The sequence below is a fragment of the Carettochelys insculpta genome, chromosome 6 (genome assembly GCF_033958435.1).
Source record: "Carettochelys insculpta isolate YL-2023 chromosome 6, ASM3395843v1, whole genome shotgun sequence".
Taxonomy (NCBI): Eukaryota; Metazoa; Chordata; order Testudines; family Carettochelyidae; genus Carettochelys; species Carettochelys insculpta.
The window spans coordinates 56,975,505-57,251,130 of record NC_134142.1 but is presented as its reverse complement, the minus strand read 5'-3'; the positions used below and the strand labels follow the sequence as shown (position 1 = coordinate 57,251,130).

The 275,626-nt window shown below is 44.3% G+C and overlaps 3 protein-coding genes across 9 annotated transcripts; 1 reads left to right on the top strand and 2 right to left on the bottom strand.

The window, feature by feature from the left end:
- Positions 1 to 9,656: 9,656 nt before the first annotated feature.
- LOC142014415 (neuroendocrine protein 7B2-like) lies at positions 9,657 to 78,746 on the bottom strand. Of its 4 annotated transcripts, none has more exons than XM_074996949.1 (12): positions 78,571 to 78,746; positions 75,171 to 75,241; positions 74,701 to 74,797; positions 73,460 to 73,713; positions 72,748 to 72,908; positions 72,525 to 72,665; positions 69,322 to 69,396; positions 68,521 to 68,688; positions 62,734 to 62,869; positions 61,746 to 61,851; positions 60,728 to 60,875; positions 57,510 to 60,232 (listed from the first exon to the last, which is right to left on the bottom strand). In XM_074996949.1, the coding sequence occupies exons 1-12, from the start codon at positions 78,700 to 78,702 to the stop codon at positions 58,650 to 58,652; spliced, it is 3,072 nt and encodes a 1,023-aa protein (XP_074853050.1). In that variant the 5' UTR covers positions 78,703 to 78,746; the 3' UTR covers positions 57,510 to 58,649. The 4 variants fall into 4 exon arrangements, with proteins under 4 accessions (XP_074853053.1, XP_074853050.1, XP_074853051.1 ...); XM_074996950.1 differs by having other exon boundaries at positions 57,511 to 60,232; positions 68,521 to 68,676; XM_074996951.1 differs by lacking the exon at positions 69,322 to 69,396 and having other exon boundaries at positions 57,511 to 60,232; positions 68,521 to 68,676.
- Positions 78,747 to 150,725: 71,979 nt separating this feature from the next.
- RASGRP1 (RAS guanyl releasing protein 1) lies at positions 150,726 to 239,458 on the top strand. 4 transcript variants are annotated; one of them, XM_074996945.1, is made up of 19 exons: positions 150,726 to 150,766; positions 152,270 to 152,333; positions 152,700 to 152,775; positions 155,366 to 155,547; positions 189,916 to 190,026; positions 193,218 to 193,275; positions 195,854 to 195,985; positions 197,204 to 197,357; positions 202,966 to 203,139; positions 204,254 to 204,370; positions 205,957 to 206,232; positions 211,904 to 211,984; positions 215,147 to 215,251; positions 217,236 to 217,345; positions 218,150 to 218,294; positions 218,983 to 219,019; positions 219,482 to 219,628; positions 225,890 to 226,266; positions 233,779 to 239,458. In XM_074996945.1, the coding sequence occupies exons 4-19, from the start codon at positions 155,478 to 155,480 to the stop codon at positions 233,911 to 233,913; spliced, it is 2,229 nt and encodes a 742-aa protein (XP_074853046.1). In that variant the 5' UTR covers positions 150,726 to 150,766; positions 152,270 to 152,333; positions 152,700 to 152,775; positions 155,366 to 155,477; the 3' UTR covers positions 233,914 to 239,458. The 4 variants fall into 4 exon arrangements, with proteins under 4 accessions (XP_074853046.1, XP_074853045.1, XP_074853047.1 ...); XM_074996944.1 differs by lacking the exon at positions 150,726 to 150,766 and adding an exon at positions 151,137 to 151,839; XM_074996946.1 differs by lacking the exons at positions 150,726 to 150,766; positions 152,270 to 152,333 and adding an exon at positions 151,137 to 151,839.
- Positions 239,459 to 239,952: 494 nt separating this feature from the next.
- On the bottom strand, positions 239,953 to 275,386 carry FAM98B (family with sequence similarity 98 member B). Its single transcript, XM_074996948.1, has 8 exons — positions 275,289 to 275,386; positions 271,767 to 271,915; positions 270,219 to 270,353; positions 268,488 to 268,666; positions 260,661 to 260,741; positions 260,148 to 260,264; positions 258,066 to 258,233; positions 239,953 to 243,220 (listed from the first exon to the last, which is right to left on the bottom strand). Exons 1-8 carry the CDS (start codon positions 275,351 to 275,353, stop codon positions 242,906 to 242,908), a joined length of 1,209 nt encoding a protein of 402 aa, XP_074853049.1. The 5' UTR covers positions 275,354 to 275,386; the 3' UTR covers positions 239,953 to 242,905.
- Between the last annotated feature and the right edge of the window lie 240 nt (positions 275,387 to 275,626).

Below are 275,626 nucleotides of genomic sequence, written 5' to 3'. Positions count from 1 at the left end.
GGAGGGGATAGTCAGATGAGGAAATACTGCAATCGAATGTAGATGGCGCCCACATCATAGCCATGTATTAGAATAAGAGTTTGATTCTATGAGTTAAGTGATAATTATCTTTACAATAGGCCACAGATGATTCATATTTCCTTAATCAATCAGCCCAGGCCTTTTATTTCTAACCTCTTTCCCCTGCATCTCCACCCAAGAAACTCCTCCTTACCACTCCCCTTTCCCTATCTCCACCCAGGAAAACAAAAAAGAGATGAAAAAATAGCCAGGCACAATTTCTATGGTCCTTCAGCTCCAGTTGTTAATGCTGCTCCCATGCCATTCACAATTATTTAAGGTTTCTCATGCTGCCATGTGTTCAACACATGGCTAGCAGATATGCCTACTGTCAGGACTCGCATAGGCACTGGAAAGCCGTTAGCACCATAAATAAAGCAAACATGATCAGATACTACATACTTCCTCCTCATGGTGAATTAGGATGATGCGCTGGCATTCAACGCCATTCTTCAACTAATGGCAGAAAGTATGAATGTGGGCAAGTGAGTACTGTAGGTATCTGGGGAATGATTTATTTAATTTTTTCCTTGTCCGACAGAAACAAGTGTGTTGGAATGCATGTGTTTGGGCCATAACCCCTATTAGTCAGCTATATTCCTGGGTGTACAGCACACAGGAGTCTTGGCTGTGGCAAAGCCACACCCCTTCTTCTATTGCAAAAGCATTTTCCTTTTAGTGGTTGCCTTTAAAGAATTCGCAGTCAATGGATTAGAATGTCAAGAACGCTTGTCAGCAGCAGCATGGGCTGGATTCCATCTTTGATCATGGGAGATTCATTCGTTCAACCAGGCTTTAGAAGACTAAAGGCTTGTGGGTGCCTAAATGGGAGGTGGGAAGGAAAGAACTGAGAATGGGGTGGGAGTAACCACTGGCTCCTACTGAATGAAATGGAAACTTTTCCAATGGGTCTTTCACCCTTTCTGAGGAAGAGCCTCAGCTGACTCAAGCTGCTGTTATTGTCATTGATTTCAACAGAGCCACAACAAAATTTATACTAGCTAAAGATTTGTCCCTCTATCTTCAAGGGGTTTTCCCTATCAGAGAAACATAGGGCTGAAAGGGAACATGAAATGTCATCTAGTACAGCCTCTTGTGCTGAGGCAGGACAAAGTATATTCGACCGTCTCTGACGGGCGTTTAACTAACTTGTTCTCCAGTGACAGAAATGACACAACCTCCTTTGTTCAGTTCCAGTGCTTCTAAATACCCTTATGTTTAAAGAGGAAGAGCAATGCTTTAATAAAAAAAATCCTAAATCATTAATGCAGTATCTGTGTAGATTTAAAAATGATACAGCAAATTATAAGGCTGCTTCCCTTAATTTGCAGTAGGGGTGTGGAGCTGGCCAATCTAGAGCAAGCATGACAATGTGAACACCGGTCCTGCTTGGTAAACACAGGAAGGACAATTGCCCAGTTACTTTAATACTGTATTTTTCAAGTTTAAATGTGTACAATGCGTACACACACACACACACACACACACACACAATCACAAGCTATGTCTACACGTGAAGCCTACATCTAAGTAGCTTATTTCGATGTAGCGACATTGAAATAGGCTATTTCGATGAATAACGTCTACACGTCCTCCAGGGCTGGCAACGTCGACGTTCAACATCGACGTTGCGCAGCACCACATCGAAATAGGCGCTGCGAGGGAACGTCTACACGCCAAAGTAGCACACATCGAAATAAGGGTGCCAGGCACAGCTGCAGACAGGGTCACAGGGTGGACTCAACAGCAAGCCACTCCCTTAAAGTGCCGCTCCCAGACACAGTTGCACTAAACAACACAAGATCCACAGAGCCGACAACTGGTTGCAGACCCTGTGCATGCAGCATGGATCCCCAGCTGCAGCAGCAGCAGCCAGAAGCCCTGGGCTAAGGGCTGCTGCACACGGTGACCATAGAGCCCCGCAGGGGCTGGAGAGAGAGCGTCTCTCAACCCCTCAGCTGATGGCCACCATGGCAGACCCCGCTATTTCGATGTTGCGGGACGCGGATCGTCTACACGTGCCCTACTTCGATGTTCAACTTCGAAGTAGGGCGCTATTCCCATCCCCTCATGGGGTTAGCGGCTTTGACGTCTCACCACCTAACGTTGATGTTAACATCGAAATAGCGCCCAACACGTGTAGCCGTGACGGGCGCTATTTCGAAGTTAGTGCCGCTACTTCGAAGTAGCGTGCACGTGTAGACATGGCTACAGAGACAGGGAGCAATTGGATAGGGTCTTTTTTTTTTTTTTAATTTTATAGCATTCCAGTCCTCCTTTAAGGGTCCGCCTTCTCTTTCAATTTGTATAGGCCAGAGTAACAGAGAGTAAGCCATGCTAGTCTATACACTACCAAAACAAAAAGCAGTCAAGTAGCACTTTAAAGACTAGCAAAATAGTTTATTAGGTGAGCTTTCGTGGGACAGACCCACTTCTTCAGACCATAGCCAGACCAGAACAGACTCAATATTTAAGACACAGAGAACCAAAAACAGTAAGCAAGGAGGACAAATCAGAAAAAGATAAATCAAGGTGAGCAAATCAGAAAGTGGAGGGGTGGGAGGGAAGGTCAAGAATTAGACTGAGCCAAGTATGCAGACGAGCCCCTATAGTGACTCAGAAAGTTCCCATCACGATTTAAACCATGTGTTAATGTGCCGAATTTGAATATAAAAGTCAGCTCGTTCACTTCTCTTTCCAAAACGGTGCGATAATTCCTCTTCAGTAACACACATACCTTTAGGTCATTGACAGAATGCTCCATTCTATTAAAATGTTGACTAACTGGTTTGTGCATCTGGAGTGTTTTGATGTCTGTTTTGTGCCCGTTGACCCTTTGTCTAAGGGAGTTAGAAGTCTGTCCAATATACAAAGCATCTGGGCATTGTTGGCACATGATGGCATATATGATGTTAGTAGAGGAGCATGAGAAAGTGCCCATGATTCTGTGAGTAACCTGGTTAGGTCCAGTGATGGTATTTCCAGAGAAGATATGTGGACAAAGCTGGCAGCGGGATTTGTTGCAGGGAAAGGTTCCAGGACTGGTGTTCCTGGGGTATAGACTGTGGCTGTTAGTGAGGATCCTCATGAGGTTGGGAGGTTGTCTGTAGGAGAGAACAGGCATGTCACCCAGGGCCTTCTGGAGTGTAGCATCCTGATTAAGAATAGGTTGGAGGTCTTTAATAATTCGTTGCAGTGGTCTGAGTTGGGGGCTGTAGGTGATGACCAGTGGTGTTCTGTTCTTGGCTTTTTTGGGCCAATCTTGGAGTAGCTGGTCTCTGGGTATTTGTCTGGCCCTGTTGATTTGTTTTTTTACTTCCCCTGGTGGGTAATTCAGGTTTATGAATATTTGGTAAAGTTCTTGTAGTTTTTGGTCTCTGTCAGTTGGATCAGAGCAAATGCGATTGTACCTAAGAGCTTGACTGTAAACAATGGATCTAGTCACGTGTGCAGGATGGAAACTAGAAGGGTGTAGATAAGTATAGCGATCAGTAGGTTTTCGGTACAGTGTGGTACTGATCAGACCATCCTTGATTAGTAGTGTAGTGTCCAGGAAATGTATCTCTTGCATGTTGTAATCGAGGCATAAGTTGATGGTTGGGTGTAGATTGTTAAAGTCTCTGTGGAATTCTTCTAGAGCCTCTGTACCATGGGTCCAAATCATAAAGATGTCATCAATGTATCTCAAGTAGAGGAGTGGTAATAGGAGACAAGAGCTGAGGAATCGTTCCAGGTCAGCCATAAATATATTAGCATATTGTGGGGCCATGCGGGTGCCCATAGCAGTTCCACTAATCTGGAGGTATAAATTGTCCCCAAAACGGAAATGATTGTGTGTGAGAACAAAGTTACAGAGGTCAGACACCAGACTGGCTGTGGTGGCATCAGGGTTGGTGTTCCTGATTGCTTGTAATCCGTCTTTATGTGGAATATTACTGTACAGAGCCTCTATATCCATTGTGGCAAGGATGGCGTTATCAGGAACTTTTCGATGTTTTGTAATTTCCTCAGGAAGTTGGTGGTATCTCAGATATAGCTGGGAGCATTGGTGGCATAGGGTTTGAGGAGGGAGTCCACTTAACTGGATAGTCCGGTGGTAAGGATGCCAATACCTGAAATGATAGGGCGTCCAGGGTTTCCAGGTTTGTGGACTTTGGGAAGTAAATAGAATAATCCAGGCTGCGGCTCAGATGGTGTGTTTGACTTAATGAGGTCCCGACGAACTCCCTGCTTCCCCCTCCCTCCGCAGCCTGGATTCATCAACCTGAATTACCCACCAGGGGAAGTAAAAACCAAATCGACAGGGCCAGATGAATACCCAGAGACCAGCTACTCCAAGATCGGCCCAAAAAAGCCAAGAACAGAACACCACTGGTCATCACCTACAGCCCCCAACTCAGACCACTGCAACGAATTATTAAAGACCTCCAACCTATTATTAATCAGGATGCTACACTCCAGAAGGCCCTGGGTGACATGCCTGTTCTCTCCTACAGACAGCCTCCCAACCTCATGAGGATCCTTACTAACAGCCACAGTCTATACCCCAGGAACACCAGTCCTGGAACCTTTCCCTGCAACAAAGCCCGCTGCCAGCTTTGTCCAGATATCTTCTCTGGAAATACCATCACTGGACCTAACCAGGTTACTCACAGAATCACGGGCACTTTCTCATGCTCCTCTACTAACATCATATACGCCATCATGTGCCAACAATGCCCAGATGCTTTGTATATTGGACAGACTTCTAACTCCCTTAGACAAAGGGTCAACGGGCACAAAACAGACATCAAAACACTCCAGATGCACAAACCAGTTAGTCAACATTTTAATGGAATGGGGCATTCTGTCAATGACCTAAAGGTATGTGTGTTACTGAAGAGGAATTATCACACCATTTTGGAAAGAGAAGTGGACGAGCTGACTTTTATATTCAAATTCGGCACATTAACACATGGTTTAAATCGTGATGGGAACTTTCTGAGTCACTATAGGGGCTCGTCTGCATACTTGGCTCAGTCTAATTCTTGACCTTCCCTCCCACCCCTCCACTCTCTGATTTGCTCACCTTGATTTATCTTTTTCTGATTTGTCCTTCTTGCTTACTGTTTTTGGTTCTCTGTGTCTTAAATATTGAGTCTGTTCTGGTCTGGCTATGGTCTGAAGAAGTGGGTCTGTCCCACAAAAGCTCACCTAATAAACTATTTTGCTAGTGTTTAAAGTGCTACTTGACTGCTTTTTGTTTTTATAGCCCAGAGTGTTAGTCTAATTTCAGAGAGAGGCACTGGCGAACTCTACTGGCCTGAGACACTGGGGTGAGGCCCTGGATGAACACAAATGCTATTCTCTGCTTCACTGCACCCAGCGTCATCCTGCATGGAAGAGGGAATAGATTCAGTGGGAGTTTAAAACCTGGCTTTGCTGCATTTTACGAGCATTCCTGGGCATATCTCTGGAACAGCCAGCTTACATGGATTGATATTTGCCTTATATTTTGCATATCATGTTTGGTTTTAGTGGCTGTGCCCTCTGTATCTAACCATCTCCACACAGCACATTGTAAATATACGTGTACCTCAGAACTCTCCAGCACACGAAATTCTTTGTCCTCTTGAGCCAACAACCCACGAGACCTGATCTCTGCTGACTTAACAACAGGTTAAATCAGACGTAATGTCATTGAACTCAATGGATTACATCAGATTTACACCATTGTAAATCAGACCAGAATTGTGCCCACAATCTTAAAACTGGCACTGCCCAGGGACCAACAATGGCATTCCACAACAACTTTTGAGGTTTCAAAATTTAGTTTTAGTTCATATCAAATTAAACTTTTCAACTGTGTCTTGTGAAAATGGTATGTGGGGCCAGAGTATATAAATAGTATTTGTGAGGCCCAGCTTCATGTCCCTGAGCAAGTGGAGTCAGAACAAAGGTTTTCATCTTTGGTCACTTCCAACTGTGCAGAGCAGGGCTTTAACCTGGGGCTTTAACATCAGTGCCTAATGACCCACCTGTAACTGGTCTTCCCTGCCCTCTTCCTTCCCATTCCCCCATCAGTCACACAGCTGAAATCTTGGCAAAAGCAGAGTTGTAGCTCATAAGTAGCAATCTAGGTCTCTGTAAAATGCTGCAATGGAACATTCACTTCAGAAAAACATTCTGCCTAGCTCTACTTAAAACCCTACTAGATGGCCTCTCACTAGCCGAAGCTACCACACAGTTTGTTTAAACATCCCTTATCAGACACTAAGGTTGTCAAAAGGGACTTGGTTTAGCTAAATACAAACGTGTCAATAAAAATAAATCATATCACATAACTCATTACCCATTTTTATACTATTTATACTATTTTATACTATTTCAGAGTAGCCTCTTTATATTCTTAGCTCTTGATTTGCTTAAACAATTAGCATAATCTTAAAATGAGGAGATACCGTAGTTTGCATATTAACATACACAGGACACCATCATAAATCATATATCTTTGTCTACTTAATAAACCTTTACATGTTATAATACATTCTTAGATATTTTTACCAGACAAAGCTTTCATTGCAATGCATTTTATTTCGTACAGCTTCTTTCATACAAACTATGTCTTAGAGCACTTTTGAGTTAATTAAGACCCTTGAAGTTTGTAAAATACCTAATAATGTAAGGTTAAAAAGCAAAAATCTCAAAAGCAAAAATATTAAACAGCTGTAGCAACATAAAGTGGTTATTGGAGTGCCAAAGTATCATACATGCGCTAAATCAAATTTTTCAGAAACTCTCTCATTTCCCAAAACAAATCCAAAATTCACCTACTGTTAATGGGTGTTGTATACAGATATATTACTGTATTTGAGTCTGTTGTACAATTAACTTAAAAAGTTATTTCACATTTTTCCTGATTGACTCCACAAGAGCATAACTATGGCATGTCTGAGGAAAAGCTATTGATGTGGGTTTTGTGTACAATTCCTTTTGGATCTTTGGTCTCTTTCTATTGTGAAAGGACTTGCCTATCCCATTTCAGAAAGGAAGGCCATGCACAGAGCTGAAGATAGACTTGTTAATCCTGTTATCAAGAATACAAAGACATGGGTTAAAGTTTCTCAATAGTTTTGAGATTTTCTTTGGGGGGGGTGTCAATTTCAAGTACAATCGAGGGTTTTAATTTCTTTAAGGACATTTTAGTCTGTGGCAAAATGAAGATTAAAAAAAAAGACAAAAATCTCTGAATGCTAGAACTTATTTTTCCATTTTCATACAGATCTGTGATTGAGGGACATTCAGCTTCTCAGGCTCTGTTGAGGTTGCAAACAGTTACCAAGCAGTACTTCAGCAGTAATCTAGTTGGTTTGTGGTGCCTAATTATCACATCACCGTGTAGTGTGGATAAAGTGTCTGCGGCCTCTAATTCTTAAAGGAACCAGACATGAGGGTTTTTTGATGCTATTGAGCAAACCACAAACCCGACTCCACCCTTTGTAAGCTATGCATTTATCAAGTACAAATAACGTGGCAAATGAAAGGGATTAAAAGATTGAAAAATGAGTCACTTAAATCTAATCTGACAAGTAATTAAATGGGCTTCCTTTCTATGGTAAACCTAGCAGAGCCTGTGGAACCATTTTTCCTAACAGGCATGGGAAGGATATCAGAAGAAGCATTCCTCTAGCTCTGTGGGGCCTAAGGGCATGGAAATGCCTCAATCAACTCAAATTCTGTCAATGCTGTTGTAGCCATGTTGGTCCCTGGATGTTTGAGAGACAACACGAGTGATACAATGTAGTATCTTCTACTGGAACAACTTTAGCTAGTGAAATAGACAAGGTTTTGAGCCACACAAAGCTCTTTTCCAGGACTGTGGAGCTTGAAAGCTTGCCTATTTCACCAACAGATGCAGGGTGGATAAAAGACAACACCTTACTCTGCCTTGGCTCATGAAAATTCTGTCTGGCTGCAGCAGGAACAAGCAGCGCATACCTAGAAGTTTTTGGATATATTTTGGGCCAGTGAAATCAATGGAGAGTTCTGCTCTTAAACTGACGACATGATACATATAACCTTGGTGTTCCATTGTCGAGCCACCCTATGATAATGAATTATTTCTTTGTCCCCCCAGTCTGAATGGAGAAAAAGCAGGAAAACAAGCTAAAGGGTTGAGCAAGCTCAATAAGTAGGGAGTATGGAACTGATCCCTGTGAAATCTTGAGTACAGTCAACATCTGATGAACTTTTAGGGAGATGTGGTTGCTTGGCTTCATCTCACCATAGCCAATTGTAAATCTCATCCTGCAGCATACGCCTTTCAACTTAAAACTTCTGTTCACACATTCTTTGTAAGACAGAGAAGAGTTTAAAGCAACTCATGATGAATTCAGATGACAGAACAAATTCTAGAGATTTCCAATCTACTTGCCACCAGTTTGAAAGAGACAAGAATCAGCGTACAAATAATGTATTATTAAATATTTGTTCAGACCTAACAATAGGAAATTCAACCTCACCTCAGTCCAGTTTTTGGAAATCTGGTGCACCTGCATCTAATCTCAAGTAGAATTTCAGCTCCTGTCAGTCTTGTACTTTTTTCATTCTGTCTAATCTAAATTGAGCCTTTTTCTGGAAGGGATGGGGGTGGTGCGCTGTATCTTGTCTCGCAGGTTGGGGTTTATAAATAACGTTAGGCCATTTGCTATAGTGCCTGAGGCCATCTGATATAACACATACATATGTACAATGTGGCCTGTTTGGTTGGAAAGCAATACCAGGTACCTTCAAGAAATGACAAATGTGATCAGAAGAACCACCACAGCCTATCTGACTGTAAAGTAGATGTCAGTTTGTTGGTTTAGGATGGACACAACATCCTCCTCCAGTCCACCAGTTTGACAAGGGCTTTTGGCGGGAGCCACCCAGTGATGGAGCACCAGGACTGGCTATGATAGACTGCTATGCAGGGACTACAGTTTGCCTCTTGCAGAAAAGTATTAGGTGTCCAAGGACAAGATGGCAGTCCCTTTCCCCCTTTCTTTTCTCCTCTTGAAACAATTTATGTAGCCTGATACGGTGTTTACCATGGCCAGACTACTAGTTTATACTGAAGGACCAGGTGAGGCCTATCGATTAGCCTACAGCTGGGAATCTCACCTGCACTCTGGCCCTGTTTTGATATTTAAAAGGTGCTGGTGTTGACTGCCAATCAGCTGACTTACATATGAATGACAAGGCTAAGGCCCACACTGAATAATTAAGGGGAAAAGGTCCGAGTAGCATTGATACCTGTCCTAATTTTTATAAGAGCATCCCTGTTTCAAAGGAGTGGGCCCATGTCCTGGAATTTAGGCTGACAGGACACCTTATATTCAAAAACAATAGAGAGCCTCCCATTTGCAAAAATATACTGCATCTGACCCAGAGATCTTTGTTATCCTACAGAAATGTTTCCCTCATTCATGACATTCCACTGAAGTATGAATTGGGCTGCTTTTTAAATGTACAAAGGCAGTAGCCACTCATGAAAAAAAACCCAACAACATTGGATTACAAATTTGCAAACTGGAGAAGTACAAACAGGAAGCCAAAGTGGGTGAGAGTGTCCGTGAAGGATGAGATAATGAAATGATTAAAAAACTGATCAGGAAAAATACTTGAGAAAGTAGATTCAAATCAGTTTTCTAGATATAGCAATAAGTAAGGCAGTTTATGCTCCAAATACTGTGGAAAGTGTCACCCTGTAAACACTGTAGATTGCTTGAATCTTTATTAAAATAGACCCGAATCTGAAAGTATCTGGGTAACACAATATTTATCATTACTTTAGTTTGTTTAATCACAGTATCTGTGAACAAAAAAATAAAACTATAATTTTCATGTGTCAAACATGGGAAAATAGAATAAACACCGGAATTAAACTGGGCAATTTTTTACCTCATTGTCCTCTTTATAAGATGCTGGTTAATGCTATTTAACTCACATTATCTATTAAAATGACTAATATTTTTAAAACTTGCTCCATCACGAAAACAAAAACAACTAAAAGGTCCTATTACCATAATTTAACAGACAGCAGAATCATATTTTCATTATCCAGGAGAACAATGTTATAAATACAGCTGGTTTTCATCCACAACTACATAAATAATAAACATGCTGCCATTTGCAAGGGTTTTAATAGCTGATTATATGTAAGCAACATAATGATCTAGTGGAGAGTGGCATGAGTTTTCAACATTCATTTTATTGTACTTATTCAGTGCCTTTGTCTTCATCTGAAAAATGAGGAACAGACTTCTTTGCTACAACGTTGTCCAGTCTCTGGCCTTGCAGATATGGGTTCACGTTCTGAAAATAATTTTTTTCATTAAAACACATTGATTAGGAATCAGAAAATACATGCAAGTGTAACTAGCAACACTGGACGTACAGAACAATTTTACCGATCTGAGAGTCAAATGCAAACTGGTAGATTGTGAGGAAGACAACCTGGCAGTCAAGCAGACATGTCCGTATCATTACTCTTGGATCACTGTAGTATATTTGTCACTGCTCTAGTGATTCCAGTCCAACATAGCTTAGTTCCACCCTATGGAACATAAGAACCCTGAACCTCTACCAGATGGGTTCAATAATATACTATATAGGTGCGTCTACACTAGGAACTAACTTCAAAGTTAGCTTCGAAGTTAGGCACTACATCGAAGTGACCAGCAGAGAGTCTACACACATTTTCCCTTACTTTGAAGTTAGTAGGGAGCCAACTTAGAAGTCCTTACTCCAGTCCCAGGAATGGAATAGTGCCCTACTTTGAAGTTTAACTTCAAAGTAGGGTGTGTGTAGACGCTCCTATGTAAGCAACTTGGAAGTTATTTTTGTAGCATAGACACAAGCTATGGCCGTGTCTACACTAGCCCCAAACTTCGAAATGGTCATGTAAATGGCCATTTCAAAGTTTACTAATGAAGCGCTGAAATACATATTCAGCGCCTCATTAGCATGTGGGTGGCCGTGGCACTTCGAAATTGACGTGGCTCGTCCCGACGGGGCTCCTTTTTGAAAGGACCCCGCCTACTTCGAAGTCCCCTTATTCCTGTGAGCAGATGGGAATAAGGGGGCTTCAAAATAGGCGGGGTCCTTTCGAAAAGGAGCCCCACTGGGACAAGCCGCGCGGCGGTGAGCCACGTCAATTTACATGGCCATTTCGAAGTTTGGGGCTAGTGTAGACATAGCCTATGTGTTTTATCTGAACAGGAAAAGAAATTAGATAAACCCAGGGGATTATTCACATGAACTCAGTGTTTATGTGATCAGGGTCTTAACTGGTAATGTTTACTAAAGTAGGATAAAATACAGCTCCATCATACAGCTTTACAAATCTTTGAGAAGAATGTTGTTGACTTAAAGCTTATTTAAAAAGAACTGACGGACTTGAAAATATTAAAATTCATTTTCTGGCTGCTTTTTTTTCTTCTCAGTGCACAAAGAACAAATAATGCCCAAGGAAGGATTTTCATGTATATAAATCAATCCCTTCTCCCCTAAACAAGCCTTAATGCAAACAATAATCCATTCACTAAAAAGAATAAGGGTCTTGCACCTATCCTGCAAGTTTTCAAGGTGGAGAAATTAATGATTGGATTGACTAGAAATGTAAGTATAATCTAAATAAAATGTAAATGTTTTGATCCTCTTCTCAGTTCAGTGGAAATGGGGAAGTATTATCCCCATTTTATAGATGGGAAATTGAGACATAAAAAAGGCTCAGTGATGTGCGCAATATATAGAAAGGCTGTAACAGAGAAAAGAACTTGAATCCTTGTTTCCCCAATAGCAGGCTAGTGTCCTAGCCACCGTGCCACCCTTCCTCCCATATGAGGCTGATAAGCATTATATTCCCTGTTACACTGGGCAGCATACAAACAGAAAACATCTTCCTTTCTTTTTGATGTGCATATTTCACTAATCTTACCTTAAAGTGCAGTTCTACTACATAAAAACACACCAGAGAGGCACATCTGCTCACTCTACTGACTCACAGTAAGTTGGTACTTTTTTTCCTGTTTACAATATAAAACCAACACCTAGGAGAGCGGGGTGGATACTTTTTGTGTCATGTAGGAATCAAGAGAATTGATTACTAAATTCTGGTTATGGAACGTTCACTCTTGGTAATGTGTGAATGAGAAAGAATTCAACTTGACTTCCAGCTTCCTGGTTGAGACGGCAGGGTAAGATTTTTTGTTTTCTGCTTCAATTATTCTCAAACAAAACTGATGATTTTATAATAAATATGGCACCCTGATGCTGTATATTACAAGGTCACTTTTCAGTGTGGAACTGCACTTTAAATTTCAAACTTTTATGTTCTCCTTCTAGAGAAATGAAGCAGCAACAAAGTTGAATGCTAAATACCTCTTCTGAGAGAGAGGATGGGACAGTAGAAGTAAAAGAAGTCAGAGGTTGGTAAGATGGAGGGTGCAAGAAGTCTGTGAGATCCATGGACACATTTGTGCTATTAAGTCATCAGGAGAAGAATCTATTTAGTTGTCTTTGTGACACAACTGGATGCAGAATAATGCTCCTAATTCTCCTCTCATACCTGTGGTAAATCAGCAATAACTTCACTGAAACTAATGGAACTAGACCAACTACAGGGCCCAAAATGTTGACACTGTCAGTTGAGGGAAAAATTCTTTCTGTAGGGATCTATTATCGATAGTAGATTTAACATATACCTCCTATGGGGAATTAATTTTTTAAATCAGTTTGAAAGAGACATTACCCCTATTACTAAAAATCATTTTGTATGCAAAATAAAGCTATTTAAAAAGCCAGTTAGTATAGTTCTTAGATTTTACATGAAAAATTTTCACTTCAACACGGCTTTTGAATGCAATGCAGCTCACTGTAATGTAATAAAACTGATTTGTGGGACTTTTATGGAACCAGGCACTGTAGTTTATCATAGCCATGTCCTGACTTTAAGTTGCATTCTTTGCTACAGTACAGACATATTAGGCCCAATCTTCATTTCAGCAATATGATTTTATCAGCTCTGCTCAGAAATAAGATATAAAAATGAAAATAGTTGTGTCGTGACAATTACCCTTTTTCTTCTTTTTGGTCCATCCTTCATCTTCTCATAGAGTAAATTCTTATTCTACAAAAGAGATAAATAAATGTGGATCAAATCTGATTAACCTTTCTTTTAAAGCAAGACTATGGCATCTAAATATGAGCACATCAACATTTTGAAAACAGTTTAGACCAGAATGCCATGTTATTGGAAAGATAAACAGGAAACGTTTGGATTACTGTAGGCATTAATACAATATTTTGCTGTTCTTCAGGGATAATCAGTGTCATCAACAATTATAAACACAAGCATATTAGTCTGAGATGTTCTACCGTACTGTAATTTCTTCTTGTATAGGATATAAGGACCTCAGGGAGTAGGGAAATTATTAATTAATAAATACAAGAAAGCTGGGGTACCAGTCTGTTGTACACAGTAATCTTCCTTTCTTTTGAAATGATAATTTTACCTGTTTGAATATTTTTCTGCTTTCCAAATTCTTTTAAAAGAAAAACTCACTGTCCTAGTCACTCATACTGTTCCTAGGAGTATTTTATTCCACCTATTTATTACTATTCTCTATGCATAGAAGTTCTGCTGAAATTCTTTTAGTGCCCAATCCTTTTTTGTTTAAGTAGTGCCCCCAATAAAGTTTTGAAAAACCATTTGGTCTATAACATTTTTAATAGAGTGAACCTTTTAAAATCTGCCAAAAAATGTCTTGGCAGAAAGGAAAGTTATGATGATGAAAAAAATTATGACTCTGTGACCAAAGTTTGTATAAGTGTTTCCACATACTGCTATATTTCAAACAAGTAGTGAACTCAAATAAGGTCTGGAATATCAGACACATGCTCCACAGATTTTGTTTCAATTCTGATTGTACTGTAGAAAAAAGGGGGGAGGAAAAGAAGCAACCTGAAAACGCAGTGAGAGAATTACATTTTTAAAGGCAAACGCTATATAAACAATGCCATTAATTCTGCTATAAACAGCTGAGCTAACATTGATCATATAAACAGAGAATGAGAGACAAATTCACAAAACATTTCTACCCTCTGTGCAGTCTTTATAGGAGAAAAACAAACATTTTAGACTGCTACAACGACATTTGCCAAAATTGTCTATATGTTCATTAAACCCAAAATCAGAAAATATATCTCTTGCCCAACCTCAACTATTTCACGTGGGATGTGCCCGAAAGGAGGAAATTGGTCAAAGAGAGACATTTTGCCTACAATCATTTAGCAAACTGCGTGTGGGGGGCGACATGGTTATTCATGTCTCGTAACTGTTGTTATTCAAGATGTACTGTTCATATCCATTACAATTGAGTGTGTGCGTATCACATGCAAAAAAGTTGGAAACTTTTTTCCCTAGCAGCACCCATGTGGTCAACCAGAGAGCCCCCTGGAGTGGCAACTGTACAGTGTACTATATATGACCCTACTGACCCAACCACCCCTTAGTTCTTTCTTGCCAGCTATTCTGACAGAGGGGAAGGAGGGCAGGCATTGGAATGGAGGTGAACATCATATCTTGAAGAACAATAGTTACAAGAGGTGAGTAACTGATTTTTCTCCAAGTGCAAGTTCACATCAGTTCCCATTAGGTGACTCCCAAGCTATTACCAGGTGGTGGGGTTGAAGTTATGCATTATGGATTGCAGGATGGCTCTACCTTCAGTAGCATCATTTCTTGCCTGCTGGTCACTGGCATAATATGGTGTGAAAGTACTGATTGAAGACCAAGTCACAGTTCTATACATAGGGAATGGGGACTTGGGCCATCAAAGCAGTCAGAGACTTGAGCCCTTGTGGAATGGGCCCTGATCACTGGTGCTGGGGTACCAGCTAGCTCATAGCACTAATGGATAACGCCCAGGATCCATGAAGGAGATATGATGAAAAGAAACAGTGAGGCCCTTCATGCTGTCAGTGACAGCCACAAATACCTGGGACGATTTCCTGAAAGGTTTAGCATGATTGACGTAGGAAGCTCAAGCTTTACAGATGTCCAGAGAATGCAGCTGTCACTGCCATGCATTGGCATGGGGCTTTTGGATGAAAGATTGGAAAAGATAAATTGTGATCCCAGTGCAACTGAGACCATCTTGGGTAGGAAGGTTTGAGGAGGCCTGAACTTCATCTTATGCCTGTGAAACACGGTATAAGGGGGCTTAGATGGAAGTGCTCTCAGGTCACATACCCTTCTAGTGGTCATAATAGCCACCTTCCATGAGAGGCAGAGGAGCAAGCAACTGGCCAAGGGCTCAAAGGCTGGGTACAGGATACTGGAAAGGACCAAGTTAACATCCCATGTAGGGGAGAAGTGGCCAAGCCTGGAAGGGAGATTCCTTCCAACCCCTAGAGGAAGCACATGACCATGGGTTTTATGATATCACTCCACAGAACGGAACACATAAATGGCAACTAGATGGACCCTGATACTTGATAAGGCTAACCCCTGTTCTTTCAAGTGTAGTAAGTAGTCCAGAATAGATAGTATAAAGGCCTGAGCTGGAGCTATCTGACACTTGATGCATCATCATCAAAATATTTTCAACATAACAAGGTATGTGGCTCTAGTGGGGACAGGTGGGAACTCATAGCCCTTGGAGGGCACATAATATTTTCTTTCAACTCCCTTGGCCATTGGAGGAACAGAGGCCAGGTTGTTTTTCTCAACCATCCTAATAAAGGGAAAAGTGACCCTCAACAGTTCTTCCAGTCAGAAAGTCAACCATAAGGTCCTCTACCTCCACCACCTCTTCCATTTGAGGACCCATGTTGCAGGCCATGCAACAGAGTCGGTGTTGCCGGACGTTGTGATTGACCAGAGAGGGGCCAGAAGCCAAGGCATATACCACTGCTTCTTCTGGGGATGAAGACAATGGGGCTAAGGGTTGAACAAGGTCCATAAGAAAGTCTGCAGGCTCTGTCTCCTGCAGGTCCCCCTGTTGACTCCCATGAAAGCTATGCCTCTCATGTTCCCTGTGCCTGAGGAGGCTGTTAAAGAGCCCTGTTGGTCTCAATGTCTTTAACTTTGGGAGGTTTGGATAATGTGGCCTCCGGTGAGTAAAGGGTATAAATGGAGCCTGGAGACCCAGAGTGGGGAGGGACTCACCCTGCCAAACGAGAAGCCATGGAGTGGACACCTTGGGCTTGATGGAGTGTTGAAACGACTTAAGGTGTATCTCAGAAAAGGGCAGAAGTGGCCATTGGAGTTGCATGGTATTTGTTGGTCTCCTCTATGCCTGGAGATAAACTTGGAGCTCCTGGATGGGATTGACTTCCCCCAGACATCAAAAAAGCTGAACAGAACCAAGGTCATGCCAACGAGCCCTGCACGATGGGTCAGTGCCACACAGAGGAGGACTGGGCCTGGTGTCAGGAGGAGTGAGGTAGAGACCAATGTCTGCTACCCAATTGAGAATTATGCCTGTTCCTCTCTCCCAGAAGGGAGCCCAGAGGAACCACAGCTAGCAAAAGGTGATGAGCATTGGTGCCTGATGAGGAATGGTGTCAGTAATTTGTTGGCAGGGAGCACTGTGCTTCTGTGCTGGGTGTGCTTTGGGTGCCATCTGCACAGGTGAGCAGTGCCTGGAATCAGGTAACTCAGAGGGGTCCTTGACCAATGGCAGTCTGGGGGTGGGGAGAGCCCCCCATCATAGCAGGCTTCCTTCACAAGGGCAGTTATCTGGCTAGTGCTGGAGGCTTAAGTGCATCTATCTGAGACAGAGGTGCCATCAGCTCAATTAAGTCTCTGGCAGCCTTGAAAGTATTGGGCATTGTGGGATCAACAAACTCCACCTCTTCAGAGTCGGTGGGGGAGCTGCCCAGTGCCAGACTTGATGGTGCCTGAGCTACTGGAGTCAATGATGCTGCTTCCCTTTGCTTGGAGGGCCTCTGGCCTGGGGCTCTTAGCAGACTTGTGAGGGAAGTGATTCCTGTCTCCTCTCTCATGCCTCTTGGGGACCGGGGAGGTTGACCATTGCCAAGGCTGCATCTTCTGCTATAGTGCCAGAGATATTGGGTGTGGGGCTTTTTAGCAGAGTCCCAGCCTGCACTATGATGCTGGAGCACTCCACACCAAAGAACTTGGGCCCAGGCACTTGGGCCCCACAGGCCAATGTGCAGCTGCCATTAGCAACTGCCTCAAGCAAAAGTCCTTTTCTCTCTTTGTACTAGGCTTAACTGATTTGTAAGCCTTGCAACAATCTGTCTGATGAACTTCCCCCAAACAACACTGATAGGAGTCATGGGGGTTGCTATTAGGCACAGGCTTACGGCTTGAACCTCAAGCCTAAACACCCCAGGCTTGTGGCATGGCACACTGTTCTGGGCAGGCAGTAGTGAATGCATGACCACCTCACGAATGAAATTCACCGATAATTAACAATAAACTATTAACTACTAAGAAGCTAACTACCAAACTAGAAGAACTAGGTTAAGGTACACATGTAAGCAAGTGAATTGTGTTCCAACACTGCCTGGAATGGTAGGAAGGAGTAGAGGGGTGGTCGGGTCAGTGGGGTCATATATAGCACATTATACAGGCAACACTCCAAGGGGCTCCCTAGTTGACTTGATGCGTGCTACTAGGGGAAGAGTTTCTGACGTCCATGTGTTCAGCCCGCACACACCTAACTGGAATCCATGTGACCAAGCACCCAAAGAAAAACTTCAATTTAATATTTTTAAAAAGGCAGATGTGTAAATTATACCCTGTAGGAACCAGCACATCATTTCCACTTGATCTTAACAGGCTGTTTGCCCTTATCCTTTTCACTGAGGCGGAAAAAACCTCCAAATTAGAAAAAAAATCACACGGCTTTTAAAGCTAATGCTTGTATTGGGCAGGAAAATTCCTCACAACTGAACTGTTCCTGATCAACAAGAGCATATTTTGGTTAGTCTGTTTGGAAATGATTTAAGACCATAACTACCATTTAAGTTAATGTGTAATACAGCACAGGGAGGATCATGGAATCATGTGGTAAAAGCAAATCTAAAAATGTGTGTCTCTGATGGGGCATGTGTGTTTGGGTCCCAGGGCAGTATATAGCTCATACAACCTGGTGGGTGAATGATTTCTTTCCCCTTCTCCATGTGCATTTCCTTACCATCCAGCCTAATTATTCAGTTTGAGCATTAGGGTCTGAATTTGGTCTTAAGAGCTCAAATGATGATGTTTGCAACCAAATTGGCTAATGCCAGACATTGGTGAGGTGTCGGGGGAGGGAGTCTCTCCTTAGATCTCAATTGTGATCATTTCAAGCAAATGTGGATGCTCTGCTCCATACTTTGGGTTAACAGGACTCTAACAGAATTTACTCAAAAGAGAAAATGCAGTCGCAATGGTGCACATTTAGTACCTAGATAAATACTTTTTATCATTCTATTCACAATCTCCACGTCATACAGTCTTCATGTCTGAAGTTTTATGTGCAGCACCATATAGAAATATAGTGTAGTGAACTGAACAATCTGTTGTTAGCATCCAACACTGAAAAAGGATCAACAACTCTTGTTGTAACTCCTCTGAATAATCATTATTGCTGCCCCAAAGTTTAGAAATGTGACTGGGCAAAAATGTGTGCATATAATTGGAGCTCCTGGTTATTACAGTTATTGCAAGTCAAGTATTTGATAACAGGCAGTTAGCATGCACAATTACCATAGAAATGTGCATATAACTGGGTACATGCACTTCTAAAAATCAGTTTTAAAACAGCCAAATGCCTTCCAAGTCGTGACTATCAAAACAACAAGTGGCAATCAACACTATGCCTCTTTTTTTCCCTCAACAGTTCATATCTTATGAGCAAGCCTTGTCAAAAATGATGAGAATCCCTCCTGATAATTCAGGTGTCAATTATAACTCATTTGCCACATTTCATGCCACCTGACATTATTGAACAGCAATTGTTTTCAGCTATACTAACCTGACAGGACTGCCATAGAACAGATGAACTGACACCTTTTCCCCATTCATTAAAAGATCCTCCCTTGCTTGCACAGAACAATCCTTGATGAATGAGAAACATATCTTTCTGGGACACAAAGGTGGGAAGTCACCACCCAATGTCAAGTCTTAAAAGAAGGAAGCTGTTCTTTCTGAGATGTCCAAAAATTACACCGTAGCTCATTTCAAAACTTGGAAACTCTAGCTCCAATAGGATGAGATTAAGCTATCATATTATTCTATTATGTTTCCCATCAGCCTTTTCTTTCTATATTAAATAAATATAATAAAAGTCAGTACAAACAGAAATCCATAAAGTGCTAGTAACAGACTTTCAATAAGATCTAAGGTCTGGGTCTTCTGGTATGCTTACATTCCTGCTTGCCTTTTTTTTTTTTTTATTTTATTTTATTTTACACTGGCTCTGGTCCACCTACTGTAACTGATAAACTAAACCAGCACTGTTTCTATCCTATGGATGAGGTGGGAATTTATGTTATTTGTTGCTTTAGTACAAAGAAATATTATTCAAAAATGTCACTGACTTTTAATTCTCCACATGTATCATAATGAACTAGACAGTCCAACTGAACTCTATTGCCTCTTTTTGTTCCTACCCTCCCACAGCATGAACGTGTTTAAAACTTCAGTTGTCAGCCAGTCTGAGGGTACGTATAGACTATGCGGAAGATTGACCTGGTTAGGGTCGATCTTCTGGAGTTTGATTTCACACGCCTGGTAGAGATGTGTGAGATTGAACTATCTAGAGTCAGCAGTCAGCTGCTGTACTCCTCGACATTGTTCTGAGATCCGCCACCTTCTGGCCACCAGACTTATGCGATCTCAATTGCCTCTCTAGCCTCAGGTCTTTGGCTGAATAGCAAAACACAGGCATCTGTCCCATGGCAAGAAAAATGCATTCATCAGAATTTTAAAATCTCCTAGCCTCTGAAGCATAAAGATCACTATTTACAACAGGCGGAAGTGAACAAGTCAATTAATGAATGTTTCCATTTCAGACAAAAAAAAACTGACTCAGATATTTATTTGTGAACCGATAAGTTACTTTTGATGGCATATTACTTTATTAAATTTACCTGAACTACATAGATATGGCACAAATCTGCCATAGGAGGTTATTATTACCATTATTTAACCTTATAAATTATGTTTTCAGATTTGATGTAATAGTCTCTCTGTCACACATACAAGTATTACAAAATTTCAGTAACTACACCAACCCTCAAGTATATTATTCTCTTTTTTTTTTTAAAAAAAACAAAAAACTTTTTCTTTCCTCTCATAAACAAGTCAACATTATTCTACCTGCAACTATCATTTGTCTGACTATTAATAATAGGGGAACGCAGGTTGGCTAACTGCTCTGGGGCCTGAGAAAGACAGCACAAACAACGTAGTGGTTTGAGCACTGGCCTGCTAAACCCAGGGTTGTGTGTTTAAACATTGAGGGGGCCATTTAGGGATCTGGGGCAAACAGATTTATTAAAAAAAAGCAGGGGGAGGTGCTTGGTCCTGCTGAGAGGGCAGGGGACTGGACTCATTGATCTCCTGAGGTCCCTCCCAGTTCTATGAGATGTGTATCTCTATATATTTAGATTTAGTTCACTGATCCAATGGTACCAGGATCCTAAAAGGGGGTCAGGTTAGGCAGTGACCCCTGCTCTAAAATGTGCCCTTGACAGTGGGCCAGGTTAGTCTTGATACAGAGGATACCCTGACCCTATGGACATTAGGGTGCAGTGAATCTTAGTTACAAGAACCTACTTCCTCCTCTAACACAGACCAGTTGGGGGAATCTGGTTTAGAACACAACATCTGTGCTTATGTCTATTCAGTCCTGGGATTTACTGAAACTGCCAACACATTCATCAACTAAAGGTAGCTACGGTGATTTTTTTTTGGGGGGGGCAGGGGGGCAGGTATACATAGTTGTGTGGTAGGTAGCTCACAAGATACAAACAGCCTATTTTGATCACTCATTTCACGTCTAAGCTAGACTCCTATCAGTGACCTAAAACTGAAAGACCTGGTACCACCTCATCAACTGGCTGTTATTTTTAAAAATCTCGTTGACTAATTTTTAGATACAACAAGAAGTCTTGTGGCACCTTATAGACTAACAGATATTTTGGAGCATAAGCTTTCGTGGGCAAAGACCCGCTTCATCAGATGCATGAGTGGGAGGAGGGGTGGTTTCAGAGGAGTATTTAAAGAGTGGGGTCCCAGTAAGAGGGAGGACCAGAGCTGACAAGGTCTATTCAGCAAGGTGGAAATGGCCCAGTATCAACAGTACTTATCAAAGGAGGAAAAAACAAGTCAGATCAGACAGGGGAATGTGAGCCTTTGTCAGCGTCTAATGGGGAGATATTAACACCCAGAGCAGAGAAGCTGCCTTTGTAAGCTGCGAGCCACTCTCAGTCTCTGTTTAATCCATGGTTAATGGAGTCAAATTTGCAAATAAATTGCAGCTCAGAGATTCCTCTCTCCATTTGATTTTTGAAATTTTTTTGTTTCAGGACTGCCACCCTTAAATATGCCACTGAGTGTCCAGGGAGACTGAAATGTTCTCCCTCAGCCTCTGCACATTACCATTCCTGATGTCTAATTTATGTCCATTTATTCTTTTATGGAGAGACTGTCCCGTTTGGCCAATGTAAATTGCAGTGTGGCATTGCTGGCACATGATGACATATATTATATTAGTTGATGTGCACGTAAAGGAGCCCCTGATCGTATAGTTGGTGTTAGGTCCTGTGATGATGTCACTGGTGCAGATAAGAGAGCAGAGTTGGCAGCGAGGACTGTTGCAGGGGCTGGTTCCAGGCCTAGAGTCACTGGTTTGTGATTTGTAGTGGCTGGTGAGGATTTGTTTAAGGTTGACAGGCTGCCTGTAGGCGAGGACAGGCCTCCTCCCAAGGTCTGTGAGAGTGAAAGATCATTGTTCAGGATGGGTTGCAGATCACTGATGATGCACTGGAGAGGCCTTAGGTGGGGGCTGTATGTGATGGTCAGTGGTGTTCTCTTGTGTTCCTTGCAATGCCTGTCTTGTAGCAGGTGGCTTCTGGGAACCCATCTGGCTCTGTCAATCTATTTTCTCACTTCCTGAGGTGGGTGTTGTAGTTTGAGGAAAGCTTAGTAAAGGTCTTGTGGATGTTTGTCTCTCTCTGATGGATCAGAGCAAATACGGTTGTACCTTAGTGCCTGGCTGTAAACAATGGATCGTGTAGTATGCCCTGGATGGAAGCTGGAGGTGTGTAGATGAGCATAGCGGTCTGTGGGTTTTCAGTATATGGTGGCCAACATTTTTATGGCTGACCTGGAACAACGCTTTCTCAGTTCTCGTCCCCTAGCGCCCCTCCTCTACCTGTGCTACACTGATGACATCTTCATCATCTGGACCCACGGGAAGGAGGCTCTTGAAGAGTTCCACTGTGATTTCAACAGTTTCCACCCCACCATCAACCTTAGCCTGGACCAGTCCACACAAGAAATTCACTTCCTGGACACTACTGTGCAGATAAGTGATGGTCACATAAATACCACCTTATACCGAAAACCCACAGACCGCTATGCTTATCTACATGCTTCCAGCTTCCATCCAGGGCACACTACACGATCCATTGTATACAGCCAGGCACTAAGGTACAACCGTATTTGCTCTGATCCATCAGAGAGAGACAAACATCCACAAGACCTTTACTAAGCTTTCCTCAAACTACAACACCCACCTAAGGAAGTGAGGAAACAGATTGACAGAGCCAGATGGGATCCCAGAAGCCACCTGCTACAAGACAGGCCTTGCAAGGAACACAAGAGAACACCACTGACCATCACATACAGCCCCCACCTAAGGCCTCTCCAGCGCATCATCAGTGATCTGCAACCCATCCTGAACAATGATCTTTCACTCTCACAGACCTTGGGAGGCAGGCCTGTCCTCGCCTACAGACAGCCTGCCAACCTTAAACAAATCCTCACCAGCCACTACAAATCACAAACCAGTGACTCTAGGCCTGGAACCAGCCCCTGCAACAGTCCTCGCTGCCAACTCTGCTCACATATCTACACCAGTGACATCATCACAGGACCTAACACCAACTATGCCATCAGGGACTCCTTTACGTGCACATCTACTAATATAATACATGCCATCATGTGCCAGCAATGCCCCACTGCAATTTACATTGGCCAAACGGGACAGTCTCTCCATAAAAGAATAAATGGACATAAATCAGACATCAGGAACGGTAATGTGCAGAAGCCTGTGGGAGAACAATGCAATCTCCTTGGACACTCAGTGGCAGATTTAAGGGTGACAGTCCTGATACAAAAAAATTTCAAAAATCAAATGGGGAGAGAAATTTCTGAGCTGCAATTTATTTGCAAATTTGACTCCATTAACCATGGATTAAACAGACACTGGGAGTGGCTCACATCTTACAAAGGCAGCTTCTCTGCTCTGGGTGTTAATATCTCCCCATTAGACGCTGACAAAGGCTCACATCCCCCTATCTGACCTGACTTGTTTTTTCCTTCTTTGATAAGTACTGTTGATACTGGACCATTTCCACCTTGCTGAATAGACCTTGTCAGCACTGGCCCTCCCTTTTACTGGGACCCCTCTCTTTAAATACCCCTCTGAAACCACCCCCACTCATGCATCTGATGAAGCGGGTCTTTGCCCACGAACGTTTATGCTCCAAAATATCCATTAGTCTATAAGGTGCCACAAGACTTCTTGCTGTTCTCAAAGCTACAGACTAACACAGCTACCTCTCTGATAATTTTTAGATACCCCTTCTGCTATAGTTCTGCAACAGCTGCATTACTGTATTTCTTAATCTTTTTTACATATAACAATGTATGATGAGGAAGTAATTGGGGCAACAATCCTGGATCTCAGCAGAGGATTTGACTATGGATGTTAGCAGCTGTTTCATCTCTAATTTAAAAAATCTGGACTTGGAATTGCTGGTGCTGCACGTAATTTTGCTTGGGGAGCAAGAAGTTTGTTTTAATTCATATGTGGACAGTTTTTTCCCTGAATTAGTAATAACTGATGGGAACTAAAAATATAACCCACTGAAGCTCAAGATAAGGTATATTGCAATATTAACTAATTATTGCCCACAATTTATTAAGAGCATATTGTTAGTGACTATGTATTATGTTGTACCCTGTTTCAGAAATATTGTCATAGGCCAAAAACTTGCAGACATGTTTTTACAGTCTTCAGAATGGCACTATGAAAATTAGTTACTTATGACTAATAAGAAAACTAACCATGTTATCTGGCATAAAGAGTAAACTGAGTTCACCATCTGGTGTTTTTAATATTATAACCTTTGATGCTAATTATTTAGACTGCAATAAGAGTTTCCAATATTTGGATTTTTGGCTTGACTCTGAATAGAATTTTAGGGATCATGGAAATTAAGTAATTAAGGCTATAAATCTTAAACTGGACTGGTTCTAAATGATGTATCATTGTCTCATGATTACAGCAGAGGAGGTTCTGCCAAGCACGTCCATTTATCAGTATCTGCATATGGAAAGCTGGTTTAGAGTAAGTTTATCTAAACTAAAGAGCTTCTCCATGTGTTCTACAAGTACTAGTGGTGACCTGTTTTTGTTGTCTTTATGGTGTCTTACACTGGATTTGGTATTAGACAGCTGATTGATGTAATGCGTCTTAAGATTAAGAGGAGGAACTGTCTTCAGACCAAACCTGGCCTGTGTCCTTATATAAGTAGTCTTGCTAAAGTTAACTGCACCGCTTGTATGAAGAAAGCAAGATTTTGCACCTATTTTGCTTGCTATTTTTATTATTCAGGATGCATTCAAAAACTGATTATGAATATATATGTGCACATATCCATTCATTTTGTAATACAGTTTCAGCTCAATGTAGTTTTCTCAAAAAAGGAAAGGTCTCTTTTTAAATGATGGATGCTTCATACTGGAGATATTTCAACCGGATCACATTAAGACCTGATTCTGGCCTCACTGAAGTTAATAATAAAACTCAGTGTGGAAGGGCCCAATTCTGCCACCCTTGCTCATGCTGAGTGATTCCATGTTAAGTGATACTCCACTGAAATCACTCTGCACATATATAGTGTCATATTTAAAGTTATTACTTCAGATGTGCAAGAGCAGCAGCATCTGCTCAGGAATGACTGTTAGCTAACCATATAATCTCCAATTACTTGTCTCCTGCACCTAGATTTTAAAAGGTATTTAGAAATTCCTCTGTGTGGCACTGTAAGGTTTAAGTGACTTAGGAGTCTGAGTCTCATTTAAAGTCAATGATGCCTATGTCACATGTGAACACTGGACTGAGCTATCTAAGGCCAGGTCTACACTAGACCTGAAACTTGATTTCAGACATGAAATTCTAGCTATGGCAACTGCATAGCTGGAATCAACATATCAGAAATCAATTTTTGGGACTGTCTTCACTAAGGAAGGTAGATGGGAGTGTTTTTCCCATTGACCTTCCTTACTCCTCACGATAGTCATACGTCTTTAGCAGATGTGCGAAATCGAACTCCAGCAGAACAACCCTGACCACTCTTCATGGAAGCGTGGACATGCCCTCAGTCACTTACGAGCAGATGCTCAAAAGGTATTTTAAGCACCTATGATTTCACTGGGGACTAGGCATCTTTGAAGACCTAGGCCTGAGGCTTTGAATGTGAAATTAATCATTGACCAGATGCCTTTAAAAACCTGGGTTATGGTCTTCAGCTGTGATCTAAAATTTTGTGCTAAAAATGTATATATAAGTTTTGTGGTCAGTGTCTTCTAGACTGAAAAGGTCCATTTGGGTCAGTGGATTTATCAGGTATATAATCATTATGCTTAAGGACAGGTGATAAGCTAGAGGCTTCTATTTTCTGTCATTTTTGTTACTTTTGACTTTTTCTTTGCCATTAATTTGATTTTGATTTCTTTTAAATAAGTGAAGGTACATCTCTTTAAGCAGTTTCCTTTCAAGTAAATCTTTCTTCAGGAGAAAGGAACCCATAGCCTTCTCTCTGAAGTTCTGTGGTGCCATTTAGCTGACTCAGGAGTCATTCCAATACTCTGCAAAAATAAATAAAAATATTTTACTCACCCACTTGCCAAGGCTGGGATAGTCATGTTCTGGATCAAAAAGGTGTTGGTGAAGCTGGTATTCTCTGCTGAACTCTGCTGTGTCTGGTGTGTTTTCTAGACACCCAGCATCAGCTGCAAAAAAAAAAAAATTAGACTACTTACCAACTTGCCAAGTGTGCTATGAGCAACTCACATTTAGTTGCAAATGCTACACAACCTCTTCTCTGAAAGGACTCTGTCAGGGTATTTTTAATCTTAAGCTTTTTTAAATTCAAGACATTAGAAGTTTTGCAGTTAAATCTATTTATTTTCCACCAGCACATCCAATCAAAGGCACAAATTTTTTAGATAGAACACTGTTCTCCCAAGTTTTTTAAAAAATCCCCATGTTAATGGGATATTTGTGCAGTTGTCACTTACCACAGGAAATCACTTTAAAGTCAAGCTGGTTCTGGTGAACAGATTTCAGCAAATATGTTGGGAGGCCCATGGCAGAGCGCCTTTGTTAGCTCCGTTTCAGAATTTTGACAAAAAATAGAAAATATTTTTTGCAGAAATGTTCATGAAAAACATGTTTTCCTTTCTGAACAATTCTATAGCTAGTCAGAACATTCAGTGACAAGATTAAGGATAATTGTGCATTATCTAAATAACATTAATAAATGCTACACAGAAAACATTTCTCAATTATAAAAATACATCTAAGTTCAGAAATTTAAATTATATAGTCCTGACTCCCACTGGAGCCCATTCAGCTCCCACTGCAAACAACCAGAGTTTAGCCACTGGATTAAGTTCTGGAACCCTTTTTGGCATATCACATAATAAGACCTGGATCTGCTCATTACGGAACTATGGACCCATATGACTTCTGCCCAGCTAAACATAAGACCACAATTGATGGCGTTGCTTTTCTGGCACAATGGAACTATCTACCTTGAAGGTAAAGCTCGTGCAGGAAATTGAGCTTTCTTGGAGGCCAGTTCTAATCTGTGGAACAAACATCCCCCAAAATAAGTACCATCATGAAGTCCACTGGCATCTACGGCAGACATGGAGTGTGTGTGCACGCGTGCGTATGTGTGTTAATAAATTCCAAAACAAAAACATTCCATTCTTCACACCCCCCCCTCAGCAGAGAGGATGAAGGTTCACGACAGATGTTAGCCATGTGGTTAATAAAGATTTACTCAACTGCAGGGCATGTCAAACTTTCTAGGGGTGCATACTCGGCCTTCTAATAATTCAGTAATTCACGTCACAAACTAAAATTTGTCTCAGCTGCCTCTCTGTCATGATCTACTGAAGACAGTGGTGGAGGTGGACAAGTAGGGTAATAGGGATTGCTGCAGGTAAGGACCAAGCTCCCAAGGGGGCTTGCCTTGCTTAATACCCTAGATCAACACCAAGTGCTGCCACCAGGTCTTGGTCTTCCTGGAGCTGGTCTTACACTTCACCCAGGTGCAGTTCCACCTCCACCAGGTGGCGCAGGCCAAGCTCTCAGAGCAGCTTGGTCTGAAGCAGCTCTTTGCCCACGAAAGCTTATGCTCCAAAATATCTGTTAGTCTATAAGGTGCCACAGGACTTCTTGTTGTTGTGTGTGACTTGAGGACTCTGCCTACCATGATTGCCTGGATACACCAGAGATGGGCCTGGGAGGCTCCCATAAAGGGCAATAGGAGGAGGCCGGGGTTTTTGCCTCCCACAGGGCGCCGGTCAGGGACAGGATGTCCCTGCATTGCAACCCCCCGCCAGGGTTTCCAAGCATCTCTAAGCTGGAGCCAAACGTTCATCCCCCAACCCAGGGGACTGAAGGAATAGGGGTGGGGTAATATAGCTCTTATTGAAGGATGACAGACCCTGGTGTCAACTTGATATCAAGCCAGTTTCAAAACAAGGTGGAGTATAATTAGAAAACGGTTGAGAACCTCTGACTTAAATGAACCATTGGAAAGTGCTCCATTATTAGGATGATGAGCAAAGTATAAGGACCTATATCAAATATTCTAGAATTACCTGTTTTTCCAATTGGGCAGGGATTTGGAGGGTCAGGATAGCCTTGATCTTCCCCGAAATCCTTTGGTATATTATCTCCTGTCAACTCAGCCACAATATTTGGGATATTGCCATAAGGACCCAAATGCTGAAGACCTTCATGAGCACCACCTAATGAAGACAGATTTACGCATATAATATTACTAAATAAAAAGTAAGATTTTGCTTTAATTTTCCAGGAAATTCAGGCCAGGATTTTCAAAATGAGAGCTTCATTCAGAACCCCAATCCTACTTTTAGCACTTCTGAAACACTTGTGGAAACAGAGTCAGTTAGTTAGTTCTTAAAAATGGACTGCGAAGCCTAACCTCAGGCCTTCATTTTTTAAAACCATGATCCAAGTTGCTTTTTCTAAATAAGTAAAGGATAGCTAGGAAAACACTGAAACAAGTATTTAACGTTAAAAGACAGTAGCAGAATGTAAACGCAACAACAGTACTACAGTCTTCAATTGCAAATGATATAATTCACGACGGTGAACAGTAATTGAGAGTTAGTGCACAACAGAACTGTGCAAGGAAAACAAAATTAAAAAAAAAGAAATAGCATTCTATGTACAGTCCAAAAGTATATTCACAAATTCACTTGTATGAAAGAAACTCAAATGTTCTAGGAAAGCTGGTTATATACACAATGAAATATATATTTGTGCTTCTCAGTAATTAAAGCTAAATTTTAGTGCTTTCCTAAAGTAACAGAAATAAAAGTTATTAATAATCCAAACAATTAATAGGAAGTATGTCTTTTTGTATGTACATCCACATTTTAAAAATCACACATTCTTCAACATGGATTTCCTCCTTCACCTAATAGGTTAGTTCTGAATTCAGGATTCTCCATTTTACCTGAAGCACTGCAGGCATCACCAACCGTTATCATACAGGACTGGACCACAGACAAGAGAAAACATGAGAAGGACTACCCTTGCAGTCCCTGTGCACCCAAGCAGGTCCTTAGGTCCCAATGGAAGCAGGCAGGTTGGACATACTACTTTCTTACATTCTTGGTGGAATCGGTAGGAAATTTTGAGAGGAATGGTGCGGTGAAGTTAATTGATTTTCTGTATTCTGCGTTAAGGAAGCAGGATCACAGCCACTTGAAGGCTCATCAGAGAGGCTAAGGGCAAAGTGTTCCACTCTGAAGTGCAAATGGATGTGACTGACTCATACATAATGGTGAATACTACATTAACATGATACCTGCATAGGGGCATGCAGAGAGTTGCAGCTCTTCCTGCCTCCTCCCTCCCACATCTAGAACTGCTCTCTCATTTTAAGACCTAGTCAACATCAAGTCGAAAAGAAAATAAACTAAATATCAGAAAACCTCTGCTCATTGGTGAAGCCTGTTACATTCCCATAGGAAGCGGATGAATGTTGAGTCATTCAAATTTGGACTGGACAAAGCACTAGAAAAATATGCTATAACTCATAGGGAATAATCTGGTACTGACAGAGGGAGGCACCAGGTAAACATTTAGGGTCTTTTCTGTACTGGATTTCTGTGGACTGGTTTGTGTGTACCACAGCCCTGTAACAGTCATAAGAAGTTGGAAATGATTAGACAGATAGATATAAATCCAATTTCAAATGCTGCATGCATGCAGCTAGATGCTGACACCAGAACTTGTATGCATCCTGGATTGCTACAAAGGAAATGCAGTTTTGGGAGTATATGTGTTTCCCGGCTGTTGCCACCACGGCAGCTACTCAGAAAATTTCAACAAAAAATAAAACTGATTAAGAACAGTAAAACTTACTCAGTTTTGCTTCTTTTTTAACAAAGTACTTATTGCAACACATTTCCTGGTAAGGCAGAATAACAGTGCAATAATTTTCCCATTCGGACATTGAATACCCTCTCTTGAGATCACATGTCCGCTACAATTTCAGTTAGCCTGTCTCATTTAAATCTGTCCCTAACTTCTGCTGCCCATCTACTGGTATCACACTCCAAATAAACCTGCATTCTTAGGAACAATTCTTAGGAACCCCCATCAGTTACAGTCAGGGAACATTGCCATCAGCTGAGTCAATTTAACAAAACAAGTGAGCAGCAGACTTTTATCATCTGCGCTGAAACTCAAAATTAATGTCAAATTTTTAAAGCCAAAGAGAGGGGATAATTAAGGCAAGAGGTGGCTTGGCCAATGCTAGAAAGGAAAGAATTAACAATAACACAGAACATGAATACCAGTGGTGAGTAAGTATCCCAGATGAATACCAGATCCCAAATAAAAGCCCCTTAAAAACCTTCACTCCAAAACTAAGTTTTGTGTGTTTTTAAACATGGCAAGTCAGATTCTTGAACACGTCCAAGCTCTGTACAGATGCAGTGAGAAGGGGGATGCTCAGGGAGCTGCAGCTCCGTGGTCCTGAGCCACTCGGCCCCTGTAAAAATTAGATCCACCAAGCAGCAGCTCTATCTTACATACTGGTATAAAGTCCTGGGGGCACTTGATGTTAGACAAACATCAGGTGTGTCATAAGCCTGTTCCATCATGCCTTCTTCCCACCATCTCCCCCACCATGTCAGGGATGCGAGGTGACAAGCATGAAGGTAACTATGCTGGAGCAGAGTTCACTGCACATGGGGAATGCGCTACTAGCCGTTTCTCATTGTTATAGGCCAAATACTGGTCCAAAGTGGACCTAGCACATAGAGAATCTGATCCTGTGCATATCATAATAAATAAATAATAACAATATCTGAAACAAATGGCATGGGTGCTATCCCAATGGTTTCAGTATACCCCTTGCAAGCTGTTTTACAGATCAGGAGTGGCTCTCCCAGACTGTCTTTTCTCTGTGAGTTTATCGGCTTGATTGGATTTTCTCTCTCTGGTGTGCTGGCATGCACGCTCTGAGAAGGAACAATAAATGCAGACAAGACTCACGGACCAATGGATATAGTATACTCGTACTTTTAAAAAGCCATTGACAATGTTGCTCACCAAAGACTACTTAGCAAACTAACCACTCATGGGATAAGAGGGAAGGGCTTCTCATAGACCAGTAACTAGTTTTAAAAAAAGAAAATGAAAGCATAGGAAAAAAATATATTGATCTGTTTTCAACAGCGGAGAGAGCCCCTAAGAATCCTTACTGGGGCCAGTGCTGTTTAATGTATTCATAAATGATTTGGAAACAAGGGTAAAAGGGAGAGGTAGTAAAGTTTACAAACCACACAAAATTAACTCAAAATAGCAAAGTCCAAAGCTGACTGTGAAGAACAGGATCTCACAAACCAGGGAGACGAGGCAACAAAATGGCAGATGAAATTCAACATCAATAAATGCAGAGTATGAACACTGAAAAACATAATACCAACAATAAATACACAATGACAGAATCTAATTCAGCTGCTACCAGTCAAGAAACAGAATGTGGAGTCATTGTGGATACTTCCCTGAAAACATCTGCTCAATGTGCAGCAACAGTCAAAAATGCTAACATAACTATAGGAACTTTTAGGAAAGTGATAGATAATGAGATGTAAAATATCATACTACTGCTACATAAAACCATTGTATGCCCACTCTTTGAATGTTGAGTGCAGTTCTGGTCACCCTGTCTCAAAAACATATATTTGAATTGGACAATGTACAGAGACGGGCAACAAAAATGGTAAGGGACATCGGAAAAGCTTACAGATGAGGACAGATTAAATGAATTGGGGTTGTTCATCTTAGTAAAAAAGACATCTAAAGGGGGATAAAATAGAGCTCTAGGAAATCATGAATTTTATGGAAAAAGTGAATATGGACATTTTACTTACTCCTTCACATAACACAAAAATTGGGGATCACCCAATGAAATTAATAGGTAAAAGATTTAAAAGAAACATAAGGGCTATGTCTACACTAAAAGCATCTGTCGACAGATTGCATCTACATACAACTTGCTCTTTCGACAGAGAACTGACAGACTGCACTGCCCTCGGGTGCCAGAAAGCAGAATGGCAGCTCTGCAAAGAGGGCTGCTAGGCAACTGGAAACACCATCTGTATAGAAGTGTTTACACTGCACTTTTGTCGATAGTACTCTGTCCGGAGGTTGTTATGTCTCAAATTTTTGCCTGAGTCTACACTACAGAATTTTGTCAATAGAAGGGGCCTTCTGTCAACACAACTCAGGGAGCATCTACAAACTTTAAGCATTCTATCAACAGATTTCTTGACAGAAATCTGCATTTGCCTCAACAGTATTAACCCCCAAAAATTTGAGGCATTAAAAAAAAAAAACAAAAAAAAAAACCTCTGGACAAAGTACTGTCAACAGAGAGGGACTCTGGTTGCCAGGTGGCCCTCTTTGCAGAGCTGCCATTCCGCTTTCTGGCACCAGCGAGCAGCACAGCCTGGCAGTTCTCTGTCAACAGAACAAGTGTGTGGCTTGAATCTGTTGACAGAGATGACTTCTGACGACAAATGATTCTAGGGTAGACATAGCCTTTGAGGGATAATACTGTCAAGGAAAATGCAGAGTTCTGTCAAGATTTTATCGACAGAATGCTTTAAATGTGTAGATGCGCCCTCAATTATGTCGATGGAAGGCCCATTCTGTCGACAAAAACTCTCTAGTGTAGACCCAGCCAAGGAAGTTACTTCAGACAATACACAGTCAACCTGTGAAACTCATGGCTGGGGAATATTGTGAAGGTTAAAAGTGTAATTGGGTTAAAATAAGTTCCTGGAGCATAGGTCCATCAGTGCATTTTAGCTAAGATGGGCAAAGAAGGAACTTCATGCTCTGGGTGTCCCTAAACCTTGCAATGCAAAAACCAGCCACTTCATGACAGGGAATGGATCACTCGATAAGTGTGGTGTTCTGTACATTCCTGCAGAAACATCTGGTATTGGCCACAACAGGATACTGGGCTAGATGGGCCATTTGTCTGAGAATGTGAATGCTAATGAGGCGCTGAATATTCAGTTCAGTGCCCCGTTACTATTCTTTGATTTGGTCATTAGCATGGCCATTTCAAAGTTTTGGCCAAGTGTTGGCCACAGCCAGCCTTAGTGAATACTTCCTCAAAAGAAGAAGGCCTGCTGCAAGCCTTCCTAAAGTAGTTCTGTTTTAATGGACGGACTTGAAGGATGACAGCGGAGTCAGAGTGGACAGAGTCAAGACATGGGTGCTCCACATACATGGAGCTAGTAGTTTTAGTACTTCAGAGGACACTAAAAATAGTGGTTAGCTCTGTGGCTTGGGCAGAATGAAGACTTATAGAAAAAACAGAGTATGAGGAGAAAAATAGAACACGGACCCTTTTTAGTTCAGGAATGGGAATGCTGGCTATTACACATGGTGGTACTTCACAGCCTCAGAAGGACAAAGCTGTGCCTTTCCTTCCCTCTGGCTCATGGCTGAGCACATATTACTCATTTCAGAAGCAGCAAAAAGGACACTACACAGTGCACCTCCCATAAGAAGCACAAGCTGAATGCCTCAGGACACTGCTGCTCGAATGCCACAGCCCCACTCCTCACACCACAGCCAAGAAAAGCCAGAATTTAACCCTAATCTGTTTTCATACATCTATTTTACAAAACAGATAAAAGCAAATTTCTTTATAGTGAATTGTCTTGACATATGGGGGGGAAGAATGAACATCAGATATAAAAGGTAAAAAATCCTGCAGAGCACGCCCAGGTTTGCTCATGTTAGATATTATAAAAATGGTCAACTGGGATAGGCCACCTTATAACCAACACTGCTCCCTCAATAGCCCCCTTTGCTACATTTCATTTATTTCTGCCTGTCTCATCAAGAATTAACATTTTACTTTTGTATGTTTACCAAATCCCATTCAAATAAGTCCTCTTACTTTGAGAGCATGATTGTCTACTACATAGGTATTTACTTCTGACCCCAAAAGTATTCCAGAAAGGCTTTTAAATTATTTTGTGGCTAGTACTAAATCAATACAGATATGTTCAATTAATCCTATAACACAACTCCCTCCTTCTCATTTACAGCCTGCTAATAAACAGCATGAGCCACTTGGTCTTCTGAGTTTTCATGATTCTGAGCAGGTCACTTAGCCTCACTATATGAGTTTTCTCATTAGGAAAATAGGAATAACGATACTTTCCTACCTCACAGAGAGTTCTGGGAGGATTGAGACTCACTCATGGCTGCAGAGCACTTTGAAATCCTTGGACGGAAGATGCTATCTTCAGGCAAAATATGTTTTAACTGAAAAACTGGATGGCATGGATCAGTGTTCAAGCCAGGGAGGCTAATGATTCAACCAGGAGACCAAATTCAGTGATGAATACTGGTCACATGCCATGTGAGGCACTCTGTGCATGCACTCAGACTGAATTAATTAATGAGTTCTCATTAAGCAGTTCTTGCAACATTCAATGAGGTAATCCATGTGTAATGGGGTTCAGGGGTCCCCAAGCACTGCACCCCATCCACAGGCAGGATTGACTCTCACTCAGCAGGCAGAATGGGAAGTTTATTATAGTCGACAGAGGCACAGCTCAGTACAGAGGTGTCAGTTTAACAGGCAGAGATAGTCATTCCAGTCCATCCTGGGGAGAGGAGCCCAAGGGATGCCCCACCTGGGGTCTAGCTTCCCCCTCAGCACAGGCTGGCTGCCTTCCCTCTCCCTCCCCAGCTTCCAACTGCCCCTCCATTCAAAACCCAGCTTGGCTCCTCTCTGCTCTTTGTTCAGGTCAGAGGTGTTAAGTGGCAGCTTAGGTTACAGTTCCAGGGGGTCATTCTTTGCCGCTATAAGCTGCTCTGCCTGTCACACACACATCCAGCCTGATTCTCACACACAAACACACACGCCGACTCCATCACACCATGTGCCTCCGTTTTATAAAGGGCAAAATTGAAGCAGAAAGGTTACTGGACACATTTTCTAATTTGGGTGCCTCATTCAGACACACAGGCCTGATTTTCAGAAGCTTGAACGCTGGCAGTTTTCTGAACACCAGGCTCTGACTGTCTGAAGTTGAGCCTCTGAACAGAGAAGCAGACAAAATTAGGGGTCACTTTTGAAAAATTCCACTTATGTGACTTACCCAAGGCTAGCGATCAGCAGAAATGGAATTAGAACTTAGGAATTCTTGGCTCTGCTCCTCTCCAGGTCTCCAACCACAAGTATAGGTCTTGCCTGAAATAAATGTCTTTGGCCCATATCCTCAAAGGTATTTAGGCACCTAACTCTCCCTGTAGTTGACATCAGGGTATTGTATAGGCCTTACTAAAAAGTTCAACTACAATTTTTTTTGTCTTTCTTTCCACCCAGGTTGTGTAAGCTAGCCAAGAAATCCAAGTATCTATTGATAGTACAAATTACATCTCACTGGGAGTTAGGCATCTAAACATCTGGGACCTAGCTCCTTATTTTCACATGATTTCATTATTCTCAACATGCACAGATAAAGGTATGATTTTAAATGATTTTAATGCAAATTCTTCATTGAGCCATAAGACTTGTCACACATCAAGAAAAAAGGGGATGTACATTCTCCCCACAACCCACAGTGAATCTGTGTCATCTGGCTCCTAACTTGCTGCTGTTTTAGAACTTGTAACACCACAAGACAATCTAATTTCTTGGCTACCTTGGTCAACCCAATTGTAAAGAGATACAGAAAGAAAAAAACTGCAGGTATTCTTTAGTGAAACCTATATCATATCCAGATGTTAATTCCAGTACCTATTTTTATGGATAAAAAGCACATAATGCCCCCTTTCAATTTCTTTGCCAAAGCTGTGGTATCCTAAAACCTGCACCCATATTGATTTGATAACTTCACTTACTGTGTGACTTCAGGCATTTGTATGAAATGGAAAGAAGAAGAGAACAATGTCTCAGAGAAAGGTGGGATTTTTTTAGATAAACTGAACAAAGCCTGAGCACACCAACACACATGTATACTTTTATAAAATCAGTCCCACTAGGATTGCAATTTTATGTAGTATATGCACCAGAAATCAATCAACAAAGAGCAGATATAATAACCCAAGTCCCAAATTGTGATGTGATCTCTCTACACCATATTGACAGTGCAAAGTGGCTCTAAAGAGGTGTAACTGTGTGAGGTACACCCCCATACAATGACATAATTTTGTTGAACCCTACATCACCTCCCCCCCCCCAGATGCTAGCATAGGAAATGTCACTAGAGCAGAGGGGACACAGCCATGATATCTGTATGTCTGCTGATCTTCAGCTGTCATTTTCCCAAGACACCTTCAGGGCCATCAGCAGCAGATGTAACAGAGTACTCTCCTGATGACGAAGCAAATGCGGCTCGTGTGAGGATGGATTTTTTTGTTGGTACTCAGTGCTTACACTGTCAAGACTGTGTTGACAAAGCCATGGCACTAAAAGCTTTGTGGTATAGATGTACCATGAATCATTAATGGAAATGTAAGGGATGTAAGGGCAGAGGGATAACACAGGGGTTAGAGCATTAGCCTTGTGAACCCAGGGCTGTACATTCAATCCTTGAGAGGACCATTAGTGGTATGGGGCAGGTTAGCTCAAAAAAAATCTGTCAAGGGTGGTGATACGTCCTGCTGCAAATACAGGTGACTGGACTCCATGACCTCTTGAGGTCCCTTCCAGCTCTATGAGATAGGTATATCTTCATGTTTTAAGTATGCCCCAATCCCTGCAAAGCGGTCAGGTGATGGTTAAGAAACAATAGAGGAGCTTTCACATCTGAAGCTTGTGCTGTGCCTTTTCTGTGGCTCAAAGTCTTCAGCCTTACAGGGCTGTCATGCAAGTACCTTTCATCTATACTATGCTTACTCAAAAAAACTTCTTTGAGGACAGAAAAGAAAACACCAATTGCTTTACATTTTGTTGTAAATGTTATTTGGCAGAGTAGGAGGCAGAGTGCTTCCCTAATGATAAAGAAATGAAGAGGAGACAATTTCAGTTCTTATTATTACTGTGAATGGGAAGCTATAAACTGCTCCAGCCAAGCAGCTGGTGCCCCCCTGTGCATAAATGTGGTTTTACTGCTCTTCTATATGGATTCATGTGGATTCATTTCTACATACTTCCAGACTCCACTATTTTTAACCATAATAATTTGCATGAATGTTAAAGCTGTACTCCCAAAACATGGAGATGTATTTTCTTGGAGACTGCATTATGTGTTAGGTTGTAGGCAGGGAAAGTGTTCTCTTTATGTTCTGGGTAGCGCTAAGCGTACAATAATGTTTTTTGAAATGCTGGGGAGGATTCCCATGTCCATATGCCAACCTTTCGCTAAATGATAATAGAATGTTGTTTTGTTCAAACCTCATCAATTCATTTAAATTATCATGCATTAATTCAGACAGGATACCATTATTCTCTTGGTGATGTATTTCTTCAAGTTCAGAGAGTGTTCATTGCATAATACTTCAATAATCAGTTTAAATGGTGACTAAAAAGCTCAGTAAAACTTTCCTTTATTCTTTCCACCTGCTTCCCAGGTTTTTTTCCTTGGTAGACAACCCTGCTACAGAGAGGAAGAAGATAAGGTAACAAGGAAAGATAATGTTAAGACTAAAAATGCCTGAACTCTTATTTAATGTGGGATTATGGATCAGGAGCACATCTGCAAAGAAAATCTGCCTGATGGACCGCAAAGAACGTGTGGCTTCCTAGAAAGTTTAAAAGGTTACACAGAAATTTGATTTATTATACTACAGCTGCACTTATCCCATCACTATCATACAGGATCCATATGGCGTCTTCCAGCAGTTAGCAAGTAGCACACCATCTGCTCACTGATACAGGTATGTTCTCCGAGTTAGATTTCTAAATTTTTTCATTTCATTTGTATTTATGCCAGTGGAACTTGCTGTTTCCACCACGCTAATGCAGCTTTTAAAAATCTGCTGCCGTGACACCTTTTAGTCTCTAAAATAAGATTCCAAGATTGTTACTCTGTCTGGTGCTTGAAGACTTTGATATCTGTTAAGTCGGTGAGAAGCAATGAAAACTGCTAGAAGCATGGCTAAGAGCTCTTTTTGTTTAGAATACCGCCAGGTTCGATCATCACTGGGATTCACAGCCTGTGACCTGTGCTATAGAAACTGAGAGGCCAGACTTCTGCTACTCTCTGATGCTGTCACAGGTTTCCCATGACACCCTTTCTGCTAGGGAGGTAGAGACAAAGAAGCCCAGAAACAGGCTGCAGCTAAACACAGCATTAGGGAGTTTGTTACCTTATTACTGTGCAAAGTTACTTTTCACAACAAAGGGTTTATTTTAATACCACTCTGCTCCTCAGTACGATAATACATGGCAGCTGGCATATGAGGGGGCACAGAGTGATGGAAGACCTGGTGAGTGGTAACACTGGAATGGCTGCTACAAAGCACACGTAACTGCACATACCTTCCCCATCATTCCTGAAAATGGCTCAAAACCACCATATGAACTGTGTATGAAGGCCACAGGGGCAAGTACACGAAGGATGAGCAAAAGAATACGCTGCTCCTAACAATGGCAAGCACAGAAGCCCTATGTGTATAACATGAAGGTGGTACGGGAGCAAAAGGAAAGCTTCACAGAAACAGCGATAAAGCCTTTTAGAGCGTTAGCCTTATAAATCCAGGGTTATGAGTTCAATCCTTAAGGGGGGGCATTTCAAGGGTCTGGGGCAGGTTAGATGAAAAAAAAATCTGCTAGGCATGGTAATAGGTCCTGCTACATGTGGAGGGGACTGGATTCGATGACTTCTTGAGATCCCTTCCAGTTCTATGAGACATGTGTATCCCCATGTATGTATACCTCATTGCTTGAAGCCCTAGAAAAATGTCACTTTAGAATGATGTATGTTAAAGAAGAGAACACACAACAAAGGAAAAGCAACAGGTGAATTTGTCACAGACTTAATCATAGAAAGTCTGTTTGGTGATTACTAAATATAAAAGATTCTCATTAATGACCAGCTTGTCCTCAGATTTGACAATAAAAAATACGTTAACAGTTACTAACGGAGGTGAAGTTGACATTAGAAAAAGCATGCAGCACAAACAAAAGTACAGGCGTGATAATTACCTAATATATTTTACCAAAAGAAATGTTTGATGGGACTATCTGGTTTTAAATATATTTTAAATTTGAAGGATATTGTTCATTTAAACACAATGCTGTTTTTCACAGAAACAAAAATAAAATAAAAAAACAAAGCAGCATCTCATTTTAGCAATTTTAACAAAGCTTAAAAATAAGATGGCAGCTTGTAATTTTAAAATCAATATGAAACACTAAATTTCACTAACTGGGCTACAAACCAACCTGACTACCTTTAAATGGGACTGGAAAAAGACAGAAAGTAGTGTTGTGACTTTTTACTCTTTCTGATGTATCAAGAAGAAACAAAATCTTGAAAATGTGTACGCTTTCACTGGAAGTCTCTATAGATAGTTAGAGAACTAGCTTAACATTACCAGTGCACAGAAAGTGAAATCTGAACAACTTGGGCAAGCAATTTTTAGTCAGTCAGTTTTAAATTACTGTATTTGGTTTTGTTAATACATGTTAAGTCAAAATTGGTAGCAAACACCTAGGAAGAAAAATGTCCTTGTTAAAAATACAAGTTTAATCATTCCTTCAATTAGGATCTAAGAAAACACCAGACCTCTGGCTGTCTAAGAAAAAGAGAGACTTGTTCCTCTCAAAAGTTGGCAAAATACAAATGGGACAGAACAACCAACAAATAAATAAAACCCCAGTAACCAAAACCATAAAAAGCAAACAGCTCAACCATACACACTTCAGGTGCTCTGAACACAAACAAAAAGGCAGTCCCCACTTCCCCCCTCATTCCCTATTAAAAATCATTGGTGGGGGGGGTTGGAAAACTACTAGTTGCCAATGAAAATTGCACTAGCAGCGGTACAAATGAAAGGTCCTTACAGGACCATGATAAATCCACAATTACATTTTTTCTACTCAGCACCTATCCAACCCTCCATATTATAACTCTTTCGCTAGGGAATTTCTTTAAATAGGGGTGACAAGGAATTCATCATGGAAAAAATTGTTATGTTCAGCATTTCTGGGGGAAAAAGAGAAGTTACTCACCTGTGTAGTAACAATGGTTCTTTGAGATGTGTTCCCCTGGGTGCTCCACAGTAGGTGTCGGGCTCGCCCCGGCACCACAGATCAGAAATCTTTAGCAGTCTCCGTCGGGTTGCACATGCACCGATGCGCGCCGTTCCTTCACATGCCTTCGGTCACATGCGCGATCCGGTCCCCGACAGTTCCTTGACCAACCGCCCCGGATGCTTCTGAAAAACACGAAAACAGAGCTCCGAAGCGGGGAGGATGGGCGGGTAGTGGAGCACCCATGGGGACACATCTTGAAGAACCATCATTACTACACAGGTGAGTAACTTCTCTTTCTTCTTCGAGTGGTCCCCATGGGTGCTCCACAGTAGGTGACTACCCAGCAGTGACCCCAATTAACAAGGTGGGTGTCCGCTTACGTGCAGCTTGCCCTTGATAGGACTGCTGTCGACAAGCGTGTATCCTCATCGAACACCCGGTGCATGGCATAATGCTTGGCAAAGGTGTTGTAAGATGATCAAGTCGCCGCTCTGCAGATGGCTTTTAACGCGATGCCTTTGAAGAAGGCTGTCGACGTTGCCATCGCTCTGGTGGAGTGAGCCCTGGGCGGAACTAGCAGAGGGGTCTTACTGAGCTTATAGCACAGTCTTATGCAGGATACGATGTGATTTGAAATTCTTTGTGAGGATAGGCCTTCCCCTTTCGACCTGGGTGCAAGAGACACCAGGAGCCTGTCCATTTTCCGGAAGGGCTTAGTTCTGTCTATGTAAAAGGCCAATGCCCGCCTTACATCTAGTAGGTGCAACCGCGCCTCTTTGCTGGAGTTGTGAGGCTTAGGATAAAATGAGGGTAATACTATTGGGTCATTACTGTAGCACTCTGAGCAAACCTTTGGAAGGAAAGCCAGGTGTAATCGTAAGATTACCACTTCTTTTGAGAATACTGTGCAGGGTGGCGTTGCCATTATTGCTGCGAGTTCGCTCACCCTGCGGGCTGACGTGATGGCGAGAAGGAAGGTTGTTTTCAGGGTAAGTAGCCGGAGGGGTACCGTGGCCAATGGTTCAAAGGGTGGTCCCGAAAGTGTGTGGAGGACCAAGTCCAAACTCCATGACGGCGATAGCGGTTTCCGAGGGGGGTACAGGTTTACCAGCCCCTTTAGGAACCGTGAGACCACAGGGTGGGCGAATATGGTTGGTCCTCCCTCTTTATGTTGAAACGCTGATATAGCTGCAAGATGGACCTTTAGAGAAGATAGGGAGAGTCCGTCTTGTTTTAGCTCCAGCAGGTAGTCTAGAATTGCAGTTATAGGGATGCCCTGAGGCGCCAACTGCTTGGAAGAGCATCAGGAGATGAATCGTTTCCACTTTTGCGCGTAAGTCCTTCTGGTGGAAGTCCTTCGACTGGACTCCAAGACGTGTTTCATGCCCTCCGAACATGTGCTCTCTCAGGTGCTGAGCCATGGACTAGCCACGCCTGTAGGCGGAGTCTTTGAGGGTGTGGGTGCACTATGGACCCCTGAGCCTGCGTCAGAAGGTCCGGCACTACTGGTAGGGGGAGTGGCGGGCAGCATGACATGCGCAGAAGCAGAGGAAACCATTGCTGTCGGTCCCAGGTTGGGACTATCAGCATCATACGTGCTCTCTCTCTTTTGGCTTTCTCTAGAACCTTGTGAATGACTGATGTGGGAGGGAACGCATAGAGTAGAGGGCCCTTCCATGGCACCATGAAGGCGTCCCCCAAGGATCCCTGTCCTATGCCTGCTCTGGAGCAGTACTGAGGGCATTGTTTGTTGTTGTAAGTGGCAAACAGATTGATTTGGGGACCCCGCCCATTTGTGAAACACTTGTTGGAGCAGATCGGCACGGATCTGCCACTTGTGCATGAGCGCAAATCGCCTGCTTAGCTGGTCTGCCTTCACGTTGTGGACACCGGGTAGGTATGAGGCTTTCAGCGTTATATTGTTGGCAATGCACCAGTTCCACAACTGGACTGCCTCCATGCATAGCGCACGGGATCTGGCCCCTCCTTGCCAGTTGATATAAAACGTGGTGGAGGTGTTGTTGGTATTTATCCTGACTACTTTGCCGTGCAGGTATTTCTGAAAGCGTCTGCACGCGTTGAACACTGCTCTGAGTTCTAGTATGTTTATGTGCAATGTCTTTTCCACGGGGGACCATAGCACCTGAGTTACTTTGTGGCTGATGTGCACTCCCCATCCCATGTGGGATGCATCTGTTGTAAGAAAAATCGCAATTCGTGGCTGGTGGAAGGGCACCCCGACTACTAAGTTCTTGGGATCTGCCCACCATGCCAGAGACCTGTGCACCTCCGCTGTGGGCGATACTGCCCTGTGGATGGTATGGACTATTGGTTTGTAAACACTCGCCAGCCAATGCTGCAGGCTCCGCATATGCAGCCTGGCATTCTGTACCATGAACATGGTGGTCGCATGTGCCCCAACAGTTGTAGACATGTTAGGATTGGCACTGTGGGGCTGTACATCATCACTTGTACCAGGGATTTGATGGTGCGAAAACGGGCCTCAGGCAGGTATACTCTTGATGTAGTAGAGTCTATGCGTGCCCCTATGAACTCTATATTCTGCGTAGGCTCGGTCTTTGATTTCGAGAGGTTGATAACTAGGCCCAACGAGGCGAATGTGTTTGTAGTGACGTGTATCATGCGTAGGACCTCTGCCTTTGAGGCCCCTTTCAGTAGGCAGTCATCCAGGTATGGAAAAATGAACACACTCTGTCTGTGTAGGTAAGCTGATACTACCGCCAGTGTTTTGGTGAACACTCTGGGTGCCGAAGAGAGACCGAACGGAAGAACTCTGTATTGGAAGTGCTCCCTGCCTACTGTGAAGCGGAGGAAACGTCTGTGTGCCGGGTGAATAGTTATATGAAAATACGCGTCCTGCAAGTCGAGGGCTGCAAACCACTCTCCATCATCCAACGCCGTAAGTATGGAGGCAATAGTAATCATCCTGAAACGCTGTTTGCGCAGGTGCTGGTTGAGGGCCCGTAGGTCCAGGATTGGTCTCCAGCCACCTGTCTTCTTCTCTGTTAGAAAGTACCATGAGTAGAACCCTTTCCCTTGGAATTGTTCCGGAACTCTCTCCACTGCCCCTATGAACATGAGATGGTCCACCTCCTGTTTTAATCTCGTCTTGTGGGAGAGGTCCTTGAAGGAGGACTGGGTGGCGGTTTCGGTGGAAGTAGTGATTGGAAGGGGATCGTGTATCCCGTGGCTATAATCTCCAGTACCAATTTGTCTGTGGTGATGTTCTGCCATTGAGAGTAGAACAGTTTGAGCCGATGGTGGAACATGTGCTGGGATTGGCATTGAGGGATGGTGTTGATATTGCAGTCCTCAACATACCCGTCAAATTTGTTGTCTCAGGGCTTGCCCCAAGGGTGCGCAACCCTGCTGGGGGCATCTCTGGGGGCCCTATACTGTTGCTGCTGGTGGTGGCGCCCTTGGTCATAACTCCGTTGGTATTGTGAACGCTAAGGTTGATAAGCGTAGCGCCTTTGCTGGGGGTAAAACTTCTTCCTCCTGTACGGAGGGGTATATATACCCAGGGTCCTAAGTGTGGTTCTTAAGTCCTTGCTGGAGTGTAGGACCGAGTCAGTTGAATCTGCAAATAACTTCTGTTTATCAAATGGAAGGTCTACGATTTTTGTTTGCAGATCTCTGGGAATGCTGGATGTCTGGAGCCACAATTCCCCACGCATTACCACTGCTGTGGAGTGTGCTGCCGTGTCTGCCACGTCCAGGGCAATCTGGACTCCTGTTTGTGAGGCCGCGTAGCCCTCTTGGATGATTGCTTTTAGCACCGGTTTCTTATCCTCTGGAAGGAAATCCATGAGGGAAACAAGTCTGGAATAATTGTCAAAGTTGTGGTTTGACAGGTGTGCTGCATAGTTTGCCATTCTGAGCAGTAAGGTAGAGGAGGAACAGACTTTCCTACTGAACGTGTCTAATTTCCTCCCATCTTTTTCTGATCCTCCTGATTTATATTGGGGTGTCTTGGATCTCTGCCGTGATGATTCGACTACCAGGGAATTTGGTTGGGTGTGGCTAAACAGGAATTCCATGCCCTTGGCTGGAACAAAGTATTTCTTATCTGCCCTCTTATTTGTGGGAGGGGTAGTGGCTGGAGTCTGCCATATGTTGGTGGCCGATTCCATAATCGCTTCATTTAGTGGGATAGTGATCTTAGATGAAGCCAGGGGTCTTAAATTTTTCAGGAGTTTATGATGTTTCCCCTGCACCTCCGCTATGTGAATGTCCTGTGTTTGTGCTACCCTCTTGAATAGTTCTTGGAATTGCCTAAGGTCATCCGGGGGAAATATCCCCGGGGACAGTCCCCTTATCTAGGGAAGACGAAGAGGTGTCGCTATGATATACCTCCCCTAATTCCTCCGATTCCTGGATTTGTTCATATGCTTGCCCTTTTGACGATTCAGAGGGGAGGTCCAGGGCCTGTGGACCAACATCCGCCTGGGGAGGCTGTGTCCTTCTCACGGAGTGAGACTGTGTGAGTGGGGATCTACCTCCGGACCTGAAGCCCCTGTGCCAGTGTTCGGTATGGTAGGGACGGCCATAACAGCAGGGGCAAGGGCCTGGTGATGGGGATCTAGACCGTGATCGGAAAACGTACATGTGGGGTCTAGACGAGCGTGACCTCCGTGATGACGCTGATAGTGGTGGGGATGCTCTGTGATAGTATTCATATGGGTCCCTACTGGAGATTGGTGAAGGCTGTCTGAGCCAGAGGGATGGTGGTTGAAGGAACGGGGATGGAGGTCTGAAGCAAGCCATTGGAGTTGCTGCCCGATGTATTTCTGCGGGGGAGCTAGGCGATAACGGCAACGTGGTGGCCTCTGGGGATGGGCTGCAGTGCCATGTTTTGGCCTTTGCTTTTCCCTGTCCCTGCGGAGCAGGTGCTGCCCCCTCCCGTGCCAGGGACCTCGGCGCCGTTGTGGGTGCCGTGCTTGGTGCCCCTGTGCACGGTGCCACGTGGATAGCTTCCTCCAGCACTGTTGGGTCCCATGCCGGGCACCCCTGCTCCGGTGCCCAAGGGCTTGGTCTTTGAATGTTAATAGGGCACTTAACAGCTAATCAGTCCTGGCAAAAAGACAATGTTCACAGCTTTTAGGATAGCAGACCGCTTAAGGCAGCCGCCTCCGTTCTTCTCTTTCTCCCTTTTTTTTTTTCTTTCTATATCTACATTTAATGAAACAACTTTAACAATGCTAACTAAACTGTCAAAGTAATAACTATTAACAAGATTAACAAAATTAAGAGATAGCTTTATCTTTCTCAGGCGTTGGAGCCGGAGTGGAATCCATCTGCAGCCGTTGGCAATTGAGAAGGAACTGGCGGGGACCAGATCGCGCATGTGACCGAAGGCGCGTGAAGGAACAGTGCGCATCGGCGCATGTGCGACCCGACGGAGACTGATAAAAGATTTCCGATCTGCGGTGCCGAGGCGAGCCCGACACCTACTGTGGAGCACCCACGGGGACCACTCGAAGAAGAAATAGTATTAAGCTATGGTGGAGCACTTGCTTTCGGCCTAACTTGAGTTAGCACATTTTGTTGCCACAATCAAAGCTTTATTTTTCCACTGGCTCACCAAATCACATATTAACATGTCTTTTATTAACACTGGATTTTCTATGTTATATATATTTAACTGTTAATTATGAACCCTGAAATAAAAACAGACGTTACATCACAAATATTCATAAATGCTACAATACTATTATACTTAAACTACCTTAAAATATCTTGCTTCTTATGAAACAAACCCCGAACTAGATATTTTAGGCAGTCTGCACAAAGAAAATTGTCATTCAATGGAGACTTCTCACACAAATCAGCTCAGAAAGGTAGGCCAAGGCCAAATCTTTTGAAAAGAAACAATGGCCAAGTTCTGCTCTTCATGGCAAACTTGAGGAGCTGCAGGTCAGGTTTCTAAGCCCCAACAAGCCCAGATGCTTATGCAAGAGGTTTTGGCCACTATTTCAGGATATGAAGCAGAATAGTACGTGTGGTCTATTGATCTCTTCTACCAGGTTGGTCCCTTGGAGGTGCAGGGCCCAGAACAATTCCCACCCACCCTCCAAGCCAGTACCATCCAGGCCATGCCCCTGCTCCACCTCTTCCTGCCTCTGCCCTGCTCCCCACTCAACTCCTCCCCTCAAACTCCAACACCTGCTCTACATCCATCCCACTCCCAATGTGCCCCTTCCACAAAGCCTCCAACCCTTCTTCTCTTGAACAAGACTGGCCGTGTTGCTGCTGGTTCCTGTGCCACCCAGGCCCCATGTCCTCCTGAAGTGCTGGGCACCCCACTCAGTGGTTAGAACATTAGCCACGTAGCCCTGGGGTTGTGAGCTCAATCCTTGAGGGGGCCTTTCAAGGTTCTAGGGCAGAACAGACTTAAAAAAAAAAAATCTGTCAGTGATGGTGATAGGTGCTGCTCTGAGTGCAGGGGACTGGAGTTGATGACTTCTTGAGGTCCCTTCCAGTTCTATGAGATAAGTATATCTCCATTTTCCAACCTCCTCCCTGAGCCCTCCAATGGACAGGAAAGCTCTCCCCACTACACAGGGATTTAGTTCACTGGCTTCCCACGGCATGGAAACCCACTCACTGTTTGAGGGTGTGCTGCACAGAACTTCAAAGGACATAGGAAGTGTTCACTTGTATAAGGTCTCTTGCTTTTATCTTGTATGTCAGTGCAGAAAGGTTTAAGCCATTTTGGGCTATACATACCTGTGGCAAAGTAGACTAGGCCCTAGGCCTCCTTGTTGGAGACCTTTTGGTCCTACCACAACCCACCCCAGAAAAGATCAGTAGAGAGGTTCTTTGAACTATCTACAGCAGCTGTCAGGGAAGCAGCCAACCAGGGCCCAGCAGGTTAGTTTTAAAAGAGCTGCAGGGTCAGAGCAAGAAAAATTCTTTGCTAGAGCTGAAAGAGAGCAGATGGTGCCCTGGGTTAGTCACAGCAACTCTTATTGGAGAGATCCTTGAGAGTACCCTGGCATTGTGAGTGGGGCTGGGCCACCCCCAAACCCTCATTGGCCACTGGAGGGAAGAGACCTGGTCTTTGAGGTACCCCAAAAGAGGAACTGAACTTGAGTGGCCCAACTGGAGAGTTGTGGCTGGAAAAGCTGTAGAAGGGCAAAGACATTGCCCTTATGGAAGGAGCCAGGGGCACTGCTCTATGCCAAAGGGGGCACAAAGTTTAAGACAGTTGAGGGTACTGTTGGACTTGTACCCCAGAAAGGGTTTGCTTTAGCTTTCATCACAGAGAGACTGCATGATTTGACTGCAGCGCAGAGTCAGAGAGAGAGAGAGAGAATCATCCAGGGGACACTAATGAGAGGTGAGTGTACTCCATTACACTGCCCATGCAGAGCACCAGATTTTTTTTCCCTACAGAATGAACTTGCTTGACACAAAAATATAGTAACAAATATACAGACAGGTGGTTAATTGGGATCAGTAAACTGGAAGCACAGGACATGTACTGGTTATGTGGTACAAGTAGCATGACAGAAATAGCACGTTGGGGCAGAACCTTGTGAGAAACTCCCCTTTCCAGTCCTTGGAGGACTTGGTGCCTGAAGCAGGTGCACACAAACCTCCATATTCTCCTCCTGTCAATACACTCTATAGACCAGTTAGCCTACAAAGAGACAGTAATTACAAAACAAAGGATAGATACAGGGATTTTAAATTGAGGAAAAATTAAGGCCCAGACTGGAGAACTGTATGGTATAGAACTTTTGCACATCCACCAGAAACATGGGCACACACATAGACCGACTATCTACAGCAGTGTTTCTTAAAACTATGTCCCACAGAACGCTGGTGTTCAATGAACCACCCACAGGTGTACTGCAAGCATCTGACACTTTTTTGATATCACACACTGATAGTATATATTCTATTATTAAAAGCAGATACAATGTTACTTCTTCACTGCTATGATACCTGATCAAATTACTTATTTTTGTTTTTGCTGCACAGGTTGCTGTTTGTTGGATTCTTTTCTTTTTCTGATGTGATCATTCCTTTTTTTTTTTTTTAAAGAAAATTCTCATGGGGCTCCGCATTAAAAATATTTTCGTTTGGTATTCCGTGGTCTCAGAAAGTTTGAGAAACACTAGCCTACAGCCTAAAGACTGCAAGAGAATGAAAAGAAATAAAATGCAACATAAGAAATAACTACCTTCGATGCTTTGTGGACCCACTAGATTCATAGCCTGGTGTGCTGGATATTCTACTCGTGGTCTGGCAATGCCCAATTGTTCCATAACCCCATGAAGAAGTCTTTGAATATCTGCTTCGGAAACTCTATCTGGGGTCCTAGGACTGTGACTAGAAGCCAAAGCCAATCCAAATGTTAGCAAAAATGCCATATTATAAAGCAATGTAGTTGTCATTCTGGTGGCCATTTCTAACCTGTGAAAATAGAATACATGACAATAAAGTGAGTAAAATACTGTAGACTTATCTCAAAGAACTTACAGGCACAGCTTCCATTATCAGCTTAAGATTTTTTCAAATAGGTGAAATTGAAAGGGAGGAGACTGAGGGAGTTAGAAAGCTATTAATTTTTGCATTGCATTGATTCATAGCATTTATTAGATTACCTTTCTGCCAGGATAAAATAAAGTGGACCTATTAATTCACTTTGGAAAACTGATGGGTTAAAAATTAGCTAAGTAAAGTTACCCCACCTCGTTCTTCCTGCTCCGGTTTTAACTTACAACAACGAAGGGTCCTGTGGCACCTTATAGACTAACAGAAAAGTTTTGAGCATGAGCTTTCGTGAGCACAGACTCACTTCATCAGATGCTGGTCTTGGAAATCTGCAGGGCCAGGTATAAATAAGCCAGAGCAAGGGTGGGGATAACAAGGTTAGCTCAGTCAGCAAGGGTGAGGCTTACTACCAGCAGTTGATCTGGAGGTGTGAACACCAAGGGAGGGGAAGCAGCTTCTGTATTTAGCCAGCCATTCGCAGTCTTTGTTTTAGCCAGCGCTGAGGGCATCGAATTTGCAGATGAATTGTAGCTCAGAAATTTCTCTGTGGAGTCTGGTCCTGAAATTTCTTTGCTGTAGGATAGCTACTTTTAAGTCTGCTACTGTGTGGCCTGGCAGATTTTGAAGTATGTCATGAAGCTATGGTGGGAAGACAGGTGGAACCTCAGTCTGGCACACTCGAGACATGACTGGCACCTAACAACAGAATTTGCCAAACTGCGGGAGGTCAATACTGTCTAGAAGCATCACCAACACTTCCACCGCTTTCTGGGCTCTCAGAAGCCATTTAGGGATAAATAACAGCTAAAGAACAGAACAGAACACTGAGAGCCAGGACTGGTGGCTTTAAACAAACTTTATGGGACCACAGGAAACTTGGCCACACGCATAAGTGGATTTCTGGCTAACTAAAATTACACCAGATTGCAGATGCTGCTGGATTAGAGAGGTTCAACCTGTACAAGGAATAACTTGGATTTATGCTGTGCTTTTTAAACTTTGCCCTTTCACTTGCTCTCAGAAATGAAATAGTCCCAGTTTTTTTTAATGGGTTACACATTTCAGATTGGCACACCATCATAAACGTTTGCTCTCTGCCTCTTAATTTCTCCTCACCTAGAACAAACAGGGTCCATTTATTCCACCTGAATTCATTTCACCAAATGGCTGCTCTGCATGCATTAGGCAGACACAGAATCTGGTAATGGCCATCTGTCACTCTCTTTATAAGACTAGATTTTAAACAACCTTTTGGTCTGCAGAGCGCATAATCTGTTAGGATTGCTTGTGAGCCAGTTTTAAAATTTGGGTTCCAGTGGGGCTGGAGAGGAGGCACCCAGGACTGTGTGTATGAGACAGGCAGGCACACAGGAGGAAGAAGATAGACTTACTCTTTATCTAACTGAGTAGCCTGAAAGGTTCCATTTTTCTTTCAAATGCAGAAGGTTGTTGTCATAGAAAAATGGAGTCACTAGCACATTGGTCAATCTAACGAAAATCTACATTATTAATTTACCTTGCTTTTCCAAGCCAGAGACGTAAAGCTCTCTCTCCCCCTTTAGGGTATTTTTTCTAACGCAATAATGTACAATAAATTACAGTGAGCCCGCAGGTAATAATGGCAGAGAAATCCCACCTACAAAAAAAAACAATCGGAGATCATCGTCTTCACTGTGCGTGGCTCATAACGCCTCACATCCTTGCTCTGTCACTGGATCTCCATGACAAAGCTCCATCCCGCTCCCTGGCAATCATAACCTTGTGCATTTGAAAGAAAAACGGAAGGTACCCGGCTCCCCCACAGCTAAGGAGGAGATCTGCCTCCTGTGTGCGTGTCTGACCCACAGCTCTGGGCGCCCCCTCTCCGGACCCGCGAGAGCCCCGATCTTAAATACTAAACCCACCCCAAAGGATCCTGCCCTCTGCAGAGCCGGGCTCAGCAGCAGCAGCAGCAGCAGGGAACAAAGCCCCGCTCCTCCCCCGCGCCGCGCCCCGCCAGCCGCCCCGGCTGCGGCAAGGGAGGACGCGCGGTACTCACCGCCCGGCGCCAGGGAAGGCGAAGACGAGCTCTCAGCGTGCGGCTGGTACGGCCCAAGCGGAGGGAAGCTACAAGCAGGAGGAGGGGGCAGCCCGGGCTGTGACCATTCATGCGCAGTCACCGCCCCCTTCCCCCGCCTCGCTGGGCGGCTGCTGCTGCTGCAGGTGCCGGGGGAGGGCTGTTGGAAAGAGCATCCGCTTGAGCGAGCCGCCGCAGCAGCAGGGGGCGCCCGGCTGGCCGGGGCGACTGGCCGCTCTACACGCAGCGCGGCCCGGGCAGCCGGTCAGCGCCGCTCTGTAGAGAGGCAGCAGCATGCGGGACACGCGCAGCACAGGCCCCCAGGCTCTGACCTCAGTTACCTTCCCAGATCCGCATAGTTAGGGACACCCTATGTCCCCGGGCCACATATGGGCGGAGGGGAATGATACCGCCCCGGTCAAAACGGGAGGGCTGGTTACTGGGCCTGGGAGTTGGCTGCTTTGTCTGGGGCTGTCACCCTCCCAGCGAGGCGCTTGCCTTCCAGCGGCTGGGGGCCACAATGCTGCCGCTCCAGCTCCCCCAGCTGAGGGGAACTGGGGTGGGGGGGGCGACGAGGGCTGGGCCTGGCTCCCAGCTCCTGCAGCCAGGGGAAGTTGGGGGGCTGCCACCACAAGGGAGCTGCAGGGGGCAGGGGGAGCTGGGCTGCCAGGTAGTCCAGCTCCCCACTCCCCCAGCCAAGGGAAGCTGCAGGGGTAGCTATAGTGTGAGTCCAGATCCCAGCTTGGGAAAGCTGCCATGCGGTCTGAGACCCAGCTCTGCCAGATGAGGGAAGCTGGGACAGTCACAGGGCAGGTCCAGCTCCTGGCTCCCCTAGTTGGGGGAAGAAGCCATCTGAAAAATACAGGGAAATCAGCCCCTTTGATAAAATAAATGGGGACACCCTCCTGGCAGTCCAAATACGGGATTCTCGTGCAAACACCAGGACAGATGGGCACCCTATCGTTAGCACATATATGTGCCACAGAGAGAGAAAAGCAGGGGGCAGTGTGTGTGAAAACCTAAAAGCAGGGGTCAGCAGCCACAGGCGTTAGTGACCTACCCTAAAACAAAAAAGAGAACATGCTCCCTCTTAAGGGTAACTGCACCAGTAGCTACCAGCTCATGGTGTATTGATCATCACCATCAACCACCACGGGCGTCTGATGCCTCTCTCACTATTTCCTTCCATCTTTCCCTGTCCAGTGCAGAGTGGTTTAGTTTCTGTAGAGTAGCTCCCCACCAATCTATCCATTCTCTGGGGGGTCTGCCTCTCCTATTCGAACCATCCATGATGCTGAATACCAGGGTCTTGATTTTTTGTTCATTGTTCATTCTGCAAGTATGCCTGAATAGCTGTAATTTCCATTGTATAACCTTCTGCAGTAGGTTCTCTTTGTATCTTCCTACATAATTCCTTGTTGGTAACCTTCTGCATCCATCCTATTCTCAGGATCTTTCTGTAACGCCTCTCGAATGCCAATATTCTTCCCTTTGACTCTTGTGTTGATATGTTACATCTGGTCCATTAAGACAATGTGAGCTGGTAGATAAGAATACTCTCCCTCTCAATTTTCGTCAGCATGCAAGGCAGGTGCTCAGTCCCACTCCTCCTCCCGCATGTAGCTGGGAACATGCTCAAAGCCATGCCACCTGTGGATTAACAAAAGGCCAGATAATGCTACCAACCATCACCTAAATGGTAAAGCTTCACATCTTAATGTATTGATTAATGAAGCTGTTGAAAGTAGGACTACTACTGACCTTTAAAAGTACCGCTGGTACAGTAGACCCTGGCTTAACCAGAGGTTGTGTTCTTGCACAACCACATGTAAATCAAATTTTGTGCAATTCAGGAGAGCCAGGAAACTGACCAACACAGCAGTCCTCGTCAGGGTCCTGTTTCCTGTGAGCAACAGGCAGTGGAGGCCTGGGTCTGAGCTGCCCGCTGCTTAGAGGACCGGGGAAACTCCTCTCAGGGACAGCAGCCTGACTCTTGGCTCCTGTCAAGGGCAGAAGCTGCTCCTCTCAGAGGCGGCATCTCAGCTGCTGCCCCCTGACAGGAACAGGAAAACCTGTCCTGTCAGGGGTGGCAGTCAACTTTCCATTCATACCAAACTGGTCAGTTTCCCTGCTCCTTTGAGTGGCAGGGAGCTGGTGCTAATGCCCTGCCCCTCAGAGCTGTTAACCCAAGATAAGCACAATTCAAGTGCGCCTATCTCAGGTGTATACTGTACTTAGACCACCAGATCAAATTTCAGCACTCCACCTCAAAGTTTAAGACCCCTGACTTAAACAAACTAGGGTTTAAAGGCCAACTCTTCTCTATACATTACTTCCTCCAATTAGGAGTCTGAAAGGGACACTGTAGGCGTCCGGTGCGAGGGCAGTGCCGTTAGCCCAGAGGGGACTGCAGCCACATGGCGGTCTGGGGAGGTCCAGCCCTTGGCTCAGGGCAGCACAGCAACAAAAGGGTTACAGCACAGCAACAAAAGGGTTACAACACAGGCCCAGCCCTTACTTCAGGGCAGGCAGCAGTTCACAGTTTATAGTACAAGCCAAGCCCAGCCCTCAGTTTGGGGGCAGGGCAGCAGCACAAGGGTTTGGAGCACAAGCCCAGTGAGGGCTCGCCCTGTGAGGGAAGGGGGGTAGGGGGTCGCAGGCCCTCCCACACCTCTGCGACCCGGTCCGGGGGGGGGGGGGGGGGTGGTCACTCACACACGACCACGGCGGTGGGGATCCAGGCTGCAACACACCGCCATGGGTTCGGGAGCAGCATTCCCCGGGCCACTTCCTACCTCTACCGGGGAAAGGTCCCAATCCATCTGGTCAGGGGGTCCTGCAGGGTCAGCCCCCTCCAGATCGCTACCTTTGGGGGCTTGGGCCAGTCGGTCATGTCCACATCATTGGGGTAGTCGGCGGCGGTAGCACGGTGGGCCCGAGGCGATCCTGGGCTTGGGGGCTGCAGGGGCCCGCCGGAGCTCCGGGACAGGCCGCTCCTGGGGCCTCATGGTCACTAGCCCTTGTCAGACTGGCAGGGCCCAGGGTTTCCTCCAAGGCGGGGGGTTCTCCACCGGCGTGAGGGTCCTGGCAGATCTGGGAAGTCCGGGTAGGTCCCCTGGGGCATCTGGATCCGTGGTTGCTCTGGGCCACTGGGGGCTTGCTCCTCCGGACCAATCAGGCAGCAGCAGGCCCTCTGCCCCTGGCAGCTCACGCAGGCGCTCCCTCCCTGCCTGGAGGCCCAGGCTTTAATGGGTCCCGAGCCCCGCCCTTGGCCCTTCTGGCCGTAGGCCCCGCCCCCTGAGGGGCGGGCCCCTAGTGTTCTGGCTCCAGGCCTGCCCACCAGGGCCTCTGCGCAGCCTCCTCTGCCTCTGAGTCAGCAGGAGGCCACACTGGCTCACTACAGACACCCATAAATCTGAGACATTTCAGCAGCCTACTTTCCGTGACTGGGCAAGTTGGTTTGAATGGAAAGCCCACTGTGCTGATAAATAGGTCAAATCAGCCATAGATTGTGCCTGTAGAGAAAATAGCCAGTACATGGAGGTACAAAAAGCCAGACTAAAGAGACACCCTTTAAAAAAAACAAAAACAAAAACAAAAAAACAAAAACACCACCACCAACAACAAAAAAACTCTTATTGCACCTAACAGGTGTAATTATAAGAGTAAGCAGATGGCATGAGTAGCCAGCCAGGTACAACTTATTTCAGGAAAGAGAAATTAATTACACTGGACTTTTCCCATGCTTTTTAGCCAACCATTCAGAATTGATTTCCTTGGTGTAATTGTATGTTTACAGGACAATATAGTGTGACTGTTGATATGAATCCTGCAGGAGCAAGTACCTTGGCTAGGCAAATCTCTAGTCACCTACCCTGGAGGTCACAATTGCAATTGATTAAAGTGTATTTGCAATATTGGTGTAGCCATGTTGGACCCTGGAGATTAGAAAGACAAGATGGATGAGGCAATTTTTTTTTTATGAGATCAACTTCTGTTTGTGAAATAGCCAAGTCTGATTAAAGTTGCAAGATTGAATCCTAAATTCAAAGGAAGGGTTTTACACAGGGGAGGGAGAAAAATTATTCTCCTTAGCCTCTAATGCTAGGACAAGAAGCAGTAGGCTTAAATTGCAGCAAACGTGGTTCAGATTGCCCATGAGGAAAAAAAAAATCTCCTGGCAGGTTGGTTAAACACTGAAATAAATTGCCTAGGCTGGTTGTAGAATTCCCCATCACTGCAGATATTTAATAACAGGTTGGAGAAATATCTAACTGGGGTTACATAAATAGTGCTTGGTTTTGCCCTAAGGGCAGCAGACTGGACTTGATGACCTCTCAAGGTCACTTCCAGTTCTAGTATTCTATGAATTTTTTTACAAAGTCTGATAGAAGAGTCATCTTCAACTGAAGTTTGCTTTCTGCCCTGCTTGTAACCCAAGGAGTGAATTTTAAATGAAGAAATTAAAAATATTTGGAGATTTAACCAGCGCCAATTCTGGTAATCCAAATGGAGAAGTTAAAGTTGCCAAGAAGCACATTTTGGCAGAGGGGAGGGGACCTTCCAATTTCTGAATTCTGAAATATTCTCACAGATTTACCAAGGAATCACCAGTCTTTTCTATCTCAATACCTACAATATGCTGTTGAGCGATACAGTTTTGACAGCATCACATAAGTACAAAGAAGTTACTCTCTTAAGAGAATAGAGGACAACACTACAGTGATATATTGGAAGATATCTTTTAACGTCTTTCAACGAACCTTCTGTCCAGAAGTTGTGGCCAGACTACCAAGCAGATCGAAAGAGCGATCTGCTCTGTCAACAGAACGTGTCTGGACTGCTTGGTTGCTCTCTCAAGAAAACAGCCAACCAGAAGCACAGCTAACAGGGATGCCCCATGTCCCATAAGCCCAGTCTATCAACAGTAGGCCCCCTGGAACATCCAGACCAGCTCTCTGTCGACAATCTGTCAGCAAAGGCATTCTTCCTCATGGGAAGCAGGCTCAGATTACATCGACAAAAGTGCTGCATTCTGTTTTACTGTTGACAGAAGGCCTTGACAAAACTCAGGGAGCATCCAGATTATCGACAAAATCCTCTACTGTAGGCATAGTCTGAGATGATAATTTTAATCTATGACTGTGAAGCTTCAAAAAACACTTACATTTACACAGCAGTGTTATTCCTGAATAAATTATTCCAGCAGAGGTATTCCAAAATAGCACAGCTATGCACAAATGCATTTAGAAATAGTGTCTACATACAATACAGCCTATTTTGAAATAGGGGCTGTGTAAACGGAATAGAGCTTATTTCAAAATAGGCACTATTCCTCGAACAATGAGGTTTACCAATTTCAAAATAAGGTATCTGCTATTTTGAAATTTCAAAATAGTGGTTGCATTGTGCAGTAGCACGCATAGTTATGTCGAAACAGCAGCCATTGACAGTCTTGACATGAGAGGCCTGTGTTATCCCTTGGTTTAGATCACACCAGTTCTGTTTTCAAAAATTTATCTATCTTAACTTCCTTGGAACAAATTAAATGCCTCGTTCTTCTCCTTACAATTTGGAACATAAGCCATTTAAAAATATCAGTTGCCAAGTAAAACAGATTTTAAGCAGCTTTTACTTTTCTGCTAAAGAAAGGGTACAAAGTCTCAAAATTGTATTTCTGGTATCTTGCTGTATTAACGCCTGATTGTTCTAAAGTTAAAATAGGACTAAGTGATGTTATGTATATACATATATTTCTTAATTCAGAAATTAGTACTTCTGTTAACTATCTTCCAAGTTACTACCTGCAAAAAACTTGCCTAGGTAGCCCACAGTTTAAGTCTGCCCCACATTAAAATCTAAAATGACACCCTTGGAACAAACAAGCCTTCTCTCCCCCCCACTAAACAGCAATGCAAAAAGTAGGAGAAAATTAAAATTACACAGACTAAAAAATTTTACAAAAAATTCTCATTTTATACCATCTTCAGTGTCCCAAAGGCAGTTTTCTGGTGCCCACTAAAACAATAAATTGCCTGTGAGCAGTATCTGAGTAAAGCACAGACAAGGCATGGAACTAGATAAAGTGAAACTGGCTGCAGAAGCAACCAGCTGATTGTGGCAGCTGATGATCTAGGAGTTAAGGTTGAAGAATTCTACAGCTCAGGCTGCAGCCTCAACCTTCAACATATACACTCCGATAAAACAATCGCACCAGAGTCACTTAGCACAGGCCAACCACACATCTAAGTGGAGAGCAGACATGATTTAACAAACCTGACCAGTGCCGGTCAGCTTCTGCAAGCCCAGGGGAGCTGGGATCCAGGCTGCTGCCTGGTCTCTGGTTCCCCCGATTCGCACAAAATCTGAGTTATCAGAGGTTGCCCAGGAACGCAACCCTTGCGTAACTTGGGGGGAGTCTACTGTATAGTTAAGAGGATGTAGTGTTGCACAGGACTTTTTAAAAAAAAAAAAAAAAAAAACCACACCATACGCAGAAGTTATCCCAATTGTCTCGGGAGGTCATTAGCTTTTTCCCTCCCTATATAGGATATGGGGCAGTGCTGTGGAAAGAACATTCACAAGCAAGGGACCCCCCACTGTCTGAAACACCCCCCACTTTTGGTAGACTCAAAATTAAAGTATATGCCAAATGCTCTTTAGTTCTGCCAGCAAACAAGCTACCCATACAGAAATCAATAATGGAAAGTTTGAAGTTTTTACTCTTAAATAATTTTACAATGGATACGACATAGGTGTAAACACCTTTAATGTTAAAGACAGATGTAAACATCTCTTTGTGCAAATTAATTGAACAGTATGGCTTTTTTACATTTGTTTTCCATAATTTCAGAGAGCGTACTTTAATTTTGCATCATATGATTACACTACATTGCTCTAGAAAAAAATAGCAACATATATGCTATTAATTTCCCACATCACTTTATTGTGACTGCAAATGAAGATGTCACATAAAAACAACACACCCATGTTGCCAAATGTACAGTACTAATACGTCAGTAATTAACTGCACATTTATTTTTCATATGTCTCCAATTTGTTTGCACACACGGTTAGATAGGAGCATTTTTTGTTTATGTAGATATAGCCCTATCAGGAATAGTGAGGGTGGAGAGCTATCTACCAAAAACAATATATATACCCTGGCCACAAAAGAACTGGATCAGTAGGTAAGTCTACGTTGATACTGAAGCTGAAAAACTGACAAATCTTACTGTAGTGTTTTAATGTATTTAAAGAACTAACACAACAGAGTTTCATGTGTTTTTGTAGTCCACAATAAATCAATTTGCTTTTGCATGGGTTGGTGGTGTTTTTAAATACCTAGCAATTTTCTCTCAAGGAAATACTACTTTCTTGATTACAAGCTGCAAGATTTTGAAATATCTCAGGATATCCTGTTATTTGTAAAAAGCACGGACAGTGTCTGAGATAGAGATTCATAACCTATTGTAACATAAGTTTTACTAGATTTTTCTCTTTTAAAAATCTAGTCAAAACTAAAATCAGCACGCTAGTAATCATACAAAGCCATAGTAAATGAAATAATTCCTAATGTCATAGAGAATAGTTTACTTGAACAAGTTAAAAAATTCTTATTTTATAAAAAACAAAACTAAGAATCATATACAGACTTAATTTACCCGAAAACTATTGAAAGTAGCTCTAATTGAGTCAACAGCCAAATTTATACCTATAAGTCTACAGGTTTAGCAGTTGGCAGGAGTTTTGCTTTTGATATTGGATTTCTTGGAGATCCCCTGTATCGAGCCTTCTCTTTTCCAGTAACACTTTTCCTGAGGGTACTTTTATCTTGTGTGTCAACTGAAATGTTTACAGTGGAGTTCATTTTTACAGCTGCTTTTGGTGTTTCACGATTAGTTAGATCTTCTAGAGCAGACTTTGTATTACCAATAATCTCTCTCTGTTTGCAGATTCTAACCGTTTCCAGAGAAGAATCAGCTTGCTCTAGGGGATTTATCAATTTTGAAGATTTCAATTTTAAGTCTAGTTCAGATGTAGAAACTTGTGTGCGCGTAGTTTCACAACAGAGCAATGAAACAGCAGAATTCTTTGAGAATGTTTCTGTGCAGGAGGATAGTGCAGTATCATAACTTACTGATTTAACAAGAGGAGAACAAACAGCACCAGATTTTGCCAGTTTATGGCTCACAGATTGCCTGTTAGACTCTAAGAGGGAATTTATCCTTCTTACAGACTGGCGAACAGGAGTACGTTGAAACTTCAGAGGTGGTTTAGTTTTACTTGTAGAACATGGATCGTTTAATGAAAGTTTGTTGAACCATTGCACGTGGTCAGACACTTTTCCATGGTCAGAAGCTGGTAAAGTGTTAGGTACAGTATAATTACAACCTCCAGTTTGCAAGTGTTGTTTACCAAGTCTGTTTCCAGACTCCAACAACCGTGAACTGTGGAACTCCCCTGCAGCAGTAGGCTTGGTATTACCTTTTTCTGAATTATGGGACTTCAGCTCATAATCTTCAGCAACTCTTTCTGACTGTTCCAGTTCCTCATCCTCTTTTCTTTTGAGGTAGTCTACTGTCTTTGAATTACCTTTCGAATAACTGTTCTGAAAAGTCAATTTGTCCTTCCTGCACATTATCTGAGGCACACTAAGTTCTGAAGCAACTTCCATACCAAATTTCTGGGTCTGAAGTTCACTCTCAATAGGATTTGGGAGGCAGTTTCCCTCCACAACCTTGATTTCATGTTTACCTGTCTGACGTGTGTCAGTGGCATAAGATTTATGAGCAAACTGATTATAGCGAGGTTTGGATTTTTCAACTCCCAAACTTTCAGCTGAAGTTTCAAAGAGGTCATTCTCAGAACTGAACCTCCTTGTCTCACAGGGTTTAGTCAGCTTTTCTTCTGTTATATCCAATACAGAAGACTTTATATCACCTAATAAATTTTGAAGATCACTTCCAGATTCAGAAAATGCTTTTTTAATTTTCATTAATGTTTCTGTAGTCGAATTATTTTCCTCCAGAAAGGGCGAGTACTCCCTTGGATTATTATATTGCTTATGATTTGCAGTAGACGACCTCAAGTCATCTGGAATGACAGGTGGCTTTCCAGCTACAAGAACAGGTTCTGAAGAACAGCCTTCTGGTCCAAGACATCCCATGAGACTTGCCTTATTGTTGCTGGCGCCATGAGAATCCGTCATACGGGGTCCATTCCAAGATATTCGGTAACTTGCCTTATGTTTTGGAGTTAGCAAGTTTTCCTCTGACTTGCTGATCATTTGTGTACCTTGAGAGAAGTTTGATAAAATTATTTGTTTAAAATATTGGTTAGACTTAGTATTCATAGAACATTAACAAACTAGTCAAAACTTGCCAATAACTCAATTTATGAAAAAAAACACACTACAAGTTTAAAGCCATGTGCCATTCACAGACATGGTATTTTAAGTCTCAGTTTCAGAAGAGGAAAATCTCTCAAACAGGTTACAGTTTTTAAGAGGGCAATTAGGGTCAAATATCAAAAGAAGCAAGGCATGACATAATGCATTTATTTGTTGTTTTGCAGATAAAAACGCATCTCTCCTGATTAGCTAATATAAATTATCTGTTGTGTTTCCCACAAAATTTTGTTTAAGTCCTTCTCACTTTATCAGTTCATCTTCAGTGCTTTCAATGACTTAAACATTGAAAGAATTATTAGGTTTTTAAGCTATCCTTACCCCCATAAAAATACAGCAAGCTCTTTTAAATTACATTTAGCAAGGCACTGAAAGACACTTACCTTTCGTTGACAAGTTTTCACTGAAAGATGTGCTGAAAAGCGTATCTGCCTTTACAGATTCAACTCTATTTTCCAAGTCTTGTTGACTTGCAAGTCGCCGGCCAATATTTTCAGATCCTTTCCCAACTGGACATCCAGTTAAAACAGTCTTAATGGGGAAGAGGGAAGAAAACTAACCTTTTTAGAAAGTTGAACATGGGGAAGTCATTTAGATCTTTCATTTACTTTCTAGACCTTTTTGATATTGAAGTTTGCAAAAGTATTTCCTGAATTGCAATTTGCAGCAACCCCATAATGATCTTTCCAAATACTGTCTGTAATGTTAACTATTGGAAACCACTTTTATCGAAAGTGCTATATATTAAAAAAACCTTGAATTTCTTGTTCTACAAATAAGTGCGCACAATTCATGTTTTAATAGCAGGGGTCTCTCCTCAACCATAGTAGTCACAAAACTGAAGCTGGGAAAGAGGGCTGTCTCACCACAACAGCCACAGCCCTTGAGCTGGGGGAAGTTGCGTCTTTCTCTGTAAGCCACAGCCCTCACATGTCCCAAATTCCTCCCACTTCTCCTCACACCACTGCCTCCCCATTCACCTCATCCCACTGCCCCTCCCACCTACCCCCCTAAGCACACCTCCTTACCTTAAGAATGACACCTGCAAACCACTAATTAAGTGGGCACTAATTCATTCTCTCATTTGTGGCTTCTGAGGTGTGCATCTTAGAGGGAACTATCCACAGAACGCTGGAATGGAGCTTGTGGCTCCTAGTATGAAAGACACTGTATACCACAGCTCTCTGCATGTGCCATTAAACAACATTAATTTGCATTCCCTGAACATATGTTCTAAAAAGGCTTTGAACTTTTTTCCATTAGCAGACCCCCTAAAAAATTTCCAGTGGGCATGCAGAGCCCTTCAGAAATCTTAGGCATGTTCCCTGGACCACAGATGGAAAACAACTGCCAAAAAACTAGCTACAAGAAATAGGAGTAAGACAGCAGAAGTATACTTACATCTTTGTTGCTTTTCCCCAGACTAAATTTCAGTCGTAATGACCTGCGAACCATTTCTTTTCGGCTGATCTTTGGAGAGAAGCAACCAGTTTTTCCCGATTCAACCCTGGAAAATTAAATAATTTAGGTGCATGGAGAGATAATCTCTGTATATTACTATCCCTACAAACTTGTATTCTTTCACACACCATTTTGAATTTTTAGTGCAATAGGGTCCTGCTATAGAGCTTCACGAAGAATCTGGTAGGCATAAAGGAAAAAATTTAATATACCGGAAAAAGGATCCATGAAATTCTATTTAAAATACCATGTAAGGTTCTGACATTATGGTATGGTGATGTTCAAAATTGAACAGGTACAAAAAACAGTGTACTACAAAACCTCAGATCTTTACTCCCATGAAAGGAATTTGCATTTGTTTTAGAAATCCGTGATTTAGAAATGGATGCCACTTTAGTATGAGATACTGAAAATACAAGAAACAAAAAAGGAGTACTAAAAAGTGACAGGACCTACCAAAAACAGAAAGAACTGAGTAAATGATTCCTTGAAAAAGTGACAGTTTGACAGATATTTTTAAAAAACTTATTCAATTTTTCTTAAAACACTTCCATTATCCTTAGTTTCTTTAAAATACTAAAAAAAAAAAAAAAAAAAAAAAAAAAAAATTAAGATTTAGTCCAGTTTAACAGGACTTTAACAAGAGAAAGGGACTTGCCTGCTTATTGCTTGTGTACATGCACACTTTAATCCATGTTCATTCCAAAATAAAACCCAAATGTAATGACAGTTTGGTATGGAGAGTTAGCTGTTAAAACCTGAACAGATCACCAATTCACTGTACATATGGCAAGATATGATCTTTTCAATACAAATAAATAAAAGCTGAGGTCATCTTTATCCATAAGACAGTAAAAGGAAAACTTTTGTTTTGCTTTTCACTTTACTTTCAAAAGTTACGCACTTCTTGTTCTGTGAATGAAGTTACCTGCAAATTTTTTTGCTTGCAATTCTTTTACTTCTTCTATTTCCTGAACTAGAGAGAGGCTTTTCATTGTTGACTGAGGGAGACAGTGAGGTCTGACTTGACTCGAGAGAGACACAAGGGCTTGCTTCTAACTGAGCTGCAGCAGCAAAAAAAAGTCACATGTACATGATAAAAAGGTTCTTATTTAGGAGGTGTATTCTTATGTTAAAATAAAAACCTCTAATGCTGCTTTTTTTAAAGCATCTTAATTACTCATGAACAAGGTGAAAATACAAGTTTTTAAAAAGCCACAAAAAACCACTCATTTGTTCAGCACAATATTCTTGAGAAAACTGACCCAATTCTGTTTGCTTGTAGTCTTATATAAAAGAAGAGAGGGGAACCACTACACCCAAAACAACTTTGTTCGGACACGGAAGTGGGAGAACATGCAGTGAAGTTACTTCCATACTGATGGATCAGAAGATCATTGTATTTATTTAATATTGACACTTTTTGAACAATCAAAATAAATTTGTTTTTGTTTTAAGATTAAAAACAAGGGCCACTCTTGATCTTTGACAGCACTAGATCAGGTACAAGTTCTACAACACTTAGCCAAAAGGATTTTAAGTACCACCACAATGAAGGATATGGTTGTTGTATAAAGCTTCTGCTCAGTCCAGTACAGATGTAACTTCTGTAATTTTCAGTCACTGCCGGTTTTAAGTCCTGTAACTTTCCATAAGCGTTGCAATAGTAGTTTTGTTTTGCACATGCAGTTTGTTCAACATAGTTATGTTTTGCAGCAGTTGCTTGGTCTGTATTAAGCACTGTAAGTTAGCAAGAAAGGCCACAGCTACACTAGCGAGTTTTGCTAACAAAACCCTGCTTTTGTTGGCAAAACTGGTGGAACATCCACACACAAAATGCACTTTGTCAACAATGCTGAAAAGAGTCAGCACTCCCACCAATAACCTTCTGCCTCCCAGGTTCTGTCAGGAAAAAAAAAAAAGCTGTGTGGCTACTCGGGGGGGAGGCGGCCTTCTCTTGACAGACAGGCTATCCAGGACAATGGGCAGCACTGTCTGCTGTGCTTCTGGGTGCCTATTTTGTCAAGAGAGCTGAGCCCTGAAAAACAATCCACCCAAGGAAGAAAGAGGCCCTGTCCAGAGAAGATCAAAGTCCCATCTGCTGTTAGCTGATGACTCAAGGTCATACACAGTCCTGGTACAGAAGAAGTGACGACTCACGGTCTTACAGCATCCTGGGGCAGTGGGACAGAGCAACTGCTATTGAACTACATCATATAAAAGATAGGGCTCCTATAGGTTTGCCTCTCCACCCCCACCTCCGCTTTCTGCTTACCATCACCTCTCTACAGGAATGAGTCTCCACTGGGGGGGGGGGGGCGGAAAAAAGAGAGAGAGGGGACAGGAGGCAGCCCAGGCCCCCTTCCCCTCCCTCCAAGATGAGCAGCACTGACTGCTCCCAAGTACTAAAGCTGACAAGAGAGCAAGCTGACAAGGGGCTCATACAATCAGCTCATCGCTCTGGGTTCACGACTGCAGCCAGACACACTGGACCCACTATGCCCTGGCTTCTTCCACTGTACAACTGTTCAACTGTGAGAGTTCATCTCTGTAAAGGTATGAGTGCAGGAGTGTATGAAACTGTGTGTGAGAGGGGTGGGGTGTGGGGATTTGAAATCTAATTTCCCCTTTTCCTTAAACCTAACAGTGGCATTTAATAAAATAGTTTAAGTGTAAACCTGTGGTGATCAGGCTTTAGTGTAAAAATAAGGTAAAAATGGTACTTTATTCTTCAGCCTGCACAGGCTAAGTCAAGTTGTGCTACTAGCATCTTCTAAAAATGAGTATTTTTGCTTATCCATTCTTCACAGCAGATGTTTAAATCTTCACCACCTACAGAGCCATGTGTGGATAAAAACTGGGTATCAGCATCTGTAAAAACCATCTGCAAATATCCGCATTCAAAGCCATGCACACAGATATAAATTGGACATTTGCAGTTTTGCAGGACTACAACTCTTTACAACACTTAGTGGGCATTAACTGCTTTTCAAACACAAAAACATTCTCCCTGCTCTCTACGATCACAATAAACCTCTCTAATCCAACACTCTCTCCTCCGGTAACATCCATAATCAGGCATGACTTTAGTTAGCCAGAAGCCCACTTACCATGGGTGTGGCCAAGTTTCCCACAGTCCCATAACATTTGTTTACAGCCACCAATACAGTCTCTCAGCGTACTGTGCTGTTATTTAGCTCTAATTTTTCCCTAAATGTCTCCTAAGAGACCACTCAGCAGTGGAAGCATCGGCAATGCTGCTCGACAATATTGACCTCCATGGTCCAGCAAATGCTCTCATTTGGCACCAGTCAGGTCTTAAAGGTGCCAGACTAGAGATGTCCAATCTGTACCATGATAAGAGATTAGAAGAACTAGAACACTTAGTTTATATTTAATTCAACTCAAAATAAGCACCTAGTAAGAGTAGGTCTTCATCAAGGACATAAGAACAGCCATGACAGTGGTCTTGCAGATAAACTCAGAGATTGTAACATGCAGTGATACAGAATAAGGCAGAAGAAGGGACTGTAGGAAAAACTGACAAACTTGGAACAACAAGCCTGGGAACACAGGCAGTATGGAGGAGATGAAGTCAATACAAGGGAAGAAAAGTAGAGAGTGGGGCAGATTTAAACAGAGCTTTGAAGATGACAATAAGGCTAAATTAGAAGTAATATAGAAGAGAGCCAGTGGAAGACTGAGCACAAAAAGCTGCTGCTAATTTTTCTTCTCAAGTAAAGGACAATAGTGTGTTTAGAAATACACAGAAAACAAATATTCTAAGTCAAACAGGAGAGCTTTGAACACAACCTAAGTGTACGGCATGAGAAGAGGGAAAAAATCCTCAAGATTGCAGGAGTTAGTACTGGGAAAGATGACAGTGTTGTGAATAGTGAAACACAGAAGGCTGCAGTGGGAAGAAAAGGAATTTTATTTTTATCCATTTCTGGTAAATTTTCAGAGTGCCCATGGCTTGATCTACACTAGGAGACATTCAAGTTTATGTAACATAGGTCAAATTTGTAAGCAATGAGTCCATGCTACAGGGTTCATGCCATCAACTTTAAGGGTTCCTAAGGTCCACTTTTGTGTTCCTACTTTTCATGTAGAGTAACGCCAAATTTGACCTTACACGGTCGACCTTAGGGTCATGCAAACTGAGCACTGCAAAAAAAAATCAACCTTCTTGGCCTCCTGGACGTGTCCCACAGTGCCCCAATGTGAACACTCTGACCAACACTTTCAGCTCTGCTGCTCTTCAGCTGCACAGGAAACAGCCCCAGAAAACATGCATGTCGCTTCCTGCTTGGCCAGCATGGTGAGCAGAGCAGGCAGCACACCTCAGCAGCACATGACTTCCCAGGGTCGTGGACGATCTCCAGCATGGAACATGCAGGAGATCCAGGACCTCAGTGCTAGATGGGGTGATGAATGTGTGTTTGGAAAACTACAAAGCAGCAAAAGAAATGCAGATATAATGCAAAGATCTCATAGGGCATGGAGGAAACCAGGCACACTAAGGCTGCCCAGTAGTGCCACATGAAAATAAAAAAGGAGCCCAGGTAGGCATACCATAAAACAAAGGAAGCAAGACAGACGTTCTGAATCACTGCAAACATGATGCTTCTCTGAGCAGCTGCCTGGAATGCTACAGAGTGACCCAACCCCCGTCCCCAAATCTGGCAACAGCAGGAGATGATGATAGGTAACCAATAGGATGATGATAACAATAGTCAGCAGGTGAATGGAACAGCTGATCTCACCGACAGCTTTTTGTAATGCTGGATCACATCCCCTACTCCCAGGATGTTTTGCAGCTGGACTCTGGTGAGTTCTCATTTTAATAATGCTACAGGTGAGTTAAGTCAATTGGTTGTGACCTGTGGCAGGCAATGCCCCTTGCTGTGCTCTCCTTATTGCCACAGTGTCTGGCTGCTCATAATTACCAGCCAGGTGATCTGCCTCAGCCCTCTAACCCGGCATGAAAATTTTCCCCTACGCTCTCACAAATTATGAAGCACACCACAAGCTGTCACAAAGGGAATGTTGCTTTTGCTGGACTCTGAGTCCTGAGGCACATTCCCCTGCCATCCACACTCTACCAACCATTCTGCACTTGCTCAGCCTGTAGCTGAACTGCTCCTTACTGCAGTTCAGGCTGCCTCCATATAGCTTCATGAGCCTACGGAGCAAGGGGTACGATGGATCACCATTGGCATCTCCACAGCTCCAGTGGTGGTTTTCTGGTCTGGGAAGAAAGTCACATTTCTGCAGCTTTCTGAACAGCTGCAGAAATTCTGGTCTTTCTGAACAGACCAGAATTTCTGAAGATGCATGCATCATGCACCTTTCCCAACTGTCCCACAGCGATGTCGGTGAAATGTCCCTTTGTGCTCCACCTGCAACACCATGGAGAAGTACCCCTTGCAATTTACATACTCTGTGGCACAGTGGTCTGGTGCCAGGATAGGGATGTATGTACCATCTATTGCCTGACCACAGTTAGGGAACCCCATCACAGCCAGACTGTCCACTATGTCCCGCACATTTCCCAGAGTCATTGTTTTTTGTAGCAGAAGCGTATCAATTGCCTGAACTACCTGGATGATGGCCGCCCCAACTGTAGATTTTTCTACTCCGAATTGACTAGTAGCTGTCTGGCCTTGCAAGCTTCCCTAGAACAATTGCTGCATGCTTCTGAACCATCAGCGGGGGGTCTCATTTTTGTGTTGCAGTGCTTTAGGGTGGAAGAAAGCAATTTGCACAGTTCCATGACAGTGGTCATGCGCATGCAAAAGTTTTGTAGCCACTGCTGATCGAACCACCTTTGCAGAACAATGAACGTTCCACCAGTCCGAGCTCATTTCATGGACACCAAAATTGGCACTCCACTGTGTACAAAGCCTTGAGAACAGCCACCATCTCCCTTCTCCAGGGCCTCCATTTTGTAATATATCTGTGTCCTCCTCAGAGTCTTCATTGCTCTCACAGCTGCTTGGGCTCTGCACATACCACAGCATAATGCATGAGGTGCTCATAAGAGTTGCCACAACTGCTTTAAGCTGCACAGGTTCCATGCTAGCCTTGTGATGAAAACCATTTCTGAACTGCATACCAAAGGCAGGGGGAGGGGACAAGTGCCCTGTGGGACAACACACACCCAGAATGACCTGCTACACATTTTTTGTCTGATCACACACTGGGACAGAAACTCAAAACGCAATGGGCCAGCACGAACTGTGGGATAGGTACTCAGCGTGGATTGCTGACAAAGTTGAACCCAGCAATACTAATGGGGACACACTCCAACTTTACCAGTGTGGACATGCCCCTTTGACTTTACAAAGTTGGATATCAGAAAATCAACGTTCACAAATTTGGCCTAATTTTGTAGTGTAGGCAAACCCTAAGTCTTGAGGTACTCTTGACTTTCATTGAATGTTTTAAAGAGCTGTCACAGACAGGAAGAACGGAGAGCTAGAGACAAGTCAGTTACGCATATATAGATTTAAAAGAATTATCAGCAGAGATCGTAGCTGAAGCAATGCGATATGATAAGATCTCCCAAAGACAGGGTGCAAAGCACAAGGAACCAAGATCATCATTTGCAAGCAGTTGTGCTTCATGGATAATCCATTAACAACAAGAGATTTCAAGACCTTATTAACAGCCCAGACTGAAACCTTTAAAGCTACAATGTAAGTCACTGTACCTGATGCCGGTGTTGAGCCGCTGCTAAAAAGGCTACTTGAGAGCAACTCGAAAGCAAAATTATGCTTCAGGGACCGCCTTTTCTTGCTAGAGAAGCCTTGAGAAGAATCAGTTGGAAGTTTGCGCTTGATGCTTGGAGTAAGTATCACTGGAGTCACTGGTGAAGAGACTATAATTAATAATGCTATATCTGCAATGAGAGCTTAAACGAGAGAGGTTAGAAAGATACAATGTAGTATTTAAGTCAATTTTGCATCTCCAAAAGCAGTTATTCAAAACTGAGCCAAAAAACACATGCATTTTAAAATAGCCATGGCACTCACACAGCTTTAATAAGATTTTGTACAGTGTAAGTCCAAAAATGATTAATATGACAAGAAAACACAGGTGGGAAGAGTTTTAGCTGCATTCTCCATTGCAAGAAAACCAAGTTACCTTTTGCAAGTTTATAAAGGGACAGAGCAAAGCAAGATACATATATTTTGCATTTAAGCACAAAGTCATTCTCTAATATGCAATGTGTCTGCATGCTTCCCTACTGCATTCAAGCCTCTGCATTAAAAAAAAAAGAAGATTAATTTCTAATCCTAGAGGTGCTCAGTGCTAGCAGCTCTAAGACTAAATGCAGTATCTTCAATGAAAATGTAATTATATTCAATTTTGACCAGAATTAGTTTAAAAACTGGTACCTTTTAGAATAAAACTAAGTCCATGATCATTAGTTTGAGCCTTGCTAGAATATAGTCCACAAATCTAAAGATACTGCATGAGGCTCTATTTAGTGCAAATGCTAAATACCTACCATTTCTGTCTTGCTGAGGTGTAGTGGAGGGTGTTCTGTTAGATTTAAGTTTATTCAATGTTCCACTAACAATATCTGAAATGCAAGACATATCAAGCTTTAATATGGGCTTGTCTTGCTCTGTTTTTTAAACTATGATTGTGTGTGATAGGGAAGTCACTAACAAAGATGTCAGAGTAGTCTTCTTGCTAATGTTTTAAAACACGCACTCTTTCAAAGGAAAATATATCTTCCCCAGTTGCTGTGGAAAAGTGACTGACCCCACAAGTTATTGCAACCATACGGGAAGTGCCATCATAGCCATAAACTATAAAAACAGAAATATTTGCTCATTCTGGGCTGTGTTACACAGCTCTTAAGCACCAGTTCTACAAAGATTTAATTAGGTGCTTAGCTTTGTGCATTGTTAGCAATCATTTTATCACACACAAGGCAGAATAGTAAGCTCACACTTAAGGTTTTGCTGGATCAGGGCCTTAGAACTCTAGATTATCATCATGTAACTAATTTACATTGCCTGTGTTTTTTTTTTTTTTTTTTTTTTTTTTTAAAAGTGGAATGAATGCAGAAGGAAAAGAAATGTGTGACAGAAGTTCACACTAGAAGTTCCTACTCCCGTTTTTTTAAAAAGTATATGTATGTTACATATTCACTGTCAGCCCTGAACACAGCCAGCTCTTCCAAATTATCATAACAAAAAGGTCCATTATTTTTCCACATCTGATCTGCAACTCAGCCACAATTACTTGACAATCATACCAGGATTCAAAGAGGGCTTTTTGCATGTATCTGTGCATGCATCAACAGACAGCACACACAACAGAAAGAATAAATACTCAGTTATGTAAATACCAACCTACCTTAACACCCGTCTATCAAGGATTGTTGGGAAATAATGAAATTCTACCCATTATGCATGGGGAAGTACTGGTAGTTCCTTCATACACAAGTAACTATCAACAGGTTAACCGGGGAGTACTTCAGGAAGGATCTTCAAATAGCCTGTACGCTTATTAATGTGGAAATCAATATGGTAAATATTGGACCAATCTTAAAGTGCTTAAATTGTTTTAGTTTAACATGTTGAATGGAAAGGATTACTAGTCCATTCTTACATTACTTGGAAGATGTGAAACATTTGTAGTAGATTAAGGCCAATATGCCAATTAGGAATTTGGTGTTTGTTTTGTTTTTTTCCTGGCAGTACAAAAACATACCTATGCCTGATTTTAACATTTGAAAGAAAGATTAGTAATTTAGTTCATGAAAGACTAAGAAATCAAATCTAGTGAACCCAAACAAGATTATCTAGGTTTGTAGATCCTGTATTATATATTTTGCAAGTCACACAAAAACCTCACGTAGGCAACACAGGGGAACGTAAGAATCTCACAGCCAACGTATTCCATCAAGTTTGATAACTCTTTAAAGCCGTGTCTACACGTGCACGCTACTTTGAAGTAGCGGCACTAACTTCGAAATAGCGCCCGTCAGGGCTACACGTGTTGGGCGCTATTTCGATGTTAACATCAACGTTAGGCGGCGAGACGTCGAAACCGCTAACCCCATGAGGGGATGGGAATAGCGCCCTACTTCGACGTTCAACGTCGAAGTAGGGACTGTGTAGTCGTTGCGCGTCCAGCAACTTCGAAATAGTGGGGTCCGCCATGGCGGCCATCAGCTGAGGGGTTGAGAGACGCTCTCTCTCGAGCCCCTGCGGGGCTCTATGGTCACTGTGTGCAGCAGCCCTTAGCCCAGGGCTTCTGGCTGCTGCTGCGGCAGCTGGGGATCCATGCTGCATGCACAGGGTCTGCAACCAGTTTTCGGCTCTGTGGATCTTGTGTTGTTTAGTGCAACTGTGTCTGGGAGGGGCCCTTTAAGGGAGCGGCTTGCTGTTGAGTCCGCCCTGTGACCCTGTCTGCAGCTGTGCCTGGCACCCTTATTTCGATGTGTGCTATTTTGGCGTGTAGACGTTCCCTCGCAGCGCCTATTTCGATGTGGTGCTGCGCAACGTCGCTGTTGAACATCGACGTTGCCAGCCCTGGAGGACGTGTAGACGTTATTCATCGAAATAGCCTATTTCGATGTCGCCACATCAAAATAGGCTTCTTCGATGTAGGCTTCATGTGTAGATGTAGCCTAAGAAATAAATATTATATACAGTAGAGAGTCTCAACATTCACAAGGGTTCAGTGTTGAGAACCTCACAAATGATGAATTTTGCAAATATGGTGCCCAGCTGCTGGTGCTCCTGCCTGGGGGAAGAGGTGGCTCACTAATAATAGAATAGAATGAACACACACACACACACAAATTTATGATTTTACCACTCATGAAAGCAGGGAAGAGGAAATTACAAGATAGCTACAGTGAAGTCTACTACCAATAAGCTTTTTCTCAGAACAGTGCTCTGCCAGAGCATTTATGTCCAATTTAGAATGCAGGGTGAACCTCTCCAACCTGAAATTCTATTATGTAGAAAACTCTGTAATCCAGCATGATTTTAGTTAACCAGGAGACTAGACCATTTATCATGGGTGTAGCCAGGTTTCCCATGGTCCCAAAAAGTTTTACCACTACCAGACCTGGCTCTCAGTGTTCTGTGCTGTTATTTAGCTGTAATTTACCCCTAAATGTCTTCCAAGAACCCACTAAGCAATGGAAGTGCTAGTAATGCTGCTAGACAATAGTGACCTCCCATCTTCTAGCAAATTCTCTCACCTGGCACAACTGTCAGAGACTGTTAGTTTTATGTGAACACATACCTCACTGAAGACTAGGAAAATCATTAAAACTATTTTTATTTGTGACTTAAAGAAGAATTTGAAACTGGGTCTCAGGTTAAAAGCTAAGTCATTATCCTGCCACACACTGCATGACACAGCTCCCTTTTGAGGTCAGAAAGAAGAGAACATGCAAAAGAATTTTTTACCATAAACTGCACAACCTAGTAGTCTTTACACCAATAGGTATGAAATAGTGAGACGTTCATACACTTTTTAAAACCTGATAAAGTTTACCATTTCAACCTGAGTTTAGCAAACTTCACAGACAGCTGATGCAACAGTCTGTGGAGATTATGGAGAAGAGGATCCTCTTGAGACGGACTGAGTTTTCTACATGGCCCTGAAACCTCAGTTGAGACTATTTTTGTATTTACTCATTAGACTGTAGTCAGTCACATTTTCAGTTCATGTACTCACCCCCAACACTTCGTCTTCTCCTTCTGTTACACTGGGCAGGAGAATCATATTCTTCATTGCCTTTCAGTGAAGGAGTAGCATCAAGATCATCAATACCTAACATAGCAGGTATTTTTTCCAGGATAAGTTCTGGCACACGTCCTGAATTAGAATAGAAACTATTTATATTAAACATAAACATTTAACTGTAGCTACTTCAACAAATGTTATTCAGTTATCTTACCAATATTGGCTGCATGATCAATAAGCGTTTGCACAACAGCAGCCTGCAAACGAAGCTTTCTTTCGGTGTTGACTGACATTTTTTCATTATCACTTGAGTGCAAGAGGTTTGGAGCAAAAATCACTGCCAGATTACTGCTATCCATTTTGTTCTCATGTGATCTTATTAAGAAGAAAGAAAGAGATTACAAGTATCAGTTTTATCTTTATATCACCTTCTTGAAACACAAGCAACAGGAAGAGAGAAAATAGGCTAATGCAAATTGAGCTCAAGTTGAAGTCCTGCATTTGTGAGAAACACATACACACACACACACACACACACACACACACAGAATTAAGGGTAGAGTCAGTACACTTACCACACAGATTAGTTAATAGTTTATACATGCTATTTAGCTCTACAGTTTCTACAGAAGCAACAGGATCACCAAGAGGGGGCTAATTTCACTAGTTGCTCTTTTGCAAAAGAAGAGGTGAAAATATGGCAACCAGAAAACTGGATTAAGGCTCAAGTTCCGACTGCATGATGACATTATGATATACACCCCAAAATTTAGGAGATGACACAATGTTTACATTATTACAGGCAAAAGACTATCATTAAGATTATTTATAGACTGGAGAAACATTGCACTCTTCTGTTTTTAGATATATTGTAACCAACTCTAAGAATTCCTCAAGTACCATCACACCTATACTTCTCTACTTACCGCAGGGATACATTTCTAAGGAAGTTGAAAAAGTATCGCAAAGTATCTATTGTTCTGTCAGACACAAGACAGGAAAGCAGCAGTGTAGCAGTGTTCTTCTCCTCATTTTCTAGCTGCTGAGCCTTGAAAAGAGCTGCCTGCAGATCAGTTGGAAGGATTGGCTCTGGTAACTCTCTAAAGAACAGTTTAAGAAGTCCTGCAACATCACACGGAAGTGCTGAACTTAGGCAGTCTTCACCTTGATCCAGCTGACTCTAAAATGGTTCACAACAGTAGAAATTGAGACAATCAGAAGTAATTTGTTGGACATTTGTTTTGCAGTCTGTAGTCTTATACACAAGGGCCGTGTCTACAGTAACCAAAAACTTCGAAATGGCCATGCAAATGGCCATTTCGAAGTTTACTAATGAAGCGCCGAAATACATATTCAGCGCCTTATTAGCATGCGGGCAGCCACAGCACTTCAAAATTGACGCGGCTCATCCAGACGGGGCTCCTTTTCTAAATGACCCCGCCTACTTCAAATTCCCCTTATGAGCAGATTGGAATAAGGGGACTTCGAAATTGACGCGGCTTGTCCAGACAGGGCTCCTTTTCGAAAGGAACCTGCCTATTTCGAAGTGCCGCGGCCGCCCGCATGCTAATGAGGCGCTGAATATGTATTTTAGCACTTCATTAGTAAACTTCGAAATGGCCATTTGCATGGCCATTTCGAAGTTTTTGGCTAGTGTAGACGTAGCCGAGGAGTTACATGCCCAAATCCCTTAACCACATAGAAGACATTTTGTTTTCTTTCATCTCCCCAGCTTGAACTCTTCACTTCTTTCATATAACCATGGTGGTTAAGTAGCCAGAGCTACTGTTTATTCATTATTTCTGGATTTATAGCTTCTCCCCAGCCCTCTTCGCTGTGGGAGAAAGATAACTAAAACCAGACTACTTAGTTTAATCTCATACCCTTCCTCACACTCAAGAAAACTGAGGGGGTAGTGGGGAGACTGCTCTTGAGTTGTTTCAATAACTGCAGAGAAAGTACTGAAGTTTATCTTCTGGAGAGAGGTGAAGGGAGTCCAGTCCAATCACTAGTGATCAGAAAGGTTATCTAAAGTAACCTCAATGGAAAACACATAATTGCTTTTAAAAAGAATCAGAAAGCTAGAATATCGACACTTTGATTAAAAAAAATAGCTCAAGTCCATTCCTGTATAATTACTCTTAAAAAAAAAAAAAAAAAAAGATACCTTTAATGTTTTTAAACGAACAAAAGATCCAGATTTCCTGAAGAGTCCTTCAGTCTGAACATGTTCTTCTAAATATTTGCAAGCATCAACAAGAAAACTGAGGAAAGGAAGTGACAATACATTTTATATCTTTACACAGTTCAATTTTCCTGTGATAAATAATGTCACACACAAATAGTATTTTAGAAAATGTTTGTTTTTTACTGTCACTGAAGACAGTAAATCAAATTCAAATGAGTGACAACCGTATGGGTTCCTGTCTGTTTTCCAGTCTCTTTCCAAGAAAGAATTCCCTAACTCACACAAGCCGTACCAATCCCTGAAAAGCAACTGTGGAATTCTTTTCTATTCTGAAAAAAAATTGTTGGAGGAAGACAGAAATATGTCACTCAAAATTAAAGTAATAAATAATGCAGACAGCCCCAAATTCATTATAGTTCTATTTTAAAAAAAACATAATCTTTACATACCTTGGAATACTTCCATACTCTGGTACAAATGACTGAGGTAATGAATGAAGTGATATTCCAAAGACTTTACCCTAAAATGCAAAAGACTCACTTAATGCTGATCTACTGACTGACAATTTTACCATGCAAATGCTACAGAAATACAATAAATAGAGCAACATAGGAACTAAAGAGATAGCCAAAACCTCTGGATAAGAACTGATGTCATGTAATTGTTAAATGGACACTACTATTTAAATATTTTTTTTAAAGTTGACAAACAGTAAAAAGTTCTGGATAAGATCCGAGATTCCTGTACTCTCTATTTTCCAAATTTGCTTATTTTACCCATACTAGCTAGAGTCAGCTTCCCTATTTCCCTTGCAAAAATTATACAAGTTAGTAGGTATACTAGAGGGCAGATATAGCATCTAGGGTCTCTTCTCAAGGGCCATTTCTACATAGGCCACTTCCTAAGGAAGTGGAATGCTAATACACGGAGTGAAAGATTCCCCACGCCTCATTAGCATAACAAAACATGATTTGGAGTCCGGGAAGAAGGGGCCTTCCGGAAGCCCCTCCGGGGTCCGCACTTCTACACGGCGTTTTGGAGTCCAGAAAAAACGGTCTTTCAGACTCCAAATCATGTGACATTATGCTAATGAGATGCAGGTAATTTGCATCCAGGCCTCATTAGCATATTTCGGTCCATGTATTAGCATGCCACTTCTGAAGGAAGGGCCAAGAGGCTTATCCAGTCCTCCTTTCCTGAAATAGACATGGAAATGGAAAGCCACCAGGACAGAGGATGAAATCCTTTGGGGCAGAAAAAAAACCAGACTCAGGAAGGACACAAGACAGTTTTGCATGTTGTTTTTCTACATAACAGAAAAACCATTTCAACTGTGAGCTCTAGAACCCAGCTAGACTTCTCTAGGGCTCATCTACACTATAGTCTTAATCATGGCAGCACACAGATATCTATCACTTATGGATGTCCAAGTTGAGAGTTAGGCTGGACTGCTATGTTCTTTGCTACTGTGATGTACCCAACTTTTCATTTTAAATTTGTGTGAGAGCTATATGATACTACTTACTTTGTTTTCTTGAGAATAATCAAATCAAACTTAGCATTTTCACTTGTTCAGAAGCCAAATAAACCCAGAACTCCTCCCTGCTCCCTCCACACCTCCTATTTCGTTTTGGATGCTCATCATTCAAAGTGGTGACTACTTGGGAACAAGTTAAGAAACAATTCATCCTTGGTACCTCTGCCATAGTGAAACTATTACCTTTAAATAGAGTGTGATTCATTCAATGGAAGAGACATTCTACCAACCATCTCATTTCAGAATTGTGCTGAAGACACAAACTAACTAAAAGCTGAAATTCAACAGAGATTGATCCAATGGATTTATGAGATTCTGAGTAAGTAGAGATCATATCCACTCCAGCTTCCAGAGACAGCATGCATGTACGATAAGGGATATCACTGACACTTTATTGGATATTGGCTGATAGGCCAAGAAACAACAGTATTGTTCTCCTGAATCACTAAGGCTGGGTCTACATAACCGGAGGTTATGTAAGAGAGTAAGTCCACATTGCCTGTCACAGACACCCACCCTCCTCTTGCTCTTGGTCAACTTCTTGTTACTATTCCTTCAAAGTACTATCCAGACATTTGAAGTTGAAAGAGGATATAGAAGGTGGCTTGAAAGGTGGCCACCTGTACGCTTTTCTCCACTCCCCAGGACGCTGAGCCAAAGCATCTCAGAAAAGGCTATTCTAACTCATGCTAATAAGTGACGAGTCGTGTCTATTACTCCAAATTTCCATCAACGTGCCTGTGGAGCATGACAAGCAAGGCTATGGACAATGCATGTCACGGGAATACTCAACTTCATCCTGCATCAGTGGCACAAAGTCATATCAGCAAGGCCCAGAATTTTGGTCTCTTGCATGCTAATGACTTCCAGACACACAGTGTTGGGTATTTGTACAGCACCTACGTATTCTGACTGGATGACACAAATGGCAGACAATTGCATTTAGAATCAGAGATGATAAAGCATTTAAAATAGAAAAAAGTGCTTACTAAATTGACCATGTATAATGGCATACTTGGCATAGCACATGAAATATTAAATACGGTGGAGACAAACTCTAATTTGAGAATACAGTTCCTCTTTCAAGGACTTTCCGCTTTGCAACACGCAGAGATTTCAGGAGACAATATTGCAGTGAGACACTCACCACTTTACCAAATCACACCACTGGTACTGACTGCTACAATAACTAGCTAGGAGAATGGGAAAACCCATTTACTGCACCTCTGAAGTAGAAAGCATCAAAAAAGTCTGACACCTTCAGTAAGTAACCAGTGTATACCCTTAGCACTGCACCACCCTGTTTCACAACTACAGCCCTGTTTACACATAGCTGATAGCGATCAGGTTATCACCTTTGAAATCCAACAAAACCCAGCACTCTCCTCCCCACACAAAGCATGACTGCCACATTCTCAAGGCAACAGGCCTTCAACGGCCACTTTCTGTATCTAAGGAGATGACATATATAAAGAGAAATTGATAATATGGTAACAGAGTTTGCTTATTATCTGTGTATTTTGCCAGCCAGTCTTTGTAGTTTGCTTAACTTAGCCAGTTGTCAATGAATGCAGTTTCTGATGTGAGCTTTCCCTCCTCCGCCCCCCCCCCCAGTAAAATCACTTGCACCATTGCTTTGCCTGCTCCAGAATCTGAAGTGAACTTTTCCTCCTAAAATCCATTACATAATAAAGTTATTAGTCTTTAAGGTGCTACAGTATTGCTTGCTTTGTTTTACCATTGCCTTAATGCTCCATTATTTATTTAATATACCTGGCACAAGCAACACGGGGGCAGTGTGTTGCTGGGCAGACAGCTACTGTATTTTCTATGGATTTGATTGGTTATTGGTTCAACTGCAAAGATAGAAACAAGAGCGTTTAGCTGGATACAAATACTTTTAAAATGAGATATCCCAACGTGTTGTACTTAATAATGCAGTTTTTTAGTCTCAGACAAAAGAAAGCCTGGCAGATGAAATAATTTTTCTGGCAACCAGCAAAGCCATATGTAACCCATCAGGCACGCATAACACTAGTCAAGTAAAAACAACGAGAACTCCTGTGGTACCTTATAGACTAACAGATGTTTTGGAGCAGAAGCTTTCCTGGACAAAGGCCCCGCTTGTCAGATGCAACTGGGTCTTTGCCCGCCAAAGCTTATTCCCCAAAACATCTGTTACTCTATACGTGCCACAGGAGTTCTGGTTTTTGCGGACACAGACTAACACGGCTCGCCAACTACTAACCTCTTCTGAGGCATAAAACTAGCCTGGCCCCCAGACCGCAGCGTTTAGCGGCACATCGCCTTACCTCGGTGGACGCCGCTCCAGACTGCTTCCCCGCCGCCTCTCTGCAGCTCCCGCTCTTCACCTTGATCCCATAGGCGGCCCGCAGCTGCTGCAGCACCGCCAGGCGCACCACCGCCCCGCTGCCCCCCGCCATCCCGGCCCGGCAGCACCCTACCACCCCGTCTTCTCCGGCCCAGCCGCGCCTCGGCCGCCTCTCACCCCCGTGCCACCATCCCGACTTGCTCACGCCGCCCACCGAGACACCCCTTCCCCCCGACCCTCTGACTCCCGACCCCGACTCCCTCCGCACCACGGCGCGTCTCAAACACAGCGCCCAGCCCCCACGCCGCCTCTGATTGGCCCGCGGCGTCTGTTCGAACCTCAGGTCCCCACCTCTCAACGGCCAGCCGTAGGCAACGAGAGAGGTGCCTGAGCCCTGCCGCTCCGCGGGACCCGCCGCAGAGGAAGGGAACGCGCGCTGAGCCCCCCTCCAGAAACGCCCAGAAATGCGGCGTTTTTCACGCGCGCCGCTAGGCCGGACGAGGTGCGGTAATTTTCAGGCGATCGCGGAGACACCCAAACCACCATTGCCTTCGCCACAGGAGCGACTGGCTACGGCAGCCGGTAGAGGCCAGTATTAGTGAAGTGGAAAAGGGAAAACTTTGTATTGAGAGAACCTAAAAGGAACCAGCCCCGCAGCACTTCGAGGCTGGGCGGCGCGAGCCCGGCGTCCCATTCCCAGTGCCCTCGGACAGCAACTGCCAATCGCCAAGGAGGGCAAATGAGCGGCTGCCTCCGGAGCCCGTCTCAGTCCGGGGGGGGGGCGCTAGCACTGTGCTCAGCCCGACCTGCCTTCGCGCGAGCGGAATTCATCATTGCGCTTCCCCTGCCCGCTCCAGGGGCCTGAAATGGATTTAACCCCTATCCCAGCTGGTCACAGGCCGATCTGATCTCCCGCCCCAGTTCCATTACGGAGGGTGGAAGCGCTCGCTTTGGGAAGTCTTGCTGGGTCATTAGAGCAATAGGAAAAAGCACCCAGGCTAGGTTACACTACAGCAGGCTGTTGACAGAAGTCACTGTTGGAAGAGATTTCCCACAAAACTTCTCTTGACAGAGTGTGGCCATACACAAAAGAAAAGTGGGAGAGCGCTCTGCTGTGTCAATAGAGCCTCTCTTGACAAAACAAACACCGGGAAGCACAGGAGACAAGGCTGCCCATTGGCCTCCCAGAAGCTGTGTGTACATTACAAAATTTTGTCGACATAAACTGGGGCATGTCCACACTACAAATGTGTTCTGTCTAGAATCCATTGACAGAACACGACTTTTTTTCCAGGCAGAGTTATGTCTTGAAAGTTTGAGGCATAGTGCTTCTGTAGACAGATTCTGTTGACAGAAAAATAGTGTAGATGCTCCAGGGGGCCCTCTGTCAACAGAGAGGGCTTCTGGTTCACTGGACTGCCCTGTTTGCAGAGCTTCCAGTTGGCTGTTCTGTCAACAGAGGGCTGGGCAGTCTGGGTGTGGATGTGTTCTATGGACAGAGGTTCCGTTGGGAAATATCTGTTGACAGTGACTTCCTTCGACAGAACTGTGTAGTGTAGACACAGCTAGTGTCCACAAACCTTTTTTTGGTTGACAGAATCTGTTGACGGCTGTGTTATACCTTAAAGCTTTGAGGCAGATTCCTGCCAGCAAAAGAGCTGAGTTTTGTCAAGCTACTGTTGACAAATCCGATTTGGTGTGTGCATGCTCTGTGAGTTTTGTTGACAAAACCAGGGTTTTGCCAGCAAAACTTGCTAGTGTAACCATAGCCCCAGTACGAAAACATACCCAGAATCTGCCCTGGTTCTGTGTTTTTAATTTTGAAGATTGCAAGTTAAATGCTTTTCAGCTGACAAGATCTTTCAATTTAAAATATTGACCCACACACTTTTTGAGACACTTCAATTTAGCCATAAACACAGGGGGCACAGCTCTAAAACAGAGTTTCCCAAAGTATGGTACACATATCAGTGGTGGTACACAAAAGGATTTCAATAGATATGAATCAGAAAATAAATGACTAAAAATCAGGAGATTGGCAATGGGAGAGGAGGTATGTCAATAAGGTCAAAGTCACAAAAAAGGTACACAAATGTATGTTTGGGAAACACTACTTTAAAACATCAAGTAATCTAACCTCTTAAAGTGAAGGGTGATCTCATTTGATTTTGCTCTACCTCTCCTTGCATCTATTTTAAACTTTTAATCTCCCACATTCTCCCCGACACTAACTCCAGAATGTATCTTTAAAGAAATAGGGCTGTGGAAGAATACTAGAAAATGGTGGGGAATTTTGAAATGTGTGCAGACTGTCAGGAGGTAAGTTTACATAATTTCCATTCAGTAGTTCAAATGATGCAGCAGGAAAAAAAATACTATTGTGCTACAATTGCATCAGTTGCCACTTTTCTTCAATTACTTACTTATGTAAATGTCTTAACAGAAGGTGCATTCTGTAACAAAATTTGTAAGGTAAACTGAAGGGACCTGATAGAATTGGGAAGAAATTTCCATCTCATGTACTGTGTTAGTTGTACAGTCGAGGGCATCTAATACCTTCAGCTGTCACACAGTCCAAGCTATATGCATTACTTAGTAATAGTTTAAATTTAGAAAATCCAATAATTATAGACATAAGGGTGATGTAATAGAAGGTTCCATTTCCTATGGAAGATTCCATCTCCAAGGAAACACAGAGTTATGTAATAATTCAACTTCCTGTGATACAACAGATATTTACATTTCCTTTAATATAACAGTAGATTTCACTTCCAGTGGAGAATGACTCAGCAAAATCCAATAAATAAGAGTCCATAAGGATATACAGGAAACCCTCAAGTTATGTGGGGGTTGCATTCCTGCAACTCCTGTGTAATTCAAATTTTCATGCAAGTCAGAGGACAGAGGGGAACTAGGCTGGTCAATTTCCAGGGCTCCTAGAGAGCTGGTCCCACCAGGGCTGGTCAGTTTCCTAGCTCCAAAAGTGGCAGGGAGCCAGGAACCAGGGGGCAGCCTGGTTCTCAGCTCCTGGCTGCTTGGGGAACCCAGGAAACTGACCAGCTTGTGACTGGTCAGTTTCCCACTACCTACCAGCACAGGGCAGCTGGAAACCAGGCTGCTGCTTGGTTCCCATCTCCCCATCTCCTGGGGACTTGGAAAACTGATGAGCCATGAGCTGGTCAGTTTCCCAGGTCCTGTAAATGGCAGGGAGCTGGGAACCAGGCAGCAGCTTGGCTACTGGCTCCCCTCCCCTTACAGGGTCAGGAAACTGACCAGGGCAGCAAGGGGCAGACTGGCTCCTTGCTCCCCTCCACTCCCTGGAGCCAAGAAACTGACCAGGGCTGCTGCCCTGCGCAGTTTTCTGGTTCTGCAAGCAGAGGAGAGCCAGGTGGCCACCTGGTTCCCAGCTTCCTGACACTCCCAGGACCAGGAAACTGCTCCTGTCAGGTATGGCAGCCTGACTCTCACTGCCACCACTGACAGAGAGGCTGCCACCCTGATAGGAGCCATTTCCCACTCCTGTTAGGGACGGCAGGTACATTAACCCAAGACACACGCAACTCGGTTGCACATATCTTGGGGATTTACTGTATGGGATTCCTGTGTAGAATGAGTCAGCAAAACCCATAAGGATATTTGAGACTGGGAGAAGCTATCTGTCATATGTAGGTATAGGTGACTGGGCGTGGTTAGTGGGGCAAAGCCAGCTGAAAGATGGATGCTGGTTGGCTAAGTTTGGGTGAACCACCGCAATATAAGGGTAACAACTGACAGGCTAAACCCAGTGGCAGGGTTAGAACCATGGAAAAGAAAAGAAGCTGCAACACACCTGCAAGAAAGAGGGCAGCTGAGAAACAGCAGCAGAAGAAGAATCCTGCAAGGAAGGTGCTCACAAGGAAGAAGACAGTTGGGAAGCCGGGGCAGCAGCAGAATCACCCTAAAGGAAAAAGCTGCTGGAAAGAAGGTACCTGAGCAGTAGTAGAAGCAACTTCAGAATTCCCAAGTTGCCAGGGACAATAGTTGCTCTAGAAGCTTACCCAATAGGGACTACAGCTGCTACCCCACCAGGAAAGCAGGCTTCCATCTCTGCTACCAGAAGGCAGTATTCACCTCAGCAGCAGCTCTGGATGAGGTCGCTGGTACTTATCGCTCCCAAAGTCCTTGACAAAGCAGACTAATGACAATACATTGTCATATTAGCTATTTCATTGCCAATTTTAGTAAATGACTATGGAGGGAGAAGAGTAAATACCATCAGGTTTGGACACAAATAAATTTATACAGTAAACTCTTTCATATCCAGCAGCCCAGGACCAGGAGGTTGCTGGACATTCAACTATTCTGGATAATAGAGAGGTATGCCTAGCCATGCATAACACTGAGGAAAAAACAGGATTAGATATTAAGAAACAAACATATGTAGAGTACTTTATTTACCAACAGTGGCATTGTACACTGTAAACATACTGTATTTGCTACATTTATTTGTATTTACTTTCACTAGACTGTACTTATGGAAAACAAAACTAAAACTTAGTTTTGGTTAAAACGCTGGTTGTGTGAGAGTTCTAGATAATACAGTAAACTTTTTCATATCCAGCATTCTACTAAGTCATGGAGCTGCAAACACCCACCAAACAAATATCTAGAATACAGGGAATTAGGAGAAAAACAGTTAAAAATAGAATATTTGGAAAAAAATGTGAGCAACATTCTGGAAGAGAGCCCAAAACATAATGGGAAGGCAAACCTTAGGAAAAAGTAATGCTGAAAAGCCTAGAGCATGGACAGCTAATTAAGCATATATTTATTCCCGTGAGAACAAAAACAAAAAAGCCAAGTCTTCACCTCAAAGGGAAGAGAGGTATTTCCTCTCTATGGCTCCAGTTCAGTCACACTTGGGATACCATAGTTAGTTCTTGTTTCAGTAACCTTTTTATGGCCACTATTTTAGAAGTGAAGGTGTAGTTCAGAAGAGAGAGGTTGAAGGCAATAAGATCTATTACAGTGAAGACTGGTAGTACCACCTCTCGTTAAGGCTGGCTGACACTTTCCTTTTAAGACCTATTTTTCAATTGCTCATAACTTTGCTTATGATCTCTCTTCTCTGTTACACACATCTCATAAGAGCTGGAAGGGACCTTGAGAGGTCATCAAATCCAGTTCCCTGCCCTCCTGGGAAGACAAAGCCCATCTCCTGACTTTATTTTTTTTTAAAATCTATTTGCCCTTAAATAGCCTCCTCAAGGAGTGAGCTTACAACCCTGGGTTTACAAGACCAATGCTCAAACAAACACTGAGCTATTATCATTTGAGCTTAGGTTTAATCATACTAATGGTATACTTTCAGCAGAATTTTTCTGGAACTGTATTTATAGCATGACTAAGCAATTATAGCTCAGAGAGAAACAAGTCCACAACTATTTATTGTTGCTAACAGCAAGGCAGAATAAAAATTTAGTATGGCGCACTGAGAAATAAAACGGAATGACAAAAGAGAATGTCAGGCTAAATTTGGAAGGCTTCTCAATAGTCTGTTCTATGAGGGTGTGGAATTCTACAAAGGGAAGTGATGCAAGATCCACTGCTTGCAAAAGCGAAATTATATGGAACCAATTGCAAGAAATAATCCTGCATTAACACAGAAATAGGTTGTAGGTTCTCAGTCTCTTACTTATGATTGTACCTGGTAGATTATTAGGTCTACGGTGGTTCTCAAATGTCATTGCAGGCTGAAGGTCAAGTTCTGCTGCCCTGGGTGGGGGTTGAAGCCACAGCCAGAGTCCTGCTGCTCAGAGCTAAGCCCCTTGGACTTTGGCTTCTGCTCTAGATTGCAGGACTTGGGATTCCAGCTTCAGCCCCAGGTTCTAATGAGTCTGACACTAACCCTAGTAATCCTGCTGGGTTAGGAGACTAAGATATTCACAGCCTGGAAGAATTTACAGGAGAAATTTAGTAGTATAAATGTCAGATCAATCCCCCTAAATGACTTAGGCATTTGCACTGTTTGCCAATGTAATGGCAATTTGTGATTATTCACTCATATGTCTACTAAGTTTCCTGTTCCAGAAACATTCTCTAAATGCTACAAATACACAAATAGCATGAACCCCAAATGACAATTTTCAATTCCAGTTTGCTGTAATACTCAAAACACACATAAGAGGGAGCTCTAACCTGAAAAACTGCAATAAATTTTTGCAGTTCTAAGTCTGTCTCACCCATCCAAGCCTCCTACTAGCAGTGAACTCACAACAGCAAAGTGATCAGAAACAAAAACACTACCTTCCAGCTCAGTCCGTATCATTAAAGGAGACCTGCACAACTGCTTCAAAAGCCTGTGAGCTTAAATTCATAGCTTTGCTAGACCCTAAAGTCATGATCTTACTGAAGACACAGAAATTGTTTTATTATAACAAATCTGTAACCCATTTACTCTCCTCCCCTTTTTGTCAACAATGTGTTAACTGTCCACTTCACCTTCCAGAGCTGTCGGGTCCATAAGATGGTTTAGGGTGGTCTCCCCAGACCGTGGCCTTTGAGGGCCCCTGCGGCAGCCACCTCAACTGTCCTATGGAAAGAGCCCAGGGCAGCTCAGGGCATGACCATTGCAGGGTGGTAGCAGGGGCTGGGACCTCATCCACTCACCATGGCGGGTGGGAGCTGGAATGACCTGGCCAACAGCTCTGCTCCACCCTACCCTGCCCCACTACCCTCACCCAGCCTGTTGTGCTCTGCTTCACCGTGGCAGCAAGAAGCAGAGTGCCCAGGCCCCAGAGCGCTCCGTTTCCTGGTGGCATGGTGAAGTCATAAGCAGCAGGCTGGGAAGGGGTGCTGACACATATCAGAGCAGGCTGCTGGGCCATTCCATCTCCCACTGGAGTGCAGGGAGACGGCTTACTCCTGCTATTGCCCAACATTAGGCCTCTATAATACCCCAGATCACTTTGCTTGGGGGGAGGGGGCTTTGGTAAGGGGATGGAGTAGAGGTGTAACTTGTGGGAAGGGGTGGAGGGGTGAGGTCTTGCTGGGGAGGGGAGGGAGGTGTTCTCCCAGGCCCTGTGTCCCCCTAAGGATGGCCTTGTCACCTTCAATGGTCTTTTACAATATGTGGCAGCTACTGTTACTATCTCTTCCACTTTGTACGTCGCTGTCACACTGAGTATCAACTATCATAGGGTAGCTCTGTTTGTCTGCATCCGCACAAACAATGAGAAGCCCTGTGGCACTTTACAGACCAGCAGATTCTGCTAGTTTGTAAGGTGCCACAGGACACTGAGTATCATTAACAGACTTGAGAAAAGCTCTCTGTAAGCTCAAAAGCCTATTTCTTTCACCAACAGAATTTGGGCCAATATTACCTCCCCCACGTGGTCTCAAAAATAAATATAAGAAGGGAAAAGTAGACAAGCGATGAAACAAGCACTTTGCTATAATTTTTAGAAGGAATTAATGGTTTTAGGAGTTCGACTTCAGACTTCTTACATGGCCTAATTAGAGAGAATGGAAAGGCTCCTACTGAGATCGGAGGAGCCAGGATTTCACCCATAGGCTACGTCTACACTAGCCAGCTACTTCGAAGTAGCTGGCACAACATCGAAATAGCACCTGTCGCGTCTACACGTGTCGGGTGCTATTTTGACATTGAAATCGACGTTAAGCGGCGAGACATCGAAATCGCTATTCCCATCAGAAGATGGGAATAGCGCCCTACTTTGATGTTGAACGTCGAAGTAGGGTGTGTGTAGGCGATCCGCGTCCCGCTACTTCGAAATAGTGGAGTCCTCCATGGCGGCAATCAGCTGAGGGGTTGAGACGCTCTGTCCAGCCCCTGCGGGGCTCTATGGTCTCTGCACTCAGCGGCTCTTAAAGCCGCAGGGACCCAGAAACCTTGTGGCAGGAAGCTGGCAGCATGCGTGCAGCAGCCCTGCCACGTGGCGTCCCTGCACTGCCAGAGGGACATCATGGCAGCCAGCCAGCCTCACAAGCGCCCCCAGAGCTCCCCCTCTGGGCCATCCCAGGGCTCCCAGGCCTCCAGCTGGCAGGGTAGGAAGCGGGGCCCCTCCTGGACAGACCCTCAGCTCCCAGACCTGCTAGGGCTCTGCGGGGAGGAGGAGGTGCTGCATGTCATGGGGAGCAAGCGGCGGAACGCGGAGGCATTCGCCCACCTGGCCGAGGGTCTGGCTGCCCGGGGTCACCCTGCCCGCACTCCTGACCATGTCAGGAGCAAGGTCAAGGAGTTGCGGCAAGGTTACGCCCGGGCCTGGGACTCAGCCAGCCCGTCTGGGGCTGCCCCCAACGCTTGCCCCTATTACTAGGAGCTCAGGGCTATCCTGGGCCCCCGGAGCACCTCCTCCCCCCCAGCCACCCTTGACACCACAGCCGATGAGCCCCAGCTGGCCTCGGTGACAGGGTCAGGACCGGAGGCCAGCCCTGCCCCACCACGCCTACAGCCGGGACCCTCCACCCCAGCCACAGAGTGGTCCAGTGAGGAGGGGGAGCTGGTGCTGGATGTCTGGGCATCTCCGGAGCCTGGCAGTGCACCATCAGGTATGTACCCCACAGGGCACAGACCCCCTGAGCATGGGGCGGGGACACCACTTGACCAGGGGCCCCCCACATCCCCACAACACCCCAGCCTGACATGGCCCAGGCAATCCACAACACAGGGACGGTGCCACAGCCATCAGTGCCCAGCAGCACCTCCACCCATGGACAGTACCATGCCCCACCCCCGGTGGGAGGGGAGAGGGGAGGACCACTGGAGGGGGCCACCCACAGGATCACTGCACGCACCAATGGGGGGTGGATGGGGCGCGTACACAGGCCCTTGAGGGGATGGGGTGTGGGCCACGGGTCAAGGCCGGGTATTCACAGCCTCTCTTCCCCCTTTCCCCCTATTTCTGCAGCCGCACCATCCGTCGTCCCCGACAGCCCTCCCAGACCACTGGAGCACCAGCTGTCGGGGACACCGCCTGCCCCAGTCTGGGTCCACTCCCGGAGATGACACCGCTGCACCACCACCACCTATGACCTGGAGGTGGCTGCCGTCCTCCGGCGCCAGGCGGACCTCATGGAGCAGAGGTTCCAATTCGAGGAGCGGGAGGCTGTCTGGCGCCGGGAGGCCTGGCGTGAATTCATGGCCACCTTTAACCAGGTGGCCGATACTCTTGAGGAGCTGGTGGCCCATCTGCCTCCTCCGGATGTCCTCCATCCTGCCCTCCCCACTGCCCCACCTGCTGATGTCCCGCCCACTGTCGTCCCACCTGCTGTCGTCCTGCCTGCTGCCCCACCCACCAGCTCCTCAGAGCAGGAGGCACCTGGGGCTGGGGACCCACCTTGGCCATACCTCCCCATGCTCCCGGCCCCCAGCCAGCCTCACCGGGGACCCCGGCTGAGAGGGGGACCAGCCAGCTGGACACGGCAGGGGTCGTGCCCTTCCACCCCCGCCCCAGAATGATGGGCTGATGGGTGGCCTGCCCACATCTCCCCCCTGTAAATAATTGTCCCCACCCTTGTATATAGTTATTTATAGTTGACCCCCCCGTTATAGTTTGTAGAGATGTCCCCACTTGTACATAGTTATTATTTTCATTAATCTGGTTTTTTGCTAATATTATTATTTATTTGCCAAAAAGAGGTGACATTTTTGTTTTTCTTGTAAATAATGACAGTTTTATTTTTCCCAAAACCCATGTCCCGTGTGCTTTTGGTGAGGGTGAGGTGTGGGTGCTGGGGCGGGGTGCAGGGATGGCTGGGGGGGGGTCACTCACAGGGCCCCCTGGTCAAAGTACTCCCTTAGGACCTCCCAGATCCGGACCCCGTCCTGGTGGGCCTGGCGGCTCGGGGCGGCAGCTGGCTGGGGGTAGGCTGTTGTGGCCTCCTGTGCCCAGCCCTGCACGAAGTCCTCCCCCTTGCTTTCCAGCAGGTTGTGGAGTGTACAGCAGGCCCCCACAATCTGGGGGATGTTTGGGAGGCCCAGATCTAGGCGTGCCAGGAGGCAATGCCAGCAGCCTTTCAGGAACCCGAAGGCTCGCTCGACCACTTGTCGGGCATGGTTGAGGCGGGCGTTGTAGCACTCCTGGCTGTCAGAGAGGTGGCCTGTATAGGGCTGCATAAGCCAGGGCTGGAGGGGGTATGCTGCATCTGCCACAAGGCAGAGGGGTACAGTGGTGGTATCCCCCAGAGGGATCTCCATCTGGGGGATGTAGGTCCCCACTTGCAGTCGGCAGCATAGTCCCCAATTCCGGAAAACGCTGGCATCGTGAGTAGAGCCAGGCCAGCCCACGTAGATGTCCTGGAAGCGGCCATGGCTGTCGACCATGGGCTGCAGGACCACAGAGTTGTAGCCCTTCCTGTTGACGTAGCAGCCACCACTGTGATCTGGGGCATGGATGGGGATGTAGGTCCCATCAAGGGCTCCGAAGCAGTTGGGGAATCCCATGGCAGCAAATCCCTCGACGGCCGTGTCCAGGTCCCCAACTCGGACGACCCTCTTCAGCAGCAGGGCATTGAGTGCATGCACCACCTGTGGGGAGGGAACACAGGTGCCTGTGAGGGTTTGCAGAGTGTGACCCCCTCACCCAGGCCCCCCTCCTGAGGCCCCCCTCACCCACGCCCTGCTCACCCAGGCCCCCCTCCCCAGCAGGGAGTTCAGCCCCAGGCCTCCTTACCTCCATGAGGACAGCCCTGACTGTGGTCTTTCCCACTCCAAACTGCTGGCCCGCGGAGCGGTAGCTGTCTGGAGTGGCCAGCTTCCAGACAGCTATTGCGACCCTCTTCTCGACGGAGAGGGCGCGCTGCATGCGGGTGTCCTGGTGCCTGAGTGTGGGAGTGAGCCACTGGCAGAGCTCCATGAAGGTCTTCCAGCTCATGTGGAAGTTCCACAGTCACTGGTCATCATTCCATTCCCCCATAACCAGGTGCTCCCACCACTCAGTGCTGGAGGGGTAGCTCCAGAGTTGGCGGGGCACCCAGCGGGGGAGGGCGAGGAGGGCCCGATGGTCAGGGACATTTCCTGGTGCTCCTGGGGAGGGCTCCTATTCCAGAAGCTGCTGGGCAGCTGCCCAGGCAGCATCTAGAAGGGCGCCTGCTCTGCGGGAGGCAGCTTGTAGGACTTTCAGCTGCTGCTGGAGGTCCATGTCTGCGGGCTCGAGGTCTGCGAGGCTTGTCTCACCAACGCAGGGCTGCTCATGCAGTGCAGGCCGAGTGTGTCTGGGAGGGGCCCTTTAAGGGAGTGGCTTGCAGCTGCCCCGGAAGGGCTAGTGTGCTCTGTGACCCGGTCCGTGGGCTTTCCTGGCCCCTTATTTCGAAATAGGGGGCTTGTGTGTGTGGACACTCCGCGTTTCCCTCCGGGGCGGCTCTTTTTGATGTTCCCCAGCGCTACTTCAACGTTGAACATCGATGTTTGCCAGCCCTGGAGGACGTGTAGACGATAATCATCGAAGTAGCCTATTTCGAAGTTCTTACTTCGAAATAGGCTACTTCAACGTTGTGTCCTAGTGTAGACATAGCCATAGAGTATGTCTACATCATAATTATACAACTGTGACTGGGTCATGTCAGCTGACCCAGGCTTGGATTAAAGAGCTGTTTAATTGTACTGCAAATGGGGTCTGGCTGCAGTCCGACCTCTGTAACCTTCCCACCTCATAGGGTTCTAGAACATCAACTCCAACCCAAGCTCCTAGTACCTACACAGCAATCAAATAGCCCCACAAGCCTGAGTCAGCTGACACAGGTCAGCCACAGGTTTTTAACTGCAGCATAGGTGTGCTCTTTGTACACCACTTTCTGATAATCAGGTTTAAGGTGTCAAGTTGAGAACCCAAAGTTATTAGGTGCTTTCGAGAATCTTGGCCTGAGTATGATTTTGCAGATTTCACCTTCTCACCATAACAGCTACCCAACGTACAGGATCCTACAAGGACCTCAGTCATAAGGAGCAGAGATCGTGGGGAATTAGTTTAAACACAGCCTCGTTACCTAGAACCATAGAGAAGAGAGCGGAGGCACTAGGAGGTAAACTCAGAAACAGACTGCTGTTAGAGACAGTCCAGAACTTCAACCCCCACGAACTGAGAAAAGCACTGCTGCAGGCATTTTAGATGCTGATGCCACTTTGTCCAACAGAATAATAGTTTTCGGTCTTGGTATTTTCCCCATCGTTACTTGCTAGTTTGCTCACACTCGATTCCACCCCCTTCCTCAATATCTTGATCTCAACCTCACATCCCCTGTTCACTTCATTTTCTGCTTTCCCCATCTCACTTACCCTCACTATCACTTGATTCTCATTTGTTTTCTTCCCAGCAAGTGTTCCTCCAAACATGTATCCCTCCACCTCTGCCCCCGTCCCAATGACATGACTAAGGCATTTGCAGCCCACTGTTGAGTTCAAGGAAGTTATATGTTAGTTACATCCCTTTCCTCTGACTCTCTTGCTTACTGAAGCCTTGGCTACACCATAAAGTTAAGCTGCCTTGTAGCAGCCTGTGTTGGCTGAAGTAGGCAAATGCATAATTACATTTAGCTGCCACCACTGTAAGTGCTCATTATGCTTACGTAGTGTTACTACAACCCCAAACAGGATAGTATCAAAGTCAATGCACTTCAGTCTTAGGGTGACCAAATACGGGACAGGGACCTATGGTGGGGAGGGGGAGGCTCCTCTGGGCTGTGCCAAGCCCTGAGGAGCTGGCGCTCCCTGCTCCCACAGCCCAGGGAAAGTGGTGGCCGTGGGCGCTCCCTGCCCGGAGCCCTAGGAAAGTAGTGGCTGTAGGTGATCCCATCCCCACCCTGCCCCTGAGCGCCTAAACACAAGACAATCCATTCCTTTTAAAAAATGTCAGGACGCCTTTTTGGTATCCCAAATATGGGGCCGTCCTGCCAAATACGGTATGGATGGTCACCCTATTCAGTCAGTGCAGCACAAGTATAGACACTATGTTAGAAAACTCAATGAAAGAACGTCTACACTTGCTTCATCGATTTGCAGAAGGCATTTGACAGTATGGATAAGAAAGTGACTTGGGCTATGTTGGAGTTGTATGGAGTGGATAGCAGACTGATATGGTTGTTGAAGGACAATGCGGAGGCAGAGGTGAGCATGTGCAGAGAGTTGGGAAATTGGTTTAAAACGAGTAGAGGTACAAGACATGGAGATCTGATATCGCTGAGTATCTTCATCACACATCTAAAGAAAGTGATGGACAAGACGACCAAGGGAGAGGTAGAAGGGATCTCTGTGCATGGGATACGAATTAACAACTTGAGGTTCTTGGATGACACAGTTATCTTCGAGGAAGATGAGGAGAGGCTAGTGAGAATGGTGCAGGTGTTAAATGAGGAAGGCAAGCAGTACAGACTGATTATGAACATCGATAAAACATATTTCACTCAGAAGCAAAAGTGTCTTCTACTGATTTAACATCTCTTCGTGGAGCACATTGGTTTTCTTTGGGAACTCCCATCTAAATACTGACCAGACCTAAGAGTGCTTAGCTTATACAATTTTATATAGCTACAGCCTGAAATGATATGTCTATGGATATGCTAGTCTTTTTTTTACACTGGTGACTCTTTGGATATGTCTACCCTGCCATCGGGTCTGTAACTGCAATAGATAGCAAATCTAGCTAGCTTGGGTATCAATGGCAGTGGACTTCAGTGTGTGTTAGCTGCCCAAGTAATTTCCAAGAGTCTGAGGCATGCTTGATCAGCCTGGGTTGAAGCCTGGGCTACTAAAGCTCCACTACTATTGGTATGTCAGCTAGCTAGACTAGTTAGCTCAAGTATGTCCACTTGCTGTGCAATCGCACATCTCACGTGCAGTGGAGACAGGTCCTAAGGCAACCGTACCAACTCAAATTTATTGAAAGGGGTAGGGATGTTTTCCCTGCCAAAGAGAAGTATTTTTTTCCCTTTTACAATGCTCAAGGGATATTTTTAAGCTATTAGGTTTTTCCAAATTCTATTTCAAAGACTTTGCAACACTGAAGAAAGGAAGATGACTTTGTTGTGGTTAGCCCTGAATTATTGTGGGTGCATGATCAATAAAGCAACGTTTAGACTGCAGTTGTATCTCAAAATAATGCATGCAATTTGCATAATGCAAATTGCATAAATTATTTCAAGATATCTTATTTCAAACTTGGTACCATCCAAACTGCACCAAAGTTCAAAATAAGGACCTATTTCAAAGGTTCTGTTACCCCTCTCTTGATGAGGGGGTAGCAGAACTGAAATATCATGCTTGAAACAATGCCACTATTTCAAATGTGAGGAAAAGCCACAAAGCAGCTATTTTGGGATATATTTGTATCCCAAAATATCAACAGCAGTCTACACATAGCCTAAGGGATGAGTTTGACCTCTAACACCAGACATAAACCTTCCTAAGTCCTGTCAAAGTCCAAACCCAGATGATGTGAGCTCTCTGGCTCATGTTCACCTCTCCTACTTGTATTTTTCAGTCTAACATGCTATTGTAGCTCTTTTGCAAAATAGAAATAATCAAAGACTAGGTTTCTTCCTTGCAAAGGGGGTGGGAAAGGGAGATGGAAAGTGAGCTGTGTATGGAAAATTACAATGAGAACAAAAGCCTGTCCAAATTATGCAATAAGGGATCATTATGCTACAAAATTGCTCTTCAAATGGGGTTGTCAGTGGAAGATATTAAGATTTCAAAAGTTATTTTCCTGATGAGGGCTTAAAAACCTTTTCTAATGCAAGAAATTAAGCTTAAAACTCTGCCTACACAATTAGCATCCTTTGATTCTTAGAAAAAAAAATCAAAAAAGCCTGATCACTCCCAAAGTATATGGGTATAATATACAAGCCTTTTGTTTCATGGCAAATTCAAGGTCTTATAGGCCATTGCCACATTTGGACTTGTGATCATATTGCAAACTTGATAACCAGACAAGTTAGGCTGTTTGTTTGCTAAAGCTACTGCCTACAACACTAGCAAGTATTGTCTCATTGTTTCCTGGTACTCCCCCAACCATATTCAGTGGGACTGGAGCCATTGTAAAGCTTTAGTTGTAGGAGGAGTAGAGTAAACAAAGGTTATGTCTACCCTAGAGGCTTTTGTCAACAAAATTGGCATTTTGTCAAAAACTTGGGGAGTGTCCAGGTTTCCAAAGACTTCTGTTGACAGTAAATTGACAGAATGCAGCACTTTTGTCAACAGTCTTATCCTGCTCCCCACAAGGCATAATGTCTCTGTTGACAGAGATCTGATGACAGAAAGCTGGTCTGGATGTTCTGGGGAGCCCTCTGGCAACACAAAGAGCTTCTGGGACACCAGGCAGCTCTGTCTGCTGTGCATCCAGTTGACAGTTTTGTCGAGAGAACAGCTGGGCAGTCTGGCCATTGTCTGTTGACAGAGTGGATTGCTCTTGAGTTCTGCTTGGCAATTTGGGTGTGATCTGTCGACAGAGGTTTGGTCAGAAGATGTCTTCTGACAAAAAAAAACTTCTGTCGACAAATCCCTCTAATCTGGACATAACCAAAACAAGCAGGTGAATGATCATAATGTTACTGCTGCTGCTTAGGCTCACCCCAGGCATGGTGACGCACCTACGATGAGCAGTTTGTTCACTGATGAACATGTCATATGCAAGGGCTGAGCTTTGATTTTTGGATCCCTTGTGGACAGTCCCCTAGTCTGGGACCCCTAGATTTTACTCCCAGTTCTGCCATTGTCCTGCTGTCTGACTTTGGACAGGTTATTTACCTCCCCAGGATTAAAAGGCAGCCACTTTATAAAGTGGTTGGAGATCTAGAGATGATTAATTTATAGTTCCCAGTGATTACATATCCTCAGATCTTTTGGATTCAGGAAGTGGATAAGGTGTACTTCTTCACTGGAGAGATGCTTGCTGCAACTTCTTTATACACATGCACGTATTTTGCAACAAGGAGAAAAGATAATGGTTCACAAACAAGAGTATTCACTGTTCATTATTGGTGAGGCTGAGAGTCTATCCAAGGAGATCACAGATTCTAAAGTCCCTGAGGCAGGTTCAGTATTGTTTTAGGCAATGTAAACAGATGGTCAGTCCTTGATGCAAAGAATTTATAGTTTGATAGACATGACAGACATAATGGGGTAGGGGAAGCAGATGCAGAGAGATGGTGATTTGCCCAAGGCTTCACAGTAGTCAGTGGCATAGTCAAAATACAATACAAAGGTGTATCTACTCAGGGGATTCAATCCAAAACTTTGTGATGCACCTCAAGTAGCTCACAGCATATCCACCTTTTGATTCACATAGTGCAGACACATAGCAGCAGCATGCTTCAAGCTCAGGGTGTAGTGTCTTTGCCCACAAAAGGTTATGCTCCAAAATATCTGTTGGTCTATTAGGTGTCACAGGACTTCTTGTTTTTGAAGATACAGACCAACTCGACTACCTCTCTGATACTTGTCCTCTGGGGGTATCCCATGGTCTTATGCTTCTCTGCAAAGCAATTGCACATCCTGTTGCACTTACCAACATGCCCCACAACCATAAAGAAGTGGGTCATCATTGCCACCTGGAAGCTGGTAGCCACAGAATGTTACCAGTCTGTAGCCAGTACATTTGGGGTGGGGAGATCAGCACGAAGAACCAATTCTCATGCTGGTTTGCTGTGCCACTGATAGGGTGGTGTCTAACTGGGTCCTAAAGTTAGTAATGCTCAGAAGATCAGTGATAGCTTTGCATACAAAAGGTTTCCAAACTGTACTAGGACACCTGATAGAATCCACGTGCCTATCATTTGTTCCTTGTCAGTGCACAGAATTTAAAAACAGAAAGAAGTATGTCCATAGCATCATACAATTGGAAGGGACCTCAAAAGGTCATCTCGTCCACACCACTGTACTCATAGTAGGACTGAATATTATTAGACCGTCACTGACATGTTTGTTTTATCTGCTCTTAAAATCTCCAGTGATGGATTCCACAGCATTCCTACACACTTTATTCCAGTGCTTAACTACCCAGACAGGAAGTTCTTCCTAATGCCCCACCTAAACCTCCCTTGCCGCAATTTAAGCTCATTGCTTCCTTTCCTTTTCTCAGAGGTTAAGAACCATTTTCTCCCTCCTCCTTGTAACAACTTTTTATGTGCTTGAAAATGATTATCCCACCCTAGCTCTCTATCATGCTTCAAGGAGTGGGGACCACCACAGCAGCTTTACAGACTTAAATGAAAGATGTTCTGGAGGGGGTCACATTGCACAGAACTTTCAGAACTCTGTACTATTTAGATGAGGTAGTGAAGAAAGAAAGAAGAGTTTGCCCCCAAGATCACTGTGGACATTAATTGTGTGGAGGCTGGTGAAGTCATTCTGGGAATCTCGGATGCCCTGGTTATTAAAGCCATACATGAGCTGCTTGGACAGAAGGTGGGAATATTTTAACTATCATCTGTATAGTTACAGTGTAGTAGCTGAGTACTGTATGCATTAGGCTGTTTGAAAGGCAGATGGCATTGTTTATGGAGTAGGATAGAAACAGCAGAAAAACACATCCAAACCATTATAACTGCTTGCTATGTTTTGCACAGTGGTTGTGAGAACAAAGGAAGAAAGCCTTAGGAATGAGTGGGAGGCTGAAGTTCTGACACTTGCTAGGCAGTTTAAGCAGTCACTAGATATTCCATAAAAAACACTGTTACATGTGTGGGGGGGTATTGTCAGGAACGCCTATTGCTCATATTTTCAGTCTCATGCTTGAACATGTGCAGCTCTTAGTCTGTGGAGCAGAGTGCTGGGAATAAATACACGCGGAGCACTGAGCTATATGTACGGTGGAAGTGGAATATTGCTTACGTGTTTTTGTCAAACACTACAAATTATTTCAGCTTTATTTAAAGGATTTTCTGTTTTAAATATGATATTGACTGGTGGGCTGGAAATGGAGGATTTTTATTATGAAAGACTAACAAGAGTACAGAAACTGTTTTAATTGAACGTGTGGAAAACTAATGATATTTTCATATTTGAAAATACATTTAACAAAACAATTTGTTAAGTAATCAGCTATGAAAAAAAAAACCTCTTGAATTCAAGCAACAGTGCAACTAAACCTAAAGTGCAACAATTCAAAAAGCACAAGGTTCAGCAGGAGACACTGAAAATCAGCAGCAGGCATATGACTTCTCTCTGTCTCTTCTCATCTGCATGAGTTTGGAATCTCAGTGCTGTGGCTCAAAACTGACAAAGGCACTGCTTCACTCAAAAGCATTGGGCTTCCAGGAGCTAGTCTCCTTGGTGCTCTGAGATTGGTTTAGAGAGGGGAATAGCCATGGTAACATAGCTGTGGGGCTGCACCCGGTAGATGTTCCTGCTGGTCACAGTAGCCAGCATGGTCCAGAGCTGAAGGACAAGGCTGAGTCCCTGTCTTTTTCCATGACCTTCTGGGCCATTATAATGATGTCCTTAGCCATTGCCATGATCTCGCTGATCTCCTGCATTTCTTTCCCCCTCTGGGCCCTCATGGGTAGCCTCTACTTCTCATCCAGCCCAGTTTTTCTCTCTGACTCTGCCGTGAGCTCTACAAATATCTCATCCCCAGTCTTCCTTTTTTGCCCCCTCCGGTTGGCCTATCTCACAGCAACAGATAGAGGCCCCGTCCTTAACAGTTTTCCCATTTAGGTGCCGTATTTCTGGGAGTACAGAAAAAGTACAGGTGCTTATATATTCCAGGCAATATGAGCATTTTTGCGTGTGTATATGTGCCTATGTATGTGAGAATTTCAGAGATGATAAATGATCTGAGTATTAGGTGGGTGCTGAGTTCACAGGCATTTCTGTCTTCTGTACATGGAGTTACGACGTTCAGGAGGCTGGGGTAGGGGTTGAAATTATGATCCTGTTTTGTTTGTGTGATGGAAGTGCTTCTAGATCGCCAACCTTCTTTCCACTGTTGCACGTTCAGTTCTGTTGCAGTGTTGCTTTAATTGAAGTTTATTTTTTTATAGCTGGTGAATTGATAAATTGTTTATTTACATTTTCAAATATAAATACATTATTTTTCCATTCAATTAAAACTTTATTTTGATGATATTTTTCATAATTAAAAAAACCAGCATTTGCAATCTGCGAGTCAATATTACGTTTAACTCTCCGAATGGCATCGGGGCAGATTGGATAATAATCCTCTCTCTACCCTTTTTAGGCTTCCCCCATGTTCAGTGATGTTACTTTCATGTGGACAGTAGGAGACAGATAACACTTGTATTCCAAAAGCCAAAGTACTGAGATACTCTGTAGTTATTCACCAAGATGTTCCCCTGCAAGAACTGCTGAAGGACTGGAAGAGATTTGCAAGATATGCCAGGGATAGGTGTGAAGCTACTCCTTATAATATGTGCAACAATACTGAGTAAGTTCTTGGTGTTAAGTTCTGCTATGTCTCTGCTAAAGACAGAAAGTGCAGAGAAAAAATACAGAGGTTCCTACAGTTACAGGACATTTGCATCTCAACAAGGAGCAGTATTAGGTTTGTGGGTGGGACTTGGGCTCAGCCAATGTAGGACAGGAATTGGGGTCCATTGCAGCAGGATAGGCTGGGGGCTGGCTTTCCAACTGGCATGCATCAGGGTCACAAAATGCTCTTGGGTCTCAGGGGATAGCTCTTTTCTGACATCCATCTGCTTATCCCACAAATGGTTGAGCTGAGCTTGTACGGGGGAGAGGGCCAGCAGGAGGCTCCAAATAGAACCTGGACGGGTTGTACGATAAGGGTAGAGAATTCTGTCCAGTTCTCCAATAAATGTCCCCGACTGGTTTGCTGTCTTTTGTTCCTCAGAGCCAGGCCTTTTCCTCCCTGAGCTGCTCGCTCTTTTCAGCAGTGGTTGGCATCCCGGTTGTGACCTTTCACAGACCTCTGCTTTGTAACTCCCACAAAAATGGTTCTTATTCCTGTGGCTGGACCTCAGAGCACCCTGAACCACAGCTTTTCTCCAGAGGGAAATGAGATCCAGAGCCTCAGCGTGGTTCCGGTGCTATCACGCTCGTCTCACCAAAATAATGATACCCTGGCATCCATAAACAATTGGCAAAAATCTGGCTCTGTGAAGTGATGCTGCTGAAAGCCACTGAACAGAACTGGAAACACTATACAATGGAAAACACTAAGGCAGAGTGTGCGGCTGCATCTCCAGCACCAGCACCAGCCTCTCCCTGCCCCGCCAAGCTCCAGCTTTTAAATGGGCAGGTTTTATCCTGTGAACTTCACACCAGAGCACGGGAGGGCACAACAGAACATAAATTGTTACTTCTCACTGGGAATTTCATTGTAAAATACTTGAAAATGTTTAAGCTACCAGATGAAGAGCTTATTAAAGCCCCAGTCCAATAAACACATGCTTAGCTTTACTGCTGTGACTACTCCCACTGATGGCAATAAAATAGTAACAGTAGTAAAATTAAGCACATGCATAGGAATTTGAAGAAGTGAGGTTTTACACTGTATGATTTTCAAGACAGGGACCACCTCTTACTATATATAGGATCTAGCCCAATGAGACCCCTATAGCCAGGGCTGCCAGGGGAGGGATGACAAAAGTAGCTAGCTGCCCATAGGACCTGGTGATTTGAAAGAGCCTGGGGGTCCCAAGTGTCATCACTGCCAGTGCAGCCATAGCAGAGGCTGGAGCTCGGGGCTCTGGCAGGAATTTACAGGAGGCCAAGGCTGTGTGGTCCAAGAAATGTAGAAGGACTGGCAGGAGGAGACTAGTCTTCTGCCCAAGGCCCTGGCCTTTCTAGGAGGGCTTGGAGCTAACCCCTCCATCTTTTCCTGGGGCCCACCTGTGTCTTTGTGGTATTCAGCTAAAATCATGCTACCCTTCTAACGTGAAGTAGGTAATTTTTAGGATGTTTGGGAATAGAATTGACTTTTTTCTGGACCACCAATGGTCTGTTTTTAAGATTTGTGAAGAAAGCAAATCAAACTTTGAGATGGAGGATAAAGACATTATTTCCTATTGAAATTATTTGTCTGTTTCTAAATCTAGAACACAGTGATTTTTTTCCCACTGAAAATAAATTGACTACGTCAGCCCTTTTTTCCATTTCTGAAATGTTTACAAACCAGTCCCGATTTCTGCAGATGTATTCATCATGAGCATTTGTTGAATTGTTTTTATTACTGTGTTTTTTCATGAATAGTTCACTTCAACTATTTACTACTCATTACGGGGCTTGATGCAGCCCCCATTGAATCAATAGGAATTTTTCAATTTATTTCAGCTGGCATTGAATTCTGCAGGTACAGGTATTCAGCAGGCCCTATGTATAATAAGTAACTGGTCACATAATGATATTCATGGGTGAGGCCCATCTAGGGAAAGCAAGCCCCAGCCAGGCCCTAAGGCCCTGCCCCTTCTGCAAACTTCCCCCTCCACCCCATTGAACCAAGAAACCTCTGATCTCAGCCCACCTGGGCTGCTAGGGAACTGGGCAGCCAAGAATCATAGGCAGTTTTGGGAAAACAATGCCTCCCGTTGCATACATTATCCACTGTCAATGATGATCTTGTTTTTATTCCCTAATTGAATTACTGAAATTTTATTAAGACAACGCAGCATGGTTTAATGGTTAGGGAACTGGACTGGAACTCAGGAGACATAGGCTTTACATACACAAAGTTTTTAAATCAGATTAAATCATTTTAATCCAGTTTAAAAATGCTTGCATACCCCTAACACAATCTCATTGAGTAATAGGTTTGCATTTATTTTGAACTCTCTAGATGTGCGTTGAATCAAATTAGTTTGGTCTGTTTATGTGAATGCAATTGCTGAGCATCATTTTTTGCATGTGTCCAATTCCTATCCCACATTGCTTTGCAGGTCAGCTGTTACTAGCTGTACGTTTTGAAGATGCTTAAGGCAGACAAGAGAAAGTAGAGATTCATAACTGAAAAACCAAAACAAAATGTAGATGGCTTGTTTAGGGGTAAATAAGAACCTATAGTCATACAAATGTGTTTACCACTTTGGCCTTATCACCTATCCCTTACCATTCTCGGAGTCCCTGTAGTGGACTCACTCCTACAAGCATTGCTCTTTGTAAATGTGGTCTAATTTGTCATTCAGCTAGTAATGTGTTTCTCAAAACAGCCAAAATATCAGCATGTGGCGTTTCCTTTCACGCTTCCTTAGAAAAAGTGAATATTTTTCTATCTGTAATGGTCAGGACCAAGTCAGAATATATCTGTGGAGAATTATCTGCTTTTCACTTGGTGGCTGCTGCTACATTGTGTTCTAGGAGCTCAAGGTGCTTCTTCTTTGTTGTGACACTTCTTTGCCAAAAGTGTTTCAAAATGCAAGTTCTGCAATCATTCTAGACTTCCCACTCTGCATCCAATTTTAATCAACTCTTAACTGTCAGTCTCTTGCAAAGCTTGAGTTCTATCAAGAAAATGTCTTCTTGCCCTTTGTTCCTTCAAAAGAACAAGGGCTAAAAGGTATAAATCCAAATAAGCAAGGGCTGCTCTGTACAACTGTAGTTTTTAAATGACAATTTAGACATAGAAGTGGAGACACTTCTAATAAAAATAGAGGATGGTTGTGGTTTATCCATACTCATACAGAAATTCTCCCTAGAGTCAAAACAAAAAGCAGTCAAGTAGCACTTTAAAGACGAGCAAAATAGTTTATTAGGTGAGCTTTTGTGGGACAGACCCAATTCTTCAGACCATAGCCAGACCAGAACAGACTCAACATTTAAGGCACAGAGAACCAAAAACAGTAAGCAAGGAGGACAAATCAGAAAAAGATAATCAAGGTGAGCAAATCAGAGAGTGGAGGGGTAAGGTGGGAGGTCAAGAATTAGATTAAGCCAAGTATGCAGACGAGCCTCTATAATGACTCGGAAAGTTCCCGTACTGGTTTAAACCATGTGTTAATTTAAAAAAATATTTATATTCAAATTCAGCACATTAACACATGGTTTAAACTGGGACAGGAACTGTCTGAGTCACTATAGGGGCTCGTCTGCATACTTGGCTTAATCTAATTCTTGACCTCCCCCGCCACCCCTCCACTCTCTGATTTGCTCACCTTGATTATCTTTTTCTGATTTGTCCTCCTTGCTTACTGCTTTTGGTTCTCTGTGCCTTAAATATTGAGTCTGTTCTGGTCTGGCTATGGTCTGAAGAAGTGGGTCTGTCCCACGAAAGCTCACCTAATAAACTATCTTGCTAATCTTTAAAGTGCTACTTGACTGCGTTTTGTTTTGATAGTGTATAGACTAGCACGGCTTCCTCTCTGTTCCCTAGAGTCAGGAATAGAAGCATGGTGTCATCAGTCCCAGCACTGTGCCTTAACCACAAGACAATCCTTCTTTGTGGGCTAGAGTGGTTTTTTTAACCTATTCAAGTTCTCCTGAAGAGGGACAATATTCCACAATCTATAAAACTGGCAAAAACTAACCTTTTGTCTGTCATACATAGAAAAGCTGGGAGCCTGGATGAGCTAAGTAAAATCAGTGTGTACTGATTCCATCCATTTGGTTCAAACTTGACAAGTTTACACGCTTTCAAAACATTTGAATGCAGCATGATGCATACATTCATGCTTGCGTTGAAGAGTTTTTCCTATACAGGTACCATACTCCATTAATTCCTTCAGCTGCTTTTAGAGATACTTTAGCTAGCTCCAGAGCTGCAGAACTATCCCTCAACTGCACCAAAAGATCCGTTTAAAAACCTGCAAAGATCAAACCTTCGCGATCTTAGCTGCAGAAAAACCACCACTCTTACAGCTGACTTCCTGCTTGAAAAACCAGAAGCTAATAGTTGAACCTGTTAAAAACTAATGTATGTTCTGCAATCTGCAGTAGTTACAATGCTCAAACATATCTGATGCAGAGGAGTTCGCAAGCCTCGTCTGCACATTCTCTGAAGTCATCATTCTGAAATTGCACCATCTTTCTGTTTCAGTAGAGAGTCACACTGCAGCACAAACAAAACCAAGTTTAAGCTTTTGGTGTCAAGATTTTTCAGTTTCAGGGATTCCAATGTTTACACACTTCAGAAAGTAAAGGGCACTTGCTGGGGCAGAAACTGGGCAGTTGCCTCTTTTCACTCAACTATGATCCTTGCACATACACATTCCACCTGTTGTTTATCTGAAACACAGAAATGAGAAGTTTTCTTCCTCAATGTCTTCAGCTCAGTTTTCAAAAGAGGGGTAGTGCTCAGCCCAAGCAGAAAGATGCACACAAGGCTGCCCACATGTATTAATGTCTGCAGGATAGGGGCCCCAACACTGTCATCATCAATATTTATCTTTTTTTTCCAGTTAAAATAAGCCCATTTGATATACAATCTCTACAAAAAAAGAAAACTTGCAACTTAAAAATGCATTTCTGTTTTAATCAGGAGAGACAGCAGCCTTGCAAGGCCCCTGGGCAAGGTGTGGGAAGGGGAGGGGCCTCAGGTTGCAGGGCCGGGGCCAAGACAGCCAGCCCTCAGGGCTGCCTGCACCGCAGGCCTCCATCCCCCAGCTCTGAGTGTGCTGCGTGGTGCTCCAGCAGCAATTTAAAGGGCTCCGGGCTCCATCCACTGCTGACACAGTAACAGCAATGGCAGTCAGAAGCTGTGGGCCCTTTTGAATCACTGGGCCCTGGGGCAGTTGCCCCCTTTGCCCCCACCATCCCTGGGCAAGGTCTTAATTCCTTTAAGCTATCACTGAAAGAGATTAGTTTGCAATGTGTTTTTAACAGTATTTTTTTCAGTTTGTTTACATATGCAACCTCACTCTGTGTATGTTGGTTATAAATGGGAAGCTTTGCAAACAGTTTCTACGGTAGGGGCAGCCAACCTGCAGCTCTTGAGCCATAGGCAGCTCTGAACAATTAAATGCAATTCCTGCTCAGATCCACATGCCAGGAGTGCAGTCCACTGCTCTGTGCATGCACCCCAGTGCTTGGTGAAAGAAGCACAGGGCAGCAGTGTCAGTGGCTTTGTTTAGTTGCTGGCATTGGGTTTGAGATGGGGACTGGGCTCTGGGGAAGGAAGAGGGCACTTAGAGTTGGGGGCGGGGGGGCTAAGGGGGCCTGGCTTTGGGAAAGGGGTGGGGGATGTGGTTAGAGTGGAGGGGCCAGGGGGCCTTGGCTCTGGGGGAGGGGAAGGGGGATTGGGTTAGAGCAGGGTGTCTGGCTCTGGTGGAGTGGGAGGGCACTGAGTCATGTATTATATATTTAGTTTTGTCTATCTATATCGATAGATAAAACTAAATATATAATACATGCGTCCTTGCACTCTATCCACATGGCTCTTAGTCCTTAATTGGTTGGCCACCCCATTCTAATGTTTGGGTGGGTCTTTCACATAGCCCTAAGAAAGAAATTAACATTTAAAAATAAATTGGAAAAGCTGATGTACAAAAACAAAAATATTGCAGAAGTTGGTCAAACAAAAATATATTCCTTCACACACACATTGCTAATATCCTGGGCCCAATACAACTATAACTACGCTGCATACAGGGGGGACTTGGGGCAGTTGTAATATCGCATGTTAATTTTTTTTAAATTAATAAGATAAAATAGATTAGCTGCCTTTAATGAAGATAAATATTTAGTCTGCCTTTGGCCATGGGAGCTAGAAGTGAATTCACGCCAGTTTCTTTGCTAAAACCAAAATGTACCAACCAAATGAAGGGAAATTAAATGCCATTTTATCAGTGGGAATGCCATTCATATCTGATCACAGACTTCACACATTTCACATCGGGGTACTAGGTGTCTCCATGAACATTTATCTTTCTCATTCCCTAATTGGAAGGGTGCCCTTCGAACTAGAGTGCAGAAGGGAATGGAATTTCCAACCCCTCCCACACTCCCAGGCAGATCTGGCACAACTCTTCCCTGGAGGAACAGTATGGGAGGCTTGGATCTCTCCCATGCTGCTGGTCATTCCAGCATAAAGAGGCTATATTGTACATGAGAATCAGGCCCATAGTTTTAAAACCCTTTTTTAAACTGTGCAAATTTGTATCTTGTCACTTTTGCTGTATCAGATAACACAATGCTGCTCATTGTTTTCTGAGCACAAAAGACATCTTATAGGACTGATTCTGTTTAATTCACATCACATCCAAAAAGTTAACAAGGCAAGAGCTGTTGTTTTGTAAGTGCTTGGCAAGGCTGGATGCTTTTTTGGATTTTTTTAGGTTAAAATTTCATCTTCCTTCACAGAAAATAAAAGACTCAGGCCTTATTAGCATGTTTCTTTGAGTCAACTCAGAGCTGTTAGTCCCCAGGCTATTACATTCAGTTATGTTTAAAAAAAGATAAAAAAGATTGAAATCATCATTTTTAAAGTGTATTTGGAGGTCAGTCTTTAGACTTGTTTCCATTTTGTCTTGATTCTTAATTATAGAATCAATCTCTCTACAGAAATAGTATTGGATCATGAAGAAACAAGAGAGTGCATAATTATGTAGGGGAGATGATATAGTACTATATGGCTATGTCTACACTAGCCCCCCCTTTCAAAAAATGGGATGCTAATGAAACACTTTGGGATATGCTAATAAGGCGCTGCAATGAATATGCAGTGCCTCATTAGCATAATGGCAGCCGCAGCACTTCAAAAGTGCAGCTTTCGTTCACGCGCAGCTCATTTACACTGGGTGCTTTTCAAAAGGACTCCACACTCTTCGAAATCCCCTTATTCCTATGACCAAACAGCAAATAGGAATAAGGGGATTTCAAAGTGTGTGGGGTCCTTTCGAAAAGGACCCCATGTACATGAGCCGTGCGTGATCAAAAGCAGCACTTTTGAAGTGCCGTGGCTGCCATTATGCTAATGAAGTGCTGCATATTCATTGCAGTGCCCCATTATCATATCCTGAAGTGTCTCATTGGCATCTCCTTTTTGAAAGGGCGGGGCGGTGGGGGGCTAGTGTAGACACAGCCTATAGGACAGGAGTCCTCAGCCTTTGTCATTCTGATGACCCCCTCTAAATGCTGTTAAAGCTCCATGGCCCAGTTATGCTGCAACAACTTTTTTCTGCATGTCAGGGCTGGCATTAAGGGGTAACAAGAAGAGCAACTGCCCAGGAGCTTATGCAAAGCCAAGTTGCTCAGGCTTTGCTTCAGCCACAGATGGCAGTTGGTAGGGGAAGAGGGGTGGTCTCTGGACCCCAGGTTACACTTTGAGGGATTTTAAATATGGATTTAGTCTAGGACTCAGTTCCAAGATTTGCAGATTTGGCCCATTTCTAATCAATGTCAGCGGTTGAAATCATGATGGCACCTGGGTTGTGTGCAAAGTTCATTCTAAAGTATGCAGGGTATGTAATCCTAACCTAAATTCCAACAAGAACTATGCTATTTAGCAATCACTTCAAGAAAAACGATATGTATAAAACTACCTTAGTATGCAGTGATCTGACATTCCAGCGTCACCTGACCTGGTATGCCTGTTACTAAGGACTAAGAGAGAGATCTTTTACTGCACTCTTGACATGTGTATACCAGCCATTGTTTGCACTTAATATGTTGTTATTCTTTTGAAACCACAGTTTGAGGTTACTGTGTTCTTGCTCAAAGTGCATTAAAATAATACACCTGCAAAGTTTCCTTTAATATACCCTCTTTGTTGCCTAGAACAACCTGACATTACTTGTATGCAATATAAGAATAGTGAACATTCACCTTTCTATTAAGAATTTGTAGCAAAGTTTTGAAGTAGAAATAAATGCTAATGTCTTGGCAACTGCTTATCAGGAACTCTTACAAAGAGCAACTTTATACAAGAGTATAAAATACAGCAAAAGCAAACCTAAGATTTAGTGAATTAATACTGTGTAATAGTCTCTTTGGCAGCTCAGGATGTGACCCCTCTTCAACTTTCCACTTCAGTTCATGACACGTGATATCCAATATGTTCAGTGTCTGTTTTGTATTCCTTCAGTGGCTGTTAACATTGGGCTTTGTGTGAGTCACTGTTGAGTGAGACAAGCCCAGATTTACAAAGTCCCAAATATTGACACCCCTGTGATGCATAAGCCCCCTTCTCAGCTGCTGCCTGTTCAGGAAGTGCCTAAACTCCATAGAAACCTACAGTTGTGCTGTAAAAATTCCATAGGTGCCTATGTTTCTGCCCCCTGCAGGCATCCAGCTACCTATTTCCCAATATAACCCCAGTCTGACCCTGAAACAAGGTGGAGACAGTCATTGCTTTGCCTGTGTTGCCTGCAGAGCTCAATCTGACAGGAATGCTGAAAACATGAGAACATAAGAACATAAGAATGGCCATACTGGGTCAGACCAAAGGTCCATCCAGCCCAGTATCCCGTCTGCCGACAGTGGCCAATGCCAGGTGCCCCAGAGAAGGAGAACAGAAGACAATGATCAAGTGATTTATCTCCTGCCATCCATCTCCTGCCCTTGTACTGAAGGCTAGGGCACCACACTTTACCCCTGGCTAATAGCCATTTATGGGCCTAACCTGCAAACATTTATCGAGCTCTTTTTTAAACTCTAATAGAGTCCTGGCCTTCACAGTCTCCTCCAGCAAGGAGTTCCACAGGTTGCCTGACCCAACACACAATGGATTGGGAGAAAGGAGGCTTTCCTTCTAACATTTCTACCAGTGCTTAGTGTACTCACTTGAGCTGCAGAACAACCTAGTTTAGCTCCCTGCTTCTGCTTGATAAAGAGAAGGCAGTTAAACAGAGATAGCCCACTTCTCAGGTGAATGTGCTCACTGCTAGACTGTGGGCTATTCTGAATGGGTCTCGATTTCTCTTGTAAATGCGACCCCCTTTGCATAACAGTTAAATACATAAAGATGCACTGGGCTAAAGAGGTAAGAGAGAATGACTATAATGCATTAGGCAGGGTGCACCTGGATGGTGGGAAACACCTCATGATGGAGAGAGGAGAATTAAACACTCCCAGTGAGTGCTTTAACTATTGGGCTAAAAAGGAGACTCCTCCTTCTCCAGTCTTACATGGAGTTAGGTGTGCACCTCTGTTTTTGCAAGAAATGGTGTCAGTGCCTAGTTTCAGAAGAGGGGTTCCCACCTGTGGATCTCCAGAAGAAACAGGTACCTGCCTCCAGCCTGAAGTTTCGTGCTAAATTTACACAGCCTCCCCTCTCATTGGTGTTAGTCATTGGCTAGTTTAGGCAGCTCCCCCTCTGGTAAGCTGGCTTTCATGGATCCCATTCTCAGGCATCTCTCTCTCTCTCTCTCTCTCCCTCTCTCCGTGCTTCAAATAAGGAGCCCAGGCTTAATTCAGGGTTTGTGAAGTCCACTGTTTGTCTGACGTTAAGGGGACTAGACATTACTACACTCAGCACTGCCACTCAGGCCTGCCAAGAGGGGAGCAAAGCATGGCAGTTGCATCAGGGCCAAGCTGTTCAAAAGGGACTGGGGTTCCCAGGTGCTGCTGCCCACTGCAGGAGTGGTGGCAGCCAGAGCCCTGGCCCTTTAAATCACCACTAGCGTCTATGGCAGCAATGAAAGCTGGCTGAGAGGTGGGGAGCTAGCTTAGTGGGCTCTGGGCACTGGCTGAGGGCTGGCTGCCCCAACACTGCCTCTTCTGGAAGTATGGAAACTCCCCTCCCCTGTCTTGCCCAGGGGCCTGATGAGTCTGCTAGTCCCCCATTGCCACTGAGCCTAAGGGGACTGATTTTCAGATGATGGGTTCTCAGTGCTTTCTGAAAATCTTTTATCATACCAGGTTTGCCCTCTGTTGTGATGGAAAATAGAGAGGTAGCGGTGTTAGTCTGTATCTTCACAAAACAAAAAAAGCAGTCGTAGCACTTTCAAGACTAACAAAATAATTTATTAGGTGGTGAGCTTTCATGGGGCAGACCCACTTCTTCAGATCTGGACTATTTATTCTGAACTATTTCCAGATCTGAAGAAGTGGATCTACCCATGAAAGCTCATCACCTAATAAACTATTTTGTTAGTCTTTAAAGTGCTACATGACTACTTTTTGTCTTGGGATGGAGTTTAAGTGTCATTTCTGTGCTTGGAGGGATGAACCTGTAAATCAGAGAATATTAAATATGAAAGCATTTGCACACTCTTTTTGTAAAGCATAAGATTTCTTTGTTAATGTAAGAAATGACATCTTTTAAAACAGCAAATAAACTATTACCTGGAGAGGGCAGTGAAGAGCTAAATAAAAATGGAATCAGTGATATTAGACTAAACATACTAGGGACTAGGAATTACATTTAGATGTCTGTGTTTGAGACACTATGAAAGACTTCCTGGTTCCCATGACTACTTTGTACAGGCTCTCTGTCTCAGAAGCTGGATGTAAGTTTCACATGGTATTTATTGAGCCTGGCTTTAAAAAGGTGTTCTCAAAATTTTTAACTACAAACACCATTGTTTACAAAGAATTTTTATTTTGCTGGAAGTTGTCACCAGAAAATAAGGGTTATTTGCTACCCCAGGTGAAAATCTACAATTTGAAATTTTGTTATAAAAGGGTATCTGGAAAAGGGGAAAATATTCACGATGCAGTCACTGTGTGACACTGTATATTTTAGACCTTATCAAAGTCTTGGGACTTTATAATTAATCTACCTCATATATGATAACACTTGCCTTTAGTAAGCATCCTCTTAAAAATTCAGGCACTTGTTGTTCTTACCCTGTCACTTTTCTAACTCTTACTTACCTGGCCGTATTGTACTAGGTACTGAACAAAACCATAACAAGATAGGGTCTCCACCCTGAAATAATTACCCTTTGATTTCCCTGTTATCAGTCCTTTTCTAGAGGACATCTTTGTACTTCTCAGAAACCACTGAAATAATTAGCAGCCTTGTCAGGAGTCTTAGCCAAGGAAAGACGGCAAGCGGTTCTCACATTATAGTCCCAAATTTACTGATGTTTTCCCTTGTATGTGAGGGCAAAGTTGGGCCAGTATGTTTAGAGCAGAGTTCTCAAACTTCAACCCTCTGACAGAAACAAAAAACAACAAAATTACAACATGATTCCAGGAAGCTGGGAGGTGGAGGGTTGGGAGGAGCAAAGCCTGAGCCCGTCTGAACTCTGCTGCCCAAGCAGGGACTAAAGCTGAAGCCCGAGCCTGAGCCCTTCTGCCCTGGGGGAGTGGAGGCAAAGCTGAGGCCCAAAGGATTCAGCTCTGGGAGAGGGATCAGTAACCATACCCCCATCGCCCAGGGCTAATGCCAAATGGCTGAAGACTGGGGAGTGAGTGGTTGGGTGGGGTGGACTGCAGGCACAAGGGGTGGGGAGGGAGCCCCACTTGCTCTGGTCCAGGGCTCCACAAAATCATAATTCACCTCTGATCTCAAACTGAATACCCAACATTATCTGACATTAAACAAATTTGGTTTTAATCCATGTGTTTGTGTTCCCCACATGTAAAAATCGAGATAAAAACACCACTCTGCCTCCCAGGGGGTCGAGAAAATGTGTTAATTTGTGAAGAACTAAGATACAAAACTTTGAAGAAAAACCCATAAAGAAAGTAATAATTCTGCATTCAGTGCATGATTTGGATGGTATGCAGTAAATATGTGGCACCATTCTCTAAATAATAAAGATAAAAATAAATATTCAGTAGCTACCCATTCACTGAGCAGTAGTTATCCTGTGCACTGCTTGGTGGGGGTGGGGATGTGGGAGGGGGTGGGAAAATATGTCACCATGTAGGTGAGGATGTATAATAGACATGCAAAAAAGGGGGCAGATTAAAATTGCACAGGCCACCTTATTTCTGGCCTTCCCTAATATCTGAGTGCTTGACTTGGCAACTTTAATATTATTTTAACATAGTATTTTGGATGTAATTTATAAATATAGTAAGGTAAGAAATCCTTAATGCAGTGACCATCTAAAAAGGATATACTTATCAAGTGCATTAGGAGGCGAAGTTGCAATTCTCAAAAGAAAACAGAACACGTACTGAACTGTCTGCATGTTAGAACAGCAGATTACATTAAACCTTAGGAAAGACTATGAGCAACTCTGCTGCTTGAAATACATTTAAAAGCTATTTATAGACCTGCACCAGCTATTGATTGAGTGGGCCAGTGGGGAAAAAACAACTAGAGGAAAATCAGCCAGGAAATTCCTGTATCACACATACCTTGAAGAACTGAAGGGCCATTCACCAAAATGGAAAGTTTGTGTCACACAGTTATCAGTTGGGGATTGTGAACTGTACTGTTTATTTGAAGATTTAAAATATCAAGCTTGTGTATACAATTAAGGAGTATGGGACCATTTATTAAATGAACAAACCTAAACTTTTACTTCTAAAATACTTAAAACCCAAATCCTTTTTAACAGGAACTTTAGATGACACAGTGATTATATGTACCCTAGCAACCAGGATGTTGTTGAAATTCTAATTTATGCCTATGTACATGTATGAGTCATTGTAAGAAATACAGTGGGTCTAATAATGAATGTGAATGTATGGGCCAGGTTGCCCAGAAGAGTTTGCTATCTTAGTGAAGCAATATAGTATACACTTAACTTTTATAGACTTAGAAACCAAGACTAATAAACCAACTGCATAGAAATGGCACAGTTTTATTCTCAAGAGATATAAGTCTGTGTCCTATTTCTTTTAATTTTCAAGTAAAATGCACTTTCCATCTGGCCAGATTATGCTCCCCACTCATTATATGCAAGTACAGTAATTTTGGATGTAATTTTCCAGTAAACTAGGAGTCAAACCCTGAAGTCCACAGAAATCACTGGAGCCCTCTGTGTATGCCTGACTGATCCTGTGGGTGGGGAAGCATGTGTTGTGAGACAACTGTTTAGGCACTCTTCAGTAAGGTCACAAGAAGGCCCAGAAGAGGAAGGGGTGCTCCCTTCACCCACAAACCTCTGCTTCTCTTTCGGGTACTGCTGGAACCACTGCAGTAATACTGTGGTGTGACGTATGGCCAAGAGGAGGAAAGGGGAGAGAAAAGAGCCCTTTGCTAGGGAAATCAGCCCCCCTGCTCCAACCAGCATTTTGGTGAAAGGTTTGGGAAAATGCAGCAGTTCCCATTAGTTTCACTATCTCAACTGACCTTTGGCAGTTTGCTCTCTGCCTGATGGGCCACTATCACTACTAGTGAAGAACTATTTTTCAGCACTCCTGTTCTTTCATGGATGGTGTGGGAGTGGCTCTGCTCCCTTACTGTGACCTCGCCTACCCACCCACCCACCACTGAGGGAGCGATCACCCACATTCACAACTGCCAATCGTTACCCGCCCCCGGCCTCCCTCAGTGGCTGGGGATAGGCAGAGACTTGGGTTCCAAAGAAAGGTTTGGCAAGTGTGAAATTGCTCTGTGACCACTCAGAGAAAGTGATTCCTGGGTGGATACAATTGGATATAAATAGCACTCTCTGGATGTAGGGTCCTATCTGCTTGTGAACATCTTTCTAGATAGACTCCATTGAGCTCAAGAGTCAGTATTTGGTTCAAAGACATTATATGGCAAATGTGCAATTGTTAGTTGCACAGTTGCCTTGTACTAGATCATCTCTTAGGCTGTGTCTACACTAGCCCAAAACTTCGAAATGGCCATGCAAATGGCCATTTCGAAGTTTACTAATGAAGTGCTGAAATACATATTCAGCACCTCATTAGAATGCTGGCAGCCGCGGCACTTTGAAATTGACACGGCTCACTGCCGCGCAGCTCATCCAGATGGGGTTCCTTTTCAAAAGGACCCCGGTAACTTCAAAATCCCCTTATTCCTATCTGCTGTTAGGAATAATGGGATTTCAGAGTTGCCGGGGTCATTTCGAAAAGGAGCCCTGTCTGGACGAACCGCGTCAATTTCGAAGTGCCACAGCTGCCGGCATTCTAATGAGGCGCTGAATATGTATTTCAGCGCTTCATTAGTAAACTTTGAAATGGCCATTTGCATGGCCATTTCGAAGTTTTGGGCTAGTGTAGACGCAGCCTTATTGACAGAATTACTTGGCTGTAAATTGCCTTGTAATAAATCCCAATAGGCGTAACCCCCCGGGGTTAAGAGAGCATGTGCCCTTTAAACTTCATCCTCAGGCGGAGAGGAAGGGCTGATGGTTTGAGAGGAAGAGAGAGAAAGTATATGCACCTCTAGCTCCAGACGAGAGGGCCCATGGTGAGCAGGGTCCCATGTAGTGTAGCAGTTAAAAGTCAGCCCAGACCCTGGTAGGCTGAGAGTGGCTGAATGGTGATATCCCAGGATGGGAACTGGAAGAAACACAGTGAGAAGGAGAATTGGGAGCTGGACCTAGTATCACTGTTACACACAGTAGTAGGGCTCATGACCCAGCACCAGGAATAGTGCAGGAAGTTGTTGCTAGTTAAGTGGGGAGGTTGTCTCTGTGTGGGTTTAGGGAGAGCAGCAGAGGCCACGAGCAAGTATGCTGGGAGTAAATTTACTAGAGCCAAAAACAATCAGGAGCACCCAAGATTCCACAAGGGTGCTGTGTTTACATAGGAGAAGAGTACAACAGGCAATCTGAGTAACAAGTTTTGAAGAACTCTATCACCAGATATCAGTCTCAGCACACTTAGAACACATCTAAGGCTCCAGTTTGACATTGGGTGTGCACGTGTACCCCATGTCTTGTAAAACTGGATAGTCTATAGCTGACTTTGAATACCTCCAGTGCATGCCACTGCTCAGCTCATTGCAAGCCCTTTGAACAAATACTTGAGATCAGAATTAAGCCTCAATTTAGCATTCAGTTTACCTGTAGCCAAGATACTGTAATGATCCTTCTATATGACACCAGAGAACATTGCTGTTACATTGCAAGGTTGGATCAACTACAGTTTTTCTTCCCAGTGGCTCTCAGTATATTATATTTTAAGGCCTGCACCAACATACTTTAGAATTGTCAAATAATACAAGAAACAAAGGGCATTTTTGTACTGTATCATTTGTTTTTCAAAACTCTTGAACTGGAGAACATAATGCCTCTTGCAGAAGCTAGATTCTAGGTTAGAAGGTAGGATGAAGGAGCATTGATCTGTTCTAGACTGGCAGTTCTGACATTCCTACCAGAAGTACTGTCACAAATATTTATTCCTTTTTCCTTATAGTTCCAAGACTCCACATTCTACCTCACGCTAGTTATTGCTAGAGAAGCCACCATGCTTATGAAAAAGGAGAATCACTCAATCTCTGCTCAGCAAAACCAGACTGGCAGTAAGTGGATGGCTGTTCCCTGCTGCTTTATGTGCAAGACACATCTTACCCTCAAAAGATTTTAAAGATTCATGAGTGTGCAGGTATTAGTCTTCCAGTCCAGTGGGGAAACAGGGAAGATCTAATTAGAAACACCTCAATACTGAAGAGCCCCAGGGTAGAAAAAGGAGAGTAAATGGGAGCTTGTGGACATGCCCCATATAAGCACAGTCTCAAGGCTTTTGCAGGGAAGGGGTTGCTTATGAACATGAAATGTAGCAGATCCATAAGGGAGGACATATGTCCCAGAAGAGATTATGCCCCTTCTGGCTGAATTGAGAGAAGCTTGCATGGCTCCTTGAAGGGTTGTAAAATTTTCATTTATGGCTGTTCTAACTAAAAGTGGGATTGTATTGTTCAGGGTGAGGGAAAAGGGAATGCTGAGATAAAAGGCATCTTTGAGTGACAGTGAATGGAAACCTGTCACTTCTCCTGGAGTAAATTGAGCAAAGGGTGCTCTCAGCCTCTCTCTTATCAAAGGGCACATACACTGCTTTATTTACAGTGAGGCACAAAGCCAGGCTTTTTTTAGCTCTGCATTAAACTACAGTGCCTGCTGGTATCAGTACTTGCAGCAAGTGACATCAAAAGTACGCAGTGTTTGTGAATGCATGTATAGTTCCAAGGTAAGACTAAGGAGATGTAATAAATAAGGAGCAACAACATTAACCCTTTTTAGAACCTGGCATTTTCTAAATATCCAGACAAAAGGTGGCTTAAAAAGAGATGGGTGTGGGTGGAGGAGATAAGACATGTCTGAACCTGGTGTAAATACTAATTTGTTGGACAAATTTTGCTTCTCTTTCAAATGGTGTAAAAAACCATGACTCTCCAGTTTGAAATTCACAAACTTTGTTGGCAGATTTGGTCTGCAGATAGTCTCAAGCAGTCAACTGCCACCAGCTGGGTTTTGAAAATGTCATTGTATTTGTTATTTAACCTTGAGGTGTTGGTTCTGTATCCTGAAGTTCTGAGGAGGTTTTTGAGGCATGTGTTACATAAGAGGGCAGAGCCGATGATCACAATGGTCCATACTAGTCTTGGAATTTGTGACTAGGTGACTTACATAAACAGACCAACAGGTCAAATTTTGTATTGTATATTTTATTTTTATCTCAGTATCCCGTTTTGGCCACAATCAAGAACAGGGCACATTGTAGTAGGGCTGTATATACACACAGCATGAGACAGACCCTGCCATGCAGAATTTACAATACAAATAGACAAGTGAGATAAATGGTAGGAGGGGAAAAGAGGTGAAGTTATTTGTCTAAAGTCACATTAATCAGTGGTGGAGGCAGGAACTAAATGCAGATCTATGGAGTCTGAGCCTGCAGCATCATATCACATGCCTGATCAGTATGAAATTCAGTGTTCTTGATTTGAATTTGCAATCTACATTTCATTAGTATTTGCACTAGTAAAGCTCTAGTTGCTAGAATACACCGAAAAATAGGACAAGATGACATGAAATCCCCTCCCCTGAAGCCAGTTAATTTAAATTTTGGAATGTTGGCAGAATTTAACCAACACATCGCCCTCTTCACAGGCTTCCCTTGACCCCGTGGCACAAGATTTATGCATACCAATTGGAAAGGAGAGAGCCAGGCAATGCTTGTAGAAAGTGGGAGAGGTGGTGATGGGTGTTGTATTACCTAGGGGACTGCAACTCAAATTGAAGCAAGTTCTGCCCTAAGAAGCTTAATTAGTGCATTTCCTCAATCATCCCAAAACCTTACATACATTGTCATGATATCACTCTCTCACTTTTAGGACTAGGACAGCTGCACTGGTGCCCACAGATAGAGAGCTTTCTTTGCCCTCTCTGCCAGTCTAGCACCTTCCACATACATTCCCCTTCCCCCCAGAGAAATGATGAGGAAGTAACAAAAAAAAATTATATATATGCAGACTTGCTACATCCTGGGCTTTCCCTCTGGAGGGGCCTGAGCCACCTTCACTCAGACTAAATCAATGTAACTGCCTTGATTGAAGTACAACTAAATAGAAGCATTAGCCTTCCCCTTTTTTGCAAGGCATAAGAAGCTCACAAAATTGAACTTGAAGTACCTCAAAGAGCACAGACAATGTGATTTGTTCAACAGCACCACTCTGCCCCTAAGTCTGAGCACTGCCTCATGGGCCATGTCTACACTAGCCCCAAACTTCAAAATGGCCACACAAATGGCCATTTCGAAGTTTACTAATGAAGCGCTGAAATGCATATTCAGCGCTTCATTAGCATGCGGGCGGCCGTGGCACTTTGAAATTGACGTGCCTCGCCGCCTGGCGGCTCATCCCAACAGGGCTCCTTTTCGAAAGGACCCCGCCTACTTCGAAGTCCCCTTATTCCCCGAAGGGGAAGTCCCAGAATAAGGGGACTTCAAAGTAGGTGGGGTCCTTTCGAAAAGGAGCCCTGTTGGGATGAGCCACCGGGCGGCGAGGCGCGTCAATTTCAAAGTGCCACGGCCGCCCGCATGCTAATGAAGCGCTGAATATGCATTTCAGCGCTTCATTAGTAAACTTCGAAATGGCCATTTGCGTGGCCATTTCAAAGTTTGGGGCTAGTGTAGACACGGCCATGGTGTGACAAAGTCAGTCCTATTCCTGGGATTCTGGCCTCCATTTAGTCCCCTGGTCTCACTTAAGGGCCCAGCTGCCCTCGCTGGGTTGAGGGGTGGCCTCCACAGAACCTGGCTCCTGCCCATTCATGCCAGGTTCTGGCCCAGGGACCCTATGCAACTGCTAGGCCACGTCTACATGTGCATGCTACATCGAAATAGCTTATTTCGATGTAGCGACATCAAAATAGTCTATTTCTATGAATAGCGTCTACACGTCCTCCAGGGTTGGCAACGTCGACGTTCAGCTTCGACGTTGGGCAGCACCACATCGAAATAGGTGCTGCGAGGGAACGTCTACATGCCAAAGTAGCACACATCGAAATAAGGGTGCCAGGAACAGCTGCAGACAGGGTCACAGGGTGGACTCAACAGCAAGCCGCTCCCTTAAAGGGCCCCTCCCAGACACAGTTGCACTAAACAGCACAAGATACACAGAGCCGACAACTAGTTGCAGACCCTGTGCATGCAGCATGGATCCCCAGCTGCAGCAGCAGCAGCCAGAAGCCCTGGGCTAAGGGGTGCTGCACACGGTGACTATAGAGCCCCGCAGGGGCTGGAGAGAGAGCGTCTCTCAACCCCTCAGCTGATGGCCGCCATGGAGGACCCCGCTATTTCAATGTTGCGGGACGCGGATCGTCTACACGTTCCCTACTTCGACGTTGAACGTCGAAGTAGGGTGCTATTCCCATCCCCTCATGGCGTTAGCGACTTCAACATCTCACCACCTAACGTCGATTTCAACTTCAAAATAGCGCCCAACACATGTAGATGTGACAGGTGCTATTTCGAAGTTGGCACCGCTACTTCGAAGTAGCGTGCATGTGTAGACGCGGCCCTAGTGGAAAGACCTGACTCCTTTTACCCTTGGTACAGCAGCTCTCCTCCCTGGGCAACTTCTTCAGACAATTCCCCCAGTACCTTCTCCAGGCTGTAGAAGTAGCAAGACCCCCTCTCAATCTGCTGAAACCCCTCACTCCCCCTCTGTAACTTCAAGTATCCTCAACCTCTCACACACTCTAACCTCAACCCTTTCCTCTGTGAAGGGCTTTTAAAGGCCTCTTATTAGACCAGTCTTGGAGTCAGCTGGCCCCAGTTAGCCGGAGCCATCTCCTGCCCAGCTGCCAGTGATTGCCCTGCCGGTGCTCCAGGCAGGGCCCCGTAGGCCTCCTAGGAGGCTCCTCCAGGGCTGCTGCTGCCGTGGGACCCCCCTCTCCATGGTTGGGAGGTGAGGTGCTCGGAGACAGACAGCCCCTGGCTGCCTGAGGCCCCAGCAGGGCTGTCCTTCCTCCCCCCCCTTGACCTTCTGGGGTCAGCTTCCCTCCTGCCTCGGGCAGACAGGCTGTTTCTTTTTCCCCCCACTCCTCCACCCTTCCAGCTAGTTCTCTCAGGAGCTGCTGAGCGGGTGGAGGGTCGGGGACTCTTGCCCCCTGCCCTTTAGCAGGGGGGTCTCCCCCTTTCCATCCTTTGCGGGGGGAGACTGCTGGCCCCCCATTTGGGCCCACCCCTTCATCTAGCAGCTGCTGCATCCTCACTGCTTGGAGAAGGTAAGGGGCTTTCTTAAAGCGCCAGTTGGGCTCCCTCCACAGCCTCCTGTGGAGTGGCTTGGGGAGGGGTGAGTTTGGGCAGGGCCCCTCTCCACCGGGGCTCCAGAGGGGTGGCTGCATAGCCAGGGGTGGGGTGTTAGGGCATGGCCCCTGCCCCACCCCTGCAGCCACCCCCTCCCTTACTGCCCTCCCCACATCTGGCTGCCGCCGGGACCTTTCCCATCTGGGCCCCCTCTAACCAGCTGCCCCTTCCTCCTCCCCCTGGCTTCTTGAGACTCTGCAGCAGCTGCTATGGGCCCACCCCTGAGGCGCACGTGGGCACACCCCTCCCCCCATTAGCCCCCCCCCGCTCTCCCCTAGGCTGTGCCACCCCTCCTTCCAATCCATCCTTCTCCGCGTGCCCGCGCCCCGCCATTTCTGTTTCTGTCAAGCGCCTGAGCTCCCCCCACACGTGCACAGCGTTTGATTCCCTTCACATCCCAGTGCAGAAACAAGAGCCATCTTACCATCTTGTGCTGGGAGTTGTGGCCATTTCTGTGTTCCCCTTTCCCTGATCTCACTCCCCTTGCCTTGCCCTTCCCTCATCTGACGGTCCTCAGCCCGGCCCATGTGGGGCGGGGGCGGGGCAGCCACTCCTCACTCCTTCCTTCCCTTCCCCTCTCTTCCCCCTCCCTCGCTCTTTCTTAAAGGCCCCCACCCTCAACAAACCCCCTCCCTCCTAAACCCACCAACATGACCTCCGTGTCCACTGGGGGGTCATCCGGTGATCCCCCCCCTCCACTGTCACCCCTCCCACCCTTGAAACAGTGGCCCACTCTTCCAGGACCGCCTGGAACTCTGCCACCATGTCGGCTGAGGGTGCGGGCGCAGGCTCTGGGGCTCCTACTGCCTCCGCTGCTGCGTCCTCCGGTGACCCAGCCCCAAAACCCACCCCCCCAAAAGGGCAGGAAGGGCCAGGGGAAAAGAAAGGGCAAGAGCCCTGCCCAGAAGGCCAAACCTCCCGTGGCTGGGACTCTCACCCCAGCTGCTAAAACATCCACTGCAGACTCCCCTTCTTCCCTCCCACCTGCTCCCTCCACCACTCCTGGGGGCTCCGACCTCTTGTCCCCCAGGTCGTATGCCCAGGTGGCGGCCGCCACCTTGCACCCTGCTCCTTCTGCCTCCGCCAGGATTACCATCCCTGATGGTCACGGCCCCTTCCCCATGCTCACCAGGAGGCACGGAGTCCGCTGCCTCCTGGTGGCTGCCTCGCCCCACGTGGAGACCTACGTGCGGGCGTTTGCACGGGTGGTGGGGCCTGCAGCCGTGGTGGTGGCCTCCTGGATGTTCAGGAAGATCGTTTTCTTCCTGGCGTCGGAGGCAGCCGCCCAGGAGGCGGTGGAGAGGGGCCTGGCGGTTGGGGGCGTGCATGTGCCCCTGGAGCCACTCGAAGACCTGTGCATGCGGGTGGTCTTTTCTTCCATCCCACCCTTCCTTCCCAACTCTGCCCTTCTGCCGTTCCTCACCGCCCTGGGCCGGCCTCTGTCGGTCTTGAGTCCCCTCCCCCTAGGCTGTAAAGACCCCGCCCTATGGCACGTGCTCTCCTTCTGCCAGCAGGCCTGTGTCCAACTGCCACTGGCAGCAGCACAGGGTGGGGTGGCCCAGGAGGGGACTATACTGGTGCCCTATCAAGGGGCCCAGTACTGGGTCTTCTACATGCTGGGGGAGGCCCGATGCTTTGTGTGCTGGGTGGCGGAGCACGTCCAGAGGGATTGGCCCCTGGCCCAGCACAAAGAGGAGCCCGGGACCTCCTCCGACCCGGGGGTCGTCAGCCACAAGATCAGCGGTGCCCGACCATGACAGGTCCTGGAACCGCCCCTCCTCTTCTCGTCCCGGACGGATCCATCGCCGCTCGGGCGTCGGAGGGCAGCCGGCTGCATGGTGCCGGGCAGGAAGAAGCGGGCGCCAGCGCCTGAGCAGGCACAAGAGCCGGGCCCGCGGACGAGAGGGAGGCAGGGCCAGAGGCAGGACAAGAACAGGGCCCACCCCAGGGCGGGTTGCTCCTCTCCCTTGCTGCCCTGCCCCCCTCCTCCCTCCCTCCCTCCCTCCTCGTTGGCTCTGTCCCCTGACCCCTCCTCCTTTACTGCCCAGCCCGCCTCCTCGGAGGGCTGGGTGCTGGTGGGGGGGAAGCGGAAGAAAAGGAGTGCATGCGCCCGGCACTCCACCCCGTCGGAGGACAGGGTGGACATGCCGTGCAAGGCACTCAAGAGAGCTGCTAGCCCCAATCCACCTGCCGAACCCTGGCTACTGACCATCTACCGGGGGGCGACAGAGGCCGCCGCGGTGGTGGCAACAAAAGACACCATCCTCTCTGCCCTGGAGCCAGATCCCAAGGAGGCTGAGACAGCTTTTTCTGTGCCCTCGCCCTCCTCCGACACCCCTCTGGCCGCTATCCAGACCATTGCTGTGGAGCGCCCAGAGGAGGTGGGCCTCGGCCTCGCCCTCCTCTCACAGGAGGTTGAGGCCCTGGGCCTCACCCTGGTGGACCTGGACGCAGACGGCCTACTATTGGAGGTCTGTGGGCCGTCCATTCACTCACCACCACTCCCCTCACTCTCTCTCTACCCACCCACCAGCGATCCCCCAACTGCCATCCCCCTCTGCTTTGGGATGTCTCAGGGTGCGACCCCCCCACTTAACTAGGGATGACCTCCCAGCGGGGGTCGGCCAGCCCCTGGACGCCCCGGAGGAATCAGGCTTTCCCCTGTACCCCCCGGCTTCGCCCCTAGAAGCGAAAACCCCAACACGCCCCCCACACTCTGTTGGCGCCTGCCGCCGAGTGTGCTGGCACCTTGCCCTTACCCTCCCCCCACTATCTGAGGAAGCCCCCCCTCCCAAGACCCCTTCTGTTTATATCCCTGACCTTGCTCCCACTTTAGCCCCACCACTTGCCACCACCCCCACTCCTTTCTCCAGCCAATGCCCAACCCCAGAACCTGCAATCCTACCCCTTCCAGACCCTCTCCTTTCTCCTCTTCCTCCACTCCCTCCTTTTCCTCCCCTCCCTCCCCCACACGACTCTTCCCTTCCCCTTATGATTTCCATCTCCCCTGCCCCCACCCTTCCTCTTCCGACCCCTCCTTTCGACCCCTGCCCACTCATAATCACCCCCAAGACCTTAACTCCGCGGGAGGCCCCCCTTGTATCGCCTTCTCCCAGCACTTCCAGGGCTGCTCTCCCTCTGCCGCCCTCATCACTCCCAAAATCAGACCCCAGGCCCCACCTCAACCTTTTCTCTGGCCGTGGGGCCCAAAAGAACATGAGACCAATGGGCACTCAAGACCCCGAGGCCCTGGCACCCCATGCACTGGTGGGTGAGATGCGCCAGTTCTTGGAGGACGTTCGCGGCTCCAAGAACAAGGTTGTTCTTGCCCTCCAGTGCTGAGGGGACTTCCACTCCATCTTAGAGTCCGTGAGGGCCCTTCTGAAGGAGGGCAAGGGGACCGGGAAGAGGGATGCCAAGGCTTACCAATGGGCCCACGGCTTCCGTGATGCCCTCATCACTTTTGGGGTTGGTCACGGTTTGCTGCGTGGCCCCACGGGAACTGTTGGTGCTCCCTCTGGTGAGGATCCTCCCCAGCCCTCCAAATGGCACCGATCATCTTTGCCACTCTAAATGCCAGGGGCTGTGGGTTGGGTCTCCGCAGGTGCCAAGTGCTCTCCTTCCTCCAGGATGGGGGGGTACTCGGTCACCTTCATACAGGAGACCCATACCACTCCAGCTGCTGAAGCCAAGTGGCGGCTGGAGTGGGGAGACAGGGTCCACTTTAGTCACCTCTTGGCCCACCAGGCTGGGGTAGCGACCCTGTTCTCCCCAGACCTGCAGCCCGAGGCGCTGGGGAGCGTCGAGGTTGTGCCGGGCCGCCTGCTGTATCTCCGGGTGAGGGTGGAGGGGCTGCCTCTCCACCTCGTCAACATCTACGCCCTGACACTCGGCCCGGAGAGAACACCCTTCTTCCGGCAGGCGGCAGCCTTCCTCGACACCATCGATCCTCTCAAGTGCCTGGTCCTCGGTGGGGATTTCAACTGCACCCTCAAGGAGCGGGACCGCACGGGGACCAAGCAGTGCCAGGCTGCAGCAGATGTCCTCAGGGAGCTTCTCAACCATCGCTCCCTGGTGGACGTCTGACGCAGCCACCACCCAGACGAGGATGCTGGTTTCACCTACATCTGAGTGATGGGCCATAAATCCGTACACTCTCAGTTGGACCGCATTTATATCTCGCAGCACCATCTCTCTCGGGCCCACTCCTCCAGCGTGTGGCTGGTCCCCTTCTCGGACCACCACCTGGTGGCCGTAAAGGCTTCCCTCTCTCCAGGGAAGCGGGGGTTGGCCTACTGGCATTTTAATAACAGCCTGCTGGAGGACATGGGCTTCGTGGCATCCTTCCAGGAGTTCTGGCTGGCCTGGCGCGGGCAACTGCATGCCTTTCCCTCAGCGCGGCGGTGGTGGGACCTGGGAAAGGTGCGCACGCGGCTCTTCTGCCACGACTATACTCGGGGGCCAGCTGGCAGCGGGATGCATTGATAGGGCAGCTGGAATGGGAGGTCCTTGAGATGGAGAGGCGTCTAGCCACCAGCCCCGGAGATCCATCCCTCTGCGGCATGTACCAGGAGAAGAGGGACGAGCTCAGGGCCCTCGACACCCTCCGGGCACAGGGGGCCTTGTTGAGGTCGCGAATCCAACTCCTTTGGGAGATGGACCGCGGCTCCTGCTTCTTCTATGCCCTGGAGAAAAAGAGGGGTGCCAAAAACCATATCCTCTGCCTTCTTGCGGAGGATGGCACCCCTCTTACGGATCCGGTGGAGATGCGCGAGAGGGCTCACACATTCTACGCCACCCTTTTCTCCCCGGATCCGACCGACGCCAATGCCTGCAGGGTGCTTTGGGACCAACTCCCTTCAGTCAGCACGGGCGACCGGGACCGGCTAGAGCTTCCTCTCACTCTAGCTGAGCTCTTGGAAGCCCTCCGTCTCATGCCCACCAATAAATCCCCAGGCATGGACGGGCTGACTGTGGAGTTTTACCGCGTGTTTTGGGACGTCCTTGGCCCAGACCTGGTCAGCGTCTGGGTCAAGGCCTTGCAAAGTGAGGTCCTCCCCCTGTCATGCAGGCGGGCTGTCCTCACTCTGCTGCCTAAGAAGGGGGACCCCCGCGACCTCAGGACTGGCGTCCAATCTCGCTCCTCATCACGGACTACAAGATTACTGCTAAAGCCATCTCCTGTCACTTGGGGTCCGTGCTGCAGGATGTGGTCCACCCCGACCAGACCTACACCGTCCTGGGCCGTACTATCCTCCACAGTCTGTACTTGGTCGGGATCTCTTAGAGGTTGGGTGTAGGGACGGCCTGTCGTTCACCCTCCTGTCCTTGGACCAGGAGAAGGCGTTCAACAGGGTGGACCACGGGTATCTCCTGGGCACCCTGCAGGCCTTCGGCTTCGGGCCCCGCTTTGTCGGGTTTCTCCGGGTGCTGTATGCTGCCTCGGAGTGCATGGTCAAGCTCAGCTGGACCCTGACCGCTCTGGTCAGCTTCGGACGGGGAGTACGACAAGGCTGCCCGCTCTCAGGACAGCTCTACTCCCTGGCCATCGAGCCCTTCCTCTGTCTCCTTCGTCGAAGGTTGATGGGATTGGTGCTTCGAGGGCCAAGGCTGTGGCTCGTCCTGTCAGCATACGCCGATGATGTGCTCCTCGTGGTTGACGACCCGGGAGACCTGGCATGGCTGGAGGCTTGCCAAGCTGTCTACTTGGCAGCCTCCTCCGCCTGGGTCAACTGGGTCAAGAGCTCTGGCCTGCTGGTCAGAACTGGATGGCAGACAAGCCGCCTCCCACCCGCGCTTCAGGCCATCCAGTGGAGCGCGGGCCCGCTGTCCTATCTGGGTGTCTTTCTATCTACCACGCAACCCTCTCTGCCGCAAAACTGGCAGGGTTAAGAGGGCAGGGTCGCTGAGCAGTTGCGGAGGTGGACGGGGCTGTTCCAGTGTCTCTCCCTATGAGGGAGAGCACTGGTGCTAAACCAACTAGTCCTGTCCATGTTTTGGCACCGCCTCAGCACCCTGGTCCCACCCTCGAAGTTCCTGGACCAGCTCCAGAGGTTAATTCTGGAGTTCTTCTGGCCAGGACTGCACTGGGTCCCTGCAGGGGTACTCCATCTTCCCCCGGAGGAGCGGGGGCAGGGCCTGACTTGCATGCGCACTCAGGTCCATGTCTTCCGCCTCCGGGCCCTGCAAGGACTCCTCAACACCGATAGTGCAGATAGTCCGGCATGGAGTACACTGGTGCACGCTTTCCTCCACCGTTACTGAGGGCTCCATATGACCAGCAGCTCCTTTACTTATCCTGGAGAGACCGTCCACGAGGCCTCTCGGAGCTGCCGGCCTTCTACCAGGACCTCCTCCGCACTTGGCACCTGCTTGCAGCCTCCAACTCCTTAGGGGCAGCCACGGGGGAAGACCTCCTCGCGGAGCCCCTGCTGCACAACCCCCACCTTTGCATGCAGGGGGCAGAGTCTCCCGCCGTGCGCCGGAGGTTGGTCCTGGGTGGAATCACCAGGGTTGGAGACCTCCTGGACTACAACCGGGGGGACTGGATGGAGGCCCTGGTGCTCGCCTGGCACATGGGGCTCTCCACCCTACGCTCCCCCCGATGCATACTGAAGGAGGTGAAGGCCGCCCTGCCGCCCACTGCTCATATCTACCTTGGTCGGGTCCTGCGAGACGGTGCGCCCCGCCTCCCTATCACTCCTAGCCCTCCGTATCTCTCCGTGGGCCCCCAGCTTTGTGACTCTGCCCACACCCCTCCCCCCTCACCATCCCAGCCAGCTGCATACCTTGCAGCCGGTTCCCTTCTGAACCGTGCCCAGACATCTTTTGTACACGCTCGTGCTTCACACGCTCCACTTCCCCACCCTCGTGTCCCACCCCAAACACAAATGGCGGGACCTCTTACCACCGTCGGAGGGTGGGGAGCCCTGGTGGGCCAGCCTTTATTCCACCTTGGTTCCGCGGCCCGCCGGGGACATCAGCTGGAGAATCCTCCATGGAGCGCTGAGCACGGGCATGTACCTGGCGCGGTTCACCCCTATCCCAGACATCTGCACCTTCTGCGGCATGAGGAAGAACCTGGCGCACATCTACGTTGAGTGTGCCAGGCTGCAGCCCCTCTTCCAACCTCCTCTTGAGGTTCTGGCTGCACTTTTCCCCACAACTCCTCATCTTGTCACTCCCTATCTGCGGCCCCACAAAGTCGCAGGACCTCCTCGTCAGCCTCTTCCTGGCCATGGCCAAAATGGCCATCTACAAAACCAGGGAGAGGAGGCTGGCAGGGGGCGCAACCTGCGACTGTGGGGCCTACTTCCGTTCTTCCCTTCGGTCATGAATCCGAACAGAGTTCCTCTGGACAGCGTCCACCGACTCCCTGGACACCTTTGAGGAGTGGTGGGCGCTGTCCGGGGTCCTCTGCTTGGTATCCCCTTCTGGCTCCCTTATTTTAAACCTCTGACCCTCACTCCCACCCGTTTTTTCCTTTGTTGTCCCCCGAATTCATTTGGGACCGGTTGCTTTTAGTAGGTCCCCCCCTCGTTGTGAGAGTGGCCTTTTAGTTGTGGGCAGGCTATGCCTGCCCACTCTCCGGCCTCCAATAGGTGGTGCTGTGCAGGCCCTTCTGCTTGTTTGGACTCCCTCTGAGGGGGCTCTCCACCCTGGCCCTGCCACGGTGTCCTTTCTCTTTCATACCCATCTCCAGCTGGGCCTGACAGGTCACTGAGCCAAACTGCACATACTCCACACCCCCTAACCCTTACCGTGCTAGCTTTTACATGTTGCAGAACAGACAAGAAAATAGGACTGTCTTGTGACCAGCCACATGGGAACAGGGGGAAGCCCAAATACCCAGAGCCTTCCTGCAGCCTGGATGAAGTGTTGCCAAATCTCATGATTTTATCAAATATTGCAAGTTGACATTTCCCTTAAAGTGCCAACTGCTGGAGTCATGTTATTTTATGAGAATCTGATTTCCATTTTTTAAGATAACAGGGCCTCACGGTGATGAAGAAAAACTTGAAAATACAGTCTGCAAATATTCCAGCGGTCCAAAAAACAGAAGGCTGATGAAAATAGCCCAAAATGTACATTTTAATGTTTGGTGATTTCCTGGGGGATTGACAATACTGTCCACTCTGGTACTAGATTATAGATAGGGTGTCACCTTTTTAGCTCTCATTTCATTTTAAGGCTCCATCATACAGACTGGGCTAGAGCATTGTTTTTAGTCTAGTAGCTAGAGAAGGGACACAGCCATCACTCTTCGCCCGCAAAAAGAAAGGAAAATGGATCTCTACCATATGTCTCAAATAAGAGTGATTAGCCATTCAAGAAAAGAGCAGCGCTCATGCTTTAAACATTAAGAAAGAGGGCGATGCTGGCTACCAAGTAGGGCAGGAGCATGCTTGAGCAGCATGCGTGTTACCTGCAAGTACAAAAATAGTGGGAACTACTTTCAGTAAGAGCCAAGAGGAAGGAAAGCCCATGAATAAGGGTACTAACGTCAGACTTGAGAAACCCAGGTTCAATTCCCTGTTCTTTCACAGACTTCCTGCATGGCGGTGGGTGTGTTGCTTACTCTTTCTGAGCCTGTTCCAATGTGAAACGGTTTAAAGAAGAATGAGAATATCAAAAGGGTAAAGACTTGTTTCAAGTACTGCAAAAGCTCAAGGAGTGGGGAAAAAAAAAGTAGTATGAAAAGCCTGCTTTGCTGGGTACACATCACTCACTGATTACAGAGCACTTTGTTAGCCTAGGTTCAATTGTGAGAGAGAGATAAGTAATGGGACCAAAAAGGCAGATACGGGCTTTTGATGGCAGACAAGACAGAATTTAGAACACACATGCTGTGATTACACATGTAGTACAGGTAAGAATGTGGCAAATAGCAAAAGAGTGAAATATTTTTTAAGAGTCTGGAGTGATCACTTGAATTCTTCCCCCTTTCACTGTTTCCAAAAAACACGGGTATTAAAGTACATGCAGGGGAGAAGAGAGGGTGGGGAGAAGTGATAAGAGTGTGAAACATTTAGGTTTGCACTATTGGTGTATTTGAAGTGTGGGTAAGAGTAAATTACAGTCACTGAGGACACCTGAGAACCACGCATAACTGCCTGAGTCTTGTAGTGAAACCTCCTCCTCCACCTCTCAGCCCTGTGTGGTTTCATGACCACTTCATTTGTACATAGGTACAGAAAGACAGCTCTCCACTGCAACATCTCAAATAGTATCAGCTGGTACTTGCCTATTTAAACATTAACAACAGTCTAATCACCATCGCACAGCCTTACAACATTTCCATAAAAATGCACAAATCCTGCTCTCCTTTGACCAGGCTGATTGATGACAATGATGATGACAGGATTTCACATTGCTGCCATAATATCTGAGGGGCTTGTATATTGGATCAAATTGTGCCCTCAGTGACATCTGTGTAAATGCAGCAGGGCTCCAGTCATATCAGTGTAAATAAGGACCTGAGGCTTTGAATTCTAACCAGTCATGTCATGCCAATATTTTGAGGAGGGTCTCCTACAAAGTTAGGGTGACCATATCTCCCTATCCCTAATACAGGACAGATAGATATAGGTGGGGATGGCTCCGCAGCTGCCAAGAGCGGCTGCGCCAGCAGACCTCCTGGGCTGCCCCATGCCTCAGGGTGCCAGGAAGACAGCAGATGTGCCGGAGCTCCTCCCAGTTCTCCTAAGGCGTGGGGAACTGGGAACTGGGTGGCAGCTGCGTGCATGGGCTCCCGGCTCCTTGCATTTCAGGGAGCTGGGAAAGAAGAGGCAGCCACCCCCACTTCCCAACATACCTCTCCCTTTACAGGGCCCCCTGCTGACTCCCTCTGGTGTGGCCAGAAAGCATGTGAATATGTGTTCTCCACGTCCTTTCTGGCCAGCAGCTGCACCTGCACACTAGCAGGGGGCTGAATATGGGGCAATAAGCCCCTTTGTTAAAATAAGTCAGGATGCCTTTCTGCCACCCAAAATATGTAGCTGTCCTGCCAAAAATAGGACAGTCACCCTATACAAAGTTTTTCCCATTTATCCTGTAATAAATTCTATGTACCCAAGGTCAGGGCAATCAAGCCATTTGTTTTAGAATTTGAATAAGTATTTTTCTCATAACCTTCAGCAAAGAGGGAGGCAGTAGCACTTGACAAACAACTTTGTGTTCACTGAAAATGTTTATTGTTTGCATTCAAAAATATACTGACCCTATGCAGAGAACAGTGGTGTTCAGCTTGTGGAATGTGAAAATGTATGTCCATATAGACCTTGGACAGTGAGAGAAGTAGTATTTTATTCTGTGAAACCATTTGGAAAACTCATTACGCATACACCCAGGTGCTTTACAAAGACAAATAATGTGGCGTGATAAATCATTTTCTTGTAAGTGCAGACACACATTCAAGCAAACGATGACATACTACAACTGCAGGCCTCAGTTCAACTGAGGGGCTACTGGGGTTATCAGTCTACTGTATGTCCACTGGAGGGTTCATGGATGTTCTTTTGAAGGAAAGCTCTTCTAGTTCGGCAATGTGTCCCAATAGATAGAGCCCTAGACTGGAACCTAAGGACACACCAACATAGCATTTTGGCACCCTCAGGAATGAACCTCCCAGCCTGGTTTGGGACACTTCTGCCAACAGAACTCACACTAGTGCTCTAAAATTGCTGTGTAGACAGTGTTTTGAAGTTGTGACTAGTGCTGGAGCTCAGGCTCTGAAGGGTACCTTCTCCATAGGCTTCAGACCCCAAGCTTCTGCCACAATGTCAAAGGGCTGGCCATGAAGCTACTTGAAGAGCAGTAGCGTGAGCACTACTAACCTGAGCCTGTTGACCCAAGATGAGAAGTTTGTTTCCACAGACTGCAAAACTTTGTGTAGACATCCCCAGAGAGAGACAGATTCTCTTCTAAGTTTTGTTGCTGACCTCCTGGGTGATGCTGGGCCTGTGCCTTCGGGGCCTCTCCCTTTCCCAGCCAATCCCTCTCTCTAGAGCTGTGTCTACTCTACAGAGTTCTGTTGACAGAAGTCACTGTTAACAGATATTTCCCGGCAGAACCTCTGTCTACAGAACACGTACACACCTAATAGGGGTACCCCATGTCAATGCCCTCTGTCGACAGAGAGCAGCCCTGCTGCCCTGCCCTCTGTCGACAGAATAGCCAACCGGAAGCTCTGCAAAGAGGCCAGCCCGGTGAACCAGAAGCACTCTCTGTGGACAGAGGGCCCCCCCGAAGCATCTACACTATGTTTTTGTCAACAGACTCTGCCGACATCGGTGCTATGCCTCATACAGTCAAGACAGAACTCTGCTGGGAAAACTGATGCATTCTGTTGACGGATTCTTGACAGAACACATCTGTAGTGTGGACGTGCCGTAGCATTGTCAACAGCAGGCCTCTTCTATCGACAGAACTCTGTAGTGTAGACCCAGCGTAGATGACCATCTTGTAGTAGCACAGATGGTCTCTTAGGCTATCTCTAGACTGTAGGCCTTTGTCATCAGAAGTTTTTGTTAGAAGATATCTTACAACAAAACTGTTGACAGAGCAAGCCCAGACACCAAGGTGCATCAAAAGAGTGATGCGCTCTCCCGACAGACAGCGGCCAGACAGCCTGCCCACTCTCTCAGCAAAACAGCCAACCGGAACCACGTTAGCCAAGATTGTAAGTCACCAGTTCCTTCCGAGAGCTGGTGCTGGAGCCCTGCAGAGACTCATGCTGAAAGGGACCCCTCCAGACAGCTGTTCCTTGGCCCTGTTGTGGGCTCACCTACCCCTGCGAGCGACAACAAAGCTCTCACAGTGCCTGCTGTACTTGTGCAACACAGCTGGTCCCTGTGTGCCATGCTACCACAGCTGTCCCTGGGCTTGTGATGGCCCGCACACGGACATGCTGTGGCTTGTGCTGAACTTTCTGGCAGCTGCCTTCCTGCTCCTCAGCGAGATCGACCCCAAAGTCATCTTCAGGACTGTTGTCCCGGCTGTGGGAGCTACACGTCTACACCTACCCCCTCCCCGCCAGGCGCATAGGCAGCTCTGGAGGCACCACACCAGTTGGGACTGGTCATGGAGCAGTGGAGCGACCCGCAGTGCCTTCAAATTTTCGCATGCAGAAGGGCTCCTTCTTGGAGCTCTGTGCCTGGGTCACCGCTGCCCTCTGGAAGTGTGATTCTTGCTGCCAGTGCACCATGCCTGGGGACAAGTGGGTTGCAATCATCCTCTGAAAGCTTGCCACACCCAACAGCTACCAGTCAGTGGGCAACAAGTTTGGTATGGGGACATCCACCATCAGGGCCCTCCTCATGGAGGTAACACACCCTTGGGCTGCTGGAGAGCTTGGCGGGGCGCGGAGGGGAATGGATGGGAAGGGGCCAGGGACTCCCCTCAAGGGCCCAGATACTCACTCCCTCAATCCCTGTCATATGTGTTCATTCACTTCCTTCTGTAGGTTGTGAGGGCCATCAACTCAATCCTGGTGTGGAGGGTCATCCAACTGGGAGACTCTGACCAGGTCATGGCTGGATTTGCTACTCTGGAGTTCCCAAACTGCACTGGAGCCATCGAAGGGATCCACATCCCAATCTGCATCCCAGAGCATCATGTGGACACGGTCATCAAGGGGTACTTCTCCATGGTGCTGCAAGCCTTGATTGACCACTGTGGACAGTCCACGGACATTTACATCGGCTGGTCGGGTGAGCATGATGCCTGTGTGTTCCACAGTTCTAGTCTGTGCCAGAAGCTGGAAGTGGGCACATTCATCCCCCACTATGAGCTGGCAATTGAAGATGTGCAGATGTCAGTCTGCACTGGGGGGATACAGCCTACTTCCTCCTGCCGTGGCTGATGAAACCATATATCAGACAGTTGGACTCCAGCAGGGAACAATTCAACGAGTGCCTGAACCACATCAGGATGCATGCCGAGTGCGCCTTCGGCCACCTCAAAGCACAGTTCAGGTGCCTGCTGACCCAGCTCAATGTGGGGGAGTGCAACACCTCTGAGGTTGTGGGGGCTTGCTGTATCTTGCACTACATCATGGAGGAGGAGGGGCAGCCCTTCGTCCCAGGGTGGTTGATGGCTGCTAGGCGCAAGCCTACAAGAGGCCGAGCACAGCCACCATCTGCTAGGCCCATGGGGATGGGGTGTGGATCCGGGAAGCCCTTGAGAGAGAGCTTCTCCCAAGAATCTAAGTAACGTTCCCCAGCAGGGGCTTGGGACCACAATCCAAACCTGTCCCCACCACAATGCCTCCCTTGTCCCTTCACCCCTTCCCTACCCTTGCACAATAAAGGCAGATGCTCGTGTGGTGAAAAGTAACTGGCTTTACTGTGCAAACTATTTACAAAGTGTAGTCAATGATAACTGGGTTCATGTGCAACTATTTACAAAGTGTGGGCAGGATGGTAGCTGCGACTGTAGGGTGGTGGGGGGCAGTCCAACTTGGACATAGGGTAGGGCTTGGGACAGAGAATGGGGGGCCACAGAACATGAGGTCTAGGAGGGGTGAGAATTGGAGGGAGAGCAAGACCCAGAGCAGCGTTGGCCTTGAGATCCCTTCCCACCACATATTTGGGGCCCCCGTCAAGACTGGCCTGGGCCTGGGACCAGGCGGAGGCATGGTGGGCAGGGAGAGCAGGGAGAATGGGGGGCGGGGTGCAGAGGGAGGGGACATGGCCATCACCCAGGGGAGCAGGTAGAGGTTAAAGGCACATTGCAGGAGGTCAGGTGGACGTAGAGCAGCGGAAGCAGCAGCAGGTGGCTGAGCCAGCAGGTGCTGCCAGACACTAGCGACAGAATCACAGTGGCACGAGCTGGTTCTCCACTTGCAATTGGCACTCTACATCCTCCCAGACATGGTACGCCAGGGTCCTCTGAATATCCTTGAGGATGATGACGTGCTGCCACATTACGTCCTTGTGGACCCTCAATATCCTTCTGCAGCTCCGGGGGCAGCCTGGTGGTGGCCCAGCCCTCAGCTGGTACACATCCAGCTGTACAGAACACAAAGAGGGGGAGATAGTGAGTCATTCATTCAACAGAGCCCCTGAGGCTGTGTCCCCACAGTAAGCAGCAACCAGCACACCGTGGGCCAAGGGGCAGGTATGTCTCAGGAACAAAGCCATGTGTGGCTTGTGCAGTGGGCCCTGCCACACAGGGACTCCAAGGTGCCTCCAGGACTGTGCTGACTGCTGTGCACCGCCCGACCATGGGCCAATGGGCTAGCAGCCAAGGGGTATCTAGCCACAGAGGATCCCCTCATGGGTGGTGGGTGAGCTGGGAGCAGCCTGGCCCTTCCGGGGGCCCTCTCTCACAAGTGGTGTGCAGTGCTGCCTGTGGGAGTGGGTGCTGCCTCTCACCTGTGCTCATGCCCATGTACCACACTCCTTGGTGTGTCTGGAGTCAAGCTGGCACCCTTGTGGCTAGCCTGCTTCTAGCCATGGCAGGAGCTGGGAGGGCCCCATCCCACAGGGCCAGATGCTCATCTGGCCTCCTGTGAGCTGGGCAGCAGAATGCCGCCCATTCCCTGGGGCTGTCTGCTGGGTGACAGTGGGAGCCACAACCACTGCATGTGGTTCCAGGTGCTGCGACCACAGTGTGGGTCTTGCCTGAGCTGGCCAAGCAATGCTCACAGCCCACCCCATCTGTGCTCGTCTCCCATGCCCTGGGATGTGCGACAAATGGGATGTTCACCGGAGGAGCCCTGGCTGAGCTCAGAGGAAGCCCAGGAGGCATCCTGGCTGCCAGGGGCTGAATGCAGTGCAATAACAAGGCTACTGGATTACACATTGGGCTCCTAGTGTTGCCCCTCTGGTGGCTGGTCCTCCTCTTTGGGCTTCTGCTCTTCCAGGGGGGCCCTCGAGCCCCAGCTCAGGCCAGGGGTGACATATTCCCCCACAAGATGTGGTGGAGCTTAGCATCGTATGGACAGGATGGGGGTTATGCCCTCAAGAGTCCTGCTGCATCCTGGGCCTGTACATACCCCTACTGCAGCTCCTTAACTTTTGCCTGCACTGGTTCAAGAGTGCAGCAGGGGTAGCCCTGTTCTGCAAGGGCCTCTGCCATGTGGCTTACGTCTGTGTTACTCCATCCAGCTCTGGCATCCTGGAGGGATTTCTTCTCTGCCCACATGTCCAGAAGGGTCTGAATCTTGGCCCCGCTCCAGGAGGGGGCATGCCTCATGGAGCCCTGGGGTGGATCCTGGGACCCCTGAAGCTTTTTTCTTGAGGACCCTGGGGGGTCTCAGACTGCCTGGCCTTCTGCCATCTTCACAGACATGGTGGAAGGTGTGGTCACAAGGATGTAGGGGAATGCAGAGTTCTGTGCAGCTGCTCCCCAGCTCTCAGCTTCCTGCCACAGGGTTCCTTGGGCTCCCTGAGGCTTTAAGAAGGGCCAGAGGCAGGAAACAGAGAACATTGATTGCTGTGGACAGGGTGTCCACTGGGGCACCGGTGTCGCATCACAGAGGCCCTTTCTGTCAACAGAAGTCCTCCAGAAAGTCCAGACCCAACTTTTGTTGACAGATCTCTTTCAGCTTCAATCTCCCTGGATACTCAGTGGCAGATTTAAGGGTGACAGTCCTGAAACAAAAAAATGTTAAAAATAAAATAGAGAGTGAAATCTCTGAGCCGCAATTTATTTGCTAATTTGACTCCATTAACCATGGATTAAACAGAGACTGAGAGTGGCTCACAGCTTACAAAGGCAGTTTCTGTACTCTGGGCGCTAATATCTCCCCATTAGACTCTGACAAAGGCTCACATCTCCCTGTCTGATCTGACATGTTTTTTCCTCTTTTGATAAGTACTGTTCATACTGGACCATTTCCACCTTGCTGAATAGACCTTGTCAGCTCTGGCCCTCCCTCTTACTGGGACCCCACTCTTTAAATACCCCTCTGAAACCACCCCCCCACTCATGCATCTGATTAAGTGGTTCTTTGCCCATGAAAGCTTATGCTCCAAAATATCTGTTAGTCTATAAGGTGCCACAAGACTTCTTGTTGTTCTCGAAGCTACAGACTAACACGGCTACCTCTCTGATACTTCTCAACAGGAGTGTTCTTCCTTGTGGCGAGCGGGATACAGCTGTCAAAAAGCCCGCTCTGTTCTGTTGACCTACGTTCTGTAGACAGACCATGTCTCGCGACTTGACTACTCCCTGGGTTTTGTTAACAAAATGGACATTTTGTTGACAAAACCCTGAAGTCTAGACATGGCCTAAGTTTATACAGCGCCTAGAACAAAAGACCTTTGATCTCTTTTGAAGCCTCGGAATTCTACCTTAATACTAAAACCACCAGCAACCTGTGGGTTAGATCTAGAGTGGGAAGTGCTCAGAAGCTGAAATAAAGCAATCATCTTGGATCGAGTGGGAAGTCTGATTATAGAATAAACAGCAATTGCGAACCATAAAAAGGTGGATTCAGGAGAGCGGTGATTCAGTTACTGGTAGCGCCATTCCATGCCTCTGAGGGGGGAGCACCCACCTAAACTCTAAAGCTTTCTTGAACTGGGGATTCCTAAGGTCAGAATCTAACAGGCACAGCACAGGAGACATAGGCCAGGAGGAAAGCCACTTTGGTCCCTTTGGGATTCTGAGCCACTCCAGGAACTGGCACACCAGTTTCCAACCAGGTGCCTGTTTGGCAGAGAACTCAACCATTCTCCCTCACATGCCTGCCATGTCCCTGATGTGCTGCAGTGGTTTGAGTTTGGGGCTGTAGATAATGACAAGTGGTGTTCTGTCACTGGCTTTTTCGGGGCCTATCTTGGAGTAGTTGGTTTCTGGGTGTTTGTCTGGTCCTGTCTACTTGTTTTTTAACTTCTCTCGATGGGTAATTCACATTTATGAATGTTTGGTAGAGATCTTGTAGTTTTTGTTCTCTGTCAGTAGGATCAGAGTAGATGTGATTGTATCTCCAGGCTTGGCTGTAAATGATGGATTGTGTTGTGTGTGCAGGATGGAAGCTAGAAGCCTGCAGGCAAGAGAAGCGGTCAATGAGTTTCTCGTAGAGGGTGGTATTGAGCAGGCCATCAGTGATTTGTACTGTAGCATCCAGGAAATGTGTCTCTTGTGTGGAGTGGTGAAAGCATAAGTTGATGGTGGGGTGCAGATTGTTAATAGCTCTGTGTAATTCTTCTAGAGTCTTTTTACCATGGGTCCAAATGATAAAGATGTCATCAACGTATCGTAAGTAAAGGAGAGGTGATAGGGGATAAGAGCTGAGGAATTGTTGTTCCAAGTCAGCCATAAATATATTAGCATATCGTGGGCCATGCGGGTGCCCATAGCAGTGCCACTAATCTGGAGGTATGTTGTCTTCAAATCAGAAATAATGGTGAGTGAGAACAAAGTTACAGAGGTCAGACACCAGATTAGCTGTGATAACGTCACGGATGGTATTCCTGATTGCTTGCAGTTCATCTTCATGAGGAATATTAGTGTAGAGAGCATCCACGGTGGTAAGGATGGCATTGTCAGGACGTTTTCCGATGTTTTGTAATTTCCTCAGGAAGTCAGTGGTATCTCAGAGATAGGTGGGACTGTTGGTGGCGTAGGGTTTGAAGAGGGAGTCTACATAGCTGGATAGTCCGGTAGTAAGGGTGCCGATACCTGAAGTGACAGGATGTCTGGGGTTTCCAGGTTTGTGGATTTTGGGAAGTAAATAGAATAATCCAGGTCGGGGCTCAGATGGTGTGTCTGAGAGAATAAGGTCCCAGGTAGAAGCAGGTAGTTCCTTAAGTAGTTGGTGCAGTTTTTTTTGGAATTCTAAAGTGGGATCAGAGGAGACAGGTCTGTAAAATATGGTGTTGGAGTGTTTTCTGGCTGCCTCCTCTTCATAGTCTGACTTATTCATACAAGCAAGTGATCTGAACATTGGTAGAAAATGACATGCCTGTTTTAATACAAATATTTTCCTGTATTGTATAATTTACCTAGAAAATTAAAACTCTCAAGAGAAATACACACACGCACACTCTACAATCTTCTGTGTTCTTACTGTTCTTACTTTTTAAAGAAAAAATCTGCAGCTATAGTGAAACAGGTCCCCAGGTTGACAATATTTGGCAGAGTTTTCAAAAACAATGTAACAAAACTATTTTAAAAATATTAATTCAGCTCATCTGATGTGACTAATTCATTTAGTCATACAATTTACTGGTAATGTTCTTTTTCCCTCTTTGCTATCTTTGTTCTTAAAAACAGATGCTATTGGGTTTAATCTCAAATTAAACTTCAAAATGTGCTTGTGTCTGACAAGGAATAAAATTGTACATACAGAAGCTTTTTCGCTTGTTAGTCACCCTGCATAAAGATACAAACACCCTTCCACTTAAAAATTCCCAAGGACTGGCAGAATAAGAAAAGATGTACAGGAACAGATCAAAAACAGGCACACTTTTATACAGAGAGTCAGAATCTCATTTTTTACTAATGGATTTCTTGTGTTAGGTATCACTTATAGGCTATCACAGCACTGAGGCCTAAACATTTATGGCACCAAGATTTTAAGGTCCTTACAAATATAAATGAATCACACTCCTGTAAAATGTTAGTCCTACTTTACAGATGATGGAAAAGGAGGCACAAGAAAGAACAAGTCAGTATTTTTGAAAGCAGCCTCTAATTTTGGCAACCGCAAGCACTGCTTTTCCAACTTGAGACAACTATGCCATGATTTTCAGCGGTGATGAGCACACTGAGTTTAGGTGTAGTTGTAGGTGCTCATCATCTGTGACTATCGGGCCTTGGTATCAAAACCAGAAGCACTCAAAATTCGAGGCTAAGGCCCTGAGTCAGCAGTATTTTGGCTAGAATTTTCAGAGAAGCCTGAAGGGTTGCTATTGACAGACGACCATTTGGATATGTAACACCCTTAGGGTTCTTTGAAAAGTCTAGCCTTAATTTTATACATGTGCTCAAATCCATCCCCACTGTGCAAAAATTTGGAGCATATGACTAAATGCGTTGCTAAACTGGGGCATAAATGACTTGCAGAAGAGGATTACCAAAATAGAGCAGAACATGGTTTGTTGGTCTACTCTTGCAGTTAAAACCATACTCAGAACTGGGTCAGCCTCACTGATGAATAACACACATTGCCAACACTGAGTAATTTTTCTAGTATGGAGCAGTGATAGGTTACAGCATTGCTGTTTTGCTGTTTTTACTATTTTTAGTCCTCCCCAAAGAAAGTAACCAATGCATTAACTTTCTTAGCAAGGGGCAGATAAGCAGATCAAGCATAGTCACATAGTTTCATGTCTGAGGACTTGAGATTTCCAGAAATATTCAGTTTACACTGATTAGTTATTGCAAATGAAGGAGGCCCTTTTACAGACTAGCAGGATTATTCAATTTACTTTGAAGTTTCTTTTTAAATTCATAGGCCCTTATTGACACAATCTTTTTCCCAGTGAAATCAACTGCAAAGTTTCCATTAAGCTGAATGGGAACAGAATCAGATGGGATGTCCCTTTCAGGTAAAAATAAAAATTGCCAGGCTATGACTATGTGATGCCAATCTGGGATGCCAGCCTCCATCCTACTGTATTGTGAATTATTTTCTGCACAGCATCATAAACATTTATCTAGGAAACCCCTTTTAAAAGGTTAAAACAATACATTGTTTATATTTCTAGTGACCTTTATCCTGCCACTTTTTCCTGCCAAGAGATATCCTGTTAGGAAACAGCTAATCACCATCTCTTGAATTTGGAAAATGTCTACAATGGGACATTTGGGATGCTGTTATCTACTTCCTGTTTAAGCACTTGCCTCTTGGAACAGAAGGAGATCTAAGTAAAGGCTCTGTAGAAGCATTTTTACCTTCTTCCCCTTTCCTTATTTTGAGTCCCCTTCTTTCTCAGGTCCAACATTTCAAGTACAGGCCTGAATCCAAGTCTGAGTTCTTTCCCACCTCCTGATTTCTCCATTTTACAGACTGATGTCTTGAAAACATGGTATTGTAGTTGTATCGGCTTGCAGTTCTCATTTCAAAATCAATTGCTAAATTGTGTCTCTTTAGACACAAGCTTCTCACCTGAACTGAGTAAAACTTGAATAGATAGATACACAATGGCTATGTCTAGACTAGACGGTTTTCTCAGTGAAATAGCCCTTTTGTCGACAAAACTCATGGGGCATCCACATTCCCAAGTGCATTCTGTTGCCAGTAAATTGACAGAATGCAGCACTTTTGTCGACATCTGTACCCCACTTGCCGCAAGGAAGAACACCTCTGTCAACAAAAAGCTGGTATGCATGTTCCAGAGGGCCTACTGTTGACAGAAAGGGCTTCCAGGACAGGACAAAGAGCAACCCTGTCTGCTGTGCTTATGGTTGGCTGTTTTGCCAACAGAATGGCCAGAATCTCTATTTTGACAGCAACTTCTGTTGACAGCTCACTCTAGTGTAGACATAGCCCATCAGTTTTGAAGGGTTGCAAGGAAAAGAAGAATCACAATAACCCATAGGAAGGGATTAGAAATGAGGGAAGAGTTGAATGGAAACCATGTTTTCCATTTTTCAGGAAATTCCAAATACATTTCAAAAATAAACCAACACAAACGAACCAACTCATTCTCTTCCCAGCTGGAACAGAAGCAAAAATTCTTTAAAATTTCCTGAGAAGTAAAATTCCAGGAAAATTCATTTTTGGGTCTTTCAAAACATTGTATTTTGACAAAATCAACATACAATATTCTGATTTTAACTTTTTAAAATGTAAAAAAAAATCAAAAAATTATTAGCTTAATTTTAAAAGGTAAATTTTAAATGAAAAACTCTGCTCCTAAAATGGCAAAACACTTTGCTTCATTAGTTTTCTACATATAATGTTGTTGAAATCAAAACTCTCTTCAAAATGTTTAATTTTGTAGAAACATTTTTAATCAAGAAACCATTTTTACAAGAAATTTCCATACAGCTCTAAATGAGGAACTTGAGTACTCATCCAACACCAAATATAAGCTTCTTTTTTCATTGGCGTCACAATTAAAAGTATCTTTCAGTTTCCATGACACAGAGTATTAATCCAGGCAGGCAGTATCATGACAACTTTGTGATGCGCAGCAAAAGGTACTGTGAGATCTCAGAAACAGCACAAAGTATTGCTGCTTCCAACGCAGAAGGACTGAGTGTGGGAGGCAATTAGACTGCTCTTTCTAGATGGGTGACTCAGTCTTTGTCTACACACAATTAAGTTTAAAGTGCTGTGGTGGCAGTGCTTTAATATGGCAGTGTGGTCACGGCAGGAGAACTGGGAGAGAGCTCTCCCAGCACCCTAGGTAAACCACCTCCATGAGGGGAGTAGCTAACCGTGCAGAAAGTACAGTTCCCAGTGCTGTGAGCTTGTTTACACCATCAATTTACAGCACTGTGAGTTGCTGCATTTGGGAGGGGGCGTTTTTTACACCCCAGCCAGAAAGTTACAACGCAGTAAAGTGCCAGTGTAGACAAGCCCCCAGTGACTGCTGCCTTCCAGCATTACTCCTTGTCAGACTTTTTCATTGGTAGCAAAGTACTAACTGTAGGCCTGAGCCCTAAAAAATCCCTGCTCCCTTTGTATATTCTGAACTGTCTGCTTAGTGCAAAAGAGTAAAACCAACAATGCCTTTTTGCTTCCACCCAGTTTTAATCGAAACAATGAATTTCACTATTTAAGAAAATCCATTATACCACTAAAGAGTCTTCAATCTTGGAAAAACACACACACACACACACTCCCAAAAACCCAACCGAATGACTAACACTTGTGTGTCTGTCATCAAGCTGAGTCAAAGTGAACACTAAAGTAAACCTATCGACATAGAATCACAGAAGAGTACAATTGGAAGGGACCTCGAGAGATCATCAAGTCCAGTCTCCTGCTTTCACGGCAGGACCAAACCCCATCTACATCATCGCTGTTAGATAAGTATTAAATGTTCTTACATATCTCCAATGAGGGAGAGTCTACAACCGCCCTCGGCTATTTACTCCAGTACTTAACCACCCTGACAGTTGGGAAATTTTTCCTCATGCCCAACCTAAACCTTCCTTGATGTAATTTAATCCCATTGCTTCTTGTCCTATCAGATGCTAAGGAGAATAATTTTTCGCCCTCTTCCTTGCCTAATGGCAAAAAATTAGTTTTGGTAAATTATTTATTTAAGTCACCCCATCTAAGTGATCTTAAGGCCTTAATCCTGAAAATCTTTACAGTGCACAGGAGAGACTACAAGGTTGCTGACCTCCTTCAAAAGTAACAGAGAGGTAGCCATGTTAGTCTGTACTCCAACAAAACAAAGCAGCAGATATGTAGCACTTTAAAGACTAACAAAATGATTTATTCGGTGATGAGCTTTTGTGGGACAGGCCCACTTCCGAATAAATCATTTTGTTAGTTTTTAAAGTGCTACATTTCTGCTGCTTTGTTTCCTTCAAAAGTGTGAAGGTTACACATATGCACAAATAAGGTTAAGCTTTAGGCGTATTCTTGGGCATTGAGTGGACGTCAATTACATGCTCTTTGCAGGCCTAGCCACTTTCTTTTCAAAGCATGGACTGTGAAAGGGGAAAAGAGGAGGAGTATCTGAGAAGACATGAATTGAGACATGATCTGGAGCCTGGAAAAGAAACTTTTAGCTATCCACTCCTCTCTTTGACTTGCTCCTACTGTTAGATCTTGATTCAGGACAATGAAGAGCTGGTCAAAATGTTTTGGACTGCAGTTTTTGGTCATAAATGCAGCTTTGTTGGGATCACCAATTTGAGATACCCAGGGCCTGAATTTTTCAGAGTACTTAGCATTATATACCACTTTGTATGTTCAAAGATCAGCTTTGAGTGATTCCAGTTGCAGCCGTGATTGCTTAGCCTTTCTGCAAATGAGATCTCACAGTCTGGAATCAGGCACCAAGAAAATGAGGAATGCACTGACCACCTGGGAATAGTGGGTTTAAATGACTTGCCAAGCATTACATAGGAACTCTGCAGCAGAAGCAAGGATAAAATCCAGCTCTCCAGGGCAGCATTTAACTGCCTTAATTCCTGTCTCATACACTACCCATCTTCCAACTTCTGCAACAAAAGAAGAAAGGGGTCCAAGAACCACAGTCTCCTTGATGGACTCCCACCCCAAAGCAAGTCCACCCTGTGCTCTGAATGAAGCAGGGGTCGCCCAATTAAAAACTATCATGATTCTTACAAACAAGAGGATAGAATTAATGTTCCACAAGCACTGAAAACTTTAATTCTACCATCTCCTAATTTTTCTCTGTTTGACTTTGTAATCTTAACAACCATCTTCAGATACAGATTTTGTGTAGAATTTCCTAGGCTTTAAAAAAGCAAACTGGAATAAAAGCAGACATTCCATTATAGGACAGCTAACTGATACCTATGTGGGTCATCGGCAGAGTTGGAAACTTAAGATACGCTGCACAGATTTCTGCCACTTGTGCTAACGGCAGTTGTAGATCTCCTCTTGGACCTCCATTTGAGGGGTAAGAGACATACGTTCACCCAATGGGTTTCACAGATACTTGCTGACATCAGAGGAATGAGAAGATTCAGGGATCTTGGATTTCATTCCAGTATTGGGAGAGCCGGGGGTGGGTGGCAGGGGGAAGGGTGTGTACTCTAGTGGACAATGCACCTTCTGCCTGGTCTCCCACACTGGACTACTTCTGTTCTGTTCCTCTCTCTTCCCGACCCGTCTCCTCATCCCATCCCCATTCTCCTGACCTAACCCAGCTCAGTTTTTAATCTTCAAGTTCTCCTCTTAGCGTCAGTTTCCTTGATCAATCAGTTCCAGTGATTCCCTAGCACCCGACTTCCTGTTAGCTCTCTCCCTACTTCCCCCAAACACTGGTTTCCAGTCCCAATCTTCACTCAAATCTATGTCCAGTCTCAATATCCCACACCAGTCTCCTACCCTGGCTCCCAGTCTCCTCGGTTTCCAATCCCCACCAACTTCCAGTCTTATTCTGCCCACACTCCAGTTTCATGCTCCTTGTCCTAATCTACTCCCACAACACACACTCCTCTGGGCCTGTCTCTTGTCCCCTGTGCATCTGAATTAGGCAGCTTCCATCTCCGCCTGGATGGCAGCAGGAGAAACTGTGACAGCACAGGAGAGGCATGTTCCTGCTTTTAGTCCCAGTACCCGGACCAAGACCTCATGCTCCCAGAGCTGCAGTGATACAGGAATTCCTTTTTTACCCCAAGCTTGAGCATGCCCAGTGTGGACAGAATCTTCAATGAATTTAGGTCTGAGGCACTACAAAGCATCTGGTGAACACACGCAAATGGATTTTTCAAAGGCTATAAATGGGCTAAATTTTGGCAGATTTTTGTGGGATGGTAAAAGTCATATCCCTTACACAAAGGTCACCCCCCCTTGCCAAATTTCAAGTTCTTGCTCCAAAGGATGGGGGTGCTGGCGCATCTTACGAAAGATCAACAGAACATTTTAACATGGGCAAAGAAAATGTATTTTCCTCTATGTTAGTTTTTAGAAACCACTGAATTGGTTTTACTGAAAATTTTCAGAAATGTTAAGCCTGAAGTAGACATCAGGTAAGGACAATTTTAGCCCACACTGATAAAGTTATAATCAACTGAGAACAGGCTTTTACAGTGAGATGCATTGGGCAAGATTAATAGGTGGTGTAACTAGCCCAATACAACAATATTTAATTATTGCTAAATGCCCATAGAAAAAAGACAGTCTCTCCCTGTTTGCCTGAAACTGATCTTTGAGGGTTGAGCCTCTTGAAAAAGAATTAAATCGGTCCTATTGACTCATTCAGACAGGTGACTCACTTGAACATAGGTGACATTTAGGTGCCTAGACTGAATGAGGATACAGGATGTGGGCTGGGCAGTCCTTCAGCAAAAACCTTAGGACCATCTATACTTCATGCCTGACCAACCAGAGGTAACTAGCTCTATAGACATCGGGAAGTCAGTGGATGTGATATGCCTCGATTTATGTGAGGGTTGCGGTCCCACATGCCTTCGCATAACTGGCATTTTGCATAAGTCGGGGTGGCTTTTTCCCCTGGTGGAACGCATGTTCTGCAGCCAGGAAAGCAGCAGAAGCGCCTGGAGCTCCTTTTGAATGGTATGTCCTGGGGGGGCAGCTGGGGAGGTTTAAGCCTAGCTGTTGGTTAGGGCCATGAGATGTGGGCTAAGCCTGAAGTGGGTTAAGGCTTTAGGGGGTGTGGAGTTGAGTTGGAACTGTAAGGGGATGGGGGTTTGAACAGGGGTCGGGGCAGTGAGCTGGAGCCATGCTCAGATGGTGAGCTGACCCACAGGGGGTTTGAACTGGGAATGGGAGAGTTGAATGGGAGCCATGCATGAGGTTGGTGAGCCAATGGGGGGTTTGAACCGGGGCCAGGAGGTTGAGCTGGAGCCATGCATTAAGGATGGTGAACTGGAGCTGTGCGCGGGTGATGAGTAGGGTTGTGGGGGTTGAACCCAGGGCCATGCTGGGCCAGGGGCAGCGGGATTTTGAGTTGCGCTTAACTTGCATTAATGTGAATTAAGTGCAATTTGAAATCACACATTTTGAGGGTTTACTGTACCTTGACTTTAGCAAAGTTTTTGTTATGATCTCCCACAGTATCCTTGCCAGCAAGTTAAAGTAGTATGGATTGGATAAATGGGTTGCAAGGTGGCTAGAAAGCTAGCTAGATTTCTGGGTTCAATGGGAACTGATCAGCGGCTTGATGTCTGGTTGGTGGCCAGAGTCAAGTGGAGTACCCCAAGGGTCAGTTCTGGGGCCGGTTTTGTTCAACTTCTTTATTGATTACCTGGATGACATGAGGAATTGCATCCTCAGCAAGTTTGCGGGTGACACTCAGATGGGTAGAGAGGTAGATATGTTGGAGGGTAGGGATAGGATCCAGAGTGACTTGGGCAAACTGGAGGATTGAGCCAAAACAAATATGATGAGGTTCAACAAGCACAAGTGCAGAGTCCTGTTGTTAGGATGGAGGAATCCTAAGCACTGTTACTGGCAAGAGACCAAGTGGCTAAGGTGCAGTTCTGCAGAAAAGGACCCGGCATTACAGCAGATGAGAAGCTGAACGTGAGTCAACAGTGTGCACTTGTAGCAAAGAAGGCTAATGACATATTGGGGTGCATTGGTAGGCGCACTGCCAGTAGATCTAGGAAAGTGATTATTCTAGTTTATTCAGCATTGGTTAGGCCACATCTTGAGTACTGTGTTTAAATTTCGGCCCCGCATTACAGAAAGGATGCGGACACACTGGAGAGAGGTCAGTGGACAACAACAAAAATGATTAGAGGGCTGGAGCACATGACTTATGAGGAGAAGCTAAGGGATTTGGACTTAGTTAGTTTACAGAAGAGAAGAGGGGGGGGGGGCGGGGGGGATTTGATAGCAGCCTTCAACTATCTGAAGGTGGTTACCAAAGAGGATAGAGAGAGGCATCAGTGGTGACAGATAATGGAATGAGAGCAATGGTCTCAAGTTGCAGTGGAGGAGGTCCAGGTTGGATATTAGGAAAAACTATTTCACTATGAGGATGGTGAAGATCTGGAAGCGGTTATCTAGGGAGGTGGTGGAATCTCCAGTCCTAGAGGTCTTAAATCCTGGCTTGACAAAGCCCTGGCTGGGATGATTTCGTTGGAATTGACCCTGCTTTTAGCAGGAGGTTGGACTCAGTGATCTCCTGAGGTCTCTTCCAAACCTACGATTCTAAGAGGAGAAAGTCTGGCATGAATCTTTTTAACCTAGTATTAATTTATTTGCTAGTAAAACCAAACTACAGCAAGGGGGTGATTTTTAAACTTTGCATAGTCGTTTCTTTTGGAACAGGCTCAGTGGAGTAGTGTTGTAAAAATACCCATCACCAGGATTTAGCCATACTGGAACCTGTTTGAAAAAAACAAAGTGAAAAATTCAAAAACAATTAGCAGGTTTACAATGAAAATAGCCACCATACAGGATTTTTTTTTTTATTACACATGATCAAGTTATATAGCTATCATTATAAACAAGTGCTTTGGTTATAACAGAATTTGGGTTCTGGTGAAATGACACAAGCTACTCAAAGAAATATTGCGAAATAATTTTGTTTCTGATTTTCTTTCTCTGAAGCAAACATGAATCTCTGTCAAAAGGGCACATACACATCACCCCACAACCCCACCCCGCCCCCAGTCTCGGAGCTGCTATTTCACTGGGGCTATGTCTACGCTAGCTCCTTTCTTTGAAGGGGGCATGGAAATGACATGGACCGGGGAGTATCAACAAGATGCTGCCATGCATATACAGCGCCTCATTAGCATAATGGCTGCCACGCGAATTTCGAAGCTGCTAACTTTGAAGTGCTGACAGGCAGTCTAGACGCAGATGCTTCGAAATACGTGCCCAACTTTGAAATTCCCTTACTCCCCAGGACGAAACGAGGCACACTGTGGAGCAGACCTTACTTAAAGATCATCTCTCCCTGGGTGGGCCTGATTCACTTATTGGGTTCTAAGGGCAAAATCTAGGCTGGTGCTTGATGTTTTTCCAGGGATGTGGACATGGCAGAATAAAAGCCTTCAGCAACATCAACTCCAGCATGGGTCCCAGAGTTTACTGACTTCCCCCCATCAACTCATCTCCAGGGTAGTCTCTACCACTGGAGCACCAGTGGGATTTTAAAGTAGCCACCCATTGAGAAACATCTGAGAAAGGAAGGCAGCAACACCACCACCTGGTCTCCCCTAGGTACAGCCAGAAGCAGAGGGCTGCAAAATGCAGCACAATGGGCCCACAGGGAGGGTAGGGAAGATGTTAATCTGGCTCAGTATGTGTCCATCATGTCTATTTGGTGTCCTATTTTATAGCGGGGTAGTCGACTATTTTTTTGTTGGGGTCCAAATTTCTTGGTCAAGGTCCAGACAAAGTATTTTTGTAAAAATCCCAGTGATAATAAGTAAAAAAGATTTTGGGGTCTATTCAAAAACATCTGGCAATACAGGTTTGGTCTACTCTTATTCTATCTGGTTTTTCAGCTCCAGAGTTAGAATGCAATTGGGGAACAGAGTTCATAGGTTTTTTTGTAAGAAAGGATTTGTACCATAAAATCTATATACCACTTATCTCTGGCCACAAAGCAGAATCATCTTATCTGTGCTTGGCAGAAAGAAGTATCATGTACTCTTGCTTTTACAGAGCTCAGGGAAAAAAAACTGATTTAAACTGAAAAGCAAACAAACCAAAATCTAGACATCATGTAACTGCTCAAACTGGAATTTGGCCAGGATGCTGGGCTACACTGACTCTTGTATGAAGGATCATAGGGTCTCTTAATGATCATATTTGGTCAGGACCAGGACTAGTTGAAATCTGAAATGATCATTCCATGGGAAATACTGACATTAAAAATAAGTTCTGCATCAGAATGAATTTGCTGTTCCTTTCTGAACAGAATTCCATAAATGTTGTTTTGAAAAATCAAAATGCACATTGGCTTTTTGAAACAAAACCAATTAGGTACTCTGAGGGGCATAAAAAGTCCAACTTCCATGATTCCAAGCTTTCTGCCACAGAGGAAAGAGATAAAGGCCTGGAAAAACCAGGGCTGGTGGACTCAGCAGCAGACCACCAAGCAGGCTGCCAGAGAGCTGTCCAGAAATATGCTTGGCTTCCATTGGAAGACTTTGACTATGATGTTTGTCCATGGAACATTTTGCTATAGTTAAACCAGAATTTTCCAATAGAACACTGTTCCACCAGAAAGTTTCCACTCAGCTTTACACAGGATCTTTGCGTTGTCATCAGTCAGATGACATCTCATGGACCACAGTGATCTTCAGACAACCTGCTGGAACCCAGCTCTGTGCTGACTCAGAATAGCATCTACTGAATCACTAATGCTATTTCCTGTAGCACCTAGTTTTTCTTGGATGTCCTCTGTAAGAGGAGGGCTGGACTTGCAGAAGTGCTCAGTCCCCAGAAGCTTCCACTGTTATACTTTTCACCAGACTGGCTCAAGAGTTCAGCACCCAATGTCCTGAAATAAACCTCTTACTGCACTACCTAAATAGAAGCAGAGGATTCCTGCTAATTTGGTTCTGATTGTAGGAGACGAACTCTTTTCAAAATCTGGACCCTACTGTAAAGTGATGGATGTTGCAACCACATCTTTGGGGACCATAATGTATTAGATGTATAAATAGTTTATGAGGACCACAGACTATATGCACCTCCAGGGGGAAGCTCTAGGAACCAAATACTAGGGGATGATTAAGGTGAACCATTTAGATTGTAAAGACTTCCAGAGAGACACCTCCCATGCTGAAACTGCACATACTGCTTCTAACTTGATTTTCTAGACCACAACATACAGAGTTTTTGGTGTAAAACAGCTGAGTTTAAACGGACTCAGGCCTTTCAGAGCACTGAATAGAACCACCTGTTCATGGGGGAAGGTGGACAACCTTTCTGGAAGCATTGAAAAGAGTTTGGTCTATTCAGGTCCCATAAGACTGCTGGGTGAGCCCGGTTATGCTTACAGTGTTTAAATCTGTCTGTTATGTTTTCTCTGTAATGTTTTGACCTGAAAAATGTACATACCTGCTTAGGAAAAGAGGTGTGCTTAGCTGCTGGTAAAAACACAGTTTCCAGTGAGAGAGCAAAGTGCAGGGGGTGCCCTTCCTTGTTAGTTTTGCTGTGGATATCACTGAAGATGGCAAGGGGCTGTGCAGCTTTAAAAACCTAGGCAGGTGGGATCCTGGTCCCAGAGAGGTTATGGCTGGAAATCATAAGGGGGTGGCCTCGATGGACAATGGAATACAGGTGCTGTTAATCCTGAAACCATGACACTGAACCTACCGTCCAAGCCTACCAGGCATGGCTTTAGAGAGCTGACTGGATCTCAGCCTTAGGCAGGCCATATGATGACTGAGTTACCTTTGGTAACATAATCACAGCATCCAAATATCAGCCATTTACAGTGCAGTAGCAAAGCACTGGTGGCTATGCAGGTGGCACCTTACGAGGATCTCAGACTTAGTTTTTCAAGCCCCTTAAGGCTCTAGCAAAATGGTGATGAGAGAAAGGCGAGTAGGGGACTGAACAGAACCAATCATGGACATTTTGGGAACAGGTACCAGCTGGAGAGCAACAGTCCCTAAGTAAGTACTTGAAAACACAGCTCCTTATACTTTCATGACATATATTCACTGCTGTTAGTATCATGACTAATGTTTGCCTTTTCAGTTGAAACTCTGAATCACAGGTACTAAACAGACCACTTTTAGTCCTTCACCCAGTTAAATTTTTACACAAACAATGACTTACTGTACAGCCCCATTCTTCACCCAATTCACCCAGTCCTTTAGACCTTTTAGTCCTTCACCCAGTTAAATTTTTACACAAACAATGACTTACTGTACAGCCCCATTCTTATCTGCAGACACAATCTTGAGTATCACTATTTTGAAAGTTTGAGTCCTATACTACCACTAACTCTTATAAAGCTCTTCACCAAATCTGAACAATCATTTCTTTGTTTTGATAGACATTACCAAAATGAGGTTTTAGTTGATAATTAAAATTGGACTTGGAAAAGTCCACTAATTCTCATATTTACATCAGGATCTCTCTGAGAAGGTACTTCTGCCTATACAAAGTGATGCAATTTCATGCCATGCTTTCCACTTCTCGCAGGTAAAGAGAACTCCTTTATTTGTAGATATGTTTGGGAAGGAGAGGGGACTGTTGTGACCAAGTTCAACATTTGAGCTCTCTCTGGAAGTCCACAGGTGTGTGCTACTGTAAAATAGCATACTGTTTATCACTGTTATGAATTCAGCAGATGGGTTAAATCATTGGCTCATTTGTTCCCTCGTGAAAAGTGTGCTATTGATGGCCTAGGAGATTCACAGTTATCCACTAATCAGGGAAGGCAATGCCAGTGAAAGCTCTCCCACTTCACCAATGTAGTGTGTAAAGTCACCTCCTCTAGAACTGAATGAGCAATTCATTCAGCCCTGGGCCTTTCTGACAGAACTATATGAGGACACCAATTAGTACTAACTGGGATGATGAATGTTGATGGGACCTGACCACTAGGAACTGAACTCAAAAACTCATTTCACATAATTCAGAATGTTTGGAAGGTAACATCTTTCAGCCACTACCAAACTGGTCAGACTTCAAAGAACAAATTTTGTATTCCATTGAAAGATTTCTTAAGCTACTTCACTCCCCTGCCAGTGGCTTTTTATACTGGAAATGAGTATGCTGACAGTCACATGATATCCACTATCCACACATGGCTAAATTGACTTCAACAGATTCAATTCATTTAGATTTTAAATCTCTCAAGGCGAGAACTTGAGAACAGATTGTCCTCTATGCAAGAGAGAGAAAATGCAGTGAGTGTGCACTTGCAGACCTTCTGCCTGATTTGGGCAAAAGACTTACTCCACAGAATTAAAAACAATGTCAGGTCTTTTGTTTAAGCCAGGTAAGAAGACAATAAAAATGGAGCAGTCTCCCCCCACTTTTTTTTTTACTTGTCTTGTTTTTACTCAGTCTGATAAAACAGGAACCAGGAGTCACACAGTGAAACTGAGAGCAGGAATTATTTATTTTGAATAATAGAAATAATTCTAAATCAGTGTGCTCACATAGCCCCTCACAACAGCACAGGACCAATCCTTCAGTGTCTGTTTCCTTCAGGCACTTACTACTAGAAAGGCAGGAGGCATCACTGGTCAACCTTCACTGTGTTAGTGAAGTTTTGGAACATTGCTTCTAGCTGGAATTCCTGCACAGTTAATGGGAGTGATGGTGTGGAGAATGGCTGTCCACTCCAGCCTTGCCTCCTCTGGATCAATGATCAGAGGAGTAGTATGCATACAATGTGAGATAAGGCTGAAGGAACTGGCCCTGTTTAATTTGGAAGAGGGAAGATTAAGGTGGGATACAATACCCATCTTCAGATATTTGAAAGGCTGCCCCAAAAAAAGATGGAGCAAAGTTGTTCTTTGCCCATAGAGGGCAGGACAAGAGTAATGGGTTGAAACTACAGCGTAGCAGATTTAGAGCGAATCTTGGGAAAACTTCTTGACTGTAAGAACAGCAGGCCAGTGGAACGGACTGCCTCAGTATGTGTCTAGATTTTTGCTATCCATGTGTGAAACACATTTTAGATGCACTGAGGCATGTGTGAATGTGCACCACTAGTCGAAACAAAAAAAATGAGCTGGGAGTGCTCTGCTAATGAGCTGAGAAGCAGCTGAATCTTTTCCTGAGTGGCTGCACAAGCACACAGCTTTCAGGGAACACTAGCTTCTTGAGTGGGGGCCGCGGGTGGTTCAAAAGAAAGCTGGAAAGCCATTTGCTTGGATGGTTTAGACACAACAAATCCTGCATCCTGGCAGGGAATCAGACTTTGTGGTCCCTTCTGCTCCCATTATTCTCATGGAACATGGTTTACACACAGAGCTTCCATGTAGCTGTCTGCCATTTCCCTCCCCCACCCCTCTGTGTTTTTTTGCTTATCTTGACTTGTAGAAGGGCAATCCTTTTGGTTCCCCCCCCTCCTTGCATATAAGCTCCAGGCACATCCAGTGTGTCATACAAATGACTACATGAATTCTTAGGAGAGAGACAGAGACAGCAAGAGAGCTCTTAACAGATCTGAAACACCACACAAAGTTGGGCAGCATCTTTATCCCCATTCTACAGGTGAGGAAGTAAAGCAGCATGAAGGATAAAGGACGCTATTAATTGACGGGGGAATAGGAGCTTTGGCTGAGTTTTAATACAGCTGGCTGGGCAGGGATATTTGTAAGGGGGTAACCAACAAAAATGAACAGAATTTATTTTGCAGGGAACAAGTTCTTGGAAGTTTCTGGGGTTTATTAATTAGTTTTTTTAATTAGCTTCTTTAGTTAATTTGTTTTGTTAGATTTTAGCTGCCGGGCTAAGCAAAGTTGTACCCAAACCCCCACCAATGGGCACCAAAGCAGAAGCTATTCCACTGGCAAACCCTTAGCACCCAACTCTGCGGAAGCTCCCCCCCGCCACGCACGCCCGCCAGGGGAGGAAAGCGCGGGGCCGAGCGAGCCCTGGCCCTTGCAGCTGCGCGAAGGCCGGCGGCTGGCGCGAGCGGGACGCGCCTGGGGCTCCCTCCCTACCTGCGCGGCGCCTCCGGAGCAGAGGAGAGCGGCTGAGCACTTCCTCCGGCGATAAGATCTTCGCCCTAGCTAGTCGCGGCTGCTGCGGCGGCGGCGCCGCTCGAGAGCTGCTGGGAGAGGGGCCGCGCTGGTGCAAGCGGAGCTAGGGGGACAGAGATGCTTCTCCCCGGGAACCTCGCTGCTCCTGCCCGCCGCGCGAACCCGGCCGGCCCCAGGTCGGCTCCGAAATGGGACCCGTGAGGCGGAGGACGGAGAACCCGTAAGCTCGCCGAAACTTCGCTCACCCCCCCGCCCCATCGGCCCCGCTGCACGCGGGAGCTCCCTAGCGGCTCGAGGCGGCGGCTGCCCAGCACCCCTCTACCTGCCACGTGCACGCTGGCCTGGCGCGGAGCGGCCGCCTAGTCCCGCTCCCGGTGCCGGAGAGCGCGCGCTGGGCTCGGGCCTGGAGCTGCCCCAGACGTTCCTTGTCCGCGCTGCCAGGCCGGCTGTGCCCGAGTGGGGGAGCAGCGCCCTGCTGCTTGACCTCGGGGATGCAGGGCCAGGCTCGGTAGTCCTGTTAATCCGTAAGGGCCCAAGGAAGGAGCGGTCCTGGAGCACCTTGAAGACTAACCCGTTTATTCGGTAGGTACTGAGCTTCCGTGGGTAAGACCCACTTCATCAGCTTTGGAGGGTTCATATAGAAGGGAGGGGGCGGGAAGGAGGAGGAGAAGGGGTTAAAAAAAAAGGGGTGTCACTTGGCATTAGTAGGACCAGTGGAAGAAGTAAATTAAGTTCAGTGGGATGGGTGCCCAGTCCTGGGACTATCAAAGGTGGGGAAACTGCCCTTGTCGTGTGTCACATGATTGAGATCTCTGTTAATCCCAGGCTTAAAAGTGTCAAACTGGTAAATGAATTCCAGTTTGGATGCCTCTGTCTGTAAGGTTGTGGTAAAAAACCTTTTGTGGCAGAATGGCTACTTTCAAATCCTTTACTGAATGTCCAGAGAGCTTAAAATGTTTCCCCACAGGTTTATGGCGTAGTGGCTTATTAAACCTATCCTTTTCCTACCCAGTTACTCCGCTGCATAGAGGGGAAGGAAGTGCAGTGGTGGAAAGAGCCTGTCTCCCTGTCTTGATGTAAGTTTGTAACTTTCCTAGCTAGAGCTGGGTTTTGTCTCACTTTGGAAAGTGGGCTAGGCTGAGAACGCTTGGAAGCTGTTGCAAATGGGGAGCTTGATCAGGCACTCTGCTAAGGAGTGTTCTGACTTCCCTGGCTGGGGAGTTGTGTAAGAATAAACCTGTGGGTCCTCTTCGGCTAAAGAAATCGAGTCACCTGCCTCTTTGGGGTGTCTGACTGTAGTCTGTATTGTAGTGTGGTTTGAGGGAAGTCATCTGATGAAACAACTTTGGTGCTAGCCCTCCCATGTGGGAAACGCCACCTAGTGCTGGCTGTTAGCCCACAAACTGACATTTATTACACTTAGTGATTTCTTTTTCTTTCAGAAGTCTGCAATGCAAATCCAGGGTGGAAAAAAGAAGCCTGCTCTTTTCCGTTATCCTTACATGATGACTAACTTCTGTAAGTGGAGTGCTTTTCAATGAATTGATGAATGCAGATAATGTCATTGATTATCTAACCTCTGTACCCTGCTCTGAAAGTAGAAATTGTCATGCTGTAAGCAATATGGGGTGCAACTGTCTTTATTCTGTGTATTGTTCAGTTCGGAGTGCAATCTTGGCATCAGCCAAAAACAAAAATTACACCCATTACAAGTAGCTTTTGTTTCCCTGATATTATAATGCCAAGATGTAACAGACTGGCCTGAAGGGGATTGATAAAGGGTATCTTGTAAGCTGATTGGTCCTTTCTTCTTACCTAGTTGCATAATATGAGAACAGGAGGTAACAATAAAGCTAAGGACAAGAAAACTTAGACAAAGTAGGAGACAGGTTGATATATGCTGAATGAAGAAGTCTAACTTCAACAGGAATAGATGGAGCTGTTCGGTGTTTGTTCTATCAACACCATCATACACTAGCTTTGCGTTTTCTGGCGATCTGGCTTCAAGTGTGATTACAGTAGGGTCTCAATATTTGCAAGGGCTCCATGGTGGGAACCCTCATGAATGTTGAATTTTGCGAATATGGTAGCTGCTCCCACCTGGTGCCGGCTGCTGGTGCTTCTGCCTGGAGCTCCGGTGAGGCGGAGGCTGCCAGAGCTCCTGTCCAGAGCACTGTGAGACGGCGGCTGCCGGTACTCCCTGCCCCGGAGCCCCAGGGGAGTGGAGACTGTGGGCGCTCCTGCCTGGGGCCCCAGGAAGTGGCAGCCACTGGCGCTCCCTGCCCCGGAGCACCGGGAAGCGGAAGCTGCTGGCATTCCCTGCCCCGGAGCCCCAGGGAAGCAGCCACTCCCGAATAATTGAATTCTCAAACCTTAAGTTTGCAAATGTTGAGACCCTACTATATACATGACATGTGAAGTGAGTTTTCATGGGCTACGCTAAGGGCAGAGAAATTGCAGATAAGGATTGAAATTCATGCTAGAGCTACGGGAGGGGAAGTATTCTCTTTATCAGGCAGCTACGTAGGCAAAACTCTCCTTGAAGCCCAGATCTGGGGTCAGGAATGCCTGAATTCTGCTTTCAGGTTTGTCATGAGTATTGCCCCCTATGTAGCACATCTTCCTTATTGGTAATATACAGAACAGGAACAATTTAGCTCCAAAACCTCCCCTGCAGGGCTGTTACTAGATTTCATTATCTTAAGTGCTTTGAGTATGAAAAACTGTAGGTGAATAAGAATTATATGTATGCTTCTAAATCTAGGGGGGTTAAAACATAAATTCGCTACAGGGAGGGAACTGTCAGTGAAGGAGAACTGTACTGCTGCTTACTGTACCCAGTTTTATTCCAGGCAATGCCATCTGGGTTTTTCTTTCCCCCATCAGTAAAGTTCTCCCTGTGTACAGTTTTTAACATGCTCTCTTGGAAGATGTTTCAGTTATTGTTTAGGAAGGGTTTGGGGATGCCACTTGCATTCCTTGGATCAGCGCAATTTTATTGAACAGTGCAGTGATTGCTGACTATAAGAACTACAGGGCCTTTGAAAACATGGCTGTATTTTCAAAGGAATCTCAGTATGGTGCCTGCAGCTGTGCGAATGCTAATTTGAGTGTACATTTTCTTACCTACGATTTTGTGCTTTCTGAATCTCTTGTGTTTGCATGAAAATTGCTATTTGTATGCATAAATAAGGTAAACAAAATCAAATGCTGTTTATAAACGCAGAAGTTTTGTACCTGCAAAACTTTTTAGTTGTGAAAAATACATGTCTCAGAATAGGCACCTGCAGAATTATAGGTGCAATCTTAGTTGGCTACCTTGGAAAGTCTGAGCACTAAATTTATTAACGCAATCATTAGTAACTTGTCAGGAAAAATTCAGTGTAAGTGGACATTTCCAGGGCAGTTATGAATAAGAACAAAGCATATATTTATAAAATATTCATTGTAAATTCATGTTTGATATTTCAGGCATGAGGTCTAAAATTTTTCCGTATTTTTTTTAATTAAATATCTTCCAGAATTCTTCAGCGTTTGACTCTGTGACTAAATCTGTTCACTTTCACCACAGTCTCTAAATGGAAATATCCATTTGCTGGATATTGTTCCACATGCACTTCATAGGGAAATCAAGAAAATGTATTTTTCAAAAATTGCTTTGCCATCAAATTTTTAAGTAAAACTTCTTGTGTGAAAACAGGAAAAATTGTAAAATTAAATGTTATGAATTAAAAAAAATAGTGGTCATTACTAGGAAATTTTTCTTGTGTTACAATATACATTGTTTGATTTTTAGATGAAGTGTCAGATTATGTGAATGCCTGTTGGCTGTTTTGGGAATTATGTTTACGTTAAAACTGAAATATGTATAGATTTTAAAACTCTATAACCATGTGCTCTAATGCTCCACATTTTTAGGGCAGAATGTACAGAGGTTTCTTTGGTGCATTTGAAAAGTGGGAGGGTTATGTTTTTCACCCACCCAATTCCAGGGAGCTAATTGCCTTTTAAATCTCTCCTCCTTTTCCAACCTGCACCTGAGGCTTGTGTGAGACTTGCCACTGCTTAGGTCTCATTGTACTCACTTGAATGTTGTCCTTCCCTTTAGGAAACCTTCACAAGGATGCAGCACTGCCCCTAAAACACCACTTGAACTGAAACAGATCAGTCATTGTTTCTCCCAGTCAAATCCTTCCCAGGTCACTGAGTTCAGAATAATAATGCCTTTGGGACACTTAGCCAAAGGCACCAGCCTGGAGAACCTTCTTGAAACCTGCCTTCAGTCTTTTGGTGAGTGCCCTGATTTGAAACCATTTTTTGCATGCAAATGTTTTCAGTTCTTTCTTTGTAGCAGTTCAGGTAATTTGTGACATGTTAAGATACTGTCAAGTATATGAGATATATAAAGTGGATAGATCTATATGTTCATGTAATATATGCTGAGAATTTAGAATGATGTCTTGCTCTTCTGGGGGAAGACACTCTTGATCAGTACAGTAAAGTTGCCAGATGTGTGGAAATGAGATTTTCATTTTTATTTTTAATTTTAATTTTAATTTTGTTACTCCATGTACAGAACAGAAAAATTCTTTGTACATGGGATGGGTATTTAACAAGTAAACATTGCAAAATGGACAGTATAATAATCTCAAACTATGTGTAGGAATGTGTTTATATCTGCTAGTCAGAAATTAGAAGAGTTATCATGTGGGCTAGGTGCACTAAAGTAGGAATGCATGCTTGTAATTTCATCAGAAGACATACTTTAAAAATTGGCTCTTGAGAAGAAAAGATTCACGTGAGAAGCCCAATCATGTACTTTTTAGTTTCTGAATTATTCATGCCTTTTTTATTTCTGCCAGCAAAATATCTACACTGAAGAGAACCATTTGAGATTTATAGCTTATGCAGTAAACATTTAAAAAGATGCTTTCTAGTTTTGTTAGCAAATATTATGTTTGATATGATATGGAACCAAATGGAGGGTTTCAAAGCTTTTACAAAGAATAAAGATTTTTAATAATCTCTCTTTAAATGATGTATTTTGTTGACAAGTGTTATTTTTGTTACTGCCAATATTAAAGCTTTCTATAATATGTGCTGACTATTTTAGTTCCTAAAAGAAGCTTGTGGCATGCCATGTATGTGCAGAGCTCACCTTTCTATGTCTGTAAATAAAAAGGATGGCCCTTGATTTTTCACATGGAGATTAAACTGATTATGACACTAGTATTTTTCTAAATGTCCAATGAGGTATTTGTTATCAATTGCAAAAAATAGGCAGAACAGTGGAAGTTTTATTTGTACATATTCATAAAGTGTTTTTTTTCAGTATAAGCTTCTTTTCAGGGAAGGATTTATTCAAGCTAAATAATACTTAACGTTGATATGGCGTTTTACCTCTTCAAAGCACTCTACAAACAATGACTAATCTTTGCAACACCCTGGTGAGGCAAGCATGCATTGTTACTTACTGATTATAAAGAATTTGCAAGGGGAGACATACATATCTGCAAAAGAGTAAAACCAACAGTGCCTTTCCTCTTCCATCTGGTTTTAACTTACACACTGAATTTTACTATTTAAGAAAATCCATTATACCATTAAAAAGCCTTCAGTCTTGGGGAGGGAACCCTCAAAAAACTCAAAATGCACCCTCCCAAAAAAAACAAGTGAACTACTGACACCTGTGTCTGTCATCAGGCTGTCAAAGTAAACCCTAAAGTAAACCTGTATACATAGAATACTAGAACTGGAAGGAACCTTAAGAGGTCATAGAGTCCAGTCCTTTGCACTCACAGCCAGACCAAACACCATCTGGATCATTTCTGACAGATGTTTATCTAATCTGCTGTTAAATATTTCTAATGAAGATTCCACAAGCTCTCTTGGTAATTTATTAAGTAACCTGACAGGAAGATTTTTCCTACTATCCAATCTAAACCTCCCTTGCTGCAATTTAAACTCATTCTTGTCCAGCTCCCAGAAGTTAAGAAGAATAATTTTGCTCATTCCTCTATGTAAAGTAGATCCCTGACTTATGCAGAGGTTGTGTTTCTGTGCAACCCTGCATAAGTCAAATTTTGCATTACTTGGGGAAACCAGGAAACTGACCAGCACAGCAGCGCTGGACAGTTTCCTATCTCCTGTGAACAGCAGGGATCAGGGAGCCAGGCTGCAGCTCCCTGCAGCTTACAAGAGCGGGGAAACTGAATAGCGCTGGTGCGCTTGTCAGTTTCCCCACTCCTGTGAGCCCTGTGGGACTGGAGGCTGGCTCCCCACTCTCTGCCAAGCATAGGTGACCGGAAACTGATCAGGGCTGCTGCACTGGTCAATTTCCCAGCTCCTGTCAGTGGTGGCAGCCAAGAATCAGGCTGCTGCCCCTGACAGGAGCTGCGAAACCACTTCTGTCAGGGGCAGCAGCCTGACTTTCGCTGCGCTTGACAGGAGTGGGGAAATTGCTCCTGTCAGGGACAGTGAGAGTCAGGCTGTTGCTCCTGACAGGAATAGTTTCCCCACTCCTGTCAGAGGCGGCAGCCGAGAGTCACGTTTTCGGCTGCCACCCCTGACAGGAGCAGAGAAACTGAGCAGTGCAGCGGCTGGTCAGTTTCCCTGCTCCTGTGAGTGTCTGGGAGCTGGTGCCTGGCTCTCAGCTGCCTGCCACTGGCAGGAGTTGGCAAACTGACCAGTGCTGCTGCATTGGTCAGTTTCCTGCCTCCCCTGAGTGGGGGGCAGCCTGGAGCCGGGTGCCAGCTCCCTACCACTCAGAGTTGCGTTAACCTGAGATTTTGCGCAGCTTGAGCATGCTTGTCTTGGGGTTCTACTATATTTAGTATACATGAATTTGTCATAGCTCATTAATCAATCTTATCTCAATTTATATCTGTATCTTTATAAAAGGATTATCTGTTAGGCTAACAAACTATTTGGAGTGATTCATTTCAAACGTAGGTGAAATCTTGATGTCAATTGGGTGTTTGCCAGAGACTTAAATGAGGCCAGGATTTCGCCCAGTATGCCTACTATTTTAGTCAGCGTGCATAGTTTGTGTCATGTCGTTACATTTTATATATGAGAATGCATATATATATATATATATATATATATATATATATAATATGAGAACGCATATGTAACCATATGATATATGGAATCACTTGAGAGAACTGTGCTGTCCTGTATAAATCCACACATTTTCATCTAAGCCAAAGGCACTTTTGTCTCTTCCATTCACTGAGCTTATACAAATAGTAGACTTTCCATACTGCATATGTTTTGTTTTCCTTGACGCTGTGAATTGTTAATGTCTAGGGACTTCACAGTATTTAAATAAGGCTTGAAATGAGGCTGGTACAACTAGATAACTTAAAGATGTTTCATGCACAGAGTTCCTTTGGGGTTTAAATAGAGACATCTTGCAAACCGTCTTTGCTGGAGTCCATTTCAGGAGAGAGGATGGGGAGGCAAAATTCTACTCTGTGACTGGCTTAAAAAAAGGTGTTGAATTAGTACAAGTCAATCAACAGACTAAATCAGTCCACTCTGTGCCTGAATTTTAGTACGTCATGGACAGTCTCAAATCTATTCCAGACTGAATGCGTCTTTCTTCAGCATGTCTGAAAATCAGTCTAGAAAACACTCTGATTTGAAAGGTTTTGTATATAACCGCCCCCTGATAAATACAGTGCTCAAAACTGCCATGTTGTACTTTGGTGTTAGATCTATGTTTTATTAAATTCATTTTTGAAGCATAGAAGAGAAGCTAATGTTTGTCGTTTCTTGTTGAAAGAGCTCTTTGCTATGAAAATTAAGTATGTAATAAGCTGAAAAGAAGGCACTCTGCATAATTTAAAATGCATGCTTTATTGTGCTGTGCCATCAATATCTGCAGTAGCACCTTAGAGGTCCCAGTCACGAATCACATCCTCATTGTGTTGGGTACTGCACACAGACAAACGGTTTGAAACCTGATGTGTATAATGGGCAATAAAGTAGCTGGCAGCGCTACTGGATTGTAGGTGGGAGCTGACAGTCCCCTGTGCCATGTCAGAAATGACAGTTAGGACAGGGCCAAGTCAAGGAGTCTTAAAAATGAAGACAAGTGTGTTACACTTCTTTTGTATCATGCGTTGGACATGGGGAAACCAGCAAAGAGATATAATGATTGAGGAAAATGATGTTCTGCAGCAGTGAGGTGAATACATGTAAGGAGGGGGGCGGGCAAGAAGACCTTTGTGAAGAAGTGAAAGGAGCAAGTTGGAGTGACAAAGAGTGAGATAAAGAGGGAAAGCTTTTAGCTGTATGGACAGAGAGGAAAAGCGAGATCTAGAAGATGTGCCTGAAGGGGGTCAAAAAGAGCAACATTTAGACAGAGCCTGCAAATGTGGGCCTCCAAAGGGGGCTGGGTCAAAGAGTATGGACCTAAATGTGAGGAGGGATATTAGTGGTGTTGTATATCGTGATGATGAAAGTGGGGAAGGCTTTAGGGGAAAGACGAAGAACTCAGTTTTAGTTATGTTGAGCACAAAGTGATAGCTAGATAGCCACAAGTTTTTAGAAATCCAGATCTGAATTTTAGTTTGGAAGGAATGAGGGAGGCCTCGAGTAGAGATATTTGAGAGTATGTCTACACTTCCATGTAAGCTTAAAGTTTGTTGAACTCAAGATAATAAACACACGATCTTCTAACATACGGCCTCAGCACCTATGCTTACTCTCTGTCTGTGTGTTGTAACACAAATTAGGCATTTCTGAATCCTGGGTGTGAACCTGAGACTCCAACATTACAGTGTATTACGTGGGTCTTGGTCAAACCACACATATTCCGGACTTCCTAGAGGCCTCCCAGAATATAGCCATGTTTGCTTTTTGTTCATATGCAGAGTGAGGAAAAACTTGATGGTCCAGAGGACCAGTGCTCAGCCCATGGCATACATCTGGTGGACTCCTTGACTGTGAGTCCAGCGAGGCTATGTCTATGTTGCTCACCATCAGGGTTTGATCCCTGTGTCACTGTTTGACTCAGGCTTGGATGTGCCACTCTGGTGTGGGCCTGAGATCTTGAACCTTGGGTTAGTATGATTCATGTAAAGGAGCGTGAATAAGCTGGAGCCTGAGTTTGAACCATAGACTTACTCAGTAAACGTACCCTGAGTCAGAGTAAAGATGATACTTTAAACCATGTTACTGAATGAGACATTTCAGAGATGGGGCAAAAGTGGAAAGGGGCCAAGAATGGAGCTGTGTGGGAGCCCCAGTGATGGCTGGAGTAAGGATGAGGGGTATTCATCCTGCAAATGAAGCACTGAAAGCAACTACAGCGTTAGGATTGATGGGGAGGATGTGCTGTTAGGAGGAGCATGGTTGATAGTTGAAGGCAGCAGGCAAGTTGAGAAGGATGGGAATACAGTGCTAGTCCTGTGTACAAGCATCTCCTGAGACACTGAGTGAGAGATGTTTCAGTGAAATAAAAGGATGGAAGCTGGACTGGGGAGCCAAGATGCAGTATCTGTACTGCTATTTTGAGTTCACCGGCTCAAATCCTGGTAGTGTGAGTCTAGCTGGGCTAGTGAAGTGTAGATGCAGTTTTAGTGTGTGGTGGTTGGTGCACAGCAAGCTAGTATGCTGTTGATTCATTTTCTGACTTGCCTCAGAGACAGGCTATCATGAGAAGGGAGAGGCACAAACAAAACAGAAATGTGAGGGAAGGGATGAGACTGCCCAGAGAGGGAGATTAGGTAGGATGAGTTGTGGTCTCTGCGGCAAGTGCAGGGTTTAGTGAACGAAAGCGTGAGTGAAATCACGGTTTTTAAGTGATGGGGACAGGGCAGAGATGGTAATGAGCGTGGGGCGGGGCAGGGTGGGGCGGGGCGATGCCCTTGGCTCAGATCAGTTTTCTTTCTGAAGAATGTGGTAAGATCCTGAGCTGATAGGGCAGAGGGTTTGGGTAAGCTGCAGGTGGCAAAAGGGTCTGAGAGTTTGGGAACTACGAGGGTGCAGAAGTAGTGCTGCTTGGCTAAAGATGCAGCACGACATTAGGAAAGAGTGAATTTGTAGTAGAAGTAGACAGTACTAGTGCCACTTTTCATATTATAAGCGCATTTCAGAAGTGCAGCTAACAGTGTGTCACCAGCAGTGACACTGGGTCTGAAAGAGCCTGTTGAATCCAGTGTTTTCATCGCGTCGTTTCAATTTGCAAGTCAAAAGTAGGATTTTCCAAACTGACACTCCGTAAACTCAGCCTAGGCTCTGCAACTTAACGTCACTGCCAGGACTAAAGATTCTTGAAACCTCAATTTTGTTGATACTTAAAGTAGAATAAAAGCTAACTTGTTCATCTTCAGCTATTTTGTCTCTCTGGTGCTTGCAATAGTATGTCTGGCTGGTTTAAACAAACATAGGCTGTAGGTCACTTGAATAGCACACTTCCGTTTTTAGTCACTTCTCTGATCTAAACCTTTGCCTGTGAATCAGGCAAGCAGCAACACGTGGCACAGGAAGGGCTAAACACATTTGATAAATGATCTAATTTTAAATGCATGAGGCTCATTGTTGTTATTTGAAGTCCAGAAGGTGTGGTATTTCTTTTCACAGAATAGTCTGGCTGGCCAACAGCTGAAAGCATCTGCTAGTCACTGGATGGTCATGTCTGTCAGCCCAAATCTGAGGAAGTGGGTCTCACCTACCAAAGCTCATTTTTTTTCAAAAAATGCATTGGTTAGTCTTTCAGGTGCTACAAGACTGCTTATTATTTGTGAAGCTCTATGTATACTGAGTATGGAAATGTGAGCTGGTCACTCCACTGTCTACTGTCTACACCAGAGGCTTTGGGATAGGGAGGAGGCAAGTGTAGGCTTCCACTCACCCTTATGTATTAAGGTGGAATCCTGGGCCCACTGAGGTCAGTGAAAGATCTTCTGTCGATCACTGTGGCTAGGATTTGCTGTTAATGTCTACCTGCCTTTTCTACACTGGAGTCCGAGAACATTAGCAAACACCTAATACACCTTTTACTTATGTGACAAACCTTTTATGTCATGCTTGAAAAAGTAGTGAGGTCTTCCTCTGGTGAAGCTGTGAGAACCTTAAGTCTTTGAAATTTATAGTGTATCCAACATTCTGTCACCAGCAGTTTTTCAGTATGATCAGTCAGCTTCCCAAGATCGTTACTTCTGCCATCTGAACACGGCTGGCTGGTTTGTTTATTTTCCTAGTGTTAATGAGATAAGATGATACTTTCCTATTCCTGCATTTCATCTCATCTTGACAACCAGGGCATCTTTCAGATCTCACCACAGACTTGTAAATCCTAAACAGAAAAGAAGGAAGATTTGAAAAAGCATGCTTGAAACAGCTTTCTTAAATGCACGTCACGATTCACATCCTTAAGTCTGTGCCTTTTACTAAAAAGCTTTAACAAAGGGAAGAGCTATGGAGAGACTATTAAAATACATCAACTTACTGGACTTGATAGACATATGCAGAGCTCTTCTACATTTCCATCATTTTCTGATGAACAAAATTATGCCTGTTAGAATGGCTCAGAATGGTAATTACTTGAATCGTAAGGGCAGTACAAAACCAAAAGCTGTGAAATAATGATTTTCGTAGTGAGTACAGACCCCGTGCATTTTGTTGCAATATGCCTTGCTTTTCATAGTATATGTACGGTATTGCGGTATAACATGGATTGGTATAACTATATGTGATGTAGTCCTGCACTTGGAACACCAGCTCCGATAAAGAATACTGGAAGTAGATACTCAACTGTATGCAGTACTCCCAGAGTCAAATATTGCCTTTTAACCACAAAAAACAAACTTCTGATCACATAGCTAAGTCCTGTTGTGCTTTACAAGAGATCTTGAAGTGGTAATCCCAGCGTTCTGACCAAATTTTAATTTGGATAATTTCATTTTGCTCACAACTTCTACCTACAGTTTCAAATGTTTACTGTACTCTTTGCATCCTGATGTAAGTGCCGTAGTATTGCTTGGTTAGTGCTAAACAGCACTTCAGTCACTGGGCAACGTTTTTATGTATAATATAATAAGTACACATTTTAGAGTCAGTATAATGTAATTTGAGAAGCACTTTGGGGCCCTGCGTTAAGTCAAATTTCACATAACTCAGGGGAGCCAAGAAACTGACTAGCATAGCAGCACTGGTCAGTTTGGCGGGCAGACCAGAGCCTGGCTCTAGCTGTGCCCGCTGCTCACAGGAGAGAGGAAACTAACCAGAGCTGCTGTGCTGGTCAGTTTCCTAGCTCCTGACAGTGATGGCAGTCAAGAGTTAGGATGCCCCTGACAGGAATGGGAAGGCTGCCACCCCTGACAGGAGCAGGGAAGCCACTGCTATCAGGGACAGTGTGAGTCAGGCTGCCGCTCCTGACAGGAGCTGTTTTCCCAGTCCTGTGAAACTGCTCCTGTTGGGCGGCAGCCTGACTCTCACCACCCCTGACAGGAGTGGCAGCCTCACTTGCCACCCCTGACAGAGCAGCAGCCTGACTCCAGCCATCCCTGAAAGGAGCAGTTTCACTTGAGTGCACATATATTGGGGTTCTACTGTATATAGATGCAGGTTGAACCTCTCTATTCTGGCATGCTCTTAGCCTGCAACATCCATGGTTCAGCATGATTTTAGTTAGGTGGATGGTTACTTATTATGTGTGTGGCCAAGTTTACTGTTGTCCCATAAATTTGTTTACAGCCATCAGTGCTGGCTCTCAGTGTTCTGTGCTGTTACTTAGCTGTAATTTACCCCTAAACGCCTTTGAAGAACTCAGTAAGCAGTGGCAGTGGGTTATGCTGCTAGACAATACTGACCAACCACAGTCTGTCAAATTCTTTTGTTTGGCATCAGTCAGATCCCAAGGTATCAGACTATAGAGCTTCAGTTTATTTTAATAGTACATTGAAATGAATCTGGGGATGGTGCTCGCATTCAGAATGTACTTCCTTCTCTTCCTGTAGCACTTTTCCTCTTCGGAGCTATAAAAAAAATGTTGCTTCTTTACAGAACCTCCAAGTAGGTCAAGAGCAGCAAACAGGCATGTTAAAAGTCACCTGTTAAGGGAAAAAATAGTTTCTTCAAGTGGTCCCCATGGGTGCTCTAAATCAGGTGTTGGGCTCACCCTGGTGCCGCAGTTCGGAGATTTTCAGGCTGTTAGCCATACCACGCATGTGCAGGAGCGTGCTGGGTCCTTTGCGTGCTTTCAGTCACGTGCACAATCCGATCTGAGCCAGCTCCTCTCAACCGCCTGCGACTGCAGACGGACTTCACTTGCACTCCAACGGCACGCCCAAAGAAAAGAAAATTCGCATGTTAATAGTCTAAATTTTACCTTCTGTTTTAATACTGATATTGTACATAGTTATCATATTTAAAAAAAGGAGAGAATATGTTCACGACTTACTTAGAAGTTCCGTATCTGTTGTTGAATACCGTTTACCATTGTTAGTACTGTTCAGTACCATTTGCCATTCTATTCAAAAATGTCTGCTGCAGGTTTTAAAAAGTATGAATCATGCTGTGAAGCGATGCTGGCCTCTGATGGCCACAACAAATGCATTCACTGCCTGGAGGAGGCTCACATGCCTCAAAAATGTCCCCATTGCTCTAAGCTTACAGCAAGGGCTCGGAAGGATAGAGAGATGAAGCTCAGGATGATCCTCTTAGATAAAGCTCTTCAGCCTGCTGCCTCCGAGCCTACACCCCCTGAGGATTCAACAACACCTCAAGTGCAAAGTGGCATTATTGACTTCCCCAAGCCACAAGAAAAAGAAATCCTCTCCAACTTGGTCTTTGCCAGTGATACCTGCGAGAAAGGCAAGTGAGGCCGAAAGCTGTGATCCCCCTTTGTCTAAAGGGGACAAACAGCCCAAAGAGCAGAAATCAGAGGCTCCAACCAAGGCATGCAGAAACTCCTCGAACCGGGGAGTTTGCATGCCTCAGAGAGGCTGGTACCGGAGACTACGGCACTAAGACAGTCATCCCCAGCACTGAGAGCAACAGCATCGGCACTGAAGGACTTGGAACACAGGTCTGTGGTACCATGAGTCTCAGCACTCTCAGAGCCTGCCCTGAGGCTATCCGAACCACAATCAGAACTGCGAGCGGCACCAACAAAAACAGCATTGAGACTGACGGCACTGCTGGAACCAACAACGAGGCTGACAGCACTGAGTACATTATCAACTCTCTCGGCACTGGGTTAGTCGGTACCTTATCTCTCAGCCTCTCACAGTCGTTCATTTCAACAACCCAGGAAGGCTCAAACTAAAACACAACACTGTAGCCCCTGTCCCGACTTCGTCATTATGACATTGCCATTATCTCCTAATTCTCCCCCAGAACCAGCGATTGTGGAACAGCCTGTAATGCCTCCATCACCTTTTCTCAGTTCTCAGACCCCCTTGCTCAGGCCTCCATGTCCTTGGCTCAGACCTCCTTCACCTCTTACAACAGCCTCACCATCCTCACGGCTACTCTCATCACATATCTCCATCTTCTCCTCTATCATCAAGACGATCTCATCTTCCTTACTCCTTTCATCGTCATAGTCACAGAAGGCATTCGCAATCCCATTAATCTTCAGCGGGGTCTTGCTTTTGCTGCTACCCGTACTCATACGATCATGAGGATCATTACTGGGGACATCATTATCAAAGCTCCAGGGACAGATCTCCAGACTCACGCCCTTCGAAGAGACACTTGGTAACTCCACTATGAAAGAAACACCAATTTTCCTCTTCGAGAGAATGTCCTGAGACAGTGCTCCCCATTCCCTTAGAACCCATAGAGGAACAATCAGAAGAAATTGTGGAGCAACAAGCAGAGACCTATCAGATGGATGTCCTTTCTTCATCCGTGGACGGGGTGGGTGTGCCTAACAACATCTCCCCTCCTGATGACCTTAGACAATTCCGTGAGCTCTTCAAGAGGGTCACTCAGACACAAGACATCCAGTTTGTGGAGGTCCAAGGAAAACAGCATAGGCTCCTAAAGAATCTAAGGCCCCCAGCATCATCTAAGATAGCCATTCAGCTAGTTGACACCATTACAGAGGCTGCAGATGACATCTGGCAGACCCCCGCTTCCATTTCAGCTACCAGTAAGAAAGCAGATAAAAAGTACTTTGTTCCATTGAAAGGCACAGAATTCTTGTTTAACCACTCCCAGCCAAACTCTCAAGTGGTGGAGTCATCTCAGCAGAGGTCAAAGACACCGCAGTACAAATCTACTGTATCTGAAAAGGAAACACAAAGACTTGATTTATTCAGATGGAAGGCGTACTCTTCTACATTATTGCTGTGCATGGCTAATTATGAAGCACACCTTTCTAATGGTAACTTTGGCAATTATACAAAATTGACAGCTCTAATGGAATATCTCCCAGACAATAAGAAACCTATTTTGAAGGCCATAGTCCAAGAAGGATATACTGCCTCAGGTACAGGAGTCCAGATCTCACTGGATATGGCAGACACAGCTGCACGATCCACCGCTACTGCTATGGTAATGAGGTAGGTCTCTTGGCTACAAACGTTGAATGTTCCTAAAGAGCTACAAACAAAGGTTGAAGATTTTCGCTTTGGTAAGGCAAAGCTGTTCACCGAGTCTACTGATACTGATACAGTCCTACACGCTAGCAAGGACTCTAGAACGACTCTGAGAACATTTGTATACCCCTACTTATTGGAGAAAGAGGTACTACCCACATCGAAGACGTTACAATTATCCCTCTCAGCGACAACGGAATCATCAACGTGGATATGACCCTGGATGATGACAACAACAACAGAGGCTGCCAAGACTGCATAACCAACAAGGTCATAACCCTGTGCCACAAGCTACAAGACAGCAGGCTTGACTCCTGTGTCGAGGACTGGGCCACCACACAATTGTACAGTACAAATGGCCCCCTCACCACCTGTTTCAGCACTGCCTCAGACCATTCTACCAGCAGTGGTCGAACATCACCACAGACAAGTGGGTGCTGGAGATCATTCCTGCAGGATATGTCATCCCATTCTGCACCCTTCCACCTACCACTCCCCCCACCCAGTCTGTCTTCAGAGACCCCTCTTACAAGAGCTCACTGCAGCAAGAGGTAGATCACCTCCTCTCCATAGGAGCCATAGTGGGGGTGTCAGATGAATTCAGAGGCAAAGAATTCTACTCTCGTTACTTCCTCACAGAAAAGAAAAAGGGGATGGAGACCGATTCTGGACCTAAGAGTCCTGAACTGCTATCTTTGCAAACAACAGTTCAAGATGGTCACCTAGTAGTAGTAGTAGTAGTAGTAGTAGTAGTAGGCATCCTTCAGTCTGCATAGACTATGGATCGCGCCCTTTATAGTTTCAATTGAGGGCTTCATTTACAGCGTCTACTGTGACTATGAAGACCCACACGAGAGTGACAGTCCTTGCTGCATCTCTTGCAGATGTGGTGGGTGTCTGGCAAGTCCTTATTGTGCTTTCTGTGTGCTCGCTTCTCCTCTGCTAGCTGTCTGATCCTCATCTCACCCTTCTGAAGGCCCTTTTGTAACCCCTGCCTCCATCTGCTGCGGTCGTCTGCTAGTTCTTCCCAGTTGTCCAGCTCGATGTCTACCTCTCTGAAGTCTCTCTTGCAGACATCTTTGTAGCGCAACTGGGGGCGTCCGGGAGGTCTTTTGCCAGAGGGTAGCTCACCATACAGGATGTCTTTTGGAATCCTTCCATCGTTCATCCTGTGGACATGGCCAAGTCAGTGGAGTCGACGCTGCCTGAGGAGGGTGTGCATGGTAGGGATTCCAGCTTGCTCGAGGACGGCGGTGTTGGTCACTCTGTCCTTCCATGATATTCCAAGGATGCGCCTGAGGCAGCGCAAGTGGAAGACGTTCAGCCTCTTTTCCTGGCGGGCATACAGGGTCCAAGTCTCGCTGCCATAAAGGAGGGTGCTGAGGATGCAGGCTCTGTAGACTTGCATTTTGGTGTGAGTGTACAGCTTGTTGTTATTCCACACTCTCTCACTGAGTCTGGACAGAGTTGTGGCCACTTTTCCAATCCTCCTATTTAGCTCAGTGTCCAACGACAGGGTGTCAGTGATGGTGGACCCAAGGTAAACGAGCTCGTGGACGACCTCTAACGTATAGTTGTCAATGCTGATTGATGGGGATTCAGCAACATCCTGACTGAGTACGTTTGTCTTCTTTAGGCTGATGGTAAGCCCAAAGTCCTTGCACGCTTTGGAGAACTGATCCAGCAGTTTTTGAAGCTGGTCTTCTGTGTGAGACACTACAGCAGCATCGTCTGTGAACAGCATGTCTCTGATGAGGACTTCCCGCACCTTAGACTTAGCTTTCAGCCTTGCAAGATTAAACAGTTTCCCATCAGATCTTGTGTGCAGCAAGGTGCCCTCTGTTGAAGATCCAAAGGCATGCTTCAGGAGGAGTGCGAAGAAGATCCCGAACAATGTCGGAGCAAGCACGCATCCTTGTTTGACGCCATTCCTGATTCTGAAAGTATCCGATAAAGCGCCGTCATATTGGATGGTTCCTCTCATGTCTTCATGGAACAACTGGATCATCTTGAGTAACCATGGAGGACAGCCTATCTTGTGGAGCAGTTTGAACAGACCATCCCTGCTGACCAAGTCAAAGGCCTTGGTCAGGTCGATGAAGGCTATGTAGAGTGGCTTCCTCTGCTCCCTGCATTTCTCCTGCAGCTGCCTTAGAGAGAAGACCATGTCAACGGTAGACCTCTCTGCGCAGAATCCACACTGCGATTTGGGGTACACCCTCTCAGCAATCTTCTGGAGTCTGCCAAGGATGACGTGAGCAGACAGTTTACCGATGACGCTTAGGAGGGAGATTCCATGGTAGTTGTTGCAGTCGCTTCTGTCTCCTTTGTTCTTATACAATGTTACAATGTTAACATCGTGCATATCCTGTGGAACCTCACCCTCTCTCCAGCACAGGCACAGTAGCTCATGTAGGGGTTCCAGGAGTGTGTCCACGGCACGCTTGATTACCTCTGGTGATATACCATCCTGGCCAGGGGCCTTTCCTGCTGCAATGCTGTCGATGGCTCTCTTCAGTTCATCCACAGTCGGTTCCTGATCCAGTTCGTCCATTACTGGTAGGAGCTCGACGGCATCGAGGGCTGCATCAACCACGACGTTCTCGCGTGAATACAGCTCGGAGTAGTGCTCAACCCAGCGCTCCATCTGTTTGGCTTTGTCAGCGATGACTTCACCAGATTTGGATTTCAGAGGTGCCATCTTATTCTGGGTGGGTCCTAATGCCTTCTTCATACCCTCGTACATTCCTCTGAGATTACCAAAGTCGGCACAGGTCTGGATGCTGCTGCATAGCTGCAGCCAGTGGTTGTTGGCACAGCGCCTGGCTGTCTGCTGTACTCTTCTTCTGGCCGCTCTAAGTGCTTGCAGGGTGCTCTGGCTCGGTGAGTGTTTGTACTCCAGGAGTGCCGCACACTTCTTTTCGATGACTGGAATCATCTCATCAGAGTTAGCTTTGAACCAGTTCGTTCGTGTTTCTAGCTCTTCTTCCAAACACCGACAAGGCCGTGTTGTAAACTGTATCCCTCAGATGTTGCCATTTGGATGTCACATCGGCGTCCCCAGGGCCACTGCGCAGATTTTCCTGGAGGGTGTGTCTGAACTTTTCAGCTTTCTCTGAGTCTGCCGTCTTTCCGGCGTCAATGCGGGGCCTTCCAGCAGGTTTAGAGCGGTACAGCTTCTTGGGTCTCAGCTTGAGCTTGGAGCAAACCAGCGAGTGATCTGTATCACAGTCAGCACTATGATGGCTGCATGTCAGAAGGACGTTTTTGAGGTTATTACGCCTAGTGATGACCACGTCTAGTTGATGCCAGTGCTTCGAGCGTGGGTGTCTCCACGACACTCTGTGCTGTGGCTTCGTTTGTAAGAATGTGTTTGTGATGCACAGATTGTGGTACATGCACAGTTCAAGGAGACGCTGTCCATTGTCATTCATTTTTCCCATACCGAAGTGTCCTAAGCAGGAAGGCCATGAGGCCCAATCAGCTCCAACTCTTGCATTGAAGTCACCCAAGATGTACAGTTGTTCACGAGCAGGTATATGTGCTACAGCAGCACTAAGCACATCATAGAACTTGTGTTTTACTTCTGGTGTGGCGTACAGGGTTGGAGCATAAGCTCTTGATCAGGTGGACAGGACCGGCGCAAGTTTGAAGCGTGATCTGAAGAAGTCTTTCTGATCCGCCCATGACTAATTCCACCATTTGTAGAAGGGTGTTTCTGACAGCAAAGCCAACACCATGCTCTCTGGGTTCTTCTTGGGCTTTACCCTGCCAGAAAAAGATGGTCACCATTACTTCTATAATTACAGCACTGGATAACAGGGATTGGTTTGCAGCCCTCGACCTACAGGATATGTATACTTTCGTATAATTATTCACTCTGCGCACAGGCGCTTCCTGAGGTTCACACTAGGTGCAGAACATTTTCAGTACAAAGTCCTACCCTTCAGCCTTTCTTCAATGCCCAGAGTTTTCTCAAAGATGCTCTCAGTGGTGTCAGTATATTTACACCATCTAGATGTCATTGTCTTTTCTTATGGAGACAATTGCCTATTGAAAGAGCATTCACGTGGAGATGTCCTTTGTATGATAAATGTCACCATGAAGACATTCCAGTCTCTGGGCCTTATTATTAATTTTTAGAAGTCGACAACTGAACCCACTCAGGACATAGAATTCATAGGGGCCTGCTTCAATTCTGTCATGGCAAGGATGTACCTACCTACTCCTTGTTTTCACACCATTCAGTCACTAATACAGCTCCTAATGCACAGTCCTACAGTACAGGTGATAACCTGCCTCCAGGTTTTGGGCCACATGACTTCCACCACATTTGTAGTGCAAAATGCCAGACTGCATTTCTGCTGTCTCCAACATTGGCTGGCGACAGTATATATGTCAACAAAACACACTGTTCGCAGGCCGGTGTTGCCAACCGCACAGGTTCTACTAGCCTTCCAGTGGTGAGCAAACCCCAGAAATCTACTGTCAGGGGTTCCCTTTCACCAGTCCCAGGCTACTGCCCATATAATGATGGACGCTTCCAGTATAGGTTGGGGAGCACACATGGGTGACAGGTCAGTGCAGGGATTCTGGTCCCAACAAGAGATGTCCTTACACATAAATATGCTGGAGCTCAGAGAGGTGTTCAACGCATGGAAATACTTTCTACCATATATACGGGGTACATTGGTCAGAATCTACAATGACGATGTTACTACAATGTATTATGGCAATCAACAAGGCAGAGCCAGGTCTTGCTTTCTGTGTGCAGAGACTGTCTGACTATGGAACTGGTACATTGCAAACAACATAACTCTAAGAGCCTTATACTTACCAGGCATCAGCAATTCCATGACAGCCCAGTGGTGCAGGCAGTTTGCACCAGAACACAAGTGGAAGATCCATTCTGATGTCCTTCACCACGTTTTCGAAAGTTGTGGCTCCCTTCAAATAGATCTCTTTTCAACCTGCAGCAACAGAAAATGCCCTCATTTCTGCTCCAAGGCGGGTCTTGGTTGTGGTTCGCTCGGCAACACGTTGTCTCATACCAGGGAAAGGGCCAGTACTCATTCACAAGGTCCTGGAAAAAACAAGGCTGGGGAGGGCCAATCTAATCCTCATATCCCCTGCATGGGATTCTTGGTTCAGTGCCTCAGAGAGCCTATGTTCCGAGCAGGTCAAAGAAGTATTAATATGTAGTAGACGAACTTCCACGCAAAAGACTTATGCCTACAAATGGAAACTATTTATCTCCCAGCGTTCCTCCATACAACTGCAAGCGCTGGAGGCACCTATATCCGCAATTCATGTGGGTGAGAGGCAACAGCTCACAGTTCCCTGCCTTACCTCAGGCAGGTACGGGGGGAAATCAGCTCACGCCTTTCCGAAGTGAGCTCAGGCTGTAGCTCGGTGGGGCAGCAAACAAACCCAACTGTTTTGGAGGGGGGACTGCCACCCAGCAAGTGGGTTGCAGTGGGGACGCGAGCCCACCCACTGCACCGCATCCGAGCCCAGTGGCCCTGGGTGCAGCAGTACCGCCTGCTGTGCATGGGTCAGCAGGGAATCCAGACCACAACATGCTGACCCACGGACCTTTAATGGTCCTCTCTATCCCCTGGGCCAACACCATCCTCCCTCTCCGGGCATACCTGGGCGTCCACTTAGGTTTTTAAGGGGTTCCCAGCTGGCAGGGGTGCTGGTGGTCCAATCCAGGCCTCCGCAGCTAGGAGATCCCACTGCCTGCAGGCCAGGGATGAGGTGGGTCCTCCGGGGTTTCTGAGGTTCCTGGATCAGACAGGGTTCCGGGGGTCCAATCCAGCCTGACACTCTCAGCAGGTCCGCAGCCGCCTGAGCTGGGAGCACCAAGCTGACCTCTTGGTCCTCTGCAGGCTGGGCCCCAAATGAGGCCTCAGGCTGTGGTTTTATAGTCCTGGTCCCATCTCCTGACTTCTGGTCAGGTGACTTGGGCAGGGCCAGGCTCAATCCAGAAAGCGTTCCGGAAGGGGTTCTCGCTTTCTGGGTCAGTGGGTGGGCATCCCACCCCACTACACATACATCTATATAGATATGATATTTTCTGCCTTACATATCCCTTTTCAACATTCTGTTTAGCTTTTTGACTACTTCTGCATATTGAATGGGTGTTTTCAAAGAACTGTCTACAAAGACTCCAGAATCTTTCTTGAATGGCAACAGCTAATTTAGATTCCATCATTTTATATGTACAGTTGGAATTATGTTTTCCAGCGTGCATCACTTTGCATTTATCACCATTGAATTTCATCTGCCATTTTTTGCCTAGTCATCAGCTTTACTTCATATCTCATAAAACTGGAAGGGACATCAAGAGGTCAGTGAGTCCAGTTCCCTGCCCTTTCGGCGGGACCAGTCACCATCCCTGACAGATTGTTTTTGAGACCCTTTTATAATTCTTCACTGTCTGCTTTTGACTTGGCTGTCTTGAGTAGTTTGTGTCATCCTTGGATTTTTTCACCTCGCTGTATACCCCTTTTGTCACACAATTTATGAATACGTTAAACAGCAATTGTCCTGGTACCGATCCCTGAGGGATGGCGCTATTTGTGTCTCTCCATTCTGACAACTTACCACTTATTCCAGCTATTTATTTCATTTCTTTTAATCAGTTACTGATCCATGAGAGGACCTTCTCTCTTATCCCATCGCAGCTTACTTTGTGTGAGAGCCTTTGGCGAGGAACCTTTCTGAAAATCTAAACATACCATATCCCCTAGATCACCCGTGTGCACCTGCTTGTTGACTCTCTCAGCAAAATCTTGTTGATTGAGGCATGATTTCCATATATAAACATCATGTTATCACTTCCTCTACAAGTTTGCTAGATAGTGAAGTGAGGCTTACTGACTTCTAATTGCTGCATTGATCTCAGAAATCTTTTTAAAAATTGGCATCACGTTAGCTGTCCTCCAGTCATCTGGAAGAGCATCTGATTTAAATGATTGGTTACATACTGGAAGCCAGAGAGGAAGTCAGTGCTAATTTCAGGACTCAGGATGTTTTCGCCTCCAGTCCTGTGCCCCGGTCACTGGAACACACACATTTCTCCATAGACAGAAGTGTCTAGAGTTTAACAAATTCTGCACCTTTCAGAAAAATAAAATTCACCATTAATCTGGGGAGCCTTAATAATAACCAAAATCCTGTAAAGAGAGTCATGTGGGCAGATGGTCAGGCTTGTGTAGAATCCTAATGAGCTCAGTGCATCTCCTTGTGATTTAGAAGGTTTGCTTATAAAGGTCTCTGTGCAGTATCAGGATGTTAAATTGCAGCCCAAATCATCAAGAGCTAGCAAGAGGTCCCTGCATTTAGTTGTTTCAAATAGCTTTCCGCTTGATAGTCCAACAATGTATATTGCAAGTTTAGGGTTCAACATGGTCATAAAATCCCATTAACCTGGCACCTTTTTTTTTTTTTTAAATATTAAACACTGACATATTTAAAAACAAAGTCAGGTGGCATTCCCTACCAGGTCAGATCATGTTGCCACTGATGGGAAAGTTTAAAGACAGCTTACGTCATTCAAAGTGTAACACACAATTCTGACTCAAAGGTAATTACATATTTTATATGTGAATACACACCCACATTGAACCAAATTATCTTTATCTTTTAGTTTCTTTTGCTACTAGATTCACCTGGAAATGGTGTTTTGTTTATCCGCAATTTCTGGGTTCCCCCACTGCCACCTCTTCACATTTTCATCCTAAACTGAAAATTGATTTTTCTATTTCACAAAGTACCCAGCAATTAGTTCACTTTTACTTTGTATTAAAATGGATTGATCTATCTGCTTTTAAATAATCTTGGCATAATTCCATCAAATATGGCACAGAAGTGTTAGTTGCTTGGCAACAGAAATTGTTAATAAGGAGCATTACAAGCACAGAAGAGTTGTTACTGCTGTTTGGAATGCTAAACGCTAATTTGGTTAACTAAAGCTGATTGTGGTTGTAACAAATGTAAAACAGCCATTTATAACTTAAAATTTTCCATATATTTCCTCCAAAATATGAATTGGCTTTTTCAAAAAGCTGTTTAAGAAATAAAACAAATTTATTGACCCTCCATCTTATTTCTTTACTTTAACTGTGCATGTGAACTTTGATCAATGGAGATGAAAAAAACTATTTGTAGAATGGTGTTGCTTGTAGAGTATGGGATTTGACTGCAGACTGTCTGGGACTATCTCTGAAAGAGGGACTATGCCAGGGAGTATTGCTACAAGTTGAACCTCTCTAGTCTGGTTCGTTCTCATCTAGCCAGATAATCACTTATTGTGCATGTGGCAAAGGCTACATCAAAACTAGGCAAAGTAAGTTGACCACAGAGACATGGAGTCTATGGCAATAACTATTCAGTCTCCAAAGGAAGCTGTCCTAATGTCCTTTCTTTCCTCCAGCCAGTCTGAGAAGCAGCAGCAAAAAATAAAAGCCAGTTAATTCCTCTCAGGACTGCCCAGTGCATTCTGTTTATCCTGTGTCTCTCCCTGGTTTAGGTTGTAAACTATGGAGTAGAACGGAGAAATCAGAAGTAATCTGAAGTAGGAGGTCTTATCTGCGAAAGCTCATTAACTAATACGGAAAATTACTAGTCTTCAAGGTGCTACAGGACTGCTTTCTTTGTTCTCCAACACTTGCTTGCCTACCATGACATCCTCCAAGATTCTTTCCCATCAGTACCATCTGTAGATACTGATTTTTGGCATCTCCCTGATGTACACACACCACCACTCAGAGTAAAATGTTTTGTCCAAAGACTGATGTTTGTGGTGACATGTAAATTATATGCAAATTAATGCACTGCTAATTTGCATAATACACTAGGAATTGGCAGTTATGTGCATTTTGTATTTGAGGTTATAATTTAGATATGGAGAAAAAAAGAGAGTGGTAGAAAGAAGGAGCTTCATATTACCATTAGGAAATTATTCCCAGTAGGCTTTTTCAACTCCATCCAATGAGTCTTCTCAATTGCTTTGTAAGTCAGTTTGTCCTCTTTAACTCACTAAACTTTAAGGCCCTGATTTTGCAAACTGGTGGGTCAAATTCCTACCGACTGCAATGGGAGTGGGATAGGAAGCTTTGCACCTGGAACATTTGGGCGCAAGCGATAACAGTCAGATAACTGATTGTGCCTGCAAAACAGGTAGGCTGACATCAAGGGTGGAATTTTGAAAAGAAGTAAGCGACTTAGGAGTACTGAAGGTCTGTGGGACTTTTGCTATAAATTCAGTGCTTTTGAACATTCCACCTTTTGGATAGGAACATATGTGATAAGCATAGGCAATTGGTGATGGAAATGGAGGGGAGGCACTGGCCACATGTCTGCTCCCCCGACCCAGCCTGGTGAAGGGCTGGGACAATTGTCTTCTGCTCCAGGACCTGCCTTGCCCTGCATCTTCCCTTGAGCTGGAGCCACCTTGCTGCATCTTCCCTACAGCTGCCAGTGAGTGCAGGGGTTTGGACTCCTGCTGGCTAGCCCCTCCAATCTTGGTGGGGAAAGGCCAGATGTGTCCAGCACCTTGTTCATCCCCCACTTGTCACCTCTGGTGATAAGTATGTGGGAGGACAAAAATGCGTGTTGGAAGTGGAAGAGTAGTTTAAACTATCAGGTCTTACAAATTACAGCTTCCTGGCCTTCTCAGGGGGTTCTGACTGAAATGGGAGTTTCATTGGGGTCATAAGGTTATTTTAGAGTGGAGCACAATATTGCCACCCTTCCTTCTGTGCTGCCTTCGGAGGTGGTCACCTAGAGAGCGATGACTGTGAGCTGGGTGCTCAGCTTTCAAGGAACTATCCTGCCAGGAGCTGCAAAGCATCCTGTGCCGTTTTTCTGTGCTGCTCCTGGTGACAGTGCTGCCTTTAGAGCTGGGCTCCTAGACAGGCTGTGCTGCTCTCCAGCTGCTCAGCTCTGAAAGCAGCGATGCTACCAGCAGCGTCATGGAAATAGAGGTAGCAATACTGCAAAGCCTCTCCCCCAAAACTCCAGTTCGGGCCGGAAGTCCTATAATTACAAGAGCATGAACTTGTAGATTTAAATAGGGAACATCATGTAACTTACGATTTTTAATATCGTATTACTGGGACATTGACCTACATGGAGCAGGAATGTGGTAGGGCCCTCCAAATGAGGCATTAGCTTCAAGCGAGAATTTTCCAACCCAGATTGGACTTGTCAGACTTTCGTATTATTAGGTTACTAGTTAATGAAAAATTGAAAGAGGAAAACAATGCAAAAGAACCTGTAAATGTTTTCCTTCAGGTAACCACGGTGTAGTAAAAAAAGGATTTGTGAACAAGGTAGAATGGAAGTATGCTACCAGGTAGGGCAACTGCTTTAAAGAGATGCAGAGAATAGGGCCAGCCACACCTGAGCAACCCGATTTGCCTTCTGTGGCAAGGTAACTGGCTCTGGGGATGTGGGGAAGGCAGTAATGTAATATACCTGGACTTTAGCAAAGCTTTTCATCTGGTCTCCTACCACGCTGTTTCTCAACATTTTTTAAATAAAATATCCCTTTTTCAAGAAAAAAACATTAAGTACCCCCAGACTTCTCTTGTGTACACCTAAAGATATCAAAACAAAAAGCAGTCAAGTAGCACTTTAAAGACTAGCAAAATAGTTTATTAGGTGAGCTTTCGTGGGACAGACCCCCTTCTTCAGACCATGACCAGACCAGAACAGACTCAATATTTATGACATAGAGAACCAAAAACATTAAGCAAGGAGGACAAATCAGAAAAAGATAATCAAGGTGAGCAAATGAGAGAGTGGAGGGGTCTTGATCTCCCCCCTACCCCTCCACTCTCTGATTTGCTCACCTTGATTATCTTTTTCTGATTTGTCCTCCTTGCTTCATGTTTTTGGTTCTCTGTGCCTTAAATATTGAGTCTGTTCTGGTCTGGCTATGGTCTGAAGAAGTGGGTCTGTCCCACGAAAGCTCACCTAATAAACTATTTTGCTAGTCTTTAAAGTGCTACTTGACTGCTTTTTGTTTTGATAGTGTATAGACTAGCACGGCTTACTCTCTGTACCTAAAGATATGTGTATCACCAGTTGAGAAACATGGTCATAAGGTAATCTGAGGTCTTGAAACAAGTGCCATTCAACCTTTCTAGAGTCCTGTGCCCTTTTCAGGAGTCAGACTTGTTTTGCATACCACTAAATAACACCTCACTTAAACTACTTACTTACAAAAACATGCACAAAATATCAAAGAAAACTACTACTGAAAACTTGCTGACATTCTACCATCTTACTATCAAATAAAGCCCAAAATTTTGAGGAGTAAAGGGACTTCGAAGTACTGGTGGGTGAACTGCGGCTACATGTCAGCCGGCAGTTCGAAGTTTAACACTTTGGAGTTGCTGCAGGAGGGAATTTGCTTAATGAAGTGCTGCATATGCACCACAGCGCTTCATTAATAAACTCCTGACACTCTACTTACCATCCTCCCTTCGAAATAAGGAGGTAATGTAGATACAGCCCAGGAGTTGTTGGCAAATGGTTTATTCTTTGTCAGATAGCAATCCTTCTGGAAAACAGCTGATGAGAGAGAGAAAGGGGCAGCGTGGCTACATCTATGGCAGTGTTTCCCAGTCTGGGGTCTGAAGTTGGTTTTGCCATTGATTCCTAAGATTGGCAAATACAGTTATTAATTTTAACCATTGGGCTTCCAGAGAAGTATCTTGACATTTTAGTATTCCTGAGGAGAATGCTATGTATGTTTCTGATTGACTAAATGAAAGCATATAAAGATTTGAATTAAACCTCATCCTGTTTGCTCAAGTGAGGTCTGAACTTGATGGTCCTGCTATGAAGTTAAGATTTAGTCCAAGGACAAAGGGCCATTCTAGTGAACGAGCAGAGTTCTGCAGCTTGGTGATAAAGCATTTTTGTTTTTTCTAATAGCATGGGTTTATAATTACTTAACTGCCAGGAATGGCTTTGTGGAGGGGAAATACTGCAGTTTGCTAAGGGAAAGAGCTATTCATATTACTTGGTGGTAGTTGTTACACTGGCCATTCCACTTCAGGATGATACACAGGGCCCTATAGGCGTGAGTGTAAAAAGACCATATGTGGTTTTGAGGGATCTGTGACATAAGGAGAGGGTTATGTGATACGGTGATATAGATTTTAAGTGCATAGGCAGTTTGTGGTCACAGGGTTTCGCAGTTCTGGTTAAAAGTCTCCTTCAGGACACTTGCCACACTGCTCTTGTGGGCATTCAAATGCTGGTTTTTAGGGCCTGGGCGGAGGTCAGACACAGTCCCTGGCTTCGGGCTTGTATGTGAGCACTCCACATGCAGCAGCCGTCAGGTCTGATACTCCTCTTGGCAGTGGGGATCCTGTGGTGCAATTACTTATACTCTGAGTTTGGTAGCTCTTGCACAGCCCAGAATCCCTCTGAAGATGTGAGCCTGCTGGGTTACAGTTCACCTCTTCAGGCATACACAGCAGTGAAAGCCACACACGCTGACTTTCCACAAGATTCCAGCACCTGATTACTATTGACATAGAGAAAAAAGTACAGCTCAGTTAGAAACAGCAAACGCCCCAAATGCAATGCCCCTCACCTTACCCTTGGGGGACCATCAGTACTCAGACAGGTTCTTCCCTGCCTCAGCTCCCAACAGCTTCAGCTGGTGAATATAGCCAAAACACCACAACAGAGCAGCTCCTGCCCTTGTATAGCCTTCCACCTTTCTGTGTCATCTGATCACTGATTTGGCTCCACAGGAGAGACCAATACCAGGTGATTCCTTTGTCAGTCAGCTTGTCCCCTGATAAAGCAGTTCTCTTGAATAGTGCCCAGCCTCTAGATCTGGGTCCTTCTCTGTGAAAAGAAGGACCCTCAGGGTTTAATGGATCTCTGTTGTTAGCCCTTGGAGACTTGAAATTCCCTTTCAATTCAAGAGAACCATAGGAAATAAACCTCCAAACCAATCTCCACATTTAAAATGGAGAGTGAAGTCTGACACAGACATATGTAACAATTCTCCAGTATCAGACCATTCACAAGCTCTGTGTGTGTGTACACACACACACACACACACACACACACACACACACACACACACAGAGTCCCTAAACTGTCTCATGCGGGATAGGACACATTCAAACTTTCATTTCAAAGTATGGGGTTTCTTGCACCACATGTTTTAGTGGCTTGCTGTTTAGGTATTCTTTAGGGCAGAGGGTCAGGGTGCCATTCCTTCCTCTATCCAAGACCCTTGTATGCTTTTTTTTAATTTTATTGTCTCCCTTCTTGGTGGTCTTCTTTCCATTAACTCCAGTGGGAAATGGATCAGGCTCTGTGCATGAGATGGAGAGAGCTAGTCCTCCTACGTATCTGGTACAAATGGAGCATGAATTTGTACTCAGCGTCTCTTCTGTAAGGTCCCAACTGCACAACATTTGCTACTGCATATGGGCCCTAGATACCTTACAGCATGGATTGATTTTTCTTTTCCCCTATGTTGAAAAAGCCAAAATATATGATGATACCATATTACAGGTCCGACCTTTTTCGTGTGGGTATAAGATTGACTCAGGTGAACAAATCTTGTTCCGGGAGCAATCAAAACCCAGAAATGTTATAATGTGGTTGTCACTTGATTGGGTATCCCCAATATGAATGTAACTTTATTGTAAACAGACCTGCTGCAATATTTTGTCTTCCCAAGATGAAAGTGCCCCTCCCCCCTACACTCCCTTTTTATTAGTTTAAAATCTAAGTGGCTTGGTAATCTAGTGATACATTATATCTGAAGCTCAGTTAGTGGAGAAGAAATATTATGGTTACTGCTAAAAGGGAAGCATCTGAATTTAGTTTTCATGTCTCCTCCTCTGTTGATATAAAGGCTGCTGTAACTGATGAGCAAGAGATGGTGGATTCCTCTACTAAGTTTGATCATGATCTGGTCTGAACCAGTAGGCAATCAGTAACAGAGGCCCAAATCCTCAAAGGTATTCAGGTGCCTTATTTCAAGTGAAATGAATGGGAGTTAGGGGCTTGAAGGTATTTAAGGATCAGGGTACCACTGACCATATCTTCCATTAGATAGCAACCATCCCAGCTGTGGCTAATTTAAAACATCATTGCTTCAGCAGTAGGCAATGTAGGTGACTCTCCTGTAGGAAAGATGGAGCAATAACCAGCTTGAGACTCTGAGGACTAGGCCAGTTTGTGAAATGGGAAAAGTATAGCTCTGAGAGCTAGATTTTGATTAAGTTCTTGGGGAGCTGCTGTAAATTAAGCTAAACAAAGTACTTTTGTCCTTTTCTTTTCCAGTAAGCAAACAAAATAAAGAACAGTATGTGAAAGAAAGTGAAAGGCACCTGGAGAAAAGCTTCCAGAAATAGTTTCACATCTCAGTTAACATTAATGTAGCTATAGTTTACATATAAATTATCAGTGTGAGGGTTTGTACCAGATAGCATATGTGCAACTGCAGGGTTCTATTTAGGAATTTCCAAGAGTGGGGGAGGCTACATAGAGGTCTTGAACATTAGACCAAGGCAACTGCCTGTTTTCATATGTTTAGCAACTGAGAATTCAAACCGCAGAATATACAGAGGAGGGGACAAAAGCATTTCCTGGCTGGGAAGTCACTTAATATTCAAAACACAATGGGGGAGGTACTTTGCACAATTTTCATAGCATAAAATGTTTGACTACCAAGCATGCCTACTGAGGGACCCAGTTTTTAAAATAAAATGTTCGTGATGAGAGAGAGACATGAAGATAGTTGTGATTAGGTGTCTCAGATAGTTCCCTGTACAGTCAGTTTATTAAATGCCCCCCACTGATCCACCCTGTTCCTTCAGTAGGAGTGTGCCAACGTGTTGCCAGGGGCAGTTTTTGAGAAGGGGATAAATACGATACTATCTGCTTTTCTTTTTAAGGTAAAATCTACCAGAACCATTCGGAGTTCTCTCATATTTCTGATGGTGCCTCACATTATGCATTGAGACTAGGGAGTTTTTACCTGAGATCTATTTAAAACTGATGCGACAGCATAAGAATCTGGATGCCTATAACGCTAGCTGTGGGGCTGACAGCTAAAGAAGACATAGTGAACCGTACCTTTGGAGGCAAGACAATTGTAGAACTCATGCCAGTAGCTCCTTCTGACTTGGGTTGTTTTTACCATTTCTAAAGTTCCGCTGAAGCTGTCTGGAGCAGAGGTACAATACAATAGGCATGAGTAGGATGTAAGTTCTCTGACCTCCAGAATAAGCCTCCATATTTATTTTAGATGCCTGTGCATGGCTCCTTATGATTTTTGATATACAGGTTTTTTTAGCACTTCGATTCTCCCACATATGTTATAGAGGTATGCTGTTTTAATTATCATGTGGGGTCAACATTTGTAACACTACACTTCTAGGATAATATGGGGCCACTGTTGAGAAATGGCTATTTAAGCCTTCACAAGTAGTACTGTGAAGGTGACCAAGGGGGAGCTTAATACAGCTGTCTGTGATTTTGGTTTAGTTACTTGCAGCATGTTCTCGCTCTGTCTACACAACATGATAAAGTTGAATTTAAGACAGTTAGCTCGATTTTGCAGTGTCACTGTCTTCACTGTAAATACCATTAGTAAATACCACTTTAGGGAGAGCTAAGGTTGATGTAACATCATTGAAACCAGCTGGGTGTAGCGTCAAGTTCAAATTTAAAAGTTTGAATTAAGGCTGTTGTGGAAACGCCCTGTCTAGTAATAGACTTCATTAACTTCCAGAGCTGTCCTGTTTCTATCGCATAATGCCCCACAGTCCTCTGCTCTGGCTGCTTTCATTTCATTTCATTTCATTTCTGGCTGCTCTCCAGGGCTACGTCTACACGTGAAGCCTACATCGAAATAGCTTATTTCGATGTAGCAACATCGAAATAGGCTATTTTGATGAATAACGTCTACACGTCCTCCAGGGCTGGCAACGTCGACGTTCAACTTCGACGTTGCGCGGCACCACATCGAAATAGGCGCTGCGAGGGAACATCTACACGCCAAAGTAGCACACATCGAAATAAGGGTGCCAGGCACAGCTGCAGACAGGGTCACAGGGCAGACTCAACAGCAAGCCGCTCCCTTAAAGGGCCCCTGCCAGACACAGTTGTACTAAACAACACAAAATACACAGAGCTGACAACTGGTTGCAGACCCTCTGCCTGCAGCATGCATCCTCAGCTGCCGCAGCAGCAGCCAGAAGCCCTGGGCTAAGGGCTGCTGCCCACGGTGACCATAGAGCCCCGCAGGGGCTCGAGAGAGAGCGTCTCTCAACCCCTCAGCTGATGGTCGCCATGGCGGACCCCGCTATTTCGAAGTTGCGGGACGCGCAACGACTACACGGTCCCTACTTCGACATTGAACGTCGAAGTAGGGCGCTATTCCTATCCCCTCATGGGGTTAGCGACTTCGACGTCTCGCCGCCTAACGTTGAAGTTAACTTCGAAATAGCGCCTGGCGCGTGTAGCCGTGACGGGCGCTATTTCGAAGTTAGTGCCGCTACTTCGAAGTAGCGTGCACGTGTAGACACGGCTCAGATGTGCACAAATTAGGTTACAGGAAGCCTGCGAATTTGAATTCAGCACCAGGAAGCCCATGGTTGTGGGATCATGCTTATAAGAGAGGCTGAGAAACTTTTCTTTGCTATCAGTGCTGTGAGCTCATCTACCCATTAAAAATAGCCCCAACATGGAGTTTATGGTTCTTCTCTATCTCAGCAAGCTGAGCACTTGGATTTGTTTTTCAGGCTGGCACCACGTGCCCATCGTGGCAGCTAGCTTGTTGATGGAAGGTCATGCTTGTATGAGATGCTGAGAAGTTCTTTACTGTGGTTTACAGTTGTGCAGAGGCCTTCCCTCCCACCCCCACAGTCATCAAGCAGTCAGGATCTTTCCCATGCCCAACCACATCATGTGGCTAGCCCCTGACCCAATAAAAGGACGTTCCTACTGTTCAGCGCTGACCATGCTGCCAGGCAGCACCATGTCCTGGCTTGTGCGCAGTGAGGGCTCCAAAGATGGGAGAGACTGTCAGAGGCTTGCTGCCACCGGCTGGAAGTCTTCCAGGGGCCTAAGATTTTCGAGGGCTTCCTGCCACCCAGGGGATGTCTCTCCCATGCCCAAAGATTTTTGGGGGCTTGCTGCCACAGACCCTCACCCCTAAAAATTTTTAGGGGCTTGCTGCCATGGGGCAGCAGGGAACCATGTCAACTGGTTCTGGATCCACATCAGCTGGCTTGCTGCTGTGGTGGGGACCATGTCAATTGGCACAGCAGCCACAGGGCCCACACTCCCCCAAGGCAATGAGGGGTGCCAGCCCCCATACAGTCAGTCAGTCAGTCAGGGCTGGCATGTCCTGCCCCTGTCTGAGCAACACTACCTGTTGAAATCTGATGAGCTCCATCCCCCACATTGGACAACTCAGTGTAGTGAAATGGGAAGCCGAAACCTTTGTGGGGAATTAATGGGGTCATGAGGGTACTCAAATTTGAATTTATACAACCTAATGTTACAAAATCGATTTTAATAAATTCAGATTTATCTCATAGTGTAGACATAGCCTAAGATGATGCCTTTTAAGAACTAGTAGGATACTTCAGGTACTCGAGAAAAGCTATTCTTAGTGGTTTGGTTGCTGAGAGCTTGTGACATGACTGTTCCACGGCTGTATTAGTTTCTGATTCACTTCAGAATACGCTTTAGATACCAAAGTGATAAATAGTAAACCCTGTAGATAAAGATGCTAGGTATGAAACCTCCAGCCCCAAATATGACCAGTAGGCTTTCCCTCTGTAAAAGATTTCAGTTAATCCCGTGCATTCTTGTGAACTGGCAGTCAGGCCTCAAGAGAGGGATCATAAGTGTGGAACATAACATACTCCTTCTGAGCCCCTGGGAGCCCAGAGCCTTCAGGACATGGTGAAAGAAATTTCTCTTTCTGAAGATGTTCTTGTTATTGATGACTAGATGTCTTTGATGGGGGGCTGAGTCACAAACAGATCTAGATTAGAATTTTCCACTTTTTCTGCTCATTTGAGTAGCATACTTCCAGGTTGAAAAAGTCCTACCTCTACATAGCATAAGTATTTTACAGCCACCGTGCTTTCATTCCTTTTAAAAAAAAATACTGTGAAACAAAACTAACACATGTACACTATTTTGCAGTAGTACCCTAATGTAAAATGATAGAGCACTGACATGCACTTATTCCAATATATTTAGTACTCAGCCCAGTGGTTTTGCTTAGCAGGGTGTGTGGTTAGTAACAGGTATAGAAGCGGAAATGAAAATGAGTCTCAAGAAGCTTTCAACTTTATAAACGTGAAAAATAAACTGCTCATGGTTCAAATGCATGTGGAAACATGCAAACTTGCTCTCACAACAGGGATTGATTGAAGAAGATGATACTCACTGGCTCCATAAATTCCATGAAGATAGATTATTAAGGCTCATAAATAAAAGTGCCCTTGTTCCCAGAGCTGCTAAGCACCTGAGCACACTTCTTAGTCTGTGGAGTTATTACTGGTTCACACACAGAATTAAATATTTTGAGACCATTGTAGATGCTTTGAAATCTGTATGAGGAGTTGACCCGGGAGCTGTCATACAAAACAGTCCAAAGAATAAGATTCCAAACTGTCATGTGGCAGTTCTCAGACTGGATTTGACAGCAGACCAGAGCTCAGAGATGCTTGTGATTAAGACTTCAGCAAACAGGATCTGAAGGCTTTGGCAGCTAAAAAGCCAGTCCTGCAATTGCCTTTTAAGGTACACATAGTGTGCCTGTGTGTGGTGAGGGTGATGTTGAGTGGGAGAGGGCTTCAGTACGTATAGAGAGGAGTCACTAACAAAGTGTGTGCTACAGGATCTGTGGGTCAGCGTACTTTGTTCATGGCTAGGGTGACCATCCATCCTGTATTCTGTGGGATGGTTCTGTATTTGCGATGCCAAAAAGGTGTCCAGAGTTATTTTTAAAAAGGGACAGATTGTCCCGTATTTAGGCCCTCAGGGCCTGGGCATGAGGCTGGGAGTGCCCGCGGCTGCCGCTTTCCCAGGACTCCAGGGCCAGGAGCGCCTGCTGCTCCCCTGGGGCCGAGGGGAAGTGCCAGCTCCAGGGCTTGGGGCAGCCAGGAGGAGCTGCTCTTCTCCTTCTCCTCCTCCCCCCTCACCACCCCCCCGCCACCGTATCTCCCTGTCCCGTATTTGGAACAGGGAGATATGGTTGCCCTATTCATGGCCTTAGAGTCATGGATTGGAAGAGATCTCAGGAAGTCATTGAGTCCAGCCCCCTGCCCAAAGAAGGATCCTTGTAACAAACTCTGCAGATTGTGTGTTTAGAAATACAGTTAGATTCCCAGACCTGAGCCATTCTTTTTAGGTGATCTGAGGAGCTGTCCCAGATTGTTGTGTCATTAGAGGAGAGTTTGGAACAAATTGATAAACTTAATAGGAAAAAGTTATCAGGACCAAAAGATATCCTGGCATTAGAAGAGGTTCAGAAAAGGGCAACAAAAATTGTTAAGGCTTTGGAACAGGTGTCATATGAAGAGAGATTAAAAACCATTGGGACTTTTCATCTTAGCAAGAAGAGACTAATTGGGGAATGTGATAGAGAGCTATAAAATCACGAATGGTGTGGAGAAAGTGAATAAGCAGAAGTTGTTTACTTGTTTCCATAACATAAGAACTAGGGCTCTCAAAAATGAAGTTGATAGGTAGCAGATTTGAAACAAATTAAAGAAAAGTTTTCTTCACATGGTGCACAGTCAACCTGTGGAACTCCTTGCCAGAAGATGATGTGAAGAACTGGGTTCAAAAAAGAACTGGATAACTTTCATGAATTTAGGTCCATCAATACTTACTAGCCAGGAGGGTTGGAATGGTGTCCCTAGCCTCTGTTTGTCAGAGGAGAGGGATCACTTGATCATTACCTGTTTTGTTCACTCCCTCTAGGGCATCTGGCATTGGCCATTGTCAGAAGACAGGGTACTGGGCTAGAAAGACCTTTGGTCTAACCCAGTTCTAATAAAGATGTGGCAGGCCAGGCCCAGAACAAATTCTCGTGGAATTCCACGAGTCCTCTCCAACTGGACATCCATCTATTAATGGATGTTGTTTGTGACTGTTTAGTCAGTTATGTATCTATGTAATGGTAGTTCTGTCGAGCCTTCGTTTCTCCAGCTTGCTTATTAGAAAGTCAGTTGGGACTGTGTCAGAACCTTGTTGAGGTCCAGGTATGTTATGTCAGCTGTGTTTCTCCTATAGTCATAGACAGTTCAGAGTGGTTGCCATTCTTTTATCTGCATACCAGAATGTTCACTGCTTCGCATTTGTGGCGAGTGCACCTGTACGCTCTCACAGCCCATTTAACAGAGGTGTGCTGTTATTTGGCTTGTTTCAACTTATCTTCCTTAAAGCTGTCTGCTAAGGTTTTTCCTCTTGAACCTGTCAAAAGAGTCAAAGAAGAGATGCAGCTCTCTAAAGATAAAGAAAATTCTAATGCCTTTCTTTTATCTTGGGGGGAATGGAGCTAGCTCAGCCCCTTATTCAAATTAGCTCATTGTGAGAGTGACACTGGCAGTAATTGATGCAGGGTTGCCAGAATGCAGCAGTCACACCTCTTCCTGTCTTTTCAGTACTCTCTCTGTACCAGGTGGGTTAGGAAAGTATAATTCAAACTCTCTGATTTATGCCACCTAATGTCTCCTTAACAAGGCAAATCCTCTGGTGGCTGGTCACTCCTCTTCTGCCCCTGTTTTGCTGCCAGAGGAGCAACCAAGGATCTGGACTAAGTTACGCTCTAAGAAAATTAATGCGTCATTAAAAATGAAGACGGCTATTAATTCTAAAATAATATATAATCAAACAGAGGTTAAAAAAGGAACTACTGTGTAAACATTTGGACAGTGTAATCCCAAAAAATGGCACAAGAAACAAAATATGCAACAGTATGTCAAAACCAGCAGAAGAGGAGTTGCTCACCATTGTGCTTGCATCTGGGGATTAGCTCTGCCCAGTTTCACACTCCCTTCCTTCGCTCACTCATGCTATGGCCTGTCTTGCTATCTAGGAATTGCAGTGCTCTATGGCTTGGTATACCGGCCAGGTCACTATACACTCTCCCGCCTTCTGTGGTAAAGGTCTCACTTCAGTAGCTGTCTAGGTGCATGGCACAAAGCAGGTCTTTGCCCATGAAAGCTTACGCTCCAAAAAATCTGTTTGTCTATAAGGTGCCACAGGACTTCTCATTCTTTTTGAACAGAGAGACTAACATGGCTACACCTCTGACACTTGACCAGGTGCCATTCCCAGTGAGTCTTTGCATTCGAAACTATAGCACCTCCACAGCAACTGGTAGGGGAACCACTGCCTGTCCATAACTCTGGGTTCCAACCTAAAGACTCTGCAATCAACAGCGAAGTTCCATACTGTCTCAACCCTTGCTGCCATTTCTTAGGCTTCTTCACATTCTGTCCACCACAGGCTTTCTTCTCCAGCTCGTAAGTGAGTCATCCCTTTCCCTCCAAGCCAGGATTCTAGGGCTTCTGTTTTCCCACTACGTGTTCTTTTTTCCCCTCTCCTCTCTATACCCAGAAAGTGACTACCATTTTTCATGCTGTAGCCACCTTCTGTTCACCCATTATGGTTTTCTACAGGCCCTGCCTACAGCTGCCCCAATGGGCTCCATCTTCAATTAGTACATGTTAGTGAAGCCAAAGTCTCCCTCCAGGTGTAGCCTGCTAAGTTAATTAGCACCTTCTGAGCCACTTTAAACTCTTTATGGGTGCTGTGTTATGAACATGCTCTCATAGCCAACCACTGAAATAAGCAGCATAAATACATTCAGGAAAAACTGGGAAATGATTCAAAATTCCACAAGGTTAAAAGGACCCTAAATTGACTTAGAGAGGTTAGGGAGAAGTTCTAGGATGTTTCCAGACTCAATACACATTGGCTACAAAATGATGATTCATTTGTTATCTGGTAGACATCCTGTATTCAGCACAGGGAGAGCCGTAATACAGAAATCTTCATTGAAGTGATCATACTGAGGCACCAAGGCTGAAGAAGTTTTCTTTTCCTATCTTTGATGTACACCTCCAATACAGTGGAAAAAAGGCTCATTTTTGCCATAGGGAAAGACATAGGAATGCTTCTCATTCTAGATTTTTCATCAGTGGGAGAGATTTAAGATCTGGAGTGCACCTTCTCTAGTTGGCACCTTCTTGTCTGAGAGTACCAAAACCCTTGCCTGAGATCTGCCTCTTCATGATAGCGTTTTTTGGCAGATTAACCTTACCACTACCTCTCTGTCTTCTGTAAATATTTATAAAATACTCCGTAATTGTTTGCATTTATGTAACAAATTTACTATAATGTTAATTTAAACATGTATAAATATGGGAAACTCAAATTTCTATCTAAAAACTAATATTAGCACAGCCAGTGCAATGCGTAAAGTGAAAAAAAACTTGTGTTAAGACTTTGGGAGCCTCCTAATGTACACACTCCTATTAAAATTGTGCATACATGGTTGAATGCAACTGTAAGTCCAGACATCTGTGGGTACTTCAGGGTCTTTTGCATGCAAGTCAGGTGTGCAGGAAACTGCATGTGCCCATTTAAAGATCTGACTGTTGAGACCTCCACCAAGTTCTGCTATCACTTCACTGTTTGATTTGTATAGTTCACTTAACCTAATAGTGTATCTGTTTGTTTCACTGTTTATACTCATTTGCTTAAAATTGAACATGTGCTAAAGTACTTTCTGGATTGGGGCAGTTCTTCTAGTGTACCTCTGCAGTATGTTTTGAGATTGAACAAATCTTTGTAAAAGGCTTCCAGATCCTTGGATGAAATATTCTATGCAAGTACATATTGTTTCTACACATCTTTGCCTGCAAAGTAATCTCATCCCACTGATGCAACAGAGCAGCTACTGTCTCTGATGTCACTTAAGTAAACAGGAAAGCTGAATAAAACCTATTGTCTTGTATGACAAGTCTTCATGCTCCTGATATGAGTGCTTCATGTAACATTTCAGATGCAGAGGGAAACCTGTGTCAAAACAACCAGCTGCTACAGATAACACTGACCATGCACAGAGTTGTTATGCCCTCTCAGGACCTGCTCCAAAAACTAATTGATCTATATCCTTTATAATGCTCACCACCTGTAGTTATTAAGGTAAGGTAATATAGAAGTACACTGACAGAATGGTAAGTAAAGTGTATACAATCTGTAGGTTTATATTAATAATTTGGTGCATTTACCTCTACATCTCATGTTGAATGAAGGGCTAAATTTAGTGCTCAAAGAAAACTCTATATTTTAAAACAAACTGGGAAGATATTATTAATGATCTAGGGTTGAAGGTATATGGAGAAACCTTTCCAACAGATTATATGGCAGTTGCAGTCTCAGACCCAGTATTTGTAATTATTTATGTACAGAAAGATCTTCATAATATGGTAACATAGTGTATGTCTGAAAATCATTGAAAGATATGCACTAAAACTTGGATTACCTGCTCCCTTCAAATTAAAGTTAAAATGTTCAGAAAATGAAGTGGTTAATTTTTAAAACAATTCTTAGTATAATTACAGTGTTTTAGGGACTCGAAAGCCTTGTGAAATGAGTATGTTGCTTATCTGAGGCACCTAAAAAAGATGCTAAGAGTATGAATACTGGCAGAACTGCTGTCATTGTCTAGAGAATTCTTAGCTGTGGAAGATTCTGCCTAATGCTATTAGCTTTATTGAATGCTTGTTTATAATTAATGGAGTATAACATAGTTAGGAACCAATCTTGAGAGATACCAAGAACCTATGAGTCAGGCATTTACTTGTTACAATTTGTTTTATTTAGTACTTCCACCCAAAGCTCTAATTTTGTTGGCTTTCATTTACCATAGCTGTGCAAAACAGGTCTGCCATGAGTAGTCAGACTGCTGTAGACACATACAATATTCAGCATCCAAGATATGAGCAGTTACTTTTTGGAGCATACAATAAGTAGCATTTAATTTAAGGTCCTGCATTTCCTCAGAAATAACAAGATACGAAGCTCAATTCTTCTGCTTCTTACATGAAGTCCCTCCCATTTACAATGTAAACCAACCAAACAGCTGATTTACAGAGGCAGTTTTCCTCGTCTTGTCAAGAAAATAGTCCTTCCTTTCAACAGCTAGTAACAATGGTCACCTACAACTGGAGGAGTACCTTTGTATGGAAGTGCAAAGTTAGGTCTGTCACTAGTAAAGACCTATCTATATATGAAGTGTGTGGGAGGAGGCTTGCTGTACAGTAGTAGAAACAAAGGGGACTTGATTCCACACCAACCCAAATATATGTCATGTGGTCAATTCTAAAGGCCTCCTGCTTCAAGCAGGATCAACCCCATCTAAGTCATCCCAACCAGGACCTTGTCAAGCCAGAACTTAAAAACCTCTAGGGATGCAGAATCCACTGTGTCTCTAGGCAGCGCATTCGATTGCTTCACCACCTTCCTGGTGAAGTAGCTTTTCCTAATATCCAACCTACTCCTTTTCTTCTGTAACTTCAGACCATTGCTCCTTGTTATCTGACACCTCTGAGAACAGTTTCTCACTATCCTCTTTAGAGCTCTCCTTCAGGAAGTTGAAGGCTTCTATTAAATCACCCCTCAATCTTCTCTTCTGTAAACTAAGCAAGCCCAAATCTCTCAGCCTCTCCTCATTATTTGCCCAACTTCACAGTGAAGATGTGGTCTGTAGTTAAGGAAGTAATTCATTTGTCAAATTTTAAATTTCACTCACTCAGACTTTCCAGCCAGATTTAAGTATTTGCAGGGCCAGTAGTGGAATAAACCAGATTTGAATGGGTCAGCTAATCTGGGCCTTGAGGTTTTTGTTGCCTTTAAATTTCCAACTCTGCCACTTTTCATCCCTCATATTTACCTGACCATCTCTGGTCAATTTGCAGTAGACTTGGGTCATATTTATTTTTGATGTGACCCTCTGGCAGTCTCGAAACTATCTTCTTTAAATAAGTGCATGATCTGCTGTATATTTGAGAGTTTGTCTGTCTGTCTGATCAAGAACTCCTCCTAAACAGTAAGAGCTAGGAACACCAAATTTGGTGTACAACTTCCTCTTATCATAACTTAAAGCAATGAAAGGGTTTGGTTGTGCCAGGAAAATGGAATGTGCCTGGAATGGGATTGCGTCTCATAAAACCATACAGAAAAGAGAATCATCAAATCAAATACAATCCTCAAAACTGACATAGCTGAAAAAATGTTGAAAGAGTGAACCAAGATCAGCCAGAGGAATAGGATGAACCTAGAATAGCGTTGCTTTTGAATAAACTTTACAGAAGAGAGGTAGAACAGAGAAATGTGGAGTAGTGCTCTGTTTTGACACATCTGAATCACTGCGTAAGGTTTGAAAACAAGAAAATGTTATTGGAAACCAATTTTTGTTAAAACATGGCAAATTATAAGAGTTTATAGGGATGAAGTTAAAAATATACTTGATGGAATTCCCATTTAAAAAAAATTAAATGGACAAATTTTGACAATCCCTTTCTTATGAAATCCAAAATAAAAAGTAACTTCATAAAAATAACTATTTTTGAAAAATAGTCATTTAAATAAAGCATGTACATTTTCCTTTTATTTTGCTAAACAAAAAACCCTTAAATGAGTCAAGCACCCAAAACACGCTGGGTAAATATACGAGTACCTCATGAAGTGGTGCATAAAAGGTCTACAGGAAAAAATATCCATAATGCCCATAATGTATTTTTCTGAACTTGTGTTTCATATCTGTAAATTACTACTTACAGAATAAAAATAAATGTTCTCTCTGCAGTTAATACGTATTACCAATGTCAAAAATATTTCTCCCTAATGTTATCTCCAGTAAATCACAACTGTTAATGGGCAGTTTCTCATAAAGATTGTTGTTGATGAGTTTAGTACTATTTTATAGCCTTGTGTTTATAACCTTTTATTTTATATTTTAACAAGCTGTGTGACTGGATAAGTTCTAATGAAAATGGGGAAGCAAATTACCAAGAAGCAAACTGAAAAGCAAAAGTTCATTTAACTACCTAACACCTTTCCACGCTTGATGAAATACATCAGTGTTATTTATAATTGTCCTATTTATATCTGTCCTTCACTAAAGAGTTCGGAAGAATAATATGCATCAGAGCTCTGATTCAGGGTCGGTGGAAGGCAATGGAAAAATTCCCAGTGGCCTCAGTCAGTGAGCATAGGATCATGACTCAAGAAATGCTGAAGATGCCAGGTTTCAGCTCATGCATGAAACGCCATATTGTCCTTAACTGTGCTCTACATATCTGGATGCTTTAGAAAAGAAATCTTCTGTACTCTGTGTAAAGATATGCTATTTTGTAAGGTAAGAATTTTTTGCATACTATATTTCTGAAATAAATCAAGTTATACAATGACGTGCTAGCAATTGCTGTCCAAGCTGGTCATGTGGTGCCACAAAAAAGAGAGACATTGCACTTTCTTAAGTTAGCACTCAAAATGAGGAATGATATTCTGTGGTCTTCCTTAACATCTTACTTAAGCAGATCGATGAGCAATGGCCCAGATATCTTGGTGCTAATACATTAAAACCAGCAGATGAATTCAACACAGTTTTATGGGTGCATAATTATGAGCATGGTCATCCAAAAACCAAAGCACCCTCAAATTGTGTTGAAATCACTGGAAGTTGAGTGAATTATATTATACTGATTCTACAATGTGTACTTATAAATGCATTCCATACTATCTCTTGCAAATTACTGGACCATTTTTCACTAATGAAGTATCCCTTTTTGGAGTAATAAAATGATCACTATTTAAAAAGCCAACATTAGCCAGAATTTTCCAGCTATTTGCAAATTGTGCACAGGTAACCTTAACAAGTACACCCACCTACAGGAAAGCACATATGTTAATTTATTATAGCAAGCCCATGGTTTACAAATCAGATAAGCTGAGTGGAAAGATGAGACATAATACATGCAATCTGACTGCCTCATGTACAAGGCATTATTTCTCAGGAAATATTTTGTGCTTATTAAGTTAAATTGTGTTTCCCCCAAAAACTTCTATTTCTGGCTTTGGAGACCAGGGTGACTGAAATGGAGGAGCTAAGGGAGGAGAAGAAGCTGAGGGAGGCAGAGAGGGACATAGACAGGACTTTCCAGGCCAGAGTAGAATAGTCCAACCCTTGACCAGACAGCCTCTGTGCTGTTAAGAAGAGTGAAACTCTCAGGGAAGGAGAACATCCAACTGGAGCAGAGGGAAATGATACTGTAGTTGGGACTCTCCTTCCAAATGTTGTTGTGGAATCTTCTCGCACTGAGGATACCTCTCTCGGAATAGAGAACTCGAGGCATTAGGAAAAGGCAGGCATTAAAATAATGGAGGATTCATTCATCAGAAACATAGACAGATGGGTTTGTGATGAACTGTATGGTGACTTGTCTGCGTGGTGCAAAGTTGCAGATCTCTTGTAACATATAGGTAGACTTATGCATAGTGCTGGGGAGGAGCCATTGATCGTGGTACATCTCATTACCGATGACATGGGGTAAGGTAGGAGACAGGTCCTGGATGCGAAATTTAGGCTACTAGGTAAGAAATTGAAATCCAGGACTTTCATGGTGGTGGTCTCTGAAATGCATCCTGTTCCACTTGCAGGGCCAGGTAGACTGGTGAACTTCAGGGTTTCAATGTGTGGATGAGACAATAGCATTGGGAGGAGTTTAGTATTGTTAGAATGGGGGAAACTTTTGGGGGATGAGGAGCGTTTACAGGAAGGATGGACTCCACTGAAACCAAAATGGAACCAGGTTAAAAAGTTTGTAGAAGAGTTTTTAAACTGAGGGCTGGGGTAAAGCCAGTGGGTGCAGAGGAGCACATGGATTGGGCAAAGGCAGCCCTTAAGGGAGGGTCTGTAAATAGAGATTCTCTGTGTCCCAGTAGGAGAGTGGGTTGAAGATGTTAAAATATCGGTAAGATCTGATGAGAAACAATCGAAGGAAAGAGTCCCATTCAGTCACATCATGTAATAGCAGCAGTGTTCCTTGTAAGCTGAGTGCTTGGGCAGTACCCCCCTGCTCCCCCAGGAGAGATTGAGGTGCCACCCAGGTAATTAGCAGAGCTCCCACAGCCGACAGCATGTGTTTCTATTAGTGGTGCGCATCTGCACATGCCTTGAGGCACATAACAAAATTTATTCTGTACATGGATCCAAAAATGAGGCAACATGGTAGACAGCTAAATGGTGACACGTTTTTAAAGTGTTTGTATTCAAATGTGAGAAGTCTAACTAGTAAGAGGGATGAGCTAGCTTGCCTTGTGTTAAATGAGTATATTGATATAACAGACATCAGAGAGGCTTGGTGGATTATTGCGGGGAGCAGGAGGTGCCTTGCATGAGATGGCAGCAATGGCTGGGCCCCTCTGGACTCCTCACAGCAGCAAGAGCCATGGGGAAGCAGAATGCACTCAGTAAGTGCACTTACTTCACTTCCCTGTGGCAACAAGCACTGCGGGAAGTAGGGGGAGGGGGCCAGCTCCTGCTGCCACCTCACTCCAGGTGTCCTGGTAACCCTTGAGACTATGTCCCTTGGGGGGTTGGGGCACAATGGGGGAAGAGGACAGGGTGGTGGCAAGAGGGAACGGGGCGTGGAGAATGGGGATGGATATGCCCAACTCCAGCACTCCTGGGTAAGATTGTGAGTATGTTCCGGACCATAGATGTCCTGTGGGCCACAAGATTGAGACCCCAGCTCTATCTGGCTAGAACAGGGTGCTTTTGACAAAGTACTTTGAAGCAAAATTTAAAATCTGAGTGACCAACAGAGAACAGTCATAAGTCAGACTGGATGTTTGCCTGGAAGCATTACTGGTATTTCAGTTGCACAAATAACCAGCAAAATTCTTTGTTGTTGTTGTTTTCCTATGCACAATAGGTATTGGATAACAGAGTTCTGGATCATGTTCAAAATGGATTCTAATCTAACGAGCACCATGGAGGAATTTCAGAAATTGGTGAGAGCTAATGGTGAGGAGTTACACTCTCGCCTAATTGACACAACTCAAATGTGAGTGTCAACGTTTAAATGTTTGGAAAACAATACAGTATTGTCATCTCACTCCCTAAAACAATAGCAACCAATCTCCAACATATAGATTAGGACTGTTTCCAAATGTCTGATATTAGCAATGTGCATAAGATGTCAGTTTACTAAGGGTGAAATTTACCGTGTGAGGAAGGCCAGCACGTGAGAATTCAGGTCCTATTAAAACTTTCGAATTATGGCTTAAGTTTAAAATAATTGTTGCAGAGCTCTCATGCATCTGCAAAGGATGCACTTCACTCTAATGAGCACAGAAGACTTAAAGTGAAGAAAGATTTAGAAAAGCTTAATTCCTTAAAAGAGCAGTCAAAAAAGAGAACACATTTTTAGTCAGTGTACATGAGGGAAAACTGGGGGGTTTTTAAAACCAAAGTTCCACTCAGAAGGGAAACAATGTAGAGTTCATTTCCTTATGTCTCATTCCCAATGCTATTTTATGTATTTTTGCTGGTCTTATTATCTGATCTAGAATAGAGCCCAGAGCACTTAGAAGAGTAGAGTGCATTAGAGCTACATATACGTCATGTGGCTTTCTCCTGGGAAGAGGGTGAGAAATAGGCAGCAAAATTTGATCCATGATTCATAGCTGGCCATAGACAATAGGCTTCCATATGAAATTCAGTTGAGCTGCCCAAGAAGACAGTAAGGGGCAATTAGAAGGTATAGTGGACAGACCAAATCCTCTTGCTGTTGAAGTCGGAAGCCATTGACTGTAATGGGTCTGAAGCTTGATCTAATGGATACAGCAAACTGGGGAGAAACTTAGAGATAGCAATGCTGAGGTGGTATCGTCATGGCTGTATTTTGTTCCATAATGTAATCTCACTATCTTTGAAAAATGCATGCTAAAATATTCTATAGGCTTGTAGACATAATATCTTTTATAGGACCAACTTCTAGTAATAAATAAATAAATAAATAAAAATTACCATATCCACCTGTTTCTCTGTAATATGCTGGGACAAACATGACTTCAACTACCATGCTTATGTGATCATCATATCCATCATTCACAACAAGTATGAAGAAATTGGAATATCTAAAGAACAATCATTCAAGGATTTTCGTTTGAAATAAATCATGCAACTGATGCTGCCAGGTTTTGGGGGAAATGTAAATTTAATTTTCCTGCAGGAAGCAAGCTCAATTTTAGTGTAAACTTTGTCCTTTTCTATTAAAAAGAAATTCTCGAGATTGGTCCCGAAAGCTTACACAGCGGATAAAGCCCAACACCAGTAAGAAAAGGAAAGTCTCACTTCTCTTCGATCATCTAGAACCAGAAGAGCTATCAGACCACCTCACCTACCTTGAATTTAAGTCGTTCCGAAGAATATCGGTAAGTGATCAACTTATGGCTAGAAAAGCAAAACCGATTAGCTTTCTGTTCACTTCCATCACAATCCTTATTTTTTTTTTTTCCAAAAAAGTGTGTGTATTAGGCTGGGTGAGATAGCAGTGGATGAGGCAGACAGTTTTGACCCTCCATGTATTATTCAGACAGAAGGTTGGGCCAGGAAGGTGAGACTGAGGAACAGGTTCTCTCCTTTCACTCAAAACAGTGGTTAAGCCTGTAGAAGTGGCATAGGAGGGGGTGAGGGAGACTGGAGAGAGCAAAACACAGCATGAAATAGGCTGCCTTATTCTGTCTCTGTGGGCGTATTCAGAGGGGCACTGCAGCATTTCTGCTGAAAGGCTCCTGGAGGACCCTCACCTATTGAAGTAACACCTTATTTTAAGCAAGTCAATTGGAGCTGAACCTGTCTTGTTTTTTTTATAGTTTGTTACAATACCAAGGAAGAGGCCAGTATTGTTTGGTACTCAATGTGTCAAACAAACGAATGCATTGCAGGTTCAAAGCAGTAAGGAGGAGCAGGGCATTTGTGGGTATAGTTTAGTCTTTCTCCACCCCGGAAATGTGTAAAACACTGTTTTGAAAGCTACTGAGATAAGGTGCTCAGCTAAAAGAACAAAGAGACTCATCTTTTGGATGGTAGCACTAGAATCTGAAGTGTAAGTTTCACAGTTGAAAGGATTGCAAAAAAAAAAAAAAAACCAAAACCTCTCTCCTAGTCATGCACCAGTGCATTTTATTTTAAGCTCCTGGTGCATGACTCCTCATGTGTTATGTCAAAATCTAGCAGCCTGGGGACTGAAGTCATGCTTTTATGCATAGGCTCCTACCTTTAGGGAGTAATAATACTTAATGGTTACATACTGCTTAACATTTTCAAGTCTCTTTGCAGCGCATAATTAATGATTAAAGGGAATAACAAGTATGATGTACAGTCACAGGCTTGGCTGAGAACTATGAAGGAACCAGTTAGTTAGCTATGTGATAGGAACTAATAAAATTGTTCCCTGGGACCTTGGTTAAGAAAAGAAAGTGCTTTATCCCATAAGCAATATGATTATTTAATTCCTTGTAGAATGCGTCTCTACTACAGGAGCCTAATTTTGTCCAGGTTACGGGAGAGTGTGCGAATAAGATGATGTAACACTAATACCAGTGTAATTATTCATAGCTTCACTACAAAAAACATTCAGTCTTGCTAGTGAGAGAGCAAATTCATCACTTATCTTGGTAGTTTGTTCCAAAGGTTAATTACCCTGACTGGTTTTTTATTCATACGCATGCACATGCGTCCCCCTTCCCACAGTCCGTTTCTTCTAGTCATCCCATCCAAATGTGTGAAAGCCTGTGTTTTAGTCTCTGAGGCTGTTTCTACACATGCCACTTTTTTCTGTGGCATGCTAATAAACAGCCCAAAATATGCTAATGAGGTGTGGCTGTAAATTCCCCATGCGTCATTAACATAAGGTTGCATGATTTGGAGTCTGGAAGATGCTCTTCCGGACTCCAAAACAGCATGTAGAAGCGCAGCCCCCGGGGGGTCTTCTGGAAGGAAATCCTCCTTCCGGAGGCCCCTTCTTCCCCAAAATTTTCAGAGAAAGTGGCCTGTGTAGAAACGGCCTGAGCGTGTCCAGTGTGCACAAGGTGTTACCTTTTCAAAAGGCACTGGTTTTAAGAGCTGAGCTTTTTGAGTTTGATGAAATTGCGACAGAATGGTGGGATAACACGTGTGTTTGTTTATAGGATCTGATAATCCATAAAGGTTCTAAATATTGAAATATCTTAGCCAGCTAAGTCTTGAGAGACTTTCACAGAATGAGACACTTTTAGGACACTGGTGAACTACCACAACATGTGGTAGATTCCATTTCACAAAATAACGCTCATTTCACACTCTCTGAAGTCAGCACTTTGAAATTATGTCTATAAGATTTCACCTCCTCAGTGCCCCCAGCCTTCTGGGCCACAGTTTTACCATTTGAATTCCACTCCTTCTCCTAGATAGGTGTGTGATGCAGCCTTTTTACAGGATGGCTAATAGATCCCCCTACCATAATTATCGAGAAAAATGCGAAGGTGGGCTGCTGAATGACTGTTACTCAAATGCTCCAAGCTGGAACATCATTGCTCCAGTGCTACAAGCTAGAGCAAGACCAAAATGACCTTTTGAACACAGATCTCTCATATGGCCATTTGAGTTCAGGCTGTTTTCAGTTGCTTCACCCAGCCCTTGACTTGTTCAGTTTGGATCAGATGAACTGTGTTTTGTTCTTAATACAAATACAAGTCAGAGATGAAAAGGCTTGTTTATTCTAAATGAAATTAATGTTTATTTGCTCTGTGCAAAATTACTTTCCATTCCAATTTTGCTAAATAATCTTGATAATAAACAAAGACACCAGCATTCTTCCAAAGTGTCAAGTATTGGAGGGGTAGCCGTGTTAGTCTGGATCTATAACAGCAACGAAGGGTCCTGTGGCACCTTATAGACTAACAGAAAAGTTTTGAGCATGAGCTTTCGTGAGCACAGACTCACTTCATCAGATGTCTGTGCTCACGAAAGCTCATGCTCAAAACTTTTCTGTTAGTGAGCATCTGATGAAGTGAGTCTGTGCCCATGAAAGCTCATGCTCAAAACTTTTCCAAAGTGTGTGTGTGTGTGTGTGTGTGTGTGTGTGTGCACACGTGCGTGTGTGCAACATACAATGTTATAGTAGAGAAGACTTCTGGCCTTTTCCAAAAGGGAGAACTTCTGGTAACCAAGACAGGAGAGCCCTGCAAATCTGTGGATATCCACAGTTCATTTTTGGAGATACAGGTGTAGATGTGGATACAAATTTTATATCCGTGCAGGGCTCTAATAATCAAATCAAACTTATTCATTATTATACTGAAACCAGTACAAAGGCAATAATTATGTAGTTAAATACTGAAAAATTATCCAGCTCTGTAGAGTAGTTGCATGGGTTCCATGTTATTGCCAAATCTGGCTTTGGTCCAAAATTCAAACAATGGATGTGAATACTCTGTAATCTCAGAGGCAACTCTGCTTATTAGTGTTAATATTTCTTCAATTTTTAATTTAGCAAAGAGAACAAAGCCAGGTTGTCTGATGTCATCACATTTTTTTACATAGGTGTTGAACTCTTGAGAGCTCTTATTAGTTTTAAAAAAAAAGAACAAAAAATGAAAGACGAGAGAGGCTGTAAGAACATAATGTAGCCTTATGAGCTGACAACTTACTGCTTTATGTTACAGATCCATGTCTTCCAGTTCCTATTCTTAAAGGCTTACTAGTGGAATTAACTTTTTTCACAGTGTGGATTGCTCCAGGATAGCTGCATTTTAAAGAAACGGGAAAGGTGGACACTGGTGCGACAGATGGAATCAGATATCTCTGTCTTGATTTTGATGAGCAAAGTGGCTTTGATAAACATGAGCATTATTTGCTTGATTGTTGTAACACATGCAGGTGTTCCCATACATGTTGGACCATATTATGGTTAAATTTAAGTTAAATAAGAACAGTGTTTTTTTTTGTACTGGTATTGAGTACTGGCACCTTGCCAGCCCCAGCTGTGGGATTGGCTGGGAATGTGGAGCTGGCTGAGTACCAGCTCACCCCACCCCTCTTTTATTTAAAAAAAAAACCACACAGAATAAGAATTTGTGGAAAATTGTATGATAAAATAAGAAATCACAGGCTTGATTCTGATATCATGTTGACATCATTGGAATTGCTCTTGCTTTACAGCAGTGTAAGTGAGATCAGAATCAGAGCCTCAAGACAGGGAAAATGGAGGGATAATTTTACTTTCTCAGAAGTAACCTACGTCTCTTAGGCTGGAATGAGCTATGATCTTCACTCTAACTTTCGCCTAAGAACCCCTGCATTAAGTGAATCCATGATATTGCTGAAGGTGGGACAAGTACTTGTGCTTCTCCTACCAAACTGAGTTCAACTGTGTCCGAAGACGTGAAACCAGACTGAAGTTGAGGCTTGTAGACCCTCCCAGTTGGAAATGCAGTATTGGAGTCCCTGTTTCTCTCCCAGAGGTGGAAAAAGTACCCCGAAAGTTACTTGCGTAAGAGTGCCGCTTTGGGGGTGTGTGGGCATGGGGTGTACTTAATTACGTAAAGTTACCGGAGTCCCTCTGAAAAACTACGTGAGAAGAGGTGCGCACATACCCTCGCACGCGTCACATCTAAATTGTACTCAAGTGTCCAGAAGTAAAAGCAGCTGCACTTTTACTCAAATAACTTCTTGGGTATTTTTTTTCAACCTCTGATCTCTCCCCACCCTTGTTCCCTTGTCAGTCTGCCACTACGCTTGGTGGACCACTGGGAAAGTTTTTCACCCACCTCCTGTTTTCTCCCTTACGCTTGCTTGAGTGCATGGCTCAGACCAGAGTGGTCTTTTCAAGATGCATAGCCCCATATTGCAGGTTAGTGTAAATTAAAAACTTTTATATCAAGCAGGTTTTCTTTCTGCAGTTAGCATGAGTGGTGACCACAGGATGGCTGTCATATTTAGTTAATTCATGTCAGTTGGTTTCCTTTGGAATGAGTGCATAGTGAAAACAGATGGAGTTTTCTTCTAACAGTAGAAGTCCAGAGTTGCTGGGCACTGGAATTCTAGATCATGATCCCTTACCTATCCCATGAGAACCTCCCTTGGAGAGATCTTAATTCAAAAGATGTTTGCTGCTAACTAACAGCCCTTAAGTTAAAAAACAAACAAACATACCTGTTCCTTTGCCTTCAAGCACAGCAGTGTAAGGGAATGCACTGGCAGCACTGAGACAGAGTTCTGCCACCAATCCATTTAATGAACATGTAACAGTCATAGTAAAGATTATGGGCTGGATTCTTTGGCTAATCACAGCTGCTTTGTGCCACTCAGGCAATGTGAAGTGGACATGATATATTTTGGCCAGATTTGGCCAGTAGAGAACTCCCCTTAAACAAGGGAAGTCTCAACTGATCTCCGGTTGTCAAAGAAGTAGCTTTCTCTTGCACGAGCTGGCTTCTTGAGCATTATTGCATGCAGGGGGAACAGGACAGAGGCATGGTGGAACAGAGGTTTGCTTCCTTTATCTGACACTGGCATACAGTCATGTGGGGACTGCCAGTTTGTTCCCAATCCCAAGCCTCTCTGCCTCTGCAGCTGCAGGGTGGGGGGAGATTTCCACCCTATAGATCAGGTGTGGCCAACCCACGGCTTTCAAGCCTCGTGCAGCTCTTTTAGCCATTAAATGCTGGGCGTCATTGGCATCAAAATGGGTGGGACTCTCTGGGAAAGTAGAGGGCATTAAGCTATCTGTTATGTATTTATTTTTATATATCTAGATATTGATCTATATTTATTTTATATATCTATCCATATATTGATATATAGCTGTATAAATATATAATACATGTCTCTTTACATTCTATCCACCACTGTTTTGGCTCTTCGTCTCTAACTGTTTGGCCACCCAATTATACATAGCAAGTCACTGTATTTCATTCAGCAAGAATATCTGTATCTGCCCATAGGCTTAATAGCAGGTATAAAATCTGGATGAAATTTAATTTTGTTTTTGTTTTTAAGTTCTCAGATTATCAGAATTACATTGTAAACAGCTGCGTAAAGGAGAATCCAACAATGGAAAGGTCCATTGCTCTTTGTAACGGTATCTCCCAGTGGGTACAACTCATGGTACTCAGTAGGCCAACACCCCAGCTTCGGGCTGAAGTGTTCGTTAAATTTATTCATGTTGCACAGGTCAGTTTCACTTTGACCTTTTTGTGTTTGTCTTGTGTCCTTTCTTTGAAACTGTCAGCTCTTTAATTATTCCTCCTTCACCACTTCTTGTACACCCCAGTGGGATCGTCTGGGAGGGAGAATATTCAATGATCTCCATTTTTATAACAAATGTTCACATATCACTTTATTTTCAACGGCAGTAGACCTCTCCATGGAAGCCAGTATTGCCAACCTGTTTTCTCAAAGTAACTAGATTTCCTTTTGAACCACTCTGTTCTTTTCCTTCCTCTTCCAGAAGTGTCACTATTTAGAGATTTATTTGCTGGAGAATTACTGTGATAAAGAGAGCAGGCTCGAGAGTCTCCTGAAGAGGATCATTGAACATTGTTAAAATCTTACCTATGTGCTGAAGAGAGGTGTTCTTTGGAGACACCCACTGCTAGTAGAATAAAACGTCTTTTTGTGTCACAGAAGATCTCACTGACCACCTGAAATGGGGTTCACCCATTCGTGAGTGCCTCTCTGTGGCAAAGGGTGCTCTGTAAGGTCTTTTCTGGTTGTCTTTAGGGTTCTGAAGATAGGATTTGACTAATCCTGTCAGTTCCTATACTGCTGCGGCCAGTTTCCTGCCACAGGGCCTGGGTCTTGTCCAGGTCTAGGTTCAGCTCGCAGTCGGAGCTGTTCATAGTGCTGCTGGTCTCCCAGGCAGCATGTAGACCTGCCTGTTCGAGCTCCTGTGAGGAGCTGACTGGCCCTTGCCCAGCAGCTTCTTTTATATCAGCTTTCTGGGTCCTGATTTGCTGCCGTAGAGAGAGCCACTCTGTCTTGCCAGAAAGGCCTCTGTTCTGCTCCTCTCGCTGGTATGGGGTATGGTAAGGCCTCCTGTAGGGAGCATTGGGGATTAGTCCACCCCATCATACCACCCCAAAAAACAAGAATGCTGCTTGAATATAAAAATGGAGTAAGACTGTTTAACAATGGTAACCAAGAATGGTGTGCTAGAAGGGAAATTGTTAGGATTGCCATAGGCCCAGCGGTACCTAGGACCCCAGCTAAAAAGGAAAGAATAGTTCTGATGCATTACATTTCAAAATTTCATACCTTCAGTAATTGACATTGTTTTCCAATGCAGAAGCTCCACCAGTTGCAGAATTTCAATACTTTAATGGCGGTGATTGGAGGACTCTGTCACAGCTCTATCTCCAGACTCAAGGAAACAAGCTCTTATGTTCCTCATGAAGTCAATAAGGTCAGTGTGGCTCCTGGTATGACAGACGTGCAGTTCAGATAACGTTAGGCAATACAGACTGGGTAACATTCAGGCAAACAGTTTTTATTTTTCCCCCAATTACATTTGGAGATTAAAGGATTCCAAATATGTGGTGATGGAAGAGTGGGTGGGCTTAGATTGGGGAGTTAGTGACTTGAGGCTGTATATTCAAGGCTATCTAGTTAAAAATCTTCTTACTTTGTGAAGCTAAAATCTAAGACTACAGCCACATTAGAGTTTTGTAGACAAGACTGGGGTTTTGTTGGAAGAACTCATGGAACACCTACACACACAATGCATTTTGTCAACAGAAACTGTCAACAAAAAAGCTGTGTAGACACGGTGGGGGGCTGTTTTATCAACAGAGCAGATCAGAAGATTGACTGGCTTTTAGGTGTAAACGCAATCTGTTGACAGAAGTTTTGTCAGAACATCTCTTCTGACAGTAACTTCTGTAGACAGCTGCTTCTAGTGTAGGTGTAGCCTGAATGATTGATTCAGAATCTTAAATGTTGATAGGGTGTTTACACAGGAAATAGTGGACAGCTTATTTTAAATTCTGTAAACTTCATTCTATGAGGAATAGCTCCTAGTACGAAGCCCCTAGAAGCACTACAGCTTATTTCAAAATAGCCCCTACTCCCTGTCCACACAGCCCCTATTCGGAAATAGATACTTCAGAAATAGATATTTTGGAATAGGGGCTGTGTAGACAGGGAATAGGGACTATTCTGAAATAAAATACAGTGCTTCCAGGAGCTCTAATCTAAAATAGTCTCTATTGTGTGTGGTCACTCTATTTTGAAACAACCGAGCGCTGTTTCAGTATGCATTTTGAAGCAGTTTGGAAGATGCTAATGAGGCACCGACATGGATATGCAGCACCTCATTAGCATAATGGCAGCCACATGCGATTCAAAAGTGCCACTTTCGGAATGCACACCGCCTGTGTAGACAGGGGCCTTTCAAAAGGACCCCCTCTGACTTCAAAAGCCCCTGCTTCCTATTTGGTTTTAGGAAGAAGGGGTTTTTGAAGTCAGGGGAGTCCTTTCAAAAGGCCCCTGTCTACACAGGTAGCGTGTGTTCCGAAACCAGGAATTTGAATCGTGCACGGCTGCCATTATGCTAATGAGGCACTGCATATTCATGTCAGTGCCTCATTGTCATGTTCTGAACTGCTTCATTGAGTGGGCATTTGTAGACACAGCCTTTGTGTGTAGATGCCCTATTTCAAAATAAGCTATTCCGGAAAATCTCTTCCAGGAGAGCTTATTCTGAAATAACGCTGCTGTATAGACATAGCCATAAATTGCTTTTTAAAAAGTATTATCAAATGGGAGTAATAATTGTGTAAGCAGTTGTAAACTAGGTTTAATTTGAAGTGAGAAGTACAGACCTTTAGGATTGCTTTGTTGGCTTGGCTTTATGGAGCATAAAAGCAAGTCAACGAACAATAACATGGGCTGTCCCTGTATCACCTGTAGAGACCAAAAAAAGATTCACATGAACAAAATAGTGAATGCAGAAAATGTGATTAATTTTGCTACTTTGTTGATTTTCTTTAGGTGTTTAATGAAATGACAGAGCTGCTCGCATCTTATCGGAACTATGACAATTATCGACGGGCCTACAATGAGTGTACTAACTTTAAGATCCCAATCCTTGGGGTCCACCTGAAGGACCTGATCTCCCTTTACGAGGCAATGCCAAACTACCTAGAGGACCAAAAAATTAATGTGCATAAACTGCAGTCTCTGTATAACCACATAAATGAACTGATACAGCTGCAGGAAATGGTGCCTCCCTTAGAAGCTAATAAGGATCTTGTTCATCTGCTCACGGTAGGCCTACAAGATCACAGAAACACTGCCTATTTTGACCGTCTTTTCCTGAATTTCTCAAAGATTTAACGCTAAATATTCACCTTTTTATAGCTGATATGAACAAAAGAATCACAAGGTTTTGGGATACAGTAGGGGTTATACAGTAGCCCCGGTGAGGACATGGGCTAAGGGGAAAGGCAGTAGGAGCTAAAAAGTTAGCCTAACTTACCTGGCAGCATAGAAGAAAGTGGTTGATAAATACAGGCTTTTTGGTAGTCTGCTTTGGGTTATTCCTATAGGACAGAATGGAGACATTTGTCTGTGCTCTCCTACATTAGCAAGTGCTGCCTGCATACTTTCACTAGAGGGGCACTAATTAGGGCCTTTTTTTCCTGGATGCTCCTGGAAGGATGAAAAAATCTTGTACAAGTCTCCATATATGCTGCAGAGGTGTGCATTGCCTCTTCCAACAGTAGGTGCTGAGTGCTTCAGCAGAGAAGGGGAAGGTGACATAAGATGAGATAAAAGTACCTCAGTTCTGAGGAATATTGCATGTTTGTGAAACTGCTGGATAATACCAGCAAACGCTGTCGGCATTAGTTTGTGTGTGTGGTGTTTCTTTCTGGAATATGTCTGCCAGAACAATGTTACTAGTACTACCGGGACATTGCCCAAATAAAGTGGGGATATGCACGTGTCTCAGTAGCATTGTTTTAGTCGAAAATGATTAAAGATCTAGAAAACCAGACATATGAGGGAAGATTTTAAAAACAGTTTATTTTAAGGAGAAGATTGAAAGGGGACGTAACTCTTTTCAAGTGTATAAAGGTTGTTACCAGGAGGAGGGAGAAAAATTATTCTTGGCCTTGGAGGACAGCACAAGGAGAAATGGGTTCAAATTGCAGCAAACATGCTTTAGGTTGGATATTAGGAATAACTTCCTAATTATCCACTGGTAAACCACAGGATTACGTTGCTTAGAGAGGTTGCTGGATCTCCATCACTGGGGATTTTTAAGAGCAAGTTAGACAAACACGTATCAGGAATGGTCTAGATAATACTATTCCCTCCATGACTAGATGATCTCTCAAGGTCCCTTCCAGTCCTATGATTCTCATTGTTCCTAGGCTGTTATCAAACACTGATGAATTTTTCATGCATAGTTGCTTTCACCAGGTTGTGCTTCTTATTTTTAGCAAGCTGCTGTTTAGCAATGTGGGCCAGTTTTGCTTTCAGTTTACAGACCCTCTTTCAGCAAAGCAATTAAACAAGTACTTAACTTTAAGCACCTAAGTAGCTATAGCACTGGGACTACTCAGGTGGTTGAAGTAAAACAGTACTGTGTTACTACATCAGGGCCATAGTCAGTCTTGCTAAGTGCTGAATCTTTCCCTGACCCCATCCGTCAAAAATTCAAAAACAGAAACTGTTAATACCTTGTTTAAAGTGATTTTATGTCCCTTAACTTTATTCTATTCCATAACATTTTGGTGATAATAATAATACACATCAGAAATGCATACAGCTGCAGTTGGTCACAATTTCAGTACAAAGCCTTGAAAATGTGGAGGGGTTGAGTGACTATATGAGAAGTGCATTACTCTAGGTTTGTTGTAATAAGAGTTCACAATCCTAGCTTCTCTCTGGCATTCCAGGGCCTGATGTCGAGCCTATTCCTTTCCCAGGCTCACATCAGCTTTCATCAGACTCCATCCTATCCCCTTTAGTCACCTGCTTTTGCATAAGCATGCATGTCATTTTGAAGAGGTGTTGGTAATTGCATGGAGGAGTGAATAATTCATAATATGAATGTTATTTGACAAATTTAGCCTGCCCTTTGAATTACTAGAAGCCACTTTAAGATGTCATCACTACAACTTTTGCAATAATTCTTGATTCGTTGGTTGTTCAGGTGGCTTGTTGCATGTATTTGATATCAGAAACTTGAGAAGTCTTGTTCAGTTTTGGTTATACATGTCATTTACTATATTTCTGGGCCCTGCTTATAAAAGTATGAGACACACTATTTTGGCTGGTACAGCCAGAACTGAGCTGGAGGCCTCTAGAGCTAAGGCTGTGAGGTACTCTAACTCCAGCTGAAGCTCTCAATTGGGTGTAAAGGGGGGACATTCCTTTGTGGCTTTCCATGAGCATAACTCCCAGAACCTACTTCTTAGTGTGAATATTTACATACAAGAATTCCAAATTCACTTCTTGTGAAAAGTATATCAGGTGAGAATCAGTTATTTCCAAGAACTTCCTGCCACTAAGCTTACTTGCTAGAATATTTGCAGGTACAAAGGTAAAAAGGAAACTAGACAAGTACTTTTTTTAATTCTCTTCTATCCAGGTTCAATCACAGCCCTTTTTAAAATAACTGTGGTAGCACCAGGATTCTCACTATGAATAAATGACCCCATCTTCTGGCTCTGGCATGCATTAATCTGCTCTTTCTGATCCCAGCTGGGTTTGATGAATTCAAGGTATTGAACAGTAGATATCAGTCTGACAGTGCAGACTGAGGGGAGGAGTAATAATATAACCTGCAAAGCTGCTGGCTGTGGTGTGCTGTTCCATCTAGTGGCACTGAGACACCTTAAAGACAGACTAATGAGTCTGCTCTTCAGCCTTAGCCAATAGCCAGTTGTCTGTTTCTTAGCTCACACAGTAGAGGCTCATATACTAAGCTCCAGAGGTCCCAAGTTTGATTCTGCCCGTAGATGATTAGTGGGTCTTTTCAGCAACACAGCAGCATGAATCTAAGTTCCCACTAAGCTGTGTGGCCATATAGCTTCCCATTAAGCCCCATGCAGGGCTTCAGTCTGGAGAGATGCTTCTCTGATGGCTGTGCCTGGGAAGCACCATTACCTGCCAGCCCTAGCAAGGAAGCTGTCAAAGCTGGTGGGAAAGCTCTTCCCTCTGCCAGCCTAGTCAGGGGACTGTGAAGGCTGGGGTAGCTCTGTGCTGTGGCCAAACTGGCAGGTCTGGCTTCCAGGTGGGGGGAACCACAGAGTTCTGCATGCATCGTCACCCCTCCCCTCTGGAGCTGGACCTGGACCTGGACCTGCTGGCTGCTTCCAGGTCACAGCGCTGTGTCCCAGGACATGTAGGCACCACGCGGCCTGCCTTGGGCTTACCTGTCCAGCAGCACTACATTCCAACCCTTGGCCCCATCCTGAGTGCCCTCTCCACAACTTAGGAGCCATTCTTCCTGTATCCCAAAATTCCCAGCCCAGAGCCTGTACCCCCTCCTCCTTCTTCTAACCCTGGAGCCTGCTCTTGCATCCTAAACCCCTCAGCACAGGGCATGCCCTCACCTGCTTCCTGCCTTCCAAGCCTCTGCCTCAACCTACAGTCCGCTCCTGTGTTCCGAACCCTTGGCCACGCTCCCCAGTCTAGAGCCACAGTCCTGCACCTCAAACCCTTTATCCCCAGAGGCCTTGCACCCTACCCTCTGTCTCAGCCATGAGCCCCTCATCCCTGGCCCAGGCCAGAGAAACTCATAACCCTGAACCACTGGCCTGAGCCCCTCCTACACTCAGAACTCCTTGGCTCCACTTCTGCCATATGCATTTTGTTATGTGCACCAATATGAAGGTGATGTGCCACACAGCACCTCTGTGTTGCACACCCTCCCCACACTGGTGCATGTAAGAAAATTCATTCTGCTCAAGGTGGGAAAAATGAGGGGACACCGGTTGAAGCTATGTGTCATCCTCCTTCAGTTCCTGTGCCTGTTTCTCCAAATCCATTGATGGAGTCTTGGTGGTGCTGTTTGAGGAGTATGATGGTACAGTTTAATTTCCACCATTATCAGTTTTGGTCTGCATCCCATTGTGAGCCCCCTCCAACTCAGAGCTATTTCTTGTACCTGAGCCCCGTTTGATGGGTGGGTTAGTCAGCCGGGTAACCCAAAATTACCCCCTTCTAGGGTCCCGTCGAAAAAGAAGAAAAAAACCCAGGCGCACTAGACTACAGCTTCTTCATCAGGGTCTGAGTGGACACTTCTTCCCTTTATTGGAAGTGGGTCGCTCAGCTTTTTACAGCCCTGCCAAATGGCCATTCTGTTCAGCTGCTCTCCATGCTTTTTCCTTACGTCTCTTCCTTTTTCCTTAAGATCAACACTATTACCCTCATAGAGCCTTCTCCTGGACAGAGACCACTCCCAGCAGTAGCTACCATCACCCAATCGCTTCAATACTGAGGAAAGACCTTTTATACCAAGCGTGCTTTGTTAGCGGCCTACAGCTCCCATTATCACTGGGCCCCAAGTCACAGAATCATTGTTCATGGCGAAAGATCATGCCATAAGGGTCAATGGAATTTTGATGTTCGTAAGAGGCCCAAGCTTCACCCTGTGACAGCCTCATCAACATCACTGCTGGCCCGGCCCTCTGCACTTTCTCAGAAATGTCTGCTGGTGAAACTGACGGGAGATGAGTCTAGCCAGTAAAAGAGGTCCCAGAAAATAAAAACAGGAAACTCCAGAGGCGTGGGTTAGCAGACTTTGAGAGTGGAGCACTTCTCCAGAAATACACAGAACTGACACGTGGCCTTTGTGTGATGTGACAACAGAATGTTTGAAGAGGTTATTTCCTTGCAAAAGGTAGTATACTAACAGGAGGCTTAGATCTCAGAGATAACAGTGAAACAAATAATACAGTGTTTGGGTGATAACCATAGGAACTCTATGTGGTAAGATTACAATGGAGTGGAGACTGCTTGTTTTCTGTTTAAAACTGCAGTAGCATGTGAGAAGTATCAAGCAATAAAACCACTTCTGCCTATCTGGAGTTATAATAGTGTAAAATATTCTGAGCGGCTGTCTGCCAGATGCAGTCTGATACAGCGGGGTTACGTATTTTTCTGGCTTCCATAACAGGCCTCTCACAGGTAGAGAGCACAGCCTCTCCCTCTGAGAAACAAAATAAAAATGGATTCCCTGAGCCTGCTGAGCATATGGAAACCAGAAAAGATACTAGCCCACATCCACAAATAGCCAATTCAGCAAGAAACTCTGAAGGTCTTGGGAGCAGCTTCCCCAAATTTGTGGGTATCTCACTAGTGCTAAAGGTGACCTGTACATCTTAGATTATCACATTTCCCTTTTGGTGGGGAGTGGAGAAAGGGTCACTGAATTCTCTGGGAGCCATATCAGTTCAGAAAGGCTAGTTATATGTAACTGTAAAGAAAGAAGTAGTCTGTGGCATGCTTGAATAAAATCTGTACTGAAATGATAAATTAAAATATTGAAAATCTACTTTGTTGCACGGAAACTTAATTTTGGTCTAAACTTCTTGGATAGCATTAAAGCCAAGTCTACCAAAACAGAGTTTGTGTCCTAAGTACAGACAGGCAGATGTCTCTCAGAGATGCAAACAGAACCCCCACTTTTAATGTCCTGGGGACAACAGACTTTTTTTCAGTCACTCATTACCTCACCCTGCTAGATGCAGATGTTTGATTGTACTTGCGTTCGTTTCTCAGGCAATGTTAACAACAGATTGATGATTGGAAATGCGCTCGTTTCAAATTTCTGTCAGCACCCAGGCTTTGAATGCATGTTTTTGTAGCGCAGCCTTAATTCACAGTTAATTCACCAGTAAGTTGCAGGTGCACCAGAAACAAGTAAACCCACAGAATCACAGCAACTGCTTAGAGACTAATCCAGTTCTGTATTTGTTTTCAGCTGTCACTCGATCTCTACTACACTGAAGATGAAATATACGAACTGTCATATGCACGAGAGCCAAGAAGCCACAGAGCTGCAGTAAGAGCCTTTCCAAGAGCTTAACAAAATGATTTAACAGCAATATAGATACCATCCCTGGTAGACATTTTGGTTTAGGCTACAGCTCATTGAAGACACTAACTGACAGTTACAAACAGCACATTAGTGAAGCAAAATAGTAATAAGAACTTTCTCTATAGGCCTGCTTTTCCTCTCACTCTTACACCAGTGTAACTCCATTTATTTCAAATTATGTATTTGAGTTGAATATGTGACGTTACTTCTAATTTATATCAGCATGAAGGGAGACATCAGGCCCATGACTTATCCCATTCTTAGTGAATGCTAATTCCTCAAAAACATTCAATAATTCCAGTATTCTGCCCCAAGGCATTTTTATACTACTGTATTTTTTTTAAAAAAAAAAATTTTATAAACATGGAAAAGAACGCTGTTTACTGTGACACTCTCTGAGGGCACCCAGAACTCTAAGTCACCTGGCTAGCCTTCTGCCTTTACAAGCGTGACATTTGTTGATGCTAAAAAAGAAACCCTGCCACCCCAGTTGGTTATCCAGCCAAACAAATACCTTACCAGTCTGCCAGTTTTGCCTGATAGGTAAAACTTGGTGCAGCCCAATTCCCAAACCCCAAGAAGTGCCTTCTCCTGCCTCATCCAGCCCCTGTCACCAGACACTCATAAAAATTAAGTCCACCAACTTCAGAGAGGCAGAGTAGACCACCTTATAAGCTCCTCTGACGTTTTGCATTTTACTGCAATATTATGGCACTGAGTTAAAATTACAGCAAAACTACAAATTAGTTTGTTAAAAGTGATTAGAGTTTTAAATGAGGCTATGCAAAGATAGTAGAAACAGAAATTGGTTGCAAATGAAAGTATAACACATTCTGGTGACTAAAATTTAACTTCACAGTCTACAGTTCTTGTCTAAGTTTCTCACCTAAAGTGGCCTCTCAGAGTCTCAAGCTGAGAATCCACAAATCCAAAAGGCAGTGACCTCTTTGTTCCCTCAGTGATGAACACCCAAGAGGTTTCTTCCCCGCTACTTATAGTCCAGAAAACCTTTGAACGTATTCTTTTGTCATTTCTTTCCCCTACCCCCTCTTGCCCCCAGGTTCTCCCGTGCTGGATTGCAGATGCCATGTTGTTTATGCTAAGGATGTGATTTGCCTTTCCTGTTGACCTTAGTGTGCTTGCTTTTGTTTGTCTTTTGCTCAGTGGGACACCTAGACTGATTGATAAACCAACATCTCATTGTCAAGTCTTAGGCCTACTTTCAGCATATGCTTGCAATAGTTTATTGGTTTACTGATGGCCAGTACAGGTTGAACCTCTCTCATCTGGCACTGTCTCCTCTGACAACATCCACGGTCTGGCATGATTTTAGTTAGGTGGATGTCTATTTATCATGTGTGTGGCCAAGTTTACTGTGGTCCCACAAAGTTTGTTTCCAGCCACCAGTCCTGGCTCTGTCTTCTGTACTGTTGTTTAGTTTTAATTTGTCCCTAAATGTCTTCTAAGAGCCCAATAAGCAGTGGAAGTGTTTTTGATGTTTCTAGACAGTATTGATGTCATGTGGTTTGGCACATTCTCTTGTTCGGCACCAGTCAGGTCCAGAGGGTACCTGTACAAGTTTTTTTTTCAACTGACACATTAGACAGCATTTTTTACAGATGAAAGCAATGTGTTAGGTATAGTGAGTTTGTCAGGTCTGATAGCAGTTGCCTCTTACCTGACAGCAATCTCTTTGTCACGAGGCATCGAGGATCTTTTGAGGTCACCCTTTCGTTGCATGAAGTTGCTCTACTGTTAATCAAAATGCATAGGGCTGAATGTAGGAGCAGTGAGGAAATTACTGCTGTTCCTAGTAATGAGCTGAAACAATAATAATTAAAAATGGGCATGATATCATAGAGACTAACTAGCTATTATAAAAGAAAATTGTGCCTCACTAATTGACGGTTCAAAAAGCCTTTGACAAAGTCCCTCACAAAAGGCTACTGAGTAAATTAAATAGTCACGCGGTAGGACACATAATATTGTCAGGAAGTAGAAACTTGGATAGAAAAGAGGAGTTAAATGGTCAATTTGTTTCATGGCCAAAGTTTTACAGGATGCCTGGGCTCCCTTCTAAGACATATTTTGTACAATATTCACTCACTGAGCTGCAGCAGGAGGTGAAAAATGGAGTAGCAAAGTTTGTAGTTGATACAATTTCTTAGGCTAATCAAAACTTAAAAAAAAAAAAATCACGTAAAGAAGTGCAGAGGTAGCCAGTATGGGGAGATGAACAGGCATTTTGGCAGTAAATTAGCTTATGTTGAGGGGAAAACACAGCCAAGGACTTCACCTTGGCAGAAGTGCAGTTAGCCCTTGCTTTAACCAACTAATGGGCAGGAGGGGTGTCCATTAATGCTGAAAGTCCGTTAAATGTGTGGGTTTACTAGCAGTCACATAGCACCCCCCCCGCCGGGTCAGGCTCCCCCACCCAAAAAAAAAAATACACTATGACATGGGAGACTCACCAGAGCTATTGGAGCCTTGTCGAGTCCTGGGCCACCGTCAGGGCTGGAGAAGCCACCACTGTGGCCAGAGCCTCTGCCAGAGCTAGAGTTGCTGCTGCAGTCGGAGCTGTCACGCGCTCCTCCCTCCAGGGGTGGGGCAAGTATGCGAGTGCCTTCTGCCCATGTATGTGCCTCACCTCCGGTGGAAGGAGCATGTGGTGGGTCCTGTAGCACGATGCGGTTCCTCCAGCCAGGCCAGCTCCATAGGCAGCAGCCCCTTCTGCAGCTGCTCCAGTGAGTCGCCAGCATGTCTGTATTTTCTTGGGGAGTAGGTGGATTCAGTGGACTTCAGGAACAATGGGGGCCTGGCGGATGTCCATTGTTCCCAAAGTCTGCTAAATCAGGGCTTTACTGTAATCTAAACTAGTCACCCACCTTACTGGGCTCTGAATTAAGTGTAGTAACAGCTTAGGGAAAAGAACTAAGTGCCAATGTAGATAGCTCAATGAAGACATTCCATTCAGGTGTCCAGCACTGACCACTGTGGGAGACAGGATAGTGGGGCACTGCTTGGATCCTGGCTAGCTGTTCTTACTCTTCCATTACACAGTGGAAAGAATTTGGTTATTGAAAATATTGATGAGATGTTAATAATTTTCTGTAATGTCTATTTTAGCCTTTGACACCTTCCAAGCCACCTGTAGTTGCAGACTGGGCCTCAGGCGTAGCTCCAAAACCTGATCCAAAGACGATAAGCAAACATGTTCAAAGAATGGTGGACGTAAGTGGTCAATTTACCATGTGTGTTTGATTACCTCTTGTATATGATGATACATGTAATGAGAAGCAGCACACTGAACACCAGACATCTTTACACCTGTGCTAAGTCCATTTGTAAACAATGTTAAAAACATTGCATTGTTTGAAAGCCAGTTTTATTATAGTGGTGATATTCCCTCCTGGGGATCAGCTGCTTGGTCTCAACTTAAACTGGTGCTTCAAGTAGTTATTGTTTGGGAAACTAAAATACTCAGATTATCCAGTTCAACATATGTTAATTCTCTGCTAAAGGTAATATTGATACGTATGTTTGTCATGACTGGGTCATGGTCAGTCTGACAGAGTGATCCAACAGGAGTCAGGCCAGATTACATGGCAAGAGTCAATCTGAGACAGGCCAAAGGGCAAAGCAGGAGTCAAAGGTCAAAATGGAGTCAGAATCCAGTTATCAGGAATTAAGAAGTGGGAGACAAACTTGAGGAACCACAATCAGGAACAAGAATTGGGCCAGTTCAGAATACTAGGAAGTCAAGTCAGAGTAACAAAAGCCAGGAACACACAGTCCATAGCAAGGTGGATCTTAGTTGCATAGGCAGTTTCCTGTTCCTGTTCTGTGTTTAAATAAGACTATGAACGAATCAGCTTCCAAAACTGGAGCCTTCTGGCTGGGTTCGGCTTCTATTCTGAAACCAGTTCACAGGACTGTGGAGGGCAGGGTGGAACCCTGTAAAGCTGGATGCAAAACCCATGGTCTGCACCAGAATTTTGCATGCGTTTTCATAAATTGGTTTGTTATGAGGAACTTCTAACGTGAAGATTTAGGATCCGATTCTGTAACCCTAATGCTGAATAGCTGCAAGCAGTCATGTCAACTTCAGTGGTGCTACTCAGTGAGTGAAAGGGCTGCAGAACTGGCCTTAATTCTGCCAGGTAGTAAGTGTGTGAGCAGGCCCACTGATGTCACTTGGACTGCCCATGAGCTCCGAGTCAAGCACGTGTGATTAAGTACTTTGCAGATTTGGGGTTCTAACAGAAAGAAACTCTTGGCTTGGGTGCCCAGGTTGTGCAGGTGTGATTGCACTGGCATAGTTCAGTCAATTTCTGTACTTGAAGTGAGTGTATGGACACTGTTGCACTTGCAAAAGTTGCACTGGCATCACGCACCCTTGCTTGCAGGGAGGGCATGATAGTGAACATTTTAAAGGAGGGAAGTAGGAGACTTGGCAGCTCAAACTGAGAGTCTGGCAGGGATGTTATGGGGCGGGGAGTGAAAACACTAAGCGTGGAAAGCAGGGGAAATGGTGACTAGTGTTATGTGATGATCAAGAGAAGGGAAGGAGGTTCTGCCCTCCCCTACAGTTGTTTTCAGCCTGGTTTCAAATAACAAAGGCAGCAGGCACTGAGAATAGGAAGGAAGCTCCTGAGCTTAGAGCTTCCCTCTTGTGCAGCAGGCACTGGCAGATGACCTTGTTCTGGGTGATAGTTTCTGAGCTCTGTTATACATGCTTCTTGCCCCCGCAGAGCAAGGAACTCAATTCTCTAGTTTCGGGTCTAAACAAAAATTCTGAGGAAGCCAGGGGGCTTCCAGAAGGAGGGTTTCCTTCTAAAAGATCCCTGCGGGCTGCACGTCTGCACATGTACTTTTGAATTGGGAAGAGCTTCTTCTGGACTCCAAACCACATGCCCATATGCTAATGAGGCATGGGAAATTTACATCCAGGCCTCGTTAGCATCTTCCGAACGGCTCATTCCCATGCCGCTTCCGGAAGCAGTGGCATCTGTAGACACAGCCCAAATGTTTCCATTGACTTAAGCAAGCAGGCAGTGAGAAAGGTCCTTGCACTGGTTTAAAGACCATTAAATCATATTTTACACTGAAAAGCATTACATATTTTTGTCTGGGATGCCAATATATTTTGAATTTAATTTTTTTCCCAAAAAGAAAGGAATAAGTTGTCAAACTTCGTTATTATTATCTTATCTAGTCTGTCTTCAAAAATTATGACCACGATCAGGATGGATACATTTCTCAGGAAGAATTTGAAAAGATTGCAGCCAGCTTTCCATTCTCATTTTGTGTCATGGACAAGGACAGGTGCGTGTCTGTCAACTTCATTTTTACATTGGTTTCTGCATCTGCACTTTGTAACGGATAGTTGTCATGAGAGATGTTAAAATCACCCTCCCCTGTCCCAAAATGAAAGCGGAAATGTAATGCACAAAAGCTCCACCTGAGTGAGAGGCAACTGACCTCACCCATCTCCAGCAAACAGTTGCCTGCTGTGAGACTCCAATATGCTGCATAGACCCATCAGAGAAAATTGAAGTGTAATGTCTTAGAGTATTTTATTGAATTATGTTGAATATTAACTGCATTGAACATTTTTCTAAGGTAAAACTGTGTCTTGAAAAAGGCTTTTGGTGGTGGTGATGGTAAGGATGATGTAGAAAGATGAAAATGTTTGCTACAGAACAGTGAGGCTTGTGTTTTGACCAAATGACAACAGTCTTGTTTGTTAACAAAAATGCTCTTCAAAATAGAGAACAATGCAGCTGTCGTCACTTAGGGTTTGTACTTTCTTGCACCACATTAGAGACCGTGGAGAACAGTGTTGAATTCCTGCTGGAAGGAATTATTCCCTCACTTTTGCTTTGTTTTGATAATTGTACACAATGTTCTGAATCTGTTGTGAGGTGGCATTTCATAGGCAACTATATTTTTTAGTTATATAAACTGCATTTTAATTTGTAGATGAATGAGGTTTTAATGAACCCATGGCCAGGTTATTGACTTTGACATATGTGGCCATGTAGAAGTGGGGGTTGGAGAAGTACCTAACTTTCATTGTACTGCTGAAAAGCAGAGCCCCAATTAACCATCTCTTTCATTTATTTTCAGGGAAGGTTTGATTAGCAGAGATGAAATAACAGCTTACTTTATGAGGGCTAGCTCAATCTATTCTAAATTAGGTCTTGGCTTTGCTCACAACTTCCAAGAGACCACTTATCTGAAGCCTACGTTCTGTGACAACTGTGCTGGATTTGTAAGCTTATTTTTAAGTACATTATATTAACGTTTTTTAACGTAATGCTTTTTTCAGTCTAGTAAATATCATCTAATATTGAAATCTTAGATACATGTTATTGATCATGTTTCAGTGGAGTCTTTTTCCTCCTTAGCAGTGTTTCGCTCTCCCTTTAACATTGTTCTTTCTCCCTCATGTTCTTCTGGCAGCTAAGTCAGGAATATTTCAGACTGCATCACTGTCACGCAAGAGTTTGAAAGCCTAGTGTCTCCGACTCCCTGAGCTGGTTGGCACTGTCCGGCACTGAGTGCTGCTAGGCCTGTTTCCTGTTTAGCAAAAGGAAGACTGGCAAGCAGACTGCGCTGCTCCCTGGTGACTGATTCCTGGGATCAGCATCATGCCTTTATGGGGTGATTTTTAAAATGTGTTAACAATAGCTCCTGAGAATGCGTCACAAGACAGAGACAAGGCTTTACAAAAGCACGCTAGACGTGACTTGTAACACCACTGCTACTCCATTTCTGGAACCTCTCTGCAGATCAGCAGACAGGATTGATTGGCCAAAAAAGCGTCAGGCCTCAAAACAAATGGGTGGGCTTCTGTCACATTCTTATGCCAGGGAGCAGGTCAGTCTATATGCCAAATTTCCATGAACAATCTTAACATAAATGTGCCTTTTTTTCCCCCCCTTGTGCCTGAATTCCAGCTGTGGGGAGTTATTAAGCAAGGATATAGATGCAAAGGTAATTACTACTTCCTCTTCTGTTGACTTACTGCGTAGTTGTGAAGGTGTCCTGGAAAATTAAAAATAAAATTGGAACCTGAGGGTGGCAAACCCCAGCTGTCAACTAGTTGGGGAGCTCCACAATGGAAATAGTGAATGAACTCCTGCAGACTTTTGCATAGGAGAAGATAATATGACCCCAAGATGTTAAATAGCCACCTTGGCCAGTACCACTGCAATGTGTTCTGCTTGTTTGGTATTTGTTTTGAGAGGTCTTTGGTACAAAAGCAGTTCAATTAATACATGGAAAAGGGATGCAGTTGGGTATATTTATCATTCATTTGTGGTTTGATATCATGCATTATAGAGCATGTAAGAAGACCTCTGCAGTTTCCTGGGGAGGTAATACAGTGTGGGAACAGATCTCAGGTGCTGCAGCAAAACCACTAAACGCTACAAACCTTGTTTTACTTGTTTACAGACTGTGGAATGAACTGTCACAAGCAATGCAAAGACCTGGTTGTCTTCGAGTGCAAGAAAAGATCCAAAAGCCTGACTGCAGATAACAGCCCGACCTCAGCCCTCGCTTCAAGCCTCTGCCCTGTAGGAGTCAAAGAGCAATTCCATGGTGAGGGAGGTTCAGGTATCTAAGATCAAAGTAACTGCTATATGGGACCCCTCTTTTATTCCCTCACTCAACTTGCTGATATAATTGAATATCATTGGTCATTAATAAATTGTAGTACGTATTGACATACTGACAGCTGCTGCAGCCAGACATAAATAAGTCAGGCTCTGGGTACACCCGCCATTATCCCGCTCATACTAATTAGTTCAGTTCTGGTCATTTCCTGCACAAAGAGCTCCAGCTGTGTGAAATTGTATGATGTGCACAAATTCCCAGAAGAGGTGAGCTGAGACATGGGCAAACTTTTCTCAGATGTGACTGAGGATCTGAATACAGCTGTCAGGAAGTGAAAGGCTGATGTGTTAACTAATTGTGCCACCTTGTGACAAGCAGATTGCAGAGTGCTTTGGTTTCTACCACTTGGCAGGAAGCACTTGCAGTATTAAGTAAGTGTCTCAGAGTTACCAGTGGCCTCCCTTGGGCCCATCTCTCTCTCTCTTTCCTGACTCCAGCACATGCAGGACTGTAACACGTGCTGATGTGTCTTTCCATCTTGGCCCAGGTACAAAGAGGTACAGACAGCTACATCTATATTAGTTCCCCGTTCATTTAAAACAAAACAAAACATTTTTCAAATTGTCTCTCCTTCTTAACCCGCATAGGCTCAGTGGAGTAATTGTTTTAGTCTATAGCTACACAAACAACAAGCAGTCCTATAGCACTTTAAAGACTAGCAAATATATTAGGTAATGAGGTCTGGTGGGTAAGCACCATGGTACTGCAGCCCAACTTGCCTCTTTCCCTTTCTTTTCCCATCCGTACACACAACTAGTCACAGCCTTAGAGTTTCACTTCCCATCCTCTTTCCACTGCTGAGGAGAAAGTCTCTGAAATTTTGCCATCTGGCCTGGCCCCTGTATGTGTTGCTGTATCTGCTTTTCCGCTATTTTCAAATTTCATGGGAAGACACGTCTTCCTTTTTGCTTGTTGTGACGCACCCCAGGGGTCCACAGGGCTGTGTCCTGCCCTAAGTGTGAAGCAATCTTTGCTATGTCTGCTGTGAGTCAAATTCTTGAAACTCACAGCTTTCAGCCCCTCCCACTCACTGATTTTCCGGTCTCCATGTTCTCCGTACAGGCTAGTGCAAGCACACGCACAGTCTCTCTCATCAGAGTGCTCCCTGCAGTATCCACTCCCTGTCACTGGACGCTCTCAGTAATTACCAGAGAAACAGAGTACACTCAGTTTGGCTGGGACATCTCAGGATCTGATCCTTTCATAACACCACAGCACTGTAATCTACTTACATGGTTATTAACATTGACTGACGTGTAAGGGATACCGAGAAGGGACAATGAGTGGAAAATGAAGTGGGTACACACACAAAACAAGACAGAAAATTCAATCTTAGCTCCACACCTCTTATTCTCAAGCTGCCGTCTGTGGTCGCATTGCAGAGGGGCTGTGAGGTTTGGAACTCACCCCCCCCCACCTCCCCAGGAGGGAGCCTGTGCTGACACTTCAGCCCTGCCGCCACCTCCAAGGTTCTTCCCCAGTGCCAGCTTCCCATTAGGGGTGGGGTGGGGGACACAGCCCCAAGCAAGCACACATTCACAGTGAGACGTGACCTAGGCCAGCTGACTGCCCTATGTGCTGGAACCCCTCTGGATAGATATTCTGTGTGACTCTCTGCACCCAAACAGTGCCAACCAGTGAAGCATCCCACTATCTCCCAGCTCTTGAAGCCTTTCCCTGCTGTAGAGTCTTTGGCGGTGCCTTCCCACAGCCTCACCCTGCCAGAGCCTTTCCTTGCTGCAGTGAGGCTCCCGCATGTTGGTGCCTTTCACTGCAGCACAGAAAGGCAGGGGCTGGGTGGGGAGAGTAAGGAGCTATTGGGAATCATTCAGCACATGTGTGGTGCCCACATGCCTCCTGCAGTCATCAGTGTAGATGTAGTCACAAAGGTAGAGTCAGGGCCTGAATATGAAGAGGATGGTTATTCCAGACATCTAGTGATATAATAAAATCATATGACGTGGGGGAGGGATAGCTCAGTGGTTTGAGCATTGGCCTGCTAAACGCAGGGTTGTGAATTCAGTCCTTGAGGAGGCCAGTTAGGAATTGGGGCAAATAGATGTCAGGGATGGTGCTTGGTCCTGCCAAGAGGGCAGGGGACTGGATTAGATGACCTCCCAAGGTCCCTTCCAGTTCTAGGAGATGTGTATCTCCAATTTCTTATAAGTTGTTTTATCTCCTGCTGAGGCAGTTACTCCATCCTGATTCAGCCTGCAGATGATTTTAGGGCAGTATTTTTTTAAATGTTTTGCACTGAGATCCCAAAGTCTGGATCCAGTGTGCAGTGGGGGGAAAAAAGCACGGCTCCACACACTGCTGCTGCCACCCCAGCCAGGGAATGCAACACTGGAAACTGCTCGTGGGAGGGTTTCACTGCTGCTCCCGTGGCCTGGCTTTCAGTCAGTGGGAGCAGTGAAGTGAAGTGCGATACAAAGGGGAATGCCAAGGCATGTAAGCAGCCCCATCCACTCCCCTCATGACCAACTCCTGCACAGCCATCCTCTGCACAGGCCCCCTGCCCGCTCAGTTCCTGACCACCACCTGTTCCCTCCCCACAAACTCCAGCCCTGGTCCCCTCATGGACCTCCCCCACCTCTTCCTCAGCCTTCCACCCCAAACCTGCATGCTCCCATGTAGCTAGATACCCTGTCCCTTGGCCAGGCAGCCCACTGCTGCCCTTTTCCTGTCTTCCAGACCACCCACCCTCAGTCCTCTTCTGCACCCTCACTTCTGTACCCTTTCAGACTCCCTACCTTTGATTCTGCTCCTCCACCTTCCCTTCCTGACCACTTCACTCCCAGCCCATTCCAGCACCTTATGTCTCATCCCATGTCACTCTTTGGCAGCTCCCTCCTGCACACTGCACCCCTCATTTCTGGCCTCATCCCAGAGCCAGGGGAGGGGGAGTAATCACAAAATATACCAGTCCCAGGAGCCTAAAAGAGTTAATGGGGCCCATGAGATGCTCTAAAGCTTGGTCCTCACAGCCTCCTCTCTCCCTCCCCTCTTTCCCTACCTCTGACTTTGGGGCTGGAGTGCCAGGGGAGTGAGGTGTCCCAGTTGGGGGCCACATCAATGAGGGTTGGGGGGCAATTGCTTGGTGGGATTGCCTCTCACTTGTGTGGCCCTCCAATTGATTTTTCTGTAGATCAGTGGCCCTGATACAAAAAAGATTCCTTACTTTTGCCATAAAGAATTTTGAAACCTTTTATTTTTTTTTTCAGAGGGCAGGGTGTGGGAATTAATATTTTATTTAAAATTAAGTTTGGTAAACTAACATAATAAAGTTAAAGTGCTTAATCTGTTTAATTATTTTGATTATTTCCTTTCTTATCAGTTATATACATCCCCGTGTGTTCTAGCGCCAGTAGCCTAAGATGAACAATTTATCTCTAAATACCTAAAATACAAAACAAAGGCATTTTGTCATCATGGGTGGTTGGCTGGTGGTCCACAGAAAGGCTTGCATTGAGCCCGGTGAGCCATGGGCCAAAAAGTTTGAGAACCACTGCTCTAAACTATGCTGATTTGTGGTACTCTTTCCTGTTCCATGAAGTAGATCTTCTCCCCAGGATTCAGTTAGGTTTTTCAGTCCAAACTAGGATTCAAGTTTTCTTCACTATCTCCACACCCGACAGTTATTTCCTTAATAGGGGGATGGCTTTTTGCTTTTTATTTTCCAAAGGACATTGTTCTGACCCCACATTCAGGATGGCCCGTTCCTCCCTCCAAGTTGTCTTTGTAGCTTCCTGCTGATTTGAAATGCAAATGTAACCATTGTGTTTGGTTTACACTGCTTAATCTGCATATGAACCTATATTGATCTGTGAACATACAGGCTTTTGTTTGGCAAAACCAGTTCTTCCCTTCCACTGGGGAATAACACCATCATACAAATTATAAGGACAGAACATAATTTTTAACAGCTAGTGTGTAGCCATCACAACAGTATGAGTGATTAGCATGAGACTAGCTTTCATTAAAGAGCTCACACACACTATTTTTTTTACTGATAAATACAGTGACAGCAAACATCTGAGCTGTGTTGAGGGGCTCTTAGGGCCCCACTTTTACCTCTCTCTTTTTCATTCCTTCTGCTTTCAATTGTGCTCTCATTTTGTAACTACCCTTTAACTGTGAACCATTTGGCGATCGTGTCCATGGAACACATTGCAACTTAAAGTGGTTTATCATACTAGTTTTAGAAGGGTAAGCAAACACAGAAATACTTTGTTTTTTTCCCAGGACATGCAGAAGGTAAAGGTTTTACCTCCATATTGTCAAGCACTGCTGGAATACCGACTCCAGGGCTGGAGTCGACAATTCAGAAAGTATGTTGATCATTTGGAGAGGATTCAGAGAAGAGCCCAGGGAGTGCTTAAAAGATTAGAAAACATCATTGTAGAGGAGATGCAAGGAGCTCAATCTACTTAGTATAAGAAATAGAAAGTTCAGGGCTGACTTGATTATGCTAAGTACATAAATAGGGAACAAATATTTAATAATTGGCTCTTCAGTCTAGGAGACAAAAAGCCTAATATGATTAACTGGATGGCAGTTGACAAACTCAGACACAAGCTTGGCATACATTAACAATGTGGGTAGTTAACCATTGGAACAATTTGCCAGTCTCCATCAATGGCTATTTTAAAGTCAAGATCGGATATTTTTCTAAAAGAGATGCTCTAGGAATTTATTCAAAGGAAGTTTTCTGGTCTGTGTTATTTTCTTTTCATTCATAGTACATGAAACAAGCAGCAATGCACTTAAATTGCAGCCAGGGCAGTTCAGGATGGACATTTGGTACTGTTTCCTGTCTCTGAGTAGCGCACTGGAACAAGTTGCCTAGAGCATGGGTGTCCAACCTTTTGGCTTGCCTGGGCCGCACTGAGTGAAGAGGAATTGTCTTGGGCCGCATATAAAATATATAGTATAGTTAATGTGTATAAATCGCATAATAATGTTAAAAGTTTACAATCTTGTGGGGCCGCATTACTAGCTGTCCAGGGCCGCATGTGGCCCGCGGGCTGGACACGCCTGGCCTAGAGAGAGAGAGAGAGAGAGAACAAGAACAGGTTAGATCAAGGGCTTGCAACCAAAATGGTGAGAAGAGCCATTTTTGCAAATTCTGTTACAAATTCAATACTTCAAGAGCTGTGAATATGAGACAGTCCTTAATAGGTAATGTCAAACCATGCTTTTTGTCACTCCTATTTTAAGAACCGTGCACACACACTGACTTGTACCAGTTAGAAAGCTAAGTTACCCTCATTTCCAGGCTTTACCTGCCGCAGCCTCCAAATCCATCCCCCAGCGTTGCCATGCCATCCCCAGGCTTAATCCCTCTCAGCTTCAAACCTGCCCCCTATTTATAGGCTTTACCTGCCTTAGCCCCCAAATCCCCACCCTTTCCCAAACTTTACCTCCATCCCCCAAACCTGCCCCCCCATCCTCAGGATTGATCTGCCTCAGCTGACAAGCTGCGCACACTGCCGCTGCTCCTCACGTGGCCGCTGCCACCTCAGCGGCGCTGCACAGGTCCAGCGGGGGCAGACTTGGCCACCCCTCCCCCCAGCTCTCCTGCTCAGCCATGCTGAAATAGTGGAACTAAATGTAATTGATTTAACAGCCGGATCCTTACTGCTGCCCTGCCAGCCATTAAACCAATTACATATAGTTCAATTGTTTCAGCTGTGGCAGGAGAGGACCTGCAAGAGCAGTCAGTGGTGGCAGCGTCCGGAGCTGTGAGTGACTCCTCAGATAGCTGCATGCATCTGCAAGTTGCCAATCCCTAGGTTAGACAAACACCTATCAGGAATGGTCTAGTTATTACATGCCTTGAGTGCAGTGGACTGGTCTACATGACCTGTTGAGGTTCCTTCCAGGTCTACTCATTTATGATGCTACATCCTCTGAAAGACTGTTAATTTCACAGTAATACTTTTCCATGTAAGTTGCTGTGGGATTTTGTGTGATTATGAATGGGAGGGGAGGCATCTGCACTTGAAAAAAAGTGTAAGAGCTTCTGCTACTAGACCGAATTCAGAGAGAGGGGAATATAAATACCATTTCAGATTAAAGGTGGCACTACATGTTTTGAAAAGGTGCAGTGAATGACTGTGCCTGTACATCTTCCTTCCCCATGCAGGACTGCGATTAACTCAGTTTGTTGTTTGTATTTTGTAGGGCAGGAAGAAGGACCATTTACATTTCCTAATGGAGAAGTTGTTGAACACAACGAAGAGAGCAAGGACCGAACAATTATGCTTATGGGTGTCTCGGCCCAAAAAATCTCAGTGAGAGTGAAACCAGCTGTCGTTGACAAGAGCACACAGACTGATCCACTACTGGCAAATAGCGATGTACCTAGCAGGCAGCTGGAGGAGAAGGAGCATGGGATGCTATCAGAAAATATTTACCTACAGCCTGCACTGCCATCTCCATGTCCAAGCCCAATTCTAAGCCGCAAGAAGGCTTATGTAAAATGGGAAAACAAAGATTCAAGCCAGAAACAAAAGAAAGAGCATCGCATCTATAAACCTTCATACCAGGAACTAGAACAGGTACTTACACAATGAACCAAATTCTCCTTTACACTAGTCATGCAGAAAAAGAGGCCTTAAAATTGGTTTATCAATCAACTGTCATTTCAAGGGCCTTTTGCACTGCCATGATAATTAACTACGGGAACAATCAGTAAGGGATGCTTGTAGAGTCTCCATTCCATGAAAACTTTAAGATTGGCTGTATTTCTAGAAAAAATGCTCTAGTTCAAGTGTAAGCTGTTGGGCTTGATGCAGAAATCATTAGGCCTTTGTTCTGCAGGAGGGCAGACTAAATGTTTGCAATGATCCCTCCCAGCCTTAAAATCCATAATTGAAATCCTGGCCTCATTGAAGTCACTGGAGCTGGGATTTTATCCCGTAAATCTAGTTATCACTTTCAGGGACAGTCCAGACTGGAGAGTGGTCAAATTATAGTGTCCATGATGGTGTTGTTCCTATTAAACTATAAGCCAATGTTTGGATGCCAAGTTAACCCTGCCGTGCAAAAAACAATACCACTAGCAGACCTTACTGTGAGAAAGAGGTGAACTTCAAAATCTAACCTAGATTCATTAAACTATTATAGTTGGGTTTTTTCCCTTACAATATTCATGGGAAGAAAAAGCTCCTCAAAAACAAAACAAAAAAAAAAAAACCTACCTCTGAATGCAGTTTCTAGGTGATATTGTTAATTACAGAAACTCAAGAAATAATGAAGCTAAAACTTCCATAAAAAACTTTGCTGAAAAGTATTCAGCTTTCTAGTCCCATTTTTCTATTTAAAAGAACAGGCAAAGCGTATAACAATTCATGCTGCACTGTGGACACGTCGTGAAATAGAAGAAATGAAATGGAAGGGCACAGGGGCAAAGTTCACTTTGCTGTTGAAATATTACAAATTCCTGACTCCGATTTCTACTGGGTAGAAGTTGCACTAACACAGTTTTTTTTGCATTCAAGACCTAGAAAAGTCTGAATGGTCAAGCAGAGGAAAAAGAAGTGACATTGGTCCAAGACACTTATTCTCCAATGAACTGAAGTGAATATAGAGGAAAAAGAAAACTGCCCCCGCCCCCCCAAAAAAAAAACAAAACACAAAACACTGAATATCTAGAGTAGTCAGTAATGGAAAAAACAAGAAGGCTGGGAGGGAATGACCAGGGCATGACTAGGTAAAATAAGACAAAATACCCTAAAAATGAAAAGCGGAGAAAACAACAGGGGATTTTGTGATACACTAGGCACAAATAATAGCCGAGAAGAAAACCAGAAGAGAGAGAGATGAGGACTAATGAAAGAGGAACAGAACTTTGAGGAATTGTAAAATCTATTTATAAAATTAACAGTTGTAAAACAACTATCCCTAGAAGGCTGAATCTAGACTAGTGCTTAGAGCAACGGATGCCCCATGCAAAACACATAGTAAGAAACAGTCCTTCATACCTTTGTCTATGTGTTTCCTGCTGTTATTGGTGCACATATGTTCCATGAACATGAGTTTTGAACTTTCTAATAAATTGTGCCCGTGGGGGACACACCTATGCCCAGTATAAGCCTGTGCTCCCACTATCCTAAGACATAAATGACCACACAGACTCACTATCGACAGTAAGTTGAACTGTGGTTTCCTCCTTTCACTTGCAACCCAGACCAATGGGTTTTTGTTAATAATTGCATATCTAGATTAGTTAATAGTTTTTCTGCCCATTTGGCAGCTTCTTTCCCCTTTTGTCCCTGGGAGCACTCTTAAATGTTTGCACTTTACCACCTCTATGATAAAGGCCAAACCCTTGTGGATCAGGTTCTGCCCTTGCTGGAACAGGTGGATTTCCCGCACTGAGCTGACAGCCCTTAGTAGATGTCTCATCTGCTTGGAGGAATCATATAGTCTCAATTCTTGTTCAGTCTGCACATTCTTGTCTACTCAGACCAGAAAACTAAGGAGTCTAACCTACATCTGTGGCTTTAAGAGGAGTAACTCAGCTCAGGAGAGGCCTCCCTTGGACCCAAGACATTTGAGACTGTACTCCAAGACCCAGCTCCTGGTACTAAGAAAAAGCTTCAAGGTCAATGTCATCCTTGGAATATGATCTTAGTATTGCACTCAGCTCCATTTCAGGACAAGGGTGCTGACACCACCACAAGTGATCAGAATAAAGCAAAGGTCTGCAAGAGATGCCTGGAGCTGTGACTGATAACTCTAAGGCCAAGAATGTAGATCAGCTCAAGAAAGTGACCCTGACTAACTTGCTGCCTCCCTCAGGAAAAGAGTTGACTTCTTCAGCTCTAAGAGTTGAGGCAACAATGGAATTCTCTTGGATGTTGGAGTCTCTCTAAATATCAAAAAAACAAAACAAAGCAGAAAAAAAACTTTTAGTCTCAGGTATAAACCTCAGTGTGTTACCTGGGAACCCTCCAGTACCTAATTTTTGCTGGGCCCAACCCCAGCACCTCTAGGCTTAGCAGTTCATAGCCCCTCAACATCTGGGCTTGCAGCCAGCTGCCACCACGCTGCAGTCATGCAGCTCTGAAGGCAGCTCTGGCCCCAGCAGCCACACAGACAGGTGGCCTGGTATAGTGTGCTGCCACCCTTATTCTGCACTATTGCTGGTGGTTGATGTTAGAGCTAGGTGCTTCTCCAGCCTCTCAGCCTGTGTTCAATTTATACCAGAGCTCTTGTCCCTTTTCATTACAACTAGAGACCGGAGCCCTCCTCCTCAGTACTAATCCTCCCAGTGCTGATGCCATCAGCACTTTCTACAGACCCAATTTATTCCTTATCTTTCCTATCCTCTTACCTCTGTACAGCTTCTGCTAGAGAGCATGCTTGTGCTCTTTAGAGCAGACTTAGGGCTACCACCCCAGTTTCCCTGATGGAAAGATACCTCCCCCATTACAGGGTTGAAAAACTTCTTCGGAAAACTCCTCCTACTTCTTAGTCTTCCTACCCTTCCTGGCTTTATTAAGCACACTGGGGTCCCACTTGCCTGTACATTTGTCTAGAAGGAGACCAAGACCAACTTCCTTGAAAGGTCAGCCTCTCCCACACATGAAAGATACATCTGCACCTATGGCAACCTGCAGAGTGAGTACATGTCTAGCAAGCATATGTTCACAGTGAGACATGACCTAGGCCAGCTGACTGCCCTATGTGCTGGAACCCCTCAGGATAGATAGTGTGTGACTCTTTACACTGAAACAGTGCCACCAGTGAAGCATCCCACTACCACCCAGATGCTGGAGCCTTTCCCTGCCATAGAGGCTTTGGCGGTGCCTTTCCTTGCTGCAGTGAGGCTCCTTCATGTTGGCGCCTTGCACAGCAGCAAGGAACAGCTGGGGGTGGGTGGGAACACAGTGGGGAGAGTAAGGAGCTGTTGGGAATCATTCAGTGCAGTACCTAGCTACATGTGTGGTGCTCACATGCCTCCTGCAGCCATCAGTGTAGATGTAGTCACAAAAGTAGAGTCAGGGCCTGGCTATGAAGAGGATGGTTACTCCAGACATCTGGTGATATGATAAATCATATGACAGGCAATGATAAGTTGTTTTATCTCCTGCTGAGGCAGTTACTGCACTAAATCATCTGCAGGCAGAATCAGGGAGGAGTATTTTTTAAATGTTTCGCACTGCGATCCCTCCTTCAAATTACAATTTTTGGTTGTGCCTCACCCCCTAACCCAGACAAATTTTTATATAAAGAGAGTCAAGGGGTGGAGATGGGGTGTTCTCCCAGAGCCACGGCCATTGCTGATCAGGCCCCTGGAACTTTCCTGCATGCTCCCCCCAGATTGAAGACCTCTGTTTGGGGCATTCCAACACCTGCTCAGGAGAATAGCCAATATTTGACTAGAGCTTTCAGTAGGCCAAGAAAAGCTAGCACAGCTCTCCTGCAGTCTCCATCCCCAGGTGACAGACTAGCTGTGCCTGTCAGTGGAGGCATCCTGCACGCCCAAAGGACTTCAGAGACAGCCGTCAACGGCTCCAGTCTATGAGGGCTAAGATGAATTATCAAGTACCCTGCAAAGGGGATATGAATATCACTCCTCACCCTAGTCAGATCTCTTGCATTCTTAGAAAAACCCTGATTCAGTCTATTCTTCAGAAGAGTTATCTAAAAATGTTGGATTTGGTAAAACCATGTATTCAGCAGTATCCCTGCAACTCATCAGGCATTATTTGTCAAACAATCAGTAAGGATAAGGTTCTTCTTTCTTCTATCAAGACCAAAAAATAGAACTGAAGACAGAGAAGCACGAGGTCACTAGTGGCCAAACCTCTGGCCAAGCTGTGTTCAGTGGCAACATCAGGAATCCTAAAAGAGGTATGGAACTATATTCCCGCTAATCTTTTCCATCCAGGGGTGGATTTTTTTCCATCGCTGAATAAATTTTGTTGTGTGCACCAAGGCACACATGAACGTGTACTAGCAGATGAAAAACAAACCTAAGCTGCGGGTGCTCAGCTGGATAGCCTTGGAACGGCTCCTGCATAGCTGCACATCTTACAGGGAACGCTGGTCCAGAATACTGCTGGAATTCCATCTTTTCAAGGGATCTGAGCTCTTCAGTTCCCGAACTGATGTGGCTTTAAGATCTAAGAGTCTTTAGGGAGCTACATATTTGGCCACTAAGAGGAAGGCAATCTTTCCAGAAGCAAAACAGACAGATCATCATCTTCCTGCCAAAAAAGTCCTGATGATTTTTCATCTAAATGGAGCTCTAGGTTTTCAAGGGAGAAAATACCTTCAACGTCTACATCCTAGATTCTAAGGCTGTTATCTTTGATCCTTCTCCTCAAAATAAACAGGTTTGATAGGGATACTGAGCTTCTAACCAATTACTACAGAACTCCATGATACTCCATTTATATTCAGTTCCCATTTACTTCACTTCTCTCAGACATGAATGGACTGAAACAGCTTTTGACATACAGGTATTGGATAGCAAATGGTTACCCAAATACAATTTCAGTCAGTTCCCTCCCTCCCTCTAAGCCTTCTCCCCCATTTCTTTTCAAGGATCTTTCTTACAAGAAACTGTGAGAAGAGATTGATTCCTTCCCACTCACAGGAAACCTGGCACCGGTTCCTTCAGAGTTCAAAGATGGGATTCTGTTCCCATTATTTCCTGGCCAGATTTCTGCCATCTTAGTAGGTACATCCAAAAGGATGATCTCCCTATCTCCCTAGCCTCTGTTGAACCTACCATGGAAGCTCAACATTGGTCTGTGGTTCCCCACCTTCAGAATACATACTTTTGCCTTGTCATCAACCTTGCACAAAGGAAGTATATTATTAAATATTATTTGTATTACTGTAGTCCTAGTCATGGAGTGGGACCCCATTGTGCTAGGTGATGTACGAATAGAAAAAGACAGTCCCAGACTCAAAGTGTGTTCTAACACAAGAGACAATGGCTGGAGACATGCAGACAGAGGCATACAGGTACTCCCATTTGGACTGTTGTCAGTTCCAAGGGCTTTCCAGAAATGCCTAACTATTGTGGCAGCTCATTTACACTGACAAAAAATCTGGGCAGCCAAGAGGTCTCCACAGCTACCACAATAGTTCTCAACTTCTTTCCTTTTTTAAGATAAAATTATTTATGCCAAGTCCTGGCTCAGAATAGTGAAACAGCCTTCTAGATTCTTCATGGGCTCTTATCCCAGTGCTATACTCTGGATTTCAAACGGTGGATGAACTCAAGCATGAGAAGAGTGGATCCATTTTATACTTTATGTCCATCACTAACTTCTGTGCCAGGGTGGATCAGGGCCCAAAGCAAAACCTGACTTTACATTAACACCCTGGAGTTTTGAGTGATCAGGCCATCTTTTAAAGTGTTGCTGTCACTGATCGAGGGAACCTTGATGGACAATACATCTGCAGTATTGCTTTATTCAGAATATAATTCTGAAACTGGTGTGTCACTCACAAAATAATCGCTGGCTGCCAGCACTGATGCTGTATTTGGAAGGGCTGGTCTCAGTTCTCTGCCTGAGTTAGCTAGTTAGGCAAGACTCCTCAGTATGTCCCATGCAGATTACCGCTTGCTAGTCACCAACAGTGGAATCCACATGGTCAAGGGCTCAAGGGGAAAAGAACAGTTACTTATCATATAGTTACTGTTGTTCTTCATGAAGTCTTGTCTAGCAGATCTCATGATCCATTCTCAAATTCCTGCTCTTTAGGAGTCCTTAACATGGGGAATCTGAATTACGGAGGGAAGATAGAGTAAGTTGGATTATGTGCTGAGCTGGGGATGGTTGGATGGAGGTGGTAGGAAGTTCAAGGTGCTTGTATAGCCCCGCCCCAAACAGACTCTTACTTGCTAGAAAATTCTGATCTTGTGTACAAGGGGGTACATGCACACAACAGTGAGATTCCACACAGATATCACAGCTTGCAGAATTACATCTACCGTAAGGTAAGAAGCAATTTTCCTCTTCCCCATGGAATGTACAAAGAACCTGAACAACTTCAATGTGAAGTCAATGGAAAAACTAATTTCTTCATGGGGATTTGGATGAGGCTGCAAACCAACAAGACAAATAAAAGGTGGGAGAAAGCAAACATTGTCATTTTACTGAAAGGACTTGAGGCACAGAGCTATCAAGTGACCTGCCCAAAGTAATACAGGAAGCCTGTGGCACATCCAGGAATTAAACCCAGATCTGAGTGTCAGTCTACTGCCTTAACCACAAAAACACCCCTTCAGCTCACAAAAGTTATCAATTCAAATGAAAACTGTGAAACGATTAAAATCCCTAATGCCAATCAGCATCACTGTACTAAAAATCTCAGGCAAGCACACACAAAGCTCATTCTACTTTGTGGAACTCTGCATACTAGGGTACAGGGAGAAGGAAACGAGGAAAGGGTTCGTTTAGTACACTCATCACACCAGGCAGAAGAGAGCCTGTCATTGCCCGATGAAGCCTTCAATCTTTGTGAAAAACAAACAAACAAACATGGAGTATTTGTGGTGTTATCCACCTACACAGCTAAACAAATCCCAAAAAAAAAAAAAAAAAAATCAAACCCTCTCCCACCATGCTTGAAACACGGACTTCCACTTCCCACACAAATCTGCCAGCATCTTTGCATGGCCTATGCACTGTGGTTGAAAACTCAGTACATTAGAACAATTGTCTCATGAAAGCTCACCTTATAAATTATTGTTAGTCTTTAAAGTGCTACTTCACTGCTTTTTTGTTTTGATAGAACAATTGTATTCTGCATGAGTCATATTGAAAAATGCTGGTTCCAAGCATGAAATAGTTAATTTACTAAGTACCCAAATACATTATTTAGAGATGTGAACAGAAAATTGCCATTTTCTCCTACTGATCTTTTTGTTTAATATGTCATTTACTGTTGAGTGCATAATAATCATTTGGAGAACAGTTAAATATTCTCTCATGGAAAATGTGAGATGCCAATCAAGTAAGTGCACAAGCAAACAGGGTTGAAGTCAATTTAAAAATCTCATACCATTCAGATGACGCCTGCCCGTCTCTTTTTTCATTTAGGAAAGAAATATTCTAAGGGCAGAGAATGAAGCGTTAAAGATTCAGCTTAAACAGGCGCACAGAACAATTGAATCTCTCAGTGGTCAACGCAGGAATCATGTATTGGACAATACACAACACAGAGACTGCACATAGCTGACAAGGCAGGAGCTCTTCTCTGGATGAATGAAAAGAGGGGGCTATTTGAACTGTAACAAAGCTGCTGTACTCAAGCGAACGGGAAAGACTGAAAGATTTCCATCAGATTACTCTGTTCGCTATACTGCTGAATGTATAAATGTGTATAAATGTTCTGACAGTTTAAAATAATTTATATTCTGACCATGGGAATTCATGCATTCTGGAATCTCTGAAGAAGGGCGATACAGGGCCCGAAGTTTGTATTTATCATCAGTGAGCAACGTCTGTGTCCAATGTGGATGACATATGATGTGACTGTACGGATAGTCAGTTTCTATCAAGTTCCCAGTACCCATCTACAAGTGTTCTGACGAGGTATGTAATTACATGGAAACTTTAAAGTCAAACTTGGCCATATTCACATTTTCTAACAAACATTTGATAAATGTAAGATTTCTGGGTAATTTATGATAAGAACATGGAAATGTCATGGACCCAATTACAAACTGGAAAGTGCAACTCAGTTCATTGATTGTCATCATCCAATATTAGAAATACTAATCATCAATAAGCAGTTAAACTCAGGACATAAAATAATGTATCCCTCAAAAATGCTTTTCTGAGCTGGCCTTAGAGTTTCTAGGTATCCAAACTCTTAATTCAGCAAAACTAAAACCATAGTGCTTCATCCAGAGCATGAGACTAGAAATTTCACACTGAAGTATAAGCTTCCACTTCAGTGTCTCCTGCCACCAGACAGGTCCAACAGTGTGATACCGGCCCTACAGGCTCCATGGATAATAGCAGAAAACAGATTTTATTGACAGAAGGAAAAATATTGGCTACTTGCTTTCTATCCATCTTTCAGCCCTTGATTCCTAAGAGTGCAATATATCCTGATATTTCCAGATTTAACCACAAAATATGAATAGTTAAAAACTAAAAAGGGAGAATTTTCACCCCATGGTAGTATTTAACGGTCATGGCATCCAACTATGGAACCTATCTGAGTGGGGTAAGTACATCACCACCTTTCCATTGACAGCCTTCCTCTATTGCTTAACTTAGTTATTTATTATTCTGGCACATCTAAGCTTATCTGGCAGGACAGGGACTTTACTGTATACACAAATACCATGAAAGCACATCTTGCACCTGAGAGCTCACAGTCTAGGATTTATTGGCATAAGTACAGAACCAAATTTTTAGGTGCTTAGTACATGGTTGCCAGCATTTTAGAAAACATTGGCCTTGGAACAGTTCTGAAAAACAAGGCTGTTTATGGGGGAAGTTGCATGTACATGGGGAATTTCAGATTGGTGTTGTATGTTCACTAAGCAACTAGAATCCATGGCAAACCCATCCCTCCATAGAGAACCTCTCCTTCCTGCTCCTTACCTGCAGTTGTCTTCTTGGGAGGCAGGCATGATGCAGTAAGCAGCATTAGGATGTTTTCCTTCTTGTCTTCCATCACACACACAAACTAGGGGCTTTAAGGAGGCCTTCGATTCTCTCCCGGTGGGATGGAGAAGATGCATCTCCTACACACTACCTGGAAGCTTGTAGGCTTCATCTGCTTTTGTCTTGTGTGGAAGATGGGGAGATTTGGGGTATCCTGAATCCCACAGGGTCCTCCTGCCCTGTCCACATTCTGTATTGAGTCTATGTACTCTTCCCCGTCACCAGTCCTTGAGTAATTAATTCCCTCCTCCAGTCATGCCATCTTAAATACATTGTTTCCACGAACTGTCCACCTCCCTCCCTTACATGTGTGTTCATTTGGTACACTAAACAACTTCTTATGAAGAGGCCTCAGCAGCAAGAGGTTCTGCCCTGCCAGTTTCCTGTCGGGCTTTCAGAACCCTACTACAGCTGTCTTTCTGCACACAGTCTCCCTTTCTTGTCTTAGGTCACTGGCTGGAACATCACCTTGCTCAGGATACTTGCAAATTCCTTCATCTGCCTTGTCTAAACAAGGATCATTGCTCAATCATACCACTGTGGGTCAAATTTTGACAGTCTATTTGTGCACATGGGGCTTGTATTTGGAATGTAACCTAGCTCCCATGAAATCAACAGCAAAACCTCCACTGTCATCTGTTGTTCGCTGAAGTCAATGGCATGTGTGCTTTGTGCTCAAGTATATGGTGATAAAAGTACATTTACCCAAAAGCAACTGAAAATGTTACATATAATGGGTGCATAACTTTTGTTTAAACTTCTGGAAATTCAGTTGAAACTATTTGTAAAACTCTCTTGTTTTGAACTTGGATTTTGAGCTGGTATCTCTGTTGTTGGTAAATCAAACAAGGTAGGATTATTTGTAGGTCCAGTGCTATCTTCCTGACTGTAAATATCTGTACAGTATATAAAGATAAATTATGCATGTGACTTTTTAAAATCAGTAGCTGTGAACTCTGTTTGGCTTCTGTTACTCACACTAAACGTGAGCTAGCCACGATAATCATAATAAATTGCACATCTGTGTTCAAAAAGGTAATCAATACTGATATTGGATCGCGCTTACCTACTTGCTCAGCCCCCTTTCTTGCATATTTGTTCTTTGTTAAACAAATTTAGGCAAGGAAAGTGCTCTGTAAGTCTAAAGTGACTTTCTATTTTAAGATTAATAGATACTAAAATAAATGCCTGCTCTTTCTTACATTTCTAGATATTGCATGAACCAGATGTTACATCCATTGTCATATAACTGGAGATTATCCATCAAATTAAATAAAACCTGCTGAAATCAGCTTTTCTTCTTAAAAGAACCCTGACAACTAATTTTAGAGCTAAAAATCTGGGTTCTGGTAAATATCTGATTTGATAAAACAGACTATGAATAGAAATGTTTTAAAATTAAACAGTTCTCTGAAACTATGTGACTCTAATGACAAAGGCATTGCACTAAAACAAAAGAACAACAAACTGAAACTGAAGCAAAACAAAAGTGAAACTGACCAGGTTAACTAATTCCTGCAAATTAAGTTAAATATTATAGTAACTATTTATAATACAGACAGAATTAAATTCATTTTTAAACTTTTCCATATGTGACAACCAAAGACATAAACAACAGGTAAAAAGAAAAAAGCTAAATTCATATCAACTCTTTAAATTACAATTTGACAGCTACTCAAGGGCATTTTCATGCACAGATGGGCTACAGCTACATGGGCAGCCTTTGATGATAAAACTGGGCTTTTACAGACAAAACTTCCTGAGCATCTACATGGTTAAAGCGCTCTGTCGCAAGTTTGTTGACAAAGCTCAACTGTTCAGGCTGCAGTGTTACACCTCTCCCCAGTCAAGTATAATGCCTCTGTTGACAGTATTCTGTCAACAGAGTGCCTGTGTAGACACTTCTGGCGACAGAGGGGGCCTTCGGGGTCCCCAGGCAGCCCTGCTTGCAGAGCTTCCGGTCATCTATTCTGTTGAGAGGGCAGGGCAGTCCAGCTACTCTGTCAACAGAGCAGCTTGTTGTTTCAAACTGCTTTTATGCATAGCCACGATCTGTCAACAGAGGAACTGCCAATGTTTCTCTGTCAACAGTAACCTCTGTCGACAGAGGCTGCCCATGTAGACATAGCCATGGATTTTATCCAGGTGCAGTTCCTAACCCAGGAGGGTGAAAATTGTGCATCTGAAATGTGATTTGCAGACCCTGCCTGAAACAGCATTTCTGTCCCATTTAGAAGCAAAGGGTTTTGAAATTGTAACCTCGGAGGCACTGAAACTACTGACGGGAGAGTGAAGACTCTGCTTTAACAGCCATAGCTGACAGCAAGCTTTTAGCTCATGTGGTAGAACACATGGCTTTAGCCCCTAACGTTGCAGGTTCATTCCCTCCTGCCAGTGACCCAGCCCCACATCCATCAGCCTTACACAAGCCGTGTCTACATGTGCACGCTACTTCGAAGTAGCGGCACTAACTTCGAAATAGCGCCCGTCACGGCTACACGTGTTGGGCGTTATTTCGATGTTAACATCGACGTTAGGCGGCGAGACGTCGAAGCCGCTAACCCCATGAGGGGATGTGAATAACGCCCTACTTCGAAGTTGAACGTCGATGCAGGGCACATGTAGATAATCCGTGTCCCGCAACATTGAAATAGCGGGGTCTGCCATAGTGGCCATCAGCTGAGGGGTTGAGAGACACTCTCTCTCCAGCCCCTGCGGGGCTCTATGGTCACCGTGTGCAGCAGCCCTTAGCCCAGGGCTTCTGGCTGCTGCTGCTGCAGCTGGGGATCCATGCTGCAGGCACAGGGTCTGCAACCAGTTGTCGGCTCTGTGGATCTTGTGTTGTTTAGTGCAACTGTGTCTGGGAGGGGCCCTTTAAGGGAGCGGCTTGCTGTTGAGTCTGCCCTGTGACCCTGTCTGCAGCTGTGCCTGGCACCCTTATTTCGATGTGTGCTACTTTGGCACGTAGACGTTCCCTCGCAGCCCCTATTTTGATGTGGTGCTGCGCAACGTCGATGTTGAACGTCGACGTTGCCAGCCCTGGAGGACGTGTAGATGTTATTCATCGAAATAGCCTATTTCGATGTCGCTACATCGAAATAAGCTACTTCAATGTAGGCTTCACGTGTAGACGTAGCTACAGTGTTTCATTACCTGCATCTCAACTTTTCTTCTCTTTTTCCATCTCAGTGCATGCAGTATTTTCTTCCTGCCTTTCCACCTATATCTCACTTTACCAATCATAAGGATCTCAAAAAGGCCTAAATATGAATCGTATTATAGCAAAACTTTATAGATCAGAGATGAAACTAATCAAATCTCTCCTATTTGTTCTGTGAAATACCCATACCAATCACAGAAATTGACATTATAGGGGGAAAATGAAACTGACACCACAAAAGTGAAAAGCAGAAAGCAAACTGAATCCCTGCCCTACCCCCTCAACTCTACAGAAATATTTTTCATTTCTAATCATTGTAGGCCTCATCTAGACTAGGGACAGTAGTGAGTTTTTAGAAATCTATTTACTGACTTACTACAACAGAATGATGTTTAGCAATATTAGAAGCTAGGTAAGTTTTAATTCCTTTAAAATTGTGTTAATGTGCCATGGCTTACCCAGTTTAAAAGTGCTCACTTCTAGACCTTAAGACTTTAGAAAGACAAAAGACTTCAGAGAGCTCTACAACACTTTTTTTAAATGGATGTTGTTCCTTTAAAATAAATGCTAGTTGTTGGGTTTCTATTTTGATCTTCCTAAGTGTTAAATGTTCTTATACTGGCATTAACCAAATACTTATTCCTGTTTGCCTAATATAGGAGTCAAATGTAATTACTGTAAAGTAATTTGTATGTATGTGTTGGAAACAGCAAAGGAACTGCTGCATTAGGACTTGTGTACGTTGCAGTAGCAGCAATCTGCATTAATGTTTCTATAAATTTGATTGACATTTATGTTGGTGGTAATTAGTGAAATTCCATCTAAAGATACATGTTCAAGTGACTGAAAAAACAAGTGTACAGATTGTAAAGATTTTTTACATACAAATGTAAGTTTTAGTTGTGTAATATTTATTTTATAAATGTCATTAAAACAGAATTAATGCCTTTTTTTTTTTTAAACATAACATAAGCATCCACGTCTCTCTCTCTGTCAGACTTGTCTGATACCTAAACAGACACATATCCAACACGTTCTCTACTCTGGAATCAGCATCTCTGCATGATAGGAGACCATTAATTAAAGTACAGAAGCAATGTGTGATAGTTTATCTTAGCCACACAGTATAAATACAAACTTTAAATACAGTACTTTATTTTTCAATGTTCACAGCTATTAAAGTGTTTTCTTATACCCTGCAAATACTTTCTTCTCCATTTTCAAACACCTCCTCACTATACAGATTTTGGATGGATGATCACCAAATGAGAACAAGCATTTTTAAAAAACCCACAATTTTTCCACAAACATGTCCAAAAAATCCATATTACCCTTCTAAAATACAAGCTATATTTACTCACAATGAAAGTCTTAAATTCACCATTCAGGACAGAAACATACAAGGAGATTTTGAAAACAGGTTTCAATCAAAATTGTGTTAGAATATTTTATTGCATCTTTTGCAAGCTAAAAACATACATATTAAGAAAGGGGAGACAAAATAATGTCATCTTTGAAGTGCATATATTTGTTCATTTCACTGCTTTTATCTTCTTAACTCTTTACATTTTGGAAGGTTATAAGACAGTTTCAAGGGGTAGTTTGAAAACATGAATTTCACTTTCAGTTTACATCTGGTCTACATGCTGAAGTTGTACAGATATAACAAAAGATGTGACATTGCATCAGTTTAGTTAAATTGGTACCTACTATGGTGGCCACTCTTAGGTGGGTTTAAACATGACTTATGTCAGTTTAGCTTCTCCCTATCCATCCTGTCACAGGCAAGCTAAGCTAGTTTAAGACTAGTATCAGAGCTGCCACACACATAGCTGTGCCTGTTTAACTAAAATCAGTATGATATTTTACCTTTAACCTGCTGCAGTTGTAATGTATAGGCAAGCCCTTAGATTCTACTTGTCTCAGCCTCTACTTCTTGGTACTATTCAGACATCACTTGTAGCAGAAGTCATCAAAACGCTACCTTGAGGGCAAACAGATGGAATTTCAGCTTAAGGACTTGGTGAGAAAGGTAAACTCTTCTCTTTCTGTCCTTTCCCTTCCAGTTCTTCTGAAGAGCCAGCTTGGAGACAACAGAGTTCTGTACTGAACTTTTGTCTCCACCCCACCAAAGTATCTGACAGAACAGAGCTGAGCTAAGCGAAGCATACCTGCAAATACTACTCTCCACACTCCCTACCTCCTCCTCTCCTTATTAAGGCAGCAGAAGGCTGTCAAGTGACTCCCCTCCTACATAAGCAGCACATGTAGGAAAGGAACTGCTGGTTAAGGTTGTGTCCTGCCAGCAGCTGAGTGAAACATTCATCTGACAGCAGCAATAGTCCAGAAACACCTGCTGGTGAATCACTTTCCTAATTCAAGGAACAGCATTTTCAGAATAGTGCCTTTTAGTTGCTCCTGATCTCACTGTGTAGGATTCAAGAGTTCTCTACTCACACCCAGCTGACCTCAAACGGAAGCCAAGGGAAGCAGTTTTCTTTCAGCACTGCCAGGCCCTGGTACTGTTTAGACCACTTCTGCCAAGGATAGCTGTCAACCAGTCTCCAGTCAGCAGAAGAGGACAATTGGGGAAAAAAAACAACCTATATTCACTCTAAACAAAAAGTTCAAATAAGTTTAAAAAACAACAGAAGAGCTGTTATAACTAATCTTGCACAATTGGTGAAAGATACTCAATAAAGATAGAATATTTTTTGATGTTGAATATAGCCTTGGGCCATGGACATGAGGCTCCTGCCAAAGTTAAGAGGGCCCACATGGTTCCCCAAAACCAGAATATATCAGGCTGGGACATTCCTGAGAAGTTAATACAGAAGGACTCAGCCTCAAGAACTCTGGTACACAAAGAACAAAAGCAGGCCCTGTTCAGCTTAAAAGTACCTCTGCAACTATGTACACTATGGAAAGTCTTCAAGTTTTCTGTACTCTATAGCCATGGACACAGACTGTTTTTTGAGACACATTTTTCTTGGCCTCAGCCACATAAGTTACTCCCAGCTCCCAAAGAAAGGCTCTCATCGTGCCCACTCAGATGTTATCCATGGTTATCAGAACCTGAACTCATCTCAGGAGTAACCACATGTATAATGCCTCTCCCCGGCTCCCTCCTGTATGTTGACAGACCACTACAGAGTAATAAGTTAAGACTTGTTTACACAGGGAAATTTACTGATCTTATACCATGTTACATCACCCACATGGACACACTTACTTCCAAACAAGAAGTTTTTCTGGTCAACTTATGTCACTTCCAAGCACTTAGTGGAGCCATTAGGGTCAAAGAACAATGCATACATATATCTCAAAATCCTGCATGGTTATGATCCTCATCAATTTCAGTCATAGTGATAGCACCCAAACTGATAAAGAGATTTAGTGGAGTAGCGTTTGGGGCCAGGAGGCAAAAAGAGATCTCTCTCTTGCAACTGTAATTATTTGTGGGGAAGTAGAAAAAGAGCAGTCATATGAGACCCCCTTGCCTGCTGTCCAACTTCCAGATACAGAGCCTGTGACTCTGTAGACTCTCAACAGAACAGTCTACTATACAGCTTATTCAACCTTCTGGGGCTCTTGTGCCACAGAAAACCACGTCAGTGATGAGCTACCTGGGTGCAATGATTGGAGAAGTTTTCCATCATGGGTAAAAGAAGGTCTAATATTAAAGTAAGTTTCATGGAATGCCATTTTCAGCTGATCGGTTTCATTTTAACTTATCAAGGCTTATCACAAATCAATTTTTTACAATGCAAGATTTTGGCTTTGAAATATTTTTATACAATACGGCATAGCCTTGATTTGTTGACCAATGAATAGCACGGAATCAACACATCCCTTGGAAACAATGACTTCTTTGTTTTAAAATGTTTTGAATATTTTAGATTAACTTCAGAAGCTACATTTCTTTCAATTGTCCTATAAAGAGGAATGAAGAGAGACAAGAAGCTGGAACTAGCATTCTACAGTCCATTTAAACACATAAAATAAAGTATGGCATACAAAGCCAAGTTCCTCATAAATCACTTCCTGTACTCGGGGTCTGACAGGTAATAATAAAAGAGATCTGAACTTAAAATACTAAGGTTGAAAAAAGGAAAATTCATTGTTTCTAATTCACTATTCTAATGTTACTTAACTACAAAGCCAAAGAATTGAAGAATACATGAGCAGTGCAAAACAAGAACTCTTTTAAGACATCACATTTAGGTATAAAACAATGCTGTTCCGGTAACTAACAGAATTCAGTGACTGATTAATAAAAAATCATAATTAACTTTCGTAACACCAAACCATTGCTACTATACACACCTCCCGCTACCAGTAAATATCACAACCACATTTTGTCAGTTATTAGTATTTACAATGTTATTAGTACCTTCTGTATCCTCCTCCTCCTCCCCCCCGTCCACCATATGGCTCTCCATAGCCACCTCTGCCACTGTAACCTCCCCTGCTCCCATAATCTCCCCGTCCTTGGAAACCACCTCCACCCCTACCACCGCCACTGAAGCCACCCCCTCCTCTGCCACCTCCTCCCCCCCAGCCACCCCGCCCACCACCACCTCCCCCCCAGCCACCCCGTCCACCGCCTTCTTGTCTTTTTTGCCAAGGGGGCATTTCAGGAGGTGGTGGTTCAATCTCAGTTGGTCTGCCTCCACGATCTGGCACTCTCCCCATCAGCACCTGTGTAGAGGAACACATATTTATGTTTAAATAGTACAGCTGCTGAAAGCATGTAGAAGTTATTTCCTCGATGAAAAGCATCTGCCTACCCCTCACAGGGAATGCAATCCCACAGAGAGTGATCTGTGGGAGTTAGGACAGCCCAGTTATCATCCCATGCCTGCCTCAGACTTGCCATGTGACAAAAGACAGCCTCTCAGAGCCAGTTTTCCATTAGTAAAATGCAGCCACTAGTTTCTGCCTAGGGTGGTAAGGTTTATTGGTTTATAGTGAGCTTTGAGAGCTTTCCAATCAAAGATGCTAAAAAAGGGCTATCAATGCTCATCGCTCCTTAATGTTTATATTATGATACTGTTTAAATTAAACCAGGATGGCACATATCAGTTTAAATCTCATCAGAAAATACTGCACGAGCAGCTACAAAGAATGGCATATATGATTTGACAAAACTTACAACCATGTGCAGTTATGAAAAGAAAGCACTGAACCATTTTAATCAGATGTTACTGATGCAGTGTAGAGAACTGGAAAAGCAACCAAGCACATACTGCAATGCTACAGTAGCACCTTCAAGTGAGAAGTGGTATCTTGAGGTTCACTTGACATGAATTGATATACAAAGAGAGATTATTTGAAAAAAAATATTCACACAGTGTATCATTCTCTCATAAAAAGGCATTGTACAATAGCCAACTAACTTCTAAGCCATCATGCAGAAAATCATGACAGTTTTAGCTACCAAAGCAGCCTGTTGATAATTTTCTTGCTTTCATAGGTTCTCTCCCAGACCCCGTTTCCCCCAACAGAATATATACTCATATGCAAGCTTCTCCGATTACTGTCAAAATAGCATTGACACACATACTGTATACTAAATTTATAATTACAAAACACAAAGAAGCATGTGTCAGGAAAATCCCTCTTTCCCAGTTGGCCCCTTATGTGATGTTCTGGGATCACTCTGATGCCAAACGGACATATTGGTCTCGTTTGACATACAATCTTTGGGTCTCACTCTCTCATTATTTTTCAGGATATTACCTGACCCACATCCAACATCTACAGCTCACTCTTTTAATGTGCCCCTCTTCTGCTGCTTCCCAGTTTCTTGCTCTTTTGACCCACACAGATTTAATGATCTAAACAAATCACCCACGTCCCAAGTCTTTTCCAAAGTCAATCCTTCCTTAAGTTTAACTGTGTCCAGCTTGTAATGCCCACCTCTTTCAACTGGCTGTTGTACCCAGCAACTACCTTACTCCATCTGCGGCCCATCCCTTGTGTTTCAACTTTCCGAACCCTAACTGACTGATTTTTTTGCTCTGCTCATCACTGCAATTAACATCAAATGGCAATCCCAGCAAGATTCCAACTTATCCCTAAAATAATTTACAAAGTATGGGAATTGTAGTGGTGACTATATATTCCTTCTCAAAAGGTTCGTAAGTTTGTATATAGGTGGTTAAGAAATAATCTGTTTCAACTTCATATGAATAATTATGAAAAAATATAACAAATTAGAAATACTGTTTTCAGTCATTGAGTTCCATCACTCATATGCAGTTATCACACCGAATTTTATGGCATTACTACTATAGGTAAAGTTTTAAATTTATCAATGAACTATAAATCTCAGAACATTGGACCATAATGAGAACCCTTTTAAATCCTTAACTGCTATGGCACACCCAATATTGCTGTGATGGAAGGAATTACAAAAACCTTATGTTTAGAAGCTAAGGCCTTCCTCCTAAAGGAACTTATGAATATGCTTAACCTCAAACTAATGTGAAGTTAACCAAGTTATTATTGGGGCCCAATGCTGTAAATAAAATACCAAGATTTAATAATTCATCTGAGCATACTGGCTACTATGTTGAACTAAAATTTGGAAGTGCACTATAAACCCCATTACGGCATTGGGGCTTTATGCTGTTAAAACACCTGCCAGTACTTATACAAACCAATGAGCTACCAGCAACCAACACAGTGAAAAGTAATATTCTCCAGACGATCTGGTTGCTAATTAGGCAGCAAAAGGTCAGATTGCTCACCATGTCCAATAAAGGACACTCTTTAAGATGAGTGTCCGTGTGGGTGTTTCGCGGCAGGTCAAAGTGCCTTTGATCGGAGATTTTGACAGCTGCCTTGTGAGTTGTCAATGCTTAGTGTGTGCACAGCATGGACTCCTCAGTTTTTTCTTGATGTCAGAACGCAGAGCAGATTCCACAGTAGAGGGGAGGAAGGTGGAGCACCCATAGGGACATTCATCTTGAAGAATGTCAGTTACTGCACATGTTAAGTAACTTCCTCTTCTTCTTCTTCGAGAGAGATCCCTGTGGATGCTTCACTCCTGGTAACTGGAAACAGTATCTCTTAGGAGGTGTGGGGGATCATAGCCTGCAGCATGCTATAGTGACCTTGGGGAGGGCAAGCATGTGAGCAGTTGGGTCAGTGCCTTTATGTTTCCCCAGGACTGAGGTTTGTCAAGGATCAGGCTGCAGCAGTAGGGTAATCCAGCACCAGGGGCTAATCAAGCACCTGCAGCCAATTAAGACCTGTGGAACCTTTTTATAAGGTTTCCCCTCAGGTAAGGCAGTGGAAGAAGAAAGGGGACAGACCAGGAAGGAGGAAAGAACTGCAGAGAGCCTGCAAGAGGGAAGGGCAGCAGCCAGTAAAAGGTACCGAGGGAAGTGTCTGGGGAAGTGGCCCAGGGAGCAGGCTGGTGCACTTTGGGCTGAGGGAGACAGCCCCTCCAACAGCAGCTACCTCCGGTCCCTGGACCAGAACACAGATTGAGTGGGAGGGGACCAGGTTCCCCACAGCTGCCCCACACTGTCTGGGGCAGTTTAGAAGGGGCAGGAGGAGACCCAACATCCACAGGGGACCTCCCCACATTTATGACTGTGCTGATGATAAGGGCTCAATAGGCTGCCCACCCCAGCCCCTGGGAAAACTGGGAGATAGAGCAAAAAGGGAAACAGCGAGCCTCTGAGGCATCTCTAACTGCCACAAAGCGCAGGACCCACAAAGAATACCTCAGGACTTTGTCACAATGGTTGGTGCTTTGGATCAGGAAAGACCGTTGACAAGACAGCTCTTCCCAGTCTGGTGCAGATGATGGGCTTTGCATGAGAGTGCAATGTTTGGTGAATGCATGGTTTGATGGCCAGGTAGCTGCCTGATGTGTTGAAAAGAGGGACATTACAGAGGAGGGCAGCAGAGGTGGATACAGATCTTGCAGAGTGTGCTCTGATTGACTGCATACACCTCTGTTGCCAATGAAAGCAAGTCCAGTCTCCAACATCAATGATCCATTTGCAGTGTCTCTGAGCGGAGACAGCTTTGCCCTGTGATCATTGACCAGTAAAGTTTAGGGGTCTGGATAAACCCAAAAAGGATAGCGCTCTCCATACATCAAGAGTTTGCACTGCTGTTTCAAATACATTAGCTGGTAGTTTAGGGAATAATGTTTGTAAGTGAGCTGGCTCTTCTAGCTGAAAGAAGGAATGCACCTCGGTCAGAAATTTGGAATGTGTACGGAGTACGACCACCACAAAAGAATGTAGTATATGACAATTCAGCCATAAATGCTTCAAGTTCTCCTAATCTTCTAGAAGAGGTAACTGCCACTAAGAAGGCTGTTTTCATGGATAGACAGACAAATGAGCAAGTGGCCAATGGTTGAAAGGGTTTGTGAATTAGGGTATTGAGTACCAGATATAAGTCCAAGGGGTGGGCAGTTGGTCTTATGTCTGGATATAACAATTGGATGCCCTTCAAGAACCTTTTGGTGACCAGGCAGGCAAAGACCACAGCGTTATCAACCTTCAGATGAAATGTGTTTATACTGGCAAGGTGGACTTTGACTGAGCTAGTATAAAGGCTTGATGATTTAAGTTTCAGCACGTAAGCTTAAAAATCAGTGGAAACTGGAGAGGTGTATTTGGCAGCACATCAAGAAGAGAATGTCTTCCATTTCTGCAAGTAAGTAGTGTGCACTGTGTGCATCTTGTGGTGTAGAAGAACTCTCTGGGCTGGTTTTGATCATGTTAGTTCCTCATTAAAGGAGGAGCTGCAGGATGATGTGATCAAGTTCCTACCTGTGCTGCAGGAGGAAAGATAGACTGAGCTCCTCTGTGGGGTGTTGAAAGTGCTACGTAGCTATGAAGCAGAAATGTGAATGTTATGTTCGAGGCATCAGCTCCACAGCTGGATGGCCTCACTGCATAGGGAGAGGGGCCGGTTCCCTCTTGTCTGTCAACGTCAAACATGCCTGAGATATTGTTAGTCATTACTCTGATCTTGCGATCTTTGATGAGGGGAAGAAATGGAAGAAGGCATTGCATATGGCTCTGCACAGAATGAAATGAGGAGCCCAGGCCATCCACATGCTATTCAGTTACTGACCACTTGTGAGGCTGCATGGATCGTACAAGCACTGCTATCAAAATCTTCAACTAAAGGCACAGGCACACCCTTTGACCTGAAGTGGAGAACCCCGAGGGACATCTCTCAAAGGAGAATTAGATGTTACAAAAAATGGTGGGAAAAAAACAGAGTCAGAAAAAATGAGAAGGTAATTTTAAATGGGAAGCTGCATGTGGCTATGTGGGAAAAAATAGCTGGTACACTGCCTGATGTGTAATTCAAACATCATTTTTTACAAAAATCTTAAGTCAGGTCTAAGGAACAGCTGATCCCTACCAAAAATGGTAAATGGAAGGTCTGCCATCAATGCCTGTAATTCAATCACCCTCTTTGCTGATGTTGCAGCAGTAAGAAACAATAGTAACAGATAAAGAATCTTGACAAGGTTTCAAAAGACAGCTTTACAAGCATAGCTGATCTACCGACAATAAAGACAAAATAAGCTGACAGAGCCACCAAGCGGATTCAGAGAGGAATCAGATTACCTTTGTGGCTTTAGATACATCACACATTCCAAAACACAAAGAACAGAAACTGTAACTGCAATTCCATGTTACGCTGCATTGCACTGAAGTGGCAACATTTTCTTTCTAGAACTAAGGAAACCAAACTTGTTCTGAATCTCTCAGGTTTGGCCCCACATACTGGGGCTTAGACTTTAGTGCCAAGTCCTGGGAAGTATAACACTAGCCTTTGGTAACCTTCTAAAATGGGGTCAAAACCCACAATCTGAGAACCACTGATCTAGAGGTAAACAAGTCTGAACCATTACTGAATAGGATTATTCTAACACTAGGTCAGAGCCCAATAAGCTATGCCATCAGATGAAGAATTTTGCCATAGTATTGCACCAATAGGTATGAAGGCAAGGGAAGCAGTCAGTACACTTCTCCTGATAGCTGAAGTAAGTCTATATCCATTTACCACTGCTGTCCTTGCCAAGCCACATGATCTAAACTAACCTTGTCGTGTCCTGTTTTATGTTCTTCATCACTTTTTGAATTAACGGAAAGGTGGTAGAAGGAGAAGGAGATGGGGAAAGAGTACACAGAAGCCACTTTCCACAGTGCATTAGGAAAACGTGATGTAGGCCCGTTGTTCTTTCCTGCTCTTGGGCAAAAAGAGAACACTACTTGCTGAACCTATTTGCAAACTGGCCTGTGACAGGTTAGCCGCAACTGTGGAATCATCTTGTAGCATTAGATCCTTTAATGAACACACGCACATCTAAGAGATGTATCTACATAATTGATCACATTGCTGTCCCTTTCTAAACACAGGGCCATCAGGCAAACATAGTGCAATATGCACCAATCTCATCAACTGATTGCCTCAGCATACAACAGAGGCCAAATGAAGACGTCCTTGCTTAATGTAACACACACCTGTTGTGTCATCTATAAACACTTTACTCTTCATGTACAGAATACATCATCTGAGAGCCAGGTGAATAACACAACTCTAAAATGTTGAATAGTAACAGAGTAAGCCGTGCTAGTCTATACATTATCAAAACAAAAAGCAGTCAAGTAGCACTTTAAAGACTAGCAAAATAGTTTATTAGGTGAGCTTTCGTGGGACAGACCCACTTCTTCAGACCATAGCCAGACCAGAACAGACTCAATATTTAAGACACAGAAAACCGAAAACAGTAAGCAAGGAGGACAAATCAGAAAAAGATAATCAAGGTGAGCAAATCAGAGAGTGGAGGGATGGGGGGGAAGATCAAGAATTAGATTGAGCCAAGTATGCAGACGAGCCCCTATAGTGACTCAAAGTTCCCATCACGATTTAAACCATGTGTTGATGTGCCGAATTTGAATATAAATGTCAGCTCGTCCACTTCTCTTTCTAAAACGGTGCGATAATTTTTCTTCAGTAACACACATACCTTGAGGTCATTGACAGAATGCCCCATTCCATTAAAATGTTGACTAACTGGTTTGTGGAGCTGGAGTGTTTTGATGTCTGTTTTGTGCCCGTTGACCCTTTGTCTAAGGGAGTTAGAAGTCTGTCCAATATACAAAGCATCTGGGCATTGTTGGCACATGATGGCATATATGATGTTAGTAGAGGAGCATGAGAAAGTGCCCGTGATTCTGTGAGTAACCTGGTTAGGTCCAGTGATGGTATTTCCAGAGAAGATATGTGGACAAAGCTGGCAGCGGGCTTTGTTGCAGGGAAAGGTTCCAGGACTGGTGTTCCTGGGGTATAGACTGTGGCTGTTAGTGAGGATCCTCATGAGGTTGGGAGGCTGTCTGTAGGAGAGAACAGGCATGTCACCCAGGGCCTTCTGGAGTGTAGCATCCTGATTAAGAATAGGTTGTAGGTCTTTAACAATTCATTGCAGTGGTCTGAGTTGGGGACTGTAGGTGATGACCAGTGGTGTTCTGTTCTTGGCTTTTTTGGGCCGATCTTGGAGTAGCTGGTTTCTGGGTATGCGTCTGGCCCTGTCGATTTGTTTTTTTACTTCTTCTGGTGGGCAATTCACGTTTATGAATATTTGGTAAAGTTCTTGTAGTTTTTGGTCTCTGTCAGTTGGATCAGAGCAAATGCGATTGTACCTAAGAGCTTGACTGTAAACAATGGATCTAGTCACATGTGCAGGATGGAAACTAGAAGGGTGTAGATAAGTATAGCGATCAGTAGGTTTTCGGTACCGTGTGGCACTGATCAGGCCATCCTTGATTAGTACTCTAGTGTCCAGGAAATGTATCTCTTGCATGTTGTAATCGAGGCATAAGTTGATGGTGGGGTGTAGATTGTTAAAGTCTCTGTGGAATTCTTCTACAGCCTCTGTACCATGGGTCCAAATCATAAAGATGTCATCAATGTATCTTAAATATTGAGTCTGTTCTGGTCTGGCTATGGTCTGAAGAAGTGGGTCTGTCCCACGAAAGCTCACCTAATAAACTATGTTGCTAGTCTTTAAAGTGCTACTTGACTGCTTTTTGTTTTGACAACTCTAAAATGCTTATCAGTAGTTCCTTTTCTAGGAAAATTCAATGATCCCAAACTACCAGCGTCTAGATGAGCTTTATCACGTAATGTATTGGAGGCTATCGGGAATGACGGTGACCAAGAACTGAGCAAAATCTCCTTCAGAATACTGGAATGCTATGTCCACCACATCAAGAGATCTAGAATGTCCTGTGACATACTAACATTTAAATTATCCAAATTCAGCCTGTAAACAAAACTATTCTCACAGAAGCATAGTGGTGACATGAGTTGCTGATACCATGAAGTCAAGGAAATCTAAAAAGAACGACATCATCTGGGTATGAAGAAACTGAAGCTCTATATTGAGACCATTCTCTTCAGAAGTCTCTCTTCAGAACAGAACACGTACGATAAAAGAATGAGTTGTACTATGAAATCTAACTGCCTGACACTGAGTAGCAAACTCAAATCTGTAAAAAGGAAAGTTCTGCACTGAGTGTGACTCAGTAAATCCATGTGCAAAGCTGACTTCAGCAAACAGTAATCTAAACATGGGCAAACAAAAATACCTTGTTTTTGAGATGTGCTGCTATCACAGAAGGCTACTTCAGGAAAAACTCTTGGGAGCTGCAGAAAGGCCAAGTGGGAGAACTTTGTACTGAAAATATATCTGTCCCAACACAAAACTGAAATACTTCTGACAACTTGGTTGAGTAGAAACATATTCTTCAGCTCAAGAACTGCAACCCAATCCATGCTGAAGAGTATGGAAATGATGGAAGCTAGGATAATCAGTTGAAACAGAAACTTCCAGATGAGCTTATTCAATTTTCTTACTAAAATTGGAAGAGAACTACCCACTCCATTTTTTTTTTCAGAAACACATCTTAATTAAAATCTTTAATACCATATATGTATTGGAACTTCCTGTACAACTCTACAAACAATATTTTCAACATCCAACAGAAGAACAAGTACAAAAGATGGTTCTGTGAAAAGGGAAGGGTGCAGAGAATGGAAAGGAGACAGTAGTTTGTATTGTATCCCCCTTTTCTGTTATTTCCAGGATTCAATGTAGGATATAAGCAGCTGACAAAATGGGTTAGCCTGTCTCCAAAAGGGTTGTGAGGCATAATGGCAATTAGTCCAAAAACTCATAAATCTCACATCAAATCTGTTGCCAAGTATTCAGTAAAGAAGAGGACGAAGCAGAGAACTTCAGTTTTGTCTTGACCTAAAACACTACTATTTCTATAAAGAATTAATGGAAGTAGTAGGCTGCTGGTGTTGTCATTGAGCCAAAAAGTATAAAGAGGATGGCAGATAAAAATTGTCTCTAGTAACACGAAGAGTAGAAGGGCCTCCTTCTAGCAATAGAATACAAGCCAAGTGTGGACTGAGCAATAGACCAGATCTCTTAACAATTCCAAGAGTTTAAGCATTTTGTTACTAAAAAGATTACTACTCTCAAAAAAGGAAAGTTTTCAACTTTAAAGCTAGCATTCTTGATTCATGAAGAATTCATCATGAATTCCATTTTAAGGTAACAGCAGATACTATGGCCCTGACCACTGAATTAGAAGCAGTAAAAGAGGCTCAGAGCACATTTTTCCACATTCTGACCCTCTGTCAGGACAGTTTTAGCAAATTATCTTTGATCAACTCATAAATCATCAATATCCATATATTCAATAGCCATTTTTTCTCCCTCAGATTAAATGCGTCATGAACATTACTGCCTGGCAATTGTTAACCCCAATACCACCTGGCAAAAAGGAGAAACCTTTTCTCCCATGGCATACGGTATTTTCCCTTCTCTGTCAAAGGGCGCAGAATAAGCTTGTCCATTCTAAATCTGTCACTTACTGCAGAAACCACCAACAAATCTGGAGCAGGGTGTAATACAGGTGGTCTTCTGGGGCTCTGTTGAAAGGGTCAAGTCAGGGCAAATTGCTTAGATACAGGGCTTCTTACAGCCAGCGCCTGGGAGTCCTTCACTATCAGACACACCCAGAGAGTCACTAAAAGCACTTCTGTTTCCCACACCAGCTAACAAGAAGTTTAAAGGGATTGCTTGTACGACACTCCAGTTCTCTCATATCACCAGTACCATTTCGATACAAAGGACAGTCATGCAAACCAATTCCACCAAATAAAAACAGGTTCCTCTGATCACGAGGACCAGACACATTCCAGGTCACTCTGTAACTCAGATTTTACCCAGAAGAGCACACTGCTAGCCAATCCTTTACAATCTACAATCTAAAGGTTGATTCGTAAAGAGAGAAAGGGTAGGAGTTAAAACTGTTAAAGGAACTGAATACATACACCTATTGAAAACTTCTTCATGCAGACTTAAAGTAGAGAGAGAACAAATGCTGTCTTGAATTAAGTCTCTGGAATACATCCTCAGCTTCAGTTCGCAGCAAACTTGCTTCATAGATGAGTAGTTGGATTGATTAATTGAGGCACTCCTAGGGCCCTTTCTATAACCCTGCCTATGTAGAAGGACTCCCATTGTTCTCATATGATTCTGGTTTTCCACTCCATTCATCTGAGGAAGTGGATTTTATCCACAAAAGCTCATGACCTAATACATATTAGCCTCTAAGGTACCACAGGATAGCTTGTTATTTGTCACATGAGAAAATCACCTCTCCATGCGTGACTCAGCGCTTTGTAGGCATCAGTCATTGCTCCCATGCTAGTCTGAACGTTCACAGAAAATCTCATCAGATGTGGACTGGCTCCACCAAAGAAGCAATATCAGTTAAACACTGCTTTTCACTTGACTAATAGTCATCACACAATAGGCTGGCCAAGCCTCCTGCCGATATCTCCCAGCAGCAAACATTTGAAATATACATACATAGCCAATACTCTCAACTTCAAATAAAAATTGATACATACATATGAATAATAATATGAAATCAACAAATCAACTTTTCATAGACATCTTACTTGGCATACTTCACACAAGTTTTGGTGCAAATGCATAACAGTGCTTGCAACAATGATTTGCACGTTCGTCTTGCAAGCCAGTGATGTAACACAAGGTGAATATGAAAATAACCTCATGTAGAAGCTGGTACAGTTTATCTGCCCTCTTAGAGATAGCTTGGCAGGAAGCAGGAGACAGGCAAACTGTTTTAAGATTGTAAAAATCCATCTTACTTCTCAAAGTAGTTCTTAAACTACCAGATCCAGTGTTTCATACTGTAAGTTACAAAACACACTAGCCAGCTTGTAGTGGGTCAGTATGGCCTCCTGCAGACCCGGAGGCCGGGGAAGTTATGCAGAGGCCCTGGTGGGCGGGGCCGGAGTCAGGAGACCAGAGGCCCGCCCCTCAGAGGGCGGGGCCGAGGGCTAGAAGAGCCAGAGGCGGGACTCGGGAGCCATTCAGTGCTGGGCCTCCGGGCAGGGAGGACGTGCCTGCACGAGCTCCCCGAGGCCAAAGGGAGAGGGCCTGCGGCCGCCCGGCCAGGCCGGAGGAGCAGGCCCCCAGAGGCTCCACGCAACCCTGGGTCCGTATGCCCCAAGGAGACTACCCGGACTTCCCGGACCTACCAGGACCTTCCCGCCGGTGGAGACCCCCTGCCGTGGAAAAAGCCCCGGGAGCAGGCTGCCCCCGAGCCCCGGCGGATCCCTACACCACTCAGACCCAGGACCGACCTGCATCTCCTGTATTGCCACCGCCTGACTACCCTAACGACGTGGTCATGGACGATTGGCCGGAGCCCCCACAGGTGGATGACCCAGAGGAGACCGACTTAGGCGGACCCCTCGACCAGATGGACTGGGACCTGCCGCCAACAGAGGGTGAGGTAGGAAGTGGCCCGGGGAACATCGCTCAGGAACCAATGGCAGTGTGTTGCGGTCTGGATCCCCACTGCCGGGGTTGCATGTGAGCGACCCCAGGGCCCCGGGCCGGGTCGCAGTGGAGTGGGAGGGCCTGCGACCCCCTACCCCCCTCCCTGACAGGGCCAGCCCCCGCTGAGCCTGTCTGTAGTCCCTTGTGTTGCTGCCCCGCCCCAAACTGAGGGCTGGGCTGGTGTTTTCCCTTGTGTTGCTGCCCCGCCCCAAACTGAGGCCTGGGCCGGTGTTTATCCTTGTGAACTGCTGCCCCGCCCTGGATTGAGGGCTGGGCCCAGAGCTATATAACTCTTGGGAACTGCTGCCCCGCCCTGGACTGGGGGCTGGGCCCGGAACTATATAACTCTTGTGAACTGCTGCCCTGCCCTGGATGGAGGGCTGGGGCCTGTACAGGGGTAGCGGTGACTGCCCGAACTGAGTGTGGGCTGGTGCCCTAACCCCCTCCTTTGTTGCCGCCCGCCCTAGACCCAGGGGCTGGGCGTCACGGGACTTGCTACACAGCTATATTAAAACTACAGAAAACTAAACATCTAATCTCATAGACTAAACCTTTATACATCATAGTAGGAGACAATCCTGGATCTCAGGAACAAACTGTTCACTTCCATCTGGTGCTGAGGTTGGAAGAAACAAAACAAAGAACACAGGCCCTTTTCTTGTCCCTTTCCTGAGACTATTAGCAAACACTGAGGGGAGGAAGGGATGGTGTACATGAGTAGTTCAACAGAAACTCCTTGGACAAAACTCCACAACTGGGCTGTACTGATCAGTGCATTACCCATAAGCAGAAATATATAGGGCTACTGACAAGATCATCCTCAAGTACCACCTTTTACTCTTGCTTTCATAGCATGCTCACCAACCCTTCTGTGGATTCCCTCCCCCAGCCCCAGCCCGAGCCCCCCACCCCATCCCGAGTGAAACTTCAAGAGCAGTATTTGAATGCTATCTAATTACAGGCTGTATTCAGAAAATGAACTGAGGTTTCTAAAGGAGATATTTGCCAATGTTTAGATGGCTAATTTGTCAAGTCTCTTGAGACATGGACAAGTTTTTGTCTTGCAGATTTTTTTCATATGATGTAAAGGAATTCTCTGCTCATGAAGTGGATACTACTTTACTGATTTTACTTTCATCTAGACTTCAAAGCTGAAGTTTCACAAGCCTTCTTGAGGCAAAATTTTAACTACTAAGTAGATAATTTTTTACCTCATGGGTGTTCTGTTACAGAACATGAGACTTGTATAGGACTGTGATCTTACAAGTTTTGAGCACCCTGCAGATATTTAGCATACAGTAGGGTCTCAACAGTTGCAAGGGTTCCATGTTGAGAACCCTCGCAAATGTTGAACTTCGTGAACATGGCAGCTGCCGGTGCTCCCTGCCCCAGAGGAAGCAGCAGCTGCTGGTGCTCCCTGCCCCGGAGAAGCAGCTGCTCATGAATAACTGAAATCACAAACCTCAAGTTTGTGAATGTGGGGACCCTACTGTATATCAATGTCGATATGGGGGGGAGGGGGCGCGTTTTGATTTTGTGAAGAATTGGTAAAGAATGCTCTCCACTCAGTGGAAGAGAACTTTTGGGATTAAAGCTATTTCCAAGAATACCTTTTATTAGCAATGAAAGTACAGTACTATGACTCCACAGAACTGTACCTTCAATGCACATAAACAGTTGCCAAGACTTCCATTGCTCAGGTGTTAGCCACCAATAATGCTTCTTTAATGGAGAAGAATGAAGTAACACCTAATGTGTCCATCCTAAGATTCACTTTCCACAGGACTCCCCCATATGTTTCTAGAAGGTTAAATAGAGATACTTTTGTGAAAGAGCACTTCATCTGAGGATAAGATGTTCTACATCCATTTAACCCCAGTACAAATGCTTTTGGAGAGCATATTCTTCAGTTCTATAGCCAGACTATCCCAGCAATATTACAGAATTAGAAAATTTGTTTGCTGTTTTGATTTTTCAAATTCTTGTATCTATAAAGCAAAACTAAACCAAACTTTTGCATATTCCAAGTATATTTATTTTTTCCCTCAAAGTGAGAAGGTTGTTAATGCTTCCCCCAATATCAACAAGTTGCTCCTATTAAGCATCTACACTGTCGAGTATCTGTGGGTCCAGGTGTACTACCAATCCTTATTCAGGTCTTTTAAAAGCGGTAGAGAGAAAAGATGAGGACACTACCATCTGACCTAGAAATAATGGTCTTCTGTATAGACTAGGCATTTTTGTGATCTCTACCTAGCACCACAGCATTTATAAACAAGTTATCTTTATAATAAAAAGGTAAAGTATACCCCCAATTTTACAGAAAGGAAACCCAGACATAGAGAATTATGTGATTAGTCCAAGGTCTCCAGGAACTGAACCCAAACCTCCTGAGACCTAGCACTCATTCATAAGACCGACCTTCTTCCCTTCGGGTCAGTCGGTTGTCCTTTGATAGGGAGCCTGCCAACCCTGCCTAACTAAGTAGGAGTAGAGGCTTAGCTAGCTCTATCAGTAAAAGGTTGCCTTTGAACAGATGTCCAATTCATAAGGTTAGCACTGGCTGAATCAACCACTGAGAAGGTGATAGTCTGATTTTCAGTTTTATACCAGAGCAAGATTTTTGAGATAGATTATAAATCCTCTCAATCTTGTTCGGTAATTCACCACTCCAATTTAACTACATGAGTTTGTAATTATTAGAGCATTCTTCTGGAAGCTGAAGCAAAAGACTCTTATTCATATCAGCAGGGATGACAATGCCTATTTTCTAGCTTTAACCTGAAAGGACACACTCCCCTTTGAAATAAGAGATCCTGAAGTAGAGTTTATTCTTATATTCAAGCTCACTCCAAGATGCACATGTGATCTGCTCAGAGAAAATGGAATCATGGGTCATGTGTTGATGCTTTGGGAGGCACTGAACCAGAGAGTTTTCCAGAAGAACAGTCATTCATTTGTCATTCCCAAGGACTGACAAAACTGGACTTGCCGCCTGAAGCATAACAAAGGAATACCACTGAAAGAGGTGAGAGATTCTAAATCACCCTTTTATGTACCAGAATGAAAAGCAGGTTGTGTTCACTCTGCAGTGTGTAGCAACCTATAACAATGAAAGCTCAGGTAGGGGAAAGGCAGAGCAGAAAAGCTCTTCAATGAGGAACTGCCAGAGCCATTCCTTGCTGTTGGAGTCTTTCACCATGGCAGAGAAAGGATCCTGCAGCAGGGAAGCAGTGGGAAAGCACTGTACAGGTGATTAGAGTGCCCTAAAGGGTTCGTACCTGGGCACATACTCATGTGGTTCAGGATAGTCTTCACTTACCTAAGCAATACGTCACCATCCACACAGTTATTTATACCCATATGTGACAAGGTATAGTGTGTGTACTCTACAGGCCACCAAAGAGAAATGTCTCCTAAGAGCCCATTAATCAGTGGAAGTGTCGGGAAGTGTGCAATACAATATGATCTCCTGTGGTCCAGCAAATCCTCTTGCCTGGCACCAGTCAGGTTCTGAGGATGCCAGATCAGAGAGGCTCACTCTGTACTACTGGCTTACTTTCAATAGCTGTGAAGTCTACAAGAGAAATAAAAGTATACCTTATTGATGGCACAGGCTGTCTTTTCTCGAGTAGATCCGCTGCTTGTCCTAATGATCTTTGACAAGTCTTCACGAGCAGCAAGTAAGTGGGCAAGTGTAATGGTTGATTTAGGAGATAGTGCGTAACGTTTGGGCTGATAAATTCTTGCTATTTCATCTGTTTTAACCTAAAAGTCAAAAAAGTATTTATTGTTTAAAAAAAAAAAAATCAATTGTTCTGAGTGTGCTGTTTGACATACAATTAGTGTGCATTTACACACAGCAAAAAGTTTAGACATTCAAACTAGTAAAAGCAGTGCCAGCCACTTTTATAAATGCCTGTTGGCTTTTGCTTTCAACAACCAACTGCTGTACACACACACAAAAAAGGTAATGCTGATGTGTAGTTAATAATGAAGCCTAGTATAACCTGTCACAAATTGACATGATTTTATCCAGTGTTTCTTAAAAAATGTTCCGCAGAACACTGGTGTTCTGTGAACAACTCACTGGCGTGCCGAGACCGTCTGACACTTTTTTGATATCATACACTGATGGTATATATATTTTTGTTTTTAAAACCAGATTATTATGTTACTTCATCATTGCTATGACACCTGATTAAATTACTTAATTTTGTTTTTTGCTGTATATGTTCCTGTTTCGGATTTTTTGGTCAGACAACAATTTTTTTAAGAACATTTTCATAGGTGTTTTGCATAAAAAATACTACTGTTTAACGTTTCATGGTCTCAAAAAGTTGAAGAAACACTAACTGAGATAGCCACGTTAGTCTGTATTCTATCGAAACAAAAAAGCAGTCATGTAGCACTTTAAAGACTAACATAATAATGTATTAGGGAATGAGCTTTCGTGGGACAGACTCACTTCTTCAGAGATCTAGATAGAGATCTGATCTCTGAAGAAGTGGGTCTGTCCCACAAAAGCTCAGCACCTAATAAATTATTTTGTGAGTCTTTAAAGTGCTACAGGACTGCTTTTTTGTTTTAAGAAACACTGGTCTAGTATACGCCCCATTCTACAACCAGACCCTTGTGAGCGACTCCTTTAATGTGTCTAACCCCAAGGTACACACAGTTCTTCAGAGGAAGCCACAGCATACATGAGCCCAAAACAGGATCTCTGGATTTGCTGCAGGGAGCCACAGAGTGCGAGAGAGATGGCTGATGCCCAAAGACAGACAGACACCTGTGGGGGTCTTGAACTGTACCCCTTCATGGTGCAATGTTCTTAGTATATAGTTGCAGGCAGCCTTTTCAAAAACAAGGTAACAACTATGGTAAGCAGAGGATGAACTGAAGAAGCTGCCTCAGGCCCTATGCTTTTTGGGGTCCCCACAGCAGCTGCCCTATGGACAGGATAAGTGAGGATTACCTGGGGCAAGGGGCATGGTGGTGGTGGCAGCAGCAGGGGTTTGCCTCTCTTGAGGCCCCACCCACTCCGCATTCACCGCATGGGGGCCATGAGCATTAGCCTGCTGTGCTACACCACAACACACCCTTACAGCCTGCTGAAACCCACTTCTCTACGGCAGTGGGAAGCGGCCTCTGTTCCCTGCTGCCCATGGTAGGAATCAGCAAGCCACTAGGGTGCAACATGGCAGAAGACAGCAGGCTGCCACTGACATCAGCTGCACAGTGAGTGGTAGGGGGCCAACTCCCTGCTGCTGCCCTCCACTGCGGTGCCCTACCCCAGGTAACACACAGCCCAGATGGTTGGGATGGGATAAGAGAGCAGGGTCGGAGTGGAGCAGAGGAGGGACAGCACCTATGGAAGGGGTTGAGTTTGCTCTGGGCCCAGCACCTGAGGGAAGAGTGCCCCAGGTCCTGTCACCCTGTTATAAGGCACCTCTTTTCTCTCACCAGCATTAAAGCTTCCCCCTCAGGCAGTGATAGATCTGAGGTAATCAGCCCTACTCAGGCAGGTTTGCTTTCCCCCTTCGATGCCTACTTGGCTGTATTTTCAAGATAGGCCTGAGGGTCGGCCTAAGGGGTTTTAACCAAAAGTCTTCAGTAAAATAGCTTGGAGAAGTGTTACAGACTACCACAACCTCCAGGAAGCAAACAATACGTCATGTTTACCTTTGCTCTATCAGACCATCCAAAGGATTGTACTGTCACATCTAGACGCTTCGTTAACATCCGACGACGACACTCATATTCACTACAGAGGGCATCATTAATTTTTTCCAATCTTTCCTATGGCATTGCAATAAACAGGACAAATATTTGATTCCATTAAAACGCACAAAGCCCCACAAGGTAACCTGCCTCACCAATGAAAATGTCAACAGATGACCATAATGGAAAAAAAATCCCTTAAAAATTAGACAGTGACCAACTGCTACAAGATAAGTGAGTAACTTCTACAACTTCTTTTTGTATATCTCTATATATTGAAATCAACCTATAACTAGGATATGAAGTATTTGAAAAGGATGTCATAAATTGTATCATTAAATCAAATTTAGTACGTTAGTGAATGTTTAACCTTCTTCAAAATAGGAGTTATGAAAAACCCAAAAAACAAAGGTCACCAGCATTAATTTTGCCCACTACATGAAACAAAGAAAATAAAATGGAGAGAGGTTTTACCATTTGATCTGAATTCAAAGATTTTGTAAGCAGTGGTTTCCCCACATGGGTATTTTTTACTTTGGAAAGAATGTCTTTGATCTGAAACAAAGCATACACACGGATCCATCTCAGAAAACAATTCACTATCCCAAATGTACTTCAGCACAAGTTTTCACCAAAAATTGGTCCTACTATGAGATATGCATTATCTTCATATAAAACTTAGACTAAGATCTTTTACCTTACAAGCATCTTTTAAAAGAGGATTTCTCAAATATTTTCACAGCAGGTATCACATGAGCTGTCAAATGCAATTACGTGCCCCCCATTATCTCCCCCGCCAGCTTCCCCATTCACAATCACCCTGTGGCATCTTCAACAATTACTCAATGAAAAAGAGTACGAGTGAAATATTTTTTTAAAGCTAACTAATGCAACATACCAGCTGGAAACAAGGAGTTCCAGTACCAGCTGACCCATCAGCAATTGCTAAGTGAAATATTTTGTAAACAACCGCCTTATATATGAAGCTAGAGTGCTAGTATTAAAAGTAGTAGCTAGTTTCCTTCAGTATCCAATTCTACATTCTTCAGAGGTCTGACCAGCACTACCTCACTTACAATTGCTGCCTTTAGTTTCCCATTTCCCCTTGTATGCTCTATGCTTTTCTCTACCTTCCAACTACCTGCTTTATCTGTACCATCCCTTTCATCATAGCAAACTGTCCTATACCACCTTGATATGAGCTCCCTCTTCATTCAGTTGTCTTTATACGCAGTTCTTCAAACATTTCAGTTACTGCCCATATAATTTCTATGTGACTTTGAGGCTGATTGATTCTTTATGCAAGATACTATGCATCTGAACAGTATAATCAACGGCAAATTTAGGGTGTGAACTTGGAATGGTTGGAGAAGGGACTGTCTTCATTTTTTTTAAAACAGAACAGAAGATGATTATTGGCCAAACAAGTTAAATTAAAGCTATAGCGGATGGAATTTTACATACCATGAAGGATAATTACAGCAGCTCATGAGATTAAGAAACGATGCCATTATCCCCAGTCTGAAATTATCTGCATGTAATCACTCAGGCATTTGTATAAAAGAGTCTCCCCTACCTGGCCCTCCACACAATTTTGGAACCCAGTGTGGACCTCATGGTAAAAAGTTTTCCCATTCCTGCTTTAATGGTATAGAATCTCCTCTGCCACCCCATTCCCAGTCACACTGAGATTATGTCGAAAAAAAGGTGAGAAAAGTGAGGCTTCTTTACACCTCACTGAGCCACATCTTACTATACTGGCTCCTTGAGGGCATCAGCCAATTGCATAATTTACAGCCAACTTCAGGTTTGTCCAGCTTAACCAGGGTACCACTCTGGGTATATCCATGCCACAATCAAATCAGGAGAATTTCAAACCCATCTATTCATACATTAATATCAGCTGTGCATCCATTAGCCATAACCAGAGGTTTGCCCCTATTTTAGTAAACTATTTGTATATCATATGACATCTGCCTCAAAAGCAACAAATTGCCTTAAATAAATACTACTATGGGGTTTGAAAAATGGCTGAAAGGCCATTAACTAATGTTAATAAATAGTAAACATAGTGGCAGAGTTGGTGAACTGAAAGGATCAATTGGAAGAAGGAATAAGAAGCACAGTAAGTTATATTTGCTCAATATAGGACAGGAACAACTAGAATGCTCAATTCAACTCTGTGCACCATTAGCAGAAAGATTATGACCTAATGAGGAATCTAGAAAACAGAACCAAAATGCATAGGTTGGGGAAACAATCACAAGGAAAGATAAAGAAGTGATAAAATGCACATGGTTCAGCAATGCCAAGGAAGGACGGAGAAATATAACCTTCCCAGTATTTATATCATACATACAAAGGTAGGCTATACCACATGCAATGAAACTAAGTAATAGACAATTTAGACAACAGGGGGGAAAAAAGTGTCCTCAAAGTGAGATGCCCATATGTTTATAAAAAAAACTAGACACAAACTAGATGAGGTACTACAGGGAACAACCTTGTATTGACTGGGAGATGAAACTGACGAGCTCTGAAAATTTCAGTAACTTCTGTGCCATGTTTCCGGGAATTTAAAATGGGGTGGGGAGCCTTTTTTGGGCTGCAACGAGGCCTGGGGGCCACTGACCCACAAGAAAATAAAAATATCAGTTAAGGGCCACACAAGTGAGGGGGGGAGGAACACCTTATCCACGTGATCCCCAACTGAAAATCAAAGATAACACTGTCCTCCATTCCCCTGGCACACTAGTCCTAGAGCATAGGGCAGCTAGGGCTAGTAGACTTTGTACCCCACCGCCCCCAGGCTCTGGGGTGGTGCCAAACATGAATGGCTCAGTGTGGGGGAAGGCTGTCTGGAATTAGGCTTGTGCTGTGGGGTCTGGGTGGCAAGAAGGGTTCAGGAGAGGACTGGGGAAGGGGTCTGAGCAGGAGGCAGGGTTCAGGAGCAGGCTGGAGGTAGGGAAGGCAGTCTGACTGGGAGCAGGCTGGGGTGGAGGGTGTATGAGCAGGAGGGAGTGCAGAGTCTGGGCAATGCGGGGGGGGGGGGGTCACTTACTTGTCGCAGCTCCCAGGGGGCACACATGGCTTTGTGTCCTCCGCTGCTTCCAGGCACTGGCCCTAGCTGTTCTTACTGACTGCAATTCTGGACAGAGTGACAACAGAAAACCCTCTCCAAGGCTTTTCTGTAACTTCTGCTTCTTGCCACCGTCAGTCCCCCAGCCAAAGGAGGTGGAGAGGGAGTGGCAGCAGTGCAGAGAGTCACTTCTAGCCCACTTGCTCTGCCTGGCGGAGACAGGATCTGGCCCTGGTTTGCCTGACTCTGGCCCACAAGGCACAGGGCTCCATATCTCCCACCCCGCAGCAGCTTGGATGCTGGAGAAGGGAGCCCTAAGCCTTATGGGCTAGATCCAAGCAAGCCGTGACCCAGGGACTGCCCAAGTCTGGTTTAAAATAATATGATACACACTTCCATCCAGAGTCAACTCTATTAGCCAAGTAACCTTAACTTAAGAAGTAGTAACTTTTTGGGTACACCTAAACTGCAACACCACCCTGACCAACATAGTGAAGGCATAAGGAGCCACACTACAAAGCCATATAGAAGTTAGTGTGTCCTCACTAGAGATGAGCTCAACCATGTGTATCATTAGAGTTTCCAGGGGCATACCTTATTGTTCTTTGTGTTTCTACAGGCTGTGTCATTCTATGTTTCTTTCCCAGTAAGTGATGGGACAATTTATTTGCTGTCTGAGCACACAGGGGAATTTGGGAGAAGGCACTGAAGGACTACCAGCACACATATGCTTTAGCCTATGTCCTCACAGCAAACTGGATGCTTTACCAGCCAGCATGAAGACAGTACACAGGCTTTAACTTCCTGCCCCAAACAAGCCAGCAAGCCTGAACAGAAAACATCAATAAACTCTTGTCACCGTATTTTGCACGTTGAACTCAGCTGGGAAAGAAGACAAGAGCCTGCACGGACTAACTCTACAATGAAGCTATATCCTTTAAAACAAATTTAGAACCAGGAATTATGAAAGCAAACTCATCCTATGGTTGTCCTGTACTCAAACATATCTAAGTCCTAAAAGGCAACCAACCGATCATAATTCCAGAAATCATAGGTGTAGGAGCACACATGTAAGAGATATTTTTCCAACATCATTGTTACCACAGTGCACTTCTAGTGCACTTCTGTGATTATTTGTATCCTCTAGACAATATATTTGTCACTGAATCTTTTAATCTGTTTTGTACTATTTAAAAATACTGGCAAGTTTCTGGATATTGCACTTAAGTCTTATGCATTTTAAAATATACAGATATCCTGTATCTATCAATTAAAAATCCCATGTATTAAATCTCCTTTCTTCCATCTCTTTGATTTTTTAAGCCTGCAGCTCTTGTATAAGTTCAAAAATATTATTCCATTCCATCTTCTATCGACAGAACCTCAGATTTTTCTATATTACCTTAGATGGTAAGAATAGTGCTTTCTTTCCACCTGACCCCTTGTTCGTGCAATATCAGACTTCCATGTGCTCATAAAGGTTCTGATGCTTTGAAAAATCTGGCACTAAGAGTTGAACTGTAACAAATCTATCTTTATATTAAACTGTAAATTTTTCCAAGAAAGGGACATTGACCTTAAGGTGTCTCTACACTTTGAACTACGATGTGATTTTGAACTTGAGGGGCCATCCTTACACTAGTTCTCATCAAGCCAGCACACTAAAAACAGGCTGTAGCTGCAGCAGTGGGAGAGGCTAGATGTCCAGTGAATATGCCTGTCAAAGTGCGGGGGGATCTTATGAAACCTCATTACCTAATAAATAAAATTGTTAGTCTTTCAGGTGCTATAGCACTGCTCATTTTTTGTTTTTCATAATTCCAAAGTAGTGCTTCCTTTGTACTAAATGTCAATGTTTCTACCTCAGTTTATCCCTTCAGCGCAAGTCTAGAAGACAACGTCCTGACAGGCAAACCTTAAGGTAGCATATTAATTTTTAATCCTACCAATTGGAGTAAATACATTTTATGTCACTGCAGTGCTAAACTGACCTAACTCTTCACGCTCTCACAGCGTGGTACCCATTGCACCAGTTTGCCATAAGAAATATAAATCTGAAGACAAACTTTCAACCTCTTCAAGTCCAAAATTTGTACCATTATAGTCTGTGAAAAATGTCGTTTGGATTTTATATTTATCTTGTAAATTATCTGAGATATTATTAAAAATTCAATCAATATTCTGATGTGCCATACCAAAATACAATGTGTGATCTGTCCCTTTGACTTTGCAGCAGCAGTCTATCAAACACTATTCTCAGAACTATTCCCACAGCTACTGACAATGGTGCTGAGGCTAGACAGAGAAAAAGCAGACATGTTGAATACTGCAAACATTTGCAAATTGGATAAAACAGACAGTTTCTATTACAAATGATAACCATGAAACTAGGTTAATACAATTTTAGGTGGAACCAAATTAAGTTGAAGGTAGCAGGCATGTGAAAATCCAAGAACTTATTAGCATAGCCGCGTGAGATTTTGCTCTCAGCAGAAGGTGGTGCCAGCATTAAACATGTCGTGTGGATGTGCCTCTGTTGGCTAAACCCCTCTCTGGGATAAGGGACTGGCAACAGAGGGGGATTTAGCCAGCAAAGACACGTCCACATGGCAAGTTTACTGCCAGCACCACCCTCTGCCAAAAGCGAAATCTTGCGTGACTATGCTAATTGGCCGCATGAGTATGCAAACGGGAAGCCATCTGCAATTTCCAGAAACCCGCTTCGCACAGCTCTGCCGGCAGCAGGGCTGAAGACCAGTGCCATGTAGACAAGGCCACAGTGTTTCAAAAAAACTCATTTATTTTTTTAAACACGAATTTGGGAACAAAGATTCTTTGAGGAAGGAGAACCTTTAAACCACTGATTTTGAACAAGGTGAAGGGAGCTTGTTGCAGGAGTGAAAGAGGATTCCATGATTACAAAAAGAAGCCTGAGATGGGGAAGTGGTGTCCAGTAGCAAGCACCTGGGACCCTAGAAAGAACTCGCCAAAAGTCCAATAACACAAGAGTGGAGAGGACTCTGGTAGAAGGAAATGCACACTGGCATTACTTTTTTGGGTAGTTTTTTGGGGTTTTTTCCTCCAAATCTATGCCTTTCTTGTTCTTTGTAAGTAAAAAGCAACTAGTTTGCAATTTTTTCTGCAGTGTCTGTTACTTGTTTAAACTCATGTGAAAATGAAGAATTAAACCATCAAATGAGGATGGTGCTGTATGGGAGAATGCATCTGGGCAACAGAGGTGTCTTGGTGAGCAGCAGTGGTCCTGTGGTACCTGTATCTGGACCCATCCAATTCCCTAGAAAGGGCAACAGAAAAAATGGGTACCTGGGAAATGTGCACAAGGGGTCACACAGTTAGAAACACAGAGATCCAGTGCACAGTTCCAGAGAGCTGTCAGATGAGCATTCACAAGGGGGAAACCAAGCCAGGACTGTGACATATATTTAAAAAAAAAAAAAAAAAAAAAGGCGGGGGGGGATTTTCAAATTTTATAATCATGTCTTTTAATGAGATATTCTAACTGGAGAATGAAAAGGTTTCATTAGAAGCAGAACTATGACAGCAAAAGATAACTGTGGAACAAAGTATAACAGACAATATATTCATTGCCATCATAATTGCTGGGGGTTTTGTACAAAAGTGTATAAAAGGTAAAATTTGCTCCTGCTTCTCAGACTACAATACACACTTTATGAGATCAAGTTAGTGGAGACAGGAGCAAAAACCACAATAGCCCAAGAACTAATGAATTTAAGACGACACTCTAATCTAAAAGTTTCTGAAAAAGAAAACCTAGTACTACAGTTATTTCCCCTTTCAATTCTTCTCCATTAGAGCCTCAGATCTCCTGTGTGTTCATAGTAGTCCTAGACTTTTGCTTGACAAAAAAATCAGATATTAAATTCCTGGTGCTTGCTTATTCTCTAAGATAAGATGGAAAAGCACAAATACATGGGACATCCCCCTGCATCAGTGCATGTGTTCTCAAACTTCATTGCACTGCGGCCCACTTCCAACAACAAAAAGTACTTCATGACTTCCCAGCCAGGGGACTGGAGTCTAAACGCATACTAGCCCCACTGCCATGTGTTGGGGAACAAAAGCCTGAGCCACTTGGCTCCAGGCAGGGGGGAACAAAACCGAAGCTTAAGGATTTCAGCCTCTGCTATCTGAGTCTTGCCACCAAAGACTAAAGCCCTTGGCTTTGGGCTTAGACAGTGTGGCTTGGGCTTCAGCAAGTCTAAGCTAAACTGGCTGACCTCTTTCAAAGGGATGGGGGAGCAGTCTCACTTTGGGGTCCTGACCCACTGCTCCAGTAGCAAATGATTCATTTGTTATGTGCCTTCATTTTCAGGTACCTAAACTGAAAAATTCAAGAGCCTGATTTACAGAAAGTGCAGAGCACCCACACAGTGAAACCAGGCCCCAAGGCGAGTATCCAAAATTCACTACCCAAAGTCAAGTCACTTTTTAAAATGTTGGCCTTTTTGCTTAACATCAAGTTTATTTACCATCTGATATGAACTAGTTACCAGATCACAACAGGCTAAATTATATTATGTACTTTGGCAGAAAAGGATGAAGTTTCACATGTGTCTATTCGAGTAGACTGTAATGGATCACATATGTCTATGTATGTGTGGGCACTGCATAGCACAAGGGGACAACACTCCCATCAGACACTTAAAAACTATCATTATACATAAGATTTATGTCAGAGAAAAATTACTCAAAACACTCATTTTATCACCCTGACCCCTCCCTTCCAGATCCTGCATCCCAAACCCTTGTGCACCCTTCTTCCCACTCAGACCCTGCACCCATCCCAGTCCCCAGCCTGCTCCTACATCATCTCAGATCCCACACCCCAAGCCCACTTCCTTTTAGCTCCCTCCCTGCTGAACCCCTCATTTGGGCCCCAACCCAGAGCCTATGGGGCCCACAAAATAGACTAGGCCTGGGCCCCCACCTCAAAAAGGTTCCCCACTCCAATATAAAACGTCAGGTGCAAAGCACATCTCATTCTGAGAGCAGCATACATATGTAACAAAGGAACTGAAACGAGTTAATGTAAAATAGTTACATGGGGGTTAGACAGGGTCCGACTAGTTTCAAACCAGAATACCTTTATGCTAACTGGAAAGGACTGTGAACTAGAATGTTGGGTCTCACACTTACAGATATATTGCTAAAGAAGATTTAAAGGTTAAAAACCTCCATACCTTTGATTCCACATTGCTTAACAAGAGAGGAATGTCAGAGGATGATGACTTTGATAGGCCCAGAGACTCACAGAGAGTTTGTACTTCCTGAGAGATTTCATTATTCTTTTCCAAAAGAGAACTTTTAAGTTGCTTGCTGTGCAATATCTGTAAAGCTTGAAGCTCTGTACTTAAAAATACTAGAGAGAAAAAGTGTCATACTAGTAGCTTTAAGACATCTTTAAGATATGTATGTTTGTACTCTAATAAATAAAACACACATGAAATACAAAGCTAACAGAAAACAGGTAGGCAAAACTCTACAAACAATGAAAAATCCCAAAGAGCGACACTACCTTATACAAACACATTAGGAAGAGTTTAAAGCATGTAAGTGGTTGACACTCAGTATTTCTGATAAGATGTTTACTCCCTTCCTGACAAAGTCAAAAATAGTTTCTAATATGAGATTTTCTTATAAATTGCCCAAATTCTTCAGTTATATTTTCTGTAAAACTCCTCAAAATATTGCTTTTATTTATGAAATTGGCAGTGCTACCTAAAAAGACTGTCTAACACTTCACCTTATAAGACCCTGTTTTCAGTTGCTTATAAAACTTTGCACAACTTTGTCTGTGCTGATATGTTTTAAGCTAAGTTCAAAACTCATGAAAGGCCAAAACTGTAATTGACTATGTGATCATCTCATTAGAGATCGTACCATAATCTATAGGGCATGAGTGAAGGCTGATAAACTTAATTCTACCATTTCCTAACTTCTGAGCACTTGACTTTATAACCTCAGGCCTGGGTCTACACTTAAAAGTTACAGGTTAGGTCCCAGTTTAAATCTCTACGTTCAGCCACTTCCACCTTCTCCTCCTCACATATCCACACGTATCGCCTTGTCCAGCCAGCCCCAGCCTCCTTTCCTCCACAGCTCCAGCACACCTCAGGTTTGTTATCCCAAGGTACCCCCCCACAACCTCCAGGTCCAGCCGTTATCCCCTTTACATTTGAGTCCAGCATCTTCTTCCTCCACACTACTTAGGTGTCAGCAGGAAAGTCACTGTAGGCACAACATAGACAGACTCCCTGCTCTCAGTTTCACTGCCATACCTTAATCCAAAGCAACTATTACAGGGAAAGTCCAGCTCCTCCCTTGTACTCACACTGCAGCAAGCAGTTACTCTGTAGGGATGGCACATATAAAGTCTGATCATACATAGGAATTTTGAATAGCTGCAGCATGCACAGTGCTGATGGAATCTTCAGAGATCTTAGATGCTAATTTCAGCTAAATCACTCAGATACAGATGCACAGGCAGCATTTATTCTGGTATTTTCTAACGTTTGAGTGCCTGATGTTACATCTTTTAACAAAGCTTTTTTGTATGTAATATAATTAGCAACCATAAAATAGCATCTTCTGACACTCAGAATGAGGGACATCACTGATGGTAAAAAGCAACTATGATTTGTTAAGCTACCTGAACCCTAAAGGCAACTAGGTGTTCTTAATTATTGCACAAAACTCCCTTTGAATTAAACCTGGAGAGATCAAGTGCTTCAGAACACAACTGTGCAGACAAATATGAGGAAAAAGAAATAAATATTGAAGACTGGAAGGTAAACAACCAAAATTATGGAACAAACTATGATGTTAGAGATAAAAAATATGCAAACAATTAAATACAAGCATAAAGTTTACAAACATATGTTATTGCAGGAGAAAAAGCTGTTGCAACTTACAAAGGAGTTTAAGACAATCTTCTTTCTTTTTCAACCTGTCCTTAATGTCTCCAGACACAAGGGTTGAATATGGACAAGACATTTCTTTTAAAAAACCACTAATCTCAAGCTGGAAGCTTTCTACATCTTCCCCACCTTAAGGAAATAAGCAAAAATACCACTGTTTTTTTCAATTTTAAGAACACAAACATGTTAAGAAAAGTAGTTATAATTACTGGTTTAAACATAATGTATTAGTTTACGGTAGAGATACATTTTCAAAAACTACCAATCTAATAAGATGCCCTAATATCTTAAAATTAAAATCTGAGTCCGATACATAAATAACCAACAATTTTAAAGAAAAAAAAAAACACCCAAATATTTAAAAACCAGTAGAGAAGTCTATAGTGATCCCTCAAGGAACCAGAGCAATCTGCTGAAGTTGACAAGTAATCTACATCCAACATAAGGTGGATGGGATAGGCTTTATTTTCCCTTCAAACCATAATAAGGTTGTCATTTTTATATCACAAATCATAGATCACACTAATAGAAATGCAGTTGAATTTAACAGTGTGAAGTGCAAAGTCAGTCCCTTACAAACTAACATATCTACTGTAAGACAGAGAAGAAGAAAGACTTAAGTAATCCCTAGTTGATAACAGGTGCAAAGAAGGGCTACAAGCACGATCAGAGGGATGGAAAAAAAACCTACCTTGCAAGGGGAGACAAAGCTTAACTTGTTTAGCTTAGCCTAGTGGATTTCAACCTGTGGGGGTCCACAGACTCTAAAATTTCCCAAAGAGATCCTCATCTCCATTCGAAAATTTTTAAGAGTCCGTACATGAAAAAAGTTTGAAAACCACTGGTCTAACCAAAAGAAGGCTGACAGGAAATACGACTGCTCTCTATAAACACATCAGAGGGATAAACTCCAGGGACAGGGAAGAATTATTAAAGTTAAGTGTCAATGCTGATAAGAACAAATGGGTATAAATTGACCATCAATAAATTTAGGCTTCAAATTAAATAAAATTTTCTAATCATTAGAGAAGTTCAGTTCTGAAATGACCTTCCAAGGGAGGCAATGGAAATTAAAAAAACTGAGTTTGGTAAGTTTATGCAGGCTAGTATGATACATGGCATGTAGCCAATCTTGCAATTGCTAATAGCAAATACCTCTAATAGCCCATTGGACAATCAATGGAGAAGGCTGAGAGTTACTACAGGGAATGCTTTCCCAGCTGGCTAGTGGATTTTGCCCACATGCTTGGAGTGTAATTAATTGCTTTATTTGGAGCCAGAAATGAATTGTTCCCAGGTCATATCGGCAGAGACTTCAGGGATTTTTCCATCTTCCTCTACAGCAAGGGGCACACACATCACTCATGCATTTAAAGAAGTGTAAATGATGGATTCAGTATAATGGAGGATTCTCATAATTTGAGGTCTTCAGTGACACAGCTAGAGATTACAAGTCTATTACAGGAATGGGACAAAGAGGTCTGTGGCTTACAATGCAAAACATTATTTCAATACACTGAAGTTCAAATTTTGTAGAAATACCAGCTGTTGAAGTGATGCTTTCTTCCAGGTCACACAGTGATTTTATTTGGGAACTTAACCAAACACAAAGCTCAGAAAAGTCTCGTGAAGATAATCCATTTTCTGCTGCTTTGCTGAGTAGTTCTTCCTCTAACAGGGGACCTTTATATCTGAAGAGCAAAGAAAATATGAAAAACGTCTGACGTATGCAGCACCTGGCTTTTAAAATTATTTTCATGTAAGTTGTTTCAGACTAGTTTGAAACCAGATTAGTCCATTACAATTTTGGAGGTTACTGAACAAATTTTAGAAATTTTCCTAAAATGTTGAATACTGTAAAAAGTTATGCTGCACTGATGTTGATCTTCCAACACAGCAGGAAGTATGCATGTATACATGTATCAAAGATGTGTAAAACCACTTAGATATTGTATTTTTACTTTTTACTGAAGACTTGGCCTATGCAGAAGAGATCAGAAATCAGGACACAATTTAAACTCACAGTCAAGAAAAATCAAATGTACTTCTCTTCCTGTCATATCTACTTTTTTTGCAATTCACAGAGCTTAAACAATGAGAAAAAAAAGAAAAATATATTATTTTGCACATATATACTTCACTTTTAGATTCTTGGTGCAGCAACCTTTGGGGCTTAGGTACAATAGGGGAATGTTTAAAGAGAATTTTCCCTATTTTTTAAAAATTACATGTAAACTCATCCTTATTTTCATTTCTTCAAATCCCCCTCTCTAACAGCATTCACAGGACCTAGGCTTTTTGCAGGTTTGGCATTGTCTGTCATGGAACTCTATTCTTGATGAATTTCTGTACCAAGTAAAGAGCCATGCTACACAGATTTCTCCTTCAGTTCTCATTTGGTCTCCTAATAGCATGTAGGTCGGGGTGGCCAACTTGCAGCTCTTTGCTCAAAGAAATGCAGCTCTTGTTAGTGTTGAGCAACACTCCCAAACTGCTCACAGTGGCTCTGCACATGTACCCCAGCACCTGGAGGGAGACGGCAGTTGCTCTGGTGAGATGCAGGCACTGGGGTTAAAGCGGGGTGGGGTGGCCTGCAGGGGCCTGGCTGGGGGGGCGTGTGATTCAGTTAGACTGGAGGGGTTGGCTCTTTGCACTCTAACCACAACTATTTTGGCTCTTAGTCTCCCAAGGCTAAGGCTACACTATGGATTATATTTCAGGGTGCATTTGTATCCCGAAATAGAAACCACGTGGTCAAACAATGCGCTTGAAATAGCAAAACTATTTCAAGCACTGCATTTCATTTCTGATAATTTTGTTGCACAAGGGTTACTTGGAAGTTTAAAATAGCCCTTTATTTAGAACCACAGTGTAGACATAAGATAACTTAGTACATTGTAAGTTATTTCGAGCTATTTCAAGCTAGGGCTATAATGTAGCCCTAGCCTAATTGGTTGGCCACCCCAACGTAGGTGCTCAGATACCTTAGGGTATGTCTACACAGCAGCCTTATTTCAAAATAGCTTACTCTGAAATAACACTGCTACACACAAAAATGCATTTCAAAATAGCACTCAGCTATTTCAAAATACATCAAAACACATAGCACCTATTTTGAAATACAGCCATTGGACTCACTATAGCTTTTTTCAAAATAGGCACTATTCCTCGTGAAATAAGGGTTTTTAATTTTGAAATAAGTTAACCGCTACTTCAAATATATTTCAAAATAGCAGTTGCATCATACAGATGCTAGGATAATCATTTTGAAATAACTTTGTTGTATACAGCTACCCTTAGTTGTGAATATGGTATAAGAACCTATATAAAAGAAATAGCTATACTGGCTTATAATCTCATGCAAACTCACAATGTTTGCCACCATTGCTAGCTTTACAGGCAGTGAGGTTTGGTGTAACTCTTCCACGAGATGTCTGTCACTACATTTTAAGGAAAATTGCACATATATAGTTTTCACTATTGTAACATGTTCAAACCATTGAACGATTAACTCTAAACAGGAGTAAAACAGAAGTCCTACTCTGCCATATAAACAGGATCCAAACACCTTTTTAACACACAAGATTTTACCAATTCTGTGATTGTATTATTGATCTTATTTTGAAATATTTGAACCCAGTCCTGAGACGTGCACTATGGGGGCACAACCGTGTGCTTGTATGGAGCCCCACTTATTTCAGTAAAACCCCTTCTAGGACCAAGTTTCCACCCACACAGAGCAACTTGCTTGACTGGAACTCCATGCTCAGAACTATTCCCAATAAATGGAATGGAGTAGGACTTTAAGGAAGGCAAAGTTGAATAATTACATTGGGGAAAACACACATAGCTTATTTGTGGTGTTTAATGCCTGACTATAGTGCACTCTTTCATAACTGGCATTCTATTATCCAGAACTCTCAAATAACCAGCAGGTTAACCATAAGTAAATTTTAGTTAAGTTTTCTATAAGTACGGTGTGGTCAAAGTAAATACAAATAAATACAACAAATACAATGTAAGCACACAATACTACTGTTGCTGGTACATAAACTACTCTGCAAACATTTTTGTTTGTTTCTTAATAGCTAATCTTGTTTTTCTTTAGTGTCACGCATTGCTAGGTATACCTCTCTATTACCTGGAAATCTGAATTTCTGGCAGTGCTGGGGCTGCCAGGTATGAAAGAGTTTATTGTACTAGCCTTCTAATAACCATGTAGTTCAATACTTTTTCATGAGCTATATACAGATATGGTTCCTTTTAGTCCTACAGGAGTGATACACATTAAGCACTCTAGCCCAGTGGTTTTCAACCAGTGTGCTATGCCAACTGTCCCATGAAATTTCATTAATTTCCCCTCAAAGTGGCTCTGTGCAAAGAGGAGTGAGGGATTAACCACCCCAGGTCAACTGGGGTCAAGAAGAAAGGCTGCCTGAGTCCCAGCTGGTCAGTTTCCACCCCCCTCCTCCCCCGTGGCTCTTTGCAAAGCTACTGAAAAGGTTGAGTCACTGCAGCCTCTTCCCCTCTCAAAATAAGCAGGGTGAGCACAATCCACAGCTGAATACACGTATGTACCCTGGGGGTGCAGGAAACCCTACAGCCATCTCCCCTCGAGTCTGTGCACCCCCTTTTCCCACACCTCTCTGCGCACACACCTCCAGGCGGGACCATGGCATCCCTACCCCGCACTCTCACACTGCCGGGCGCGGGGGGGGGGGGGAGCTTTGAATGGATGCAGACCCTCGGCCCCAACCCAGGGTCCCCTTGGGGCTGCTCCTCCCCCCGCCGTTTCCCCTTCTGCCGCACCCGCTCCGTTGGCACCCAGCGTAAATCCCTGAGCCATTTCCCGCTGCAACGGCCGGGCCGCTACGGGTCCCGCAGGAGCAGTCCCAGCCGCGCACGGGAGGCCCAGCGGCTCGCAAGCGAAGGGGAGGGGAGCGGAGCGCAGGCGAGTGCGGCAGAGAACGGGCGTTATTTCTCTCCCCCTCCCGCTAAGGGAACTCGCGGAGCCTCTACTGCAGCGGGAACAACGGACAGAGGCCGCCGCGCGCGCGCGCTCACCCCAACGCCTCCAGCGTGTCCAGAACGTCGCTCTCCATTTTCAGCGCCTGCTCGTGCGCCCCCATGCTGCCTGCGCGGCGCAGCCCCGCCCCTCGGAACGGCTCCGCGTCCCTGCTTCGCACAAGGCCCCGCCCCGCTCTGCCTCGCGTCACACGGGGCCCGCCCCACCTCGGGTCCCCCGCCGCGTCACACAGGCCCCGCCCCCCTCCCCCTCGCACGAGCCTGGCAGAGCTTCTAGTCCCTCCTGCCCATGGCTGCCAGCGGGCGAGTTGGTCTCGTGCTGCCGCTCCCGCCCATAAGCTGTCGCTGCACGGGGCCGCAGAACGGGACTTCCCCCG

What these genes read in the sequence shown, in the direction of transcription:
- LOC142014415 (XM_074996949.1), bottom strand. Translation starts at nt 78,702, where the DNA reads ATGGCGGGGGGCAGCGGGGCGGTGGTGCGCCTGGCGGTGCTGCAGCAG. An exon ending in GAGTATGGAAGTATTCCAAG is followed by an intron (nt 74,798 to 75,170) that starts GTATGTAAAGAT and finishes TCCTTTCCTCAG; the next exon opens with TTTTCTTGTTGATGCTTGCA. An exon ending in CGGCTCAACACCGGCATCAG is followed by an intron (nt 62,870 to 68,520) that starts GTACAGTGACTT and finishes TTGCTGCTGCAG; the next exon opens with CTCAGTTAGAAGCAAGCCCT.
- RASGRP1 (XM_074996945.1), top strand. Translation starts at nt 155,478, where the DNA reads ATGCCTTTGGGACACTTAGCCAAAGGCACCAGCCTGGAGAACCTTCTT. An exon ending in ATGTTCAAAGAATGGTGGAC is followed by an intron (nt 215,252 to 217,235) that starts GTAAGTGGTCAA and finishes TATCTTATCTAG; the next exon opens with TCTGTCTTCAAAAATTATGA. An exon ending in GTGACAACTGTGCTGGATTT is followed by an intron (nt 218,295 to 218,982) that starts GTAAGCTTATTT and finishes CCTGAATTCCAG; the next exon opens with CTGTGGGGAGTTATTAAGCA.
- FAM98B (XM_074996948.1), bottom strand. Translation starts at nt 275,353, where the DNA reads ATGGGGGCGCACGAGCAGGCGCTGAAAATGGAGAGCGACGTTCTGGAC. An exon ending in GACACGCTGGAGGCGTTGGG is followed by an intron (nt 271,916 to 275,288) that starts GTGAGCGCGCGC and finishes TTTGCTCTTCAG; the next exon opens with ATATAAAGGTCCCCTGTTAG. An exon ending in CAGCCTGTGCCATCAATAAG is followed by an intron (nt 243,221 to 258,065) that starts GTATACTTTTAT and finishes TCCTCTACACAG; the next exon opens with GTGCTGATGGGGAGAGTGCC.